Source organism: Cygnus olor, chromosome 5 (genome assembly GCF_009769625.2).
Source record: "Cygnus olor isolate bCygOlo1 chromosome 5, bCygOlo1.pri.v2, whole genome shotgun sequence".
NCBI classification, from domain to species: domain Eukaryota; kingdom Metazoa; phylum Chordata; class Aves; order Anseriformes; family Anatidae; genus Cygnus; species Cygnus olor.
In genome coordinates, this window is record NC_049173.1 from 42,069,208 (window position 1) to 42,357,565 (window position 288,358).

Here is a 288,358-nt window from a genome sequence, read left to right on the forward strand (position 1 = left end):
TTTCTATTAAAATCTAAAAAATGCTATCAAATGATTTTGAGAAAATTTAGCACACAAATACGGAGATATATATCTCCCACTTCAGAGTTTTAAATTTTTGATATAAAAGAGTTGGTGTTTAAAAAAATGAAAAAATGTTTGTAGTTCTTAACAATCCTCATTATATATGCATGAACAAATAAGAAAAATGTAAGATCAATAAAGTGAGCAATATATTATTTTTTTTTTTCTAGAGGTGAAATATATATTGATGGAAGGAAGGAAAACAAAGGTAAGAAAAGAAGTCTGTCTGACTATACATCTCCATTTTACCAATCATTCATTCTGATCATAGCTTCAAAAATCACTAACATACATCCTTAATTTACAGTAAATACATAATTCTTGTAGACTTAGGTGGAATTTGAGCACAAATTTAAGTCCTTTGTTAAATATGAATGTGATAACTCGTGTTCAAAGCAAAGCAAATATTCAATCAAGACTAATCAGTGAATGTTTATGAGGGTGTTTCTGGTACACTGCCCTATTTGTCAGCTGTGATTAAAAAGTTTGTATTTGCTGTAGTGTGTTCTATAAAACCAATTTCTTTTAGGAATATAATCTCAGTTTAACATTCACAATAGAGACCAAAATTACTTATCTTTCATGTATCAAGATCCTCAAAGACTATTTGGCTATGTCCAAATCAGAAAGAAATCCTGTTAAAATGCTGAAGCAAAATAGTAAATGATGCCTATGTGACCTCTGTTGTTCACTCTTTGAAAAGAAAAGAAAAAAAAGAAAAAGGTTTAATGACCTATTAGTGCAGTGGCCATCCTACCCTACTTCTTGCAGAAGAAAAACACTACAAACCTAAGAGGATTATATTATTATTAGGATTCTTTTTGCATTAATCAGCTTAAGAGGAACTTGAATTAATATAGAAGAGGAGTTAGAGGAGAATATTCTGCACCCCACTTTGAGTCTAGTTTTGGAATCCCTTCCTGCAGCAAGCTTAAATGATGCAGTTTGGAAGACTCCCTTTTGCCATTAAAGCTAATTAGGCAAGGCTCTATTTAGACAGATTTAACACTGTTACTAATGAAAGAAGATCATAATATTCTCTACTGGCATGCAGCTATTGCTGCGTTATCTTAGTCACACAGTGTCCTTAAATTGTAAAGCTATTTTGTGAGTGTATTTGCTCAAAAGTAACTATTATAGCGATAGTAGATAAGGCAAGAAAAGAGTATTCTGGACTGAGATCTGCTTTGCAATGACTATAGAAAGTCACTCAGCTATTCACACATAAAGTTCTGCTGTTCCTGTTTGTCTAAAAACATATTTTCAGGTGTGGCAAGTAAGCCTTAATGGCTTTTCACAACTACTTCTTGGTGAGAGAAAGTTCAGAAGTGATATTCATCCAGCTTGCAAGGATGAACAACGAAGGGTTTTTATGGGTAAACAGATGTTCAGTCTTACATGGGATTTTGAATTTGATCATTCTAAGGAAATGGAAAAGAAATATTAACTCAGACAAGCCGTTTACCACCATGGGCAAAAAATACTGGAACCAATCCCTGAATCTATTATTTTCACTTCAGCAGAAGAATCTCAAGATCCGCAATGCTATTTAGATTATTTTGAAAACAGCTTACCTGAATAAAAAGTGGAGATGTCAGTTCTCATTCACAACATTTCAAAATTTGTCAAAAAACATAACTGGTCATGTGAACAGATGAGAAAAAAATCAGAGCTCTGTAACACAACAGCAGAAACACATAGCTTTATTTTACAAAAATGTGGCAGAGATAAAATGATGTTCCTGGTGGTAAAGAATTTGTCGTTTGAATATTTGGATAAAGAAATACTTAAAAAAAAATTAAGTAGACCACAAATAGAGTTTAAACTTCACCACTTTAATGAATAATAAATTACTAATATTTTATCACTGATTTAAAGATTGTGTCACAGTCATTACAGGGCAAGTGCTTATTTTGTAAGGCATTACTTTAAATAATATGTGAATGAACAAACATGCAGTATATTAGATACTTTCTTTTCATTAAGGTTCATACTCAGTTTTCTAGATACATATTGTATCTCACTGATATATGTTATGTCTCAAAATTACAGATGGATAAACAAAGGGGAAAAAAAAGAGGGTGATATTTTCAAACCTAGTGGCCACATATATGCTTCTATATTGATAGTTATTCTCCCCCTTAAAAATGTATTTTGAGTTTAGATTTTGTTTAATACTAAAAGTAGAGTTTCTTGAATGGTCTACTTGAGTCAAGAATTCATTTTTAAGTGCAATAACCCAGGGAGCATAAGTATTACCAAATTGCAATGAGATTTTAATTTCCATGTCATTTTGAAAATGTAAATTACTTTTTAAAAATGCACGTCTTTTGGAACTTATACTTACAAGTGAAATACTTTGAAAATATCATCCTAGACAATTTTTTCAGGACTCCTAGCATCACAGTGACAGTACTTAACTATCAGATATTTTCATTCTCAGTAACATGTTCCTTGCTTTATATAAAAAGTCACTGCACAGAGAATTCAGGTCACTATTTTTATCTTTTACAGGGTAACATAGACTCTAACAATCAATAATTGTAATTTTTTTATCCATCAGTTAGAAGAGCAACAAACTCTAAGTGACCACAGCAAACAACTGAATAGAGCCTGACAACTCATAGTCTAAAAGCCATTAATGGTTAGAAGATACTGTAGAATAATAAAGAATTCAATAGTACAGCCATTAGAACTGAAGTGCCCAAAGCCTTGTTTAATGTCTGTCTAAATAGTAATGAACTAACAAACCTTAGAGATGGAATTAGGTTAGTTGTCACATCAAACACAATGTCCTCGCATCCCATTTAAAAAAGAAGAAGAAAAGAAAATCAGCCAGTCCCCATGACTGAGGTTTTTCAACTCTTCAGATAAGGAACATAGATACTGATGCATTTGGCCTGAATTAGGTGAGCTACAGTTATTCCTTGCACTGTAAGAGAGAGAAAAAAAAATCTGTCAGCATCATTAGCCATGGAATTTTGTCTCAAGACTCTGAATCGTTCAGTGTTTTGTTGCTGACCTTGCTTTTCTGCCTGTCTGCATATCTGAAACTGTGTGCTGATCTTAGGGGGGTTTTTTCAGACAAAGTGAGCTTGCCCAGCTCCCCAGTGAGCAAGGCTGTTAGGCAAGACAGCTGCATGACATTTGGTTTAATTTGTTGACACTAAAAATCCCTGAGTTCAGCTCTGATGGAAGACAGATCACATAACACCCCAGTAAAGGAGTGGGAGCATACTTAGCATAGCAGCTTCTTACCAGGGAACACTGTGCTCATCCTAAATTAACAGGAAATCAGAGAGCTTTGGTAGTCCTGTGGTTAATGGAAATCTGAACTACACTTTGCCAATGAAGTCTGGACAAAAAAGGTTAAAAAGAAAAAAAGAGAAGGACGTACAGGTCTAGATGCTAACTAATCATAAGAAAAGGACTGAAAGGAATGCGTTTTTTTCCTTGTGGCTTAACCGTTTTTTTTGTTTGTTTGTTTGTTTGTTTGTTTTAGTGCCTTGTAAGTAACTGAAAGAATGTTTATTTTTTAAGGTTTTATTTTATTATTCAAAACAGATATTGCAGTGAGTTGCACATCCAGAAAAAAAATAGTTTATCATGCCTGTCAGCCCAAAAGACATTAAACAATGCTTAGATTTATTTCTGTGTTGCTAGCAGCTATAGAAACAATGAAGAAATGAGAACAGTACTTACTAGACATGAATATAATATTACTGTCAGCATTTTCTTACTTAGAAAAGAGTAGATAAAGCTTATGGTTTCTGAGATTTTTCATTGTTAGAGATTCTTAATGATCATCCTCTTCTTTCAATTCAAGGATCAATGCCACTATTCCTGTTAAAAGAAATGTATATTTCTGACAGAAAATAAAAATATATTGCTATTTTTGGTATGCTACTTAATATCAGTTACATGAAACTATAGAACTGCATGCCAGATAAAGTCCCTCCTACTACAGAATTTTATTCTTCTTTTAACCTTATCTGCACATGTATTTACTGAAACTTTGGAGTTGCATGCATAACCTGAGAGTAGCTCTACTTTGTTTTACATATTTAAAAACCTAATACTATTCAATATGTCAGAACTCCAGTAATCTGATATCTGGTTTATATACTTAATGAGACTTAAATATTAACTGACAAACAACAATTTTACATTATTTCTGAGGACTTTCTGAAGCATACCCATCTAGTTCCTGTGGAAAAATCTAATAAAGATTACAAGTCCCAAACAAGTGGGTGCAGCAAACAAATAGGACAGAGAAGGGAACAAAAGTGATAAATTAGGCACAAAAAGGCTAGAAATGTGAATTCAAAGTCAAGAGTGTGGCTTTCTGGATTCCACTGCCCAGTTTGCTACTTTCTGAATGTGCTATAGCAGAAAGAGGTTTTATCAAGTATATTGTGTCTAAGGTTTTTTTTTTTTTTAATAATTTTTCATCAGCTTCTTGAAGGTTCATTAAAAAAAAAAAAAAAAAGCTGTATGTCCCAGTCCCCCAGAGTAACTTTTGCAGCCATATTTGTGTAGAGAGGTGATCCTTGAACACCATCCACCTCCTGTCCATGCTCTGACAGCTGCCCTAATGTAATCAGCCGAAGATCTAAGGATCTAGCACACAGAACCGAGCTGAGGCTCTTGGCCTGGGTACCTTTTGAGCCTCCATACTAAGAGGCCAGGGTGCGCCCTCATCTCAGGTGGTTCAGAGAGGCTGAAAGGGAGAGGATAAAAATATAAAGAAATAGGGGTGAAAAAATTGAATAATCCTTCTTATAATAAACCTTCCTACCCCCAAAGCAAAGTGATAATGAAAAATCATTAAAATGTGAAAAAAAGGAAAGACCTAAAGGAAGGAAGCTGTCTTTTAAAAATAGGTTTAGTCTAGTTCTGAATGGCTTAGATGTCAGGAGACTGGAGAAAACACACTTCAGAAGTAGAAGCAAAATTTCATAGTCAGCATTCATGAAAAACTGATAGTGTTCCTAAATGTTTTCCTGAGGAATTGCAGCACCTGAACCTGGCTTCTATGGTTGGAATATTGGATGGTTGCCCCTGAAAATCCTGCCTGGTTCATTAGGTGACAGAGAGATGCTCAGAGTTTATATATATATAGGTCATCACCACAACTTTTGAACATAGGAAAGCAGTTTCAATGCAGGCCTTTAAAATTAACTGGAATTCAGTGTAGTGAGTACATTATTACTTTACCAGAGCAGTAAGCCATGCACAAAATCAGCTTTAGTGAGAAACAATAGAAACCTCTACAGATGATATAACACAGAAAAGCATAATTAAAAAGGAATACTGGATTCCTCCCTTAGCTCTATTTCTGTAGCAGCTGTAACAGCTGAAGTATCATGCTGAAGACATTAAATATGCGTGGCTCCTGAATCACTCGATATGTAGGCTAGATTTACCTAGGTCACAGTTGTTTGTTTATTTCAGAAGGTGATGAAAAGAGATGTCACACTTAAGATTTAATTTTGAGAGAAAAAAAAAAACACACATGAAGTTGAAGTATCAGCTGTATGGTCTATTTGGACACTTAGAGACTTCTATCTGGGAAGAAGCTAGAGTAGGTAAACAGTTATACCCTCCAACTTACTGATTTTATCCTTGCATTGATCTTTGTAGCTATCTATGGTGTATGGTACAAAAAATGGAGTATTTCCCTTCAGTATATCCCTTCCTTAGTATACTCAAAATCAACATTTTTGAAAATTAAATGAAAGACAATAAAAGTTGATTCTTATCCAATCAAACAAAGTAGGGGAACATGAGCAGTGTTTTGAGAATGAATGTTTTAGCAAAGCCAGCAAATTAGAAAGTGCCAATATTGCTCCTCCCACCACAGCTATGCATCTCCCTACACAGGAGTTAGTCTTTAAGTAATAACTCACAAAGCTAAACATCTAGTGTAATGTTTGTAACAGTTCAGAAGACAAGAAACAAGTTGATCCAGAAGCACGTGATTTATTTTCAGTATGCTTCCTTCTCTTGGAAAATATCTGGGAAAGGCATGGGACTTCTGTTTATTTTCACACAAGCATTGCTTAGTTAGAGCAGGTGCCAAATGATCCAGCAATTTACCTCACAAGAATCAGAAATGCTGACAGGTGATTAATGTTCTGCCAGATTTAGGTGAAACAAGTCATCCTTTGTGTGTATAACTATGCTTTTCTAAAAGAAATAAGATGTTCAGTAACTTCCCTTCTGTCTATGACTAGATCAACTTCAGAGGGAATGTGTAGCGCAGTGTGCACAGGAATGGACCTACCAGAGGTCAGAACAAAGATCCACACATCCGAGTAACCTGTCTCTGATCAGATCCAATGGCAAATGCCTGGGGAAGAGCAACACGTGGGATTTGTTTGTTTGACTGCTGAATACAACATTTCAGTTTAAACCTAGTAGCTGAGGTTCTCTTCACAGTTAACGGAATCATCAGCAGGGCTGGTGGAATCTCATTTTGAAGCAGACGTCCTAAATAGGTAATAAGTTTTTCCTAAGAAGTGCTTTTCTTTCTTCCTAGAAAGCAAAGACAGTCTGGAAAGATTAGCTTAGCTATATACATTTATATCGTGGATGCTGGGAAATGAGAAGAATGCCAGTGTTTAACATCACGTATTTCTTCTGTTAATTTGCCCATTCATCTTTTCAATCTAGGTGAAAAAATCAATGAAGAAACTCAGAGTTACTCCTAACTACTCATTCTGTAAAGAAGTACTCTCTTCTGTTTGTTCTGAATCTGTCACCTGCTAGTTTAATTTATTGGACTTTTATGGTGATGTGCTCCTAAAAAGAAATCAACTGATTGTATGAGAATTCTTAATGACAGACTTAAATAGCATAGAACTTTGTGAGCCTTTCCTTCCTTTCCCATATACAGGAGCAGGACATGCTGTGTCATGGGGCAGCAGCTGAAGGAGAAACAAAAATAGGACTGAATGACCTGAGTAACAACTAAAGAGTTCCCAATAGCACCATCGTGTTAATTTGACAGCTATAGCTGGAACACAAAGAGCAAATGATAATTTGAGTGATGCTCAAAGCTGTTAAGATTTTTCATAAAATGCTGTTTTTTTCTTTGATACAGAAATATTCCAGAGGCCATACTATTTGCCAATACCCTTTGCTGTATGTTTTTGCTACAGTAATTTCTCACACAGACACTTAAACTGTGAACATTTTAAGATTAAAAAATGAATTTTATTAAGGAGCAAAAATGAACTTGTCTGTCGCTACAGAGACAGATAATTGTGTCACATGAAACACAAGACAATATGTGGAAAAAGGTTTATTATGTGATCTTTCATTGTGATGGAAAGTTGCACAGAGAGTTTTGGAACTTTTATTTTCCTTAGGTGTTTGGTGGAAAATGTTCTTGAGAATATGTCCTTTACCAATTGCTTAGTCATGGCCTTCTTCTGATCTCCAGGTTTCAAATCAACTCCTGGAGCAAAGTTTGTAATTCACTGGGTTTAAGTCACAAACTTTGACGTGAATTACTCTGTTCACTGAGCTGGAGTAACTTCATAAATAATTCTGATCCCCTGGGGAATCCAGCCTACTCACCACTCTTGAAATTCTCTCCCATGCAGATTAGCACAGGTGGGGTAAAGAATAAGATGCAACCAATAAACAACACTAGCTCTTTGTAAAAGGTGATAACAGAGCAATTTCTTAATCCATATGGATTGAAGGAGTCTTGAGCTGAATTATACATTACAGGCATCTTGCCTGTTATACAGTGTCTGTGTTGAAGGCCATTATCTTCAGTCCTTTGGGAGCTGCAAGGGACTAGAGATATGGAAGCTCAGAAGAAAGAAAAGAGAAAAATTAAAACTTTTTTTTTTTTCTTGCTAGAAGCAAATTTCAGTTTATTATTCAGCTGTTCCACTTTCAAAGTTTCACTAGTTGTTCCATTTAAATAGTAAATGATAGGATGAAAAAGATTCCTTTAAAGTAGTATTTCTTCAGGGGGACAGGTAAGGTCTCCAGACTTTTGGCTAACATTAAAAATAGTGGAATTTGCCAAAATAGGTTAGATAACTTTTGCTTAGATTTTTATTTATGCAACAAACTCAGTTTACCACAGTTTATTGCTGTTAGTGCTGCTAACATGACTTATGTCTAAACCAGGAGACTACTTATTTTGGACTCATATTTCAGCATGAACTCTGCTAGAAACATACACCAGATCATTTTATGTAAGAATCTACATGTACCTTTTTCCATAATATTGAGTTTAAGGAGATTACCTTAAGTATCTAAGGAAGGAAGTTAGATATCCTCACTTTTTTCCCTCTTTCTGAGGGACATTCATGGCGTGTCATCAACCAGCAGCTCTATCTCTCCATAAAGCAGGCTCTAATATGACTGGACCCACACTTCTAGTAGAAGTACTGTCAACTCACATACAATGAATGTCTACTTGCTGAAATGACACCTGGGTGCTGGCCGTCCTGTTGACAGTACACACTTTAGCAGGATAAGCACTAGCAAAGTAACAGCTGCATATTAAATACGAGAATTCCATATGGCTCAGAGAAGTAGAAATTATGATTTTCCTCCTGTAAGAAATTACTACTATTTAATTTTTTAAAAAGTGTCCTAGAGAATTTTTCTCTGATTCATACTTTTTTTTTTTTTTTTTTTTTCCCAGTTTCAGAATAGGACCTTTCAGAAGACCACTTTGTCAGATGGAAAGCATACATTTTCTTCTCCTGGTGAAAAAAGTCAAATATTACTGGGTGCGTGAGTATAGTTATGACTGTCTTTTCATAACTACACTGTATTTGAAATGAAAACATTAAGCAAGTAAACTAGAGAACTGCTTTCATTTTTATACAGATTAGAAAAAGAGTTTGCATGGTTGTATGACTTGCTTGTGATCTTTTCACATCAGAATTTCTTCAAGTTCACAAACCAACATTCCAAGTGGAAAAAATTGCCTCTTGCTCAGAACTTCTTTTTATCTAGTTAGTAGTATTAACAGTTCTAGTATTTCACTTTAAAAAAATAAATAGAAGAAAAGAAATCTGATCTGTACTGATCATCCAAGAAAACAAACCTTGCCTGAAAATGCAGTCTCTTCCTTAGTAAGTACTTTGCATGTAGACATTTTTGGAAGAATATCACAGAATTTAAAATTTGGATCATTCTGTTCTGCCAAATTTCTCCTACCAAGTCAAGGTTCTTCATAAAGATGTATGGAAAAAATTGTAAGCATTCTGTGAGATAAATGTTAGATAATTTGTAGATAAATTGTAATTATGCATAAAATTAAACAACAACAAAGGCCCAAGCATACCTAACATTTACAACTGAACAGCTTGTATGAAGATAACTTTTACCACTTCAAACTCCAGTGAAATTATACATTGATAAAATGGTTCACTGGAAACAGATGCTAGCTGTTGGGATAAAATGCCTGTAGCAAGTTTAAGCAACTTCATATCTATCTCATCTAAGCTTATGCTTGACAGAGAAAGTAGAAAGGCCGTCATCCTCTTTCTGTTGCTTACAGCAGCACAGGTAACATACGTTTTTTGATTAACTTTTACTGTGGTAGAAGCTGCTGCAAGCTGAGAATCTGCTATCTTTAGTTGGCAAAGGAAGGGGCATTTGAGGAAAAAATTCTACTGAAATGTGGCAAATTTATTATCTCTGACAGAACTTACTATAGGGTCTGTCTGAACTACAAGTTGAGGACAAACACATGTTGGCACTTCCATTTCTGAAGGCCTGTGTTCATATGTTGAATTTCTGTCACAAGTGAAAAGGATTAAGCACTATCAGAAAAAGAAGTGAACCTGGCAACATAGCCAGTGCCTTCCATAAGCAAATACAGGATGAAAATCAAATCTCTGCTCCTTTGGGGAATTTTAAAAGCAGAACCATCTCAGTATTGGAAATGAAAATTTGTCTTCCCTTCACCTCTACCCTAGAAGTTTATGAAAATTAGTGGAGATCAATCTGAAACAATCATGAATAAATCTGAAACAAGCTCAGTGTTGCATGAAAATATATACATATATATAGAGAGAGAGCCAGGTATTCAACCTCCTCAATTCACCTGGATGTCTAAGGATTGCCAAGCTCTACAGTAAGCTTATTCCTCAGTTATGTCTTACAGTAGTAAAGCTGTTATCCTGAAGGATCACAATTGAAATCCTCCCTGCACTTGTTTCATACTGATGCTGATGGAATTTTCTGAGCACAACTTTCAAAGGAGATTCTGCCTGGCAGCCTAGGAGTCAATGTTATATTTTGCATGCAGCTATCTGTAACACGGCTGCTCATCTGCTGCAGTTTTAAATGTAAAATGACTAAGACTTGCCAGTCTCTTGAAGAAATCAAAAATGAACACTCTTATGGTGGGAGACAGTTGCTGTAATTTTTCTCTTACAATTTTATATTAATGTATTCCTTTGTTGCTATTTTATTTTATTTTATTTTATTTTATTTTATCTTATCTTATCTTATCTTATCTTATCTTATTTATTACCCCTTTGTGTAGAACATCTTAAGTGAGAAAGGAGGCTGGAATAAGTTGAAAGTTGAAGTGATTTACTTTCACTGTGTTCAAATATTTATTCACATCACAGTCACAAGGATCCTGGAACACGAGCAGAAGTTCATTTATCTTTAAGTGAAAGTTTTTTCATAACTGATGAAATCCATAAATCCACTGCCAGCTTTAAAACAACCACTATGACCATACCATGACATGCCTTCAGCTGATGGAATGAACAGCTCTGAGGCCATGATTCATTTGAGTGAATGCTCCTAGCAGGCTGTTCTCCATGAGAGCTCCAGACTTGGTCATTTAATCCCTTTGTTCCAACAATTGTGAAAAAATATCTAAATTTGTTTGTCTTCTCAACACATGGTAGGCTTTTGTGAAAGAGGAGACTTGTGATTAGTGGAGATGTAATCAGGCAGATGGGATGCGTAGGATTAGCTGTTAGCTTGGAAACTTTCTCTCACCACCATAATGGGGGATATTAAGAAAAATTACTGCTTTTAAAGTTCTTCCAAACTTTATTAGGTGTTGTAGAGCTTTGTGATTTCAGAAATGTGTTTCAAACCCAACAATAAAATGAAAAGTCATTTGGTTCTGGAAATGCCTAAGTTTTCATTATGATAACAGTAGCATGTTTTACTGTCTGTATTTCTCTTCAAATGTAAATATCTTCACAGTCCTGAGAGCCTTTGTGCTGGATGTGAAACTGTTCAGTGTTCTCCCTAAAATTCATGGGCTGTGTCAAAGTCCAGATTTCCGAACTGTTTGTTATGGTTTGTTTGTTTTTTCTCACATCTTTTTTGCTGCAGGAGCTGTTAGTATAATGAGTCCAGCTCAACTGTAGGCTGACTTTTTAAATGTTAGTTTTAAAAGTAGTTGCAGAAAAACCTTAAGGTATTTTGAATTGATCTAAACTATTCCAAACTGAACTAAATAGTTCAGTTTTAGATAAAATAGGCATCATGCCATTAATTTGCCTTCTGTATGATTCTGGAAAAAACTACATCTAATTCTGTCCTGGGCCTTATCAGGAATATTCTACAATTTAATACATTTAAGGGCAAACTTCCTTTGATGCAAACTTTGTCACCTATTAAATACACCCAGATATTTAGGTAAACTCCTGACCTTTTGAAATTAAATTATCCACTTCAAACGAATCAGATTTAAAATGATTTTACAAATTGGGATAAGCTCAATTTATCCTAGTTTTTCAGATTAAATATTATTAAAATCCTCACTTGTTTGAGTCACTTCACTGAAGCTTGCCTGTCTCAGTGTCCTTGAGAGTATTATTAACATTTGTTGAGTTGTCAGGTAACGTACAAGAACCACTATTTTCAAAAACAAACAAGTAAACAAACAAACCAAAAACGATCACCTGTCATACTTTGATATTTGCTGACTTATTACTTTATGGTATTTTTTTAGTGCCATACATTTTGTTGGTACACCTACAACTGGATTATTATAGAATAAAGCCCTCATCCAGAGATACCTTTTAACTATATTCTGCTTTGAATGAATTTAATTGTTTTGGATTAAAATTCACATATTACATAAATACTTAATCTAATTCAAAATACCATTTCATTTTCATATATTGTTTACTTTGACATTATTTTGGCAACATAAATAAGTTCTATTTTTTCACTGACATAAAAAAAAAAAATCAGCATTGCTCTCCACATCTTTTTTTCAAAATATTTTTCAAAGCAAGTGTCTTGTCCTTTCAGAACTGGCAAAACAATATTAAAGTGGTTTCTGGAAAAAAATGAAATAACTAGACAGAAGGCAATTCAGAGAACTATATATTATGTGTGTAAAGATGCAGCCTTTTTTTTTTTTTTTTTTTTTCTCATTATTTTTAAATTCAGCATTTTCTTATAAAAAGTAAAATCCTGCTGTCTAGGAGAAGTGAACATTGATTGAACCTGGTCATCTAAATGGATAGAATATAGAGCAAGTTTATTATCGTAGTTTTTTTTTTTTTCTTGCTTTTGTTTATATAAAATACCACATAGTGTTTATTAAAAAGCACACCATTTTTTGGAAAAGATTTTTGCATGGATATTACTTGAACTTGATGTAGTTTTAATTACTCCAGAGATAAGGAGCTATTAAAGGAACACTTTTGTTTGAGTGATATCTTCCCAGAAAAGAGCTGAAATGCAGTACGTAGCATGGAATAACTCTTATCAGTTACAGCTCATTATACAGAAGTCTTCATTCATTTCCTGCTCTCAAATGAATTTTACTTCTAAGATCAGATGAGAGACCCATAACAGAGATGATATATGTATCCTATGTGGATTTATGGAAGAAATGTTCTCTTTTCTCTGATACTTCATTTCTGTTTTCAATATTTGCTGGTAATACAACATATCCTTTCTTGAATGCTCATCAGTTTTGAATGCTCCTGAACCATGAAAGTGTTTCACATGACATTCCAAAGTTTTATATGACCCAAAAGCTTAAGTAAAGATCCAAAATGAAGTTCCTGAAATTAGGTTGTATAATTGGCAATTTTATAAGTTTTTGTTTGAAGATAATAATGTCTTAAGAAATTTTTCAATGCCTTGTAATAAAAGTAAAATCCATTGTCAAAGAATATTATCTGATAACTTTTAATATAATAGCAGTACAAAAGTGTTCAAATATGTTAGATATATTTTAAAGTCAAACTGTTTTCAAACTGTTGTTTTGAGTCAGGCCCATCACAGCTAACTTTAGTTACACTGTATGATCTAGAAAAGATTTTGGAAAGGTTTTGCAGTACAGCATAAACAGCAGACGTCCTCACTCTCAGTAAACTTAAGGTTAAATATACCTATAAATTAATTATTATATTCAAGCTAACAACATGTCATTTGTTTTCAGTTATGCAATATTTAAAGCTTTTGTATGTTGGTGAGCTCAGAGGGTCAAACAGAGACACATGTTATTTGAAAAGTTTCATCTAGAAAAAAATCTAGCAAAGGTTTGAGAGAGGCATTCAAGGACATGTTTAATCGGTATAAGACTTCTTGCACGTGTATGTGTGTATTTATCTGTATATTCATTGGCACCTACCCACACATGTCATGTTAACATGGGCTGTAGTAAGTCTTATTTATCAGCTTGTTCAGTTAACTTCTAACAGCAAACTTTTAAAAAATATGTTGTTTACAGAAAATTTTTCCTTCTGCACCTCATAAGATTCTCAGATCCTCACTTTTTATCTGAGACTGAAATATTCTATATTTTTTCAAAACGATGCCAAAATGAGTAACTCATAATTTCAGAAAGAATAATCCTAGAGAGATGATTACATCAACCCACCAGCTCTTTATGCTGAAGTCATTCTGGATTCACAGATACATTAGTCTGAATGACTTCTAGTAAAATCAGCTGAGGAAGCTGCATTGTAGAATGGATGCCCCAAACAAATAATTCTTTACAATAGACACAGCTATCTGGGGCTGGAATGCAAATTCTTATTGTTTAGAATACATTCTCTTTTTTTGGGAGAGGGTTTGAGGCTGGCATACTGAAATAATTATTTTTATTTATTCAGAAATTATATTTTTCTCATAGTTCTGGTTTAGACCCTTTCGTATTGGACAGGTTACATTTGACTCTCTCTGTCAAATGAGATTTGGTCAAAGTCTCCATCAGTTGGTGGGACCAGGATTCCTTTACCTTCCAACTCAAAATCAGTCAATTTGTGTCTCTTCTCATTGTACTGAAAAACAAACCAAGTGAAAGAATTTATGCCTATTGTGCTTAGAAGTGTCTACTGCAAATTTGTGAGCTGATCCCATTGCTTTAATGCAGATAGAAGCTATGCACTAAGAGAGAGAAAAGCATTTACATGTTTATGTTTGTTGCCTCTCATGTTAAGTTATGTCATTCAAAGAAGGGCAAGCATATGTGCGTTGGTGAACAAATAAGGTAAAAATATATCAAAAGATATGGAGTTGAATTCATTTATTTACCTACACTGTTTTTTATTTTAATCCTTAATAATTTCTGATAACTTTGTGATTTGATCTAGTATTTTTTAGAGAGTGGTTTGTAATTGGACTGAAATCTTTTTACTAGAGCATTTTTTTATTACTATTTTTATTTTAATTTTTAATTTTTATTTTTTTTATCTTTGCTGAGAGGTGAGGTAGTATATTCTGTGTCTAAAACTGATCAAATGTCCATAATAACAATCTTAGTTATATAAGTGGATGTTAGGGAAGTACACAATAGATGGTTTCAGAAACAACATTATTTTTGCCTTAACGTGTCACACAACTGAAAATGACATTATTAAAGTTATTGACTAACTGTAACTGTAAAACTGTAAAATGCAGATTGCTTATGCCCCTGAAATCTTTATAAGTTCTCTGCTTGCTCTGTTGGGATTCTTCCTGTGTCTCTTGTTCTTTTCTTCTCTCTGTCCTTTAGATACCCATTTTTGACTCCTTCAATATCCTTTTTTGCTGCATACGAACCTACGGTTTTCAAGTTTTTACTTTTGACCAAATGTATTTTCTTCAGGTCATTTTGTACCCTCTTATATAACCTTCCTTGAAGTGGAAAAATAATACAAGGATTGTCTTTTAAACTTGAATGAAGCAGTATCAGCCACTGTGATTCTAACATAGAGAAATGAACTGATTTGGAGAAATTAAATATTGATACTATGCTCTCAGGGCCATCACAAAACTAGGCAATTTTACAAATTTTGCATGGACCTCTGAGAGCTGGTGTGAAAAGATATTAAAGTATAGCAAGTAGGACAAGTAGCTAAAAGAGAGGAGCCTGTAGCTGTCATGCCAGAATTGTAAGTTTTCAGCTCCTGTGAATGTTCTTGCACAGCTCCACAAAATGTAAAATGGTGAAGAGGAGAGGGTCTTTTGCACTGTCTGTTCCCAGACAGGGACACAGACAATCTGATTCCTTTTGAGTGTGTTTGATTGTACCTGCATGAAGCAAGTGTGGAACTGCAGGGGAGTCTTTTTTTGAATTTGGTCCTTAGCTTGAGACAAACCTAAGGACTTTCCTTCATAAGCTGCATAAATAGCTAAAGGGTACAAAATTCTGGGTCTGTCATCAGTCTGAGAAAGTACTGCTGTGAACAGTTGTGTTTTCTTTTACACTATGAGGCTGAATGTTAATTTTCGTACTAGCAAGATTTCTCTACTTTGAGTTATGAAATAAAAAAAAAGCTAGAAAATGCAAAAGATTGTTTTAAAGATATTCTTAAATTCATCTAGCATAATTTAAATTAAGTACTGGCTTTTATCTCTAAAGATGTAGAGCCACCACTTTTGCTTTAGTGGATTTGGTTTTAGAAGAAAAAATTGTGGCCACATTCTCCATTATAGATTTGAAGAATACTTAGGTCAGCTACATACATATCTCTAAATAACAGTAAAATTTCCTCCACAGTGTGCATGTGTGTGTATGTGTGCACAGAAAAGGACAGGTCATCAAGCTCTTACAGTCTAGACACTCTTAGATGTATTAGGAAGGGACATGTTGAAAAGTAGGACATAAGCCGATCATCCAAGGTCATAGATTTGGAACAGCCTTGGCAGTGGTATGTGATACTCAGCAAGGCTGCTTTTTCTAACCTTTATTTTATGTCAAATTCAGAAATGTGCTTCCTGCTCAAACTAGTGAAAATATCTTGTCCTTATTTCCAAAATGGGGCTGATGTATAAAACAGTGTAGAATTTATCTACTAAAGAAAGGTTCCCTGGCTTTCTTAAAAAGAAGACAATGAACCCACTTAATCATCTCACTAATTCAGCATGAATCTACATTTAGCACAATCTGAGAACACAAAGTTCTCCTCTATTCTTCTTCTGTATTCTTATTTTCTTTCACTTCGCTGTGCAAGCAAAACTCCTTTGTATACTGCTATGAGATAATGTTTTGCAACCATGGAAGAGAATATAAATTCATGTAACTGATTTTTTTTCTGTAGTCTTAAAGAAACCCACTCTGAAGCAAAAGTATTACCTTTTATATGTTTTTGATTTTGAATAAACTATATTTTTGAGAAGCTTGATTTGATAAATTAAAAAATGTGCAAAATCATGATAAAAAATAAAAACAACAAAAAAAGAAACGAAATCTCTTAAATGTCCCCATGTTCTTCCACCTAAATCTTTTATGAAATATCACACCTCTAAACTTTACTTAAACCTCATCGAATTTTTCTTTCTAACAGTAATATACTATAATTTAATATAATGTATTATCATTTTGTTATCTTTCTCTATTCCCTTTAACTGATCTCTAGCTTTCTATTAGTGACTATAGTTATTCTTTCTAATATAACAATGACCAGCAAATACATCATTTTATGAAGCTGACTGTATTTATTTCTTCTACTTCATCAGCTGTTAGTCCTTAAGCCTTTTGTCATTTATTTTAAAACAGGCATTCTGATGACTTACGACCATGTATTGAAGCATTATCTGTAGTTCAAGTTGCAATACAGCTTTTTGTTTTTTGTACTTTATAGTTCTTAAATCTTTCTCCTTCCCAGACTCTCTATATTTTTTCATTTTTGAAAGCCTTCTGTTTATTGCTTCCACTAATCTTTAGATCTCTGCTTAAACTCCTTGCCCACTATTGCCCTTTTCTACATTTAGATTTAACCAACATGTCAATTACAGTCTCTCAGGAAAGTTTCTTATGCATTTTCCATTTTTAATGAAAAAAAAAACACTTTTTTTTTTTTTTTACAGTACAGATGTAATATCACAGATTCTTCAAGTTCTGTGTCCTGAAAAATCCATATTCTTCCTGGTTCTATAAGGTCAGCGTAATTGGAGAAAAGATGGGACTTAAGGACTTTTTTGCTTGTTTGTTTGTTTTTGAAAAAATGTCTCCCCCTTAAAAAACTCCTGAAATTCTTTGAATGAACTTCCTATGTCTCTATCACTTCTGATACAGTTTGGAGAGAGACAATTTGCAAATGACAAATGGTTCTAAGCCTCACACACGGAGACTGAAGTGCCTGAAAGTAGTCTGAGAGAAGTCAATAATAGTGTGCAACAGGTGCATCTGAGAAGACAGAAGGAAATATAGATGAATCCTTAGGTTTTATAATAGGACTAATAATGCCCATCAGAAGAAGAGTGTCACTCGTTGCTGGAGTTGCGCTTTTTTACAGTTCTAAAATATCATACTCTAGGCAGTCTTCAATGTTTTCAGTAAATTCATTTTATTTGCCTTTATTAACAATAAAAGGTACAGGTACATTAGGTACATAGGTACACTTAGGTACAGGTTTTCATTTTTAGCACTGACTAAAAGCAAGACAAATGCAGAAAGACATTTTTTCCTTTTAATTATTATTTTAAAACCGAGTACATGAATGCTGAAATCAGCATTCTAGAGTGTCTCTTTTTTGAATATTGCCCATACTAGCAGTAACTTTCTGTGGGACATTTTTCAGGTAGAACTAAGTTTTTCTGAAATTTTCTTGACAATTTGCTAAGATATCACTGCTGTATCATCTAATGGTGACTCAGCCTTATCCACCTTCAGTTCTACAAAAGTGAACTTCAAAACCTGGAGCTGTAAAGTTTTACAGCATTAGCTCAATTATTTCTGTCACTTGGATCACAACGTATAATCTCAAAATTTTGACTTCCTTTCTCTAGCCATCTTTACCTTGATAACAGATGTGACAAAGCCATATCCTTGATAAATCATCAATAATTTACTCCCTTCAGTAGCAAAAAACATTTTGTTTGGTAAGGGCAATTAATGTACTGATAGTGCTGGAAGAGGTGCTGGAATTTATTTTTCAATAGCACTGATTTTATATGTAAGATATAACATGGCTCTGAACTCTTTGGCTGTGGAAACTTCTCAAACAGCCAAATCACTGTAGCTCAACTGAAAGGAGGAAGTGGAAATTTACATTTGGGACCAATCCAGTTCACTAGGAGCCAGTTAGCCCTCTTACAAAATGCAGAAAGAGTATTGTGAGCAGAGGCTGCTATAGCTGCATGGGGGTAATAAAACATGGAGCTGCATTACCCACCTTTATTTTTATGCTTTAAACAACCATTTCCAGTACCGTTGTGAATCATCTCACTTGGAAGTCCCTTGAGCCCCTGTATTTCATCAGTGGCTTTCTAGCCTGCTTCTCTCAGCCTGCCTCATTTTTTAATTTGCACAGTGCACTTACTTGAATTCTTTGGTTAGACAGTTAAAGAAAAAATCCTTGAGGGATTAGTAATAAGTCTTAAGGTTGTCTCAAGCAAGCTTATGGTAAAAGGATTTCTTAAACATACCATGCAGTAGTGAAAGTGATTGGCTAAAGAGGTGTGAACTTTCTACCTGTTGCCTGCTTCTCCACTTCCTGAAAGTCCCCAGCCAGTGAGCAGTGTTATTTATCTGGCATCTACAAAGTAGGCAGATGAGGTTTTCAGATGAACAAATTTTTAGTGATATGTTCTAACGCATTGCAAGGCACAAAAATTCTAGAAACAGGAGAAAGAATGCACCATTAAATCATTCCCTGCTACAGTATATATTATTATGAATATTAGAGTTACAGCTGAGGAAGACAATAGCTGTTCTGGTATGCCAACTTTTGAGCAGGTTTAGCTCACAGAAATACCTTGATCCTGGAAGTGCTTTTGTGGCAGTCTGTTCATATCACCTGCACACTTGCTTGCTTCTAATCCGTGCTTATAAGGCTAAGGCACACTGAAGCTAAGTTTATATGCAATGTTAATAATTGCATATTCATTTACAAATGCATCATAATTGCAACTCAGTTCCTTGATTTTTTACAACATTGAATAATTATGATAATCAGTTTTCAGTTAAACAGTAAACATCCAGAGACTCAAAATTAAGATTCAGTTTCTGGCATGTAATGGGTCTCCCAGAACACAACTACTCCGCTCTTTGGCTTGAGAGTATTCACATTTGTAGCAGGAAGTACATACTGTGATAAACAACATTGTATCCTTGGATAATTTCTACATATCAGCAAGCAGTTCTAGCCAGGATGCTCATATCAGATTTTTGAAAGGGAAGAATATGTGTTTACAACTGCCAGTCATTCTGACTGAAGGAAAGGACAGACTGAAAGCAGCAGGGTTGTGACTTCTAGCAGCTTGAATAAACAAACTGCTGTTTTTCTCTCTCCTTCTTTCTCTTTTTAGACTGCTAAGGAGAAGCCATGAACATTTTCCTTCTGTGCTATAGTGATAATTTGCTATTTTAAGACACAATGTCTCTTTTGCTTTCTTTATTCATCCAAGATGACTCAAGGGACTTTGGAAGATTTAGACTACCTCGCCTACTAAGTCAGATACATACAAGCAATTAACAAATAAAAACTATATTTTATTTCTTATATTAGAAGTTGTATTGTGCTTTATTTAAACATCTGTAACTCAATTATCCAACAATCATTTTATCAAATACTCATTAGAAAGAAATTATACTTTAAAAATATTGCGTAATAAATAATGTGGATGCACATCCTCAACACAGCTATAGGGGCTGCTTCCCAGTGCTGCCATACATGATTTTCAGGAAAAAAAATGGACCCCAGCTCTGCTTATCCATGTGTAACCAAAATAAAAACCAACACTATCAACAACAAAAAAACTTGAACTTAAACCCTTAAAGCCTTTGAACCACTTAAACCAGAACCTCAAAGAAGAACCACAGCAATCAGAAAGAACTGTATGAAGCTTGTAAGAAAAAAAGGTAATTTCTACACATGACTGAAAAATGATAAAGTTGTAAATAAAGCTGGTCACAAAGATGGGAAGAGGATGGAAAAAGAAGGAGAATGAAGTTTTGAAACAGAGAGAAAGATTCAGAGAGATTTTGAATCTCACTTAAGATGTAGAAGGCCCTGGTTCCAAATCTCCTCTCTGTGTTCTTGAAGACCTTTAAACAGGAAGCGACATAGCCAACAAACCGAAGAACACCATCCAACCATGTCCTCTTTTGAATTAATAAGAGAAATTCTGAAGTGAGAGGAAGAAAGAGTGAAAGCTATAACCTCTTGGTTTGGGAATCTCTTGGTGATAAGGTGGATTTAGGACACTGATTGAGCTGTGAAATTAATCTAACATTTTGACTATTAAAGATGTGTCTTGCGTTTGGTCCTTCTGGATCTGAGAATGTCCAAGACTTGCAGCTTTCAATAATGTAACAATTATTTCCTATAAAACATTTTTTGTCATACAATAAATGACCTGGTGTAGACATGAACCTAGATGAAGAGGGGATGGGTGTCTAGAAAAAAAACAAGAGTCCTGAAAAGCACCTTTACTCAGTTCTGTAAAGGGACCACAACAGTCCATGTAGTATTATTTTTCCACTTGCTATAAGAATTTCTCTGAATGGCAGAAGGTGAACTTTAGCAAAAATTGCAGCAGAAACTTTAGCAGCTTCTTGTGATTATTTGCAGGTCTTAATTGCATTGAACCAAAATTTTATTTCATTGCTCACAAAACATGTCTTGCTTTCAGAAAAGAAGAGGTTATGTTGCAGTGAGACAGAATTCTGAAAAAAGATGCTTGATATTAGTTACATTCACTGTAACTAATCTGAGTAATTGATTTTGGTAGGGACTGACATCCCAGTCTAAGTCGCAAAGCAAATACGAATTTAGATCTAGATCCAGTTTAAAGCCACTAGGTCTAGTGAGAACTGCTGAAGAATAGGAGATACTGATTAAGGTAAGCATTTTTTCTCTATTGTGAGACTATAAGTAAAAATTTGAAAGTGGCCTTATGGCCAAATGATTTATTCATTGCTAATATATTATTTAGATCATTGAGAAATGTGTCGCTTTAATTATTGAGAAATGAAAGGATTTTGTGAGGATAGTGAATGGAGAGCACTTTTAAAATGTCCTTAATGTACAGACTGATGGGGTTTGCTTCCTGGGTAGAAACAATAGTGTTCGTTCACAAGAATAGATGCTGCCACTGCAGTATCTCAGGTGAAAATCTTTCTAGAATGCTTCAGTTCTGGTGAAAAGCCAGGAGTTTCTTGGGTTTTTGCTTTGATTGCAGAAATGCTTACACAATTCTGTTATCCTACAAGATACTCCACTCAGACAAAATAATATAGAAAATGTTAACTGAGAAAACAGAACCAATAATCTGCCACATCTGTAGGGTGGGTTGTTTTCTTTTTTTTTTTTTTTTTTGGTTGTTGTTTGTTTGTTTTTTAATGCATCAGCAATGAACAACTTGATGCAATTCAGAAAGAATCAAAGGCTGCAGAAACATTTGTCTGCAACTAGTGTAAAATAACATCAAAAAATTTCATGTACACGTTAGTCTTCTAAGAATATATTTCTTGTTGTTAACTTAATCACACTGAAAATCAGCCTGAATTCTTTTTATCAATATAAAAATAAATGATGGTTCTCCCTACACTACTTTATTTTTTTAACATTTATACACCTTACACATATGTACAGGTAATGGTTATTTCACAGTTTTGATATCTTCAGTCTGCTTCATAGGGTATTTCTAACTATGCAAAAGTTAGCTACATCACTCCTGTGATACAGAACAACCACATCTGCATTTAACCATTCATCTTATGTGCTATGAACCACACCACTTAACTTTTAGTCACTTTAAATAAGAACGCACGGCAAAAAGCAGATAGGAGGTACCTAAGGATCTATCCTTTTATATCTAATTGCATACTTAGATAAGAGAGAACGATGTAGCTGAAAGCAGAAATGATCAGAAGTGTGGTGCTTTGTAAGTGATTTGATGGCAAACTGCACACAGGCTTGCTTTGAGAACTGGGTTATTCTGAACACTCCAAGAAATAATAAAGGTATTGTGAAAAGCTGGAGAAGGTAAAGCAAAGTGAAAAAAAGCCACACATATGCTGTTTTACCCTCAATCCCATAACCCCATCATGCTGGGAGAAACAGGAACAAATACATCCATGCCAAATAAACAACCCCAGGTGTCAGCACTGATGACCTTCTTTAGTTACTTCAAGGCATCCCTGTTATTCATAGAACAGAGGCAGTGGGAGAGGCCCAAAGGATCTCTGAGTACTGCCATGTCACAGCTCTCCTGAGAATTTCAATGCCCCCACTAAGGCAATCTCATTACCATGACCTGCTCACAAGATTGACTGAAATTTCTCTAACAATGTGCAGTGCTGCAGACAGGATCAGGTTATCCATTCCCACCTCAGCTTTTTCTAGGGCATTAGCTGAGAAAGGTAGATTTGAAGGCAAACACAAGTCTAAGAGAACGCCTAAAGAAAATGAACACTTACTATGTACAATGTAATTATTGTTATACAAACTGAACTGTATGAGTTAACATAAAAAAGAACATTAGAGGTTGCTAAAGGTGCAACACTTCCCATTGTTCACTGCCTTCTTACCTAGGTGTCAGAACCAGCACTGCAGTTTGCATCTTGGGATTTCTTATGCAGATAGATAGCCTCTGGAACTATTATGAAGCCATCTGTGCCTTTTCACTTATTATTAAAGGGCATGAATTCTTTCACAGGGCAAAGCTAGTGCATTTACTCAGACTCCTACGCAAATTGTTCCAGGATCCTAATTTGATGTACTCCAGTGGAAAGTGATTAGGGTCAGAGGACTTAAGCTGTATTCTAACACATATTAGATTTAAATAATCCTGTCTCATCTCTTCTGGCTCCTATCCAATTTATTTTAACTTGTTTTGCTGAGTGAGTTGGTTTGTAAGGTTTAACCAAGTTTTAACAACACCTAATGACATTTTACTAGCAATTAGACAAGCTGCAGCAATTCAGCTTTCAAAGTGTTCAATTTTTGAAGATTTCACAGTAGCCAGAGAGCTTTATTGTTCATATATACTAGAGAAGGGATAATATCCTCAGAGTTAATATATTTGAAAAGCATAGTGACCTTGAACCCTTTTTGCCATTGGATTTATTGGAAGAGGAAAATGATATTGTTGTGGAGCTAGTCCCAGAGTTTTGTAACTTCCAAGGCCACCTAATGATTTTTCTCAAGAAATTATAAAGCTATAAAAGCTTCTGCCTTGAAAATAATTGTGGAAGATATAACCCCCTGAGATTAGATTACTCTTGAAAAAAATTAGCTATTGTTTTCATTAACCTTTTAAGATCCGTGGTGGTTTTATTCAGGTGGGCAGCTGAGCTCCACCACAATCATTCTCTCACTCCCCCTTCTCAAAGGGAAAGAGAGAAAATACAATGCAAAGGGCTCAAGGGTTGAGATAAGGACAGGAGATCGCTCAACAATCATCGTGATGAGCAAAACCGACTCAGAGCAGGGAGAATAGTAAAAATTTTTGCCTATTACTAACAAGCTAGAGAAGTGAGAAACAAAGGAAAATAACCAAAAAACACTTTACCCCCAACCACCCTCTTCCACCTTCCCCCCAGGTGGCAGAGAGGAACAGGGAATGGGGGCTGCGGTCAGTCTATAGCACTTCGTCTCCACCGCCCCTTCACGATCACTCCCTGCCCCTGCTCCACATGGGGTCCCTGCCACGGGATGCCATCCTTCCCAAACTGATCCTGCAGGGGCTTCCCACAGGCAGCAGCTCTTCAAGAACTGCTCCCACATGGCTCCGTACCACTGGGTCCATCCATCAGGAGCAAACTGCTCCAGCACAGGTCCCCCACAGGCAGTAAGCAGCTCCCCCCAGATCCCCTGCTCCTGTGTGGGTTCCTCTCCATGGGCTACAGGTCTAGCCTGGGGCCTGCTCCCACGGGAATCCTCCCACAGGCCTCAGCCTCCTTCAGTGAAAGTCCACCTGCTCCACCGGGGGCTCCTCCACAGGCTGCAGAGTGGAGATCTGCTCCACCATGGGGGAACTGCTGCTCCGTGCCTGGAGCAACTCCTGCCCTCCTTCTGCACTGACCTTGGGGTCTGCAAGGCTGTTTCTCACTCCTGTTCTCACAGAGGCATGAACAACATCACTTATTGGCTCGGCTCTGGGCAGTGGCAGGTCCCTTTGGAGACAGATGAAACTGGTCCTTATCTAACATGGGGCAGCTTCTGGACTCCTCTCACAGAGGCCACCCCTTCAGCCCCCCACTACCAAACCCTTGCCATGTAAACCCACTACAAGTTCCTATTTAACAAATCCTATTAAAGAAAATCTGAGATGTCTGAAGATACATTCATGTTTTCTGAGTACCTTTTTCAGTCTTATTTTTAAGACCTAGATCATGTATAAGGTACATATGTATTTTCAAAGACACTAGTCAGAATGGAGTGAATATTAATGCTGCTGTGTATTGTGTTGGTATGCCCAGGCTTAGAAGAGGCAAAGGTGTTGCATTCACCAGTGCAGAACTTGAAGATGATTCTCAGATCCTTAAATGCCTAAATTGGAAGATGTCTCAAGCCTTCAAACTCTACATATGCCTGCGATATTACAGCTCCACGCACAAATTAGAAGTATAGCTTGCATTTCCTGTGCACTAGATACCAAAGGCAGTTAGTGTAAAGTGAGAAATTTGCAGAAAGCTTATTAAAAAAGAAATTTATTTACAGCAGTCAGTGTTTTGCTTTGACTTTTTAACACCAGTCTTCCAGGACTTTTCAGGGCTCCTTGTCTAGTCTGTGCAGCCTCCCCAGAAAATATGAGGGGATGGTTTCTCTCTTCTTTCTCTCCTTTCTCCTTTCTCTATTCATATGTTGTTCAGTTTGAAAACAGTGCATAAACATAATCTGAAGGAAATTTACACCCTTCCTAAACTTTTTTTTTTTTTTTTGTCAGAAACATCTAACTACCATTGTTTTCACTACATAAACTCTTATCTTGACAGATCAGGTTAAGAAACGCAAGACTATTTACTAGTGATGTTAGCAAGGATATCTATGTATGGAAAAAAGGGAGATAAAATAAGAAGGTAAACAACTCACTACAGACATCTCAGGTCTTTTACATCTTTTACATCTTTTACACTGAGATATAATATCAAATTGCACTTGGACAACAAGGAATTGACAAGTTTATGTTTCCTTGCGTCCTTAAATAAATATATGTTTAAAAATATGCTTAACGTTTTTAAAATATGATTCAGCAAAGAAAAAGAGCAGCACAGTGAGATAAAAAGATGATTTATCCTGTGGCCAGTGTGCTTCAAATTGACCAGAGAAAGTAACCTAATCAGACTTTATTAAACTGATTTTGCAGTACATCCCCAATGCCTGGAAGCATTGTCTGAGCTGGTCTGCAGTCTAATCCTACTTTAGGAGTCTTGCCAACTATTTAGCCTTTTCTAAGTAGAAATACAGCCACATGCAATTTAATTATTGCAAACTGTTTTAATTAGAAAAAACATGAACTTCTGTTGATGTATGACATCTGGGGGAAGCTACACTTGTAACAACAGTATTTAAATAACCCTGATCAAGCACAACCTTTTTAGTTAAAGCAAGCTATGGCAAATATTGTAGGCTCACAGACCAGCCTAAAGAGCTGCTGCCGGGTTATATAATCTTTGAGCACTCATCTAAGGTAACTCTGAAGGCAAGCACATAGGGGGAAATTGCTAAGGATTTTTGTTTGCTTCAGCCATATCCCCCAGTGCATGACAACCACTGTTCCATAAGCTGGCAGTATTGATGGTGGCTGTTCCAGACCCCTCTGGACAAGGAAGCTCCATTTGTGCAACAAAATATTTCCTACAGGTGACCAAAAAGCACACCCAGAAAATAAGGGCAGATTGTTTTCTGTCCTTGCTGGCATATACAGATGTTTAAATTTGCTTTCCTAATCCTTTGTTTGCCAGGTTAAATCTCAGTAAGTTCCCATGTATCTTGGTAAAAAGAATACACAGAAAAATTCCTCTTTGTCCATGGAGCAGAGGCACTACAAAAAATGAGTTCACCATGTTAAATTAAGGCATGAAGTCACTACCCTTCATGCACATCAGTCCATTAGAGGAGGCTCTTCATTCTCTCAGGAACGATCTCTTTCTTTGTTTCACTGAGGATGGTGCAACTGAGCTTAAGGCTGTCTCCCCTCACACAAGAGTAACACAGCACATTTTCACTTAAAAAGCTCAGAAAATCCCAGCTTGCTGATTGCACCCTTCAGGAAATCTCTCTGTCTTTTGTATTTTGCCTGCAGTACTGCATTGCACAATATTCCACTTAATTAGTCAGTTCTGTACTCTTTAATCTACCAACACACATTATTCCTCCTATTTTCTCCTCAGTTGGGTGTTCTCTTACTCTTCATGTTTCCAGCTTGGTGAATGTTTCTGTAGAAAGGTTTGGACCTAGCTATGTTTCCTCCTATCTCTCTTGGTCAAGTAATACCACCTGTGTAATTTCCCTGCTGTGTGTTGATGCCTTAACTTGCTGACTCTGTCTTCTTTTCTTCTGTATCCATCTTCCATTTGTTCATGAACTTCTGCCCTTAAAGACACAGGTTGGTCATTCTTGCAGAACTGCCAAAGTCTGCCAATACTGAAGTGTTGAATTCTCATTGGCTTCCTTTTTCTGCCTCAGCTGGGGAGGCCTTGCTAGATATCTGTGTATGGAAACAGGCAAGTCTTAAGTTTTCAGGGTGCATGTGATTTAGATTTCTACAGAAGGAAGGAGAATAAATTTCCTGTCAAATGCATAATACCTCACACATGATACTACCATATTACCATGAGGTTTCTGCACAGGGACAGCACACAAATGCAAACATTGAAAAGACTCAGTCTTACTGGAGGGGTTGAGATCAGCAGTGAAATGTTAACTTTGTTTCCCGGTGTTAGAATGCAGTGTTGACTACCACAAAGGTTCTACATGATGAAAGTTCTGGTGTTTCCAGAACAATACAGCACTACAGCTGTTCTCAGTCCTCTCACTCAGGCACGAGTAAGTTGGAAACTGGAGGCCCAGCAGCTGCAGTGCTCTAGAAGGAGAGTCATGGGTAGGAGCTATCGGAGGAGAGGAACATCAATGCACACTTACTAGTCAACTTGTGCTTGATGAAATGCTGGTTTTGGCCTCCAAAATTTTCCTGGGATCTCATTCTGTCAAAAATCATCAGACCAATGCTAATGGGCTTCCCCCGTGGTTACTGATGGCAATTGTTTTACTCATATGTGTTTTGTTTCAGAGAATTTGTAGAACTATTTCACTCCACGTATCTGCAAAAAAAATATGGATTAGAACAGACAGAACCTGAACAATGTGCCACCAAGGAAAAAAAAAGCAGAACAAGCAAAGAATTTCAAGTTCTAAAAATTAAAGGTAATTATTGACTATTTTATGTGCCTTTAAAAAGCAAACCATTAAAAGGCAGGTTTAGAACATTTTCAGTGATCACTGGAGATTAGCTGTCATGTTTTATCTGCTCTCTTACTTTTTAAACTGCAAACCATGCAAAACCCAAATTTCTAACCTGTTCCTTTAAAATGCCTAGGTTTTATATGTGCAGTGCTCATTCAATTATTTTATTTATTTATTTTGTTTGCATGATGGCCTTGCATTTGGAAGGCTGCCTGAGGAAAAATGCCTGAAGGAAAAGAGGGAATCCAGACAGCTATAAAAATATTTTACATACTTTTCACAACAAAAAATGTATGAACACAATGGCAACCCTCCCCCCTTTTAACACTGCAGTTGTATATAGCAGAGACGACTGCATCACTATTGCCCTGGTGTGATCTTTTTCTAAGATGGAGCTAGTGCAACGCTGTGATATTTACAGCATTGTGCACTGCGTTTAGTGGCAGATCTGCTAACAACGGCAGATCTATTCCTGGCCATAGGGAGTGGAATTCTGCCTACTCACTCTTTCCTCTCTGCATTGGCTTCCTGTTGTCATGTACATTACATTTAGACCTTTGATGAGAGCTCAACTGAAACAGAACTTTGATCTGAGTGATTTCAGATTTCTGGGTATGGAGTAGATTTGAGTTCCCAAATTACAAGTAACCCCTCTGATGTTAGTATTGGGTTGTGTCCAGAACTATATGGGACCCAATTTCTAGCTGTATTTCACATGCAGCCAGGAACTCACAGCTAGCCTGAACAAACCTCCAACAACCTGACAAAAAAAATATTACAGGCAGAACAGCAATGAAAATTTTACACTAAAGAGGATAGAAACCTCACAAACTCTATCACTTCAATCTTACAAGGTTTTTTTTTTATAAGTTTACAGAAAAGATAAATTAGAAAATTCTAATTTGAAATTAAATTTCCCACTTGCTCTAAACATTAAGCTCTAGACATTTGACATTTAAAATTTCCTGTGAAGTATCTGATGTGATATATGCTTCATTTTGTTGTATAACCAAAGATGAAAAATGTTGCCTCAAAGTTATTCAGAGGTTACAATGACATTTATTATTTTCTTATTCTGTGGTACAAAGGTTTTGAATAATATTCCCATCACCTTTGTAAATATACTGAGTACATAAAGTGATTAAATCAAAGTCTACTTTTTTTTTTTTTTTTTCTGTAGTAACCAATTTTGTCTGCTAAAAATTAAGTGTACTTTCTAAAGTAGTTATTCATATTCCGTCTGATGAAGAGAAGCAGGAGAATAATTAATTTTATGTGTTAGACAACTACTTACTTAAAGTGGGATGAATGGTTCTCTGGAGGGTCCTTTCTCCATGAACTGCAGTGAGCCTAGATGATTGCTTTATCCCACACATATGATGTTTTTGTGTCTCAAAGCAGCTATGCCTTTACTGCATGTGTAACAATCACTGAAGGTGCATTTGGACCTCCAGGGTCATGAGGAAAGACTGATCCAACACAGCACTTCAGTGTGGGAGATGAGTTGGGCAGCTTTTTTCCCAGTACCATCCCCAAAGCATCAGCATAATATCCCCATTAGGACCTCAGCACATCAGAAGAAACTGAAGTGCATGAACAGTAATTTGCATGGCAGCCAACTTTTAGCTATTGCGAGCTTCAGTTACCACATTCCCCCCTTCCACAAGGCATGAGGATGCAACACATTTGTGACAGGGTAATATGAGCACTCCCTCCCTACACATCACATGAATGGTTGAACCCACCACCACTCACAAAGGAGCATATGCAGCTGGGGAAAGCTGAGCCTAGGTATTTCAGTCCTCTTTGGCATCATGAAATGAGAAATTCTTAACGCGTGCAGTTCTTGTAGACTGTGAAACATTTTCACTCAGGACTCTTAAAACCTAGGATGTGCAGTCTGTGAATTGTTATCAGGAGGTGTTCTGGTCAATGTTTTTGTCCACTTTCTGATGTAGAAATGAGAAAGCAAACACATTTATTTGTCAAAATCCTGAAAATGTGTTCATGTAAAGTTTTTTTTTTTTGCAATGTTTGCAAAATAACCATTTTTTGCAATGTTTAGTATCTTTTTTTTTTTTTTGGATGTGTTCTCAGATTGGAAGAAATGAGTGACAAGTGATTCCTTGTTTGCTTCTGCTGAAGTTACTGCATTTTCCAAAATACTCTGTAAATATTCTACGCTATGCATAGCACAGTACAACATTTTTATTGAAAAAAGCTGTTCAGATTTTCACAGAATCATATAATAGTAGCTGATTTTTTTTTGTTATTATTATTTTTTTCTGCAGTGGAAATCAAACATACAGTTATGATTAAGCTGTCTCAAGCTGACATTTTTGTTTACTTCAGCTCTTCAGTATTTTCCTATACTATACTTTTAAATCACTCAAAATAAGAGCACAAGCCCCTCCCACAGGTTGCTTTCCACAAGCTGAGTTCAAAAAACTTGCCGTATGGAGCCTTTCCAAGATATCAAATTGAACAGTTCAATTCATTTTATGGCACGAAAAATAAATCTGATTGGGGAACTTGGCAAACATTCCTCAGAGGATACATTCTGTAGAGAAAAATCAATATAAACATTAAAATAAAAACCCTCACCTGCTTTATGACTCCCTGGCAACTCCTATTCCTAAGTGATAAGCTAAGACTTTTAAAAGATGCTTAGTATGCCACTTCAGACACATTTAGATATTGATTTTTAAGATATGTCTCTACCCACTGTTTGGTGCTCTAAAAGGTTTCATTTGGGCAACAGAACCATTAGTTACTTTTGGAAATCCTGGCTATGCCCACAGTTAAACAGCTGCACAACATGGCTTGATATCATTTCCAGCAAAGCTTATTGGCATCTTCTAACACTGCAGCAAGAAGATTTATCTGGGTTTTTAAAGCATCAGGAATGAATTCAGGTCTAGATTTACCATCAAGTAGGGTAAAACAAGAACAACGGGGAAGAAAATAAGAATAATTGTTTACTGTGTTTCCTGTTAAAAAAAAAAAAAAAAAAAGTTTTCTAAAATGAAAAAACAAACAAACAAACAAAAAAAAAAAAACAAAAAACCAGGAGTTGTAGGAGATATTTTTTCTATATTATTAAGAACAAAGAAGCTTGGATATATTTTTTCCCTAAACTTTTTAAACTTTTTTTTTTTTTCATTAGGAATTTCAGAAATGTCTTTTACTTTCCTTTCTCATGGAGAGAGCTGAATGTTATATCAGTGTGTACAGGCAAAACTCTGAACATGTGGCCAGTAACTGCAAGTTATTAACAAATATCTAACAAGCATTTTAGAATAGTTGTTAGCAACAGCAAAACCAAAAACAGAAGTAACCTGAATAAAAATCACTTTTCTCAGCCTTGTCTCTCATATTTTTTTGTTGTTGTTACTGTTACCCCCCTCGGTTACCTCTAAATCTGTGTGGTGCTTAGATAATTTGAATCTAAAACATACATTTCCATAGCATCAAAAGCACACATTATTTTCAAATCTGAAAATACAAGACTGTAATGACAGCTTCCTATCCTGATAGTAATTAATAGTAAAAACCTTTGTTTAGGTCCATTATTCTATAAGAAAAGTTTTAGAGAATATTATTTCACTTATGCTAAAATATCTCAAAAGCCCTTACTGAAGCCATAAGTTAATAAAATTCAATATTCTATAAGAAACAACAGGTTTAGGTAGTCTTCATCCATGCCCTACGGGGGAAAAAAAAAAAAACAAAACAATCTGCAATATTTCTGGGAAAAGAATGACATAATCCTTTGGCCAAAATCAATGTAAATTTTAAATCTTCCCCTGAAGAAGTTAACCCTACAACTAACAAATTCCAGGAGAGAATATTTGATGCTTTTCACTGACTGAAAACCTACTCAAACATATTTTTTTTTTCTGCAAGAAACTGGCACATTTAAAATATTGTGTACATTGAAGATTAATTTTATTTGAACTTATGCAGATTTATGTATGATGATCAGCTGTCTGAAAGCTGACAGAAGAATCTTCTAACAGAAGATTGAAACAAAATAATGAGTAGAGTGTGGTAAGGTAGAGGACAGAGGGTACTGTTGAGACTCTATCTTCATTCAAACCTCTTGGCCTTTCTACAGAGTGAGAGAACAGTCCAGCGTACAGACATTGTATTTCAATTACTGGTGCTGTGTCAGGGCAGTAAAAGAATGCATTTATACTTGTTTGGGATTTAGATTAAAAACAAACAAATAAAACCACAAATCAATCCTCTATGCATTTCATAGCATTTCTATTTGATCAACTTCAGATTTTCCCACAAGTTACATATGAAAGAGTTTTTCTAGCTCAATGGGAAATTAAAATATATATATATATATAAAGAAATGTTATGGAATCCAACAGCTGAAATATCTGAAACTATTTTTTTTTACCAGTTGTAGCTCAAGATTTTCAGTACTTCTATATGTGATTGTCTATGTGATTGTCTTTCTCATAAAGGAAAGACATCATTTGTCACATGAGATGTAAAAATTATTATAACTTTGGGTTTTGAAACCAATGTCTGACTGATCTTCAAGGTAGCTTTGCCTAGGTAAATACTGAAAGAATAGAATGGTCAGAAATAGGATATCTGTTTCATTCATTTACTCTCTCAGAACAAATGCTCAAACCCCAAACCTGGTCAACCATTTAGCAGCCCAGTTTGGTAAGTTCTGTCCTTGTTCACCCTATTTTCTATGTCTGCAGTACTTCCTTCAAAAATCTGCCCAAATCAAAAGACTTGCATATGATGGAGGCTGGGCCTGTAGCTGCCTAAATTGCTTTGTATTTGGCAGTATTTGTCAGTCACTCCCCTCATCTCCTCCCAACCCTTATATTTTATATTATTTTGTGGTAATATTCAGAATGTCAGAAGAGACACTGCTTTTTCAAGTTTCCACATCATACCTGGCCCTGTGGCTGGTATTTACTAATCTGCAAATGCTCTAGTTCCAAAACACATGCCAGATCATGGACTCTGGGCTACCGAAGCCTAAACCTGTCATGAACATGATGTATATAGCTACCAGAGGCAGCAGGTTCTGAATATTCAGTAACATTAGAGCAGTATGTTACAGCAGCTATATGCTGTGATCATTATTTGTAGTTCACTTGCGAGTCAATTGTTTGCAGCATTTGCTGGAGGTAAGTAGGGTTTTCAACATTTACAGATAGATTTTAACAATAGGCATGAGTGTTCCCTTACATGTATATATATGTGAGTGCCTACAGCTGAGCTACAGCTGGCCATCAGAACAGAAGCAAATAGCTACATTGGCACAGTACAGATGAGATGATTATTAGTGTTATTAATGTAGGGTTACCGTAATGGAGTAGTTACACCAGTTCATCACACAACACTGAATGCAGACATAGCATAATACTGGGGACAGAATCATGATTACTTATCATTATGCATCACTCCAGCCATCCAGCCATGCACCAACAACAGCACTGGAGACGTGTGCTTAACACAGGGTGGAAGGGGAAAGGTCACTTTTGTCTGTCAAGAGTGGTCAAGAATTCATGGTGGGTGGTGGAAGCCAGGAAATATTTTGCCTCCTTATTTCACCTGGGCATTAAGTACTCCTCTTCATTTATAAAGTAATAATTTCTGTAGGCCACACTTTTTGTTATTATTTTTTTGCTGTAAAGATGAAGAATGCTACCTGACAATACACCTGACAATCATACCAAAGGTAACAGAAAGAAATAGAAAGCTGACAAAGTGACAGAGAAATGAATTTAAAAAGAAAATTGCACATGTATATAAATTATATAATGTTCAGTTTGAAAACTGAATTGTTTTGACTACTGTATTAAACACATTCAAGTGAATTTCTTAAAATGTTTGTAAGCTGTGTAAAGTTATGTAACTTCAAGGCCTCAGAATAATTATCAGGATTTCATTTACAGTAAAGCCTGCCAATCCTGAAATGAGTGGGACACTTCACTGTTTTGTTCTTCTTTGTCAACTCTGGACAGGTAATGAACAACTTCTTTCACAGTTTGGTTTAACATAGGGTTAAAAAACATATTTAATAACATTTTAATAATATAAATGATATTTTAGTAATTTATGACACTTATATTATAAAACAGCTATCACAAAAGAAACCTAAGGAGTCCTAAATGATTCCTGAACTCTAGAAATATTTGTTAGCCACCTAACACATCCCAACATGCATATCTGTTTCTGTGGGACATTTCATGCAAGTAAGAAAATTTTAAGGCTTATTTCTATGTGAGAACACATTTTTGGATGAAGATAGAAATGCCTAAACTGGTCCTTTTTGTCACACTAAGTTATCATCACAAAAGCACTGTAGGGCGAATAGGTTCTAAATAACGCAATCTAGGTTTGGGCTAAAGTCAGCAAGCTCCTAATCGAAATCTCTGGCTTGAGACTAATTAAAAATGAAAGGAATCATCCTTGATTTTTGCACAACCAAAATCTGACCCAGATTATGAAATGGAAAAACAATAACAACTGTAGTTTTACCTAACTGGACATTAGATGGATTAAATGACTGAGCATATACTTGGAAGAAGATTTCTGGGTGGGGATGGCTGTGGGTTTGGGAAGAATCTTAATTTTTGCCTTTTAGTTGTTGCAACAGAAACTGCAATGATTTGTTTCAGCAACCATTCCCTCCCCAAGTCCTCTTACTTCAGGAGAATACTGGAATGCTGTAAGCGTCAGTATAGATAACACCTTCACATGTATGCTGCTCACTGATCTCAAACTACATGAATAAAAGGCCAAGAGAAACACTGGTGAAATAAGATGCAGTGCTTTTGTAAGGAATGCATGTTTTATATTATTTGGCATTGTGCCACTCTGTTTAGAATTAAGGGATGGATTATCATGGATTTGTTTTCTTTCAGGAATTAGGGCTGGCCCTGGCTTAACTTCAGTACTGCAGAGGTATTAACTGCAATGCATTTCTGTCTTACAGCCTCATCCCATTTAGCCATTGTGACTTTGGAGTGACTTCCAAAGCAATCCAATCAGAATGAGTTGGCAGATTAATGTTAACTTTCATGTCAGGACTGAAGGCAATGCAAAATGAAAATGCTAAAAGAAGAGGCATTGCACCAGTCATACTGTAGCTAAAAATAAAACTGAACTGTCTCATGTGAGCTAATGAGCCTTTGTTTAATCTGCAAATGGGTAAAGCATTAGTAAACTGCCTTTGTGTATATTAATCACTCTCAATGTTTAAATAAAATTGATGCTATAGCCTTTGGCAAATATGAGAGATCATATCCAAGGGCCACTTTTAATTCATCTAAAATTTTGGATTATCAGAAATATTTCCACCTTCCTTAGCCTTGGCAGTCACTGAGTTTGTGATAAATTTTATATTGCAGTCCTTCAGGAACAGTACTGGAGAGATTAGAAGAAAATTCAATTTCACCTTTTGTATGGGCAAGGATTCCTCCTTGCAACTAATGCTTTCCTCCTTGCAACAAATCAGTATGGAGTAGATTGCTATGTTTAAGGGATCAGAGTCTGAGGGGGGAGTTTGGAACAGTATACATTAACCTCTTCCCTCCGTAAAATTTGAATATTTATTCTAATTGAACTATCAAAGTTCAATGATCAGATGTGCATCTCTTTGGCAGGACTGTTTTACAAATAAGAAGAGCTTGTATTGTCATATGTGATTCAAACTTCTAGTCTAACATAGCCCCCTCAGTCTGATGACAACATTTCCACTACAGGGTAAAAATATTTGCTTCTTCTCTCCTTCATAGTATTAGTTATGGAGAAGGATGTGGTTTGGTCTAACAATATATGAATGCTATATATGATTAAGCCTAATTCTGAATTTCCAGTTGAGGAATTTCTGTTCTCCAGGAATACAAATGATGCAAAAACATGTGTTAATCTTGGATTTCTGGTTGTACAGCTGCTGACTGTCATTTATCACTGTCTTAAATGATACACAGCAAACGGCAAACCTGAAATGTGTTTTTCAGCTTAAATCTGTGGTTTGGGAGAACCATTAAGAACCATAGAATGGTTTGGGTTGGAAGGGACTTTAAAGATCACCTAATTCCAACCCCTCTGCCATGGGCAGGAACACTTCCCACTGGGTCAGGTTGCCCAAAGCCCCATCCAGACTGGCCTTGAACACTTCCAGGGACAGGGAAGTGTTCCACAGCTTCTCTGGGCAGCCTCTTCCAGTGTCTCACCACCCCCACAGTAAAGAGTTTCTTCCTAATATTTAATCTAAATCTACCCTCCTTTAGTTTGAAGTCGTTGTCCTACCATTACACTCCCCAACACAGAGTTTCTCCCCAGCTTTCCTCTAGGCCCTTTTTAGGTTCTGGAAGGCTGCTATAAAGTCTCCCCAGAGCCTTCTCTTCTCCAGGCTGAGCAACCCCAGCTCCCTCAGCCTGTCTCCATAGGTGAGGTGCTCCAGCCATTTGATCATACTTGTGGCCCTCCTCTGGACTTGTTCCAACAAGCCTATGTCCTTTTTATGTTGGGGACCCAGAGCTGAATGCAGTACTCCAGGTGAAGTCTCACAAAAGCAGAATAGAGAGGGAGACTCACCTCCCTTGACCTGCTGGTCACACATTTTTTGCTGCAGCCCAGGATTTGGTTGGCTTTCTGGGCTGCAAGTGTACATTGCTGGCTCACGTTGAGCTTTTCATCAGCTGACACCCTCAGGTCCTTCTTCTCGAGGCATCTCTCAATCCATTCTCAGCCCAGCCTGTATTTGTGTTTGGGATTGCTCCAGCCCAGCTGCAGGACCTTGCACTTGGCCTTGCTGAACTTCATGAGGTTCTCACAGGCCCACCTCTCAAGCCTGTCCAGGTCCCTCTGCATGACATCCCTCCCTCCAGTGTGTTGACTGCACCACACAGCTTGGTGTCATCAGCAAATTTGCTGAGGGTGCACTCGATCCCAATGGCCATGTTGCCAACAAAGACTTTAAACAGTGCTGGTCCCAATACTGACCCCTGAGGAAACTGATCCTCAGGAAATTTACCTCAAGGAAATCTTTAGGTGAACAGCACTGGCTCCAATACTGACCCCATATCTTCACTAGAACTTGTAAATCTTAGACAGAAACAAACAGCTGAATCACAGCAATATCTAACACTACAGTGCCTATCAGAACCAACCCAGTTCTGAGCTTCTCAGATCTGTAAGCAAAGTTAGTGGGTTCCTGGTCATAATAAAATGAAATTAGGCTTACCGCTCTTCTTTCAACATTACAGACTTTATATTTTAACCAGGATACTTTTTTCTGTTTTACTGTAGACCATTTTCCTATATGTTAGAACACTATTCAAAAAAATCAGTCTTCCTCTCTTTCTGTATACAGTATTAATAACCCGTTGCTTTAATATGTAAATATACTTCTCTCAGTGCTGTATTTGTTCCAAGATTCAAATATCTTCTGTTATTCACAATAAAATGGAAGTCTTGATATATAATTTTGTATGCCCACTCAATTTGCTTCTTGTTTGTTGTGTAATGCATGACAGGAGAAAAACTAACAAGAAAAATATTAACCATTTAACAGCAGCAAAATAACAACGAAAATAGCAGAGACTTTGGACAATTTATTGCTCTGATAATTTCTCACACCCACAGAAGATGACACAGATGCTTTCTTAAAAGTATACTGATACACTGAACAATAAATACATTAACTTCTCTCTAGGACTGAGCGTTTGTATTAAACATAGAACAACCCTATGTATACTAAGGAATAGAGAGATCTCCCTGTAGTTAACATATGCAATTATTTTAATGAGAACTTTCTAGGCTATTAATACTCTAAACGAAATGTCATCTGCAAAGTTACTGACATTTTCTAGAAGGTCAAAACCTGAGAGAGAGGTCCAAAAATTAAATATGAAAATGATGGAACTAGCTAACTTTTAAGGAAGAAAGTCACTACGTGTAATTCAGTAGATACAAACTATAACATGCATTTGCCCCACATTCAGTCTCAACTGCTTTGATAACTGCTTTGATCCTTTTATTTTTATTTATTTAATTATTTATTTATTTTTCAGATTAGACCTGTTTACTCTGTAGGTGGTTGCTGTGAGCTTGATTCACATAGGATGTCAAGGTGGTGGATATTTCCTCCTGCTGCATTTCAGCTGATGCCAGCAGAATCCAGACAGTCACAGTGATGCAGTTCTTATATAACATCCCAGGGCTAAAACCTGGGTTACCTCCTATTTCCAGCAGCATGCAGCTTTTGTTTCTTGTTCTGCAGTGTCATAGACCACTAGAGATCAAAGTTGCCACTGCTGAAGAACTGAATGCTAGCCATTTGGAACTTTAGACCTAGTTAATCTTTAGGTAATGCAGACTGGGCAAAGCGATACCATCTTTGGGACATTTCCCTGGTATTTTTCGAATTGCTTTTTCTTTGTATCTAAATTTCAGACACTATGTATGCTGGTGATATTTATAATGCAAAGCTATCTTCTTCAAAGGACATCCTACTGTATGAGCTACATAGTACATGTTCACAACTAAGATAACAAAATTATTTGTCAGCACATATAACTGATGTTTTACTTGTTTAAGGGAAATTGCTTATTGGAAGACTTTAGCTTCCCTCTCCTCAACATAAAATACAGAAAATGCATATAACATTCACCACAACCTTAATATAATTTTGTAATGAAGAGTAGCAAATTTCCCACAGAAATCATTTGCTTGCCTTCAAGATTCTTAATATAGCATCACTGCTTATACTCTTTTCTTTCTTCTCTTTTTGAATTTAATAACATCTTATTAAACTGAACTAAAACAGCAATGAAGCCTGGATGAAATGATAAATATATTCATAAGTCACGGTATATTATTTCTGTGAACATTGCATTTTGTCCAGACTAAATAAAATCACCTTCTGCTTAAAATGATCCTGTTGTTTCACAGGAGACTAGTAGCATTTCACATTGCTGAATTTATGTAAGGAAAATACAGAAAATAAAAGCGTTGGTTTGCCTCATAGCAGTATTGTATGTTACAAATTCATCCTATAGCTGTAATTTCTCTAGGAAAATTAAAGAGCTTGGCAAGATTACCTCCCATATGCTTGTAAAACCCATGGTGTTCTGACTAGGGCAAAATGGAGTAACATGGTTTCATTCTGAAGACCTCAGAGCTAGCCCTAGGGTTGCTAATATGGTCTTTCAGCAGAGTGCACAGCCATAGCTAGTACCATATTGTTTAAAAATCTAACAAAATATACAGCTGTTGTACTCCAGTGCTGCATTCACACTGAGTCAGACCTGTACACCAGCTTGATTAACTCAGTTACAGCATAGCAATAATGTCAGCTACATTACCTACTAATCTGGACTCGAGTTGCAAGTCTCTCCCACAACACAGTATAGAAATAGGTAAGTCATTTTGTCATCTACAGGATGAAATGAACAAGAAAATGATCTGTCAAAACCCTAACTGAAAACAAAATTGTCAAATTCATCAGCAAGAACATTTAAACATATCCCATAAGATCTTACTACTCATAATTTTATAATCTTTAAATGTTTTAACTATTATATCTCACTAGGAAATGCAAAACAATATGATAGCACTAGTTCAGTTTATGTATATGAAAAGGTTGATAGACCCACTTTATTTTTTCAAAACATCAAAAAAACAGTCTCATTTTTGGTCTGAAACTTACCACGTAAATTATTATGTAAAATATTGTATTATATTATATTATTATGTTATGTTATGTTATGTTATGTTATGTTATGTTGTTATGTTACGTTATGTTATGTTATATTAGAGCAATAAAAACACTGAAGTGTAGTGGAACAGATTTAGCTGCTCTCTTTATTATGAGGAAGTTTTAGAGTTTAAATAAAGGATTCTGGTGTGCTTTAAATACTGTAAATTTCTAAATCCAGGTGTTATTCTAAAATAATGATTTCCTTGTTTGTTGTTTGTTTGCTTTCCAAATATTTTTTCAACTAAATCTGCTTGTAATAATTACACTTGAAAACATATTCATCTTTTCTTTTTATAGAAACATGTTGTTCAAATTCGTCCTTCAGTTGTTCCACTTCATGTTCACCCACTTTAAGTGCACATCTTGAAAACCTACAACAGTGGAGATTATTTTTCTTAACTGTAGGTTTGCCTTGGCAACTTCAGAAATAAATATATATATATATAATATATATTTTTCTCTGAAATTCATGTAGAAATAGAAAATCTGCTGATTCCAATATAACCTGTAAGGCTAATAAATAATTGTCTTTATTTCTTTTCTGTTTTCAGGTATAAAATCCTCCTTTTTATATCACTAACAAGTTTAAATTTCAGATGAGGCTAATCCTTGAATTGATGTTTTTACAGAGGCTATATAGTGGACTTCACTTAAACTGGTTGCTGATTGTCTACACAATCCTGACAAAAGCTGATTTTCTAGGCTAAATCCATTTTCCGTATGGCATATTAAACCCAGTGGAATATTTTTTTAATTCATTTTTTTATGGTCACTCCTAACAAACTCCTTTTATCCTCTAATAGCTTTCTCCATCCTCTTATGATTATAATTTTTCAAGTACTGCAGGTGTGCGTGCTATGCTAAAAGCAGATGACAGACACAGTATTGGCTTGCAGGAACTTAAAGCTGAGGCTACAGGCTTGTAAATAGTTGTGCACCTGCTTGCTCAGTTTCTCCTTGTGACAAGTCCCTAAAAACTGTGATACTTAGTCACATCTGATCACTTGAAGCAGCGAGAATTTGAAATAGACTTCAAATTGCAGAGGAACAAACCTTATGTCTGTTGCAGGGTATGAATTCATTGCAGTGATGCTACAATATAAGACTGAGAGTAGGCACTACTGAGCTAGGAGTTCAGACGTGTGGGACTTGAGCCAGTAGAAGTTAAATTTCCAAGCAGGATTAACTTTAATAGAGCCGATTGGTAGGAACTTGACTAGTGAACTAGTCAGTCCAGAATTAGGAATTTTCTGCACATGAAAAGGTTTCAGGTCCTAAGAATAGGATCCATAGCACCCAGTAGGTGAGCAAAATCCACCCAAGCCAGCCTGTAACAAAGACCAACCAAGAAAAATAAAAGGCTGCTCGGCATCAATTTTGTTAAGGTAGTCAGAGGAAATGATCTTCCCTAGGATGGGGGAAAGGGGCTAACTGTGCATTGGATTCTTAATCCTAGCTGTTCACCTAGCTTCTACCTTCCTCTGGGGAAAAAAGAAAAAAAAAAAAAAAGCAGCAGAAATGAAATATTTCTCATTTATACCACATCCCAGTGAAAAGATTCAGGTTCTTATCTTCCTTGTGTCCCTCATTTGGAAGAGGAATTTGAAATCAGATCTTTCACCTTCCTTCGATACATGAACTAGAAGTAAATTATTTAGAGATAACCTAACATCTCTTCCTCTGGCAATAAGATGTCTGAAATCTGATTTGATTGTTGGCATATGAGGATGTCTATGAGATTAGTCCCAACAGACACGCCAAGTCACAGAATGCCTAATTTGAGAATCTGCCATGTTTGCATTCACAGCTGCTTGGCATCTTCAGGATTTGCACAGGATATGGCTATTAAGCATCAGAAACTTGGGCACCTAGAAGAATTTACTGGGGGAGTGTTTTGGAGCTGAGCTAATTCCAGTTCCTCTCAGGTTAAGTAGCAGCTAAGTAGGGCTTTGTGAGGGTCTCACAGCTGGATTTAGAGAACTGAAGAAGAAGTCTAAATTTAGACGTTTAAATTGCTATCTAAATTCCTTTGTGAAGCTATGTTGGAGGGGTAGACAGCTAGTCTTCTGTTGGAGGAGGATAGCTACTTCTAAAGTTTTGGAACCAAGAACAGTATTTGCCAGTGCAACTACTTAGATCATGAGAATTCATTGCTTTTTTTTCCATGTTGAGTTGGGACTATGCTGACAAAATAGTATGAAATACACGAAAATAATATGAGATACACGAAAGTATTCACCACCTATTCAAGGCCTTTGTTTATCTGCTCTGAATCTCCTCCATACTTAAAGGGGTGTTCTGAGCTAAGGTATTTGAACTTAGATACCTTAAGTAGCTGTTGTCTGTGTAGCCTGGAATAGATCACAAATGGGAGGTTTGGATAGTCAGTTTAGTTTCTGAGTTTCTGTGTATCAACTTCTGCTTCCCAGTCCTTTAAAGCCATGTAATAAACATTTATCTAATCTGCTACCTGTATCAGATATAGTACCTTACTTTTGTTCCTTTTCTTATATCACCTGCACACAAAAGTTGACTTTAATTCAGCACCACTTACCTACTAAAATCTGTTTCAGAATTATGTTGTAAAGACAACAAAAAAGACAAATAATATTATCTAAAAGTATCCCATCTTTTTCTGTGAATAAAATGTTTTCTTTTTGAGAAATTTTACATCAAATCTTAATCCTGAGAAAATATTCATCAGTAAATTGCATTATGTTAGTAATTATACAATAGCTAATAAAATAACTGATATTACTAAAAAGCTAGTAACATATTTGTGATGAAGAGGTAAATAGTATACAATAGATACTGTTTTTGACAATGTATACCAATTTACAGAAACATATTTATATGGCACATTGCTAGTAACTTCATAATTAATGGCACTATGCTGAATTTTCTACTGATCTTTCTCCTGATGCTGTGGTCCAGATTTTGTCAACTCTTTGAACCCATCGTGTTGCAAGAGGAGGGACTTTTCTTCATGGAAAAGGAAATGACAATAATTTTCACAGCAGGTATAAATACCCAGTAAATTACTGTGTTGGAATACGTATGGCAAATAAAACTCCTTTTAAATGTCTGTTCTGACAGGAAAGACACCTATGTTTTTTGTTGTTGTTGTTGTTTCTTTTTGCATACAGACAATCACTCACAGGAAATTGAGGCTACCATACAGCTTACTGAGTTCCATTTTTTTTTTTTCTTTCCCCAGTACAATATTAAACTGATTGCCTTTTAGCAGCTTCTCATATGTTCATATGCTTGTATGTAGCTGGAAAGTAGCTCTGCATATAAGGACCTGGGAGTCATTGTGAATGCCAAATTGAACATAAGCAAGCAGTATGCCCTTGTGGCAAAGAAGTCCAACGGTATCCTAGGCTGCATTAGGAATAGTGTTGCCAGAAGGTCAAGAGTCACCTCTGGTCAGCACTGAAGAGACCACAAATGGAGCAGTGTGTTCAGTGCTGGGCTCCCTAGTACAAGAGAGACATGGACATCCTGGAGAGAGTCCAATGAAGGGCCGCGAAGATGACTAAGGGACTGGAGCACCTCTTCTATGAGGAAAGGCTGAGAGAGATGGGACTGCTCAACCTGAAGAGAAGGAAATATGCACATAAATACTTGAAGGGAGGGTGCTGAGAAGATGGAGCCAGTGGTGTCCAGTGCCAGGACGAGAGGCAAAGGGGAAAAAGTGGAAAACAAGAGGTTCCCTCTGAACATCTGGAAGCAATTCTTTACTGTGCAGGTGACGAAGCACTGGCACGGGTTGCCCAGAGGGTTTATAAAGTCTCCTTCCTTGGAGATCCTCAAAAGCTGTCCTGGGCAACCTGCTGTGGGTGTTCCTTATGGAGCAGGGGCTTGGACCAGATGGGCATCAGATGGGTCCCTGCCAACCTCAACCATTCTGTGATTGTGTGAACACACAGTACACCTGGAAACTTAATTTTTGTGAAGTATAATATAAATTTCTCTGGGTTTACTTTGTGCAGATATTTACACTATAATTTAGTCTTCTAAAAACGTTTGATCATCATATACTTTATATAAGCATAACCTAAACCTTTTCCTTTTGAAATACATGCCACAGTCTTGCTAAATTGACAACAGAGAACAATCATTAGTGAGACATGATGTAATCTTTGTGATGGGGACATCCTTTAGTTCTGATCCAAGTCTATTTTTAAATTATTCTATGTGAATGCCATAAAAAAATAATTATCCTGCACTTCTTCAGGTAAATACTAGTGAATTATTGCTATTCTATATACTGTTCAAGTGATTAATATTTCAAAATGAAAGGTTAAGAGTGGATTTAGACAATTTTCTTGAAAATTCATGTCATTACTAATTACGTGACAAATAATTTTTAACAGCAGGATAATATATTTGCTCTAAATAGTAATTTAATAGTTTTCTCCTTTTTTTTTTTTTTTTTTTTTGGTGGGGTAGGGATGGGGGATGCTGTATCTCAGAGCATATATGTTATATTTTCTTGCACGAAAAAGTATAAAAATATCAGGAGCAGTGTTTCTCTCTTTCACTCATACTTGCAGTATCTAATGGTACTGTAGTAGTAATTTCCTCAATAGTGCTTCATTACCAGCAGTTAACAATCCCTTCTGACAATTAACTAATTACCTTGCCTTTGACTCTGGTGAAAGGAAATGGCTGTCAAGGGCATTGTTTGCTCAATTAACCAAAAGCAATAGACACATGCTTAGTTATAATTAGAGAAGGAAATCCCTCCAAAATTCAACCATTTTACTGATTTTTTTTTTCATGGGAACTCTGCAGTCTGAAATGACAAATTAAAGAAATTAAAGAAGTTCAGATTTATTTTTTTTTAATTATTATTATTATTTTTATCCCTCCCACTCCCCACCCCCTTCCCCAGAGATATATCAGGACAAGAATGTTCTTCTGTAAAATGCAAGCTCCTAGGCTCAACCAAGGTTCATGGCATTCTCAGAGCTCAAACTGAAACACCCATGAGCAGCTCTGGCCAGAATGGTCTCTCTAGTATCCTGTGAGCTGAGATGGATGTGGCCAAGGGATGATTCTGTTTGGCCAGCTGCCTTTTCCTCAGAAGAGCTGCCACAGCTTCCTCCACGTGGGCGGAGAGATGGATGGATGGTGATGTATGCCTCCTATGGAGGGCCCAGCATCATCTCCATATGGTCTATATAGACAAGACAATACAGAACAGGTATCTGTCCTCAGTAAAATGTTGGGCTGCATCTCTCAGTCACAATCCATTTAGACTTCAGCTACTCTAATCTAATTTGTAGCAACAAAAAGTGTCAACTCACCAATTTACAAACAGTGGCTGGCAAAAAGTTCTTCATTGAAAGATGTCCTGGTATACTACAAAATATTTTTGTAGATAAAAAAGATTTCTTTTTTGTTTTGTTTTGTTTTGTTTGTTTTCCTCAGAGGAAACCAAGTTGTATTTCCTATATCTCAAAATGCTAAATCTATTCCCTAATACGAACAAACAGTGATATAAAAGCAATGGCAGCCCTTACTTTTTTCCCCATGTTCTAACTGCTCCTTAGTTCTTTCTGTCATATTACCAGGACCTGAGCTGACCACATTTTGACATATGACCAAATGACACTGCAAGGTGTTCTTCCCCTCCCCCCGCCCCCCATTTCATTTCCATATAGATAATAAAAATTGATTGATTTATAAATTACTTAAGATTTTTGTCTATGTTGAATGATCCAATGTCATTTTGATTTAATAAAAAGCCTTAAATTAATTTTAATAAATGCTCAAGTCTTAAAAAAGGTTTCTAGCAAAAAAAATCCTATATAGAATTACATATTCTAATGTGTTTAAACTTGTAGCCAATGTTTAGCTTACACTGTTGAGCAACTCAAATTTTCTTGAATACATTTAATGTATATTAATATTAAGCATGAGTAGCTACATTTGTAAAAACATAGCATGTGAATCTGAATAAAATTTTTACTACATAAGTATAGGCAAATACCGCACACTACTAGGCTAACAATAAAGAGTGTTTAATATTTCCTCACTCATCCACTTTTTTTGAATATTCAGATTTAACATGAAACTATAGACAATACAGATAACGCAGTAACAGATACATCAGAAACTATTTGTCTGCTAAGTGCAAAACTATAAGCCTGTCCAATGTAATAATTAATTTTATGTTGCTTCTAATACAAGAGAAAATTTAGCATTTTTATAACTAATCTTCATGAATTTCTAACTTATCAAACAGGTTAATGTTGACTTGAAGAGCTATTATGAATAACACAGTAAAGAATGAACTGTTAGTGAAAATTAATCTGTATAAAATTTCAGAATGAACAAATCCCATGCCTGAAAGACCGCTCTTAGTCTTTAGTTTAACTCTAGATGATTAAAAGCAGATGGAAATGAATGCCCATATGTCTTAACATCCTGTGGGCTTAATGTCCTCTGGATTTTTATTTATTTATTTATTTATTGCTTTCTTCTTGGGCAATGTCTATCCTTCTTGAAACCTTGGATTACCAGAATGTATTTAGATTCCGTGTTTTTCTCAGTCACAAAACATGACTAACGAATGACAATTTGGAAAATATATTCTTCTGTTCTATTGCTAGGACTTCTTTAGGCAAGATAAATTGTGAATGTACTGTCCAAAGAAACAGACATTTGCCCAAATAATTAACAATGACAATAATGAAAATCTGGTTTTAAGAATTAGATAACATTTGTTAATAAAATAGGAAATATTTGTTTATAGTAAAATTTACCATCTAGATGCTGTTGCTCTGTCCTGTCTTAAAGCCCTTCTCAAAAATTCCTTTCAAATCAATAGATGATAAAATCACATTAAAATAAATAAGCCAAATATTTATCAACATTGCTGTTAAATGTTCTATGCAATAACTTGAATGAAGAGTTCATAGGGCAAATTCATCCATTCTCTTGCAAAACTCTCTGCATACACAGAAACTGCATACACAGTTACCAAAGAGAAAGTTCTACTGAAAAATTGCATACATGCAAAGATCAAAACAGTGGAATTACTTAGTTAAATGAATACAGTTATAGATTTAGCTGAAAGCAAAGATGTACAAAATTTGTATAAAATAAGCCCTACTCAGAGATTTCAAACAGTTGTTTATTGACTGAATTGAACTCTTGTATTCTGCAACAACAAAGAAGAAAATTCTCTATCTATAGCCTTCTCTGTAATGTTGTCTTATCAGACAAGACATTTTATCTGAGCTCTCCATACTCTGAATGGAGGATCAAGTTCCAGCTTAGTGTAAAGACATGCAATAAGACATCATGCCTAGAGTAATATGCCACTTACACACCAGATGGAGCCCAGTAACTCAGACTAGTTTGGGAAAATGACCACAAAAGAAGTGTTTTAGCATGAAAGAAGACAGCACAACAGCAGTCATTTTTATTCCTAGGATGACTCCCAGTCATTCCCAGACTCCCAGACTCTCAGTAACCTTACTCCTTACTGAAGAAAAAAATCCATGCAATAATTGTTTCTCTCTGTCCTACTGCCATGGAGCAGACACAGGCCACTTAAAGATGTTCAGAAATACCATTGCAAAAACCTTTAGAAAGGGTGATTAATGTTTTAGGAAATGCTTTTTCTAGTCTAAGGCAAATAATTCATCTGCTCATTCACCTGTAGAGTGATGTTCTTTTTACCTTCCTTATGGGGTTCACTGAAACAGTGGATGGAGATTTTCAGAAGCATTTTGTTGGTGACCTGCCTTCCTTTCTACTGCAGTCATGGGTAAAAGTCCCCTTGACTTTCAGCGGAAGCAACAACTTTAAGAAGTTCTACTTACAGTTTCTTTTAACCATAGGTTTCCGTCTTTCTGGCATCAATATATAATTTTTAGCATTTCTAAAAGAACCACCTTTCATACAGCAAATATTCAAACATAGGTTGTGTAAAAATTTGATTGCTGTTTTATTTTACAGAAGCTATAACCTCAAACATAGAAGAAAAAATTATTAATTTTAATTTTAATTTCGTTTTCATCAGCATTAACTAGGATAACCCCCCCATACACACCCCCTTTTATTTTATTTTATTTTATTTTATTTTATTTTATTTTATTTTATTTTTATTTTATTTTATTTTATTTTATTTATTTTATTATTTTATTTTATTTTATTTTTTAAGTTTCAATTAAACTGGGTTTGTAAGGCTAGGTTAGAATGAACAGAGAAAACATCTATGCCATTTTGTAGGACACTTAAGAATGGTGACAGTCAGGCTGCACAGAAAATGGCTGATTTCCACTATAAACAAAAAAGACATTACCATTGCATAATAGCTCCAGGGCTGGTTTCAGCTGCATTATGTCACATAGGGATGAATGTGAGAACTGCAAGGTGATCTGGGGTGAAAAGCACAGTATGTTTCCTAAACTAGAAACAGACAAAACCTATTAATGCATCCTGATAATACTTTCCTTCAAAAGCATCAGAAAATCAACCTATCTCCTTAAAAGCCTTTATAAATCTTTAACACCTTGGCACAAGATTGTTTCTGTCCTTCGTTTAAAAGATTTTGCCTGGATTACAAATTACAGTTCAAGATATAAATTTTTCAGTCTAAATCTGCAGTATTCCTGGTGCTAGCCTCTGTGTGCAGATGAAAGTCATCCTTTGACACCACGCTCACAGTGTTTGTCAGTTCCGTGGCTCTGGCTTGAGGCTCTCAGATAGTCATGAGACAATCTGAGGGAGTAGCTGGAGGTTTTTGAAGTTAACAAAAAGTGACTTAGTTTATATCTAGGACTATGTTAAATAAGGTTAGGTCAGCTGGTTTAAGTCAGCACTCTATTTATAGACTATGCTGTTTTTAAAGTGTTTTTCATAAAAAAAAAAAAAGTTACGTCAGTGGTTTTTAGTGTCCCTTAACCTAAAGAGAACTCTTTGTGAGAGGTCATTCAAAGTTATCACTTGGTATAATTTCTTTACCTATCTATCCTGTCCTACAAGATCTATTGTGTAGATGGAGGAGGAATATGAATGTTTACACTGCCACGGGAAACTACAATGTCATTTAACCACTGAAAGGAAAAAATATAGAAAAACAAAAGTTTCTATATTTGGGAAATTATTTGAACAATTGCTTTTGAGAAACCATAGGCTCCGTATGGAGGCTTCCAGAAATAACTAAAATTAGTTAGATAATTCACCTATTTCTGTTTTTGAGAAAATCATGTTGGTAAGCATGACTGTGAAAAAGGCAGGGCCTTAACTGGTATTACTTTTAAGTAGCTTAGCATAGAGTTTGCAAGAAAATGTCGTCTTCTCTTTTTGTCAAGCTACCAGCAAAGATCTGTGTTCTCTGAGGCAGATAATATCAACTCTGTGACAGACTGGGAGATTATCTCTGAAACAGTCCTTTGAATGATAGCTGCTCAATACTGAGTAGAAGGCTGGAAAAGAAAGAACAGGGGTATGTTTTTTCAAGACCAGAATAGCCTATTCAGTGTGTTTTGTGCTTGTTTTTTCTTTTCCTTTTTTTTTTTTTTTTTTTTTAATATTTTTAATAAATATATAGAAATTGTATAGTGTGAATATTTTTGTATGCAGTGTTGGAGTGTGAATATTTTCTACATAGTACTGCACACCATGCTTCTCTTCCATAATTATATCTGTAAGTGCACATTTCTGGAACAGATAATTCTGACAAGAACCACCAGTTCTTCATGCTTCTGCAACAAAGACTGTCAAAGACAGTCACAGAGAAAGGAGGGAACCTAAAGATTAGGAAAAAAAAGTCTAACTCTGTCCATGTGTAGCTTAGGTGAAGTATTTAATGAGCACTACATATAAGATATAGATATTTTAACTTGAAAAACCTGAATTTGCTCTTCATTTTCAATAATACGTTGAAGGCCTTGTTATCTGCCTCACCTCCTGATGGGTCCACAAATTCATCAACATTTCTTGGGATAGTTGCATCTTATGGTGAAGATATTTTCTGAGAAGCACATTTGAGTAAGCATATGCAACCCTCTCTAATTCTGCCAACACACTTGTGACCAAAAGTGCATTTTTATATATTTTTCTGCTCATCACAGACATGACTGGTAAAACATGCTTGCTAAGCTGAGTATGGTAGTCATGATTCAGTAATCAAATTTAACACATTCTATATTCAGGACCATACTCTTAAGATGTATGCACATAGACGATTTCTAGCATAAAATGAGAATAGTATGAATGAGCATCCTAGCAGAAATCTTATATGCTTCTTCTGGGAAAAACAGTAACAACAACAAACAAAACAAACAAACAAACAAAAATAAGAACAAGAACAACAAACCTGCAAAGGTCTTTGAGTAGATGTTACTTTATCTATCATTCTATCATTCTTTACCAATAAGTTGTCATTGATTGTCAAATTTGGTGACAAGTAAAGCAAGTAAGAAGGATGGGAAATGAGAAAAGATACAACATCTCTTTCATGAAGGAAAATCATGTACAAGGATTATTAACCTAGTAAAGAGACTAATCACTTGTTCATTGCTTTTGAAATGTTACTTGTTCTACACACATTGATTAAACAGTCTAAAGAACAACACCAATAAAATAACAAAATTCACGAACTCACTTTATACTGAAAGTAAACTATTTTATGGTAATTGATTTTCAATTAAATTATTCCATATTGAGCCTGTAAGAGTGGATTTGTAATGAAATTTTCATTTGTAATAAGAAATCAATATTTGATCAAGCATTTTCAAAAAATGTTATGTAAAATGTTACTATAAAATTCATAATACTGCAACTGGTCTGTGGAGCATGTTACAGGGAATCCAGTGCAATGATCAAACAGAACAGCAAATGAAACTGACAGAGATTGTCATAATGGGAAAAAAAAAAAAAAAAAGACTTTTAACTAATTTCTTAATGAAATAGCTGCAGCAAAGCCAAGCTGACTCTAAAAATGGGTTTATGGTAGTATAAGCAGTTAGGCATCTAAGAGTTTGTAGCTTTAGTAAAACATACGCTGTATCTAATCTCAGATAACCAGAAAATTACCTAAGAGGAAGGAATTGATAAATACAAATGTCATCTAGAACCACGAAATGGTGAAACGTCATACACACTAATACCAGAAAACAAAACTAGAAGGAGTATTCTGCAGGAGAGCTGATACCCAGATTAGACTGACAAGGTAAAAAAAGAGATGTATGCTTGGGAAAGACAGGGTAGAGATACTGAGCAGGCAGAAAAAAGAAGCAACAAAGACATTAAGCAGTAACTTTCTTTACTGTGAACTCATTTCTGCATAATCTCTGAAATTGTTACTAGATGTCCTGTGGAAATGTACAGATTGTCTTGGCCAAAGGATTATCATGCCTGCAAGGTTGTAAGGTAATTGGTCTTGCACCATCAAATATGGAATACATTACACTTAGATATGGCTTTCTGAAAGTAGTTAGTCTAAACTAAACACCTGGACACCAATTGTGTCATAGGTGTCTAAGGTAGGTAACAGTTAGTGGAGATCTTCCACTGACTATAAAGCAAGCATAGACAATAACCTACTGTATCCTGTTGAAGTTGGATGCCATTAATTTCTCCCCAGATATCTTATCCTCAGCACAGGAATGACAACATTTGTGAGAATCAGTCATGAAACTGGTTAAATCTTTATCCATGTCCACCTCATGACTGATCTGTACATACCAGAGGACCTGAGACAGCAACAATACCCAATGGTAAATAGCTATTGGTAGGAGTAGCTCTTCAGATTGACAAAAAAATCCCAGAAGAGAAAGCAACACCAGCTGTGACTAAGTACAACAAATGAATACCTTCTTTGCATTTTTAGAGCTTTTCCAGCAAGGGAATTTTCCCAGTATGGGGAATCCTGCAAAAACGTATGCCATTTGGGGCATGGGCTGGGACAAAACAGTAAGCCAAGATTTGTTAAACAAAATAAATAAATACAATCTATTTGCCAGTCTGAAGGTTATATTACTTTATATTACTCCTTTAATGAAATAATGGGAACATTTCCTTATTTTTATAATAGTTTTTATATGGTGGGAAGAGAGTGCTTTGCTTTCTGGAATCATTACCTACTGATGCATGGCAAGTGGCCTAAAGATGGAGTTCTGCAAAGGATGGGTCTCACCTAGATCTGTCGGGTGTCCTCTGCAACTGAGGGGGATGCTTAGGGGATGACTAAGGGATGGATGTTGGAGAGGTGTTTTGAGCTAGCAATTTATCTGAACACAACAATGGAATCAAGCCACATTTCTTAATTTCAACAGAACTATCTATTAACATTTAATGGAAATATAGAAAAGAAGGGCTGGGAAGAATTCAGATCATCCAGGCTCTGACTCTAGCACAGACCAAGTCAGCCATGATTAATTTACTTTTCTGACTGCTGGACACTTTTAAAATGCAATCTTCTCAATATGCCAAGAAAAAAAAAGTTGTAAGTCTCCCAGGTCACCTGCAAATGCTAGTTTATATCTGCTGCAGTTGCCAGGCAACCATAACAATCTTCTAGTTACTAAAAATTGTCTGACTGGAGTTGACCTTACTTTTATGCTATGGTTGCCCCTGCAGCTTTCCCCAAAATAACAAAATTCTGTCAATCTGCCAGAAAGAAAATTCTGTCATTACACTGAAATTTTGCAGCCCATTACTCCATAACATGAACTACTGCCTTTAGGTTTCCCAAAGGGATAAACTGCTAAAGAAAATGGTTTCTTTCAGTTAGAAGCAAGTTTTTTTGGTTTTGTTTTTCAGCACATGTGCACTTATTTCTTTCATTTTTTGAACATATGAATATTTATAATGATTCTAAGCATTTAGACCTGGGGACCAATTCTGCACTGTGATCTTAACCAAAATCTCAATTAGACTGGATAAGAATACCGCCTGTTTTTAGGAGTGAATTATTGGCTTTAGTGGCCTCAGAGCAACAGAACGCATGTCGGTAATTACTGTATGTGAGTGTTAATACACAGATCATAGAACCATAGAACCATAGAATAATTCAGTTTGGAAAAGACCTCTAAGATCATCTAGTCCAGTCTTTAACCTAGTACTAAAGTCCACCACAAAAACATGCTTCTAAGTTCTACATCTACAGGTTTCCTGAAGACCTCCAGGGATAGTGACACAATCACTACCCTGGGCAGTCTGTTCCAATGATGCACAACTCTTTCAGTAAATATTTTTTTCCTAATATCCAACATAAACCTCCCCTGGCACAACTTGAGGCCATTTCCCCTTGTCTTATCACTTGGTGCTTGGGAGAAGAGCCCAATCCCCACCTTGCTATACCCTCCTTTTAAGGTAAAGTACAATAAGGCCTCCCCTGAGCCTTCTCTTATCCAAACTAAACAACCCCAACTCCCTCAGCCACTGAACTGATCAATATTAGTTCAGAATTGAAAATCAAGAGATTCCATGTCCATTAAATCACATTAGCTTTTTTTTTTTTTTAGATTTTTTTAACATTTTAAATTTATTTAGCACACTTTTACTGCAAATGAGATATAAGAAAGAAACTGTTTTACAAAGTAGTCAGATAGCATTCCTACTTTGCAACTGGAAGAAATAAAAAAAAGAGTTGCAAAGACAGAAAAAGCATCGAGCTTAAATTTCACTGTTACATAATGCTCCTAATTCAGTAAAATCTAAAATTCTCAGAGGAACCATCCAGAAAGAAAATGAAGTATTAACCAGGAAGCTACTAGGGTGATCTTTAGCTCACTTAAATTTACCCTGCCTAAAAAAAAAAAATGCCCAGTTTAAGCTAGATTCTCTCTATAGGCAATGGAGAGAGCTTCCAAGCTCTCTCCCATTTGAGTAGTTCATCCCATTTGAATAGTATATTTATTTTTACAAGATTTGGATGTAATCCAAATGAGTAACTTAAAATAGATACCTAACTTTTAGACATCTGAGGTTCTATGAGATGAATTACTCAGTTACAGGTAACCAATGGAAAGTACTACGCAAGATGGACTTTAAGGTCACATTGCAGTTATCTACAGAAGAGGTAGAACTACTCTAGTTTCAGATTATCTAGCTCTGTGATTTGTCCACTGGACACTACCCTTTGTGTAGATAGCTTTCCATGTGTTGGAGAGATTTTTTCCTAAGACTTCAAAAAAAGATATTTATTAGATTAAGTGACTCGCTGTTTATTCCCAGCTGGATTTCATTTACATTCTGTAAACTCAGCATCTTAGCTTGGAAAACAATGCACTTGTGTTATAACAATATGGCTCTTAGTCTATTTAAATTATTTTAAAAATGTGTAAGGGCTGCTAAATAAAAACATAATATAACTGTGCTAAGTATAATTTATAAAGACTTCCAATAAAGAAACACAGTGATTTGGCATTCCTCTTGACAAAATTCTGATATATTTTCTATCATTCAAAAGGGAACAAGTCTTAAAGGAGATATAAGCATAATTTACTTCTACTTTACTTCTACTTCTCCAGGCTTTATCTGCATAATATTTGACACTGAATGTTATATAACTTTGCATTTCTTTTACCAAGATATTAATGTTCACACTACTGTTAGTTAAGTAGAAAAAATAAATAAATTAATTCAGTAGTGTACAATCTTAACATCATTTGTTCACATATTAATAAAAAAGTTTACATGAAATAGAATCCTGAAAGTGATTTATATGTACTTTGTGAAATTTCTGGTTGTTTATATCACTCTTTCTATGTCAAATGGAAGTACTTTGTCTTGAAATTCTCAGGGAACCAAGATTATTATCTGAACTTATAAAATGCTGATTGATGTGGTACCTTGATAAGAAGATATTTAACACTTTAGCTGTATTATTCCCAAACCTTAAGCTGAGGCCACACTGGGCAATGATGTCTAAGACAGCGCAAAACAAGGAGTTTCACAAGTGCCTTGAACTTGAGCAGTCAGCCCAAAGAGACACTGAATATTCTTCATACTTGTTTTCATCCCTCTGCTGTTCTCCTCATTTCAGAACAATTGTTTGTGAATGTAAGGAGCAACAACAGACTGCAATAACCATTCATTTATGTATTTCTTGTGCTGAATTAGTTTTAACCCGTCAGTCCCCCCCACCCTAATTTTTGGATTTTAGTCTTATAAACATGGCATACAATGCAAGGGTGGGGAAGAGAGATAGGATGGGATGGAGAGGCACAGAAACAGGAATAAACAGGTGGGACTACTACCCCGTTAGACTGTGCTGATTTATGCTGATTTAATGTTTGTGAAAAGATTGTCTCAGGCCCCTGAGCAGTGGAACTGTAGGATGGTTAATATGGGCATGTTTAGTGTGGTTCTGCTGGTTAATTTTCCTTCAAGCTAACTAATTTTAAAATAGTTTTACAATAATATGATGAAAGCAATATGAACAGTCAGTGAGTAAACAATCATATTTTTAAGACTGGTATGGTTAAAATTGTCCTGCAGGATTTTAGAATATTAAAACACATAGATACTTTGTTTAAATTGCACCTGCTACTTTTAATATCTGAGTGCTTTCAATGAAGATAGCAGAGCAAATCATGCATCCAGTGAGTCTGTGCACTCAAAGATGAATGGTATCTGGAAGTAGAACAACAGCAGAATGTAAGCAGATATGCTAGAGGATATAATGTCAGTGGCTAGAAGCTATTTGGATAGCAAATGCTGCAAGTTTGATGAATGGCTGTCAGGAGCCAATCATATAAACTAAAACTTACATAAGCCAAATAGAAGCATGGGAATAGACTTGTAAAATTTCTTTTTACTCCTTTCTTTAGGATTAGAGAGAAGATCTAGGTCTAGATCTGAATCTGGATGAGACTGATCTTGGTGGAGAAGTACAGAACACCCTCTGAATTTATTTCTAACCTTAGAAGAGCAAATCTTTCAGAGATAAAAGTAGATACATTAATGAATAAGATGGAGAAGCCACTTTGACAAGTCATTCCTGTAGCTAGTTATTCACATTTCTAAAAATACAATCACATCTAGTGTGAAATAATCTATCATCTGCCTTTGTCTCTGTAGAAAGAAACGGGGCAAATTACTTGAATAGTTAAACTTTCCAGAGTTCAAATCTTTATCCATCCGAAAACATTATCTTAAAAACAAAGGAAATCAGGCTAATAGTAAAAATTTCAGTGACTATCGACCGATGCTGAAATATTTTCCTAAGAATATTTACACTAATAAAAGGCATTTTATCCAAGAACTATAAACCACTTTACTAGGAATCACACCCAATTTGCTACAGAAACTAAGTAGTCATTTGCCTAAAGTCAAAGTACAATTCAGAAATAGATCTGGAAATAGAAACAAACCTTCTCTTTGAATGTTCATCAGAGAATGCATCAAGTGTGTTCTATAGTATCACATATCTATTTAAAGCACAAGTGAAGCTTTCAAAAGTTGTTCTGTAATTTAAATATTAAAATCATGATTTGTTATGAGTTCACACAGATGATGGGAACTAAAACCTAAGATGCCCCAGAGAAAGATGCTCAAAGATTTAAAATATACTATTTTAATTTAAATGACAGGGTTTGTTTTTTATTATTTTTTCCCTTTGCCATGTTCTTTTTAATAAGTTTGATACATGCAAGAAATTTGAAATAATTAGTGATCTGAATCTTTTTTCTTTCAATTTTTATTTGTTTCTAAGGTTATTTAGTCAGGCATGATTCTAACACCAGGCCCTTAGAACAAAAAGCTCTGACACTGTTGAATGCATAACTATATACTTGTGGACATATGCTGTCCTAATTTCATGTTGCTGAAATTGTGGATTTGCTCCACAGCTGTGCATATGCACCATTAGTGCCCTCTGCAGTATTCTAATATAGTTGTGATACACAATATAACAATAAAAGTACAGAAGAAAAGAGCTACAGAGTTTTGAACATTAAGAAGCTGAAGTGTGAGAAGCATATGAAATATAGTAATGCAGTAACCAGAAGTGTTTTTCTGATTTCCATCAGTTTAAAATAAGCAAGCAGTGCAATGTGATTGCAGTTTAATTTTGAGTAAAGATCTTCACTGATGCAAGCTGCTTCCTGACATCAGCTATTAAAATAACTCTAAACTGAAAGCTTGATGCTGCATTATGACAGTTGTATGACATTGCTAGGGATGCGTGCACATAACTGAAGCACTTCAGCACTCAGTAATGGCCTTCCAAGGCCCATCAAACTATCGATGCTCTTCACGCTGTGACAGTGCTACTCGTACTCTGTTTTGTGCAGTCTGTCATCGTCTCAGCTATTATTGATTCAATATACTTCATTACTTTTATCCTGCTTAAACAGGTTAATCCCAAACCTGTTTACTCCTACATATACTTCTCCCATTCTTAATAAAGTTTTGTTGAATGCATGTTCTGAATATTTGTGCTGAATGTTTTTCCTCAATTCTTTTTGTGATAACGACTTACACTGATGCCCTCATAACCTTTGAATTGTGTGGCATTGCATGTTTCTTATATTATTCAGAATCCTAAAACCACTGCTCTATAATATTAGTAAATATTAGTAAAGAAGGATCCAATGAAAGACCGCACACATCCTTATCCCTAAGATGTTGACAATAAGAGGCAGTGTCTGCTCTTGCGCCAATTCAACTGTTGCTCTTGCAACAATACTCAGCTGTTGTGTAGATACTGCTGGCATCAGGTTTTGCTTCCTGAATCTTCCTGGGTCACCTCCTCTCAAGCAATTTGTCCCAGCTGAGGCTGGACATGGGAGAATGCATAGAGTGGTGATGTCTGCCCCAAATAACTAGATTAGAGTTTGTAGGCTTTTATTTATTTTATTTTATTTTATTTTATTTAAATTTTAAATATTTAAATTTTCTTTAACCACCTGTGGCAAATGCTTTGCATAAGCTTTTCTTTGGTTATATATGAAGAGAAATCTCTGAGGCAGAACTGTTTTTTTTACAAGAGAAATGAAATTTTCGGATTACAGAAGTCTGTGCTATATATATGAGCTCATATATGAATAGTGTTGGAAGGAAATGGCTAGGAAGGTGCTCTGTATCGAGAAAGGTAAATAAAAGGAGTTCAAAATGAGGTAGCTTTCTCATCAAGATTGTTTTCATATTGTTACTTAATTAGTTTTGTTATGAGGCCTTGGACATTAAAACAGTATGTTTACTATTGCAGTTTTAGCTAAACTATAATATGAAAATCCAGAAATATTTTTTGCATCATTCCCTCTGTTAGTAATCTGGTAAGTACTAATTGTAGTGTTTTCAATTCTTGGGATCATTTAGAAATAGACAAACAGAGAAGATTTTTGGTCCAACTGATGGTGTGATAAGGAACAGGAATAAAATAAAACAGGCTGCTTATGACAGAATATCCAGAATAATGTAGGAGTTAAATAGTTTTACATGACATTGAAGGAAATGTATATTTTGTCAACTGGTGAAACAACAACAAAAAAAAAAAAGAAAAGAAAAGAAAGAAAACAAAAGCAAAAATAAGAACCTAAGACTGAATGTAGAATACACAGCTCAGAAAAGAGAAGAAGCTAGTGTGAAGATGGCAGTCTGAGACATACTTCTTAAATTTTATTATAAATTCAGTAATATGCCATAAAGCAAAGGCTTTGAAGGGGCAAAAGGCTGCTCGGGCATTTTTAACACTTGAAATAAGCAAGTCTACACTGAGCCTCAGGAGAAAGCAACATTTCTATAACGTTATCAGGCTAATCAAATAACATATTTGTCCTAAAAAAATCTGACATATTATTGCCAGCGGGATGGAAATTTGTGAAACATGCTTGCATTCTCTTAAACAAACAAACAACAAAAACAAATGACGACAACAACTCAACAAAACAAACAAACAACAACAACAAAAAACAGATAAAAGAACTTGCAGATGATTTGCAGATAAACATGGGAGAGTGAGGTGGATATTCTGTTTGGGCATAATGTTTTGTTTGCACAGACCTTTTCAGCACATCATACATGGTTGAATCTTGATGGCCCTATCCAGGCTTAAAATGTTAACCCTCACCCATAGGTCACTTCCCACAGGACAGTCTCCAGCAGCAACCAACCGGTATGTAATGAGAACTGCTTATAGCAAGTCTAAGTATTTGGAATATTTCAGTAGCCTGGGAGATTAAAGTAGACCTTCACTTTCTAGATTCTTAGCTTGTGAAATTAATGGTTATTTTTATCATGTTTATGCTCTGTGGTCAGTTGAAAATCTATTTATCTAGATTTTTGTTTCTCTTTAGGGTTCACTTTCTAAAAAGTCAGAGGTTTAAAACAAAAACAAATAAATAAATAAACACACAGCCAAAACAACACAAAACAACAATAACAATAAACACACACACAAAACCAGACCAATCCAAATCAAACAAGCCCAACTTGTGAGAGCACAAATAAAAGACCCTGAGGAACTTCACACTTCGTAACCAAGAGAGTTGTTTCAAGCCTTGGCTGTAAGATGCTCTTCTTGGATGTTGGCCTAACAATGAGACACTAATGTAGTTTTTCAGCTACAATATAGTCTAAGGCTAGTGAGAAAATCAGCTTTATGTTCCTACATGCAAATAAATCAAGAAATCTCCAGACAACTCTAAAATCACTTACAAAAAGTTTGACTCCTAAAAATATTTTTGGTTTACCAAAATTAAAATATGCCTGCCCCAGGGGCTTTCCCTCCCTCACTAGATTTTCACTAGTACCACACAGGCTGGCAACGAGGCAGCCAGTACTTTTTTTTTTTTTTTTTTTTTTTTGATAGAGCTGGCACACAGCTGCACCAAAAGCTGCAATGGGGAAAGGTCTGGCCATAATACGAGCATTTCCCTGGAAACTTTTGTGATTATATGAGGTTCTGCTTCTGATCTAACCAAGGGGATCTTGTGTGATCATTTTGCTACAACAGTTGAATGAGAGTCAGTAGCGTGCTCTTGTGGTGATGGGGCTGACTGTGTGCCGGGCAGACAGCTGGACCACAGCCAGCTGGTCCAAGGAAGTGTTTGCTCCCTGCTACATGCTTGGTACTCAGGAGGCAACTTCTGGTGTACAGAGTCCAGGGTGAGACCCCCAGCACTAGCAGATTCTGGTAAACTGAAGAAAGACTGCTTCTTCTAACCAAAACCAAATCTGGTTTTTGGATTATTAGTAAGAGAACTAGTATCTTCTGTCTCTGTGTGTGTTTTTCTTTTCTCCAAGTTTTTCAAATACAAATATAATTTTTTTATATATATATTTATAATAGAAGATTGTCTTCATGTTCTTATGACATACTAGAAGTGTTACTAATGAATCATCAGCAGTAAGGTACTAAAGGGTGCATACCGACGTGTTCATTTAGTGTAACATTCTTGATCAGATATAACATGGTGGGACAGATTGTTAAACAGAAAGGTTATTTTAGAAAGGAGAATTTTCAAAATCTTCAGAAAAATATATTTACATCAATAGTCACCTCAAGGTCTGAGGTGTCTAACTAAAGCCATGTACGAATTATACATAGCCACTGAAACTGGGGATTACTGAGATAATGGGAGGAAAGAGACCTGGCTTTATTTCTCAGACTAAATAAACTAACCCAAAGCACTTTTGTAACATCATGTAAGCATATATTGGGATGGGAATAGAAATAACGGTATAGGTGAATTATTACCTTCACCCCCTTCCTGTAGTTCAGAGAAGGTACTCCATTAAGTGTCAGTCTTGACAGAATCTAAAGGAGAGCAGTAAGTAAACAGCCTGATTTTATGAAGTCTTTGAGAACACAGTAAATTTACACTACTTTATTATTGTCTCTCCAATATTTGTTAGGAAGAAAAAAAATCAAGTTCTGGTTGATTTTTTGTCACCAATAAAGCTTGATACAAAATTGAGCTTTCAGGAATTGAATGAATCACAAGCTCTATGACTTATAGTGCTACACTTTGTTACTTTGGCCTTTTCAATATTCAGTAATTTACCTGACTGATCATTTTAGCCTTCCTCTGTTTATATCTTCATTTACCTCTCTGGTCATTATCCAAAATAAGCAAATAAATAATACAACCTAAATTGGAAAAATAAGCAAATTTTTCAAAATGGAAAGTAGTTCAGAATCGAAAGCATACAATTTACTCTGAAGTAGTGTCAAGTCAATGCTGGATGTCAAGCGCCAGAAGATCTCACATGCACTAAAAATAAATAATGAAATGTCAACTTCAGAAATTAACTAAATGGCTAGAAATCTGTCTTCATGGCAAAATTAACAAATTAACTCTCAATATACCTTGGGTCTTGCCACCATATAAAAAGCCTGTCTCCAGATATGAAAAAATACCTAGAAACATCCTAGCGATGGTTTGTGAAGAAATATTACATGTTGTTGGCTTTTTCTTTTCCAGATTTTTTTTTTTTTTTTAAGCATATACCAATACATCTGGCACCATCTAGTGGGCTCACAAAAATTTACTCACCATATTTGATGGTGTATAATGACAAATTATTTCCAGGGATGTCTAGTGAGTTACTAAAGTATAGAATTCCAAACCAGTGAAGCTCTGATTTTTAGTCAAAACTGTCATGAAGCTGCCATCACTGGTAAAAAGTACAAACAATACATTAGAAGTTTCTGAGTAAGACTATAATAGGAGAATCTGTCATTATTTTAAATTCTGTTGCTCTGGTCTCAGATAGTTGAATAAAGGTGAATGTGACAAAAATGCAGCATTATTCTTTTCAGTGAAATCCCCAGTTCAAATAAATGGCATAGCCAAGAGTGTGTCTACTTGTCAGACTTTCGTTAGATGTTGAATTCTTTGATTTCTGCTGCACTGTACAGTGTCTGAGTCTAAAAGGATGTATTGGGGATGATGTCTAATGTGCCATTGGTTTCTGTGCCATAGCTATTCCCTTACTTCCCTCCAGATCTCCCACCTGCTGGAAAAGAGATGAATGATTTAGGATGGGAAGAACTGAAAAATACCTTCTTGAAAAAAATGAAGCAGTCTTTTCAGATCTTCCCCAAATTGAACTAATTTGCAAATCTGTAGATCTGTCCTGAGTCACTGAGTCTTTTGAATGCTTTACTCAATCATGCATTTACATTACCGAATTTCCTATGCCAGCCCTTCCTGACTCATGCCTCTCTTTTCATATAAGAAATACAGATCTATTTGATAATTATGAGTTTTACAATCTTTTCCTTATGTGTGTGCACTATGATTTCTAACCTTTCTTTCATGCTAGATTACATGCTAGATTACTATTTTTTCCAGCAAAGTTCTGCCCTCCTTTAGTATTGATAGGATTGCTTTTCTGTATTATGCAGAATGAGATGAATAAAAGTGAAAATATATTTTTACAGTCAGTGAAGCTACAAGATAATTCTCAAGCTAGGCATTGAAAAATCTGCAATAGATCATTGTCACTTCTAAATCCTCCTTTTTAATCCATCATTTCCATCATTTATTGGCAGTCCTGGCTATCAGGAGAGGTCCCAGTCGACTTGCGGCTAGCAAATGTGACGCCCATCTACAAGAAGGGCCAGAGGGTAGACCTGGGGAACTATAGGCCTGTTAGTTTGACCTCAGTGCCAGGGAAGCTCATGGAGCAGATTATCTTGAATGTCATCACGCGGCACTTGAAGGGCAACCAGGCGATCAGGCCCGGTCAGCATGGGTTTATGAAAGGTAGGTCCTGCTTGACGAACCTGATCTCCTCCTATGACCAAGTGACGCGCTTGGTGGATGAGGAGAAGGCTGTGGATGTGATCTACCTTGACTTCAGTAAGGCTTTTGACACCGTTTCCCACAACATTCTCCTCAAGAAACTGGCTGCTCGTGGCTTGGACTGGCGTACGCTTCGTTGGGTTAAAAACTGGCTGGATGGCTGGGCCCAAAGAGTTGCGGTGAATGGAGTCAAATCCAGTTGGAAGCCGGTTACTAGTGGAGTTCCCCAGGGCTCAGTGCTGGGGCCAGTCTTCTTTAATATCTTTGTCGATGACCTGGATGAGGGGATCGAGTGCACCCTCAGTAAGTTTGCAGATGACACCAAGTTAGGTGCGTGTGTCGATCTGCTCGAGGGAAGGAAGGCTCTGCAGGAGGATCTGGATAGGCTGGACAGATGGGCTGAGGTCAACTGTATGAAGTTCAACAAGGCCAAGTGCCGGGTCCTGCATCTGGGGTGCAACAACCCCAAGCAGCGCTACAGGCTGGGAGATGAGTGGTTGGAAAGCTGCCTGGCAGAGAAGGACCTGGGAATACTGGTTGATAGGCAGATGAACATGAGCCAGCAGTGTGCTCAGGTGGCCAAGAAGGCCAACAGCATCCTGGCTTGTATAAGAAGCAGTGTGGCCAGCAGGTCTAGGGAGGTGATTGTCCCCCTGTACTCGACTCTGGTGAGGCCGCACCTCGAGTACTGTGTTCAGTTTTGGGCCCCTGGCTACAAGAAGGACATGGAGGTGCTCAAAAGAGTCCAGAGAAGGGCAATGAAGCTGGTGTGGGGTCTGGAGAACAAGTCTTACGAGGAGCGGCTGAGGGAGCTGGGGTTGTTTGGCCTGGAGAAGAGAAGGCTCAGGGGAGACCTCATCGCTCTCTATAGGTACCTTAAAGGAGGCTGTAGAGAGGTGGGGGTTGGTCTATTCTCCCACGTGCCTGGTGACAGGACGAGGGGGAATGGGCTAAAGTTGCGCCAGGGAAGTTTAGGTTGGATACTAGGAAGAACTTCTTTACTGAAAGGGTTGTTAGGCATTGGAATGGACTGCCCAGGGAAGTGGTTGAGTCGTCATCCCTGGAGGTCTTTAAAAGACATTTAGATGTAGCCCTTAGTGATACGGTTTAGTGGAGGTCTTGTTAGTGTTAGGACAGAGGTTGGACTAGATGATCTTGGAGGTCTCTTCCAACCTAGACGATTCTGTGATTCTGTGATTCTGTGATTAATTGCATTGATGAAAGAAAATTGCTTTCCAGTTTAAATCACAAAGTCTGTGAGCCTTACTAGAATTTTTAGAAAGCAAATGTTATTCATATCTTATCACATTTCCTATTTTTTTCCTCAAGTTTTGTTACTTTCTAGTTACATTTATTTTCCTAGAAAGTCTCCTAAATTTATAATTACTTTTAATATATGGGATTTAAGAAATGGTGCTTAAAATCATGAGTTTATCCTCAATCCTTAAAAATTAGCAAGTTCCCAAAAGCCTTCAAATCAATGAAAAGTCTGTAAGCAGAATTGGTTAAAAAATGTACAGTGATTATATAACTCCTAAAAACTGTATAAGAAAGTTGCAAACAAGTAACCTATACAAAAGCAAGGATGCTTATAAATTCTTGTCTTTGGAAAGGCAATTCATGTTGCTTGACACAGTGATAGACTAAGATTAAAATTCCCTTCAGTAACTAAAAGACAGATTACTTACACCTGCGGAGGAGTTAAGCAAGGGTACAATGTGTGTACATAGACTTAAGCAGGCATTCCCAGCCTCACTCTGGCTATATTCAGGAGCAAGTTAGCTTCAGGTTGGAAACAATATCTCAGAAAAGCCAAATGGCTCACATGACATACCACACATACTGTGTTGTTTCTGTCTAGCCTGGAAGTTGCTAACTTGGAGATATATTTACTTTGTACCGGTTGCACATGAATTATTAAAAACAGTTTCTGTCAGGCACTTAACCAAAAGGATTTATTAATCAATGATAAAGCAGAATTAATGATGACACAGAGATGACAGTCAAGCATGCTATTGTGGTTAACCAGTGGTCATACCCTCTATTATTACATGTCTAACAATTAAGCCAGCTAGATGTATACAAAATGTCGCTTAAGTATGGTATATATGAAAGTTGCATGCATATAAAAGTGTTCTGTACCTCTCTGTAAACATCAGATGCTGGGTAAAGAATCTTTCAACCTTGAGGAGTAAGCTTGAAAGACATGCTTGCTCAAAGGGAGATCACCGCTGTGAAACCTGCTTCCATACAGGAGAGCTCAATGGGCTCTAGTGGCTGAAATTATTTATAGTGCAAGTTGTTGACGTGTAGTCAAACTTCTTTTTACAGTCATGCAAACATGATGTGTTTTTTTTCTCTTTCTTATTAGTAGTTTCTCAAAGACACTGTCTCTGCTTAGGAGTTCATGTCCTTGGACAGTCAGTTTAGTTCCTGGTAAGGCATGACTCTGGATGGTTTTACAATGTTTGTGTCCAATTAGGTCTGCTTTTTAGCAATGCCTGAGCCAGGGTGCCACTGGCATGAAATAGAAGTGGGTGCAACCATCACCGTGCCATGCTATAGAGCTGACACTTCCCTAATCTCGTAACTTGAGTGAAATACGGTATGTGCGTGCAGTAGCCACAGCTGAAACAGCAGGTTTAAATCATTTTTGTTTCTTTGACAAAATCCACTCTGCCCGCCAATACATATGTCAATAAATGAAATCCTTAGGGTTGCCCATCATAAAAACAGTGTATCTGGAATCTTGCCATGGACTCACATACTGTTTAGGCAGAATCAACATGCTGTATTTCTCAGAAAGCACACTGACTAAGCTGCCAGGAAAAATAACATAATAGGTGTTTTCTTATTATTTTTAGAAAAAAAATACAAAATATATATTTTGTTGGCAGTGATTGTCCATTAGTTACATGGTATGGCTGCAAACCTCACTATACAGAACTATTCAGTAGTTGCTTTGTTTTATGTGTTGGGTTGAGCAGTCATATCTCATGATTTTTCTTCTGGGTGATAAAACTATAAAAATTCCTTGCAACTCTTAAGTCTAGATCTAAATTAAAAAAAAAATAAATAAATACATGCCATCAGGCATACTGGAAGTCAGGACTAAAAATGATTTTTTCAGCAATAAATATATTTCACCCTATTCTTCTGAAGAAATCTCAGTCCGTCTTTATGGCCATAGAAATTTCTAGAGGAGATTCTCAACAGCTCCTGCTGTTTTTCCACAGACTTTACTTATTAAAGAATATTTCCCAATTTTCCTGATCTGTCAGTAGCTATTTTAATATTGTATTTTTTTTTGTTATTAGTATTCTATAAGTATTGCTTTGCATTTATCTAAATTGAATCTTTCATAGCTCATATATAGCCCAGTTTCCTCAAACTCTATGCAGTAATTTCTGTCTTTTCTCAGGTTTGCAATCTTTTCTAACTTACAACTCTCTCCAAATGTAATTACTGTACAATTGTTTTCTTTCTCTAGAATTCCCATTATGAAGATATTATGAAATAGCATTTTGCCAGATAGATCCTTTCTTACAGCATTATAAAACTTTCTAAATTTTATCTCAAAAGGTAAAATGATGTCCTCATCACTACATAACTATACATTGTTCAACAGAAATAATAATTGACAAAAAGAAAAATAATTGTATGCAAAATATTTCTAAAACATCAATGATCTAGTAGTGAGCCAATCCCAGATGAACATATCAATCCTTTATTTAAAACGTCTTGAATCCAATCTAGGTGCTGCTGGTTTTGCTGCTACATAAGATTCAAGTTAAGAAAGGTCAATGTTATGAGGGGTGACAAATGGCAATTCTTCTCTGATTCAGAAACATCTATAAATTCCCTGGATAGGAGAAGGTAAGTTCCAGTGATCTGTGAACACTACGAAGTGCTGTGTAGCTGGGCTGAAAACAGTGACTTGTTTTTTACCAGCAGCAAATAATCATGACTGTGTAAAATAGCCAATTGCAAAGAAGGTTGAGAGAAATCCAGAGGTGGCGAAGTTTATAAAGTACAGGACTCAGAGTCTTTATGAAAGCTTAATTTTAGAAAGATCTGAATAGATAATTTCCCAGTGTGAAACAGTAGAGATGAAAATTAGATCACAGAGTAATGAAATGTATGTATTTGAACTTTCCAACTGAAATACTGGTAAACTTCTTGCACATATGTAGTCCTATTAAAATTCTTCTTATTCACCCCTGAAGCAAATTTCAAGGAATCCACTACCAAAAGTGGTTTGCTAAGTTACTTCAGATGATGTTTTCAAATCCTGGTAAAAATTCATGGTGTTATCCAAAAACTGCTCAAACTTTGAGAAACCATCTGTGAAATCCTCGTGTCAAACTCGTTTTCAGTTAATTTACCATAACATCATTTCCTCATTTAGATTGTGAATCTAGGGGGCTGTAAGCACAAGGTTTATAGAAGTGTTGGAATGCTGACCACTGCAATGCTTGATTTATTTTTGTCCATCCTGCTGCCCTGTGCAATTCACAATTATCTTATAATGATTGAGGGAGAGGGAAAGAGAGAGAGAGACTACCAGAGACTAACCAGTGTGAAAGGCCAAAAAGAGAGAAATAGGCCATGCTCTTCAATGAAATAGTTCTCTCTCTAGTGCAATATTCACAGCTATAATCATCCATCTGTGGATGCCATTGCTGCAGCGCATTATCTATTCATCCTCACCAAAAAAGGAAGAGAAGGAAATAAAAGAAGGAAGTAATTCCTTTGTCCTTTTATTTCCTGAACAGCCAGTAATTAAAATAGTTAGAATACATTAATTTCATTGGCATGAAAATATCAGGTGGAACAGTCAATGTAATCCCAGCATTCAGACCACAAAACTATCAGCAGCTCCTTTTGCCTGTTGATTATGCTGACACCAGAGGCAGGATGAGTAGTCGTCTTAGACAGCAATTGAGTTAGCAAACATGAAAGTCATCTTAGACAGCAATTGAATTAGTCCTTTGTGAACGCAAACTTCAATTTAACACTGGACTTTAACAACTAAGAGATATCCAGTTGTTCATCACCACCACCTCTTAATGCTGTACATTAACAGCTTCTTCCACCAGGTGGAAACAGTGCAATTCACCACTGGGCTTCTTTCCTAGTCTTGCCTGCAGTGTCTGAGACGCCTCGTATAACATGCCCTGTTTGAATAGGCATTGCATTCTGAATTAGACTAAGCAACTAGCATATTTTTTTCTTTTCATACTTTACAATAAAAAAAGCTGGATGACAATATACTTGCTCTTCTGTTCTACACTGTTGTTTCTCCTGTTCTCGTGTCTTTAAAAGCAGACGAATACTCATAAAGTCACAAAGTTAAGAATTTTTGAACTGCCATCTCTTTTGTAATTTTAGGTACAGCATGTCATTTACCGTGTTTTATACTAGTTTTCATATTATGGGATATTAATTTTGAATTTTTAACATAAAAATCTGTCAGAATCAAATTGCTTACTTTTCTCATGATTTTTATCACAGCTGGATCATAGAGATGCATCAAAATAATACTGAAATCAGTGGAATTATTCTAGTGACTCCAACATGAATTGGATTAAATCCAAGGAAAATAACTTTTTGAACAGGAGTTTCAGTAAGATTAGAAAAAATTACTTTGTCACCACAGCTGTCAGCTTCTAGTTACTCGCACTTACAAATAAAATATTCATTGAATTCTCTGTGATATCAAGACTTTCCATGACAGGTAAATTATTGCTTATCCTATCACTTTTCCTTTTACAAAGCAAAAACGTTTTAGATCATGTGATATAAGTACATTGTTACCAATAAAAAGATTTTCATTTATTCACTCACAAAAATATCACATTTTCCCATCTCCTGAAAACAGGAAATAGCTCTACTGTTAACAGAAAAAAGAGCTGTCAACATTTTTTAAAGTGATGATGAACTTTGCTACAGAATACAGCAGAAATGAATGTTCCTACTTTTTCTGCAGTATTTTAAATGTGACTGCATAATACCTCTTAGGGTAATAGTACTATTCAAACTTTGGACATTTAGCATGGTGGAAGCATGTATTCCAGTTCTAGCTCATCTTCTGTTCATTCAGTCCCAACTTACAATCAGACTTCTGTCTTATAATCAGACCTCCCCCTTTGCTAGACTTCACGTTACTTCTATATGCTCCTGGAGTCAAAAAAAAAGCATTGTTACCCTATGTAAGTAGGAGCTTGGGCATCTGGTGGGTGACAACTTTTTACAGGAGACAGCGTATGGTTACCTGCCTTGTGCTTGGGCAGTATCAGCTTTGTGAACCATTAACATTAGTGAGATCTAGAACAGAGGAGCAGATACAGGTCACAGGTTGAAGCTTATTTTCTACAAGAGAAACAGAACAGAGAAGTGCTGGCAGAGACAGGCACATCCCAGTTGAGACAGCTCTTTTATCTTTGTTCTGATGCATGTCAAGCAGATGCTTAAGCTGACCTCTTTGACTTTGAGAGGGGTGAGAACAGAGGAGCTTCATGCTTATGTAGTTAGCATTAGTCTCACTTAGGAAGCTGTAACTGTGTAATGGAAGACAGGGCTGTCTCCCAGCTGTAACCAGGATGCCTGTGTCCAGACCAGAAGCTTGCCAGGCCAGAATCCAAAAGAGAGACCCAGATCATATAGTGCAAGTGGTGTTAAAATAGATTGTAGTATTTTAGTGAAGAAGAAATAGAGGAAGAATGAGACTGGTATTATGTTTTTAATGTATATACAAGAGAGCACTGAGAATGTTCCAGGGACATTAATTATTCAGAAGTAGTTCTAATACAGTTTTTAAAAACAAAACAAAAATAAACAACAACAACAAAAACAACAAAATGAAAATAAAAAAATCTGTATTTAACAGTTATTTCCTGTTTTTCTCTGCAATAGACTATTTATAATCAGAAACCATCTACTATTTAATGAATATTGAGAACTATGATCAATCTTTTTATTTTGTTCATGTGTAGATTACATATCTAGTCAAATTATGCTCATAAAAGGTAACTTCCTGAAAATTTTAACATAAAGACTCAAAATTATTCACTAGAAAACTAAGTCTTTGAAAGACATACTTTCTTTCATCACAAATATCTTTTATAGCTGTTATTACTACAGTTACCTATAAGTACATCATAGAATTTCTTTGGTGATATGATATACTAAATTCCTCATTAATTCAATACTCACCAGAAATATTAGAATAGCAGGCTTAATGAACTAGTCCAACTAGCATGAAGTATTTAAATATGATTGTCACAAAAAGAGCGGGAAACAAAAATTAGTTCTTACCTCACACAAAATGTTTTAATGTACAAATTGCAAAATACGAGTAAGCTAACTTATGCTTTGAGTTAAAGTTTCTGAGAAAAAGTAGTCTTGTAACACATTTTTCCTCTCATCTTCTCCAAATATACTTTCCCCACAGAAAATGAATTTTCATACATTTCATAAGAAATCATAGAATCATCGAATCATCTAGGTTGAAAAAAACATCAAGATCATCATGTCCAACCAAAATGTAACACCCTTTCACCAACTAATAGGAAAAAAGTCATGCATTAACGTATATTCACCTATTCACACATTCACTTATCTGATCACTTCAATCACTTATCTGGTCACTTCAATCATAAGAGCTGTGAAAGAAGTTACAAATGACACTGAGTTATGTTTTGAGTTAACATAAGGTTAACCAGTTAATCTCTTAGAGTTCAGAGTAACTCTGATGTTTGACCTGATACTGAGACTGCATCACTGAAAAACTGAAATTAATTATTTCTCACTCAGACTAAGCCATTTACTATATTCTATTCATTTTCTACTTGGAATTTATAATGTTTGGATTTTTTTGCTTCATGCATTAATAGGCAGGAAAGGGCATTATGGCTGGGTTAGAGTTTCTGAGTCTATATCAAGGAGTGCAAAGCTGATCTTAAATAAACAGAACAACAGCAACAATAAAATCTTTGTTATAAAGTATTTGTTTTCAATTTTCTGATATTCATGTTCTTCACAGTAGAGTGGATAATTCATGTATTTTATGGGTGATGTTTTGGTATTAAATGATATTGATTCTATATGCCCTAGCACATATATGTCCTGTTTTCTTTTTAAGGAAAGAATTGAGGTATTTTCCTTAGATATAATTTATAAGATTAAGTTGAGCTCACATTAGCCTACTAGATGGATGATCCAAAACAAAGTCCAACTTGCACCTTGAGTGAAGGCTCCTCTCTGACAACAGTCTTACATATCACTCTAGGAATTAGATGCTTCCTTCAGAGCTATCACAAGAAACAGGCATAGCTGTCAGATGCTCTCAGTCCCCAAGAGGAGTACACAAGCTCTTTCTCCCTAAATCCAAAGAAAAAGATTAACTCCTTGCTTTCAGAACAGCTACCAGAGAATGTGGTAGCTGGACAGTATCAATTACGCAAGTTGTTTTACTTCTGAAATATTAACAACATATATTGTTATTAATCCTAGATAGAATAAGATTGTATATTTGTTTTCTGGAATGCTGAGCAGATATAGAAGTATATATGTATACTTCCAGGTATGGAAATAGAAGTGCAATATTTCCCATAGGTAATCAGATTAATAATTAAACCCAATATGTTGTGTATTTCTATGGACATAACAAGAAATAATTTTTCACTTTCACTGAAACAAAATAGTTGATAATAAAGCAACCTCCACAGTTTCCACTCTGAACTAGGCAGTTTAAGACAAATATCACTGTTGACTCAGATTTTTCATTTAAATGTCTTCTTTACATTGCTGCTTGTTTAAACTCTTTCTTTTCTCCAGTCTTAGTAACTAGATTTTAAATTTCTCCAAAGAGACACAGATTTAATGTAGCTTTCAAAAAGCAGTTGGGTACTGTCCATCATCTTCTTCGTAATTGTAATGCATTAACCAATTTCGAATGAATTTGAGTCAGTTGGTGTCAGCTGTCCTGGCTTCTTGTGCACCCCCAGTCTATTTGCTGGGGGCAGCATGAGGAGCAAAGAAGGCTTTGATACTGTGAAAGAACTGCTAGCCATATCTAAAACATGGGTGTTATTGACATGGTTTTGGTCACACATCCAAAACACGGCATCATACCAGCTGTTCTAATGAAAATTTACTAACTCAGCTAAAAAGAGTTCAATGGTACAGAAATCAATAAACTGATTTTGTCATGGGCAGCCTCAAGGTTTCACAGCAGTGAAGCAAAATTAATGATGATAAAATAATAAATACCTGCTTGGACTTTCTGACTCAATGTAGCATGGCTGCCTGAGGGAAGAGAGGTGAAGGGGAGAGAGGTCATTCTCCACCTCCACACTGGAACGTTCCTTTGCTGCCAGACCTCCTTTGTCTACCAGCAGGAGGATGAGAGAAAACCAAGGCCAGGAGGAGATGAGCAGGATACGTTTTCTCATTATTGAGGCAGAGAATAGAGTAAAATCTCTGCACAGCAGATGGTGCTTTGGGTAGCTGCTTTGTTGCCTTTGTGATTTTGCTGCCTCTCTGCTGCTGCCTTAGGCAACTATTTGGTCTGGACCTACAGCTGCCCCTGCCTTGGCACATATGCTCCTTACAGGTCTCATGCCAAGTTTAGAAATTGGGAGCTGTCTCATGTTCAAGTTATAACATAAATTTGAAAAAATATATATATATATTAAATAATTATCAAACTCAAAGGGTTAGTTTTTTTTTAGAATATAGAATATATTATTAATACAATATTTTAATTCAACCATCAGTGAAACAGTAATAAAAATATGATAAAATATAAATAAGTGCCTATTTTAGAAGGCTGCTTTTCTTCCTGACACTCATATTGAATTTAAAATGAGAAATTAGCTACTCTGAAGTTCTCTTTGTGAATGTTTAATCAAAAATTACTTAAAATCTATATTGAAAGGAATAAATGTAACAGCTATATCAAACAAAATTCTAATGACTATATGCTAAGTGTCAAAAAAAATGTTTCACAAAAAACATTCTTGAACATTTCACTTACAAGAAAAAATATAAGTGAGGATGTGCCAAATGTTTGCAAATATTGCAAAGGTTTTAGCAAAAGAGCTCCTTGTGAGTGCATGAGTACACAGGTATGAGAAAGAAGAAAGAAATTAATATTTACTCATATACATTAAATAGAAATATTGTTATGGAATGACACTTTAAAAAGAAAAAAATAATATGCTGACTACCAGTGAAAGACGCACATTCCTGAAAATACCAACTACTAAAACTACTAAATACTAAATAAATATGTGCCAAGGAAAGTGATGGGACCAGTCTTGACTGATAATAATTTTGTCTTGATAATCAATTTCTAGACAGCCAAGAGCCCAGACAAAATCCTCAGGGCATATAAATTAGGACCAAAATAATTGACTCAGTCTTGCAGTAACAGAGGTTTCAATCATAGGATATAATGTACTTGGAGACACTGGGAAAGTAGTGTACCTCTGTTTCCACTTTCCCTTCTGATACGCAGTGAAATGAGTACTTGGCAAAGACCTTTTCCTTCCTTTAAATGGGAGCTATTGCTTTAGATCTACAAATTTATTAGAGCTACATCATCTTTCCCTTCTTTGTGTCTCAGGCCCCTCAGATGTAGAAAAAATAGCAAAACCCAAACTACTTCTGGCATATTGTTCTGCTGGCTCAGAAACTTGACACAAGTAAACTGGAACTTCTAGGGAAGGAAATTATGGAAGAAGCAGACCTATCTGAGCAGTCTACAGCATATGCAATTCCATCATTCATGTTTACAATCAGTCAATGCAAGAAAATGTACCTTTTGTCCACAGACCACATTCCCTCAAACCATTGCAGTTCTAAAACTATTTTGAGAGCAAGCAGGACAACATAAATACAAATTGATGGGTAGACAGGAAGCGTACATGAATTAAGGGGCAGTGATGACAGTTAGGTCATAATTCAAGCTCATATCATTCATGCTAGGAAATTACAAGACCTTTGATCTAAAGCACCACACAGCAGATGATGAGGAATGTGAGGATCTAAACTAACTTACTAAGTCATCTTTGATTTAATATAACACTTCTTGTTCACATCCATTTTGGTTTACAAAGGGACAATTTTCACTCTATTCTAATCAGTTTTGATCCCATGTTCTCTATGGGATTTTGTTATAAGGTTGCAAATTTTGGTAAGTTCATTTGAAGGGAGAGATTGAGCGATAAAGTGAATCAAAACATATACACTATGTATGTATATATGGCTACCAGACCACTGAAGAAAGACGACTGATACTAATGCTTGTGATGGAGAATCCAGAAATGGATAGGCAAACAATGATGCTGGAAGAGACCAAAGGTTGGTTATACAAGGTACTGACCAGAATAAGAACTTAATTGCACTCTTAACTTTGATGGTGTGATGACCAGAAAAGAGAGAATCTTTTTTTTTTTTCTTTTTTCTTTTTGTTTTTATTATTATGAGAACTCCTGACTATTTACTTTGATGGTCCAAGAACAAATTCAGGACGTTCATAATTAACTTGTGAATGTGTTCCAGTGATAATATGCACATTATCCTTCCATCTAGCAGACAATACATTGAATCTAGAAAATGTGTTCACCTGAAAATATTCTACCATATAAAAGCAACTGGAAATTATAAGAAATTTAAAACAGAGGATTTAAACTGAATAAAGTCACTGAATAAATGGCTGTTCAGATGGCTTTGATGTCATAATTCTTATGACATAATTCAAGCTTACTGTGTTAGTGCCTGACAAATACAGAGTAACTTTCTGTTTTGAGCTTCCCTGATGAGTCAGTGTGCCTTTTTTCTTTATTCTATATTACTGATGGATTTAATTTGATTGCAGTTGTAACTTTGACTTGATAAGGGCATTGTTCAATTTTGTTCAGCATAATTTAAGTAACAGGTTAAATTAAGATATTCATATGTTTAAAATCTGATTATTTATTAACTTGAAATCAAACTCATGGAAGCATACAGGTCTGTCTTTTCTATCAAAATTTCAGTAAGATTATCCAACCCTACAAGGTTAAAATGATATCCTAGTTAATGAATCTGTGAGCTGATACTTAATTGCTTTCAAACTTTCATGTATCTCCTTCAATTAACTCATTATCATCATCATTCTTTGTCATAAAAAGGTAAATGTTTTGCTTTCTTTGCATTTAAAAACCCACCAGGTGAGATTTAGAATTATTTGCTTTGGCAGAATTCTCTCTTCTACAGACACCTTGTTCTCTCCCTTTATTTTACAAATAAAAAATGTTCTGTTTATTTAAACTGTTTTATATCATAGAACTATATCTGCACTATATATCTATGTCTCTATAGCACTATATCTGTTCATGCTGCATGAAATGAAACACAAAGTTTTTCTCATGTTTCTTCATGTTTCATGGGATAAACTGAGAGTATTAATGAAGTATTATATTATATATAGGAACTTAACATTGCTGAAATGTGCAATGGCCACAAGATTACTGATTAGATTATTCTAAGTACCTTAGAAAGTAGGCAGTAAATAATCTCTGCAATTGGAAATGTAATATTTGTTTGTGTGTTTGTTTATTTGTTTGTTTTTTACCTGCAGAAACGAAATGTGATTTTAACATGGACTTCAGTCTTGTTGAAAAGACTTCACTCTACAGGCCAGATAATACTTTTTGCTGAACAAGTGCAGTAGTAGAGCTCAGTGACACTAGAGGATCCTGTCAAATTGTACCTGGGTAAGTTTCAGGATAGGGCCATATTCTTCTGTGTGCAATGGCTATGATTCTCAAGAATAGCCAACATGATTAAAAGCATAAGCTTAAACGCTGACACAGTCTTTTTCAGAGCTGGGCTCAATATGGTGCAGAAATTAAAGACAAATTATTATTTGCATAATAACATAACTTACTCAGAAATAGCTATAGTAGTGTCAGCTTTGCTTTCGCTATTTTATACAAGTAATACTGAACTGCCGTTTGACTCAAGAAAATATACAAGTTTTGAGATGTGTTTTTCTTTGTTTGTTTTTGGTTTTAATAACAATACTAGAGCATCTTTTGTTATTTGGTTTTGAACAATATTTGATCCCCAGTGATTTCCAGCTCTCTGGAGAAATATCCACTTACATGTCAGAATTTGACACTGACTTCAGAGGCTCCTGGGCTTACCATCTTTATTTTGTTTTGCGTTGACTTTCCCCCAAGTACATCTCCAAATGGATTAAAATTGAATAGCATTATTTGTGACAAATCCCCTGTTAATGGTGGAATAAATGCATTTGAGATAACTGAGTTTATTTTTAATAATAAAGTAATCATGGTTAAAGTGGCTTCTGAAAATAATATTCCCTGATTTAAAACTTTTGGACAGAATTATATCAATGCACTTACAACCAATCCCTCTTGATGATTGCTAATAATATCACAATGGAATAAGCTGGGGGAGGAGGGAAGGGGCTGCATCAACTTCCTGAAGTCATTTTGCTGACAGTGGTTGCGGGGATGAGATGACGTTCAAATTTACCTCATTATCTGTTGTCTCTAGGGTTCTTTTAAAGACAGTAAAAAGCAATACTGCCGCTCTAAATCATCTTATATGGAGTCTGGACATGGTCCTGTCACGCACGTCCACCTGGGATCTAGAAAACCCACCCGCTGCTTTCACACAATCTCCAGTTCCTGTTCAGGGTCCCACAATCACCCCAATTTACCAGCCTTCCACCATCTATTAGGCTTTTTCTTTTTTTTTTTTTTTTTGAATGACAGATTCACAAAATGGCTTTTGAGGCAAAAAAAAAAAAAAAAAAGCTTCCTCCCATGAAATTAGAGTGTGATAACATTGGCTAGCAAAGAATACCACTGTTTGGAAGACCACTGTTGTCAGTTGTTATCCCAAACCACCACAGTATGCAATATGCTCTCAACATATAATATACTATATAATACACAGTATGCAATGTGTAGGAGAGTTTTCCTCTATATATTTTAAGCAGTTATTGTTTACATATAAGATCTTTTCTTTCCTCTCCAAATCACTGTTTTTTCTACTGGCAAGGAAGGTTTTCTTTAGAGTAGAATTGTTATCACATGAGAAATCTGTGCAGTCATATACCTCAAAGTTCCAATAAATTATGTAACATTTCATACAGATGTGGTATATGACTGATTGTTGAATAGCTGGATTAGGATTTCTTACTTTCTCATAAAAGTAAAAGGGCCAAACTTTACCATAAATAAGGGAATTATGAATTATTTTTAAACTATCACATAGTTTTCTAATTTAAATTCAAAGATAGTGTAACATTTTTCAAAAAGATTAAAGCTCTCCAGTGTCCTTTTCAGAAGTTACCATTTCAGCTAGGGCTATATCAACAAAAAGCTGGAAGTATCTAATGTGGTTGCATGAACACTTACTGCCAAATTTGACGTATTAAATTGAGATGCATAAAATTTCATGCCCTCTCATTTCTGACACAAGGCTTGCCTCAGTTAAAATAACTCTTGCCAAACGTAAATAACTGCAGCTATAACTCTCTTGCCAAACATAAATAACAGCAGCTATAACTTTCATCTAACAATTATGACATTCATTGATAAGATGTATAGTTAATTTCATCTGTGGTACTGGAAGTAGCTGGCATTCATCTGTCTAATAAACATGAATGAGAAGAAGATTGTGATGTCCTTTTACCCCAGAGCTTCATGGTTACCATATGTACTGAGGTGTGAAAATTCCAGCTTCTTATCTTTTTATTGTTGTTGCTTGGGTAAGCTTGATTCCACATTGCCCTACAAGCAGAAAAGTTACTGTTTATAGGCAAAGAAACACAATCACTCTTGGTGAAGACATTCCATCTTGTACAAAACAAATATTACTGCAACAGGAACCGAAACCTACGGATGAAATTACCACCGATCTGCTGGAACTCTAAGGTGTCAAGATCCTCCTTGTACTTTCTCCACAGACAGACAAAAGGGGGGTTTAAATGCAAAATTTTCATGCCATTGTAGAATACAAATCATAGTTTTTAGCACTTTAAAGAGAAAAGATGCAGGATGACTAGACCAAACAGAAAAACAAGTCAAAAAAGATGCAGGCTTGACTGCAGACAACTCACAGGCAGCAAACACTGCAGTCCTTGCAGGTCCCCAGGGAGTTTCCATTCCCTCAGCTCTGTCCAGTCCACTCCCAGCTCCTCCCAGCAGCTCTAAGATCTCCTCTTGGCCTTCCCTTCTCCAGGCTGCACAAGCCCTTTTCTTGCCCCCTTTCTCATACATCATGTGCTCCAGAGCCCACCACCTTGGTTCTAGCTGCTGGACTTGCTTCAGCACATCAGTAAGTGCAGGTGTCCCGAGGAGCCCAGAACCAGACACAGAACTTCTGGTGCAGTCTCACAAGTGTCAAAACACAAGACAAGGATCATTTCCCCAGACCTGTTTCCTATATTTCAGCAGTTGTTTTTTTTTATTATTTTTTTTTATTTTTTCCTACTTTAACACATTGCTGACTAGTGTTCAGCTCTTGATTCATCAAGACCTCTAGGTCTTCTTCTGCAGAGCTGTGTTCTAGCTGGTCACTCTTCAGTCTGTACTGTTACATGGTCCTTCATGCTCTGGGGAATGTTTGGCAAGTTGTTACATTCACAAGATTGATATCATGTCTGCATTTTGGGAAACTGTAAATGGTCTTCTAAGATTACCTCTATAACAAAGTTACTGATGCACAAGAGGGCAGTATGTCACAAGAAAATCTGGCATTGAATTTATAAAGTACGCTTTGCTGCTGCTTCTAGTATTGAAATGTTTTGGGGCTGATACATCAACTCAGTTATTTTAAAACCAGTCATTGAGCCAATTTAATGAGCCCTAGGATATGAACAAATTAAACATGTTTTCCTGCATTTTCCAGCCTTTACATCTTTATTGACTACGGCTTTGTATATATTATTTCATACTAATACATAAAGGGAATTCTGCTAACAGTGATGGTGTTATTACATTGCTGCAAGCTGCAGCAAGCACATGATAATGGCAACAATTGACGCAGCAGCGTGGGCTATCTCTGATACTCCAAGGTCACCTTTAAACAGCAGCAAAACAAACTTTCAAAAACGTTTTCAGACACACTGAGGATTCTGGAACAGTTTCTCCTCGTGCGGAATTTTAGGAGACATAAGAAAGATTTGTGAAGAATATTCAGTCAGAGTATGAGATTCATATAATTTCCAGTGATTTTTTTTTTTTTTTCACACACTTTTGCACTTATCATTAGAGAACTAAAACATCTCACAGCGAACTTCTAAAATATTTTCAAAACCAGTTTGAAACTTCTATTAGTTTAATTTGGTAAATAATATTGGAAGACACATTTATTTAAGATCAGGATTCATTTTTCATTGTAGGACTAAAATCTTCTGACATGAAATATTTCAGAAAGGCTGTCATAATCTGACTGCCCAGCTCCTAGGTCTCACTCATAGTCCTCCTTCTCAGAACAATCTGTATTGAGAGCCCAAGGCATCAGGCCAACAGCAAGCTCAAAATCTTGAAAAGTGTGGTGGCTGTAAGATCTATGAGGAGTCTCTGCATCCCAACAGTATACCTGTGAGAAGTTTCAGTCTGTGCCACTTGAAGTCAACATAGCTTTGTAGATAGGTTCTGCTTTGCCAGCCTTCCTGACAGTATTGCACTGACACTTTTAGTTACCATTTGCTGCCTGTGCCTTTTGGATAAGTAAATAGTTTCTGAGCCAGTTACAGGTCAGATAGCACACTCATACCAATTGCACCAGGTTTTCTCCCTGAGTAGTCAGAGTAGCTCTTGAGTCTGGGATCTCTGACTTTAGAGTTTTAATTCTTCATTGCCTGACCTGGTTCTTGGAAGAAAGGTCTGAAATACTCAGATTCAGCACACAGGTGAGTTTGTCAGTCATGTCCCCGTGGCTGCTATGGACTGAGTTTTCTGAGTTTTGTCCTTTGATTTTGTGTTGGACTCAGTCCAAAGATTTGAGAGACCGTTTTGTATGTCAATGCATATACATTGCATGGATACGCACACAAAAATCCCATTATTTTCTTTTCCAAAATCTCATCTTTTTACACATAACTTGATCTTTTCCTACTTAAGAGTATTACTCTGAGGCAATCTTCTTTATTTTATGACTCTACTCATTTTATCCAGTGTTCCATCTTAGGCTTAACCAATGTTTTATCTCCTGTTATTAGTTTGTTTTTTGTTTTCTTTTAGTTATTTATTTATTTTTTAAATTACTCTTGGATGTTACATTCACTGTAAGAGATTGAACAGGAAAACAAGAAAATCTGATGTAAAAACATTCCAAAGTTGTGTTTACAATGTTTTCTGTAAAAAGCAGAATGGCACAGGCTAATGTTTGTATGTCCAAAATCTGTATTTCAGTGCATCTGTTTGGATTGCCTTGTGCTGTGACTACCATAAAAACAACTTTTAAATAGATGCAACATATTCACGGTTATATTACTCAGGCTGGTTCCTGGTGAACTTACATGTCCACAGTTAGGGCTCAGACAGAACTAGTAGGAAAGTTCTGTGAAGTTCACTTATGTTCAATCTTAGCCTATTTGCAAAGCAGTACAATGTTAATAGCTGTTTGCATTTATTATTGCTGGGGTCTGAGTTTCCAGATTTGAAAAAAAGAAAATGTTTCAATCACATGGCACAGGCAGTCCACTAACTGGCACTAACTGGAGTTAAACAAAAAACTTGCTTAGCCTGCCTATCAAGCTCGACACAAGTTTCCTCAGGAAACCCACTCAGTGTGAATAGCAGATGGCATTTATCAGAAGAGATGCTCAGACAATGGAATAGGACTGAACAAAAAAAGACACACCTTCATTCGTAATCATGAATCCATAATCAGGTAAAATTCCTGTCTCTATTTTTTATAGCAAATTATCCTTCTCTGTGGTAAGTTCCAGTGACAAAGTTCTTGTCTGTGCTAATACATCAAAAAAAAATAAAATCAGATAAATAAAAGCTGAGGAATTGGATGGACATTGCATATGCACCATGATTTCAGTTGAAAATGCATGAATGAAGGAGGAATTGTGGATAAGGAGAAAGACCATAACTCATATATGTTTGTTTTACCTTGTATTTATATACATATTTTATTTTTATTTTTTGTTTTCCATTTAAAAAGGTTGTGGTAATGTGCTTTCAGAAGAAGAAAAAATGACAGTTAAATGATCTGAATATTCTATTGTAGAAAACAAAATGAAAAACTGGGCAAGGAATGGCTCATGAATTTCAAAAAGAGCTCATGAATTTGCAAATGTGTCTGCTTAGTGCAGATAGTAGAAACACCTCCTCAGACATCATGCTCTATAATGTACTTTGACACGGTCACTTGAGAAGCAGTAAATGAACTGCAGTCCTTCCTTGTCCAGAATGCATGATCAAAAGGGAGCAGCCCCAGTTGTGCCAGGCTTGATACAAAAAAAAAAAAAAAAAAAAAAAAAAAAAAAGAAACAAAACAAAACAAAAAAGGCCTTAAGGAAACTAAGGCAAGCTTATCCTGTCTCTAAAAGGATTCCATGAACTGTTTGAGGACAGCAGCTTTTCCATAGCAAGTAATTCAGAGGCTGCAAACCAATTTCAGAGAACAGGAGACATCTATCGTTTGCACCATCTGGGCACAAGAAAATGTTCTGTTTGAACAGCTATTAGCAGGATGTCAAAGTAGATTTTGTTTCAGAATCTTCAGGCTTTAGGACTGTGTTTGATAATAAAAAGCACAGAAGTTGACTCTTTCTTAGTACAGAAAAATATTAATAGCCCTATTCAGCTTTCTTTTTGCTTTACTTGATGTATTTGGATTAAGTATTAAAATATAGAGCTACATCTCAAGAGTTTCTGACCTATAGCTCCAAAGCAGAACAGAAAAATCTCAGATGTCACTCCCACCAGCTTCAGTGAGAGGCAAACTCTTCTTTTCCTACTACAATGCCTGACTTTTAAGGTCATTACTTTTCTCTTTTATTTCTGAGCTCTTAATTTCTTTATTAATAATACTTTTCTTTTTAAAACACAGCTTCCAGACTGCAAAACAAGGAACTACTTGTTTTCAGAATGTTGAGAATTACATGTAAAACAGTGACATTTAAATGTAAGTAAAGAAACATAAAGGTACGACTTTTCTGAATAATTCTTTTACCAGTGGAACTCCATATACTTCTGGGATTATTTATAACAACAAGATTAATACAATATATAAAATTTGTAATAAAATTTGTAATAGTATCACAGACCTATCTCATTTTGTCTACTACTAACATGATAACTATATAGATGTTACTCTGTGTACAAGAGCATTTTTTTTTTTTTTTTTGGTCATGGAAGCTGATCTACATGGAAATCACTGGTGTTGCACATATACACCCAATGTTTTTCAGGATCTGGCTGTACTGTACAGGTCTGACAATAGCAATTTCCCTTACATTATACAAGTCTATCATTTTGGTGAAAAAAAAAAAAAAAAGTAGTGCCATTAATTCTTGTAACAAAACATTCAATACATCCTAAAGTTATGGTTGCTGTAGACCTGTGATTATGAAATGATTTTTCATCTTTCCTTCTTAACATCAGTGTAACACACATGGCTGTGAAGAAAAGCTTGTATGTATGACCCGGTTTTATGCTGACAGCCCAAAACCAGTCTCAAAAAAATAACAACCATGTATCACCGTAACAAACATTTCCTTGCAGATCTTACATACTCTGTACTTTTAAAAATGCACATTTACTATTTGTCATTTAATTGCATACAAGACAGTATTTTACCTTTTTCTTAAATTATTATTATTTTTTGATGCAGAATCCAAAATCAGAATTGAAATAACATTTCCAAGCTGTGACGCCATCAATTAAGTTGAAAAAGAGGAGAGCAGACATAAATATCTCTTGAAATATAACGGCAGGGGATGAACATCTGACTGATAGTAAAGAAATAATTAATTTTTATTAACAATGATGCACTTTCTTGTACATCACCACCATTTTACTGTATTTGGACACCATTTGGATCCCATAGACCTGTTATTTCCATTGTACAACAGTTGTAATAAAAGTTTCTGGAACTGATATGTCTACCAGGATTTTCTAAAGATTTTTAAACTCTACATTATTAATATTGTATTATGTAGAGGAAAAGCAGATAAAAGATATGTTTAATTACAGTTCATTTTTCACCTTTAAACAAACAGCTATCAAAGTAGCTAATGGCTACTCCAAACACAATACAGATAATAGCTTGCATTAAACCTGCTCATTCAGATTAAAAGGCAATAAAATAGAAATATTTAGAGATTAAATTCTTCTAGTTGAAGATCCATTCACTTCAATATGGCACTTCAATTAAATCTGGACTCAAATTAAATTGAATATTTTTCAAGAAAATAACTTTTGTTTTTGAAGGAGAAAAGTTTCTTATTACACTATCAAGTTTACTGGTTTCATCTATGTTTATTATTTTCAGGGTTCATGAGAGAGACTTTTCTGAAGATAGCTACTGATTCATCAGGGATACAGCACTTTTATTGCTGTCATTAATGTCTATATTCTTAGGTTTTGTGTGTTGGTGGGAATGACCGATGCAAAAGGAAATAAATAGAGTGAAAGATAGAAGGGGATCGTGTCTGATTTGCAAAAGTCATTTCCTAGTATTGCTTAACCTCTGCCTTTGAAGAAATGAAGAACATAGGCAGTTAATTCCTTATATTTTCTTTCTTTCCTATCATTGCTCTTAGCTTTGAAGGAAAACACTAGGTGAAACAAGAAGAAATAAAAGTTTTATTTATTTCTTGCATTCTTTCTTAAAATAAGTATTTTGTAGCTGAATCCACACAGCATGCACAGAGAAAATCAGGGGCAGTAAGCATAATTAATACACATCACAGACATATATTTAATCAATAAACTTTAATTTGACCATTTTAATGGCTGTTCTTTGATACAGTTGCAAACATTTTTTTTTTTTAATAGTCCTTTGTTTCAGAAAACAAACAATAAAGCAGCAATTCTGATTTTTTTCATCTCCGTGTTTATGGTGTCAGTCCATACCTTGTATGTGATCCATCATTCGAATACTATTCCAAACAGTGAGTGATGAGTTTTGCTACAAGTTCTCCGTGGAATTTATCCCTGTACAAAATCCAAGTCCTTCACAAAAAGTATTGATTTTCACAGTACTTACGATACCGTGAAACAGTATTTCCCACTTTGAAGATGATAGACAAAAAAACATCATTAGCTTTAGGTTCATAAATTGGAACACTTATTGAAGTTGAATTTTTGTGCTGGCAAGCATTTTCTAATGCCTACTCTTGCTGAAGTAGAGCTGTATCTGTATATAGTTGGGAAAGTGCAACTCAAGTTATTCTGGGTATCAGAAAGCAACACTGTAGGGACAGAATTGCACTATCCAGGGAAGCATTTACCTGAAACCGTTTACCTCATTTTCCAGACACTATGTTTGTAAAAGGCCAAAAAGATGAAGTTGCACAAGGCTGCTACCTTTGCAATAATACTGTACCTGGAATTAAGCCAGGTTGCTACCTTTGCAATATTATCGTACCTGGAATGAAGCCAGAGATCTGTGGAGAAAAAACAAGTTGGTGACATGATTGCAAAATACTGAATTACAAGACTAAGAACATCAGTTTCAAAATGACAGTACATAAACACACTGTCCCTTCCCAACTTTTAAATTCTTGATCTTAGACATTTAGTGTGCACATGGATGGATATACACACACACGTACATATGCTCTACATATCATAGAATGGCTCGGGTTGGAAGGGACCTTAAAGATCATTTAAATCCACCCCCCCTACCATAGGCAGGGATATCACCCACTAGATCAGGTTGCCCAGGTCATCATCCATCCTGGTCGTGAACACCTCCAGGGATGGGGCATCCACATCTTTTCTTGGCAACCCATTCCAGTGCTTCACTACCCTTACAATGAAGAATTTCCTCCTAATGTCTGGTCTAAATCTATTCTCTTTTAGTTTAAGACCATTCCCCCTTTTCCTATCATTACCTACCCGAATAAAGAGTCCTTCTTGATCTCTTTTATAAGACCCCTTTAGGTATTGAAAGGCCACAATGAGGTTTCCAGAGCCTTCTCTTCTCCAGGCTGAACATTGCAAGCTCTCTCAGCCTTTCTTCATAGGAGAGGTGCTCCAGCCCTCCGATCATCCTTGCAGCACTCCTCTGGACTCACTCTAACAGGTCCACATCTTTCCCGTGCTGGAGGCCCCAGACCTGGATGCAGTACTCTAGGGGGGACCTCACAAGGGCAGAGTAGGAGGGTACAATCCCTTCCCTTGATGTGCTGGCCACCCTGCTGCTGATGCAGCCCACGAAACAGTTGGCCTTCTGGGCTGCAAGCATGCACTGCTGGCTCATGTTGAGCCTTTCATCTACCAGAACCCTCAAGTCCTTCTCTGCAGGGCTGTTCTCAATGACTTCTTCTCCCAGTCTGTACTCCTGTCTGGGATTGCCCCGACCCATGTGCAGCACCTTGCACTTGGACTTGTTGAACCTCATGTAGTTCACATGGGCCCACTTCTCCAGCCTGTCAAGGTCCCTTTGAATAGCATTTCTTCCTCATGATATATCTATCTATATACATTATATCTATATTTCTCTCTATATAGATATGATATACATATCTATATCTATATCATATTTCATATATATATATATATATGCATATGCATCAAAGCATCTCAAGCCTAAAAGTGTAGACCCAAACATTTTGACATAATTACTATCAGTTTACTGGTATATGTGTTTTTTATTTAGTTTAAGATAGGAGATGAATAATATCACATACAATTAAGATTGCAAATATAATTTGATCAGAGAGACTTTGATTGTGGATTAAGATAAAGACAACTGAAGATGACAGTTTTGCTTTTACAGACTGCACACTGGGAACTGTAATGAACAAAAGTGGTCAGACTCCATCTTGAATCTCCTGTCTACATGCTACATTTCTCACCATTAACATGTATGTAATAACTACAGTGAAGTTATTTAAGTAATTGAATGGAAAAATCTTAAAGGAAACAGCAAGACAAATTGTCATACTTCTTATGCTCAATATTTGATCTACATTTTAAGGTGATGTATTCTTTTGCTTCAGTCAGAATTTGTTTCATGATTTATAATATGAAATCAAAATTGTATATGATACAAATGTAGAGTTTTCTTTTGCTTCTGCACAAACAGCCAACTACGAGGATGAAGTTCTGTTAATCAAGATATCTTAAACTGAATTTTCCTCTCACATACATAAATGCAGTTACTGCATCACTGAAGATGATATGGAAGTGGTTTTAATGATGAACGCAGATGGTTATAAAGTGTGAGCTTAGAAATACTGAGGTTATTTGTCTTCAGGATTGAATTAATACCTTGTCCTAAAAAGCAGGATCTGCTTTCTGAAAACAGTGGGTTACCGCTGGAGAGTAAAAACACAGGATCCTGGAACTCAGTATTATTTGACCAAAATCACCCTCCCTTAGATAAAGAGTTGTATCAGGTACAAATGTAGCTCCTTAAGCATACTTCCAAAAATATCTTTAAAGTGTTATCCTTTTAAATTTGAACTCCAATGGTAGAAAGGACACTTTTTTTTTTTTTTTTTAATCCCGTTTCTCTTTGATACATTCTAAGAGGAAGAAGAAAAATAGATTTCAGCAAATGAACCCACTGTTCCAATCACTTGCAAAACAGTAGGAGTTATTTTAATGGACATGATTTAAACTAGACCTTTACCAAGCATGACCTTCTATTTAAACCTGCAAAGTATAATGTAAAAAATCTTATGCTAAAGTATAGCTAAGAAGAATGAAAAAAAAGGTGAAGAAAAAAGTATAACTAATTAAGTGCAAGCATAATTTCTTAATACAATATTTTATTAATGTAATTAATCATGTTTCAAAAAAAAGTGAAAAAAATCATGATTAGTAATTCATTTCTGAACACTCTTGTTTTTTAAAAGACAAAACTAGCAATTGGATAAATGTTTCAGTTTAATCTTTTGATATGCAGTAACAACAACACTTACTTCCTTTCACTGGACTTAAGAACTGGCCTATTTGATCACTGATTAGAATCACACGTTTCCTTGCAGGGTTAATCTTGTTTAAACAGAAATGCAACTTAAGGTATATATGTGAGCATCAACATTCGGGAAATAAATGTACAAGATATAGACCAGTCTGTAGGACTGAATTAAAATAATCAACAAATATTTACTCAAAAATTTCGCATGTGTTTTAAGAGGCCTGAGAATTGGGTAAGATATAACCATAATTAATAAAAAAGAAAAAATCCTAACATTGAGTAGAATGTATTCAAGTAGATTTATGTGACTATTTCATAAACTTTGCAGAACCTATGGTATAAAACCTTCAAATGCCTGGAAAGTTTGCAATCTATTTTTCATATTTACTTTAAAAATGACTAGTATAGATCATATGGTATCAGACGTGAATTTCTTCAGATGGAAGTTCATTTATTTGGCTAAATAACAGATAGATGATGAGCAATTGTAGTGGACGATCTTCCAATTTCAGGTACCTTGGTTTCTGAAGGCCTGTTATGTTGTTATCTCTTCACCTTACCTCTGTTAGTTGAGGTAATGTGATCTCCAACTACAGGATCAAATGGCTTTCAGAGGCTGCTGGCACTGGGACAACCTCTAGTTCAAACGAGGAGATATTCCTTACCATCACTGGCTTTTGCAAAACTGGCGTCAGAAGAACTCCTGGACTAAAATGGCTGGCTCTTTACTTTCATCCCAGCAGGCAACATCAGATACTGATTTGCACAAGTTCTGTGTGAGTCCTAGAGCCATTTATTGCAATGGACACAGCTAAAGGTATTTAATATTGATATATAAGCTTCAATCTTGCCTCTGTCTTTTGCTCTTGATGTTTTGAAATATAACACAAAAGAGTAATTTTTCAAAATCTTCTGTAGGCAGCATAGAATATGTGTATGTGCAGTTTAATAATCATTTTCTGAGATTCTTTGTATTTATGTATTTTTTTCATTCATACTTAATAATAAATATGAATAAAATAAGAAAAGAAACCATTGTGAAATAACACTAATTCTGCTGAGTACAAAGTTAGATCTGTGGTATTTTTGGTTTCCGTGTAGCTATGCAATGTTGCTTGATTTTTATTTTATTTTTATTTTTCACTTTTTCAGCATAACTGTTCAGTTACACTCACCAAGATCTTAACATGTCAGCCTTGATGAAAGGCAACTGAGAACTTCATGCCCTGCTTACTACATTCTGTGACACAGTCCAAGACCATTCAAAAGTGTGATAAGGCAGTCAATTTTACTTTTTTTCCTCTTCCTTGATCTTTATATTTTTAATTCCTCCTAATTTTCAAGGTTCCTCAGAATTTCTCTGCATAGAGAGTGAAGTATTTCAGAGTAACCTGAACAGATTTTTCTACTGTGCTCTGTACTGAACTGACACTTTAAAGCAGTCCTCAAGGAAAGGTCACTTACAATCTAATTTAAATCAGAATGTAATGAGTACATTTAAGGAACCAGTACAAGGATAATGATTACATGAAATACAGTTTGATTGAGACTATTTAAGTGAACAGCTAAAAGAAAAGAGATCAGAATTCACAGAACCATTAATGCTATGGATAAAAAGGATATTGAGGTTACCTGCCCCAAGAGAAGATAAATATATCTCTAGCATTTCTGGTTTCAGAACTCACACCATTTATTTTGTAGTTTTCAACTCTGACAGCAACAATAACTAGCACTGATGTGAAAACAATGGCATCTAATTATTGCCACTTAAGTGGACCGAAGTGAGCATGCTTAAGTTTATATCTAATAAGAAGAGCTAGGATAACCTCAGGACACAGCAAACCAGTATCTTGCTTTGAAATAAGTTACACTCAGAATAGTGTTTTTTTTTTAAACAATTATCATTTACTCACAACTGGACCTCAGCAATCACAGAACCACATCTTAACTCCACCACCAAACCCCAAGCAAACACTGTTTGCTATGCTACTACTTGCTGGAAGTTAAAAACTATTTCTAGTCTTTTCTGTTCATCAGAATGATAAAAAATCTTTGGACCTCACAGTATTAGAAATGGAATATAGCAATAGATGTAAGAAAACTTCCATTGTCAAAATAGAAGTTCTGAACACATCAGACCGAATATTTTGAAATCCTTAGAGTTCTGAGATACAGGCACATCATATTGTAAGCAGGAAAATAGAGCACTTAATGACTACTGGTTAAATTCTTTTCTTTGTCTCTCTCTGTGGATCTTGAATTATTTCGGTAATAGCAAGTCTATTAACACAATTGTAATAAAATATACAATAAATTAACAGAGATGCTACTAAATTTGTCTTGGTTTAGTTTTGACCAGGGCGAGGCTTTGTTGTTGTTGTTGGCTTCTTTTCTCATATCTCCACACTTGGTGGAGTGTTATCTGTTAATTCCTAAATTACACACCCAGATGAGAACACACCGCTGTATCATAGAGAGAGTACTGCTCTTTTTTCCATACAGGAACCTCTGGTGTCCAACTGTCATCTACCTCTGCTGTCTTACAAGGCATATAAACATGATATTGATATTATGATACTTTTTAAAGAACAGTACAGACTCTCCTCTTCAGTTTTTTTTTCTTCCTCAGACTGACATACAGTTCGAAGACACTTCTGAGATACTTCCAGGACACAGGTAACCAAACTACTTCCAGTCATTTCTTATTCCTCTTTCTCGATGTCCACATTTTCATGGTATGTAAGGTTGGCTGACAAGTTCAATATCCCTTCGTATGTTCTCATTTTTTTTAGTGACATTCAGATATCATTGAGCTCAATAAATACTGCAGTTGCCTTGAGTGTTCTTACTGTTACATTATTCATCTTCTGCTCTTTATTTATATTACTTGGAATGTGCCATTAATATCTTTTGTTGTTGGGATTTTTTAGCCTGTTTCACTCCCAAATACAAACTTAATATCTATGCTTTTGAAACAAAAAGCATTTTGAGACTTACCATATTCATAGCTCTTTTTTCCAAGAGACAATACTCCTTTACTATTTTTTCTGTCAGGTGCCTTGTCTGCTAGATATGCAATACTGTCAATATAAGTTTGTTATAACTATGTCCTTTGCATTGTATTCCTATATTATTTCTAGCAACTTTATTTAACTTATTTTTCAAAATAAGTTTAAATTCAATATTTCAAAACTGTCTTTTTTTTTTTTTTTTTAATGGCAGGAATGATTAACTGTTCTTTGTGTAACTTTGCTTACCATATATCTACAGCAACTTACATAAATGTCACATATATCTCTGAAATCAGAGAAAATATAAATGTCATTGTTTGGGTAAGTAGAGAATACACTTCACACAGAAACTTGGTTTGGCTTCTCAATTGAAGGTCAGAGCTATTATCTCCTTAAACTGCATCCTGCACATCCCAATCAATCTGTCAGAATTCTTATATCTGCCCTTTTCTGCTGCATAGAAGTAGAATTTAACAGAAAACAGCTAATCAATAGTAGTTATGTACTGTAGCAAGGTGAGGAGCCACATTACTTGTGAAGAATGTTTAAGGAAAAATATTTAAATAACTCCTCTACCTGACTAGCAACCTCAGTTTTGAAGGACAGTTAATACATTATAATTCAGAGATACAACTGAAAGAACAGATTAAATTCTGATGAAGAAACCACTCTATTTTTTCTACATTAAAAAAGTAATTAATGCATTAACTTAATTCTATTTTTTTGCATATTGCATTTAAAGAGCAAGAAATATACATATTCAAAAGAATTTAGGGATTTTAGAACTTTGTCTAACTTAAAATTTATATCCCAATAGTAAGCAAACAAATTATGTAATAGATAACTATGTTGATAGCATAGCCCATGATTTGTCAGTTACAATTAATTAGCAAGAACAATCCCAGATTCCTCATGTTTCTTAACAAAATAAATTTGTTTCTCTTCTTGTTTTCTTTGTTATTGTAACATAGAAAAAAATTTTGTCCTCAATTAATGTACAGAGTGTTATTGAAGAACTGCAGAAAAAAAAAATGCTGTTAGAAGATGGCAGAGTATAAGCTAAAACAGAAGTGACAATGTAAAATAATTGCATCTGAAACAGAATGACCATGAAATAAGAGGTGACAACTACAACAGTAAAGTTAGCTGGTATGGTCATTATGTTTTCCTTTTTTTTTTTTTTTTTTTTTTTTTTTTTTTTTTTTTTTTTGCTACAAGTGACTTTCCTAATAATTTATACATTAAATATTGTACTTGGGAGAGTAACAGCTTTTTCAGAACCATATAACAGACATCATAACTGTCTAGCATAGCTTTGGTGGTTTTTAAAAGACCACAGATAAATAGAACTGTTTATCAGTTTTAATTACTTCAAAAGACAATAGTCATGATTTAATAATTCCATGTAAAAAATCGCACATACTGATTTAGGAGGAAAAAAGAAAAAAGAAAAATGAAGCAATATTACTTTTGTTTCTGCACTTTCTCCTTCAGAGAATAGTCATGCTTGAATTTGTGACAGAAAAGCACTGAGGAAGACTGCCACAAACTGCAGACTTTTTTTCTTTTCTGTAAATTCAGTGTAAATATATTATCAATAACATAAAAAACTATGGTCTCTACTATGCAGCTCCAGATCTAATTTGTACTTTAGAAGAACAAGAATTAGGTGACAAACACCTTTTTGCTCTTTGAGTAAACATTTCTCAGAGTAATTGTCAACTATTCAGTTACTGACATTTGCAACTAAAAGTGACTTCTGGAAATCTCTTTCTCCTGATAAATTGGGGGGGAAAAAAAAAAAAGCTAGATTGGTATAGCTGAAAATTTATAGGCGGAAAAAAATGCAGTCATTCAGTCTGACCTCACCAATTAGTTCTTAGTTGGGGGAAAGCATTTTCTAACCCCAGTTATGGTTACATGTTCTTTAAGTCTCATTTCAGAAACAGTAGAAACAGAACTAATGTTTCAGCTCATGCTAATTAGGGACTTTTTATCATGTTACTAGACAAATACCCTACTGTTTGCTTATAAAACAAATATTCTCAGCTGTCTAGTTCAGGTAACCTCATCTTTCATTTTTTCTGAGATACAAATAATAAACTGGGGTATAAAATTCCTTAGAAAAAGGAACATTTTAATGTAAAAACTAAATCATTTTTAGAACCATATAGCATATTAGAAATGTGATGTACTGAGCATATTAGAAATGTGGTGTACTGGGTGTGTTTTGAGACTCATGTGAAACAGAATTTCTACACAGTCATCTTGTGCACCTGTGAATTGTTCTTCCTTTCCATACAAAGCCATGGACAGATATTAGGTGGGTGTGAATGAGACTTGTACATGTTCACAGTCCAAGCCCCAGGGACAGTGCAAGAGAGAGGAATGTTTACACAAAAACAGTTGTAATTTTCATAGAAAACTATATATACACAACCAGGGGGACTGGGATAAAAAAAACCTAAACCAAAACAAAGCAAATCCCCAAAACAGAGGCTCCCTCAGGCCAGTGTCATTGCAGCATTGTTTTGTTTGCAAATCCATAGAGATATAATGTATTTGAAATGTAGCTGAAACTGACTGCAGTGATTAATGATCATGACAAACTGATCCAGTAAGTCACATGCACTGCCTTGCCTAACTACATGGTCGCTCAAGATTATTTTGACCAATAAACACATTTTTTAATACCCTTGATTTTAAATTGACATTGGGATTCTAGCTTTTACATTGAAAAATCAAGAAAACACCTTTATTCGTGTTTCTCCCTCAAATGATCCTAGACTTGACATCACTTTTTTTCAAGAAAACAACTATGGCAATCCCTAAACTTTCAGACCTTAGACCAAGGCCATAAATACTTAATTCTTTATTCCATCTTCCATTCCTGGCCTGCAGTTGGTAGGCCATTTTGTGATGGTCGTAGAAGTAATCTATTTGTTGTATCTTACTTGCTGTAACTAACTCACAGAGAGAATTACAAACTTTACAGTCCTAACATAGGAGATCTAAATGACTTATCTTTTTTAGGCAGGGGAGCCTTCAAACCTTTTGTACATCAAAAAAGAAGGAAAATAACCTGTGCAACACATCCCACTTTTTCCTTCCCCCAGTTATTTCAAAAGAATTTCAAAGTGTGTAGCTCCCTTCCAACCTACATGACCAGGTTTTGTTGTCCCAGAGGGAAACAAAAGGAAAAGAAAAGAGGAGTAAAAGCTTATATAACACAAGCCATACAACCATGCATACTTTCAAGCTAATGTGCTATCCTAGAAACTGAAATGTCAGAACTAGAAGTAACCAGATTATACCTGACCATCAGTCAGTTTTAAATACCAGGCTTAGAACATCTACAACCACAATGAATTTCACCAGGAAATCTGTACAGCGTTTATAATTTATAGCATGTAAGAGGCAAAAATCATTAAATTGAAAGTTAGGTTCTATATAATTGAAGGCAACTTACAACATTACTTAAAGGACCATCACAAAATTCCAGGAGCTTTAGCAAAATAATCCTTCAAGGCAGACCAAAGATGGAATTCAGCATTATACATCCCAACCAAATTTTCTATTAGGTGTATAACACTCAAAACAGTGTGCAGTCATTAAGAATAATCACCCATCAAAGCTCTGCTCAGCTTGCATGTCAGTACTATTTTATTGTAGTTTTGGAGAAAGCTTATGATATACAGGTTGACCAAACACATAAATTTAGTTAACAAGCAACTTCTTTCAGACCTCAAAATATAAAATTTACTGTTATTGACTAGAAATTTGGCTCTAACAACACATGAGTTTGCTTTTACTTGCACTTTTTCATTCCAGACTACCTACCAGGAGGATACCAGTATCATCATAAGTGAAAACCTTACCTGTTCTTCAAGAAAAAAATCAGAATGGTAAATCATTTCTTTTTGAATTTTTAGAAAGAGACATTTTCAGGACTGTTGCCCCATCAGGAGAATAATTTTAAACAACTCTTCCTTAAAATTCCTCTCCTAAAACATCTTTTTAATCTACACAATGAGCAGGACAGTATTAAAGTATATGTACATCCATTCTGTTTGGCACTATTGAACTCGTTCCAGAATATTTTTCATCCGTTTACTTAACATCTTCAGACAACGTTTCTATGCTTCCTGCTACAGAGTTCTAAGAAACTTAATCTTCATTGATAAGATTCAAAATTTGCATTTGAAAAAAATGCAAGTCAAATAATAAGATCTTAAAAGTAAACACTTTTATATTATTTTATATTATTTGACCATCTTAAAAAAAAAAAAAAGATTTAGGACTGGCAGGGCTGCGTGTGGTTTGAGCAGTGGGACCATCTGCTCTTCTAAAAGACTTGAACTTGAGGTTATCAGAACCAAAAGAAAAAGGTTTCCCAATGTTTTCTAGCATGTTCTCTCATTGTCTGGTAATGATCTTTGGCCAAAGTGTCCTGAAGTTCAAAATCTAACCAGAAGTATCCTCAGAAGGAGGACCTTTCCGATCAATTTAACAGTATCTGGAACAAAGTCACTGGAAGAATACTAACAAACTCAAGAAAACATAGTTGTCTCATGGAAAATAAACTTGAGTCAAGTAAAATTGTTTGGAACCTCTGAATAACTTGGTATTTAGAGTTATTTAAAGCCTTCTTTTAAATTAAGGAAAAAAATAATATTTGGCAGCTGACTAATTAAAAATAGTAAAATTTGAGAATTTATTTTACATTGACATGAAGTGGACAGCCTTAATCATGACTTTTCACCACTTTAAAGTATATATATCATTCATAGGCTCACTTTAATATTTCCCACCAAAAACCAGTATCGTTTTGGATCCAGTATTGGGCCAGTCAGGTACCTTGAAGCAATAAACTTAAAATAATTTATAAATCCAATTGCATAAAAGGAAGAGTCTAGTCTCTCCACCTCTTGCATACGCATGGATACTTGAGGTAGTTTCAAAGTGTCTTGATAATATCCAAAGTGCCATTTCATCAATCTTGAATTTGATGTCACATTGCACCGCAGTTTTGTTATAAGTGGTCAGATCTGATTTTTTATAGAGGTAAAGAACTACCTGTTGATGGCCTCACTTGAATAATTTTATCGGAAGGCTGTAGGAATATATATATTATTTCAATTCCAAATGACTAATAAATATTAAAAAAAAAAAAAAACACAAAAAAAAAACCACAACACATACTACATCAATATTTTTATGTTTCAGCCCTATTCTGTTATTCTAATTATGCATATGAAATAGGAAAAGAGAAAAACTCATGAGGAGCTTGTGGAAGATACTGCAGAAGGTTGACAAAATATGTCTAATACACACAGAAAGGCATCATCAGCAAAAAAGCAATTAAACACATACTATCATAGACGAAAACATTTCAGAGAATTTCTCTTAAAGCAAATGGCTGCTGAACATGAGTGCCTACAGCAGAAGTCATGATGAGGGTAGGATACATCTTTTCAAAGAGGGTTTGAAAATACTTGAAAATATGTAAATATTTGTTGAAGAGGAACACACCTTATGTAAATTTTGACACACATACTTGACAGTATATGTCACATTACATAATAAAAAATGTTGGGATGATAAATCAATAGAACTAGAGTGAGGTTGTTAAACTAAGGTGGATAAAAAAAAAAGTAAAAAAAAAAAAAAAGAACACATACAATTTCTTACCACTAAATTTTTTCTTTCTCTGCTACTTCATAAAGGACAAAATCAGTTTCTCACATGACAGAGCTGTTTTCTATATGTAGCTTGCTCAAATAACTTTTAATCTCTGATAAATTATAAATTTCTAAAACATACATTTCCCACCCTCAGAAATGAGAGTATAGTTGCACACCCTTTCAATACCAACAACTGAAGGATTAACTTTTTCTGTATACAGCACTTCATTTAGGACATCAAAATGTCACTATGGCAGTATATATGTTTTCTAGTTAAGAGATTCCAATTATTTTTGGATTCTCCTCTAGGATCCCATTGTCTACACAATACACAGGGAGCCAAGCACATTATCATTATTGCTCCTATTAATCAGCATGCTAGAACTATCAAGAATTATAAGAAATTGTATTTTCCTTTTCGTTTTAGTAAATAGTTCAATTAGCTCAATAAGTACCTTTTGACAGTAGAAATGGTACCTACTTATGTTATTCTCTCTTTTCAGCTCAGCATACTTTCTGCAGAGAACATTGTTCCTTTCTTTATTCAGAACTGTTCTGACAGAGTCTTGAAAAATCCACAAAAATACTGGGCTTATGTGGACAAACGGAATCTACTGCAGAAAAAAGAAATAAAAAGACTGAAATGCTTATCTTGATTACATTTGTGGTACTAATGTCTAGAAGGAATACACAGAACTTGGCAAATCTGTTATCTGCGCAGAAAAGCTGTATGAGGGTGGAAATTCAAAAAAAAAAAAAAGGAAAAGAATGATAACAAACTACTCTAACTGTAATAACTAAATTGGCGTGCATTTAGTTATAGCTATATGACTTCTGCCATACTGACTCCAACAACTTTTAATCAAGGAATAAAAACTGGCCACATAGAAAGTCTCAGAAAATCTGTTTGTGAAATAAAATATGCTTGCTTAAAACACAGAAAAAGCTAGATACTCACATGAGCAGTTTAAGCACATCTGTTTTATTAGTGAAGCCTAAACCCAGTTAGTTGTCAGAATGTAACTAGGGAATTCATTAAACCATGGTATCAATTGCTTCTGATGTACCTATAACACCTTCCTAGGGATCAGCCACAGCTGATAGGGTGAAAGCTATACGATTTGCATCTTCTTACTGAAAAATATTCTTGTATTTGATTTGAACATATGATTATTTTTATAATGAGTAGTTAATCCACAGGTATGTCTGGCAAATAGGTATTTTCATGTAATAATATGGTTTTGCTAACTTGATCCATTAAAATGAATTTTTAACACTCATCTCTACATGTAGTCTAGTCTTCAGTAAAAGACACATTAAAAGTGTACCTGCATATTTTCTTTATTTTTAGAAACATAATATGAAATCTTTGAAGGTTTACGTGGACGGCATGTTGGTTTCTACAAATCCTATTCAGAGACTCAGAGGTTTCAGGACAATGTACTGTACTGAAACTCACAGAAATCTCAGAGCTGAAGCTGTGGATTCTGCTCCCAAACCAAGGCACCTAATTCCATGGTCTATCCATCAGTCTTCCCAGACTGAACAGGATTTAAGGAGAGATCAAGTTTCTCTTGACCTTTGTCTTGTTTGTGTAGTTGAATGTGTATGTTCAAGGCAACTGCAGTGCAAGTAGCAGTGGAAGATTATCAGTATCCTGCCTAAGTTTCAATTTTTCTATGAGTCTAAGGATAAAGAAAATGAAACAGTAGAGGCATTGCTTTTAAGTTGTACATGTGGCAGGAATCTGTAACTTTATATAGCATTTTTTGACGAAGCACAAAAATTGTCTAGGGAGTCTATGATTTTTACAAACAAGCCTACATCCAATTGTTCATACAAAATAACCCTTACCTATTATTCACTGCCTAGAATGCTTCTGCTCAGTGCTCTCTTGGGATTCCAACCAGTCATTCTCTTTATTCCTTTCAATTTTAAAAAATAAAATACCTTATTACTACCATTCCCAAAGCCTTTCCATCATTGTTTTACATTGACTTTCTCAGTAAGTAAAATCCTGAAGGTATTTTACTTGGAGAGATTTCTAGTATCCCCTGATGCAAGTAGTTGCACTTGCAATCTGACTTGTGGAATTACCGCCTATCTGGCATAATGCCAGTCTGCTGCTTTACAGTCCTTGGAATGGTGAAAGAAAGCCAGTTTAAAACACAATTTTTAGCAAAACAAAAATTAATATTTATTTATCATTATAAAGAATTTGATTGGAACTTGGCAATACTACACTGGTTTGATAAATCATTGGAGAAATACACTTGTAGCATGAGCTAACAGCCACTAAACCCACCACGCACTCATTGTAAATTTACAAAAAAGAAGTAAGAGCTTTGTGTCGTTCAAGAAGTAACATTTTTACAAATCTCAGAACCAAAGAACTCTGAAGACAGGAGATACTGAAAGTTTTCACGTAACCTCACTACAGGACAAGGAAACAGCAGAGCTGGTGAAATACTAAACTATCAACACTGCAAAGATATTTTTGTATGGAAGGGATAGTATTTTTGACCAGTTAGAATGAAAATTAAGACATTTAACCCAAACAAAAGGTACATGTTATGTTAGAATTTGATTAGGAATGGAAAACTTACCAACAGTTTACTGCATGTAAATTGAAAATGGTCCAGTTAATGTCGTTATTAATATAACTTAAAATGAAGCCCTGCCCTGTTCATTAGAGACAGCTAAGCTATTATAAAAGACAAGCATTGACCACTTTTCTCTTTGTAAATATTTCTGCATGATCTTAGGAAATTTAATGCTACATGATTGCCTTATTCCTTTCTTGACAACCATGAATCACATCCTGTTCACAGACTGTCACTTCTTCCCTCAAATATAGAGTTCTGCAGCCCTTTGAGGGCCAGGTGTTACAGTCTATCCTCATTTATTTTCCATAACCTTTTGCTGTGTCTATGCCTCCCATGTTCACTGCATGTCTGCCCTATCGGGCATCATCCACACACAGGTAGTGGTTAAGTCTTGTTTCTAAAACTACTTCTCATCCTATTCTATGTTGTGCTTTCGTAGCACAGTCTCTTTCACTTCAACTCTCAATCCCAATGCCTGGTTTCTAAATTCCAGAAGCAGGGACAGGAATTTGAACAGCTTTTTAAATTTATTCATCTGAGTTAAGAAAACAACTTAAGTTTGTCTTCCTGAAATACTGTTTGCAATATGAATTGCTATGGCACATACCACTACAGTATTGCAGAATATGAATATTTTAAATATTTATTACGATTTGGCTTCTTTTCCTTGAATTATATCTTCCATACATTTAGGAAGGAGGGTTCATGTGCTTCAAAAGGGCGATATTTAATGCAAGTTGATACTGACAATGCAGTCTGTGTGGCTCTGACACAGACGCTTTTGTCCCTTACACTAAATCAGCAACTGTCAGAGAACTGCCTGAGCACAAGACAACGGTCATTTTTTTCCTCACAGCTGCTGAAGACTGTGAGGAAAGGCACACAAACACAGCATTCCCCCACGTACTTTAAACTGGGTTCTTTCATTGCAGTGATGCTTTTAGCTCGAGAGCTGAAAGCTTCTTGTGGTGCTTGTAAAATCCAAGTAGAGAAGTGATGCAGTTTTACTGCCTTCTTTGCCCAGCCTTCCCTAGTGTTGCGACACCTGGGTCTCTCTTTCTCCGGAAAGATTTTGCAACAACTGATCAGGCTTCACAGGCTTTGCAGAGTACATACCACGAAAGATATATTGCTGGACCAGGAAGAAAAAAAAGTCTTTGCCAGAAGCCTGCTGTTGTTTCTGATGCTTTTAACAAAAAGATAAATATAAAATTTATCAATTATAATTGTGATATTTTGTACCAGGAACAAGAGAATCTGGGTTTTATATTCTCAGGTCCCTATTTTATTCCGACCATTATTTTATTCTAAATTACTTCCTTGCAAACCTTAGTTTACAATAATAAAAATATAAAAAAATATATTTCTCTTTGAATTGTTACAGAAGGGTGAAAAATGCCACATTGAAAATAAATATGTTGTATTATTACAGCCTCTGCCCAGACTTTGGAAAAAACCTTTAGTAAGATTAAGGAAGAGCACGGCTAGCCTAGCACTATGTATATCTGACATTTAACAAATCTTGTCCTCCTAAATCTTTCACTACAACTTTGCCCTTGTAGAGTGTTCTCATTTTATGTGCAACACACGTCTCCGTCTTCATCTACAAACAGTAACAAACTGCAGTCAATAAATAACACAAGAGCTGTTAAACACCAAAGCGCAAGCAAGGTCTAAAGATCATACTTCATAATGGTCTTAAAAAATGAAAGGCAAGCTGTGGAGCCACCTCTTAGGATGAGGGAGTTGCAAGTGAGCCAATAAGAGAGAAGCCAGTAAGGGGAAAGACTGTTCAAAGACTGTTTACATGTTTGTCTCATGTAAAGACAGAGAAGTGCATTCTGTGAAGCATTACCAGTCAGTCAATGAACATGAAAACGTACCCTTCCTCGTCCCACCTCCTTTTCCTCTTTCAGTGCTGTTGCAGAGATTGAATAGAGACTTCAGAAGAAAGGATTTTAATCTAACACTAAGATGAGGTAATTGGCAACATCTAGCTGTTAATGATGTTTCCCTCATGAATGGATGCTAAGGGCTATGAAACCTTGCCTGGCAGACAAATGGTACCTTTCTCAGCCATCTGTCTTACAAATGATCCTGTATGTATAGCTATTATTTCAGTCAGACACTGGCAGCTCTACAATTGTTCATGTTCTCCGTGAAGAATAGCACCTGTCATCCTGTTTGAGTGCTCCGACTTAACAGACCTGTTTTCAGCTTGTTGGAAATGCTGAAGGACTGCACTTGGAAAAGCAACAGAAACGAACAGATAAGATAAAAACTCATGGCACTCATTTCTCAATGCATAGGTGTAAAGACTACTTGGGAACATCCTGAAAGAATTTTGCTAGAACTGGCTGCTAAAAGCACAGATGGCTCTCTACCGACTTGTGAGAAAACACTAAAGACAAGCTCTCCACCACTGCTGTTCTCTTTCCTTGGAGCTGCTTGGCTCACTTGGCAGTTACTTTATCAGCTCTTCTGACTTGCTCAAGTGGAGACTCTGAGGTCTCCTCATCTTGTCCACTCTCACCTCAGAATTTAGCTGCTCTTGATTTGCAGTATGAATAGTACTCATACTTTATCCCTAAAAAGCAATATCAGAATACTTCAGACTGAGCAAAACTCTCTTACAAGCCTCAAACAACTGAATGTAGCAATTTATTATTAAAGCTAAATGCTTTTTATCAGTGCCAACCATAGCTATATAAAGAATCTCACAGCTGTTGTAAATGTTAATAGATGCCATGTTTAATAAAACTGGTAAACATTTTGGAAAGAAAGATTCTCATTAAAATCTTAATACTTCCCACAAATACATTCTTTGTAGAAATCCTTTTCTGATCATGCTAGAAATTTATTACGCAAAGAAAGCTTTACTGTGCCTTTCTGAAATGCGATGGGGGATGGGGAGAGACAAAAAAACCCTGACTCATTGATTTGACTGGAAACCAGTTTGTTGATTAATTTTAGTTCCACATAAAGATTTTCATTTTGATATATTATGAAACATTGCCCAAATCTAATTTTTTTTCCCAGATTTCCTTTCTGTTCTATTCAGACTTATGACCAAAGAAAACTTTGTCCTCACACCTTTAGCAGCAACAAAATTCCAACACAATACAGGCTAGAACTTCAGTTCCCCTGCAAAAGCAACTATCATTTTAGCTACCATCAGAGAGCTGTGGAAAGACTTAAAACATCATTTGGAATTTTGTTAGATGCCTATTTTCTACGTTTCTAAAGCCATACAATTTCCCTAGCTAACAAGCTTACTTTTATACCCAGAATACTTAGGCTTAACACTGATGATGAACCAAGATACATGAAACAGTACCCTTACGCTCAGTCTGGAGTTACCCAGTCATTGTGACAATACAGATTTTATGAGATAACAGCAAATAAAAAGAAACACTCAAAAAAAAAAAAGAGTTGAAACATATAACATCATACAGTGCTTCATATGATGCACAAAGATGCACAAAACAAGCTGAGCTTATGTGCTATGAACTGGTTGCTCAGTTTTAGAATCACTGGAAAAAACAGTTCTTAGCCAAATCCATGTCCTTAGCCCACTGGTAGCTGACCACTTTGATGTGATTAGTTTTGAAAAAAAATTAAAGCAATTTCTTAACCTGAGACATCTTTAGTGAATATTGGTTAGGTGTTACTGATCTGCTCGCTACTGTATAGAAAAGAACTTCATTACATTGGCCAAATTATGATTTGTTAATTTGTTACATATAAATTATAATACATCGCTCTTCTGATCAATTTCTGTTCTGATCCACCAGAGATCTATTGTTTTTTAGTAAAAGTTTCAAGCAGTTTGGGCACTGAGCACATACTGCATTCAACATCAGACTTTTGACAAGTGTTCTAGCAAATTTTTCCTAGTAGCTGAAATAGTACAGACCTTTTTAAAGCCTGGAAAAAAAACAGATGGCATCAGAATCAGTTCATACTTGATGTAAATCTACAAGCAGCCCTCATTTTAATATATGGATTGCTTCTCTGTGTTTATAGAAGTTTAAGAACACAACCTTTATAGCTTTATTCCCACAGGACAATTAGAATTGCTTTTATTTTGATAAAAAATTATCAGTAAAAGTAGATGAGCAAAAGAAAACAATTTATCAATAAGCATTTTATAGCAAATTGAAATAAAATTTAACACAGAATTCTTTTTAATCTGCTTTTACGTCGGATGCTTACTTGCGTTAAGTATGGTCTGGAATCTCCTTGGACATGAAATCATTCTACCTAGTTCCCAGTACTTCCCCCTCCCCATAGAAAACCCTCCCCCCTCCATAGAAACCTTTCATCCTACTAGTGGAAACTAATTTTTGTTCAGTTCTGCTAGGAGCGAAATATAATTCTCCTAGAGTGAAACAGAAAAATGTCATTTAGAAATCATTTGTATTTTGAATGAACAAATTCAAATAGACATATAGAAAAAATCCAAGGACAGCTTTCTTTTGATCACAGTTAAAGTATTTAATGACAAAATCAGGGTTTCCAGTAATTACCGTAGAGAGCAGGTCCCACTGTTATTTACTTTTTTTTTTTTTTTTTATACCCAGAATGGCACATAATTTCTACATCTCTGAGAACTTTTGGAGGAATTGGTTACAATAGATACCAGCAAGTATTACAGTTCTGGCATATCATAGCAAAACCTATCTACCCTTAAGATCACTTTTTAGAGAGCACATTTTTGTTAATATTTCACATAATGCACAACTTTTGCTAGACACAAAAGTAGCCTTTTAAGACAGAGTTTGCAGTACAGTAGTTTCAAGTCTAACAATGCATTATTTTTATTCTTTGCAGAACTTTAAAAAGATAAAGAAACTATTGATGTTGTTACAATTTACAAATACATTCTTTCATATGAAACATTAACCTGAATCATAGTATATGTTATGTACATGACTATCTAATACTATATTGTATACACTACAAGCTAAGTTCCAGAAGGAAATTGCAATGCTATAAGATTTACCTTTGGATAGACATTCATACTTCTCTAATTTTTTTCTTCTAAAAACTACCAAACATAGTAGTTTAATGAATAGCAAGAACAAAGTGAACACACAAATAACCCCCTTTTCCTTCATTCAATAACACTAGGTTACTCAGAATTCCCATAGTAAATGGCTTTTGATGGTGAGATAAAAGACCTGAGTTATGATACATAACACAATACATTTAACTGGAGGATATAAAAAAAAATCCTGAAAAACTGTCATTAGGATTAAAGCAATGCCTTAGAACAATTCAGCTCACAAATGACCTAGAACTTAGCAGTGCAGCTGTGACCTTGACCTGTTCAGCTGATACTCATGTAAACACCTGAAAACCTATGCCTTTTTATCTCTGTTTAGACAAGTAATTCTTTTCAGGTTTATCTGATCTGGGGTTTCAACATTTCTTCTGAATTATTGACAAGCTCAGAAGGCCAGCTAGATGGCAGCAGTTCAAAATCTATTCCTTCCTTCTCTCAGGAGACGGACTTGGAAGTTAGCAGCAGGATAAAGTTAAAAAAGAGTGGAAAAGATGATGACACAACCTATGTGGTCAAATATGTACTCCCAGACTGAATTCTAATGCAGCTATTTTTAAAAATTAGTCTAACATTTTGTCTCTAGTAGAAATTTAATTTCTAATGAGGGATTGTTTTCCTGATTAATTTGCAGAAATATCCATAGTCATTACAATGGCACTCAGAAAGCTACTGACGTTTCCAGGGCAAGCATTAATTGTAAGTAGCTTGACTGAGTGTGCAGAGCTCATGTTGTTAATGAGCCTGTTCTGACTTGTAACACAGAGCTGGCCAAACTCCTTTTCAATTGACAGTGCACAATGTGGTAACTGTTAGAGCTGATGCTAAATCTGTCTAAATGATCGTATGGTACTACACAGATGACAAATTTACGCCTTCTGTCAATTCCCACTGTGAAGTTAAATAACAAGCTTCATATAAATCAGTTTAAATTATATGAAAAAATAAATGTAAAGTTTGAATGCAATCAGTTTTAACACCGTGATGTCTCTAAGTTCATATAAGAATGTTTCCCTAAAGCCAAACATCTTTTAACGGTGGGTATTTCCAAGACAAAATTTAAGTTGCTTCAGCTTACAGTAACCAAAATATTCTCAATTACTACAGCAGCTTTTATCTTTCTTTCAAGCACTGCTCTGAAGACTTTAGACTGTTTGAAGTGTCATTAATAATGCAAATATCTAATTCTACATTGAAAATGAAAACTACAGTACATTCATTTAATGACAGCTTTCTGGATCTCTGGTAAGATGAGGACAGAAGATTCTGAAGTGCATTGCTGAAAACATGCATCTCTGGAAGATGAGAAGGCTGAAACTTCTGCTAGGCTTTCTATTTCTTCCTTAATGGTGTAAAACAAACAAAAAAAGCAGCTTTTTTTTTTTTTTAAATATTAAAGCATATTAGAATGTTTTAAAAATATTAAGAAACCATCTGTGAAGTAAAAAAAAAAAAAGAGTAACTTGCTTATCTTTGTAAAAGAATACAGTGCATACAGTATGAAGTATGGAGTCACTCTTCCAGTGATAATGTAAATGTTGAAAAATGAGAGACAAACTAGAAGGTATGATTCTAATGTACCGAGACATGCTTTTTCAAAGCCCCCATTTTAAAAATCAGATGATTAACTAAAGACAAAAATCATTCTAATCAAATTTCTGAAGAGTGTTCCCAAAAATTCTTACTGTAAGATTATGAAAACTATGATGTGGAAAATGGTGAATTCTCAATTATGTAGGCCTTTAGGCCAGAGAATCATAGATAAAAAGAAAATGAAATGTTATTTTACAGCAGATTGCTAAATACTAGACTGTGTTTGAGGCACAGCTATGTGTGTTTAGACGCATAATTTACTTCCTTTCTCAATGTTGAAACTTCAAGCATACATTCTGTATGTTTCATTCTACTGCTCAAATAATCCATTTGGAAGGTAAAATAGAAATATTCAAAATGCAGCACTGGTGACAGATTCCACTATGAAATTCAAATATGCATTTCTGAATGCTGGTGACGGCACATGCAAAACTTCCTACACTGGGTAGGATAAGAGTTTGTTTCCCAGGACAAAGCAGTAATCTCCACCATAATTACAACCTCAGGTGATCAACTCCAACATTCAAATTCTGCTGATGCTACATAAAATGAAGGAAAGCGTATCCCTTCTTTGGATTTTATTTCCACACAAATGTCAACACCCAGTTAAGAACTTTGCTATACAATATCAGGAAAGAGTATCCTACAGTATCAGGAAAGAGTATTGGGGAAGAATATTACTATTTTAATCCTGATGAGCTTGTCATTTGGTCCAGTTCCCGTTTGCTTTAGCTCCTGTAACAACAGAAATACAGGTACAAAGTACTGCAGGACTGTGTAGCAGTATTACAAAAAAGGAACAAAATATAAGTCAAAAAGGTAGAAATGCAACATTTTTTCCTGCACAGAAACTGAAAGAATGCATTTCCACTGAACTGGAAGGAAAAAAACATACAAGTCTTGATCTCCCGTAAAAACTGCTGAATCTAGACTTTTCAGTTTCTCTCAGGAAGATTTCAGCGTTGGGCAGTATCTCAGCATTTGTGCTTCATTGCAAGCTGGAAAAAAAAAAAAAGAAAATAGAATTAAAGAGGCACCATTTGTACCAATGGCTATATCAAGCTAACATGGCTAGTTTGGATCAGAAGAGTTTGTAAACTGAATTCTCCAAAAGATGCCAGAAATTGTGATCTTCTTTGTACAGGGATAGGCAAACAAATTGCCTCTGTGATACATATCTAAAGTTTCCCTTTGCTATGGTGAGGAGGCAGAATTTATCTGTTTTCAGAGCCTTGTTGCCCAATGTTCCATTATTTTGCTATGTGTAATGAGAACTGTGTGTGTAAGCAAGAGCCTAGAAACAGAGACATGCATGTAAGAAAGGTCATTTAGACCTAATGATTTGGATTGTTACAATCAGAAATTCTAGACATTGTTTAAAACACCTATTCAGCAGCTCTGCTTTTACATGATGATGAAAAAGTAAGGATTGTCTTTCTATCTCTGCAATTACTGAATAGTTCAATTTCAAATAATTAAAAAATGGACTGAAAACTAGGAATAAGAGAGAAGAAAGAGCTAAAGTGAGATAAATCCCATATAAAAACTGTAGACAAACTGACTTTGCCAAATCAACTAGAGAAGTTAGTTTTAGACTCTGTATAATATAAAAATGATATCAGTAGATAATAGCATGCTATACAAAGCTGAGATGAGTTATCTAGAAACCTGAATTGGTAGGTGTAGCTAACATTTCATTTGCTAACAGTGACATGAGGACCAACAGATGACTCCAATTTAATTGACATGAACCTTTCATACTCAAGGGCCTAGTCATAAAAAGACTAGGGGAATAGACTAGGGAAATAGTGGGCCCTCTCCATAAGGAAATGGGAGACTTGGTTACCTGGGACATGGAAAAGGCTGAGGTACTCAATGACTCTTTTGCCTCAGTCTTCACTGGCAAGAGCTCCAGCCACATAGCCTGGGCCCCAGAAGGCAAAGGCAGGGACTGGGAGAAAGATGAACCACTCACTGTAGGAGATGATCAGGTTTGAGATCAGCTAAGGAACCTGAAAGCGCACAAGTCCACAGGACCTGACAAGATAAATCCATGGGTCCTGAGGGTTGGCTTGTATAGAACTGCAAGGTATCAATCCAGGACTTCTAGTCCTAATGCAATAAAGCAGCACTGTTTGGAATAAGCATGAGAAAGCCTAAAGCATGTGCTAGGCAGCAAAAGTATCAAATTTGCCAACTAAAATGGTTGCTTGTGTTCAGAAAGTGTTTAGCTTTTTAATTATTTATTTATTCATTGAAAAGCATTCTGCCTGCTGTGGATGTATTATAAAGTTGCCAAATTAAGTACTGTAGATGCCCACAACTTCAGTCACAGAGATGGATGGAAGTTGAACTCCATTATGCACATGCAGAAGCAACAGGCACAGTATGATCAATATCTTCCACAAAAATAGGCAATATCCGTATGTTCCTGAGATGGAACTGTTACTCAAAATCCTCATAACATTTCCAGATATAAAAAGATACCTCTTCAGAAACAGTCACAAGCCTATGACTTCTAATCAAAGGTGGATTAACAATAATTTCACTGTATTGCTGCACACAGTGTGTTTTTGCAGTCTGTACAGAGCACGATAGTTTCACAACAGGAGTTCACTGATACACAGTTGAATTTTAAAGCCTTCTCAGCACTAGCATTATCTCATTCCATGTGCACTAGTTGTTTAAAAACACCAACAACAAAACAAATTAAAAAAACACACAAAAAACTCCCCCTAAAACACCAAAGATATGCCATAAATTATTCCAAAGTATATATCTGAAATACAGTTATTGATAATAATTACTACAAAAGTACTGATTCCTTTTTCCTCTGATTGTCCTCATCCTCATTTTTTTTCCTATTGGTTTTGCCATGGCCTTTTAACAGATGACTTTTTAATCACTGTAATGTTAAATTTACACTTAAGGATATTCTGAGCAACCTAAGATATTCTTATATCCTTACATAAAAGGGTGTCATAGTTTTGTTGTCATTTATCAATATAGCACTTAATCAGTTTGAGTCATACTGAAAAGAAATATCCTCAAAACTTGGTATATAAATGAAATACAGTAAAGCAAAATAAAACAAAAATAAGACTGCCAAGAAGCAGATTGACTGGAATTTTTACTACTAGTAAAACCAAGATATTTTAATAAAGTATACATTAAAAAGGGGTGGGTATTCACATCAATGTAAAACACAATAGGTGTGTCTAGCTGCTCTTCAGATTTGCTCTTCCATATTACTCTTTTTTCCCCTACTTCCTCCACTGTGACATCAAGCAGACATTCAACATATGACTAAAGAATGTCTGAAGCCTTATGAAATGCTCCTTGACCACCAGTTCATTAATATTTTTGTCACACTAATGTAGAAATGAACTGCTTGCCTATCTAAAGCTAAAAAAAATAAAATTGCCAGATTAGAGACTGGAATCAGAAACTAATAGATTAAAGAATCTATGCTCTGAAGTAGTTTCTATTTTGTATGAGCAGCATTATCAGCATTTCTGATTGTAAAGCAATCATTCTTGCAGGAATGAGTAGCTGTTTCCTTAAATCAGAAGGAAGATCTATCTTATCCCATCTCAGTGTTAGAAGAAAGCATGAAGAAATTCATACTTAATAACAGAAGTCTGGAAGAGCATCCAGAATGCTCTTTGACAGTATTTGTTACTCCCTGCTCTCCACTTAATCACAGAACAGACAGTAGAATTGCGAAATTGGATCCTAATATTGACTATTTTTCGTAGCAAAAAAACCCCACACCAAACTAAAACAGCCTGAAGGTATCAATTGTTCCTATTTACAGCCTCTTATAAAAGGAGTGGGAAGATGGATTTGAAATATGCTTCGGAAAGGTTAGGACAGGTAGTTTCATTTCAAGCCAAGTAGAAATGCAGTAAACCTTAGATCCATTCACAGAACTTATAAACCAGAAATCAGCCAAATGACGAACAATTACAAGGAAAAGTGTATGCTGTTTGTAAACAGTGACTGACTGCATTTCTTTCTAGAGCTTCCTCATGAGAAAGGAATGTGTGACTTGGACCTACTGAGAGCCCTGCCCCAAAGTCTTACCTTGTGTGCAGTTTCTGCAAACTGCTGTGCACTGTTTTTCAGCTCCTCTGTCTTTTCTTCTGCTCGACCTAGCCTTTCACCGCGCTCATTCAAAGCTTGACTTGCCTTCTGCACTGCACTTGTCACACTGTCTGCTGCTGAATGGAGTATGCTGTTTCCTGCAATATCAAAATAAGCTGTTAGAATACACAAATGCAGATATAGTTTATATTACACACAAAGTATAAATATAAATAACATATTTTCATTTATAATGTTCTAGAGTTAACGTGTTACCTGCCAATTTGTCATCTAGTTGCATTATCGACAGGCGGATAAGTTACTGTTTTTGAAATGTAATGTATTGTAATGAAACTGTGTCATAAAAAAGACAGTATTGCAACATAGTACTTGGGAAATATAAGGAAACAGTGGACTTAGCTTTTTTTTTTTTTTTTTTTTTTTTTTAATAAGTGTTATACTCTTATACCATTTCAGGAACTTACTCTATTAAATCCACGACACAGATTACAAGTGTGCAGCTTCTTCCAAACACTCTTATCTTTATACAGAGTAACTTTCTTTGAAACAATCACACTGTCCCTGTAGAATAAATGAAAAACTGCAAGACAATTCTGTAGGAATGCACCATTTTCTTCTATACTATAATCATAATAATCATCTTTCATTTACAAGTCCACCCAAACACTATTGCTACAGTCAGTTTATGCTGCTCTGATCTATCTACATCCCTTCTCCATGTGAAGCAGTGGTTATGCTCCATGTCACAGCATACTGAATTAAACTGAAACCTTTATATTCAAAGCCCAAGTAAGACTCAGTATCACCTAAACCCTTAGCCTTATCATCCAGATCTGCTTAATAATTTATCTGATTTTTCTCTGGCATACAACGTAGGAGCCCCAAGAAAGGGCTTATCCTCTTTCTTGAAGGAACTGACAATGAATGTTTACAAAACATACAACTGTACAAACTGAAAACTCCTCACATAAAGTTGCACATCATCAGCATGAACTGGTATATGTATTAGAACCCATGCATGACAAAAAAATATGTCCTATCCTTTTTTCTTTTCAGCAAAAGGGCTAGTAAAAATTAAACTTTCCACAATATGGTGGTATGATAGTTCCTTGGTAGCTTCCATTAGAACTCCAAAAGCTTTAAAACAATCTACGTTACAGGGAATTAATTATCTAGACATATACAAAGGCACTGTGAGAGTCAGAAAGCCAATACACAGAGCATTAACCAGTAGGCACACTGTCACTGCTAATTTTCTGAACTACAACCCTGAATGTTACATTCACCCAGACCCTTTTTTCACAAATTAAAAACAAATATGTAACAGTTAAATGCATTATGCTGGTGAAGCTATAAAACTAGTTCAATACACAAAACTTACGTGAGCACCACAGCAAATCTGTGTTACAACGTTCTGTTATTCTTACAGACATACAAAGACAACTGAAAATAAACACCTACCTACTAATTTTATCATTCATCTGAAAAGTGTTTCTACTGAAAAATATTCTCAGGTTAATAAATAAAACCCAAAAATTATTTTGAATTGTTATTTTGCTACTAATTTTCATGAGGAAAGCCAAGAACAAAAGATCCATTGAGACTAACGTTACAGATAATACTTCTTTCCTTAGAAACCGCAAACAAACAATGAAGAGTGAAACCAGAATTTGCTCCAAGTAGCCTATGATACAACAGTGCAAGCTACACGCACTAACTCTTGAGAAAAAACAGTACCTTCCAGTTTTATTGGACTAAATGAAAGCTATTACTAAATTATGGGGGGGGAGGAGAGGGACCCAAGAACCTACACACATTGACTCATGGATGATGAATCAACATAAGAAATATCAAGCTAACACTTGATATGCATGTCATGCAATATCATGACTGCCAATATTGTTACACTATTCACATTAGTAATTAAAAATACAAAATTTATAGGATGTGGAACATCTACAGATTTATTTATTTATTTATTTACTTCTGTAAGGAAAAAATGAGCTGCATTTAGAAAAGAAAATTGGCATTAATACTGAAGAGATGAATATTTAAGAATATCATGAGCTAGAATCTGTCAAGATGGAAGTGAAACTTGATCTTTTCAAGTGGTTTCTCTTCAGCCCCCTGAGGAGTCTGACAAAATCAGTGAAACCACTTTAAATATCATGCACTTTCTTAGTTCAGCAGTTCTTCAGTCAGTCGTTACTTTGTTCATAATTTGCTTGTTTAAAGCTGGTTCCACTGATTTTTCTAAGAAGCTTATTTTGGCTTTTGTTCAGGTCACTTTTCCTGTAAACACATGTACTGGGCAATAATGCATTGGAAACAGTTTCCTTTTTTTATGGCTTGATCTAAGACTTTAACCTCTTGTACAAATCAGTGTTAGTTTTCTAGAAAAATATTTTTAAAAGCTCCCAAACACTGGATTAACTCTGCTGATGCTTTACACAACCAGAATGCTTCCACTGAATTCAAGTGAAGCAAAGTGTGTAGAGAGCTTTATGAAACTCATCACCATCTTAAGACATCGTCTTAAAATTTGTTGGTGAATATTAGTTAACACAAATTGCTGACCTGAAACATCAGCAAAACAAAAAAATAAAATCCACTCTAATCTATGAGGAACACAGAAACCCATATCTCAGTAGCCTACTGAATTTCATCAGTGTATTTCTAGAGCATATATAGATGGTTTCTGATATGATTGACTATGTCTTACATTAGTATCCCCGAATAGCAAAATTTGTACTGGATGTATTGGAGAATCATTCCTATGAACTAATCACATAGAGTTCTTCTTATAACTTGTAAAAATTCCAAGCTTTTCTTCAGGAGGTAACTATCATGATGCAAAATTTCTGGAGAAGTTAGTTCTCTGACTGAATACCAAAACTGCCTGAGCTGTACCCACTTAGACGTAAACTTCTCGCCATCGACTGACGATCACTTAAAAATAAATAGATAAATAGAGACAGTCAATATCTCTTTCCTAGAGTCTGGTAAAACTGTCTTTCATCCTTGCTTAGTTTCTTCTATTAACCTTTAAATTTTTTTTTTTCTGTCTCTATGAAGGTTTCAGGTCTCATCTATTAGGTCAGATACAGAGTCCCCTCAACGACAGACCTGAAACACCTTTTCACGTAACATCTTTCCAGGAAAGAGATTTTGTAACACTTGCAAGTTGAGATAAATACCACCAAAACATGTGTATGGATCAGCTGATGTTCTGAGTTGCTTTTAGTAGGAGGCCACTTGCATTATTCCCAGGATGTTCAACGACAAGGTCCTGTGTTTGCAGATTTTGCATGCCTACAGTCTTCATTGTATGTAGAGTCACATACTTGTGGTGTTTTTTTTTTTGTTTGTTTGTTTTTTTACCCTATGGTATACAGAAATCTTCCAGTTTCTGAAGCATACGCATCTTTCTTTAGCTATGTAGTACAGATCCCAGCAGTTAAGACTACAGACTTTTCTCTTTCAAATAAACAAGAATGGAAAATAGAGAAGTTTAGATATTTCATCATTTTATGAAACAGCTCTTTTCAAGTCACTATTAAGGGCAAGCACACAGCCTTTATATTTAATCCAGCAGTATTTGCTGACTCACTCACTAGGTGGAGCACATAAATACTGCCAGATGACACGGGGAAAATACACATTTATATTGAATTTAACCTAAAGTATCAGGTTAATGTTAATTTCTAATATCAGCAAAATGTGTATGTTTGGGTCAATTTCAGTCTGAAACTAAAATCAAGAAGGATGTTGGATTTCATTCAATGTTTTTCAACAGTATGTTTGCTATATATAAAAAAGCACAGAAGCATACTACTTATTTATTTTTAGTTACTCAAATAAGTGGCTTAATAGGGTGGCTTTTAATACAGCTTTTTTTTTTCTCTGATATTTTGACTTTTTATCTGAAATTGTCTTATTATCTGACATTCAGATTTCCAAACTGATTAATAGCTACACAGCTTGGTAATCCAGTTTGCTTAGCAGGTCAGACATTCCGTTTTGAATTTCTTGTAGCAGAATATGAACTGCTGGAATTAAATTCTCCTTTCTCCTTCGAAAATTCTGTTAGTGACCTGTACAATTATACGTAACATATTGGGCCCAAAGATGCAGAAACAGTGGAGAGGCAGAGTGGCCTTTGGGAAAGTGCTTTAGACCAGTAATTCTGGAAGCATTACTTGCTGATGGACAGAAAAACTGAAGAAACGAGACTTTGCAGGAAGCACCACACAGCTCCTGTCAGCCTCATTTATTTATTTTTTTTCTTATGATCACAAGCTGCATCAGAGCATGCACAAAGAAAAGAACATTCTTAACCTGTCATACACAGTACCTGAAAGATAAACAGACACTATCAGCAATCAGTGTGGGAATTGGTCTATTTAATGATGAAACTAATTGGTCTCCTGAGACATCATTATTGTAGTTTGCATGACCTGTTTTAACACACATTCATAAAAGGTTCATCACATTCTCTATTAGCCGTATAAAAAGTATTTCAGTTTAATCCAGAGCTTTATCTGTACATCAGTGATAAGACTTTACAGTGACTGATTACTTGTAAACACAACATTTAATTTTTAATTGTGCATGCATTAACACAGCATTTAGCAATTACCTTCTGTTTCCAGAAGGAAATAACCATGATTTGCTATGGTAATTAAGTTCTGTTCATCACACCAAAACTATTTATTTAAGAAAATGAGCTATATATTGTTCCCATTGAACGGCATAAAACTGGAGCTGCATCAATTAATAAAGTACAGTTAAAAGTATAACAGCAATCAGTTCAAATTTATTAACAAGACCACCTGTATGACAACATATTGTTTACACTAGGATATACTGTTGTCACTACAATTTCAACAGAAGTTTGGAAACAGACTGAAGAATGGCTTTCCTTTATTTTTACTGTTTTGTGTTTTGTTGACTGCCTGTGCACTCATCACCTAAGAGTCAAAGGCATTATGCAATTATAGTATCAATACAAAACTAAAGGTCTTGGGAGAGAAGAGAAAGATACTGAACAATTTGCAGATAAAAAAAAGAAAAGTTTTTTGTAAGCGGTGAAAAAAGGGAAGATACACAGATACAGTGGTAAAAAAGGGGAAGAAGATACACAGTATAGTGCTATTTAGTGCTACTTCTCCTTTAGAAAGCACTTAGGAAACATCTTCACCACCACATTCTCACCATCCCAACATCACCTCCCCAGCTAGTCTCTAGATAATTTCAATATTTAAATTATCAGCCAGAAAGGATGACCAAGTGTTCTGAAATACAGAACATTCACTAAAAGTAGTAACTTTACTAAACTTATTAATTTAATTACAACTTTAAAATACTTGAATCTGCAGACTGAAATCAGAATATTATTTTCTCAATTTACCTTTGAAGAATAATGTCCTTCCCAAATTAATTCTGAGACTTAAAATTTAGAAGTCTCCTAGCGCAGCCTGAAGAGAAGGATTTCTACAGACATCCACCTTTTCTAAAAGTAAACAAAACACTTCTGTAGGTCTTTGCACCTGAATTTGGAAAGTTTATGACTGTCAAAAGAAGCATTAGCTACTACAGTCTGGTAACTATCGTGATAAAAGTCGTATACAGGTTTGTCCCTCCACACTGTCCTCCCTGCTTCCCAGAAAATACTCTTTCTAGAAAAATACAAGGAAGAAAGTAACATGGGCAAAGAGAAATCGAGGAGAGAGAAAAGGCAGACAAAGTAAAAGTGTAATAGGGTTTCACAGCTAGTTTAAGCCAATGTGAACCTCTACAACTGCCAGCCTTGCCCCTCTGCAGGTGCCCCATACCACCTGCACATTTCTATTGTCTTCCTTGTATCTGCACTTGTAACTTCACAGCCAGATGGATGAGCAGATTGAGAAACTGACCTAGCCGAAAATCCATGCCAAACAAAAGGCCAGAGCCTAAAGAGAAGAGAACAATTTTCAGGCAGATCAGTTTCTAACTGAACATCCTGTGTTCAGTTAGAGGTGCAGTGCTAGCACAAAGGTGGCAGACTGCACTTTGTTAGCTTATACTGATCAGACAACATCACAAGTCATTGTACTCTCAAGTCACAGATCAATGTTCCAGCTTTGTATAAGTCTGATTCTACATGGGAGAGTAGCATAGGTATCAGAATAAGAAGTCACCTAAAATTAAGACTGATTACACTAGTTTCCACTTTTTTTGATTAGGCAAAAAAAGGTTAGGCAATTTCTCCTCACACAAACGAATCTTTTAATGTTCATTAATGCCAACAGCGGACAAGAACAGTTCTGAATAAAAAAATGCAGGCAAATATTGCAAATTATTTTGAAGTAGAGAGATTTTAAGATACATTGAATTAAATCTAATACATCTAAAAATACATCTAATTTGGTATTTTGCCTAAAAAAGCATATAAAAGAAAGAAAAAAAATAAAGTGAGTTGAAAGTTCACTGTGAACTAAGAGGAGTCTGCTATGGTTCCTGGAAGGGTGTAAGGTGAGTCTGAAAGATATTACTGAACATTTATTCAGTAGGAGTAGAAGGATATACTATTAAATAATCTGTTCAGGTCAGAATAGCAATGGCTTTCCTAACTGCAAGCTTCAGAAGACACTTAAGAGAACTCTACTTTCCATACTTTCCTGTCCAAATCCAAAACTGGCTTTAAAGCATCATTTCAGCATTAGTCCTCTAGAGGGAGGGAAGGAGAGGAGAAGGAGAAGAAAAAATATTGGTTATAAATACATACATACATGTAAACCAAGGTTATGTACTGGTAGGCCTTCCCAAAGAGGCAAAGAAGTCATTTGATGTTTATCTTGTCAGAGGTCTGGCAGTGCAGATGGAATAGAAAATACTAACATAAATTCATCAGCTATGTATCCTTTCAGTGAAGAAACATTTCTAATGGAACGTAGAGATGAGACAAATTACTACAGAATTTGTTCATAGTTTGATAGCAGTACAGGATCTATCAAGATTAGCAGGTGAAACTGGTCTTCCAGTAGTTTGGACCAGCTTCTAATTTATACCTTCAACAATGGGAGAGTTAGCTGTTTTTAGCGACTGTTATTTCAGACTTGATCAGACTCTGCCCCTGGAAATCAATACGGTGATGCCAGTATCATGACTCTTATCCCCACAAGATATTCTACAGCTGCAGAGATGCAATACAATGCGTTAGGTCTATATTGACTGAAGGTGATGCAAATCTGATCTGTTTTGAAGTTTATGAGCGAGTTTAAATACTGTGAAGACAAAGAAAATCAGTAAATTATACCCTTAGAAAATTAGTGTCATGCTACAATGGGCATTCTGAAACGGCTATCAAATTAACTTTTGTTCAGCAATTTTCTTTAGAGATGTACAGCAAATCTCAGCTCCCCAGAGGGAGTACTTCAAAGATGTTGCAAAGTTCTCATCAATGACACCATTAGTTTGAGTGTGGGCAGTTGTATTTCATCTCAAATACAGTAACTTTCATTACAGCTGGAGGATGTGATCTCTTGTGTTCACCGAACTGCAACAGTGGAACCACACAAGCTTAGTGTTGTCACAGATGGAGCTGTGACACTACTTTGTCCTGGAATCAGATTCCTAGCATGACTGACATTCAGAGACAATTTGATTTTACAGACTGTTCACTTTCTTTCACATAAGCATTTTTTCAAGCGGAACTCATGCAAAAAACAAAAAACAAACAAAAAAAAACCCACAACATCCAAACCAACAGTACAGTAACTGTCAAGCCATGATAAACAACACATTCAGTTTAAATGCAATTTCCTAGGAAAAAAAAAAAGAGGCACAGACACACAACGAAACAAAATACAAACAAGCTTATGGCTCAAAGGTGCTGGAATGCATTGCAGGTATAATATAGCAGTTCAGTAGCACTGCATTATAAATCAATTGTATTTGATTTATAAGGGAGAGAAGAATGGCAAGTAAGTAAATACAACTGTCAGAGTGGATCAGACTTGTGGTCTGTCTACTCCTGTATCTACCAGTATGCATTACCACCTTCTCAAAGATATGTAGTAATGCAATAGGAGAACTGTAATAACTGCACACAATGAAGGCTCAATAATTACTAAGGCTCAATAATTACTACTTTTCTTGATGATCAGAACAAGAGCATAATAGATTACTTCCCAAGGTTGCATATTAATAAAATCATTATATTCATATTCATGCGGATAGCTAAACTTTTAGATGTTTTTATATAAGCAGCTAATTTTATAAGCTAAGTGACTTTTTTTCTTTCTTTGATCTTTTTGTCTTAATCTCATTTACATTTACTAAATGTTCCATTAAAAAAAAGTATGAGATATTACTTATATTTTTCAGGCTAATTACATTTACAGACTTGCTTTCTTCTAGGGTTCAACATGATCACATAGTTCTGATGCCTTGTCCCTCCCCCTGAAATATAGTACTTGAGTTTGAAGTTTAGCCAGAGCTACAGAAATTAGAAATTAATGATTAAAATCTGGCAAATACATATTAACATATTAAAAGTCAAATTGACAAATCATAGAAGGTAAGCTTTTCTAAAAGACATCTATGTGTCAAGTGTACACTTCTTTCACCCTCTTCCAAACTGAGAAATTTATTTAAACTCAAACACTTTAAACTCAAATTTAATATGTTTATATAAATCAGAACAGATCTAAGTTAGTATTTTCAATACTAAACTAATACTTACACTAGTAAAAGTCTACCAACCAGAAACTTTAAAAATCCTTAATTAGTGCAAAACCACAGAACTCCACTCTGGCTCTGTAAACACCCAAATCAAGTATTTTGATCTAAAACTTCTGTCATTTCCGTGACAAACAGGAATTGTTTTGCACTGTGAAGATAACATCCCACTTAGATCTTCATTCTTCAGAATGCAATAAAATATATTGCTCACTGATTTGTATATTATCTTGTCTGAAAGTTGTATAGATCAAAAAGGAACCAAACAATAAATGTAACAATAAATGTCCCTTCTGATTTTACATAAGCCTCCAGTTTTTAAAAGAATGTAATGTGCTTTTTTTCCAGGAAGATTCTTGTTTTTCAAAGTTAATTTGGAGGCCTATTATATGCAATATTTCTACAGGACAAGCATTCAACTATTCTTCACTCAGAGGGTTGAGAAGCTGTGGATGCCCCATCCCTGGAGGTGTTCAAGACCAGGCTGGACGAGGCAGGGGGATTGAACTAGATGATCTTTAAGGTCCTTTCCAACCCGAGCTATTCTATGATTCTAATTCATTCAGATCTCAACAAATAGCTTTTATGCTTATGATAAATAAAATATATACAGCTAAATAAAAACAAATGGTAAAGCAGAATTAATTTTAACATGAATATGCAGAGGATGAAAGCAAGCAATTCAAATGGTCTCTGACAGTAAAAAGAAAATAGTTTCTAATATTTCAGTCTCTAGACTGACATTGACCTTTATTTTCTTGGCAAAAAATATCTTAATGCAATGCAAAGAATTTTGTAGTTCCCATAAAGAAACATTGCTAAGATACACCTGGTCAGTAATTTGAAAATAGTAAAATGTCACCAAAATGAAGTGATAGATTTTTTTTAAAATTTAGATTAATTTTGTCAAAGTCATTTGCATCAGAATTAATTTACAATTGGAAGTCAGTAAGGGTAATATGCTCAAGCACACAATTCTTCAAACACTATATCAGGTAAGAGGTGAAAACAAGAATCAGAATTGAAAGGAATGAGGCCAGGGGGAGCAATAGGCTTTCTTCCCATCCTAATTCCTAATTCCATTTGTCTCATTTAGTCATTCATTAAACTTGCATAGTATGGAAAAAGCTACTCTATGTTTACCAGGTCCACCACATATAACTCATGAACATCTCTTTCAATATACAAAAGGTTTTCATACAACATGACCAAAAATATTTTGCTTTAAAGCTTACAGTTACTAGCAAACTTCAAAACCTCTGTGAAATCTGCTTTCCAAAACACAGCCTCGCAATAATTGTTTGTCCTTGTTTTTATTTGGAAATAAGACACAGTGGCCGACTTTCTAAAATACTATAGATTTGCATTCTAAAACTGAATGCAAACTGGCTTTTTCATGTAGAAATTTCACCTTCAAATAAACCCAAAGAATTAATGAAAACATCATAAAGTCCTATTCCTAGATTGTTGAAGCTAAGATGAGTCAATAGCTTATGAAAAAAGAAACTCATTACCATTCTCACACTGGCAATATATTCTTGGAGAAGAGAAAAAATGATTCATTAATAACTCTTGCCAGCTGTCCTAGAGGAAAGGTTACAGAGGCAAAGATATCATTACTTTGAACTTCTAAGAATATTTTAATTAATTTGACAGGATGACCAAAGCTTATAAGACAAAGCTTAAAACAAAAACACTGCAGGATCATCATCTTCCTTCAACCTGTCTTTCCAAGGATTCTGCACTTCTAATGTGTGTCTAAAGGTGGCAGCAGCTCCTAATTGTAACAGGCACTGAATCTTTGAGGTTTCAAACACTCTATCTACAGGGTTCTACCCAGAAATATAAAGACCAAATGCATTCTTGGTATCAGCCTAGTATTAGGTCAACAATTAAGTTGTTATAATGATCATAATCTGTGGATAAAAACATTCAACTCACTGCTCACCTCCAACTTTTTTTTTTTTTTTAAACACATTACTGATGTAAATAAAAAACAACCTGATTAGCTTGGTTACTTAATTAACATAACACAACAATGCCTCAAATTAGACATATAACAGTATTGAAGCCAGTACATCAGAAAGATATGGAAGGAGAAAGTATTTCCTACTTTAATAAAAAAAAATCTCTTTCCAAATGCCTGCCTTCCCCTTCCCAAAGCAACATCTAGAAACCACATGTAAGCAATAAAGAGGCCCTTCCAAACAAAAGATAAACTATTTCATACAAGATAATACAGGGAAGAATCTCATTACAGTCTTTGCAAATTTGAATTTGTTCTTTGTTCTGAGAATTAGCACCCATTCCTTTCATCAGTTCTCATTATCACTATAATTAATGTCATTAAGCAAGTTACAGAAAACAACGTAGACTATTCAACTCCACAGACTACATCCTTACACCAAATTCAACACAAAAAGTAGTTCTGGAGAAGAAGAATCAGGCCAGTAGGAAGAAGTGTGTGTGTGTGTGTGTGGAGTAAATTCAGGAAGTCAATGAAGAGGGTCTCCAGTTCCACAGGATGACACCTATTTACTTAAGGATAAGCTCTTAAGCACTGTCTGCAGAAACAGCATGAATTTCACTTTCTTCACTCATATCCTTTAGGAAGGACTAAGGCTCAATTAGTAAGCTTGTAAATAAGCCCTTCAAGTTCTTTCATCTTCAGTTCCAGTTGGGAAGAAGTTTGGTATTTTATTTTTTTTTAAAAAAAAGAAAATATGTATAGTTACAAGATACGTTACATCTTTGATGTGCATATCTATAACATTACGTAAGCATATATTGTAATAATTTATTAAAAACATACTTGTTTGGTATTAGAAGTTAAACCATCCAAGGGGAAATTACTGTGCATATCCCCCAGAAAGGTCAAAAGAATATCAGTTAAAACAAAGGCTACTTTAAAACATAAAGGGCACGAAGTGGGACGAAGGGACGAAGACAAGCTTTCTCCATAATCTGACAGTGCTAAGGTTTCCGAATGATTTGAATCTATTGCTTTGGTTAATTACCAGGGGAAAGTGGAGGGGAAGAATTGCAAATTCAAAACCGACTGTAATGTAATTCAAGATATATCCTCAGGTATACGTTGTTTGGCTTGCTTGGCTATACTGATGCTCTGTTTTCTCCAGTAAGGATGAATTCAAAATCTGTTACATACTTCCCTGTATTTTTTACGCAGATCTCTGATACTGCAGGTTTCAGACTTAATGGGTTTTGATGTGTAGTTGTCCCATCTCTGGGCTTACTAAGAGAACTAGCAGAACTGCAGATGCTGAGCGTCTGAACCAGTGAACTACTAACTAACAGAACAGCTTCTAAAGTCAATGAATGGTGTTATTTCTGGTCACCGAATTTCTCTGTTTGCCTCAAAGTAATTGACCAACTAACATAACCTAGTAAACCGAACTAACTTCATGGCGCTATGTATCATGGAGGGCTGCCTTTAACTGGAGATATTTCAAAGTTGCAATGACAGTTATTTGTTTATTTTTACTCAGTGCAGGAAGCATGCCTCTGTAAGATAAATACATTTTGAGGTTTTAAATATAATGTAATCCAAAAGCTTTTGAAGATGATGGAAAGAAGATTAATGGAACAGAGAGAAAAAAAAAGGACGTGTAGAAGAAAATGTTGTGCCTTTTATCTTGGTTTTAGAAGACACTAAAAGCAAAGTATGATTGACAGAACAGCTCTGACTGCAAAGTTGGTGGTAACCTCGGTGTCACTACCTAAAACGTAAGCGCCAAACTGAAGATGATTCCCCCTTCACCAAGTTTACCTTTGGTGTTTTAGAAGAAAGGGATGGAAGACAAAGTTACAGCCAGAAACAAGAGCATACAAAGGTGGGTACACAAAATGTATTTCTGACAGCGTATCAGAACACACACTAGTTTTATAAGATAGAACTACCAGAAAGAGTTGAGTAAGGCTGGCTGTATTTGTATTTGATGTCTTGGGGGAAAACGAACAAACCAAACCCCAAGCCAGCCTGTGCATCTCTGACAGTTCAGAGACATCAAATGTTACAAGACTCACTGAAAAAGCAAAAATAACTTTTTATTCCAGCTGAGTGGAACAGAGAAGGCATAAAAGGTTTTAGAAGTATTCTGGTTTAGAGCAGATAAAAAGGTGACTATTTTCAGAAATAAGGTAACAACTAAAACCTACCTTCCTGAAGGTTTATTTTCCCAAAGAATATTTTGTGAAATAAGTGAAAAATCCTCCCCCAAAAGTAGTGTTTGCTGTTCATGAAGCAGATGGTAAACAACAATTCTATATATTGACCAGATGGTGTCCCCCCATGTCTCCCCTCTCCCTTTATTTTTCTTTTTAAACCTGATGTCTAATCCTGGATAGACATCAGATAGATAACTTAGGATAAACAAATTATGAAAATAAAACTTAACTGATTTCTGTCAAGATCAAAGTAAATTTTAAAAAACCTACAGGAATTTGGTAATAAACACTTTTGGGAACACTTGTTAGGAAACGGCCCTGTAGAACAGACTTCGGGTGGGAAATATTCCAGGCAGCCCAGAAATACTTTTGGAAACAAATTGAAAACAATGCTGCTAAAGGTGGGAGAAGAATGACTTCTCACAAGGTGGGTAGTGGATATTATCTCTAGAACTAAACATAAGAAAAAATATTGTAAGAATTTGAAGTGGTGCTCGACGAAGAAATTGTGAAGCCTGTATTTCACCACCGTGAAATCAGCGTATTCAGACCCATGATTTCAAGATGTAGATAGGTAGCAAGCTCATTTGAACAGAAACTAACTCAGGTGCAAATCATTTCATGTCCAACTGCATAAAGTACTCCAGCTTCAACTGACTTACCTCCCATAATTTTAGATTGGCAGTTGATAAATTCTGGTTTCTTGTCTGTAAGGTATCGCTGACAAGTGTGATGAAGAACCTGAAAGAATGTGCATTTTTCTGAAGCTGTGCTTGCTACCCACTGGTCAAAAGCATTTTCAAATAGTAAATCAAATTCTGGGGAATCCTAGAAGGAAAAAAAAAATACATTACTATTACTTTGGTTTTATTAATGATTTGGAAAAAGATGTAGAACTGTCATTGTCTAAAAAGCAGTTACGTAGGAAAAAAAGAAAAATATCATGCAACTAAAGACCATCCTGGCATTATTTTTCTTTTGCACATTTTTGGATGAAAACACAGGCTGGATATTTTTTCTCACAAATATTTTTTTCTTTTAGTGAGGAATATTCAGCTATGAAAAAAATACCTGAAAATAATGGTTTTTAGACCAAAGAATTAGAAGTTGGAATCTCATAAGAAATCCTCTTTAGCTACAGATATATAGTTACTATGTTTCTTCTGAATTAACACAGACATTTTTATTTTAACATATTCAGCCTCTCAGTCTCAAAATTGCTCTCGCTATGTATTATAGAAGATGTGGTTCTGCTCTCTATATTCACTCAAAGAAGGAAAATAAATAGCAAGTTGCAGTTATTGTATTTAACTTATTACCATAAACAGTTGTATAGATCTCAGGATAACAAGATCAAAATTGCTCTCGCTATGTATTATAGAAGATGTGGTTCTGCTCTCTACATTCACTCAAAGAAGGAAAATAAATAGCAAGTTGCAGTTATTGTATTTAACTTATTATCATAAACAGTTGTATAGATCTCAGGATAACAAGAACAAAAGAGCACTGCCAGAATAAAATAACCCCCCACCTCTGTACCATGCATCAACTACCAAAGTAAATGGATTCTGTAAGAGTACTGCTGCTATACATTTAGTGATATTTGCTAGAATTCATTTTGTAAACTAATACACTAAACTCTATTTTGAGTCAATGGCACTAGGAATCACAAGAAAACAAGTCCTAAAGGAATGTTTCTAAGTTGAAGAATTTGATAGGACTTTCAATGTGAAAGTATCTCAAGCTGCTATTTAGAGAGCTGCTTAACAGTTGATGGGAAAGGGCCTAAAACTCATATCCCATATTTGCGTATCATTGCTCTCATTTTCAATGCCCCTTTACTCAAAGAAAATTCCACATAACTCCAAAGGCTTCATTTTTGTTAACAAGACTGTACTGTAACAGCACAGTCTGCACCACTAAGCCACTAAAATTTAGGCAGCTGATCAGAGTACAGCCCTGAGCAAACCAATGGAGTTATCTACAAACATTCTGCTGTACAATGCACATAGTGAAGTTGCTTTGTGATCATTTTCTGATTTGTATTCGTAAGCTTATTACATGTTTGTGTGACTTTGTCAAGACAGCTCAAGGCAGTCTGTATATTCCACATTAAAAAAACATGTTTGAGGCAAAAATTCTGGAAGGAGTTCCAAAACATTTTGTGAGGTTTTGTTTGCTTTAATTTTTGTTTTAAATCAAAAAGCAAAAATTGCTTTAAATTTAAACTAGCAAATAAACCACATCACAGCCCTTTGTACAGAAAGATAAGAAATGCAGAAAGATCTGAGGAGAGGACTGTCCTAGAAAAAAAGCAAGATTCAAAATATTTCCACGCACTTGAACCTCAGTAACCTCTCCTGTCTTTGCTTCTGCTTACTACTCTTACAACAGAGCTGCATGCCAAAATGGAACCCAAGAGGCTTACAGCTGAAGACAAGACAAACATGGCTCTTATTTTTCTTTACAAAGAAGAGAGTGAGCAGGAGGAAGAGTAGGGAAAGACAGGAAAGAAAGAAGAAAAAAGCTGCTTATGAGCTTTGGCCTCCTCCCATCTTTCCCATTAAAATCTATTTCACATACCACACTAAGTTATTTCTTTTTTGAGAATTTGCATTTAATCCTGTATCTCATCTTTCCATCTGCCTTTTGAATAATGAAAGATGTAACTGATTTGTGAATCAGGTTTTAAAAGTTCAGTTTTCATTTTCCATAACTGTTCAAACTCACCCGGTTAGGATCTATACCATTGACCTGGCGTAGCTGCTCGAGCATCCACTGCGTTCTCCTGACAAAAGATGTAGAGCCTTCAAATTGCTTGACCTTCGTAATAGAAGCTTGAGCCGGTTTCTTGTTTGTCACTAAACATATAAAAGAAAAAGCATACAACTGAAATGGGCTTAATATTTCAGAAACGTGTTGTTCAGTTCACCGTATCAGTAGCAATTTTGATGGTGTATTTTCTATATGTGATGGTACAATTTCACACAAGCATTATACAACTCAAAATTAGATACACTTCAGCCATTATCAGCTTTAGTTCCCAACAGTTCGTAAAAAAACATAACTAAAGCTGAGCTCTTCCCATCTGCATTTTTACTGTCACCTTAGTATTTTCATTTCACCATGCTAATTAGCCGTGGGTTCTCAAATACAGCCTCTTATTCATTTATTTCTCTCTCTCTTTTTTTTTTTTTTTTTTTTTTTAAGATAAGAGAACAAACATGACAACTCCATGCAAGTATATGTCCATATACGCATGAATGTATTTATTTATTTAACTGTTACTTTGGACTGACTTCAATGTCGATGAAGGACTGAAAAAGCTACAGGTTTCTCCAGTCTTTTCATAAGATGCTACATGTAGCTGTCATTCATCTAACATCTATGACATTTAGTTCCCAGGTTACAGTCAACAGACTTAAGTATACACAGTTACTGCACTAAGAAAGTAACCCCCCCCCAAACCACAAACAGCCTGTGGAAATCGTTCCATCCTGTTCCTCCAAATAGTAGGTACCATAAACAAAGCCCATAAAAAAGAACAGTCTTGCATGTTACAAACAAAGTATGTTAAAAATTACAAACAATGGGAATAAGTCATACATGACAGTTCTGCTTTTGGGGAAAAAAAAGTCAATATAAAATACTCAAAATAGCGCACCTTTAACTCAGCATCAGGTATTCAAAGCGTACTTAAACATTAAAGCTAACTTTACAAGAGCAGGAAAAATGGCTTCCTGTACTATACCTTCTCTCTAAACAAATGCATTTTCTTTTCATCAGTATAACTACACATACTTTCAACCACACCACCACAAAATTGTTTAAAACAATTTTAGGTGTTTTATATAATCATCCTCACTATTACATTCATGTTATTTTCCTGTTGATGTATGTTAAGTCAACTTCAAAACATTTTCACTCTCAGTGAAAATTTTTTTTTGAATGATAGTACCATACAATCTACTAAGGCTGGTGTGTTATTTGTTTTCCATGCTAAAATCTATTTCCTAAAATCCTTTTAATCCATATGACCCTCCAAAAAAAGTAGTATTGGAAATGGTTACTTTCCTCTTTGGTTTTAGATGCTGGCAGTTAAAGAAGGCTTCTTAAATAATCAAGACTTATGTAGTAAGGATTGCTTCTTTTTGTGCACTCACTTTACCCAAATTACCAGGAAAACTAACAAGCTAACAGGCTTCTAAATCTGAAGACACATACTGCATATGCTTCTGCACTCAGGGGCATAGGTGTACAGTAACTAAATATTGATGTAATGCCTCATCATTCCACATGGTGAAAAGAGCTAACATTGCTTTTTAGGATGAAAATTTACTATTGCAGAGGTCAGTGGCTTGATGCTTTAGAATGGAAATTCTGATTAATATGAAAAGTTCTTTTTCAATATCTCAGATTTACACATTTTCAATGTATGTCTATGGTAAAAGCTTAAGCAGCTTTATGGGAACTTAATGTGTTATTAACAGAAAATTCATTTCCATGGAAAATTTAGTAGGTTAAAAAAAACATATTAATGTTCTACATGGTAGATAATTGTTTCTGAGAAATTACCTCAGACTAGAGAGCACAGCTGGACTCAATATATTGACCAGATTATTGATGACAATATAATGAACAGATTGCCAGAGGTCTCTTAATCAGCAGCTGAAACACTGAGAATCGAATTGGCATAGTATGTGATTCAGAATCACAGGTCAAATGTTACGGAACAGAGGAAATCAACACAGTATCAGAAAGGTAGCAGCAAACTTAGATCAGAATAACTATTGAAATGCAAAGACTAGAAGTGAGTGAGATGAGTATTAAAGATTGAGTGATTGCTCAATGGTCTCCATGCTTGGACCACTCTGAAATATGAAACTTCAGTTCCATATATTTTCTCATATATTGGACTCAGTTCCATATATTTAGGCTATCTAAGAGTGGCTCAAATTTTAGTATCTCTGGTTTATTCCACTCCTATGAAAATTTACACAATAATATACGGCTGAATTAGATGTGTTAAAAGTAAAGATGTGCATACTATATGTAAGCCACATATAGAATCAACACCAGCAGTATTGCAAAACAAAGCATTTAAAAATAGGAAGCACGAAACAAAACAATCGTATGATCAAATGCTATTTTTTTCCTCAGAATCTTTTGGGTAACAGATTATGAGATGTACAGCCCTAAATTTGATTTCAACAAACTTCTCACTGCTCTGGAGGCTCGTACATGACATACATTCTGGTGCTCTTGAAAACAGAGGTAATTTATTATTTCAAGGTGAAAAATATCAGATTTTACAGATTTGATGATGAAACAATGTCAAAAACTCCATGTATTGTTTGGCTAATTTTATGTTTTCCTATTTGAATAATCTAATTATTTAAATTTCTCTGTATAGCACTTTTAACAATCAATGGACAGCAGCTTTCTCTTCAGCTGGAGCTGTTAGTACTCAGCACTTCAGCAAAAAGAAGACCACTTTGAGTGTCTAAGCTTCAGCAACTTCTGAAAATTCCTGTTAGTGATAAAGTATAAAAACATCTTGAGTGGAAGACTGGTCCTATATCATCCACAACACACTAAAGTTTGGAAAGGCTGAGTCCTACAAAAGAAGTTATAAGGCTCTTGAACATCTCAGTCATTGTTTTAGATAGAAATTCGGTCTCAAGTTAGCTGGTGTGACCCTCCTGGAATACTGTCAGTTTGCCTTAGGTCTCTCACTTGTAATTATTGTCTGCAGCAAAATAGACTTAGTTTCATTTCACCTTTTGTGTCTCAGTATTAAAGGAAAAAGCTAGAGTTTCCAGAACATTCTAAGCACAACTACCCACAAACCCACCAAGCATGCTTTAAAACCTTCGTGTAGTCCATGACAGCTTGACAGTAGCATGGAAGTCATTAAAACTGCACAGACTCCCTTGAAGCTGGAAAAGCCACCCTCACCAGCTGCTCATTACATTGCTTTGCAAAATAGAGCACTTCCACACAAGCCACTGAGTGGGTGTTAAATTGCAAACATGTAAGAAGTCTTTTCATAGATCTGAAAAAAAATGAAAAAAATTGGAAGCAATTACATGCTCCTAGCTACACTTTCTGACAAGTCATACAGATGTGTTTGCTAAACTCTTTATTTACCTTAATAAACGACAATGTTAAAATTATGCTTCAATTTTAGTGTGTGTGTGTTACTGTTTGCTTTTGTTCGTTTGGTTTGGTAGAAGAACATTACACCTTGAAAATATGAAGTTGCAACAGTGCAGACAAAACGCATTTGCTTGGAAGCCATCAATAGATAGGTCCACACAGTATTTATGTGCATCTGATGATGACACAGGGAAAACAGATTTATTTATCTGATTGCAAGGAATATACACTTACTGGTAAGTTAAGAAAGAATGTGTGAAAAGTCAACTACAGCAATTTACAATTGAAGACACTGAGGACCTTTCCTTAAAAGAAAATAAGAAGAAAAAAAGGAAAAAACACCAGAACAGTACATTAACAAATAACCAAAAAGCACAGCCAGAAACAGCATTACTTCTGGGATTTAAGACATTACTAACTCTTTTGCATCATAAATAAAAATAAGTCACAGCATTAAGTTTCAAAGAGGTTGTTAAAGTTTAAGAGACATGTATTTAAGTAAAACACTGTTTAAAAAGCAGATCAAAAATAAGAGGCAGAAATAATTAACTTTAGATCATGTTGTGACAAAGTCAAGAAAGTCACTGCTCTCATAATTTAGAGCGCACTGAAATGAATGTATTTGAACTCCAGACCTAAGCTAGAATCCAGTGCCGCATGTCACTGGAATCTTAAGCAGTGAATCAATAGAGCTCTTCACACAGAAAGCTAAGGCAGACAAAAGTCAGTCAAAATTCATTGCATCTGCAACCCAGAATATATATATATTTTTTTGTCAGTCTTCTGAAGTATCTTTACGTGTCCATCATGTACAGAAAAGACAAAACGATGAGGAGTGATAACTCCTTAAATACCTGCCCTGAAATACCTGTCCCTGAGTTATAAGGTGAAGGTTCTAAACCACCCCATTATGAAATTTACTGTATCATATTTGAAATGCATATATAAAAAACATCTGTGCTTGAAGTCTTGATTCTGTATATCTGTGTTTAGCTTTGGATGTTCTTTAAATTGGATATGTTTATTAAATAACTTTTAAACTCTTTAGGTAATTAGGAATCTTATGAAAAATGGTTTGATTGCCTCACAGAATTTCTAGTCATATCTCAGTGTATTTCTAAAGTGCTGAGTGATTGAAATATCTACTGAAGGGAGAAATTAAGTACAAAGTCTTGAAGCAGTTAGTGATTGCTGCATCTGTTCACATTATAACAAGATTTTTTTAATTTTTATTTTTTAAATAACTGGACACTACACAAGTACTCCATAGCTCTTACAGATTAATAAATTAAGTAGCCCAAGCTTGTATTGCTATTTTGTCATTAGTTCTTCAGAAAATGTAATAGTGCAAATGAAGTAGAAGAAAAGATTAAAAAATTACTAAAAAATTACTTTCATTTGTAAGACTGACAGACTGAAGTTTGCTTTTTGAGTGAAGAATTCTACTGAATATATTTGGCTGTATCTGTAGTTCAATACAAAACAACCCATCAATTTAATGTTAGGTCAGCATAAGCTAGCTGTACGTCACATCCTGTAGAGCTATTCATACCTCAGCTCACAAATAACCAATGATGAAAAGTAGCTGTTAATAATTAATGATGGGAAAAAAATCTTTAAAATGCAAGAGAGCCTAAACGCTTCTTTAAAATAAATCTTTGGTGAGGAAAATGTTAAACTGGATACCATGGTAGTGTGATGCAAGTTCATAGTGACTGCATCTAGAATTTAATAATTCCTATCTTGTTGTAGAAATGTTGCCCGAAAGCAAAAACTTCTCAGAGTGAGACGAAGTCGAAAAACAGCCAAGAGTTTTCTAAACTTTTGAGTCAATCACAATAAAAAGAGTAAATTTAAAAGAAGCAGCACATTTTTATTAACATACTGTTTAATATCTGATACAGATTTTATACAGATTTTTTAATAAATAAAAATGACCTGGCACTTGTGTTAGAAATGCTTTCTTTTTAAACCCCATTCCTAAAGAAAAAAAAAGTAGATTATGAACGGACCGTGAAAGAGATAATTACTCCTCCATACTTTTCAGTTCTCCAGGGTTACATATTGAAAAGCTGCCTTCTCCCTCCAGAGTTCTGTTTGTGCAATTAAATCTAATTCTAATTCAGCAAGTCCCTTCAGTCCCAGCCTCCAAGGGAACAACCGTTTCATATGCTTGCAAAAGCTCATTGACTAAAATTCTGACAGTCTTGTGCAGAATTCTAGCAAGCTATGGCTACTAGTTAGTCCAGTGATCTGACGTTTCTGACCTTCAGAAGAACAGCGACCTTTCTGTTCCTCTGTTCAATTGCTTCTCCATTCCACAAGTCTGAGGTTTTTTATTCAGAGAACAAGGCAAGAGTAAGTGGTGGAAATGTCTCAAATGTTTAAAGAAATCCATGACAGATTTCATTTTTGTAAATGTACAAAGTACTCAAAGAAAAGACTTCCCAAATTTCCCCAGATAGCTTTTCAACAGTCAGACAAATAAAGCTGATTAATTAAATAAAGTTGTGCATTCTCGCATACTTAGGTACTAAAGAATAAGGACCAGATGCATGAAATTGTCTTAGTACACCATGTGGATTTCAGGAAAACTATTTCTAGGCAGCTTCACATGATAGTTGTGAGCTTTGCTATGAACTCCAGTTTTCAGTTTGAATACCAAAATTTATGGTATATTTTCACACAACATTTTCAACTAAATACTGATTTAACAGAGGGACTAAATTAATTCTTGTAAAACTTTGAGCCTTATTACCACTGTGGTTGTCCAACTTCCTGCAACCTTGAGACCTGCCATGGTTCTTAGACCTCAGCTACTAATACAAAGAGATGCTCTGAGATGACAGTGCTACTAAGTAGACAGGTCACCTCCAGAATTAATTTTAGGCACAGAAAAAAAAAAAGAAAACATGCTCGCAACTGAAAATAGCTAGTCCCACTAAGAGCTCTATGCAGATACAGTTCTTAGGAACTGCATATAGTTATCTGCATACAGTTCTTGGGACTAACTGTTCTGCTGCAAGCACTGTCTGTGGTTTTGCAGCTCATTTCTGCATCTTGTTTCTTAAAAAAGGAGTTTTTTTCTGGGGAACAGGTTTCATTTAAAAAGAATGTGGGACAGAAGAGATCCCAGGTTAGATACCTGAACAATATAGGATATTAACAGAATGAGAAGAGAACATATGCAGGATCTTCTGTACTTTTCCAGAACCTTATAGACTTTACCTCTCCATCACTTCCCCCAAAGTCGCAAAATACCTACTAAACTTCCACCTCAATATTATTCTCATGCTTGTTTTGCAATGGTAGTCATCTCTCTCACAAGCACTGCACAAAGTAAAACTTGCGTTCTTGGTCTTGCACTCCCACAAGTCCTGCCTTTCTGCATCTTGCACTTCCTGTTTACTCTTCTATTCAACAGTGTGAGCTCAGAAAGACTTTAATCCTTACCGAAAATAAGCAAAAGGAGCTAAAATGAAGCAAGGGATAGGAGGCTTGTTTAAATGCCTGCTTGCTCCTCAAGGGTTGCCAGGTGTCAAAATGGCTGATAAGTCACTTCATTTCTCAGAATTGCATTTCCTACTTTTGCCCATCTTTCCTCTTTCCTTTCTTTGGTAATTCTGCTTTTTGTCACCATCAGAAATGTAAAGAGCTAAAAGCACAGAACAGCTGCATAGCTCCCATCTTCTCCACTTACTAAATAGGGCAAGTGGATGTCAATGACCCTAAATACACAGCAGTTTAATCAAAGATGAATTCCTTCAATTTCTTCAGGCATGACAGAACATTTTGACACCAATTTGAAAAACACAAGGAAAAGTTTTCAAATACAACACAAACTAATCCTAAGTCTAAACACATACTTTTTCCTGGAGTCCTTCCCAGAAGGTCAAACAAAAAACAGTTTGCGTTACCCACCTGCTTAAATAAACACCTTCTGCATCACTGTCTAGAATAAGATGCCAGCCTCACTGCTTTCCAGATAAAAGATATGACGAGGGAAGAAATATGTATCTCTAAGTAAGATTTAATCATACATTGTTCAAAATACAATTTAAGGAATATTTTTGTTGTGTCTTCAAAGGAAAAAAATACTTTGGGTTACAATACCTATATGAAAACACAGTTTATGTTGCATAAGACAACATGAAGTGTTATATGTGAGTGTGTGTATGCTTTCCAAACATACCACAAAGAGCATTAACAACAAACTCTTTCCCATTAGTGCCACTCCCTTCAGTTTTGCACCTGGTTTTCCGTTTTTTTCTTTTCACAGAACGATGTAAATACATACCCTTATAAATGTTTTTTATGCCTATTTAATCACTTTAAGCCCCCCCCATAACATCATATAAAATCCAGCCACTGCAGTTTGACAGCCTCATTTTTTATTCCTACCAAAATTTTAAAGCTACAGACGTAGAAACATTAATTAATGGATTTTTCAAATTATTCTTTATATAGTTTAATGTATTGATACCAAAGCAACTGCTTTCCATTTTGGCACAGTTGTATAAACAGATGCAGTTAACAGTGGAAAGAATGGCAGACTTTGTTTTATAGCCAGAGAAAACGCTTCTGCTTAACTGCAAATATTTGGAAAGGAATCTTATTAAACACATATTCACTTCCAGAATGATGACTGAACTTCCAGGTTTTGTTGGAATTGCCTTTTACTATTCCACATTGCAGAGCAGCCAACTTTCAAACTCTTCCCACCTCCTTTTTCCTGCATACAGATAGTCAACTGCATCTCGAGTTATTTCTACTCAAATATAACAAAATTTGAGTTCTGTAGATGTTTTTTAATTAAAATCTAGCTGAGAGGAACAGGATAGTGCTCAGACAGTTCTACCAAGGCATTGCTGCTGCACAAAAAGGTATTAGGTATGTCAGCCAGGTCCCAGGGAAGAAAGATAACTTCCTTACAACCCAGGGACCAGAGTCATCATCAGAGACCTCTCAAGCAGCCTAGAACTACTGTTGATCCTGGCTAAAAGCATTCTGCATTAGCATTTTACCTCATTCTAGCATGGCAGAGCCTCACCTCAAAACTAGGAGTTATTTGGTGACTGAGAATTGCAGCCCATTGTAGCATGTGCCCTTCTGTATTAGCCTGGAAGGCCGACAGTATCAATATTATTCACTCTCTTTTTGTTAAAATGAAGACGGCAACCTACACAAACATTGCTGAGGATACTTTAAGTAGCCTTGCAAACACTCATGCACACTTCAGAAAATCTCACTTCAATCTAGTTTAGAAATCAAGTCTGAAAATATTGACCACAGTGAATATCCATTAAGGTGTCTTGAGATATTCTTTTTACTACATTCTAGTCATTTCAGCACCAGCAACTATGGAGAACTGGTTAAAGATAATACCACATAAGTACTTCTCTTAAAAAGTGGAATTTGGCAAAATTCCCATACGATTTAACAGATGTGCATCCGCGTGCAGAGAGTACACTAGGAATTACCTCATCAGCCTGAAAACAATGTTTGAACCTCACAGCAAGTGTCCTGAGGGGCAGGAAGAGGCTCTGGAAAACTAAAGTTCCAATTTGTTCTCAGTATCTCACCAAAAGTACTGTAATAGGGAATAGTTTTCAAGTTGTAAGTTTGCTTAGATAACTGGACAGTCTTCAGGTGCTGGAATAAATTGCTCAATGACTTAAGATCCTACAGTGTAAAAGGAACCATTGCAACAGAATAGATGTTTGCGGGAAGTTTTTAAAAAATGATTTACAAAACTGTGCTTTTTCCTTGATTTTGAACTGAATCAATTACTTGAAAGACAGTAAAAGAGACTACCTGTAAATACTTTGCATACAGCAGATGCACCTAGGGATTCTACTACAACCGTTCAGTACAAAATCCTTATCTTCTACTACACAGGGGCCTAAGACAGAACCTTGGTGGAAAATTTCTTGCATATTCATGACTAACTTTCTGATGGACACAATTCTACAAAAAAATTCACATTCACATATGGCATGATAGCATCCAGTTCTCAGTATAAGCAATTATAAAAGTGCATTTAAACCATTTCAGATTATGAAGAAGTTAAATCAAACAAACAAAACCAGAAACCAAACCAAAGCAAAGATTCACAAACACATCTGTGAAGGAATACACAGTGTGACTGAAGGAAAAGACCAAGCAGGAAGAAAAACAAGTGGTCCAACAACTGCAATACCAAGTTATCATCACACAATTTTAACTGAAGCCAGTTATTTAAATCTTATCCATTCAGTAACAAAAAAACATATCTCAACCTACAAAGTACTCTACCAGAGTACGTATAACCCACAATGCGTTTACACAATAGAAATCTAATATCCATCCTTTCTTGCATTTTATGCCTAGAAGTGCAATAACTGCAATGAAGGGACATTTTCACATGCTTTTATTTTGTAGTTGTCTGAATCATTTTCTGCATATAACAAAAAAAGAATACAGCACGCAACACCCACATTTCAGGTAGCGCATTGCCTGAGATGTAAAAGTAGGAAAATCTCTGTAGTGAGTATTATTATGAATATTCTGAACTTGAATTAAGTTCATAAAAATACAACTATCACCACTTCTTACCACCAGCACTGCTACTATTAGATTTAGGAGAATGTTCATCTGTTATATGCCTACAAAATATCCAAATAATATTTTACATATCAATAGGTCCCATTTTGATCTCCTATCTATCTAACCGTATTCCACAGAATAGTATGTGTATGCGCACTTTTGAAACGCAATCATACCCCACAATTTTTAACAGCTTTAAGAAGTTTGAAAGCAACAAATCAACATTAGCCACCAGTCCTTGCAAATTTACTTATTAAACACTATTGAGATGGTTAAGAGGTAAGACCAAAAACCTCCACAGTACAGAATACTGTCCAGTGTTTTACAGACAGTTCAGCAGACAGCATCCTTGTCACGCTTCCAATGCCTATAGTGCTGCTCTTCTCCACCCATCTGCAAATAAGGCTCTTCAATCTTTGCTCTTGCAAACACTGAGTTCAATGGAGAAGTCCTCAATTTTTCAGTGGGTATCAACCAACACATATTCTTGACATGAACCTCTAAATCAAGACTTCCTAAAACCTTCCCAAACATTCCCTACAGTTTCAGTTATCCAAACAGACATAGTATGGTTCTTTGCCAAGATATTCAGGCACTATTTCCATGTGCCATTCAACACCATTTCAGGGTCAGAAGTCATCTCCACCTATTTTTATGCCAATTTAGTCTGCAAAGCACTTTGAGACCATGGGATGGAAGGAATATTTAAAATTTTAAAAGTCTTAAAGAATATGAATAGTGATTTGAAAACCAAGTGGAACTGAGAGCTAGCTTCAAAAATGCTGAAAATATATTTTCCAGAAAAAAGTGTCTCACTGAACTGGGGCTCAACGTTTTGGTTGTGTATTTACCCTCCATCCCTTTCCACTGTGCTTTATTCCCATGCTCCATTTAAAATTTGTGTAACAGTAGCATGTTTAAAGTTTTTTTTTCTTTCAATTGATTTATCATAGCTACCCATTGAGATTGTTTCAGCTTGCAAACACGAGAGAGATAATTAAAGTGCCTAGAAACTAAAGCACACCTGTACTTTGGTACTTGTGCTATACCAACCATCACTTACAGACTGAGCTAGAAGCCTGTAATGCACTGCACTATAAACAGCCAAGCAGCTGCAGACAACTCCAGAAGAACGAGTGATAAATACTGACTGCATGTTCCAAAATAATCAACATGTCCAAGAAGCAGCTTCTGAGTTCCTGATCTCATTAACTGGAAGTGCATCTAGGCAACATTTTTGTTAGAAAGAAATAATTAGATAGTCAATAAGACTTCAGGTCAGTGGATCAGGTGATACATATCTTCCATTTTCATACTAAAAGGTTGTAAAGAGAGAATATAGTTAAAAGCATTGCTAGTATATGAACTAAGAAAATGTATTCTACCACTAGTTTGGATACAAACAAAAAAAAGCTTCCCCAGAAAACTCTGCAGAATTCTTAGTTGAAAAAGAACAATGTTTTGAAGAGTGTCCTACTTCAAAAGCAAGTTAACATCTAATTTCCTACTATGCAGATAATTTATACTACACATATATTAAAGACTACTTTGAAATAGTAACTTCATCGCATTTGCTGAAATTAACAGCAAAACATGTTATGAGAAATAATTTTTAGAAGTCTGGGATTACAGCACATCAGGTCTTACACATTATAAACAGCCACTCATTTTTCTTAATACTTGGATCCTAGGTATGTTTAAAGATCAAACGCTCAGAAGGAATAGATCCCTCATGAGACTCTCTAGAAATGTGTTTGAACTGCAAGAAAAATTTTCACTATACACTCTACATTACAAATTTCACAGCTGTGGTGGAGTAGATTTTATGTGAAGGTGCTATGAGCAGATAGCACTGAGTTACTGCATGTAGTATTTTAAATACTTGGGGTATGAAATATTGCATATGGTTACTTTTATTAACATACAGGATTTCTTTGTAAGGGACTAGAACATCAACTAAAATATTTAGCATCTGAATTGTTACTGTAGTTCTTATTCTACTGTCTCAAAGTCCTCTGCAAAGCACTGAATCTCAGAGCACCCCCATAAAATCAGTAGCATTACCATTTTACAGATGATACTCAGAGAGTGAATTTCTCAAAGTCACACAACACGGTTAGAATGATTCTCACATCTCAAATTCCTGTAAGACACAGCAGTAAAAACTGGGAAAAGCTCTACCAAAAATCCTCTTACAGGGATCCTGAAAATAGTAAAGAACTGCATGTTGCTGATTCAACACAAGCAATTCACTTCATACACAAAATCCATACTCTGAACTTTCACCTACCTCAAGGAAAGACAAAGACTGTTATTGAAAAACGGTCCAATCCTAACTGAAAATATATCTCTTTGATTGTAACTTAAAGTATTATTTATACATAGATTTAGCATCCAATGGTTTGAAACATTCAGAGATTTATACATTAAGCTGTTAAAATTTTTTCTTCCCTTGCTCAGGTACCAGGGCTTATTACATTTTTGCTGGAGGCACTTCGCATTACAATGGAAAACAGCAAAAATTTGATGATGTAAAAGGTTTTCCTGAATCAATACAAAGCTTTTTCCAATGCGCCACCACTTTCTGGCAACAACAGGTGACAAAGCATACCAGTAGCATGAAAAAAACAAAATCCACAGGAAAGCAGTTCAGAAATCAGTGTTAAAAAGAGGACGAAGCTAGACTTTTACAAGTTAGCCAAATGGCTCACTTAAGGTAGATGAAGAACGCTCAAGATGCACACACACAAAGAAAGCTGGGAGAAAGAGCATTCACTTCATGCATCAGTGGATACTAAACTTACGGATTTCTAAACTAGTTATATGGAATATATCCTTCTTATTCCATTGCATTCTTTGCATTTTTGGAAAAAAATAATGAAAGAACTGCTGGAAGAAACACTGAAGAGACTAAACTGAACTGTACTACTCTGATGACACTGTTGAAACAGGGGTTTGTCCCTTTCATAGCTTTTTCTTGTACCCACAACTGTGGTGAGTTTATCCCAGTCAGCAGTCAAGTACCCAACCAGCCGCTCACTCCCCCACCATTTCTCTCTCCTGTTCTGCTAGGGAAGAGCAAAAACAAGAAAACTCGTGGGTTCAGGTAAAGACAGTTCAATAACTGAAGAAAATAACAACAAAAAGTGACACAAAGGCCCCCCTCTCACAAGCGGATCAGTGCCCAGCCAAGCCACAACCACCTTGGAAGACAGCCTCCTGCCTTTCTCTCTCTACCCCCAGCTTTATGGCTGAGCATGATGTTATATGGCACGGCATATATGTATTTGGCCAATTTTGATCAGCTCTCCCAGCTGTGTCCCCTCCCAACTTCTTGCCTACCTCCAGCTCACTTGCTTGGGGTGAGGGAGAGGAGCGGAGCGGGGAAAATGTGAAGTCCTTGATGCTGTGTAAGAACTGTCCACAACAGCCAAAACGCGGGTGTTACCAACACCATTTCATCCACAAATCCAATACACAGCACCATACGGGCTGTTCTGAAGAAAATTAATTCTATTGCAGCTAGATTCAGTAAATAGATCTAATCCTTATAAATAAAGATGCTTTTACTTGGAAAAGACTCAAAACAGAAAACTTTCAGTTAACTATTGAGAGATGAACTGTAAGTGCACAACACAGATTCCCACTGGCAGTAGTAGGAGCTCCTTTGAAAACAATTTCACTTTTATTTATATTCACTAAATATAACTGGCTCATATGTTTCCATTTTTCATGACAGTGAATTACTGCAAAGGGGTTTTAGAATCAATTTGTTCTGTAAATAGGTGCTTCCTTCTGTACATACATCGGGGGAGGATCCTAAGAAAAAGTATTTTGTGATGCTTCCAGTTGAAGACATTTCAGTTTAAAGAACACCATCACATGTGCATCAACTGCCTCTCTTAAGTCATATACTTTTATTTCAACAAAACTATTCTCATATGCCATTGCACAATTTTGCAATGGCAGGACTGAAAATTTGACTTCAGTGATAGCTGCAATCAGCACTGTCACTTTCTCATCTGTACTGTTCATTAGGAAAACTTTCACAGAAAGTTTCAAAAAGCATCAGTTGCCTCTCTTTTCCAAGGATAATTATAACGTTTCCTAACAGAGAGCCTCCCTAGCCTTTAAAGAAAAACAAACCCCAGAATCTGGTGAAAATTTGTTGTAGAAAGTAAGACATAGATAAATGCCATCAGAGGGGATTTTGTGATGGGACAGAGATACGCGCACATAGGTCTCATTTTGATATGCAGTTATAGGACAGCTGAAGGACTTTCCTAACAACTTCCATATCCCAGAATACTGACTAGCACAAGTTTAAGGTGAAGACCACTGTCACAGATTGGAAGATTATCTGAGACATCTTCAAAACTTCACATAAAAGGCTAACTTCCTAAAGTCACATAGAGGAGTGATTGATGACTATGTATTTAAACAACCAACTATTTTGAAAACTTATTTTGAAAAGGTACATTCTCAGACTGCTCAAATAAAAAAAAAAAGCTATATTTTACTATACAACATTTATGTACATCCAGCTAACTACCTTCCTCACTACGTTTGCGTATGGGCATACATGCAAAGGTAAGACTAAACAACTCAACTGCATACCACCAGCTCTTTTTTCTTTTTCTTTCCCCCTTTTTTTTTTTTTTAAGTTTGCTTTTCTTTTCCATTTAAGGACTATTAATTTATGTATTTTAAGATGTCTAGCTCCTTCCATTACAGGATTATATACTGCTGTTTCATAGGCATAGTCCTTACAGGAGTATACACCATAGAGTCCTTACTGGCCCCTAATCTTCTTGCCATTAATATGGAAGACTATTGTCTTCTGTTTATTTATGAGTCTATCAATTAAATGAATTTTGGCTTCAGATTTAATCTCTTTACTGCAAAGAAATGAAGACCTAACCTGAACTTTGTCCTGACCATAACATAGCACATGACATTTTAAACCAAAGAAAAAATCTAAAACAGGTTTAGGATACAACTGACTCATGATTAATGAGAAAAATGTTGATACACTGCAGACACAGAAATGTCTCAAAGGACCACAGCAGAATGCAGAAATAACTCTAACATTTTAAACAGAAAAGAATATCTTAAAAACCTTAATAATTTACTATGGTAATATAGCATTAATTTTTCATTTGTGGTAATGTATTTTACTGTTTATAGTAGTTCTTCTGGAAACTTTTCCTCTAAAAACTGCTCTGAAAAATAAACAACCTATACTGTCAGTGCTACAAAAGAAGTTTTCTTCATGAATTTATTTTAGAGCACAAAAATGAGCAGCTTAACCTTACTTCTTTGCACATTATAGATCTTGATAGCAGCTGACACGCTGTTCATCAACCTTTTTTTTTCTATTGTACTGTACTTACTGTACTGGACTATTATGGGGAAAACATTCTTTAATTACTTTTCAGAAAATCAAACAAAAATGATTCTTAACATTCCACACCAAACCCCCCAAAAGGAACACAAACTTATTACCACCCTAGAGACACACTGGTCATAATTGAAAAGACCTGTTTGCAAGTAATTGCAATGATCACTAGCAATGTCTTTAAGATCGTAACTTCCTGTATCTTTTCGGATCATAACTTCCTTTACATTTTTATCGTTTGTTAAAATCCATATAATGTGAATATATTTCACAATAAGATTTGTGCATTCTACATCAGACAGAATTCATTGTTTGCTCTTCAGTGGATTAATAGTTTGCTACTACTTTAGTTCAGTTGCATCTATGCCTGCCTGTGACAACAACTGTTTCTTCAAAGAAAAACTGAAAACAGTAAATATCTCACTAGCAAAAGTACTGGAACCACCTAAACACATTATATAGTTTCTTGTACTTTTATTTCACAAATTACTGTCACCATGTTGCTATTCCTTGTACTTCATTAAAATAAATAAAGAAAACCAACAAAACCCATGTACTTCTTTCTACCACCAAAGACAATTTAAGACTGTCAAGCAGACTTTACTGATATATCATTTTTTCTGAAATATCAAAAATAAAGCCACTCTCCCTTCGCCAGTAAGATATAACTAAAAAACTCCTCCTTCTTCACAGGACAATTTGCCGTTATTTTCAACATTTCTCTTGCATAGATACTAGTACTCTGCTTTTAGACGCTGAATGATGGAATCAGAACATAGGTTAGTGAAGGATACCTCAAAAGTTGAAAAAGAAGACATCAATGTCCACGTTTTATGAACAACTGGGGTGGCCTTTGGAAGGGCTATTAATCATCTTGACACAGGGCCAACTGAGCTGAAGGTTCTGGTCCTCTAGGTCAAGGTATATGGACAGGGAAGGAATACTAATGCCTGGTATGAAACATAGCAGCAGATTAGTGCTTGAATACAATCTCACTTTAGATTGGTCTGCTGTGGCAAACATTAAGAGAAAAAAAAGTCTTCCTCAGAAAAATATAAAACACATCAAAACTCTAAAGCTCAATTTACTCATAAAATTTTAGCCCATGCATCTGCTTTTCAGAAAATCCTACGCAAACAAAAAAGCAGCACCAAAAACGACCCCACCCCCAAAACTGAAATCAAACCTTGACTGTTAAAAGTGCTAGTTTTTTTTTGTTGTTGTTAAATTCTTCAGACTGTTTCTGTCCACATGGATCACAGATAACTGTGGATTATTTGCGGAAGGTGTGTGTTTCGCATGACTGAATTAGATCAATTTCCTACCGGAAAACAGCCAGTGAAAGTGTAAGTGAATGGACAGTATGCAAGAGACAAGATAAAGGAAACACATGCACAGGATTTTTTTTTTTTAAGCGCTACCCATAGTGTTTCCAGACACAGGACTCTAATTTCAGTCCTTGAGATGGAAAAACTATATATTTTCTTTTACAATCTGTGTGCATGAGTAATGCATTTATATTTACAGCCAAATTAAAACCAGGAGGAAGGAAAAACATTTCCTCAGACCCTGATTTCATTAACCTTCAAAGGTTAAAACTAAAGACATTTTGAAACAGATAAATAAAGGCAACAGTTGAAAGACTTTGAAAGTGAAAATGAATAAAAAGGGCAGGTCTGAAAAATGAAGGTATAGACCAAAGAAATCAAGAATATTGAATATTCAAAATTCAAAAACAGTTTCACTATGTTCCCCCCTATCAAGCAGCAACTATACAACTAGGACACAAATTTTGGGCAGCAGGTATGCCTTCGTAACTTAGAACCATGCTGTGATTGTTGGTATGATAGCTAGAGAGGTGCAGAGCTACTGTCCTGATGTTTTATTTGTTTGCTTTTAATAACAGAGGAAACTAGTACTACTGCAATTAAATTAAAAATGATTTATCCCCGCAAACAGGCACCTTATCAGGAGAAGAAAACCACAGTGCTCCAATACCGAAAAGAGGTCCTAGTAGAAAAGTCCTAGTGGAAGACAAACACCTCCCCAACCCTGGGAGAAATAGAGTAGGATCCCTTTAAACAACAAAAAAGTTAAGAAGAATCTGGGTATGCAGAAATGCTGCCAAAAATAAGCAAACAAACAAGCAGTGTTCCATTAAATGTCTCATCACATGAAACCAAAGTCTGAACATAAAGAGAACAAGCTACAAGCAACACTGTAACACCTTGCAGATTTGTTCCTACTGTTGTCACTATATAATCATTGCACATTGCAATTACTGCAATTTATTCTAAAATGGATGAACTGCTCATTATGCCTCCCCGTACTTAATTCTTCTGGCCAAATTATAGCTTCTCTGTGGTAAGAAACGAGGTGCAGACCAGCATATACTCAGGCAAATCTGGTAACTGGCACTGTTAAGATGCGAAAAAATGCAACAAATTCCACAGGGTTTTCTAAACACACGTTTGAAATTACAAACTATAATTACAACCACCCCTAAAGAGATGCACAACCTTCAAAGTGAAATCTGACAGTGCAGCTTTCTTGCCTCATGACATTTTCTTGTCTCATGACCAACTTCTTTTTCAGTCCATCCTAGTGCATTTGAGGTAACAGCACAGATAACCTATAGCACTCCACATATCTCACAATAAACCCTCTCGAAGCGTGCATTTGGTTTCTTCCAACCTGGAACTAGAAGAATCAAACTAGGCCAGGTCAAAATAATTATTCAGACTTCTTTGAAAGAGGAGTCCTGAAATGAGACTACTTATATTTTGTGTCCACAGCAATATAGTCTCAGCACACTTGCTGCAGACATCACATGGAAAAAATAGATGATTTGTGTTCAGCTTCATACGCCTGTTGCAACAACACTTAACCTAAAGCACACAACCTTAGGTCTACCCATTTTATGTTGAGGTACATAAACACAGTAAATAAAACCATGTCTAACCAATAGCTTCTCAATGAACACAGGAAAGCTATAATTGTAAGCTTCAATTATCAACTTTAACAAATAAGAAATCACTGCGGAATTTCCTTAAAGGGAGACTAATTGATTTGGGAAGGTTAAATTCAAGTGCCATTTCTCTCACAGCATGATATTCTTACAATCTTGCAACACTTCACTGCTAAATTTTGAATAAGATAATAAACAAGCTTATGACCCAGCAGCAATACTTTGGACAATAGTTCTCAGGAGCAAGGATAAAATCACTTCAGTTTTGTCTTGATAGAAGCTTCCCTCTCTCTAAGTGCTCTGCATTTACCGGCATCCTAGTTCCTATGTAATGCACCTGTCATTAAAAGCAGAGTTGATTCAGGACTTGGAGACATCTCCAAACCCAATCTTGAGGAAAAGATGTCCACTGGTATCAGTGACAGCCTTAGGCACTTTGTGTTTGCCTTTGCTGAATGTCACAAAGTGCCTGTCGTCCCGTTCCTCCAACTAGAGGCAGCCTGTTAACAGTCCCATCCCCTCCCCATTTATTGACTGCTCCCCTCCAGTCTGGTATCATCTGCAAACCTGAGGGAAACACAGCACATCCCGTGGTCCCAGTTATAGACAAGTGCACGAACTAGGATTGGCCTCTGCATAATATCATTCAGTGCTGGACGGAGGGGCTCCGAGACACTGAGAAGACAGAATCACACCCTGGACCCCTACGGTTCGGCCAGCTCTTCCCCTCACCTTGCAGTCCTGCTGTTCAACCCAAAGTACCTATTTGCTTGCAAGGATGGAAAGGCAGAGAATCGAAACCTTTGCTACTCTTCTGTGTGACTGCATTCCCATAATGTCACTATTAGATTTACATCAAGATTTATAAACTCCATTCAAATCAATACATAGATTTACTTTTGTAATGTGAAGCAGTGAGCTAGTAATCTTTTGCTTTTGGTATGAGTTTTACATAATACGTAATTCTTACCCTAACCAATAGCCTCTTTCAATGTTACTTAATTACAGAAGGCTACAGGCCTAACACTTAAGATCAGACCAATTATTTAACACCAGACATTGCGTCTAAGAGCCTTGCAGTAAGCAGAGAATTTACACATTTCAACTTAAGTAATGGTTACATACGCCTACAGTGAAAGCTCGAATGGACTCTAAATGTACACGTAATTTACGTACCTACTAGTCAGAAATAACGCTGTTATTCAACTAACTGCCATCTTAGTGTCAGCATTTACTTCTGTTCAAATACATTCTATATTCTTAACGTTTACGTCACAACTATTTTTAGCGTGCTGACTACTCTAAAAACTGCAGTCACTTTAAAGTAAAAGAATTAAGTAAAAGAAAAACAAAACCCCACAACATTTCTACCAAATTACTCGTTCCCCCACTTCTCCCCATTCACGCTCAAATTCACATCACGAAACTTAAAAATTTCCAAACACCAGGCCTAACTGAAATGTCAGCATTTAGCAAACCAATCTCTATTTTACTGGTATGAAATTTATTACCATGTTAACTACATGCATTTTTGTGTCTATAATTGCCTTTTAAAACATTATCACTTGGTTATGACCCTTTACGGGTTTCTTTTTTGTTCCCTGCTTTCATACCCCCTAAATCAGACTCCATCCTGAAAGGAAAGAGCCTAACTGAACTGATACCACACATATAGGAGAGCATTTTCTTGATCTTCCTATTCTCTAATACACTGTATTAATATATTCTGTTATTCTAAACCTCATTGTTCATAAATTTGCTCCTACCTAATGCATAATTTACAGGTAAAAAATCAACAGGAATGGTGGCTTGTCTGCTGTCTACTCTATGAAGGCTTTCTTGTAATTACCTTGTTAGCCCCATGCCTAAATACTCATGGATAACACCAGTAAAATGGTGCAGCAAAAAAACAAAATGTATCTGCTGTCCTTACTGTAAATTGCTTGGTTTATATGTATCAGAGCATTTCTCAATGGCTTAAAACTACATCAAAATTTATTATTTAAGTTGTGAACGCAACTAAATGGTCTTGAGCTTGAACTATAGTGCTGGCAGTAATAACTCCATAGCTTTTTCAGTTTCTTTAAACCATTATGCTATCTGAAATAAAACTCTTTCACAGCTTGCTGAAAATCGTAGACATATCAAATCCTTATAGTAGTAGCTAGAGAACCCAATAATTAGCCATGTTCTCCTCAAACACATAAGTTTGCCCTTCTAAAATAAAAATCCTGGTATAAAAAGTATTACAAGTATACAATAAAGTTATTAAATACTATAAAAAGACAGTTGCATCTGTTAATTTATTAACACCTGTAGAAAACCCTCGAAAGTGGGACCGTGTCCTGAGTGATGTGTTCATGAAGCATATCCATATTACTGAACAGATGCACTTGTATTTAGCTGTAGCAATTCAGAAAAAATCTGAATGTTGATCAAAATTAACAAGACATTTAAGATGTGAGATGAAATATTGATATATTTTATGCTACATAAATTGAAAATACATTTTAGAAGAGACTTAACAGATTTTACTACAGTTTATTCTTTTTCATTGTGTATCTTTATATTAGAGATATACATGCAAATGCACAAATGTATAATATATCAGTTTCTTAATGCTTAACTGAACCGCACATTTTTATTATATGCCAGTACTGTCTGCAGAGTTCAGACTTGTAACACTTCCCTTTCCTATCTGAGCCCTGCAACAAGAGCATGACAACCTTCTTTAGTCAAGATAAAAGGAGAACAAGACAGGAAGTTTTGGCACAATCCGTTTTTCCTTAACGGTTCCTCTTCTGCACCATTTCACAGCCAGCCATCACCAGCCAACATCTCTGGCTGATATTTCAGGAGGAAAACAGTTCCAAGCCACTGTTCTATACACTTGGCTAAGGCTAATTTTTTGTTTAAACTGAGAAAGATTTCAACCATGCAGTGTCAAACCATGTCCTGCTTCAGTAATAAATAACTGCTTTGATTTGCTCAGCCTGGAAGAACTTGCTGCACTGTATCAAGTCCTGCTTTATTACCATGGTTTACAATTTATGATTGGCTGTAGGAATCAATTTTGGTACAAAAAGTTCTCGCCTAATGAATCACTTAAGTACTTCGTTTCCTGCAGATAAGCACACATCTTCAGTAGACAGAGGTAATTCAAAGCAGGTCAAACATGGTGCATCTATAGCTGGCTTTAACCTCTGCTCTTCTCAACCCATTAAGGAGGTACAGTGTGCTTCCATACTTTCCTTCTACAAAAGTCTGATGTAGTACTTATTAAATTTATCTGAAAAGAAAAAAGCAGGACAGAAACACTGTGACAGAACTTCCATTAAAGAGAAAAAAAAATATTCCACAAAAGCAGTAAAACAAAATATTAATTTTCACAGATCAATCCCCGCAAACACACACCTTATTCAATGAACCTTTACTTTCCATAATAGATTTTTTCCCTTTCATCTTTGCTGAGTATACAAATTCCAATTCCAGAACAGTGTTATGAACCAGAAACAGAACTGAAAGGTAAAAAAATATTATAAATGAAAATGCAAAACCCTGGCAACTTAAAAGTTCTCTAGGTATTTAGTTCAGTTTTTAGTTTCACATAGTAGAGCCAAAGGGTTTGCTCCACACCATAAAGATTCATGTTCGCATCTTTGTGAGTTTATAGTAGCAGCAAATTTGCAAGAGCTACCATAGCTCCTGCAGGTCAGAACCCTGCCTCCCATGGAAACTAAGCTGGAAAATCAGTGGGAGGTTTGTGTCCCAAGCCTAAGTTAAAAATAAAAATAAAAAAGAGAAAATGAGCAACAAAGACATTCTAATTTTTAAACTGCTTCAGACTAAGATTTAAGAGAGAACAACACCACAGAAGTCTCCTTGAAATAAAAGTTTTAAAAATTTACCAGCATTCAGTAAAGTACTTAAGTATGTATTAATAGCAGGAATAAGACACAGCATCTTAAAAGAAAAAAGACCAAAACCAACCTACCCTTAAGACTAATTCCCTTAATGAGAAAACTTTCATCGTTTCACAGATTTCTGCTTCTTCCATCCAGTAATTATTCATAGCTTGTAACCTGCTGAAAATACTGAAGTTTCAGTACAGAAACTCAGAAGAACATCCTGCTGCTGGGTAAGATGCTTTAATAAAACCAATGTTACTTTGCTTCCCTTTGAAATAATCAAATAAAAGCTGAAGAAATAGGACCCCTCACTTTAAAGGACTTAATCCCCCCTCTCAACCTCTTTATATGAAGATTTCAGAAATCAATGGGTAAACAATAAAAATTATGAATAAAAACAAACAAATAAACATCAGTGAAGCATTATTCTTAGAATATTCCTCCTTCCCTGGCATCTTTTCTGTCATTACATTTTCAAGAATCAACAAGTTTTGCTTCAGAATTCAAACTGTTCAAAAAATTATAAATCAGACATCAGGATATCTGTGAAACACTGTGATAAAGTAATTAGTATGCATAACATGACTTGTCTAACTACTACACAGCTGTTTATGATATTTGCTGACAAAAACCTCCCATCACCCTGGTGAGGGACAATCACTGAACCTCACTGTTCTCTTCCCAGGTCTGAGAATACCGAAATGGTTTACTCTTATATGAGCTAGAATCTTAAATCCACAGTTACCTATGAACCTAAATACATTTTGCCAGCTAAAAAGAGTACAAGCAGTATGTTGCTTTATCAATTGGTCTAATTCTTCTTATGCAGCCACATCTGCATCCCAGTTCCAGGGGTTATACAGACCCACTTCTACCATGACTGTAAAGAATATGCTATTTGAAACAAAGAGAAATAAGCATTAAGCCAGAAAATTTATACTGCATAAAGACAGGTATTCAAACACTTAATTCTTTGGCACTGCTAAACATGCAGGAATATGTCCCTATTAGCATGTCAGGACAAAAACCAATGGTAATGAGGCCTTCAAAAGGCTCTTCAGAAGTCAATTTAGCCTTGTCAGAGATTTACTGAATGCAGTATAATTGCAAAGACTGCCAACACAAGAAATTTAATGTGATCAAGAGTAAACTGAATAGCTACAGAAACTACAAGTAACATCAGGGAAAAAGGGAGAAGGCATTTGGATTGAAAGGATGGAAGGACTAAAATTACAGGGGAAGGGCACTGAACAGCCCCATCCATTTTGAAAGGGTTTTATCTCAATCTCTCAGTCTCCATTGTCAAACTCAACAGTGTGAAGCATAACAGCAGCTATGGTACGGATGAACAGAGTGCTTTAAAAAGCGTCCCAATAGATCACAAATGCTCAAAGATTACTGGACAATAATACAGGAATAATAAGGCTTCTTGTTTTTAATTATAGCTTAAAGGGATGTCTCATATTGCTGTATTTTGTGTTGAATTAGGATGGACCTTTCCCAGAATAATAGGTATTGTAAGTGGCCAGAAGAAAATAACTGGGATCAAATTACTTTAAAGCAAATAATTGAACCACATCAATTTCTTTTAAGCAAAGGTGAAATGCATCATCAGCCAAGTGATGATTCACAGCTACATCACCCACACACATCGAACATTAAAGAAGTGATCTCAAAAAACGGGCAGAAACTTTTCCACCCTTCTGTGTTTGTCAATTGTCCACAAATAAAAGTTATTGATTTCATTTTAAATAACCTGCTGCTTTGCAGGAAGGTCTTCTGTGCAGTAATAAAGTCCTTCAAGCTATATAGCTTTCTTTTATACCCATGGAACACATTAGCATCATGCTCACATGTAAATGCAGGACAAGGGATGTAATCTGAAGCAATACTTTTGCTTAAGAAGGAAACAGTTCTGTACTTATATTCTACCATGAGATATTCAAAAAGATTAGAATGTGACAGCAAAAGTAATAATGCCAGATGTTCTCCCCTAACTAGCCCAATACTGCCAATCAAAACATTTATCCTGAGAAAGATGAGGATGGAGGATAATTATACAGTAACTTTTCCAATAAATACAAAATTAAGATATTCCAATAAATTATAAACATGAAGATTTGAGACCACCTACAAAAAATGTCGATACATACTAAATCTTAAATCAGTGGCAAATAAAAAACAATAGTCTACATTTCACATAAATCTGGTAAGGTTAAGTGCCTATATGACAGGCATCATCTTCACAATGGGACACATGCAACAATCGCTGAGATGCTTTGAGAGGCTTGAGTGACCAGCTTGGAGTACTTATTTGGGTTATGAGCAACCCTTCTGTGGCTGAGAATGCTGAGCAGCTTGCTCCCATCATCTTTATTTAATGGGCAGCTGTGTCCCTTAGCTCCTCTGGAATACATATAGTAGTATATATGACAAATTCCTTAGAGGCACTCTCTGCAAACTACCATTCTAGTCTTTGAAAAAAGCACATCTGAAGTAAATAACGATATAATGGTTATAGCTACTGCTTAAGAAATCTCTTTGCCTAATACCTCCGCCACGTGAACTTCACTTTGTTCTTGTTACAATTTACACACAATATATATATATTTTTAATTTCACTTTTACACGTGTTGTTTATCAAGGACCTCACTTGATCTTACTAATCTCAAATACAGCTCTGGACAAATGACTGGAATCAGTTCGTGCAGGATTTGTAGCAGCACCAAGAACTGCAGAGCAGAGACAGCACAGACAGTGGTTAGAAGCTCAGTAATTCTATGGCTTAAGTCAGGTGCCGCTGTTAGCTGTCTCCTCCCATTGTCTCAGAATTTACTGTGTCCCATACTGCGGGTTTCACAGTCACAAAAGGAATCAGAAGTGAGCAAGCTAAAAAAATGCATGAAAAGAAATTAGTTTGCAGTTGAGTTAGTTCCTGATGTAGGTCAGTGTGCAACTGCACAAACTGCAGTGCCATCAGAGAGGGAGAAAATTGCAACCCCCGGAGCTACCATCAAAACATTAAGAGTGAAGACTCATGCTTGAAGGACTTGCTCTGCAGCCTCCTTTCAGACCTGTGTTTTTGGCATTGAGATGCATCCCCCAATACACTACTGAACTAATCCCTCGCTTTCCATGACCAGGACTGTGTCAGTCGGTACCCCCTGGATAACAGATGACTAAATGTCAATTTAACATCAGGTTACTGGGCAGTATTCTGCGACCTATGCTACAGGAGAGGACTAGATAGATTAAAAATTGGGCTTCTTGTGAAGCTGCTTCTGAAATTATGACAGCTTAATATATGAGATTTTAAAAGGGGACTATTTATTCCAGCAAATAGTCATGTTTTGGAGCTATTGTCAAGTACAGTTTTTGTTCAGGAGGAATATCTAATTTACCTTTTACTACCGGATTACCCAGAAGCTACTCGCTTTAGCAAAAACATTGACTATAAAGTGTGAGAGTACCCCTTCCCACACCAGAACTGGCAGTTAGGACTTGGACATAACTGTCGCTAACAATGCCAAAATGTAATATGCAATTAAAGCCTTATAACTTTGAAAACAATAAGCATCACTGAATATATTACAAAACTCACCCAAATCATTACAGTTAACAAGAGCATAAATATGTCAGTACGTACTTATATCAATGCTGTGGCAAGTTCTCTGGGTCATTGCTAGGGATATTCTTGTTCAGATAGGAATGGGAGAACACAGCTTTATAAAGTTGCTTAAGATACTGTGTTTTACGTGTGAAGAAAGAGGATCCACTAGATGCATTTGATTACAAAATGGGGGAGATAAAGAGTTCTAATTCGGAAAATAAAATTAAAACATAATAATCCAGCCCGATTTGTGCTTGGTGCTCAAATTCTACATTATATATGAGTACAATAAGCTTTTAAAAATTTGTACACAAATACCTGGCTTTGATTGCAGGTCAATTATTTAAAAAAATATCAAGGAAGGCTATCATTTCAACATTCTGTTATAAAGACAGCCTCCAGAAAACTGAAAATACAACAGACCTAATAAACAGACCTGCCTGTTCAGATTTCCTCAGATACATTCTCCTCTTTCCACCTGGAAGCTTTCCCTGAACATAAGCCAAATGCTTTATAATCACTTCCATTAGGTTTCCCACACATTTGTTGCTCGGGTGAGATGATGAGATTGAACAATATCCCGAGATCCCAAGAACACCTGTACAGTATGTGTATTGATTGCGTGCACAAAGGTCATAAAATGCACTGCAGGACTTGCAATACATGTGCATTTATACATGCTGGTCTGGAAATCCTTAAAAAAAATAAGAATTCTGCTTCAGGTTGCCTGGATTTCTCCTCACTAGCACAAAATCTCATCTGAGTACTCCTTTACTGAGAAAGATAGAGTTATGAGAGCTGCACATACTTCTCTCAATGGAACAAATAAACATGGATTCAAAAGCCCACAGGATTTTGAATGATGCATACCAGATAGTTCAAGTACTCGAAGTAGAAACAAACTGATACTTGACTGACAATTATTTACATTTTTTTCCTGTTTGTACCTGTTAGAGAAAAGTCAACCATCCCAATAACTACTTAAAGTTCCTGGAATTTCTTAGCCTTCTACACATGCACTGCAGACCAGTTTTTGTGCTGAACAATTCTCAGATAGGGTTGTTTCTCCAGAGATTAGAAAATACATGGTATTATAGGTAGGGTTTTGCAGGGGGTGGCTCTCTTGTTCAGGAGACTTTCTGTGAACAAGTAATAAATTCTAACACCCAGTGCTAAAGATATGTGGATTTATCACCAGTTTATTTTTAAACCACGATCTCATACTGTAACTACCACCATTGTCCTCAGATTAATATTACCCTGAGGGCTTCCTTTTGCCAATATAGTATAATAGTTAACTTTAATAAGAATCCCAGCCTTTTTACTAATTCATTGTACCATCCTATGAAGCTCAGCTTTAAGTTTAATTTTAGAAGTTATACAGCACATTCATAGTGGATTCTTGGTATATTAATAATGCTGAAATTTAAAATTGGACATAGCATACTGCACAGTACTACACAAATTGCAGTTGTTTAGTCCCAGACTTCACTCTTGCCATTGCTGCTTAACCTATTCAAAGGAATACATAATGAAAAGGATTTAACAACATAAGAAGCAGCTGCATCTTGAAAGCTTACACAAATGTCACCAGCAGAGATCTTGTGGAATACATAATACAGATGAGATACAGCCAAGAATAATTATCATGTGGATGACCCTGTAGAGTTAAAAAATACAACAACGTGTGAGCAGGAAATTATTAAATTTTATTACTAAATTATGATAAACAATACTTATCTTATGTAATCTGTAACCTCGGTCTGAAGAGATCTTGCTGATGAATAATTTACCATTACAAGACCAAAGTGTATTGTTATCACAGATGGAGGTTCCAGATAACAGGATTTAGGGCTCCTGGCTCTTTTTTCTTAATGTTTATATACAACATACAACTGGAAGTAAACGTTTCTTGTTCCTATGTGAAATAGGAATTAGAATGCTGGGACCTTAGAGCATACTTATCAAAAACCTTTCAGTCTTCAAAGGAAGATGTTCCATACAGTATGTCAGAGTACACTGAATATCCCATTAGTTAGGTGAAGTAGTGGCTCAGGACTCCTGAGACTAGGAATTTCTGCTGGAAAAATAACCATTTCTGTTCTCCTGCACCATATCAAAACATTTACATGAACAAGAAGTCAAGGTTTCCTAGCAAAATAAATACAAATGCTTTATCTTAAAACAAAGCAAGACAGCAACAACAACAACAAAAAAACCATCTCAAATAGTGTGCTATTATCCCTGCTAGGGCTTCTGTGGAACAGCAATAACCAAGTTTGAACGCAACCAAACAGAAGGTTGGACACAGACACCTAAACAGCTGTGTAATAACTTCAATGACATTCTGAACAAATGCAGCAAAATAAAACAAGACTTGGTGGAACTGGATATGGTAGTATTCATCTAATTTTATAGGTTGGCTGTACTGTCAGCAGGATACAGTTGCTGCAGATATGAACTATAGCTCTCTTCTCTTTCTCCACTCCCCTTTGTCTGGATTATGCTTCCTGACACCTCACCAGCTTCCTTTGACAGTGCACCTCAAACAACTGTTGCACTGAAGCTGGAAGAAAACCATACGAAATTCTTTAGAAGTCATTAATACTGTTATCAGCTGTATGTCAAGCACTACTGGTACAAGACAAAAGTCATTTCAGGAGAAGATGACAAAAACATTTTAGAATATTTCCCGTGTTTCAGAGCAATGAAACAACTCTAAACATGTCCAGGTGGAAAGGGACAATATACATTACATCACTTAGCGTTTGCTTTCCAAGTACACACTATTTCTTAGAGATATGTATAACAATTACCTTTTGCTCCTCTAATAATATGACCCTGTCCTGATCCTAGCTAGGATCCTACCAGCACAGGTTTTGTATGTTTTGATATTCATCAGTTTAGTAAATCAGTCTCCTTTTGCCTGCCTCAGTCTGCTTGTAGCGATGTAATTACTGAAACATTAAGAATGCTTTCCTATATCAGAGCACAAGCCAACCTCTTTGGGTAATATGGAAGCAGCATTCCCTGTGGAAGGTGGCCCTGCAATGGGCCATGTTATGATCCCAGGGTTCTTCTAACATGGTACTTACGGTCCAGTAAGATAAAACTGATTTCCATCACAGTTGTATCTACATCAGTGTCAAATGAGAACTTGAGAAGTCAGACAAATATTCTTAGCTTTATACTAGAACCATTAAAAGCGGGCTGTCTACTTCTTGTCCTTACAGTACTACTTACCCCTTATGCAAGTTTACAGTCACTTAGCAACTTGGTGGTAACTGTCTTTGTTTCAGGAATATTGATAACTAGGCTATGAAACTACTGGCTAAGTAAAAATAACATCTTAAATAAAGGGCTTGTCAGTCAAGTTATTCCTATTCTAGGAAATTCTATGTGTACTCTGAGTCAGATTGCTTTGACAGATAAAGCATATAGTCAAGACATAGCCTGAAAAAGTTACGTGTGCATTATTAAATATCCAGAATTTATTGAATATCAAATCCATCCAGTTCTTGAGGTATTTGTATAATGCTAAAAATGAAAGAAAACATGTATCCTTTCAGAATAATTTACATACTTAGGTAAAATAGTTTTATTTAATTTTAAATCAGCCTTCTAAATGATGCATTCTTGTTACGGTGTAAGAGAAATTATCTGCTTTGGCATCACTTTAAGGCCCAAATAATTTGCATTTCTTTTATTCTGTTTTCTATATACACACAGATGTTTGACATACTGTGTTATTAACTTGTCACACCATCAGAGAAAGCATTTTATGGAAAAAATTAAATCACCATATTACTCAAATTTTATCTGCAGTCTTTTGCAAGAAATGCTGTGAGACAGTTTATAACAAACAGAAGAACTATGGCTGAAGTTAGTTTTAAAATATATGAGGATATAAAATATATGAGGATGGATGTGTCAAAAGAGATCAATTTGTATCCCTTTACTGTGTTGTTCACTGTAGCCTCAACACATGGTTGATTTAACATACCTTTTTTAAAAAAAAGTGTATATATTTATTTGTGCAGACCGCTGTGTATGGAAGCTGTGAATTCACAGAATTCTCTTTCTCTTGAGATTGATATGCAAAAAAGAAGGAAAGCGTGAACAACTATAGAGCCAACAAAAGCTCTCTTTACACTGGTGGAGGATGGAGTAATATGTTTTAACAAGTGAAAAGGAAGACAAATCAGAACTAGCTATGTTAGAAACTTACAGCTGAATCAAAAAAATTAAGTGAATGTAGCAGTTGTTTCCAATGATCCATCCACGCAAACATGTCCTAATGACCCACTCATTCAGAGTCGAAAATATAGATCAGCAAGATTCTTAATTTCTTAATTTCCTAGATTTTTAAACCAGTCTCTGTGGTCAAAAACAAATGTGTTTCAGGAACAATCTCTCTGCCCTTCTGCTATATAACCCCCTGTACAGAGCTCATGAGAAAGTGCATTAATTGAGTATTAAACAAGTCAACTGAATGATACCTTTTGACCTCAAATTAGAGGCACACAATAAGAGCATGGAGTTCACAAAACCCAACAGAAAACAGCAAACATCCAAAAGCACTGAAGGCAATGAGTGCAGGGAGAAGAAGAAACAGGAGTTCTAAACTTCAAATGATTCCTCCTGAGCAGGGAATGATGCCAAGTGATAGGATATCAAATTTTCACAGAACTGCTATAACGGAAGCCTGGGTTTGCAGCTGTAGCAGGATTCTAGAAACAAAGGGAATGAGAAAAACAAAGCAAAGCAAAACAAAAATATGGTCCAACGGAGCAGATGAGGTATTGAGAATTAAAGAGTACGGCTGTAAGACAGAAGAGTCAGAAGAATGGACTGCTTTAAAAGTGCAAAGAAGGTAAAAGGAGATGGAATAATCACATGAGGTTAAAAGACAATCATCAATATTATTAGTCAGGGCTAGGAATGAGAGAGGTTGACATACGCAATGGTTGACAAAGAAAGAACAGTGTTATATCTGTTTAAAAAACCCTTAGATTCTTGTGTAAAGTTCAACATCTGGAAGTTAAGTTAAGCAGAAATAGAGGCAAGTTGACAATGGCTTGTTACTAGTGAATAGTCACATTCAGGAAGGAAGTGCGCAAAATTAAAATGAGAATTAACTTGAAGTGAGGAACTATGTTTAGTGACAGAAATTTCTCCAAGAAGGTGTTGCAGTCTAACACAATCACAGAGACAATCAGCTGTCAGAAAATAGTTAGAAAGAGGCTATATATACATATATATATATATATATATATATAGCTGGTAGCAGAAATAATCAATTAATTAGCCATGAAGAAAAAGAAAATTTAGAAGTAGAAATAATAATAAGGAAAAACCTTGCTAGAGTTATTCATGAATAAGAAGACTAAAAGAAGCTGTCCACAACAGTTTTTTATAGGAACTACTCACATAAAAAGGGCATTTCAAACATTTTCCAGCCTTTGAATGCATTTTAGAAATGCAAAATGGGAAGGACAGCATGAAATCGAATTATTTCTCCTGAATCAGCAATCGAGGCTTCTGAAGCCAAATAGATTTAAAAAAAAGGTAATTAGAAAGCATAAATGTTTGAATACATACACAGGAAGCAAAGAAGTGAGAACAGCCTTTATGAAATTTATTAAGAAAGTGACCAAGACTGAGCTGAAACAGTCTGAAACCATAGGTTACAGAAAAAATACTTATAATAGGAAAAGCAGAGACAGACAGAACTTTTTTTTTTTGAGTACATTAGACAATTTAGCATCACATCACACTTCATCTCTTCCTAAAGAGATTTAAATTTTACATGTGTCATTTGCATGAAAACACTTACACTGATCATATTTTTTTTTGCCTGCTAAATTAGTGGACCTTCCATTAACATTTCTAATAAATGGACTTGATAAGAAAGTGAACATCTATTTTTATTCTGAGAAATGTCAGTGAAACTTTGACTTATCTTCAAAGGGTTTCTGAAAACAATTGTATCTTCTGATACTTTTCCCCTCAAGAGTAGTATAATGCAGTTAAGCACATCCGTGGAGAGAGATGTTTTGATACATTCCAAACTAATGGAACAAAATTAAAAATAACAGGACATAACTTGAAAGAAGGGTGGTATTTTTGTCTTTACCTGGCATAATCTTGCCCTACTCATTTTCTTTCAGAAAACAATAGCTGTGCATAATTGCTAGATATTAGAGAAAATGAATAGGGTTTTCTTTTCAAAAAGATACTTTTAAAATTTGCCAAAATATTTGATACATACTATGACTTTCATAGTTCAGAGAGAATTTAAAAAGAAAGCTTTTCTTTTTTAATACAGGCAACTTAATGATAGTAATTGCCTCACAAAACAAAAACTAACTCAGTTTACTCAAGGTTTACCATGCTGAAAATTTAAAGTCTGACATGGAGCGTACCTTTAACAATTTAAAGTGACAGAGGCACACAGGGAACAGCTGAAGTCTACCTAGTAAGCATGAAAATTTCAAACCAAGTTTTCAAACTCAACTTTCTGGAAAACAAAGTGGCTTCCTCTTTTTCTAGAAGAGGTGTTAAGTTCATTTCCTCACTGTTATTCAATTTTACTTGTTCACATGGGTCCACTTCTCCAGCCTGTCAAGGTCCCTTTGAATAGCATTTCTTCCTCATGATATATCTATCTATATACATTATATCTATATTTCTCTCTATATATAGTTATGATATACATATATATATATGATATATATAACTCTATCTTCTGACTCTAACGCTCTAACTTCTTCTAACTCTTCCTGTGCTGGGGGCCCCAGACCTGGATGCAGCACTCCAACTGGGGCCTCACAAGGGCAGAGTAGAGGGGGACAATCACCTCCCTTGCCCTGCTGGCCACTCCTGTGTTGATGCAGGCCAGGACGCAGTTGGCCGCCTGGGCTGCAAGCGCGCACTGCTGGCTCATGTTGAGCCTTTCATCCACCAGAACCCCCAAGTCCTTCTCTGCAGGGCTGTTCTCAATGAGTTCTTCTCCCAGTTTGTACTCCTGTCTGGGATTGCCCCAGCCCAGCTGCAGCAACCCTGAATTTAGACTTGTTGAACCTCATTAGGTTCACATGGGCCCAATTCTCAAGCTTGTCCAGGTCCCTTTAGATGGCATTCCTTCCTTCTGGTGTATCAACTGCACCACTCAGCTTGGTGTCATCTGCAAATTTGCTGAGGGTGCATTCAATCCCACTATGTCATTGATGAAGATACTAAACTGGTCCAAGGACAGACCCCTGAGATACACCACTTCTCAGCAGCCTCCACCTGGACATAGATCCATTGATCACCACTCTCTGGGTGCAACCTTCAAGCCAATTCCTTATCCACTGAATGGTCCACCCATCAAATCCATATCTCTCCAATTTGGAGACCAGGATGTCATGTGGGACTATTGTCAAATTTCTTGAAGAAGTCCAGGTAGATGATATCAATCGGTCTTTCTTTGTCAATTGATGTAGTCACTCCAACACAAAAGGCAAATCGTTCCTGACCAGTCTGGTGGCCCTTGGTGAAGCCATGCTGGCTGTCTTGGATCACCTCCTTGTCTTGCTTGTGCCTTGACATTGCTTCCAGGAGGATCTTTTCCATAATCTTGCCAGGATTGTTCAGTGGCAGAGACTTTTTCCACAGCTCTCATGCGATTTGTGTAAAAATTTTAATTATGAAATTTTCTCCATTCAACCTTGAGTCCACAGTGGTACAAAGCAATAACACAACCCTGATTACTCAAGTCCTGGAGACACATTCCTGCTATCTATCTAAATGAAGAACTAATATAATTCTTGACAATAATTCTACTGTTTACACTGCTGTTCTGAATCATTTAAGCAGACTACTGGAATGACAATTGTCTTACTACACACTAATTTTTTGATGCACTATTTAATTAGTGTAACAAAAGTACTGAAATAGCACTAAACAAAAAAAGTAGTTTTTGTTATGTTTAAAAGGCAGTTATAGCCTTTAATGAAATGTATGTTGTTTCCCACATGAACTTGATCACAAACGAAAAAACAACAACAACAACAAACAACAAGCAAACCCACTACCGGTGGAGGTTAACAATTAAGTGCTTTATTTCTCAGAGGACTTCAGAATGGATTGAGTGACCTGTCTTTCAAAATTCATCATCACAAATATACATATATGTATATATACAAAAATGTATACATCATTAGGGTCAAGAGAAGTCCTTAGTTCCACTAATTTGTGGTTACACAGAAACTCTCTCTCTTCTGCTCTTCCCCTCCTAAACCTTCCTTCCAAGAAAAGAAGCTATTTATTAGGCTACATCAGTTTCCAGCTAAAAAAAAAAAAAAAAAAACAACACCCTTTTCAACAGTTTTACCAATCTGATATGAAACATAGATCAATATGTATTTCAAGAAGCTGACTCAAAGGCAAGCTTTTATTTTTTTTACACCTTTTCTTTTTAATTTGGCAAGAAAACATTTTATTTTAAAACCATGGTGTACCATAAATTTACAAATTAGAATGGTGTTTGAGAGTCTAAATGAATAGAAAATCAATACTTCATGACTTTATAGTTCATGAAATACAGGTCTACCAGTTTAGAACCTTTCAAATGCCATGGTAGAAGACATCCCTTTTTTCAATTCCTGACAAATTTCATAGCACCCCTTCAAAACTTTTCCAATTTTACGTTGTCCATAGTTGAGGCTTATTTTTGTCCTTTCGCTTCTCAACGTGTTTCAATTACACAATGATCACTGGGTAAACAACCAGCACTTCATCATGCAGATGGTACAGTTGATGGATAGTTTGTGTGTATTTGTATGCTACGTTTATGGGGTCTAAATATAAGAAACCTATTCTTAAAAGAAACCATGACATCTGAATACAAAAATTAAAGAGAAAATTATTCCAGAACTTTTTCAAAGGTTCTCTGCATCAGCTCTTGTTGTTTCCAAGTAGATCTAACAAATTTTAGCTATCAAAAATCCTATTGGACAGTATTTTAGACAACTTTAGGAAAAAAATAAGTGCTTGAGCCATCAATAATTCTTTAAGAATCTGCCATTGTTGCAGATGAATATTATGATTGGAGGTTGAAAGCTTTTGTTTATTTAAGCTTTCATTTTTCCACCTCACTTAGGGAAAGCATACTTTGTGTAAATTATGCAAGAAAATATTCTTTTAAATCAAAAGTTCCGTTCTCTTCTGGACATTGATCCAGCCACAGAAAACAGCTCTTACCATTACTACTGTTTTCCAAAGAGTGACAAGAGGCAGAGATTTAAGATAACTAACTCAGCAGGGGCTGATATCATATTATCGCTGAAAAGCATTTAGTAGTTATTTCATCCAGCAAGAAGTTTATGTTGCAGCTTCTCTTCCAGCTGAGCCTGTCCTCTGAACATCTGAGGAGACAATACAGATGGACAACTAGACTCTTCAAGCAATTTTTTAATATCCACCTAGTTTTAGGCAGATAAAATTGAACTTCACCATGTGATGCGTATGTTCCACAATATTATAACGATACCTCAGACCAACCCCCCTAAGAAAGGGATTTACTTTAAATCTTATTAAGGTCCTTCATTAGCCTAAAATACCTCAACAGAAAAGAGAAAACCTTGTGTCAAGCAACCTTTGAGGAGACAAAATAATCATGATTTAGGCCTCTATTGAAAATAGCTCAATTTGCATCTGTCTCAAGACAAGACTCTGACATAGTAAATGAGATGTCTGTAAAGCAATGAAAAAATGTAATGCAGGTTTTCTTATATTCACAGATATTGTAGTTTCACAGTACTTATCTGCTTAGGGAGAAGTGATCTGCGTTTCAGAAGAACCATTCAAAGATGAAGGTAGCTGTTTAAACTACTATAATGGAAAATGAGGCCAAAAGGCTATGAGGAAAATTTCACCTAAATGAGGCATTCTTCCAAACACTAGTGTTAGAAAATCTGAGCTCCAGTACAGCTGTAACTCGATCATTCCCTGCGGCTACAGAAGGTTATTATGTACTGTTGAGCTCTAATAAACACAGCAAAAGCACCGCTGAAAGGGTGGGGCAGACTTTCTCTATGAAGCAGTTCCAGCTAAACAGCTACTAGAGATTGTTTTAACTTGGACAAATGGGTAGATCCTCCTTGATACAGGGCCAACAAAACTTTACATAGTTTATATTCTCTCAGCCTCCCCACCCTTCATATGTTGTTTTTTTCCTTCTTGTTAGGATATGCATAATCAGATTACAAAATCCAAGTTATGTAAAAATCTTAATCTAAGCAGGCTGGAGGGAAAAAGTTGGCTGCTGTAAATACAGAACAATTATTTCAGATAGCACATATGCATACATACATGTATTGTTACAGTTGGAAATGTTTGGATATTACACCACTGAGGGAGAAATTGACAGAATTAGCTCAAACCTCCTTCCTTACAGTGTTCCCTAAATGGCCTCTTACTTGATCAGTATTGAAGGTCCTGTGGCAACGGTTTGGATGAACTGGGGATACAGGCAAATCACAGCAGCAGACCAGGTTATTGGTCCTGACCTGTTCTTTTTCTATTTAACTCACTTCTATTATTATGTACAGATAAAATTCACAAACAAAATATTTAGAGATCAGGACTGTATTATTCATCTCTGGCAAAGCAACAGTAAAAGCAGAAGTAAAGAGCTGGATGCAATATTCTAATTGGCTTAGTAATTTCTTTTTTAAGTACTTCTTATGGGCTGCTCTTCACTGAAAGTTATTTGATTGTACAGACTTCAAAGAGCAGAATGATGATGACTACATACTGGATTTGATTCCTACAGCTTGGAGTACTATAAAAGGATAAAATTTTAATCTGATGTTTATCTACTCAAAGTCTGTGACACAGCAAACAACAGTCAGGGAGAAAGAACTTATAGCGTTCTTTAGAAGCTACAAAAAGCAAAACTACACAGTAGTTGGCAGAAATGCTTTCTGAAGTGCAACTGCAAGGAAACAACTGAGATGCTTTCTACCCCATATGATTAAAGTTCAACAACTCACATCACAATGAGTCGGAGTATTGTAAAGGCCACTCTCCAGTACCATGGAAACTAAGAAAACCTAAGAAAACTGTTCAAACTGAATCCCACCTCAAAGTAAAACATGCCAATTTTAATTGTCACGGTAAATGACAACTGTTTCCTCTAGCAAGTAGTAAACACACACAGGTCTTATGCTCATGGTTCCATACTTCAACTTGAAGGAACAGTTACCACAAGATACTGTTCAGTATATCCTTAATTCTAGCTCTGCATTTTTATCACATATAAGATAGCACTAACCCCTGCCAAAAACTCACTTGGACAACGAATGAACGAACCACCTCCAAAAGACAGCATGACATTCAAACATTTTAACCTGGCAGTAAACTTGATGCAAGCATCTGCCGTGTTCTGGGCAAAACACTGCAGTGAAACATGTTGCATGCGCTGAAGGAAGCTACTTCCAACCCCTTAGGAATGCTAACCCGCCCAGCACAAATAATTCCAATGAATGGATAAAGGAATACAGTTGCCCACCTCCTCTGAACATGGAGGGATGGGAAAGGAATGCTGCAACTCAACTACTTTCTGTAAGGCTTCCTAGTAATTCTGGGGTGTGTCCATGGAAGAACTACAAAGTCCAGCCAAGAATAACCTCATTAAGCTTCAGTTGTGATGAACAGGACAACATACAGCTTTCAGTGTAAAACTTCCAACATACAGCTTTGTAAACAACTTGTTTTATGCACAATAATTTACTGCATCAATACATGCTTCGTATTTATGAATATTAAACCAAAAGGGATAGCCTTTTGATTATTACAAAAGTTATGTCTGACTAAAGAAACAGATTTGATTCCTTACTTTTCCCACCAAGTTTTCTGGTTTTCTATGGTTTTGTTTTGTTTGGCGATTTTTTATTTTTATTTATTTTGTGTGATTTTTTTCCTATTTTTCTTCCTTCCAAAATCATCTGATTTGGTATTTTGGGAGTTGTTCCAAGGAACACGCGTGAATGAGGTGGAAGGAAAAGCAACTCCAAAAGTTCAATTTTGAATAAAGGTGAAGGTAGTATTAGTGATACAAGTTCTCTGGATCAATGTATTTTATAAAACTGAAAGTGATGCACGATAAGTAACTGTCAAGCTTCAGTCTGCTACAGTTGTATTCTGAAAAAAAAAATCAAAGTGCAAAACCACTGGCAATTCTATGAAACAGCAAACATCAGTCAGACACAGAACTGCACACCTTCAGCTTGCAATTTAGGAAGTATTTCCTGCATGTAAATTAGATCAAGTACTGTACTGGGGGATGGATGTATGGAAGCATACATACATTCTCTCTCTTCTTTCAGAAGAAGGGGAAAAAATCTGACCAGATGCTTTTAAACAGACAATTCTGTAGCTTTTCTATAACAAGATTCCCTCTTAAGCAAAATTCTGATGGAAAAAGAATTGGTTACCTGAAATTGAACAACAGGACACAGTCAGAAAGGATCAGAGCATCAATGTATATTACAATATTACTCTGAATATGATCAATAAATTAGCCTACCTGCCAAAGAAATACATTAATCTTCCTTCCTCTATTTTAAATAAATACAAAAAAAGATCAATAATGAAGAACAGAAAGTTAATCCAGCTCCCACACAACAGCCACCAGTTTTCTACCTATGTAATTTGATCACGGGTAAAGATTTTCAAAGACCCTTACATGACTTAATTTTTGAAATTCCTTTTAGTTAATATAAGTTGGCATTTATTAGCATTAAGAGAAAGTGGTTTTTAGACTTCTAAAAATCCTTTTGAGTACCATGATGTTAAAATATAAAAAATGCCTAACAAAAACAAAACAAATTCTGATAAAGGAGGGGCTTGGCTAAGAACTCCATTCAGTATCACTATCTATCACAGTCACTATTAGAAGTAGATGAAGGTAATTAATTATATTTTGACATTTTCATATGAGCTGTGCACCCACAATATCAACATCTTGGCAAAATCATGAGGCTGTGATGCAACAGAGAAGCTGGTTTTGAGAGGAACGTTACCCTTGTCAGTGCTGTCAGTTTTCTGAGCCACCATACAGGCTATGTTTGATCACTACCAGTTACTATCATCCAGCATTACTGCAAACAACTGCTGGTACATTTTCAACAAGCCCTGAGGCTAGTAGCTAAGCACAGATGAAAACTTCCTATATATGTATGTATTCAGTGTATATTTATACAGATTTACACACATATGTACACTGCCTTAATCCAAACATGTTAAGCGACAATTCAAAAATATCCGTGCTCTCCTTTACCCAACCTAACGGCCAATACAGAACAATGAATATAGGTCACTGAGCACAACATCGAAGACACACATTTGCCCTACAGGTATCTAGAAGATTAAACCTTTGTCTTAAAGAAGACATTCCCAAGATGGGATGGTGATGTTCAGGAATGTTTTCCTTTGAAGAACTTGGAGGAAAAGAATCTTACTTGTTTTTTTGCTTGCCTTTTTTTTTTTTTTTAATTATTATTATTTTCTGTTCTAGGTTACGGAAAAAAAGGGATTTACACTTGCACCACTAAGCACAGTTCAAAACTAATGTTGATATTGTTGTTTAAAGCAAAACAAACAAAAAACAGCTTACACCTTAACACATATATTGTTAAAGGATGTTAGAGAAGACAAGGTCTTGAGACATCCCTTGTAATTTAGTTCATTTGAACAAAAATATCATCAAGGCTGTAATGGTCCCTAGTTTACTCCATAAAAAAGCTAATGATAACATTATGCCTCTGCATAATTGCACTTCTATTTAATTTTTAAAATACTTCAGAATTAACAAAATTTAAATATTTTTAAGAGTTTTAACTCAAAAGATGTTGCTGATTTTTTAGGTAGCTATTATAAAAGGTGTAGTAAAGGCAGAGTAAATGTCAGAATTCATCCAAATTCCTAAAGTGGTTAATCAACGTTAAAAGAAACCCTAGCAAAGACAAGGTGAGGGTACTGAAAAGGCCCATTTGCTTCAATTCTACAGCATTTAAAAGGGATTCTAATTCCATTCAGACTGACTTATGAAGAAACGTTAATAAGGGGAAAATAGATCCATGAAAGCCCATAATCATTCTTGCATATTTGATGGTATAAGCATGTTTTCTAACTGCAAATTTGATATATAGAAATTGCCTTCGTATCAATCCTACAGGTGTCAGTAAGCCTGTTTCTTTTTTTTCTTTTCATAACAGTATGAAATCAAAAAATTTCAGTAAATATCAATAGAAATAACTTGGCTAAGCAAAAAATATGAGCTCCAGCCTAAAACACACTAAGTGGTAAAGAAAATAGAGTAATCTCTCATGTACACAATCACAAGAAGGCATTATCTCCTCACTCAAAAGTAGAACAGAAAGCATTGGAATCAAACAAGAATTGGATCAAAAAAGATGCCTCCAAATTAATGGAGCAAAGCAAAGAAGAAAGTGTAATGAGCCTATTCCACCATGCAGACACTCAAAGTTTTGAAGCAAAAAACATACATACTGAAAAGAACATAGTTCTCGGCACTTTTCAACGTTTGCCATAACCTCCTAACTTTAAGGAATTCTCACAAATGCCCTTAGATTTTAAGGAGTAGCTTATATATTTCAACTTGCTTCCTAGAAAACTTCTTCAGTAAATGAAGCATTTCCACAGGAAAGCTGTTTTTTCAAGACTGATCCATGGCTAGAAGGACTAAAAATAAATATACAAACTTGTCTTCTATAAGCTTCAATTTTCAACTAAGTATTATATACATGGTGTGCTGTATGCACCCAGAAAATTCTTTTCCAGATTTCCAAATTTGAAAGTATTGAAAATAGAAATATGGAAACAAGATATATACGAAATGGCATATAAAAGTATTGACTTTTTTCCTCTGCCTTGAAGCTACTCTGAAAAATTTCCTCTATGCAATCATGCGGTCATCAAAAAAAGGTGTCTAGAAGTAAATCCAAGTGATCTCTCAAAGCATCTTTTTCTATCTTGAAGGCAAAATCTGTCACCTTTCATGCAACTCCTGGCACAATTCTACAGCTTCTTCCCAAAGGTCTTCAATGACAAATTATATATTTTTTCCAAAGCTGTCTACACAAATTATTTGCTATTCTTACTGTTAAAAAAAGTTTTCCTTGTAGCATCTTCACAACAATGCAAGTCAGCTGAAGTTCATGTTTCTCATGGCCAGAGAGCCTTGCTTATGCACTTGCACCAGCTCAACTGCACAACTAATGACAAAAAGTTTCAGACAGTCAACTCACTACGTAGATACATGAACATCAGTGTAGGCACCAGGAACGCAGTGAGAGGCATCAGCCCACAGAATTCCAGAATAAACACAAAGCAGTTGCCATTGAATTGCACATGCTGGAAATCACAGAATACTTTATCAGTAACTCCACTCACGCTAGCAAATTATCATTGACTTGGTCAACATGAATGCAGAAGCTGCACAAAATCTGTATAGGTTACACCTGAGTCTAATTGGAAGCAGAAGCAGCTACTGACTACACAAGGAGGGTTTAGAGGGATCAGTAGCCAACAGGAGAAAGTCTCCAATGAGTCCGTGCTTTGACATAGAAAGCTGCCAATACAGAAGGAACACTATGTTCATCTTCTGCACAGCAAAGTCCTGTCCATTGAATTCTGCACTAGTTTCTCCGTAGGCCATCAGAAAGTTATCAGGTATCATATAAAATGAAAAAATGTTAGGTGGAGAACTGGAACCACACTTTTCTGTAGTGATTGTTAGTATCCAATGAACTCATCCAAGATAGAGGAATACTTAACATTCCTCTTCTCTGACTGTGGTGGCTTCATCCTGATGGCTAGCTAAACTCCACCACAACTGCTCTCTCACACCCCTTCCTCAAAGGAAGAGGGCAAGAAAATACAACGAAAAAGGGCTCACGGGTCTGGACGAGGACAGGAAGATCACTCCCCAGTTACTGTCACACGCAAAACAGATTCAATGAAGAGAGATTAATGTAATTTGTTGTCTATCAGTAACAAGCTAGAGCACTGAGGAACTAAAAGCAAGCTAAAAACACCTTCCCCCCATTCAGCCTCTTCCACCTCCTCCTCCTGAGTGGTGCAGAGGAACAGGGAATGGGGGCTGCGGTCAGTCTATAGCACTTTGTCGCTCCTTCACGGTCACTCTCTGCCGCTGCGCCACGTGGAGTCCCTCCCACAGGATGCTGTCCTTCCAGAACTGAGCCTGCGGGGGCTGCCCACAGGCAGCAGCTTTTCAAGAACTGCTCCAATATGGGTCCGTACCATGGGGTCCATCCATCAGGAGCAAACTGCTCCAACCTGGGTCCCCCATGTGCAGCATCCCCAACAGATAATCTGCTTACTTCTGCACGGGCTCCTCTTCACAGGCTATAGCTCTGGCTTGGAACCTGCTCCTGTGAGGGCTCTCCACGGGGTGCAGGCTTCATGTGGCCGCATCCACCTGCTCTATTTGCTCCTCCTCCACGGGCTGTAGCATGGAGATCTGCTCCACTGTAGGACCCACGGGCTGCAGAGGGACAGCCTGCTCCACCAGGGACTTCTCCACAGGCTGCAGGGGATCTTCGCCTGTGTGCCTGGAGCACCTTCTGCCCTCCTGCGATGATCTTGTCTGCAGTGTTGTTTCTTTCTACATTTTCCACTCCTCTCTCCTAGCTGCTCTTGCCCAGCAGGGTATTTTTTTTTTAATTTATTTTTTGCCTTTCCTAAATCTAATCTCCCAGAGGCACGACCAGCTTCCCTCACTGGCTTGGCTTTGGCCAGCAGCGGGTCCCTTTTGGAGCCAGCTCTTGTCTGACACGGGGCAGCTGCTGGGCTATGTTCACAGATAACACCCCTGAAGCCCCCTGCTACCAAAGTCTTGCCACATAAACCCAGTAAACTAGGACACAGAATATGAATTTTTACCTTAAACCCACCATTTGTAACTGGCAGCCCTTGTACTGAGTACAGCTACCAGACATATCTTACCTGATCAAACATACATACCAATGCATGCCCAGATGTTCCACCTCTTGTGCCAACCTGGAGGTCCGTGGGGTTAGGGAAACCACCACAACTGGCCTGCAGTTGTCTTCAAACAGCTGTCCAAGTCACACAAAACTTGCAGAAGACCAAACTGCAATTTACAGAATCACAGAATCGCCTAGGTTGGAAGAGACCTCCAAGATCACCTAGTCCAACCTCTGACCTAACACTAACAAGTCCTCCACTAAACCAATTTAGTATTCAACGTTCTTCTGAGCTGGCTGAATCTCTCATGTAGATGATGTTCCACTTTGCATAAGTAATTAAACATTCAGTATAGGGCCTGACATCCATGTAGGCCAGATCCACCTCCAAAGTGAATGCACTATGTCTGACCATTAATACTGAAGTATCATTCTCACTCCCCAGTACAACATTTAAACAGAGGAAACTGTCCCAACAAATCACTCAGCAATACCTCATTACACCCTATGATGAGGTGACTACAGCATTCTCCTTAAAAGCAAATAGAAAAAGGAAATTCACTTCTGTTTCTCACAACCTGAGAAAGAAACATGAGAATCCTGTGCACTACAAACTCCTGAAAAAGGAATGTTTTCTTCAACATGAAAAAAATAAATTGGGAGATGGTCACTTCAGTACAGGAGCAAAACTGACAAGAAAAAATGAGAAGACATAGGAGAAAAAATGAATTATTTTCATCTGAAACTCCTTCCCACTACTTTCTGCATGGTAGCTGAACTGAAAATTGGATAGGTCAATTACGTATAATCAGCACTGGAATTCCCCACGAAATTATGGGGAATTTCTGACTGCCATGTCAAGTTACCTTCAAAGGAAGAAGAGATATAGGCCATTCCTAGGTAATATTCTATTCCGTGAGCCATCTGTTTAGGAGGAATAACAAGTTTATATTCGGAAAAACAACTTTATGGCACCATTGGCTCTAGAGACAAAAATAGAATACGATGCTTATGTTGGAAGCGTAACCAAGCAGTGTGGTTAGATATTTGCTGAAGTAAATGTGCTGTAAGAGCACAAACCGAGGGTATTCACAAAACTATTTACGCTAATAAGGTAGACCTCTGTCTCTCTGTATACTTAGAAACAGGAAAAAAAAAAAAACACCTCCACATACTGTGGTAACTGCAAATAGCTTTTTACGCTATTTACTGCCTGTTTGAAAAAACTGTGACATGGTCAATGAGGTTAAATTTTAATGAAGAAAGAAAAAAATGAATATATATATATGTTATATCTATATGTTGTTTATGTTGTTTCTTACGATTTCTGTGCACTTTTGGGGCTTTTTTTTTTTCATCACTCTCAATAGACTGTACTTTCACATAAAAGCCATCCGATGTTAACAATATGTTAATTTCATTTGGAGACAGCAAAGAAAAAAAGTATTCCACTCCCAGTTTTAAACAGTATTAGCTTTTAAAACTTACACTCAAATTCCAGGCTTTTAACTAGAAGGACTAGAAAGAGTGGCACAGCTAAGTGTTATCACACATAGGAATTCAGGTTCAAAAGGAACAATCTGGTTCATTCAGCTTATTGTAACTGCAATAGAGTTTTAGTCCTGAAAAGGTCGATGCCACATCCATATGTATAAACTGGAACACTTCCAATGCACTATACGAAATTAAAAACCTTTTTAATATTAAAAGTTACTTAGAAGCCATAATGATATCATGTCAAAGGAAATAACACACAGTACTGCGCACAAGCAGCTAGGAGAGATGGCCGGCGTCCTGTATCTCTGAAGTGACCTTTTAAGTATTTCATATTTAATTCAGCATTCTAAATAAGGCTAAAAACTATTTTAAACATTTATGTTTCAATTATATAAGACAATGGTGACAAATTTAAAACTTAAATCTGATCCAATAACTGTCACTAGGTCTGCTAGTGTGGAGGAGGTGATAAATATCCACTTTCAGCTCTGAATTTCTTGCCTTTTCGCTGTGTCAAATCCTTTCCTACATAAGAAAAAATAAATCCCAGTTTTCATCTTCTCTGTTCTGCCTACAGCCTCTGTGTTTCCCATCTGTCTACTCCTTGCTTGCTGTTCTTCAACTAAATATCTCTGAGAAGATCTCTCTTGGCTATGCTTCCCAGTCTTTGTCAGCCCTGCCACTACAGTGGGCTCCAGGTTGCAGGTCTCCACAATTGCAGTAAACAGTCTTGCTACAGCATCCTTACGTTAATCTGCCTTCAGCTGCAGCTGACAGGCATTATGTACACATTTTTGGAGCATCAATAGGTATTTCCTTCTAACCAATTCAGTATTTAGTATTGTCAAATATGAAGCCCAGTACATACTTCAAATAAAAATTTGAAGTAACAATCATTCTTACTCTCCCATCTCACTGTTTTCACTATTTGATTCTTCTAATGCTTTACTATCCCAGCATTTTGAGTCCTATAGGTGGCAGTGATACAGTCCCCCTGCTCAGGATCTCTATCCTCATTTACAAAAATGCAGATAGACAACAATTATGATTTAATGTATTTTAAATTCAAAAGAGAAAGGAAAACAGAACTGTTAACAGTGTAATTTTTTCAGCTACAAACACAGTAGAACGTAGAAATAGCTCTTACAATGGCTAACGTCTAGATTTCTGTGCCCTATCTTGAATGAAACTATAGGTAGGCAGAACATTTTATATCCCCAAACATTTATAATCCTCGTAACAAGTTGGTTTCTAAGGGGACTCTTTCAACTGACATACAAAGCTCTAGCCTGTAAATTATCAAATTCCTTGTAGTAAAGGCCACACAAATCATTCTAAGAAAACTAAGAACGTATATATTCTACTCACTACATTTACCTAATATATCGCAAAACCTGGGGAAAAAAATGGGACAAGAGTACAGGGCTTATAAAGTTGTTTCTAAGATAGGTGTTGCAACGCTCAGCATTAAAGCATATGTCATTTGAAGTGGAAACTAATATCTAGAGCTGGCCATCAATGCTTCTCATACTTTGCACTGAATCACAGAAAAAATGGGAAGTCACCAAGTACATTCTGTAACCCCCATATATAGTTCATCCTAGGCCATCTGGTGACACAGCACAACTGCTATTCCCATATATCCTTACTAAATTATTTTTTTATTTTTACTTATTTTTTTAAATAGAACTACTTGTTGCAGCTAAAACCATTATTACTTCATAGCCATTGGGAAGAGCAAAACAGTTTATCCTTGTCACAATTTCCTTTAACCTCAGTGGCAGAAGCATTTGTTCCTTACCCTTTAGTTTTGTGCTACTGATTGTTCTTGACTAAATAACTAATTGCACTTGGCCCTATTGCATTACATCAACTTTTTGATCACTCTGGAGTTCTGAATCTGTCCTCAAACATGAACATACCAGGCAGCCCCTCTTCAGTCAAATGAAATTACTGATCATACATTGTGTTTGATAGCACAGGCTATTAAATATTTAATATTTAAGGCTATTAAAATATTTAATAATAATAATAATAATAAAGTCTCATTCCCCTGCAGAACCTCACTAACAGCAAGCCACACACAACTCTCCTAATCCAATTATGGAGCTTTTCAGTGACCACCATACAGTAGTTTTATTTAGACCCTGAATACTTCTCTTTGTCATCAAAGAGAAACTCTGCTGAAATCAGGACATCTGCTGTTTCTTCCCTACTCATTATGCGTTATCCTATTGCAGAATGGCATTAGATGCATCTAAGATCATGTAACATCTTCAAGTCCATTCTGGCTGCTACACATGAACATAGAAGTGCAGGAGGTGAATGGAAGCTATGTTCCCCAAAATGGTAATGCAAAAAAAGAAAAATAAGAAAAAAATCCACCTTCTGAACAGAATTAGCCTATAGAAAATTGAATGCACAGACCACTCCTCCTTTACTCATGAACACAGGTATCTGAAACATGGTGGGATACCCGTGATATTCTGAAACTGACTGTGTGGTCCTAGAATAGGATTGTTCTTTAGAGTACGAAGACTCAGAAAAAAAAAAAATCGACTCTTAAAAACTGACTGCCAAACAAGTAAGAGTTGAGCCTTTGCTTCAAAACAAGTTAGTGATCTGAACATCTATTTCAAAGATGGAAGACCTAGATCCAGCTTCCTTCACAACCTGAGGGAATTGAGGCCTGCAATCTTTACATCTTAAAAGGGTATCCAAACCACAACTTTAGGGAAAAGGCCAGGTGAATCAAACTCTTCCTTGAAACTGCTGTACATGGGAAGAATGGCAAGTGGAATACTCAGCAAGAAGTGTTGAATCTGTTTTGTCTTATTGTCCTCAGTGTGTGTGTACAGATACTCTGCAGCTTATATTTAACATAGATACTTGTATATACATATACAAATGTTATTTGGCAACATATTTAATAAATCTACATTGTGTGTGCATGTGTGTGATGTCTTATAACAGTTGTAGAGTCACTGGGTTTTACACCCTACATTTTGAAAGGTTTAATATAATTTTCAGTGGAAAGAAATTTGACAAAGTACATGAAACAATCTTCCATTTACTTCAGAAACAATATCAGTCTTCTGAACTTCACAGAGCACTTCTTCCTGTGACCACTAGTTTTACTTGCAGTGAGAAACACACTCTTTAAGGAGGCAACCGATACTCAAAAATGTGACTAAAGCACCTTAGGATATCAAAGATAATCACGCACACTCACTTGGCAGGCACAGAAACTACAAGGGGATTTCTGCTTTCCTAAGAGAGAGAGGTACCAGGAAGAAGGGCTGTGTATCTCTAGAAATCTAGAACTGACTGAATGCCTAACAGGCAACTGAATTCCATGCTAAGTTTGAAAACAGGTATAATCTACAGGCAAACGAGTGTCACAAACTACTTTCCAACTGCTTCAAGACGTAATCCTGGTGAAATTTACCTTAATTTCAATTATAATAACCAGGAAGTATTCAAAGCATAAGCCAAATTACATTCTTAAAAGAAAAAATATAGCCAAAAATCTGTGATACCATAGTTAACCACAGGTTACTCAATCAATGAGTTTCATTTATACACACTAAAATAAATAAATGGACATTTGCCTTTATTAGAAAGGGTAAAAATATACCTAGCACAACACATGCGAAACAGACAACTACTACTACATAGTCCGTTCCACAAAACTCAGACTCTCATTAGTACTGGTTTGACTTTGGAGAAACTCAAATGAATTTCACCTGAACACATTAGCAGCAATAGATCATTTCTCCCTGTTCCCTGTGAGACCTCAAAACTGATCATTATACATCATTTTCTCCTTCAAACCAACTATTTCCTTCTTCACCCCTTTTAAAGTCAGGAGATCAAACAACAGTGGTGCTGTGTGTCATTGAACTGAAAATATTTTAACTGAAAGTTGCATATTTAAGGACCCAAAAAGTTTGTAACACAGGTGCAAATATGAAAAGAAGATATTTGCTTCAAACCAGAAATTTCAGGGCATAAAAAGCAGAAACAATACGAAGTTCAACCCTCCAAGAAAGATCTTAACATTGATAAGCAAGGACTGTTTCCAGTTACTCTATTTGTTCATTTTCTGCAGCTATGCTGTGAGAACACTTCATTTTTTAAACAATGAAACCACCTGTTCAATTTATTATATGGTATAAATATTAATAGCCTGTATTTCAAATGCTATTATTCTCTGCTTCCATTATTAAGATTCAAGTCACCCAGCACCTTGCAGCTACAGGATGACATCTAATCAGTTAATCAAAAATACCAAAACAGACAAATGGATGTCCAAATCTTTAATCTTACCTGACAGGCAGATATATGTTAAATATTCACCCTGACCCCCAGTAGCTAGGAAAGGAATCTTTTTTTTTGTTCTTCTTTTTACTTGGACAGCTCCCAGCATCCTTTCATCATGTGGGGCAAATATTTCTTTGTTGATTGCAGATTTGGCATTCATTGTAGATCAGATATAGCAGACTGACACTCTAAAAATAAAATCATAAATAAAAGTATTAGGAATTACTCCAAAGCTACATGGAAGTCCAGCTGACTTACATTAGCATCTCTGACCTTCAAATAAAGTCTTTAATGATTCAAAGAATTTACAAGAGAATTTCATGCACTTTGGGGCAGAATTTTCAAAGTAGTCACCCATGAAGTTATTTGTTGTTATCCACACAACCTCTCAAACTAGCTTAGCCTATTTTGGGCACGAGCAATCCATACTAGCACTTCAGTGTGATCCAAATTCTTCACTGAGAAGATTTCGTAACTAAATTCATTCTGCATAAAAGCTTCATTAATTCTTTCTCTGGTAACCGGTGGAAAACTCATCTGTCCCATGTACACAGAGAAAGCACTGAATGGGCAACTGAACTGAGCCTGTGGTCAAATTCATCAGCCTCCACTCTGAGCTAGGTCATACAGGCAGACAAGTAGCAGCATTCACAGAAAATATATGAAGCCTAAATCTCTGTAAGACTATTCTTTCAGGATCATTGCTTTCAGCGACAGGGCTTCCTTAAGCAGCTCCTGCAATTCTTGCAGCTTTAATACCTTATCCCCTCAACTCCTCTGTAATTACCAATTGGGCAACTGCACAGGAAGACAGCATCAGAAAAATCAGCTTAGACAAAACCACACCTCTTCATTTTTGCCAAGTAATTTTAACCCAGGTCAGTTCCTCAATTTGTTTCATCACGTAATAGCACAATCAATTTAGGAGAGACATTTGGAGAGGAAAAAAAACATAAGAGAACAGGGAAGGAGCAGGAGGGAAGCTGCTTATTCAGGCGTGTCCAGCAAAAGAAATGTGCATCTGAGCACAACTTACAGAGGAGCCTAACAAAAGAACAGAGAACTCAGTCACAGAGCTGATATAACTGATTTTATGAAGACAGAGTTATAACTCAAAATAATTCTACAGTGAAATGTGTTAATAAGTATGTAGGTCCCACTGCTAAATCTAAAGAAACTTCATAGCCAGAAACAATCCTCTTTTTTGATCCTCACATACTTTTTAAATCACTTGCCCTATAATTATTTATTCAGGGAAGTTTAAAATGAACAAGGTTTGTTTTGACTTCTCAAGCCTAACTTATTTTCCACTCTGACCGTTTTCTATTTGCTCAATGCCTGTCCTAACAAGAGCGTTCCTTATCTCCAAGAATCACCAGTCCCATGCTGCCACCACTACCTTCAGCTTTCTCCTTACTTGATCTTTTGTTTCTGTCTCTAAGTTCGTTTATATAAATAGAACACAAAATGTCTCCAGTATATCTTTTCCGGACACTATGTAAAACACATTACAGAATTTAAAATAAAATAATAATAAAAATCTCATAGAACCTCTAAATCTGTGTCAGAAATTAATGAGAAGTCTCCTGATACATTTTCATTTTTTATTACATAAGCAGCACATGCACACTTTTCAAACTTTCTAGAGGAAAGTCAAAAGATGAGTCTCTCATTTCCCTTAAATGATCACATTCAGGTCTCAACTAATGAAGCCATGAATTCTACCTGTGGGATGATACTGGCAGATGATATTTGCCGCAATTTAATCACAAGAGAAACACAAATTCTGGTCAGATTAGATAATAAATCCAAGAGAGTCATGGAACCATCATATTAGTGTACATAGAATCAGCAAAGGAATTGTCTTAGCATTTTCAGTTTCAACATTTTGTTGGTACCTATTTATGATACTTTTATGGTTTTGTTTTCAAAACCTGTGTTCATGGAGGTGTGAGAGAGCACAATTTAGTCCAAATCAAGTTAACAAGCTATTTATTTTGGGATACAAATAGAATCCTTTGCCAACACAAAAACAACAAAAACCAAACCAACCACAATAGCACACTCCAGTTTCAAAACAGTTAACCAACATTAGAGCTGTGCAAATTCTGACAAGTTGTAACATGGAGTTATTTTACACACATTCCTACAAAAAAAAGAAAATCAATTTCACTTAAAAGTGGCCCCTGTAAAAGATAAATCTAGACCAATTTCAGAAAAATAAGTTTTTGAAAGAAAGAATGCTCAGCTCCCCAAAAAGATGTGATTTTCTAACTCCTACCATGAAAGTTACCTACCCTTTAACAACAAATATCAGCGTGGAAAAAGAATCAAAAGAATAAATCTACCTGCTTGTTACTTAGAAAAGGCTGTTTTCACATTTGTGGTCATCGTACCAGAATTTTCTCCTGTTCTGTATTATGGAAATAATATAAGCATATACCAGCATGTGAGCTGTTGGCACATTAGGACTATTTTATTTATTTATTTAAAATTCAAGGTCGCTGTTAGTAACTACAGTTTTAATCACACAGAGCTCCTTCTTGCTGAGATAAAGACTGATAATCTTTACCAAAATAACTTCAATGTCAGATCTTCACAAGCTTAAAGAAATTCTAATATATGGTTCTATCGGAAAACCAACACATTCTTTCAGGTAAAAATAAACTTGTGTTACAGAAAAAGGTTCTCTAGCTAGTCACAATCTGAGGCTGTTAATTCTGCAACTGGACTGTTGGACCACTGCTTTTCTCAGACATTTTCTATGATTTATGCACTGCAAAATAAGCACGATTTCAAAAACAGTCTGTAATGTAAAGGTCTCTTTGATTAAAAGAGGATATATTTATAAATAAAGGAGTGATTGCACTAAATCCAGTGCCCCCTATTTTCAATTTTCCTTGCCTAAAATTGGTTATACCAGTAAATATTTGTTTATAGCTTCAAAGCTTTCATATAATACTTCAAGATTTAGTTTAAGGATCGTTCTCAATGTATATAGCTGTAATCAGTAGGATTTTACTGAACAGGAGGCAGGCCAAACAAACAAGAGACACTATCCAAATCCTGTTTCATAAATTTCCCAAATCACTTTGATTTGTATGCACACTGCAACTTACAGCATGAAACTAGAATAACTGCCATGTACACAGTAATCAAAATTAAATACTAACCCTAGCAGAATGAATGTATCTCTCCATGTATATACATATCCTTATCTATCAATGGAAGTGCTTTTATGCACAAAACCATACAAATCCAACTTTTAAAGACTGCCTAGCTAAACAATATCACAAGACAAATTCTCCTGTTTCAGTAGAGGCACAGAAGAAATGACATGGAAGAATCAAATAGAGCAGTTTATTGCTGCATGCTGTTATTTGCTTTGTGATTATGCTCTTTTTTTTATACATTGACCATAAGCTGTAGACAAACATCATCAGTAGACACCCAATGTTGCCCCTGACTAAAGTATGCACTCACTGCCCAGGTTTTGATCCTTCCTTCCTGAATACATGGTTTACAACAGTCTCAAATGCCAGAATAACGAGATTAATCTAATACAGTGTACTTGACATGATTTCTTAATCTAATATGGAAACCGACATTAGCACAAACAAAACAAACAACAACAAAAAACACCAACCCAACAGTTACATCCCTATGTGTAAACAGACTTCTGAGATTCAGCTGTCAGTAAGTATAGGTTGTATTGAATTGTTTCTCATAGTTCAAAAACCAGCAGCTAGGTATAAATAAGTAACCTTCTCCATATTTACTGGTGGATCTATGTAAAAGACTTTAATATAACCTTTGGTTAAATATGTAAAACATTCCAGCACTCCTCTTTTTCAAAAGCATTTTTAATACAGTATTTTTGTTTGTTTTACTTAAAAAAAAATAAGGAAGACTTGCTCAATGAATATGAGTAACTCATTTTTTTCCATCCTCCAACAAAAACCTCTGTTCATTAAAAAAAAAAGATGCTGACTGTACATGCAAGACTTCATGTAGTACATGCAAATTTATTTATATAGTAATGTTCTTGGCATTAGCTCCACGAAGAATTCAAATCATTACCAGTTTTCCACTAGTGTGTGGATTTCCACTATGTGTGGATTCAAATACTTTGGAATATGAGTATTTCTCCCCCCACTTTAACTTATGCTATTTTAATTAAGGCTATTTTGGCCATCAGAAGTCTACTGAACTTTAAAAGAAAAAAAGCAATCTAATTACAACTGAGGAAAAAAAAAAAATCTCCTTTCTCACAAAGCATAGGAAATTATTAAGAATGCCAGGAAAGCAATTCATCCCCAGACTCTTGGTGTTCGACTTAGTATCAAAGCTCTGCTGAAGACTGAATAGGGAAAATTCAGCTTCTGGGGGAAAAAAAATAAAATAAAAATTCACTCAGTCTCCTGCAGCGGCTTTTTTTCTTGCCTTCATTTTTAATTACCTGTCCAGGTCATCATAAATTTTATATGTGTGTGTATGTATGCATATATATATATATATATATATACATATACACACACATATGTAGATGTAGAAATAGTTGAATTACTGCATATTGACTTTTTATTACAATTATCTTTGTCAGAGAGATGGAAAAAGGAAGGTAGGCAATATTGCCTAGATTAAAATCAGTAGGATTGTTATCATTATTAATATGTACTGTATTATTAGTAATACATGACTGTATTATTAAGCATGTATTACTAACACTACTAGGATTTCAAACCCTGAGCTTACTTGAGAGAAAGGCCTATGCAAGTCCTGGGGCAGGGAGTTTCAATAGATTAAAAAATGTAAAAGGCAAAATTAAAAATATATGGATAACCTAAAAAATTTAAGCCATGATGTGATTTTTTTTTTCGTATCAGTTCTGGACTGTTCTTATTTTACTATTTAACAATATTTTATTGTCCTTTTTGTTTGATGCATAGAGAGAGATTCAGAATGTAGTTTGGAGGATGGAAGCCATCACTATCAATTCCAGATGTCAGCTCCCTGTGAATGTAGAGACAGACTCAAACATCCAAAATATGAAATATCTCTTCTCTTTTTGGATCCTCTTTTGGATAGATTTGGAGTGGTGGTTCCCTTTGGATTTATTTCTATATATGACTTAGGATCCACCTCTCTGCAATCTGTCCAAGAGGATCCAACTCATAAATACACATCTGTGAAATTTTAGGCAATTTATTCAGGGCTGTGAAGTGCTCCTTTTTAATCATGGAGTCTTCTCTGAATTTAATCGCATAGGTCTTACCCAACAGTTGGGGGAATCAGAATAACCCTGAGGGACTGAAGCGCTGACCTCTATAAACTGTTCCTTAACCACCCAACTTGTGGTTGTAACGGGACAACAACCCGATCTTTCCCAGTGAATGGTTCCGTTTTGTACATGACAGTTCTCATCTCAGCTGCTTGGTGCCTCAGCAAAAAAACTTGCTGGTCTCAGTATGTACTTATCTAAGGCATCCTGGATAAATTCACATTTCCTTCAGAAGTATCCATTTCAAAATCTAGGCCAAAAAAGTAATTCTGGAAACATGCTCAAATATAAAATGCCTTAAAGTAGAAAATGTTATTGCAGGCTTTCTGGGCAGTGGGAAGGCAGAGGAGTTTCTGCTCACAACATTCCTGACAGGGGCAGGGCAGGCCCTAAGGCCCTACCCCTCTGAGGCAAGGGGGATTTAAACATTTCAGTAAATGCAAGAGTCTTAGTAAAGAGCCCACACTAACCTGCCTCACACACTTCCTTTGTTCTACATACTTGATTCTGCTCAAATTATTCTAATGATGCTCTTGGCTGAACAAAGAAAATTCCATTTTCCTCCTGCGGGTGTTCACCCCAGCCATTGCAGTCCCATGGAGCAGGATGTCTGGATGCTCACCGCACCCGCAGCACTACACAAATGCCAGAGAATAGAGGCTTCCGTGCAGATTTGATCTAGTGCCTGATGTATGCTGCATCATCTGAAACCCTTCTCTGCTACAATGCTTTTCACACGGCGTTTGTATCAGTAAAACCTCCTCCTAAGAACAAGCTGACCAGTCCACAGTATATGGAACAGAGGAGGAAGTAGGAATTGAAGGTAATTCCTAAAAATATATTAAATAAAACTAAGAAGATACCCAAAGAGATCCCACGCATTCAGAAACAATGAGCTGAAATAGTTTGCTGGTCAGCCAAAAACTCAGACTGCTTTCCAGCAGCCTGCCAACACACACCTGACTTATCTTTACACCCAGATGTTTTCTAGGGCCATGCAAACAAGTGCAAAGAAAGGGAGTTGCAATATCCATGCTGAGATAATGGTACATAGACGCACTGGGGAAACTAATCCTTGCCATGCAGAATTTTAACAGTTGTAAGTCAGCAAGAAGAAATGAAAATAAGAAACAAGAGAATGAACGTTCAAAAAAAAATGTTCAGTATGTCAAGTGTCCTTGCATGCAAAGATACTGTTTAATCACAAGCAGGGATGGGCTCACAGGACAGGGTAACCACTGCAATACTGCTTACAGAGTGAAATTATGAGCAACCAACTACCGCTGGGCTGCACTGATAGCTTTAACAAACACTCAAATTTACTTTTAGCCATCCTGACAGAAGACCTCAACTTTAGACATCATTCTAAGACACCATTATTAAAGGCCCAGCTTCTTCTTAATTATCTGGTATTTACTCGCTAGAAATGTTGAGACTATGTATTTAATCATTTCCATTCATCAGAAATTTTGTATTTCTTGTTGTCTCAAACAACAAGTTTATAACATCTTTGGAGAAGCATAGCATCATAGCACAAAGACAAATAACATATAAGTCCGCCAAAACCAAATGTTAGAACATAGTTTCTAGAGCTGGTCTGCAGTAGATGATTTTAAGTTAACATTATCCTAGAAGCATAACACCAAGTTTAGTTAGCTCTGCAAACAAGGATTAAACCAGTAGACCAACTTTGCTTTAAAAAGTTGAGGTAAAAATCTTTAAATGGCTTGAAATAACAGATCATAGTATCTTCTGTGATCCCTCTATTAGTGAAAACTGAGTTTCTTTGAGAAATTTTTAATTAGTGGCAACCATTGTACAGGCCAGAAAAAAAATCTATTACACCCTAATAACAAGAGTTCAAGGCTTTTCCAAGTATTTACTGGGCAGGAGGGAACACTCTCCAGAGCTTTTGTTTGCAGTCACATTTCCAATTTACTTTTTCAAATAAGCTCTCAGTGATGAGTGGTTCATTTGAATAAAATATTAATTCTAAAATATGAAAATTATGGAATTGTAAATATATTTGGGCAGCCAGCCACTTAAGTGGCAATTCAGTCACACAAAACGTGTTTTTACTTAGCAATATAATTACTAAACAATCTGACTGCCCAATCAAGCTGAATTGGACATGAGCAGACTTCAGAGAGCAACGGCTCCTAAATCTAAAACAACAAATAAACAAGATACATCTAAAACAAAAGATAAACAACAAAGAAGCCCCTTAAATGGATCCCACAGAGGCCAGTCAAACACATGATCCAATGTCTGGTAGCCATACTGTAGGTTAGAATTACAACCCTTTACTGTTTTTAACCAAGCTATGGATTGGTTACAGGTGTTCAACAGCATCCCAGCATTGGGTTTTCTTTTTTTTTGACCCCTTAAAGCAGCCTGGTTTGAATGACCTATGACTCTCAAAGGGTTTCTAGAATAAGTTGAATGGAATGGGAAAGGACATGCTGGGTACCATACTTCATGGCTTGAGAACATGTGATGCTTTTAATGAAAAAAAAAACACACAGGAGTGGCAAAGTACATGGTTGTAATGTTTTAATGTCTAATAGAAGCAATGAGCAACTAAAATATCAATGTTTGACATGGTTCTTCACCCTAGACAGGGTGAACCTTTCATCCCAAAGGAATATGATTTAAGTTCTGTGCAACTTGCAAGGACCTATAGGTCTAAAAAGACCTAAAACATCAAGAGTTCTGAATGGTATTTACAAAGAAATGGGGATGCAAACCAGAAAGGTACTTTTGAGTCTACATCATCAAGTGCCTCAATCTGGCAGACCATAACATAACCTTTTTCAAAAAGTTCACCTAGAAGTTTTGTTTACCTCCCTCCGTCACACAAACACACACACACAAAAGCTCCAAGCACGTACTTACAATGAGAGATTACCATGGATATCACTGGAATTCTGCAAGTGGTTAACTAGGACCATGTCCACTTTTGTGCACAAGACAGAGCAGCTGTTTTCATTCCTGAGCTCTGCCCCAGTAGAGGTCTATTAAAACTGAGAGAGCAAAAGGGATCACACAACATCAATTACCCTTACTTCCACAAGACACATGTTAGCAAAAGCAGAAGATGCAGGATAACTGGGCTCTTTTTGAGACTGTCTCCTGAACTCTGCCCAGAAGATAAACAAAATTATATAGGCGTTGGTACAAGAAGGCACATGGGTGGATGGGTTACTGTATTTTCATATTAGAAGAGTCCCAGAACTGAAAGTCACAATTGTTTGAGGAGGCATTGAGTTTGAAAATAAGGAAAGAGAATACCACATTAAGCAACGCTACTCAAGCATGAACTGTTTTATTAAAGGACAACCAAGAACTGCTTTGGAACACTGCCCTTGGAATCATCTCTTTGCAATAGGAATGTTTTTAACCTCACAAACAGATTCACAGAGAAACCCAGGAACTGCCAGATGTTATAAAAAAGCCCCAGAGATACCACACTTGCATTTGTGGGAAGTTATATTTATTATTTCAGGACATCAGGACATTCATAGCAGCAAGAGCTACTACTTCCGCATAGCAACACTGAAAATCATAGTCTTAAGATGTCAGCTTAATTCTTATGACCTTTTAGACATTTTTAGCTGTTAAGACCAGTTATTAAATCTGCCTTCAGACTTTGCAGGCTGAGTTATCACAGTTCCTTCTGTCATTCCTCACAGATTTAGGCTTCCAGATGCCTGACCTCTCTAGACTCCCTCCCATGAGCTTACATCTTTTTTGGACGGCAGTCCTCAAGTCTGGACTCACAGCTTCTTTTAAGGCAAAGTCAACTGGAGGTGCTACTTCATAGATCTTCCAGTTAACATTCCTATTTATAATGAGACTACCATATGCAGATCTTTTCCAAAAGGTCAGCAAAAGACATAGATGAGAGCAAAAGCCCTCGTCTACTACATTCTTCAGATCTTCTTCTGAAGAATTACTACTACACAACTTGTTTCTCATTTGACATCTAAGTAACTCATTACTCCCACTTAACAAGAGATTTTTGTATTTACTACTTTCAGGCTATTTCTTCAATACTGTAAGATGATTTTGAATTCCAAGCCTGCCTTTCCACATTTGCAGATCTCTCTGGATTGACACCCACTGAAAGTTAGTATGCACATTCTGTGTTCCATCGTTTTAGTCATTAACAGTTTGGGAGCTAACACAGCCTCCCTTCACTCCTCCAGTTAGAACAAGAATGATACCAACTCCTCTGAAAACAGTTCTACAATCATTCTTCTGTTCCTACATCCTATGCTATTTCCATATAAACTGCATTTCCCTAGTTCACTCATGACTCATATCACATGAGACCATATCTAAGGCATCCTTAAAGTTGCAATCTATCTGCCAGTTCTAACTTACTCACATGGTCTAATACCTTATCATAGAAACAAATCAATTGAGTTCTCTCTAGTCACCTTCTAATTCCTTAAAAAATAGGTTTTATTCCATTGTTCATCAAATATGTCTGGAAAGAAAAACAATTAAAAAAATGAAATTAAAGAATTGTGGAGAGAAAGAGCAGCCCCCATTCCCTAATGAAAGAAAAACTAGTTTGAAGGACTGCCATTTGTAGTGTTCAGAGCTTCTTTCAGAGGTTTCTGTTGTTTCACAATTTATGCCCACCTACTGCATCTGTGCCGTCAGAAGCGATCAATTTCCCTGTGCCTTTTTCTTCTTTATGACAGAAAAAGTGCTTATGTGGTAGTGCAGTGAACTAGACAAGAGAATTAATCCAGGTTTAACCCAGTTTAAAAGAAGAAAAATAGTAATTAGTTTTGGTTTTACTCAGATCAGCTCCCTGACTCAATTCACTACACAGCTGATTGTGACAGCACATGGGAAGGAAAAGCAGGCATAACCCTGGGACTGCCTTAGGCACCAGCAGTGTTAGCTTGTACTGATCATGAAGCAATGATTAAAAGACAGATTCTGAAACGTCAGGAACTTCTATCAAACTGATGGAAATTTGAAATTGGCTGGCTGAAGACAACCTAAACATTTTTTTTTTTTCAAAACCAAAACTTGCAAAAAGGAATCCACAGAATTGAACCGAATAAAGAATGGTGAAACACAGGAGTTCATAGGAGGTTTCTCCTTGATAAGAAAGGAGATGTCTCAAGACAGAAACAAATTTCTTGATGTACTGATTCCATTATTTGTTGGGCAAAACAGAGGCATGGCAAAAGGACAAGCTAGAAATTAGGCTCTGTTAGCATACACTCTGATTTCTGCACTAAAATCCATCAGAAGCTGTTGCAAGTGAGAATATCCAAAAATGCTATGTAATGCTATTACTGCAGTATGTCCCATGCAACTAGAGCACATTAAGTCTGAGGAGCTACTCTGGCAAAGATGTCTCAGAGGAACACAGTTTTCCTTTATTAGCATGAACAATCACAGCTGCTCAACAAGGACGAACTCTGCAAGTACTGTTTAGCTAATTACTGAATAACCAGGTGTTAAACGGACTCATAATTTAGCATACAGGTTGCTAAAGAGATAGGAAATTACTGCAGTGTTAGCTGAAGGTGTTTTGAAGAAAAAACCTGCTTCAGCTATCTTATAGTGCTCTTGCCAATGGCTTACTCCAACCAGTGCACTTCCATACACTCTCACATAATCATGTTTCTAAAACCTTCAGTTTCATTTCTACTCACGCTGATGTAACTAGTATTGGTATAAACTGTACATTTTTTCACATTACTATCATCTATTAAATCAAATATCTTAAAGAGAAGCAGGAAATGAACTTGGGTCTCTCAGGCTCAAGATTTTCAATTTTCTGATCTGCAAACTGCAACACCCACATCTGAGGAAAAGGGAAGTAATCTCACTAAACTCAAGGGATGTTCCTTTTCTATTACTTTTAATACCAGGGAAGAGTACAAAAGCAGAGCAATACAAGGGGATGAAACATAACTCCAAGTAACTGAAGTGTTCTACTTCACCCACACAAGGTGAATCAGCTTTTTCAGGTAAATAAAAACATTTTTTCAATCACTCCAAATACATGAGCAAAAAATCACTTACTGAAAAAATATATAATTCTTTTGAATTTTGAAGAATGAAATATATCAGTACCTATTGGCTATTGTCAGAAGACTTCTTCAACCACCCAGTTCTGAGATAACAAAATCTTTGTATGGGCAGAGAGACCTCTTTAAAGCATTACACCAACATTTTACTTGAGGGAAAACAAAAACCATGCAAAAGTAGTAAACCATCTGTTAGGAGTGCCCTGATATATTCTAGCAGTTAACTATGATTTTCTGGCAAATAACATGTATTGAAGACATTTCTGACTTATTGCATACTACTTCCCACGAATCCTCCAAGAGTATCACACATTTCAAAATGGATGAGCCCAATTAAGCTTGCAAAATTCCCCAAAGTCTTACAAATTGAAGAAAACTACAAAAATAAATAAATAAATAAAATGGCTTTGTGAAGTGTTTTGTTCAAGGGATGTTATCTCAGAAATTATTAGAAACACTATCCATCTCCCTGTCCCCCCTCCAACTATGGCTGATTGTTTGACTCTGCACTCCTGACAAAATAAATGGAAAAACTACTGCAAACAGACCTTATACACTTAGACTTCTTTTTTAAATGAATGTCTTGTTTAGTCTTACAGAAAGCTAGAAAGGAAACTGTTGGCTTTTTCCTCTCCCTTGATGCTTTCATAGTTCTACCACTGATCACTGATTGCAAATTAGCATTCTATTTTAACAGATAGAAAATTTCCATTAAACACGTAGGTGGCAGAGAGAAATCATCTTGTCAGGTGATGATAACCCTTTGGAAACCAGATTAAAAAATATATATGTATATAAACACACTGCAAGATATCACAAGTGATTTCCTGAGGATATGAAAGTTTTCATCAGGTTTATGAATCTATATAAAGCAATAACTTTTAGATAAAACAACTCCTAAAGATCAGTGCTGTATTAATCAATATATGGATACCTGTACAACACACTGTAACATTTTCTAGTTCTATACTGAAATCTGAGATAAGTATTACAGTACAGAGATGCACAAGAGACGGGAACCTAAACAGCCAAAACCCAAAGCAGTAAGTTCTTTCTATCATGCTTTTACATTTTCCCAAAAGAGAGATGGTAGCATACCTTCCCCTCAATGCTTTCATTTTCAAGAATTATGTTTTACATGTCTGAACTACAATACAGCATGGCATGAGAAGGTAGACTGAAAAAAATGACACCTAAGCTTGTGTAAGAAACATCGGGGGGCAGGGGGGGTATTATATGAGAGGTCACACAACACAGAAACCCTGCAACATTCATTTCAGAAGTTTAGGAATGACTCTACGCTTCTTTCTTATAGAACTTACGTTTATAACTCTTAGGCATCTAACCATTTAACGTGTCAGTGCAGGAGGGCTGCTTTAAAACAAACCAACTGCATCTTTCAAACTGATTCCAGCCCAATCAATGTATCAGATATCCTCCCACTCACAACTTACCTATGAATAATTTACATTCTCTCTAAATGGTGGGCACAGTTATAGACCCTAAAACAACAACATCTCTCAAAACATCTTCATAGGTTTATACAAAGATAACCATAGCTCCAGAAGTACATTGAGTTTAGAAATATACATTTTCATCTGGATAAAGAATTTCTCCATATCAAATTCAGAAGTATAAAAATTAGCTACCTCCACAGCAACAGACCCTCTGCAATGGTTCTGTGCCAAAGTCAACTTAATACATCCCATATCTAGAGCTGAGCTGTAAACATTGATATTACAAAGAAAACGACATCTCCAGACTTTTTACTGCCAGAAACCATCTAACAAAACCAACACAGAAAGGCACGCTCCTTAGCAATACCCTTAGATAAAACTGCATCCAATTGAAAGAACAAGCACACAACCCACACGGTCTTATGATTTTTATCCAACAAATACTTTCTGCCAGAGCAACATGAAGAAATAGATTACATCTTTAACAAAGGCACTTGAATACAATGCAAGAGAAAACAACTGCAAGCCATGCATCCTCTACCATGGTGTTCAGACTAGAAAAGGAATCCAAGTAAATACATACATGCTTATCTTAAACGTAATATTCTTCTTTCAGCACAAACAGCTTTATGAAAAAAATCCTCCATGTGTGCAAAACCAAGACACCACTACTAAAGAGTACCAATACATAGAATAGCTCCAAGTTAGACATATCCAATTAAGGTAGGAAAACTATTTCACAAAGAAATCAATTTAATCCTGTCCTCAGCCAAAAGCTGCTTTTCAGCACCAGCTTATGCCAGTTTAACTGTGGGATGCTGCCAAATGAAGTGGTCAGCCTCCTTCATCTCTCAGCTTTTTGCTGATTCATCAGAACGCTAATCCTCTACTAAAATTTGCAGCTGCACATCATTAGTATCAACACTGGAATTTGTGAGAACATGTACTACTTCGGGCAATAATCTACAGCTCACTGTGTTAACTCAGTCTTGAAACTACACTCTCAGCTCTGCAGATGCCTTTAGAAACAAGCCTGAGAACTACACTCTTGAAGTTGAATCCTATTGCTCTTGAATCCTACACATCATCGTTTCTGAGGCATCACTTAAAATGGCCTGTTGCAATGAGCCTATAGACTCCTTTCCACAGCTTTGATTCTTCTCTTTCAATACTCCACAGAACATGTCAGCTCTACTCACACCAAGCTCTACCCACTACTACTAGACTTTGATATCTTATATTAGACAAAGTAATCTCACTTTGCTATAGACTTTTCCTTTCATATATTCTGGGACAGAGAAGCTCAAGCCAAAGCAAAACAAACAAAAGGTATCAGTAGCATTATCTCTTGATACGTAACTCCTTAAAACCACCCACCTACAAAATCAGCTACATTAAAAGAAAAAAAAAGTTAATATAATAATGAATAATCCAAGTCAAACTTCAATTTACCTTTTACTTTACTTTTTTCTCCACATGGTCAGTATTTAAATAAACATGGTTCCAGAATCCATGGAAGAATCCAGTGGAAACTTGTCCACTCATTAGACTGAAGCACTATGACAATTTATTTCAAACAAGTTCACTTTATTCTGGCTACCAAGATTTAGCAACGAAATTGAAAAACAAATTCCAAAAGTTCCAAGACCAAGGCTTATTTCAGTGCCTGGTTCATCCACGTTACAAAGAGTATTTTCACAACATTAAGTCCAAAATAAAGAAAGAGCCCACTACAGCCACCTTAACAGGTTTGCAATCTAGATATTAACTAGGCATGGTTACAGGGGAGGAAACGTGCAGATAAAACAACTATATGTTTGTCAAAATGGTGTAGGTAAAGTCAAGAAACTTACAGAAGAGGGCAATCCCAGCTTACAATGAAGAAAGGAAAAAGAGAGACACTGAGAACATCCACTGAAATATCAATAAAAAAACAGTATAATCCAAAATGCAAGAAGTACTAGATTAGGAAGCTCTTGGTAGGTAGTACAGTCGTTAAATATTTTGCCACAAGAGATTTAAAAACAATCTTTACATTCAAGATGAAAAGGTAAAGTTTTTTTTTCTTTTTTTCTCCCCCACACATCACCATCTCCTAGAAAGAATGAGAGCAGGGAAAGAGAGAACCCACACTCTGCCAGTGACAAAACAAAATGAACGGGAGCTATGGAAAAAGGGAGGCAAAGCCCCACTTCTCAAAGTGCTATAACATCAGAACAGGAATAAATAAATCGCACTAGGTATACATATATCCTCATTTTGTCCATTCTGCACAGCTCTCCTCTCATGTACTGAGGAAGTTCTTTCATCACAGGTCCACAGGTAATCAGGTTGGTCAAGCATAATTTACCACAGCGGCTCTTCCTACTCACCTTCTTGTCCTTCATGTGCTTGGAAAGAGCTTCTACTGGCAAAACACAAGGACCTGCTATGAATTCTTACAATTAAAAAAGAATTTTAATTATAAGTTAAATTTACAGTTTACACGGTGGGGGGAGGAGGGAAAGGAGGGATACGGGGTAGGTATTCTTTCATGTTGCTTATTATGTCCCCTTCACTATTTCTTAACTGTGATCCTCTGCATGCCATACCATGGTGAACTCTAGGTTGTTTAGATGCTAATGTTTACCTGTTTTACCAAGAACGTGCCAATGGCAGAAAGGCTTGGTCCCAACAATGAAAAAAGGATGGTACAAATACCAGATAAGAAGGCTGGATCTTTAAAATATACCCCATAGAGTTGAGGAACATTACATTTGCTTGCTGCATTCTTCCAGATTATGGTCAAGGATATGCATGGGGTAAGCATAATATGATTTGGCCTATGCTTCTCACTTGCATTTTAAGAGGAGCATATTTTTTTTATAAAACATCCAGGGAATTCTATTTCTGTCAGACACATGCACAGTATGTTGCAATTCCTGGAACCAGTACTCAACCACAGAGAGTGTATTCTGCGAGCAAGAGACAAAACAGCTAATGCTGGTGACAGTTCAGAGAATGTCTGTATACAGTTACTGACACCATTTTGTTTCATAAGCAGTAATTTGCCACATGCAGGCAACAATGGCTGCAAAGCAGAGAACTTCACTGGGGGTCATCCTCACTGAATGACTTCTCAGTGAAAAAATAAACCCATTGTTTCAAGACTGTTCACTTGAAATATTTCTTTTGGACAGGGAGAAGAAGAAACGTCCCTTGTTCCCTGCTTCCCATGCAAGCCCAAGAATTTGAGAGTCATTTTCTTCTTCTGCCTGACCACTGGTCTGAGACAATCTGATGACATCTAATTCTCTAATCTGAGTGCAGTCATACTGCTCGGAGCCAGGAAAAGATGGCTCTGACCTTAGGCACTACAGCACAAAATCCAGAGAATACAGGGATACAGTATCCTCACTAGCCAGTATTTCAAAACCTAATGGATAAAAAGAAGGTTTTACTGACTTCACAATATGTTTTTTCGTCTTGGAAAGCACAGTGAAAATCCTTAAGTCTTCTGGTGATCTCACCACACAGAGACCAGCACAGTTCCCAAACCCATGACTCATTCTTATCCCCAGCATTTTTTTTTTCTATTTTTTTCTTCTTCTGGGAGACAGCTGTTTTGTTTATGATTAATTAATTACTTTAGTATGTCTTGCTCATAAAATATCAGGCTTCACTTTGTATGCAGGAAATAAAGCATGGCAGAAACCTCAGTCATGCTCCTGCCTTGCCCTTTTTAACACTATTGTCTCAAAACTGAAATGGCAGTGTATGCTGAAGATGTTTGAAAAATTTATTTAAGAAAAATAAAACATTCTGTTGCCAATAAAGAATTGCTTCCCCAATTATGAGATGCAAAACTGTGCAACTTCTAAATATTCAGGTTTTGAACTTTAAAGTTTATTTCCATAGGTCTTACACATCAAAAACTAAACATTAAAATAACATTAAAATAATAATTTGTTATTTTAATGTCACAAGAAGCAAATAAGACCCAAGCACAGTTTCTCAAATAGTTAATAACTTTCAGCATTGTTTAGTTTGATATCAGAACTCCATTCTCATTACACACTGTTTTTCATTACACACTAGCACAATATTAGTGGAGTTGCACGAACTTAAGTTAGTAACCACTACATGGTGTTTGCCTCCTCCCTCTGTAAACATTTGTTTTTGTCTAACCCTAAAATGCACAGAATCCCAGCATTAACCAGTTCAACAGAGATATATTTACCTGTGTATACTTACTTATCTCCTCCCCCACCCTGTCATCACTGTATCCTCCTTTGCACATGGCTCATTGTTTTCTAACATAATACTTCCTCCTTTTTATCCGGTTTCTTTCACAACACTACTCTAAGGTGCATCTAATTTGCATTTCAGTGAAGAAAACATTAACAGAAACTAAGCACTCATATCTCAGTGAAATCCAGCTCCAAACACCTTCAGAAACGTCTAACTCCAAAATATCCTATTTACGCTCAATATATTACTTTCCACTAGCATTTAAGGGGATCTCTGCTCTTTATTCATTGCCTTAGATAAGGTTCAATCCTGCAAAAGAAAGATCTTTCCCACAGCTTTTCATACCAAATGCAAGAGGACACATGCATCCAAACAGCTGAAATGCTAAAGAAGCCCTTTGGCAATTAAAGAAGTGCATACTTTTAACGTGAGATATAGAAGTAGCCCAAACTAGGACTAATAATTCTGATCAAACAGATGGAATGTGAGTTAGAGATTTAAGAATTTAGTACCCCTGTATGAGGCACCCAGCAATTCCTTAGTAAAATGCATATTTTGATATGACCAATACAAAAACAACACTGCAATCACCACTTCCCTACCAGCCTTTATTTTCTCTTTTTGCAGCAAAGCAACCAACATGTGACAGTGACATTCAGGTCTGGTAACTGCAGTGCCAGCTATCTGACAAAGATGCAAAAGGCACAGAACGTAACAGCTACAACACAACTGTATTGTGCAGAGTTCAGGACACCAGCATTTCCATCAGCAGATCACTTGGTGATAGCCAGAGAAGTACTAGCTTTAGAGATGTAATTTTGTAACATGTTCCCATTTTATTCTCCCCAATAAAAACTCAAAATGAATCTAGTTTCAGAGCTTTGAAAAGCAATATTGAAATTATGCCACTCTTTGTCTACCCTCTACCTTAAAATAAATCAGAAAAGATTTCTTCCAAATGGAGTAGGTTGTTCTGATACATCAGATAAAATACTTTCACCAAACTGTTTTCTTTACACAGTGTCCATAACAAGATAAATATATAGCACTACTAACTTCATCTACTTAGATACTGCTATCAGCAGAAAAACAAGTCTTGTTATACAAAAGAAATTTAGGATACTCATGTCAAAAGAAATGGCTAGTAAAATATTTTAAAGAACTATGGTTTATGTTGTCAAAAAGGATTACCAATTTGTTCACAATCTTTGTGTGTTAAAAAAAAACAACACACAATACCATCAATCCAGCCTCCTGCACAGCCAACAGCCACTGGTGTTTCTGCAATCCTTTACTATTTTAATGTAAAGCAAACGAACAAAAAAACTTCATATTTAAATAGGCATTTTGAATAGTCTTAGTAGTTATAGGACCATAGGGTGCCTAGGCAGTTCAATCAGCATGGGAAACAGAAGAGTGGCTCAAAAGTAACTATTTGCACAAGGACAATTACATCAGCAACAGCTTGAGCAAATTTACTAACAAGCAAGCAGGATCCAGAGACTATACTGGATCCTTTTGTTATCACGCAGCTATTTCAAGTCTCATTGTGACAGAGAATGGGAAAAAGAAAAGAAGGAATCAAGCAAACAGTATTGATTTTTTACTTGCTTTCAGAAGGTTTTAAATAACAGACTGCAAATCACCTGAGAGTGGAGGCTACCACAACATGAAAGCAAACCAGGGAGAGCAGAGAAGCATGATAGAGGAAGCTTATCCCACACACACCTCAATGCTAGCTTGCAGAGTAATATCTCCTATTCAGCAGCATTAGCCAGACTGAGGTGTTTTTCATTTTCAAAGAAAAAAGCAATTAAGTAACGGACCACCTAGCACAGCAGCTGAGCAGAGGGAAGGCTGCTAGCACGCATCACAAAGCTACATCAGTGAACTGAAAACGTTGTGCTTCTTTGTTTAGCAAGGGCAATAAGGACCTCAGACCTGCAGCTAGAGATCTTCAGAGGGAAGGCTGCTAGACTTCTGCAGAAAGACAGAGGCAGCATGATTTGGCTTTGACTGAGAAAGGCCACACTGTCTCTCAGCCAGGATGCTTCCTGTAGGAAAGTCAGAAAGCACAGAACAAAACTGAAGGATGATAATCCTCAAAACACTCTTCAGCACCATAAGAATGTTCTTAGTCTGACCAAGTCTGTGCTGAGATTCAGTGGGAAAGAAAAATGACACAAGCAACTCTAGCTTAATAACAGCATGTTAAAAAAAATAATGATAAAAAAAAAAAAGGAGAGACAAAGGGCCTGCCAAGCCTTGCAGCTCTTCCACGTGAAATCAAGATCATGAGATGGATATCCCCTCTAACAACAGTATGGTAATTACCGAGCCTGACACATCATACCAGTGTCAATAAAAATTCCTTCTTATTCAAACACAGGAACAGTTCAAGCATAATAGAAGTAACTGCTCAGACTGCAACAACCCGTATCAATATTTATCAACATCTTCGGGGCATAACTCCATCCTAGGAGAAGATAAACTGAGCAGGCCTGAAAGGACAATTATGCAAGAAATTGTCTTGCTTCAGTATGGTTCTATTTCAGTATAGGTCAGTAACTGGCAATCTTCTGAATGCCAAGGAGACTAGCCTGTAAACTTAAAGGAATTACAAATAAATAAATCAATAAATAAATCCTTGCAACTATAACCACATCTGAACAGAGAAAAGGAGTCCAAATAGCTAGCATAGCTATTTGACAAGTGAAACAGTGAAATTAACATTTTAGTATTGTTTTTTTCTGATAAATTTATGCAGTTGTTCAGAGTTAAAAAACATTACTTAGATCACTAGTAAGTAACTACCCATAAGACAATGGTTACAAACGTTAACAGTTGAATTAGCCTCTCAAAACGCTGGCTATACATAAGAGCATTTCAATGAAAACATGAGACTGTAACTTCCCCATGAACAATCATATGAAATTTTGACATGGAATTTCATAATTCCACGGTGAATTCCTTGGTGAATTTCAAGGATTTCATTATTTCACACAGGTTTTCTCTGCTTTTGGTGTGTTTGTATGAAATGGAAAGCATAACTGCCCATTGTAACCAAGCATTGTTATATCTACTTGTTGATAAAACAAACTCATTCTGCTTAGCCATCTCTGTTGCATAGAGAAGCAACACTGAGATTGCTCTATTGCTGTTTTCTCTTTCTAAATGAACTAGCACCCATGCCAGGTAAACTACCCATGAAGAATTACCGATGGTAGAAAACCACAGGAAACAAGTAACCAACTTCTATTTCTGGGGGGTAGGACTAGAAGACAGCGAAAGTTTTTGTTCCGGAAAGCAGCTGAACTCATGGAAATTCATAAAAACAGGTCTGGAAAGCATTTCAAAAGATCCAGTCCCTCCTAGGGACAACTCCAGCAAACATTTACAACTGGTATTTGTCCAAAATATTTTTAATGCCACCCCAAGGTAACCTCCTTACAGAGGTATTTTTTCCTCCAGGACATAAAAACAGGAAGTGTCATTCCTAAATCTCTCTAGAGCAAAGGAAATCCATCACTTCATGTATATTAAACATGAGAGAGAGAGAGAGAGAGAGAGAGAGAGAGAGATTGAGAGAACAAGCTTTTCCTTGGGTGTTTTAATATCCTTTTACCCCACTTACCTACTAATGTCATTTGTACTGCTTGAACCACCATTGCTATGCAGTAGTTCAAGCTCACAACCACCACCAAGCTGCATGTCTATGTGACACGCACAGGTACCTTAAAAAGTAGTAGTAGGATTAATAAATTGGCATTTAAAAATAAGAAAGTATTGTCCTTGTGCTGATCTTAAACTAGTTTGATCAGAATTTGAAAAAAAAAAATAGATCTCAATCTTCCAAATCCACATTTAAAACAAACAAACGACCTTTCTATTTAGTACTTGATAATCATGATTTGACCGATCAAAACAATAGATACATCAGTCCAGAAGACAACCATCGGTACTAGTTGCAGAATATACAGTTCATGTCTGAAAGATGCACGTGTCCTATTTGCACCACACTTAATTACACTGCTCCACCAGGCATTCCTCTCTTACATACGCGTTCTGTGTTATGCACTGGGTTAGCACCCGTGCCTGTGACACATAAGCATGAGGTAACTGCAGTGCTTATGCATAGGGTAGAGGTGTCCAACAGACTCACGGGTCACATGCGCCTAAGCTAGAATAGCTCAGCACTTTCACAGCAAGAAGTAGATGGCTTGCTGTACGGACTATAAATGGCGATGTTGACAAGTGTTATAAAAGACAGACTCTTTTCCAGCTGCTACAAGACTCTACGAACCCATTAGAGCAGTGTGAGAGCATTAAAGCAATCTACAAGAATCTGAACAAAAATCTTAAGCGTCTATTTGAAAGTGGATTCAAAAACTGCCATTTATACTAAAGTTGTCATTTTCATATAATTAAAAATCCACAATGAGAGTCATCAAATATCCAAATGGAGAAAGAGACCAGAGACATGGTTAGAGCATATTCATAAAGAAAGGTTAAATGAAGCATTAAATTACAGTCCCTCTTCAATAACAGCTGAAATCAAACTAAAACCACAAGATTCCAACACATATTAAAGTTTTCCTTTTAGATATTAATTTCTTCAAACACAAACCACGTATTCCTTCAGTTACAAAGTTTTTGCCTTGTAGCACGAGTCCAGACAGAGACAACACATCAGTTTTTCTTTTTTCCAAAATTAGGCTTAGACTGAACAGAATTACTGAGATCATGAAACATGCTTACTAAGCATTGCCAAAAGAGAAACAGCCAAGTGATACTGTACACAACCTCCATTCAGTTTCTTGTGATATGTGAATTAATTCCCTTAAAGAAGGGCAAAGGAAATTCGTTAAAAAGCATCCTTAAATTTTATGAAAAAGCAAGGTGCCAGTTATCACCTTCTGGCACCATCACACAAAACAAATAGGTCACCTATGAGCAGACAGCGTATCTTTTCCTTTAAGGAAAAGGAGCAAAACCACAATGAACTTAACTGATAAACCTCAATACTTTAGCCTAACAGGTGGCTTACTAATAGAAACAAAAAGTTCCAAAAACACCCCACAAAACCATGAAAATGGAAAGGTCAATCTTAGTTATAATTCTGTTCTGAGTGAACACAGACACACTGAAAATATACTGAAATAAAACATTAGGTGTGGAAGTTCATCTTCTTTAGCATCTTTCTGCTGACCCGCATCAGCACCACTTCTCCCCTCCTGAGACAGTACTTCGACATACGAGGACAGAGTGGTTGCATGGTTTCTACGCAGTATAGCTATGTTATTAAACCAAGAAGGAAAGAAAAAAAATGGTATGCAAAGGCTAGATTTCCAAGCTGCTCTCACTTGAGCACAGGGATGGTATCAAAGGGGAAGGCTACTGTTCTCCTCCTGCTCTATTTCAAAATGACCTCTCTTTGATTAACTTTTTTTTTTTTTTTTTTCCCACATTGGAAATATCCAGGAATATTCCCATGGCTACTCGTAGAAAACAGTAGCCAAATGGGCCTTCCTCATTTACTCTGAAACAAGGATATCAGAGAATGGTTAACATTGGAAGGGACCTCTGGAGGTCCCCTGGCACAACACCCTGGTCAGGCAGAGCAACCTGGAGTCCACTGGCCAGAAACCACGTGGAAAAACAATTCAGAAGAATGGGGTTCTAAGATTGTGTGAAGTATCTGCACTATTAATGAAGTCTAGAATTTAGAAATAAATTTATGGAAATAAACTCCATTAAACAACCACCACTGGCATTACACAAGCTTCAATATGAAACCAATGCTTCTATTAAAATTCAAACAATCACGAACTTGAATCACTGAACAGGATTGATGTCTACTGACTTGTAGATCAAAAGACTAAAAAAAAATGGTTGCAATGAAGCATTCACTTGCCTTAAGAGACTGAATTTTTAGAGAACCATATCCTGGAAGTCTCACTGTTGTTCACATTAACAGAAAATTTCAGAGATCTTCCTTTACGAGGCACCACAACCTCCACGTCAGAAAGGAATAAATAAATAAATAAATAAATAAATTCCTGCAACTAACTTTATCAATATAATTCCTTCTAGCGTCTGCCAGGAACTGTTTGTTTCCTCAATGTTACTGCAACATTGCTTCTTATTATATAGTTTTAGAATAAAGTTAGCCTCTATGCTAAATGAGTACCAACATTCTGTACCTTTTGCCATTATTATAATCCAGATACAAAGGAAATACAATTTTTCACCATGAGTAGTACATTCTGCTCAATATCTCTACTCCAAATCAGTTGAGCTGTAACTCCTGACCTGTGCTTACTATTTAGATACACTTTTGAGGAATGCCCTAAGCAATCCATAGCCTTTAACAAGCCTCAGCAGATCAGTTTCCTACCCGTTGGCTGACAATTTTTTCAGCAGACCCTTTCCATAAAGTACTACCTGTACATTGTATTTCAATACAACTCAACCCCCCAAATTTCATTCTATGATCTCAACATACAGATAGCAACTTCAGTTGATACAGGTGAATAAATCATTTATCTAAAAGCCCAATTTATGTAATTTTTTTTTTTTATCTATGTAACTTTTGTTTCAGCACTTTGCAGGTGGTATAGAAGAAAAGGAATTAGGAGCAAAGCATTTGATCTGAATGCCGTAACTGTGGAACATTACTTGCTCAGATCCACACTAGTCTGAGTTTATTGACTTTTTGGGTGTGCTCCCTGAATGAGGTGCAGGAACAGAGAAGTGGCCCAACTGCCATTTCTTACATAACTTTAATTCCAGGAAAAATACTTAACTAACCAGACTTTTGAGCCTATTTCTTCCAATTCAAATATGTTAGTAGACTACATTTTTGAATACTTCATAAAATGAGAACTAAAAATCTATTTCCTTTGAAGAATAGTGTTTTGATGAGAGAGCAATCTAAAACAGTTTTAAGTCTTAATAAAATGGCCTTGTTGCTATTACTTGACAACATACTTTCAATGAGCACAGTAATTACCTTACTTTCCTGAGCTTTATTTAAGTAGGGAGGAGAGGTGAAGCCTACACGTGTGCAACCACTTATGAATGAAGCTCACAGTACAATCCTGGTGTAACTTCAAAATATGAATGGAGAGGGAGTAGACGAGAGAAAGGGAGAAAAGGCCCCATGTGAAGCAGACATGCACAACCTCTTCAAGCTACCTATGTTTCATAAACAAGATTAGAAGTCCCAAAAGACCTAGAATCACATAAAATTACACTACCTGTTTGCTTGAAATCAACAAGCAGTTCTGGCTACTACTGCTGTCCTCAATGACAACGAAGTCGGATGAATTGTATTTTCCCTTCGAGCCCATGTAATTTGTTTTACATTCTCGTAAGTTGAGAAGACCCCAAGCTAAAGTGTAGCTCTGTTCCCTGGACATACCACTACTCTGTCATCAGATTACAGAATTTTTTCATACAACACTCTCAAACCTAGTCATTGTGGACTCCACAGCTCTCACAAAGATGTTGCCCAATTCTCTCTTCTCTTTCCTTGAACTGCAGAGATGCTAGTTACATTTCACAGACAGACAGGAAAAACTAGGTCCTTCTAACGCAACTAGGTTTTCTCTGCCTTCTAGAAGGACAACTTGCCCTCCTCAGAATCTTATTTCTCAAGAAGCCAGGAGAACTGTGCCTACCCCAGTTCTTTCAGTAGTTCAAACTGGATTTCCCCGTTTTGCAGAGAAAAAGTTGTCAGTAACAGGGGTACTCCTTCACCACGCATACCTACAGAACTTCCTATCATTTTGACATTGCCTACAACCCAACTCAGAAGGATTGCTTTGCAGTGACCCTATGCAGCAGTGTAGGTAAAATACATGTGTTATGTTATAGTTTAGCTTCCTTCCTTTCATGGAAGGATAATATTCAGATGCTTTTGTACAGCCGTGTTCCTGTTGAGGCTACTAATGCTTTTAGTATACCAGCACATTTGGAGCCTTATAAGTTTATTCTGACACCTGTGAGCTTGTCTAAAGTAAAGGACAAATGTTTGCTAAGCATTCAAGATGTATGTGGTATTCCTTCTACCTTTTGTAAATACATAACTGCTGCAAGGTATTTGACAACCAGCAAGTCCAAGGTTTTAAAAAAAAAAAAGAGGAAGGTATACATGGAAACTCAAATTGCTACTTACCGTAGAATTGCCCCAAGTTCCCCACTCTTCCACTCTAAAAGCATGAAGCCTTGTTAAATAAACAATACACATCAGATTCAAGAGAAAACCCAAATGTTTACTGTCTTTTAGCTGTCTTTGCTGTTGTACAATAGAATTTACTGCTTTGGTGCCTTCTCGCAACTGCAGTAAGAACAATTCAGATCTAGTATTTCCATGTACGCAGTTCTAGAGCTGTATTCATACAAAACAATTGTCTTCTCTGTTCTTTTCTGAAAGGGAAGAAAAATGGCTCAACTCAGGCATTTTTGAGCACTATCAGGGTACAGCGAGAAGGGCAAACAGCTGTAAGAATGTAAGCTGAAGTCAAAACAAAGCATTTTCAACTAAGTTTTCATAAGCTAGAAACTTCTAGAATTGTTAAAATCCTATTGCAATTCTTGTTGTTAATATTCTTTTGCGATCAATATTCTTCATCTTAACATGCATGATACTCTACACCATCTTAAACATCATTCTGTACATTTGTGCTGATAGCTCAACACTCTTTTTTCTTTTAATTTAAAGTCTTCTTTTTAGTAATAAAATTTCAGAATAATCACTCAGATTACAATCTGAGTAGGCATCCTGCTGCAACTACAGTCTTCTTAACCATCCTTTCTAAAGTGAAATTTGGTGAAGGGAGGGAAAAGTAGATAAAAGTAACTCAGTTGCATGACCAGGATAAGGAGAAGGAAATTGGAATAGGAAGAAAGAAAAGAAGAGAACTCCTATATTTTCACAGGAAGACAAGCCTGCAATGGGGACAGGACAGACTTTTAAGAACAGAGAAATATCTTTCTTTGAGAGGAAGAGAACCCCGAACTATCATGCATTCATCAGAAAGCCAGGATCCTGTTCTATAGGAAGAAGTCTCGTTAAGGTTGTCGTGTTTTTGGCTAAAATAGAACTAGTTTTCTTTGCAGAGGCTGGTATGGTGCTGTGTTTTGAATTCTGAATGAAAATAGTCGTGATAACACAGCAATGCTTTAGTTGCTGCAGAGCAGTGCTCACACAGAGCCAAGGACATTTCAGATTCTTGTGCTGCCTTGCCAGTAGGAAGGCTGGGGGTGCACCAGGAGCTGGAGGGGACACAGCCAGGACAGCTGACACAGACTGGCCACAGGGATGTCTCACACCACATGGTGATGTGCTCAGCAATAACAGCTGGGGGAAAGAAAGGGAGACGGAAATGTCTGGAGGGATGGAGTTTGCCTTCCCAAGGAACCTTTATGTGAGATGAGGCCTGCTTTCCTGGGAGTGGCTGAACCCCTGCCTGCCGATGGGAAGTAGAAAATGAATTCCTGAGTTTGCTTTGCTGGTGTGTGCAGCTTTTGCTTTACCTAGTAAACTGTCTTTGTCTCAGCCCATGAGTTCTTGCACTTTACCTTTCTGATTCTCTCTCCAACCCCACTGTGGGGAAGTGAATAAGAGGCTATGTGGTAATTAGCTACCTCCTGGGCTAAAAGCATGACAAAGGTTAATGATGTTCTGTGCCCACTATGTGCATCAACTGGAAAAATTCCTCAGAGATCTTTGGACAGATATTTAAAGCATTAAAGACAAGTGTTTACATTTAACATCTCTTCCTGGTATCTTTCCCAATGCAAGGAAGATTGAACCATATTTTTTTATCACAGATATAATCATTAAGGTAATGTGTTAATACATATTATATTAATATCACAGTTGTAATTTTCTAAGATTTGATTATGACAAGTTTTAAGAACAGAATGTAACTCTTCAGGTCTACAAAACTAGCCAGCTTTCTGAATTCTTCCATCATCATCAATCAGAACAGAGGAAGACCTACACTCCTCAAATCAGTCTCATGAGCCTGATGCAGTGCAAAAAAAACAAAACAAAACAGGAACTCAGAGGTCAAAATTGAAGTCTTGAAACATACGAGAAAGATTAAATGATTTTTAAATAAAGTATTTATGTGCAGAGTAGATGAAGAATACATATCTGAAGAGTAATGCTGAACTAAAATATAACAGACTACATCCAGCAGAACAACTACAGCGAGGCCACAGATGAATCACCACACATACAGACAGCCAAAGAACTTTCAAAAAGAAAACCACTAAACATCACCCTTAAAGGTCTGATACATGCACTTATTTATGTATGCTTTATTTTTTCCATTCTCCACTATTATAGCTGAACCTAATTTTCCAGAAGTTGATTTTTTCATCAAGGTTCCAACACCACAGAACTGGGATACTACCAGTGTTACAGTACTTCAATATAGCTATTATTCCTGCTCATGTGTTAGAAAGGTTTCAAAGGAGTCAAATGAATTTTCAAAGTTAACTTCCCAAAATGCTCTGTAAAAATAAAAAAAAAAAAAGAAGAAAAAAAAAACAAGCTTAGATTTTTTTTTATCCTCAAGAAACCCACCAGCAACAGCAAAAGAACAAAAAAAACACCACCCATTACTACATTTGCCTCAACAAAGGTACAAGTCTCATATGCGAAGTATACATGCCTTAAGAGCTAAAGAACCTTCCATTTGAGAATCTTCTCTCTCTCCAAGAAAATTTCATACACAAAGTGTTGTTAAAAAAAAGACAGGCAACTCTGGGAAAATTGGCATCTATAACACAAGGTACACATGAGTGCAGGCAGACAGCATAATACAGACATTGCTCTTGCAACTTCTTAAAAGGATTTCATTTAATTTTTACAAGGATATCAATTTGTCAAAAGATACATCTGTATGAGAGCTGCTTCTTAATCCACATGACAGAGAGATTTTGAGATTGAGAAGGACAGAGTTAAGTGCATTTTGTGCTTTTAGCTACTATGCCTAGTGACGTTTCATTCTCTCTTGAAAGAGCAATCTTTTGTATGGCCATCTGCGCAGTAAGTGAAGAGACAGATTTTTTCAAATAAGGATGATATCAGAAAAGTGTGGGTATGGCCCTAATAGCCAGATGCATACTTTGAATTCTTTGCAACTCAATTAAGTTGCTCGATCAGCTTGACAATTCTAGCATCATTTATATACTTGAGACTAGAGACTATTTGCTTGCTGTAGAAAGAACAATTTCATAGAAATCCCAAAGAGAACTGAAAAATTCCATCTGGAATCAAGTAAGGACACAGAGTTAATAAAACTTCAGAAAAAAATCTTCCAAAATAAATCTTCCGAGAAATACTTATTGTCTCAGCTTTCTGTTCAGTCCAAAGACAAAAAAAATGTGTCTTTACTTAATCAACCCAATCAATAAATCATTTACCAGGACTCATATTAGCAATGCAGAACTTATCAGTTCTCAGGTTACTTCCGTTCTAATCTCTTTTGTGTACTATTAATAAAGTGAAGCTCTGCAAATCGACCATTGGTTTTATTCAGCTTCATAATCTATATAAGAGAAGAATTTTACAGATACCTAAGTTTAGAAAATTCATATTTAATATAAGGACTATCTTTCAAACTAAAATGAAACATCAAACACCAAAAAGAAGTACTGTATAGCCAGGAAAAGATATTAGTTTCTCTCTAAAAAAGCAGAAGTCTCAGAAATGGATAATGTCTAATTAGTTTACATATGTATGGTAAAATAAATTGCTAAGGGTAACAAATAGGAATTTTCCTAATAAAAATCTGTAAGTATGATGAATATATCAACAGTGTTTAAAGTGCTCAGACTTCCTGGAACAAGAGAAAAAGCTAACCAGAGCAGGAGGCAGCTATTCAGCATCCTGTACCTTGTGATACAGATAATCTTACAATGAAATCAATTGCTCCTTTCAATGAAAGATTAAAACATAACTAATGGATCTATTTCTCTTGCCTTTAAATCTGCATTAATCCAATTTTAGGCTTTATAGATAGAGAATACTCTGCATGATATTAAAGTACATGCTATCTTAGACTTGTAAACACTCCACTTGGAGGCAAAAAAACCACTCACCATCCCAAATTTGTCTTTTCCTTTAACAAACATTTATTTCTATTTTCGCCTTTCCACACTAGCACTGCATTGACTTCTTTTGCTCCAATATAGCAGAAGGAACAACCATTAGTCACCTATCTAACGTATCTTCAGGGCCCTCTGTCCATTCTGCATTCTCAAATTCAACCCCTTACTCTATACATACTTTTCCCAGCTTTTTGTTTAAGGATTTTCTAGAAAAAGCTACCCAGACCTGGATAAAGGTGTTTATTTTTAACAGCTACTATTTACTCAATGAGTGTAAAATATTTCACATCCTCCTGCCACAGTGTAGCATATCTGGAAAGACACAGAATGTACCACAGCGGTATTTACAGAACACTTGCCTTCCATCCCTTATCACCAACAACTTTGTTTCATTTAAAGTATGCAACTCGCACAAGAAAGAAAAAAGAAATTTTGTGAAGGGGAAGAGAAGTGAAAACTGCAGAGAAAGGAAGAGCTAGAGAAGAAGTCACATTCTCCCCTTCCCAAAAGACAGCGTTCAAGATAAGCTGAAGAAGTATGGTGATTTAGATAAGGAAAAGAAAAAAGGAGGAGAGGAGAGAACTAACTTGTCAATGGAAGAATCAACCTCTAGTCAAAATCTTCTCTCCACAGACGCAGAATTTTATGCTCAAGGTGAAACATAACAGGGAAATACACACATAAAAAGTCCTTTAAGAAGGCATGGGGGACCACTAAATGAGGTCTGAAAGAGAGCAGGCTGATGATTAAAGACACATACAAAAGACTAAAAGATGAGAACAAAATGGAATGATGAGAAATATTGAAAGAGTAGCAAAAATTATAAGGGCTGAAGATGTTAAGAGCGAGATTAGGCAGGGTAACAGGCAGGCCTAGGTCATGGGAATAATCCTTGCTGAGGAGGACAGCTGAACCAGTGCCACTGGTTCATTAGTCAGATAAACAGCCCTACCAGCTTCCACACCTCAGTGTGAAAAAGGCTTCTCATGCACTTGTCTTGTGTTCTTGAGGTACTGAATTCTCACCTCCTTCCATCTCAGTTGTGTTTTCAGTGGGACTACTGTATTTTCTCAAACTCCTGTAGTCTCTGCCATTTTCAGAACAATTTATTCAGATGAGCTTATTACAAGACATTGCATTACCATTCAGGTTAAACTTTTTTGATCCCCACTACTCTCAGGTTAGCACACATAATGAAATAAGAAGGATATTTCTCTCTCGCTACCAGCAAAAATACATTTTTCACCCTTTCAGGAAAGCAGGACTCCCTTTCAATATTGGGGGGAGAGAAACTGTCACATCTTTCTCATGCCACCTTTTGGAAGGGATGGGTTTGAAACAAACCAAAAATGAATATGAGCTCTCATATCAAAGCATAAGACTAACTTCAAAACATGTCTTGAAGTTCAGGGAAACCTATGTTGCAAGAACATGACATACATCTGCGTAATGGAGGGAACATACGGAAAGCTAACTCTGGATTTACTGCTGTGTCAACAGCCGGAAGTGAGCAAATGCACTCCTTTAACTCCAGCTACCAAATCAGGAACAGATCACTAAGAAATACCCACACCTAAGCGTTCACATGGGTGGCTTTTATTGCCGCACCTGTGAAATTCGTTTCTTCTTGTGCAGGGTACCTACACAAAGTATGTCAGACTACAGAGCAAAATACAGCAGATACATGCAAAGAGAGGCAGGAAATGTAGTAGTCCATATACACCACTGCCTATTTTATTCTAGAAACATAAATAACTGTTTTGTTATAAAATGGAAAGGGGAAGAAGTTTGTATTATCAACTGGGCAAGGTTCTACATGGCGTAAGTCCATGGCTTCAAATACCAAGGGACTTCGAATGTAGACTGAGGTGCACTTCAAGTCTTTTACTAAATTGCTTAAAAAGATAAAAATGAAGTCTGATACACTGGCAATCTTTAAAAATGGAAAAAGAATGATGGATTATGATCGCAGTTTTACCACTGAAGTGGCATGACCTTAAACAATTCATGAAAGGTCATGCACTTCAGCAGTAAACTGGGGTTAACCACACCTGGCTCCCGGATGTATTGAAAAACTTGGCATTTGGGAAGCACTTGTGCAACCCCAGGTGACAGCCACTGCTGAACAACCAGACTACGTGTTGCACAGCTGCATTCCTCAGCCCCATTACTTCTCCTCCGGAGGAGGGCTGTACGGAAGCCCCACTTAGCATTCAAAGTGCTACCTGGACTGCTGGCAAAGACAACCCCCTCCTCCACTTATCCCAGTAAATCAATACAAAACAAAGAACAAATCCCAAACTGTACATAGCTAGCTTTTGAATGAATAACAATATTATTTCTGCACACACAAAAAAACAGTATTTAAAGTCTCTCCAAAGTTTCAGGTAGATAATTTGAAGATTGCATATCATTCACTTCAGCTATTACTATTCAAAACAAACATCTAATCGCACAATAACTCAGCATCTTGACAGTACACTGCTTCACAAGCTTCCATAGCGGACAAACATCAAATAAATGAGTGTCTGATATCACTGGAGAATTCCCGGTTTCATTTACCCAAACATCCACAAAGCAGTCAGCTCCCTAATTAGTTAGTGGCGAGGGAGGGGAAGCTATGTTGCAAACATTCTTGCCACCCACCCAATAACCATGGGAGAGCATTGTAATTACACTCCAGTGACACCAAGATCAAGCTTTACCTAAGCCCAGACCTCTGCACACTCTCATGCATAAGTAGTCACTTCTGTAAGAAGAAGAATTAGTAGATTAATGTACAAGTAACTAGGAGTAGGATTGGACCCACAGAACCACAGCAAAGGAGTTCACAAGACCCATCATAAGCACTTACTCTTCCATTCAAAACTATCAATGGCTCTTTCACAATGACAGCACTGCAAAAAAAAAAAAAAAAACATATGTGTACACACATATTTACCAGCTCTCAGCTGGTATCTTTAAAGTTCTCTTTTTAGAAGGCTAAGGCTCATGATTTGTAAAGAAAAAAAAAAAGCTACCAGTGTTTAAAATTTTAACCACATGCCTGTTGCCCCCCAAATTGAAACACTGCCTAGCAACTGAAGAGAACCTGAAACTATCTGTCTTTTACTTGATTCTTCTGATGATCTAAGGGTGCCCTATACAAAGCTCCCATTTACTAAATTCTTTAATCGAAGTACAAGCTTTTAGTTTCTCACTCCTATAAGAGCTGGTATATTAATCTTCTGTCAGATCAGTGCTTATAGTGAAAATACTACAAGACATAATGGTTTTACTTTTATTTTAAAATATTAAACATAATATCTGAGATCCCATCAAGGCATTAAATATAAATTACTGGTCCTAGTATCATCCAAAGAAGCTTCACAGATCAATGAATTCTCTTACCTTCATAAGGCTTTCCTAGCTCAAACAGAGATGTTGCCCAGCAGTTGATCCACAGGGCTGGGAACAAGAACCACTCACAATTCAGTATCAACTTGGGGCTTACAAGGAGAGTGGCTAAGATGTGTAAACAGGACAGAACCCAGTCTTTTCCAACCTTAACGATTCTGTGATTATTCCCAACTCACATAAAAGCTATTTCTGCCCATGCTTTCTCACACTGCTTACTGAAGTAATGCCATTACTATTTTGTGAAACACTACAATGCTCCAATTCATGCCCTTAAGGCTTCCAACTACTTCCACTGACTAGACAGGAAACACAGACACCATAGACCAAGGGATAATTAGGTGCCACAGTGTAAACTCATAACACGCAGTGCAAGGCAAGGCCTGACATAAAAGACTCAAGTTTTAAGCACAGACTGAACCACAAATGCACTTTGTTTCTATTACAGGGTAATGAAGACCTTCGTATGATACAAGTCATCATCATGAGAACAATCCTTAATCTTGTATTTGGGTATTTCAAGAACAGATTATATAACTACCATCTTAGCATTTGAAAAATGCATATCACTTAGTCCCATATTTACATAGTAAAGCACTGCCTGAAACCTACCTAAAACCATAGGAGCTAGAAAAGTGAAGCAACTCCACAGGATGAAACACGCCCAGGTGCTACGTTCAGTTCCCAGTCAAGTCAACTACAGCCTCTTCTTTAATTTCCATAAGAGTTAAGTCAGAATTGTCCACAACCAATTATGAATGTAGACTTCAGGCCCTGGTAAATTGAAAGTGACCTAAATATCTTACCTTAAAGCAACCTCCATCTGCTAACATAACGTACTCAAATTAGTTTGTTGTACAGAAAAAAATATTAAAAACACATACATATTCACTTTGGGTTGTATTTTTCAAATACAAACCTTACTACGTTACCAATGATGCAGGAAGTATCCAGCACCTGATAAAGCACTGAACCACTCTTTGCTGCTCTGACACTCACTTCTGAACAGCTGCAAATATATATAGGCTACGGTGAAACTGATGTTTTTAAAATTTAAGTGAACAACTGACACGTTTTCATTCTTTGTTAGGTTGCATTAAAATCAGTCAAAAATAATCCTTCCCCAAAGGGCATACTGAAAGTGTGTTGATATTGTAATTGAACATCTGTATTGAATGAGATAAAAATAAATAATTTGTTTATTGCAGTTTCAGAAGTTTCAGGTCTATTAACTAAGAACTTCATTCATTCTGCCTAGAAATGGAATCACTCTTCCGCCACTTTTAATATAACATGGATTGTTAATGCAACCTCCTAACATGAGAGCAACACATTAAGGTCAGAAGCCACAGGGAGGCAGGAGGGAAATAACATTACTGTTTCTGAAAGGCACCTGTGGTATAAGGAAAGTTCCCAGTTTAAGATGGCTCAGAAAAAAAATGGTAACTTCAGAAATTTTCAGATCTAGTAAATTAAAACTCCATGCTGTTTGTGAATGCCTCCCTGACCTCAGTTGGCAGTCTGTATACAAAGCAATGGGAAAAGAACAAAACAAAACCTTTTAGGTTTGTTATTCTGTCTTAACCAGTCAACATTGAAATTTACAAATAGCAATTTCCTTTCAACATCCTACAAAACAAACAAAAGCTAATCTTAGCACAGCTTTTCTTCTAAAGAGAAAGGTATGATAGATCTACAAAAAAAATTCCAATCATCTCAGAAACTAGAACCAATCAGGGGGGCTGGACAAGATGACCTCCAGAGGTCTCTTCCAGCTTCAACCAGTCTGTGATTCTGTGATCTTCCTTTTTATGTTTTTAAGTCAGATTGCTTTCTTCAGGCAATCACTTTTGTGTAGATATATATTTTAAAATAACAAAACTAAGGTGCGAATTCTCAGTTTTGATATCTACCTCTAAATCTGACTTTCAAAGACAAAAGACAGCTGAAGATATGTTCTTTTATTGGTCATTCCCAGTGGAAAGACGCATACTGACACCAGACAATTTTTTGTCTCTCTGCATCACGTAACTTGCATTCAGTGAAGAAAGAACTGGTAACAACAAAAGGTACAGAAGCTGTATATCAGCAAGGAGCTGAAAGCCACCAGGAAGCAAGTAAGAAGTCCTTTGCATTGCTAGGAGTAAGTGGAGCACACCTCCTTTGACAATCTGTCTGTTCTCCAGTGCACCATGCCTGAAAGACTAAGGCCCCAACAGTGCGTCCCACAGAGTAACCAAGTGTATAATGTTAGAGTACAGAACTGTTTGTTAACCCATGGTGAATGAATTCCCATACAAAACTAATTGAAGTGTTTTATACAGAAATCACAAAGTTGCTAACAAACTAGTCACTAACTGCTGGGCATATCAGAATATTTGGATGCTCTTTATTACAGCATTAGGAACCTGCCATACAAGTTCAAGAAAATAAATGAAATCACAGAAATCTACCATCTGAAATCTGCCAGTAATTGATTATATCTTTTCTTTCTCTATACTACTACTAATGATGACCTAAGCATCTTTAAATCAAGAGGGCAAGTCGATGTCCTTGCATAATGGCCCACAAAGCAAATGATTCAAGAGACAGCTTGTTAACATCCTTGAACTTCTAACTGCCAAGTGTGGAGTTTCCAAGTGTGGATTACACATGGCCAAATGTTTGCTCTTCCCTTCCTCAAAATTACACCAGCAAGGTTAAGTGGAACTGAAACACTTTCCAATTTTGTACTTTAATAATCCTGAAAAAAAAAAGTAAGCAAAATTAGGGAATTACTGTTTTCATTCTGTAATCAACTAATTGCAAGATATAAAAAATGCTTTCTGACAGCCTGCATGTATAGCAAAGAATCATCTGTGAAAAGGAGACCCAAAACTAAAATCCATAAATAACAAGCTTGTTGACCAGCACAGCTACCAAGAAGAAAGGAAAAGCACTTACAGGACTTTTTTCACAGATTAACTGCAGGCAAACACCAAATTTTATAAAAATTGTATTTCTGGCTTTATAGCAATGCTTCAAGCAAAATGAACTGTTTCCAGCACAACTTTATACATCACTTAACCAGGTTAGCTTTGATTCAGTTTAACTGGAGTGGGACTTGGTTAACTCCTCTCCATGCACATTTACTATTTATTACTGAGGCAGGTTTAGCCGAACTGGTTTACGCAGAACCAAGACAAACTGAACCTACCTTGAAAACCGTTTTGCAAAGTCTCTTCATCTGAAGTGTTTCATACAGACATACATAATTTGTTTTTTCCCCCCTGTTATTAACAAATCTGGCTGTAATTACATCACTTGAGTTTTATGCTACTTGGAAACTTCACAGATGTAAAATCACATGTGATCTCTAGGAAAAGATAATGAATGGAAAGTGTCTAAAGTCTACCATGCCAGCTATTCTGTCAAGGCACAGGGAAAAAAAAAAAAAAAAGAAGAGAAGAAAACTCCTGGAGCTGGCATTGTTCTCATGCCCACAGCGAGAACAGAACCAAGTTTAAAGGGCAAGAAAGAAACGCCTTTAAGTGCTGGACTTTGATCTATATCAGCTCATGACACTAAAACCTTTAATAACTCATGTTCATAACCACTGGTTTGAATTTTGCTCTGCTGAGCAATCCTGAGGTTTCATAATCCTTATTTTATTACGGAAATCAAAATGTTACGGATCAGAAATGTCTAGATTTTTTCCCTTGGGCTACTGTAGCTGTATTATCACTAACTGAAATCTGCATATAAAATTCAGAAGTTAAATATGTTTGCTTTAACATTGTCAAAGGTAGATCTTCCAAGCATAAAAAAAATCCAACGTCTATGAAATCTTCCAAAGACTACAACCCACCCTTCCAGGAGCACTGCAGTCCAAACTGCTCCCAAACTTGCAGCACTCAAGGATGGCCAAGATGCCTTTCCCAATACTATTTGCCTAAGAAAAAATATGGAAGGGAAAGGAGGAAAAGAAAACACTCTTGAGCTAATCTACGGTCATGCAATCCTAATTGGCAAGGAATTAGGATCTCTCATACTTGTGACAAAGAAGCCCCACAGCATCATTCTGTGTTTCAAAGTCAAAGAACTCAGGTGCAGGGGATGTCTGCCTAAGATTGGGATGGAAAAACATGCCCGAGCTTTACCTTAATGCTCAGCTACGTAGTCTGGGCTGTCATAACAAACAGCGTATGACAAAACTCAACTGGATCCTCAAGAAATGTATACGGGAGAAAGAAAACAGATTTCCAGAAGACGACCTCTGGGGATGGAGGGAGAGTATCAGGAGTCTGAAAGAGTTTGAATGCACTGATTTTGAAAAATAGTCTAGTCTCTGTTCTTCCCTCTATTACCCAGTGAATACATTTCACAAGTTTATTTCTGCTATATATAGCCTTAAAAATACATTTGCTTCCTGAGAAACCATCATTCATTTTTGAGGTAGCGCTTTAGTCAGAGGAGTGGAAAAAAAAAAAAGAAGGAAAAAGGCAGGAATAGAAGGCATTGCCCTTCCCTTGTCCCCTTAAACCAGAGTTCCCCCACTTACATGAGAGTTCAAATGCTCTATGACATTTATTGCCTTTTCCGTCTCTTGTTAACATATTGTTTGTTTGTAATTGATGTTATTATTTAAGAAATTTGTCTCAGATACCAGCATACTTTTTCAAAAATAAAAAAAAAGGTTTACTTATTCTCAATTAAAGACTTGTAGAACCAAGTTATAGAACCCACATTATACTACAAACTACCAGAAACAATCAGGTGATATTCGTTAGCACTGGTAAGATCCTAGTTTAGATTAGCCCCAGTCTGTGTATCCTGACTCCAAACTACAAGAAATAAACCAAACACCTAAATTTAGACACACTTATATAGAGTTAACACAGTACTGCATGCTACAGTCATATCCAAAAGTGTATTAATGAATTCACTGGCATATCTGTCTATGATAAAAATGAATGCCACAGCTTTTTAGTTCATCCATTTTTCAAATCCCCAACATCACTACAGACTGCCAATCAAGGGCTATGAAAATTAAGTGTTCTCTTGAAGGACTTGATTTGTCTCTGTATACACATTAGCTAGAGCATTCCTGTTTGGTTAAAAACAGGAGAAATTAATTTGTCATCTATCATCATGTTATCCAAACACTGGCTTCCAAAACTATGATTAAAACACTTTTGTACAACCTTGGCAAGGCTAACTTACCAGCTGTACACTGAAAAGGAACATTAAGTTACAGAGGATGAAAAGAGAAAGAAAGAACAAATGCACTATTATTCAGACAGCTTACCTCCTTCAAAAAACAGACCTACGGCTACTGCTCTATAGAATCTGTTTTTACAGGATTTTATTCATAATACAACATAGATCTTCTATGCCCCATATTTTTTAAAAACTGCACATTTTTGATAAAAGGTATTTTTTAGTTCTCTAAAATTTACACTCTAATCCACTAACAACAGTACAAAGTACCTACTGAGGAGTTCTTATTTAAGAAGTGAGGTTCTAGTATGAGTAGCCTACGTAATAAACAAATACACAATTGGGAGGGGACAAAAACCCCTTCATACTAAGGATTTTACAGTTAGCTTATTTTCAATACATCCTTACTTCCTGAAAAATCACACATGCACAAAAAAGAGGTGAGATGATCTGAATCCACACCTAGAAAAAAAGCCCTAAGCAGTTACCACCCCTGGGCCTTCCATGGCACACTTTACTGCATTCTCATCATGCCTCCCTAACTCAAGGTGTTCAGATCCAGACTGCGTATGGAGGGGACACTCAGGAATGTGAAGATAAAGCAAATGGAGATGTGAAATCAATGTGTGTGCCTTAAAGCAGTCTCAGTCCCCACAGCAAACACTCCTACGCAGTGGTAAAAGAACACCTACTTTCCATAGCACAGTTCTTCAAGATTTTTTCCACCTGGCAATTCCTTCACCTGAGAAAGCTATCACAAAATGGTGCTTGGGCTAACTCCCAAACGAGTGCTTTCACCTTGCCATGAAAACGACACAGTACTTCTTTTCTCCTTTATTTAATTTAGTGCATCTTTAAAGGTAGCATCTGACTTTTAAGGCATATTCTTAATGTAAATCAAGAATGTGCACAAGGCAAAGTAGGGTGGCACGACTACGACTACGCCGTAACTGCATCCCCCCAGGTAGAAAGGCCCTTAAACATTTTACTGAAAGAGACCTTTTCTCCGGTAATGTATCAAGCAGATTACCATCTTCCCTAAGGAGGATCATTCTTCCTAGGGGCAAGAAGCTGTAGAACTGTATTTCATGGGGGGGGGGGGTGGAAGAAAACCAACTCATCATCATGATTATTCATTCAAGCTATCCCAAACATGTCTTTTGTGTTCGTTACTTCAGAGCCCACCACAATTGGAGTTTTCAAGGACTCTTTAAAGCAGCCAACTATACTCACTGAACAATTCAAGAGCCAAGGGGTGCTTGGAAATGAGATATAAGGAAAAGCGACCTATGACTTGCTAAAAAAAGAGTACATCACCACCAAGGTGCAATTTCAGTGCTGTCTGTTTACCCCTCTCTTATGAGAGGGATGGCAAGGCACCGAGATCTCTTTCGTAGCTAGATGCTGCAGCCTGGAGATGTTGCAATCCAAAGAGAACCGAGACACTACACTGACATCCTCCAGCCTTGCACAACGAGAAAGGATTGCTCCCGTCCTCAGTAATGCCAAACACAAAGAGATGCCAGATTATTCCCACCGCGTGAGCAGGAACTCTTAAAACTCTTAAAAGGAATGCCACGGGGCTGTGGATCCCGTTCAAGCAATGAAAAGCTGTAACACTATTTCTGACTCATAAAGGGAAAACAGCCAAGCTGGAGATATCCTGAAAGCTCGCTTACATTTATGGAAAGACGCAGGGCTTCTGAAAGGGATGCAACTCGCAAAACACAAACTCCTCTGCCTAACAGAGGGCAAGACGAGGTGAAAACAGACCGGCACGTTTCTGTAAATAGAGGTCAATATTTCCTCGAACTTCGGACTTCAGCAGTGCCAGTGGCACAGCGATGCCGATAAAAGCAGCCAGGCGCTCCAAGTTTTACTTTCCCATTAACAGAGCCGCCTAGAACAGAAAGCAGAGAGGGCAGCGGCGGCGGCTCCCCCGGACTGTCAAGGTTACCCCTAAACCACCAGTTGGAAGCAGCCCAGCAGACCCCTCTGAACGCTCCTGGCCGGCTGTACGCCGCCCTTCACCCCTCGGAGCAACTCACCGGGGGGAACCCGGGGAGCCCCACCGCCGGCGCTGCGCAGGTTTTGGGGTGTGCTCCGAGAGCCGAGCCTGCCGGGCTCCCCCCCGGGGATCCCCCAGCGCGCCGCGGCCGCCCCCCGCTCACCTTCGTGCCGGCTGGGCTCGGCTCGGCTGGGGCCCGCCGCCCTCCTCGCCGCGGCCGGGTGCCGCGCCACCCCGCACGGATCTCCCGCGGCGGCAGCCGCCGCGCTGCCAGCGCCGAGGCGTGAGGGCGGCCCCACGTGCGCCGGCTGCGCCAATCCGCGCCGCCCGCCGACCGACGGACCCCCGCCGACCGACAGACGGAACCCCGCCGGCCGGCAGGCACCCGTCCTCGTCCCCGTCCTCGGCAGCGGCCCCGGCCCCGGCCCGGGCCGGCCTCGAACCGGCGGCGCGGCGGGCGCTGCGCGGTGGAGGTGGCGGCCGCGGGGACAGGAAGCGGCTCCGGGCCACGGGAGGAAACCAACGCGCCGGGACCAGAGTTTGGGACCTGCTGGCGGGGAGGGGACAAAGGAGCCCCGCTGGGCAACGTCAGGGCCGAGCCCCGGCTGCTGGAGTTCGGGCGGACAAAGCTGCGGAGCGGAGTTACTCGCTAAAGCCGCCTTCTTTACCGAAAAACTCGGTAAAGCAGCCTTTTAGCGCTCTCGTGAGTTTTGCAGGAAAACTGGAGCGCGCTCGCTCTCTGTCACAGAGTACCGGCAGTGTGGGGCGGGCTCTGCCTGCCCAAACGGCCCCAAGGTGGAACAACAGCACGGAAAGAAACACCGACGGGGAACCTTCCGTCGGGAAAGTATGGGCGCGACTACTCAGGCTCACACTGGGACCCTGAAGGCAGCACCATCACGTTCTGCTGGAGCATCAGACCCCGGCCCGCAGCCAGAGATCGAGGCTGGAAACAAAGTTTGTCGCCACACGCTCCGCTCCTGGTGCTATACGGTGTCCGGCCCCATGCCACAGAGCTGGGACTGCTGCCACTCTTCACTTTGGCAGCACTGAGAACCTAGTGTTTAAAGACAATGCTGTGCCCAGTATGAAAATAAACACTCTCGATGTATCAAAATATTTTGGTGCTGCATTTTGCAATGTTTATAACACTGCATTTTTGTGTGATTGTCAACGTGAACTGTAGTTAGTACAGTTTCCGCTTATTACAGAAAATGTAATATTATTGGTTGCTCACTGTGTGTGTGTTTCGTCCCCGTCATTTAATCTGATGGTTACCGATGCTGTGCAGTGGCAGTTGTTCACAATGGCCTCAGCCTCTCAGACCATTACAGTCTGCCGTACTGCTGCTCCTTCAGGCCTCCCTTAAAAGTGCTCTGAAATGCAGTGAATGACTCACGTTATTGGTTAATTTTAATAGCTTTTGCACGGGTGTCGTGGAAACAGGCCGATCAACTTTTGTTGTAGGCAACAGCCACCCACAAATGCCTTACTTCCTCCACATCTTAAATGTAAAGATGTTCAGCCCCCAGTGCCCTTCAATTTTTAAGAATAAATTTCCAAAAGATAAATCTCTGTTTTGTGTGAGTGAGCTTGGTTGCTGTTACAGCTAAATGTCTCCAGCATCCCTGGTGCTGTGGCCGCATGCACAGCCCTGAGAAGGATGAGGGAACACAGGCCACAGCTCTAAGAGGCAAAGCTGCAAAGAAGGTTACTCCTTCATGTAGCAGCAGGGGCAATCAGAACTGTTGACATGCTGAGTCCTTTCAAGAGTTCATGACTAACTTTTTCAGAAAGATAAACTTGGGAATGTCCAGATATGTGATCTATTTTTATATAGTGCATAAATACAGAGTCTTTTAAATTTTGCTAATGTCTCCACAACCACACAGACCAGTAACACAAGCTGAGAAAGTCATTTCATTGCCTAATGCCAGAAACCAAGATGAAGAGAAAGCTGAATATGCTTTTGGGAACAATCAAAACAACACCTGTCAGCCCTTCCATGTTTTATTCTTTTATTCTTATTCTAGTGTTTTCTGGTGGTTATTTTTTTTTTTCCCCTGTAGATTCTCTGCAGGTGATATATTTCAAATTAGAGCAGAACTTGAAGTCCAGCTTTTAATTTTCAGCTACTCTCAGGCCTTTCAGATGTGTCTCAATTTTGCTCCCATCATCATTTGATCTGATGGTATTTACTTTTGGTAAATTAACTGTTGCTACTAGCATGCTGAATTATGTTGATGGACTTCAGTTTATGTTTAAACATTTACAGTGACTTGTACTGTTCCTGTAAAAATGCCTTCTTCAACGTCCTTGGGCCTTGTCAGGCCAAGTGGCACGCGTGTGCTCAGCCATTGCTCCCATCCTACAACTGGATACATTTATTACTTAGATTAACACACCAAAACTGTCCAACAGACTCCAGCCTTCATGCCTGGACCTCTTTGGCAAGTAATTGCATTTACACATAACTCATACAGAGATCTGTCAATCAACCATGTAAAATTTTTTGAGTGCCGAAGGGTTCTGACAAGTGATGTCTGGTAGAATTAAATGAATAAATTTGAGAGCCTAGTGCCCACAGCAGTATGCCAGACTCTTTCACAGAGCTTACTGTCTTCACGGTAGAACAGGTCATGCATTTGTGTCTCTCCTACCCAAATCCATATTCTGCTACCTCGGTGTTAACTAACCTCACTTTTGACCTAAACATCCCTTACAGCAATCTCTGGCCAGGAGACAGAGCTTAAACCCAGCAAGTGATACTGTCTTAAACCGCTTTCAATAATTCTGCCAAAGCACATCTCTTCAGACCCACGAGAGTTTGCAGGGCTGAGTTCTCAGAAAAAAAGACACTGAGCTTCTTCTCCATACATTCTGTGGTCCTGTGGAATCAGAAGGGAGGCCCAGATTCTGAAATTCCACTGAAACAGAGCTACCGAGATCTTCCTGATGGCTATCCAGGCCTAAGACTCATCCAAGCATCCAAAAGCAAAACTTAGCCTTTGCTCCAGGAGCAGTTGAGATTGTGGAAGTGGCTTGTACATGAGATAAACAAGATTCTTAAAATTAAATTTCGGACAATAAACTGCTTCCCAGAAATTTTGCCTCCAAGTGTAGGCTTAATGAAATGTCATGCAGGCCTGGAAAGCAGGAAATCTATTACAGCTGTGCAGCTGTACCACTGGAGTGCCTAGGACTGTCACTGATAACCAGCCTGATAAAAGAGTAATGAGCAGGATGTCTGTAGTCCATCACAGGACTAACAACAGACCATGCAGACACCTGAATACTATATGGGAAGTTGAGTTGGAAACGATCAAACATAACATTTAAAGATAGGTAGCATAAACTGAATGAATGAGGCTGCTAGCAAGTGCTGCTGTTCATGTGCATAGCTAAAGTCATTAGCCAATTTAAATGCTTGACAGGTGCAAGATAGTGATAGCAACTCATAAGAAAGTGCATGGTACAATGAACTATGTGGAGGGGGGAGCTGTGTCTCAGACTTTTGGATTTCTCAGGCTGCAGCACAGTTAAAGCCAGAACTGTGTTCTGCTGTCATTTGCATGCAGTGCTATTCTTGCTAATTGCCAGAGCCCTCAGATCAGAAAACCCCACATGGCAAATCCAAGCCTGTGCTTACAAGTAATGAAGTGAGTCAGGGGACATGGTAGGTGGCAGGGTCAGGCTGTAGAGCCAGTGGTGTTCCTGTCACCTCGTGCGCAAGCAGCCAGCCAGAAGAGGCACAGGTGGGGGCTGTGGAGGGCTGGCAGCAGCAGGAGTAGAGCTTGTGCAGAGTAGATAAAGGCAGGAACTAGTCATCTGCGATGAGCAGTGTGTATCCTACAAAACTATGGCGTATCCCCAGCATGTTCTTTGAAGGACTGTAACTCTGCTTTTCTTTTTGCTTCAGAATGAAATGAGCAGTATTGCTTTATCTGATGATGAAAGAATGCATGCATAAGTAGGAATATAAATTGGCAGGATTCCACCTGTATTTCTCAAAATGTACAAATACGTTGTTAGCATAAAAGTATAGTTTCTGTCATCCGTGCTGAATGATATTTTCTTCTGGAAGTGCTCAGTATTAATAAATATTGATTAACAAAAAGAAATTGTATACAACCTGATACACAGAATTAATAGGAATTATTAGTGTTTGCAGAAAAAGCAGTTTTTTCACTGGTATCTTCTGATGCTTATTCATTTCCTGTTTAGATTAAAAGTAATATCCCTAGCCGCAAACCCAGGTCTCCCCTAAGTCTTATCTCCAACTGAAAATTACAGTGTTTAATTAAGAATAAACACAGTCCAAAAGAAATAGCCCTTAATTCAAATCTAATTAAGATAACATCAAGGTATATATATAGGTGTGTGTGTGTGTGTATGTGTAAAATCAGAATCTCAAAATACTAGGATACATTAGAACTGTCCAGCTTCCTCAAATAAGGGCACGAGAGCTTATTGTCACAGGATGTGCAGGGACCAGTTTAAAGATAGCTATCTAAAAATGAGACAAAGAAGAATTGTCTTTCAATACCAGTGATATTTCAGAAAGCTTTGGAACATGCAGCAAGGCAGCGAGAAGCACAAGTGAACCTCAGAGGTCTTGGAAGAGTTTGTGACATTGTCCTAAAGTTCCCAAGATGTCCTTTTCAAAAGACATACTGTGGGTTAAGCACCAGTAGGAGGTTTAAAAGGTTTTGCTTAGTACTTGCTTATGGGACTGGGAAGACTGTAGCATTTTATTAAACCTGACTGGCTTAGACACTAATTGCAGGTTTGTCTTGAACAGCAGATAAGATCTATGCGTAATGCTTATCATTACTAGGGGAGTGCACAGCATATGGCTGTGATGTCACCTGCTGCCTGGCCTGACAATGGATATGACTTGACCACAGAAATTCTAGTGTGATTTGTAATACAGTATGGGGAATGCAACAGCAAATTATCTATCATTTGTGTGGCATGCCTTTCTGTTTATCATCAGTAAGTGCTTACTATCATAGCCATGTGGAGACTAGTGCTAAAGGTCATTGGGCTGAGTATGAAATGTAAGGACTTTAGAACTGTTAGAAATGTGTTTTCATAACAGTAAATTTTAAAACAGTTACAGCTGTGGATTTTTTTTTTATTTATTTTTTTGCTTTGGAGTCGAGAGTACCTAGCAATCAATCTGTACCTATAAATTATTTGAAAAACACACTTTATGGTAAAGTGGAGAAAAAGCAGACAGAACTAGATAATTTACTGTGATACCTCTACAAAGCACTTGGAGAATATTTTATTGGCTCTGTAGTACTCCTTCCTAAATCATTTCCCAGATTACCTTCTTGTTCAATTCAATTTGAAACTGTGAATGGAAAAAAATCCAACTGATTTTGAAAATTTTTGTTCTTCCAGAAAACCATTTTTTTTTTTTTTATCATGGCAATGATTATAAGCCTTTTTTTTTTTTTGAGCATAAACCAATATGTGGTTTCATATTTAAAATATAAAACATACAAGAAATGCATTTTCCTCAAGTTAAAGATCATATTTGAAACAGCTTGATAATAAAGAGGAGGAGAAGGTTTAAAGATTGTATAGACAGATAATTGAAGATATACTACATGCTAGAGGATGCATTGAAAATAGATTTTTGAAAACAGTCATGTTTTTTATCAGTATTATGATGTTGGCTTCACAATTGTTTATGAAGATCCAAACTTTTCAAAAAGCTCCTCAATCTGATTTCTATTTTTTCCTATGCAAATGACAAAATTAAACGATCAAACTATCTTGCCTTTCAGCTGACTGTGCAGTACAGATGAATGCTGCTGCTTGTGCATGCAAGTGCCTGGGCCCATAACTGAGTACAGGTATGCACATACAAATACACGCACATGCCCTGAGTTCCTGCCTTTTTTTTTCCCTTTCTTTTTCCACCATTCGCCATCTGTCTGCTTTTTCTGAGAACACATCAAATTAAAAATAATTTCGAAGTTCTCTGTATGATAAACTTAATATGTGAAATTGTGTTAAATTCAGGACTAGATTTAAATCTGCTTCTAGTAAAATCGGCTATAGGCTCTGCTAACTAGTTACCACTGAAAGAGGTCCACTGATGGCCAGTGCTAGAGGTTGCATAGAAATTATATTAGTCACAATTTCTGTGAACAGGTTCCTTGGACAGATGAACAGACAGGAAAGTATATGTGAGGGGAGAATGTGCTGTTTTAGCATAATAAGGATTATTGGACAGAATCCAAATTACAACCTGAAAGCTGTAAGATACATTGCCCATATCAATGACAATAAGGTAGATCTTGTATTCAGAGGCCAAAAGAATCCGATCAGTTGTCTTAAGAATGAAATTCATGGACTATTTAATGAACATATGTTTTCTTTATGTATATATCTGTATCTGTATCCTCCATACATATATATTTATGTGTGCATTTCTGGGGAGATAATTGAACATTATCAGCTTCCTGAGATAATCACAGTCCTCAAAGGCTCAGTACAAGTGCCTGGGGATTTCTGCGCTAGAGGTGGAACAACCTTGTGCGGTGAGGCCCGAGCAATGTGAAGCTGTGTACTTACCCTCCCTCCATTACCCACCTGAACTGTTAGGAGAAGAGCCTTACTTCAGAGAGAAGAGCCTTGGAGTTCGGTCAGTTCAAGCACTGTAAATATCTCAAACTTTTAAAGGTATCTGACTGCATACAGTAAAAAACAGTATCAAGCTTAACAAATTTTAAAGTATACTTAATAACTTTTGAATTTTACCTTATATTTAAGAAAATCAAATTTCAAACCATACACAGCATAGTAGCCATCCCCTCCAAGCATTTGAAAAAAGTCAGGTGAAATGGGCTTGTGTATTCTGACAATGAATCAAATGCTCAGTAGATAATTTTGTACTCCTTGTTAGCTGGTTAATGACACCATTCCCTGAGGGAGCTAGTCAGACAACATATGTCAAAACCAGCATACATATATATGCACAGAAAAAATAAAGCAATAGATATCCAGTGTATTTCTTTCAAAGGTGAAGTCTAATTGATCCCATGATTTTACTTACACCTGAAATCACTTACCAAATAACACAACTGACAGCACCATCAGGTTTCTTTAAATACTAATAATGCTGTATGTAGCCAATATACACAGACATAATAAATTTAGGGGGAAAAATAAAAAGGTGAATGCAGTATTTTAAGTATTTGAGCATGTGTAATGGAAAGGTGCTTTAGAAATGATTGGGCTTTAGGCTTTCAAAAAGAATAAATGACTTTTCCTTCATATAAGAAAATGGATTTTACTATGCACCTATATAATATCCAGTGATGTTAACTTCCTGAGAATGTTTATAAACTTCTCAGGTACTTGAAGTTTGCTCTGAATACTCAGAGATTAATTTTAAAGTGCAATTCATCTGAGAAGTTTTCATTCTCAGAATAACAGTAACAATAATCAAACTAACTTCCTTTCATATCATTATTAATGTTAATTATAAACATTTGTTAGGATAAGTTAGGCAGACCCTCTTTGCAACCTAAGCTTTGTCTTCATTAAGCTTTATTGTTAACACTTCTGAAATAAATAAATAAAGGATTCCAGATTGGTTGCTCTTAGCTACATTTTATTCCCTGCAAGTAAGGGAAGCAAAAACGTAGTAAAACATTCTCAGTCCGTGAAAGAGAAGAGATAATTAAATAATAAATCAATAAATGAACTAAACACAACCAATGTCTTGAGTAAGTTGTTTTCAAAATACTTTCAGTACCTGTAATTAATGATACATAAAATGTTGGAATAGCCTTTTATTATAAATCTAACGAAGAAAGAGAATTAATGTTGGATACATGTAATGAATATAATCCAGAATTTGTTTCAACAATGCGATCGCTCCCAACCCCTCACTCCCTAACCCCAGATCTATGGTAGCATATCTCCAAAGTGAAGTAACTCTGCATTCTGTTAACTATTCCACTTTCAAGACTAATGTTATTTTACAGGATAACTGAGGAAAGAGAATTTGTGTAGAAAATGAGAGCACGTGAGAAGTCATTGTACATGCAATTCATTTCTGTTCCATTTCTAGGCTATTTAATTGTCATCTGGCACATTGTCATAGTGTGCTTTGTTTCACTATGGTGCTATTTATAACCTGCATAGCTCTGGCAAGCAAAAAAGGTAAAATCTCTTTTGTAAGCAATTTAGTGTCTAGATAAGCAGTGCTAAAATCAGCATTAACTAACACCATCTTGTTTAAGTGAAAAAAACTTTTGGATATTTGCTGTATTTACTAGCTTTTGTGTCTAAAGGCAATTTTTTTTTCTCTCTCCCCCTCCTCCCAGGTTTTGTCACATAATGCTTGGTTCTCACTATGGGGGAATAGAAGAAAGCAGTCAGGCAAAAAAAAATCCCCAAATTAAAAGGACAATCGAGGAAGAGAAAAACATGAAATAATATGCTCTTGCTTATATCCAAATGCTAATTTTAAAAGTTAGAGTTCTGAGAATAATAATATCACTGCAGCTAGCTTACCTTTTTCCATGTCATCATCAATGCTGATGACAACTGTTCTACAGGGTGAGCTGGCCCAGCTCTGAAATGTGCACTTTGACTTCATTGGGTTCTTGTAGCTAGCCAATTTCAATGAAGTTGCTTATCTTTTCATCTATTAACCTTCCCCAAATTTTCTATTCATTTTCCTTTAATAAAGTAAATGTTTTCCTTGTATACCAGTGAAAATATTTCTAAGATTGGAAATACACGTATATATTTTTGTTCAGCTTTTCAGATGTAAGATTTCAAAGTCCCTCCCCTACTGCTTACAGCCTGTAGGCCAAAAGACATTTTTTCTTTTCAACTGGCATCTTTTATCTGGATGTCTTTAATATTCTGGTGTGCAACAGTGCAGATGCAAGTGTTTGTGACAGTAAAGCCTTCTCCCCAAGATAATAAAGAATACACTGCAATAGTGCATAACATTATATACAGATAACTTCACTGTGTCCTTTAAGAAGTTAAGACCATTCAAAATAAGTAAACTGAAAACTTCATGAAATTCTGTAGTTTTTTTCAGAACACATTTGATTTTGAAATACTCAGTGAACTGTGATTTTGTTCTCAGATGATAAAAATGAGAAGAATGGCTAGAATTATAATTTAACATAACAGAAACAGAAAGCTAAACTAAACTAGAAAAAAGGTTTTAGGAAAGAAAGGGTTCTCTTTGCATCTAAGGCCACACATCCATTTTCATTTATAGGGGATCCCTATACCCCCAGATCATTAAGTAGTACAGATTCATATAGGATCAGGTATGAATAAAGAGAGCACATAATATGGCATATACATCTGCATGCTGTGTGAGCATGTGGCCTGCTTTTCCAGATTGCCTGATGTTTTTCCTCTGCTTATCTGCATGGCACATTGAGGAGCGCTTTTGGCAGCTGGTTCACAGGCTCATTTCTGAGCTCAGCCCTGCAGCAAATTCCCAAACAAAGAGCCACATTGCTACCAGGACACTGTTACCTTTTAGCCTGGTCATTTACACAGTGCTTTTTAGAAGCCTTTCCAGTCTGAAACCTGACAGCAGACCTACAAGTGGTTATGGAGTTGTGCAGTGAAGTGAATCCGACTGCCAGATTTCTGTCTCATATACATGCAGAGGTACAGACATCTGCTGCAGATAGTCAGGACCGTGAAAAAGATACAGACTGAGGGCTGTAGAGTAACCATCAGTGACGGGAGAGCTTCCGGATGAAAGAGCTGATGCCCATGTAAGTCTGTGCTGAGTTCACCCTTAGCTGCTGAAGTAAACAACTGACCTCCAAGGACAGATATTTTATGGAATCCAGCAAGGTCGCTGTTGACTATCATCTGGCTAAATAACTGAGGAGGTGGCATTCACCACTTGGAAATCTCTTGCCCATCATCTCTGTGAGAAGTGGATACAAAAGAGACCATCCCTTGGATTTTCTGCCCCCAGTATATATGAAATCCCTTTTCAAAAGTTAAAAATGTGATTTAGTCAATGTGCATATAAGAATACTGATATCTGAGTTTTGTATTGCTTCAGAAAAGTAGAAACCTGCAAATAAGATAAAATTGCTTTAAATACACACTGTTTACAATAGTGAACATATACTTTCATGAGTGAAAGAAGGGTGGGGCAGGAGCTCAGACTCTTGATTTTCAGTGCCAGACAAGTCTAACAATATTATATTTTACTTGATTTTTAAATCACAGAACAAAAAGCTAAAATTCCATTCTCAGATAAATGAAGAAAATTTTAAACCTGAACTTTTTTTTTTTAATGTCTTTGTAGGTTATTGTGTCCGACATAAAAGTAATTTCAATATGTTGTCATAATATGAAAACATTTCTTGCATTGCCTTAGATGATGTTGGCTGTGGAAGTCTATTTTAATTTCCAGCAAGAAAGCCTAAGTGGCCCTTATGTAGCTGAACTCCACATCCCAGATCCTGGTTTCCGAAAGAGACTCAAGGCTATTCTAGCTATTCTGATAGAGAAGGAAAGGCTAAGAAGTGTAAGCAAGTGGAAAGAGGAAAGGAAAGTTCTGCTTTTTCTTTTCTTGGTCTGGGACACTCTACCAACCTCTGTTGTGTCTGTTCTGATGAGAGACAACGGTGAATTCATCACAAGCTCCTTGCTGATTCTCTTGCCATGTTGGAAACTAGAATGAACATCTGAACTCTGGCTGTATGGTTGGCTTGCCTGCAACAGATGTGCTTTGTGTGCTTCTTTTCCTTAGCTGGAGGCGTCACATTTATGACTTGCTACTTCAGAACTTTTCCGTTGTTACATGTTTTTCCAGACTTCCATGCTATCCAGCATTCCTTCTGCATGTTAAATACCTTCATCTTGCAGGAGTTCCACTATTGGCCAAAAAATTGGAGAAGCCATGAGGGAGATTACTGAAGCAAAGCAGCCTGTCCCTGGCACATTGTACAACTTCTGGGGAAAAATATAGGTGAATTTCTCCAAGCTGCCAAATCTGGAGATGTCTTGACCATTCTAGAAGTGGGAAAGAGAGAAGAGAGATTTGGAGAAAAATATGAAATTGCATATTTCATCTGGGATTTACAAGGGGACAGAGGAACAAAACCAAATTCTTCATATCATGTTCTGACACCAACATATACGTCTTTGCCAAACATCAGAGTGCTTGGATTGCATGTTGCACCTGCTATCTCTGTATAGAGCAGCTTGCTGCTATGTACAGTTCAGTTTTTGGTGAAAGCTGAAGAGTAAGTATGGTGGTGATCAAGGCATCTGTGGGGACCACCTAAGAATTTTTTTTTATGCCAAATATTCCCATACCGGTGTATAATGCAGGCATTCATAGACTGAGTAAAAAAGGCCTGTGCATGTCAAGTGGTTCCTGGTTACCTGAAATGTGGGGTTAGCCTCAGAAAGGAGAGGGTTGTTTTTTAGCCTCCTCCTGTGTGGCTTTTTTAGTGCATGCTAAAGCTACCTTAGGTGGAAGTGGAAGAAGAGTGGGAGTCCTGAGGCTTAGGGAATACTTCTGCAGAAAGCAGATACTGTTGTCAGATGGACACCAAGCTCCCCGTGTTAGGGTTCAAACATTACATGATACTGATGCCAGCACATGAGCTAACCAGGAAGCGCCGGTGAAACAGGCTGATATGCACATTTGGGCCTCTGGTGGTGTGGTGGTGTAAGACACAGCTACTGAAGAAGACAGCAAAATTACCAGTGATTTGATACAAAAAAAAAATTCCTCTCAATTCTCCAGATTAGTATAGAGTTCCTATCAAAATGATTAAAACAACAAAACTGAGGCTTAAGGAGAGTGAAATAGACTGGTTTAAGATACCAAATACATTTAAAAGGCTTATACCTAATACGTCATGTGAAGAAATCTGAAGTGATTTTCTCACTGTTTGGCAACTAAAGTGGAGCCTCCCAAGGCACCTAACAAGCCTAGTCATACTCTTCGTAGACACTTTTTGTTAAGAAATAAGCCACACAATATCTTCAGCATGCTTCCAAACAGCATGTTTAGAATTGCAAAGGTGGAGAGCCGTCCTGGAGCCATTGTCTCTGCTTCAGCAAAGAGAACCACCACAGCTCCCCACATCCAGCATGTTAAGGTACTATAATTATCCCACAGTACTTGATGACTAATTTGAAGCTGAGCGCTTTCAGAGGCTGCCCAAGTAATACTTTAAGCATATTTTTAGAATACCTGTTTTTTGGTTGTAAACAAAATTAGTGAAACTTGGATAGCTCTTACTACATACCTCTAATACATGCTCTGGAAACAAATACAGTGGCTTCTGATTGCAGTATAAGTTTATGAAAGATATTTTACCTTGGCTATATAGGCTGCAATTTCTATAGTCAGTAAGGACATTTAGCATTTCAATGGTATTTTAATCTGAAAAATTCAGAAGCATGCTTTTAATAAATCTCCATCTAGGGCCTCTGTGAGAATAAATAGTATGGCTGTTTCCTAAAGAGATTAGATTAAGCCATAAAGATGCAAAATCAGTATAGAAATCAGAATTCTTTGAGTCAACCTGTGAACACTCCTTTTCCTTCTGCACACTTTGAAGACAACAAGGTGTGGCATACTACTTTAAAAGGTATTTTGCTTTCTCAATCCAACTACAGCAAATATAACAAATTGTAACAAAAAATCTGAGGAATTTCTGGTGTACAACATAGTATAGCAAGTCCCAAATATTTTTCCACAGTTTATAAAGGCATTAGTGCAACGCTTTCTGGTTGCAGAGGCAGGACACATATTTTCACAGCATATGCATTTTTTCCACAGAGGATATCTAGGAGTTTAATATTTCTCTGTAAATATGAAGGAGTCAGAGTTCTTCCTGAATGTGGGCTGCAGGCATTTTGCCTTTAGAAGTTCGCATTGCACCAAGAGCAAATCGTGAGTCTTGTATTCCTCGAAAGCACTTGCTCTTCTGTGACCCAGAAGCAGGCCTTCTGTGGTCAGAAGGAATTTATATCTGGATTTTGAAGCTCTGCCAAGAGCCCATTTTGGTCTGTAGAAACAGCTTTTTACCTACCAGTTTTTCTAGGTGTTTTGGCTGCATTTGACACATTCACAGCTTCAGGGGCAATTCTTTTAGGGAAAAGCACAGTCATCTTGATACAGACTCTAATACAAAGGCTTAAGGGTAAAACACTCTAAGGAAAAAATAAACACAAACCTTTTAATGTTTTAAAAGAAATAGGAGAAGATAATTTTGGAAGATAATTGCACTGATATATTAGGCACAAAATTCTGCTTTTAAACCTCCAGCTTTACTGATCTACCAGAATCAAGGAGGGGAAGGAACATATAAATGCCCTGGCTCTTGTACTTTTTCCTTATGCATTTGTTTCCAGCCATTGCTTCGATTAGATAGACCTTTGCCCTGACCCCATGTAACATTCCTTACATTTCGGTTTTCTTCTGCAGTGTTTGTATCCTAAACTCAGCAGTGTTTGGCTCCCTCTTGAAACCTCAGGTGAAACGTGCAATATGAAAACCCATAATAAGAAAATGTAACACTCATTAATTATTCTAAGAGCAATGGTATACAAAACAGGAAAATGGTGAAAATTTTCAGAGGGAACTTAGATTTTTTTTTTAAAATTCCAATTTAGTAGTGTAATACAAAAGTGACAAGCTAACAGAAAGCAAGTTTTCTGTCTTAATATCTTGAAATACAGTAAGGAGTATATTATTTTGCAGGATTAATTTGCTTATTTTCAAGATAGTCATTTTCCATTTTGTTTTAGTTAAACTAAGTTTTGTGTGTGTGTGTGTGTGTGTGTGTGCACGCCACTCTTTAAAAAGGTCAAGTTTAGGATCATAAGTGACGTAAAAGAATTTCTGTGAGATACTTGTACTGTGAATCTTAAATGCCGTAAAGTACTGTAAAGCTCAACACAGTGACACATAGCTGTTTATTTTACCCATCATGTATTTATTAATGCTCTGAAGGAGCTTAAAAGCCATCTAAAGTCTGTATCATGACATGCTATAGTCTGGAAGTATATATATTTGTGCAAACACATACATACACTATATACATATATGGCATAGATTACTTCCATATATATTTTAATTATTAGCATATATAATGTATAAAATGCATATATTTGTATAAAATATATAAATACATATGTTTATTTATATATATGTATATAAATATACAGGCAACTTCACAGATGGAAACACAGTAGCTTGCCTATAAAATGAAATTAAAGTAAATTAAAATTAAATCCAGACATATTAAAATTAATGGAATTGCTTCAGCATTATCAGGTATTTCACTGCAGTTATTCACAAATAGGATGGAAGAAACCACATTGATGGTGTAGTTCATCTTCCTAAAATGATAGGTAGCCAGGAAGTAAAATTTTTGGTTCGGAGTTCCACAACTGCTCTGCAAATCCCCAGGTGTGGAAGGCCACAAGACACTTGCTGTAATAAATGCAAGTCCAAACAGTGAAAGACCAATGGCTACAGAAAAATAAGTTAGATCAAGTAAATTATCTATATCTGAATAATTGCAGATAGCAGGTAAATTTCGTTGTGATCCTGAGAAGTAAATCCACCTCCAAACCACAGAAGGCAGAGAAGCATCAACCCTGATTTTTCTTTCCTGTTCTGAATTTACTGATTTCCTTAACAAAGACTCACCAGCACATTAATACTACTAGATGTACCAGCAACCTGCTTCTCATGATCTTTATGACCAATCTTGATGCTTCTGAGGAAGGTACTTGTTCCTCCTCATGTCCATTTGCACCTCAAAAAACAGTTAAAGCCCTGAAGAGGAGTTTTGCATTCCATAACTAAGAAAAAAATAAATCATTCAGTCTCTTCTCACCAGACTTCAGAATGTTTCTGTTTACAGAATATGCCAAGGCATTGTTTACACGCTGAGGCTGCAAGAGCCTTAGTGGATTATCTTTTTTCTGAAACATGAGAATAATGTTACTAATGTCAACGTGATGACTCACGTTCTCAAAGTTAAGCACGTGAATGCACCTAAGGTCAGTAACTCTTTAGTTAACCCCTCAGAGATTAGTTTTCTTTATTTTATATTTTTTTATTGGTCTATATCCACCTGCTGATGCCAGCAGTGTGGTATAGCTGCTTAGCTTGGATTTGCAGTACAATCAGATACATCCATGTGTATGTTCACAGACTACCAAAGGAAATTTGATTTTTCACTCATATATTTCAGCATCATACATTCAAATTTTGTCATGCTCTTACCTTACCTTTTGTTTTTTAAATACATTTGGGAAATACAGAAACTGATTGTCTTGTAGTACAAAGCTTAGCATTTAAGCCTGCAACCTGACTTCCTTTCCATTGCCTTCAGTATCTGCAAATGATCATGGGCACAAAGTATGATTTATACAAACTGTTGTATATATTTTAGTCTGATTCATTTCAAGATAGGCAGCACAGTCAGGTGTGAAGCAAGCAGGCAGATAAGTACTGACCTCCAGCTGGAGGACTGCCTAGTTTGATACCTGTGCAGTTTCGTCTCATATCCATATCTGGAAAATCACAACCTCATGCTTGCAATCTCAGAAAGGGACCCAGTGTATTGACAGTCCTTACTAAATGTGAAATATTAAACAATTCAGTGAAGCAAAGTAAAAAGTGCATTCCACTGGGACTTTGCATAGCTATATGATGGCTGAAAACACATTAGGGAATTGAATTTTAGAAACAAGTAAGTTGCATCCCTAAGATTGGTATTTCTACAGCAGAAAAATATTTTGTACATGGAGAATACATGAAAATTAAGTTCAAATGAGACACCTACTAGTGCAAGTGTTTATGCAAAGTAATGTATTCAAGGGCAACAATTTCAGCTGGTGTGCATTTTATATATTTAGCCGGTATGCATTTTCTATATTTCTAATTGCACATTATTTGGATATTAGTTACAAGTATTTTTGAATGATTAACCCCTCAAATGCTGCTATACTCAGGAAAAATGTAGTATACAACCTGCTTTGTCCAATATTCATTTTCTCAAGACTTTCTAGACAGATTTTTGTCATTTTACAAGTATGAACATTTTTCTTTCCCACTCATTTCTCTTCCCCACCTGTCAGATTTACAAACTCCATCTGGAATCTGAAAAAAGCAAGCTGTTCTGTCCCTCTAGTTCCCTTACTAATGAGGATTCTGCAGACAGAACTAAGCTGACAATTTGGATGATGTAGGAGGAAAACTGCAGTCCAGCTTTTTCATACAGTTTTAATATAGTTGTATTAATACTGTAATACTGGAAAAAAAAAAAAGTCATTGGCTTTAAAGTAAGTATATTTGACTCCATGGTATTCAAGGATGTGTACAGAGTAACGGGATGTCATTCTTTACAATGTTATTTTTCCTGACCATAACCTTTGCAGGTTGACTAGTGGATCTCATTTTACAATATTCTCAAGATGCTTTCATGCACTGCACCATCATCTATTTCTTTATCTGTATCAAGAGGAAAGTATATTTATATTCAACAATACGAGACCATTTCAGGAGACTAGAATGTCTTCCAGGAAAAATAGAGCTTATTTCCTTTGTCCCTATTGCTGTGTTGGAACACTTATCTGACTATTGAGCTTTAATGTGAGTAGAAATGCTAAATTCAGTATTTAACTGTGGAAAAAAAAATCTGATTAAAAAAATCACAAAATAAATAGGAAAGAAAAGATGGCTGTCATCCTAAATGACAAGCTCATAGCAGCAAGGCTCTTTTGGGGAACTGCCAAACATCAGTTACCTCCCACATATGTGCCTGCAGTTCTAACATTAAAAACACACATCAAAATCATGTAAATATAACCAACTTTCTAGGATACAACAAGTATTAACAGTTTCACATTCATTCATTTAAAAGCATATTGGAAAAAATAAATCCAATCTGTACTGACATCTGTTATTTTACAGCTTTTCAGTTAATGCATTACAGCTAGAAAGTGGATTATTTTCCTTTCTGAAAACTACTGAAAGCTATAAATATTATTTATTTATTAGGTAAAGCAATAACAAACTAGTTTACAGAGGTGAGATAAGACAGAAATAGGAGATATTCTATTTATTGAGTCTGGTGTATATTTGTGGGCAGAACGAACATAACAGACGGTATCACAAATGCCTATCCATGAGAAAAAAATAAAATATATATATATTCATGATGAATTCTGTTGCTTGTATTTCTGTAATGTGAACAGAGGTGATTTTGCATCCTATAAGCAGAGAAGGTAGAGGTAAGAGACATAGTGAGTTGCAATAGGATATTACTTGGCTCACATCGTGATAAGCTAAACATTGACATACATGTTAGTTTTCCATTTCCTTGTGATATACATTAGTGGATGGCAAAAGGATTCATGTAGACTGATTAGAGACAGCTGTACCCTGTCCCAGTACCGTGCCAGCATTTAAACTCAGCAGGGGAAACAGTGCCACCTTCTGAACACTGTGTTCACTTTCAAAACTTGTTTCTGTCATACTGGGTGTTTTCTTTGAAGAAAATGGATGTCTCATTCTTTTTCATGTCCTGGCAAGTTATTCCTAGATTTGGCTGTAGAAAGGGAATTGTTTCCATTTCAAGTTGCTAAAGATGAAAATTCCTGTTAAAAATTTTATAGAAAACAAAGTTTTCCATCACTGGAAGATTTTTTTTCCATTTTTTTTAACTAAAAAAATAGTGAAATATTGGCAGTCCTCTTTCATATCTAAGTCTGTTTTCTCTGTCTACTTATATAGAAGAGGAGAGACCTAAACCAGAAATTTTGGAAGCTTTGACTACAGTACAAAGGTGCTTCTTTGTATTTAAACTTTGTCAAGAATCTACGCATCACAAGCAAGTAACCTAGCAAGGCTCCTAAACAAACTGCATTTTATCCTCTAATGTCATACAAACTCCCCATATCGGTGGATATAAACTTTTCATTTTTACATACTTTAATGTTATCTTTCATGGAAAGAATTAATATATTATTAGCTAACTTCTAATAATAATTAAGTGGTAATCAACTAGTACTTAGTTGTAAATTGCTGACACTTGCTCTTATGTCTCCGGAGATCTCTTCTGTAGCATATAATATTACACAGAGAAAAATAATTCAGAGAAATAAAGTTTTAAGAAATTATGTTGCCATTAATTTTAGCAGAAGTGTAGTTCCCTTCTTAAGTCCCATGGCAATTAACACTTGTGGAAGGCAATACATTAATAGGCTAAATCAGGTTCTGAAAGTATTTTCTTTGGTTTATTGAATGTGTAAGAAGCTGGCCCCCTTGTGGGATTAAACTTGATTTGTTCGGGCAAAAAAATACTCCAATATCACATATTATTTAAAGGCTTAGTTTGTCAGTTTAATAGCTTTAACCTACTATAATGATCCTTTTTATAGTACAAAATTTAGTAGGATATGTGATAGTAATAAACAAAAAGCAGATCAACATCTATTTGTAAACTATCATGTTAGATATTATTATAAGTGAAATATTATTTATTTAGATCATTTGTATTCTATTATCCAAAGAAATAGTCTTATTTCAGAATATTTAAATGAAATCTGTTTTGCTACAGAATTAATAACATTAATTCATAAATATTTTTAGTTTCATTCCAAGAAGGACATTATGAATTTAATGTGGTATGTGCAATTTTAAAAATAGTTTTGTAACTAATCTTCCTTTCTTATATGCACAGAAATTTCCTAAGTGTAATATAAAGCTCATTCAAAAATCTTTATTTGAAAACAGTTTTCTATAAATTCATATTTTTCTCTAATTAAAAAAGTCAAACCTTATTTCCTCTAGTTGGAGCTCGTCTACCATTTTAAGATCAAACCAAATTTATTTATATTTAGAAAAATGCTTGAACAAATGCCTAGAATTCTGTGAGGCTTAAAATATGCTCAATAATAGCTTAACTTTTCATTCTGACTTTTTTTTTTTTTTTTTTTTTTTTTTAAGTAGGATCAGTTGTAGGCATTCATTTTATGAATGCTGTAATACTTCTTTTTTATAGCTGCCAGGGTTAATGAGTTTTTGTTATTCACACCCAAAGTAATGTCAGTTCTTTTTTTTTTTTTTTTTTTTTTTTTTTTTTTTTCCAGACGGGACAGACAATAGTGTGTGAAGCTGACAGGAGCTGACAAGGTAGTGCCATGCAGGCCGTCTCTCCCAGACAAAGTATGGGATCTGCTAGAAGAAACCAAAAAGAATTGGGTTGTTCAGCCTGGAGAAGAGAAAGCTTTTGGAGAGACCTTAACAGACACAGACTGGAATATGAAAAACCCTAGTTAGATATAAGAATTTTTTTTTCTTTCCCATGAGGACAGGTTTGTGATCTCCAGTCTTCAAGGTGTTCAAGGCTTGACTAGATTTGGCCTTGGGAAACCTGATAAAATTAGATCTGCTCTGAGCAGGGGATTGACATAGATGCCCTCTGGAGGTGCCTTTTGACCTAAATCATTCTGTGACTCAGTGTGAGAAATGTCTAAATGCCACACCTAATTTCAGAGGATTACAATCCTTGCAAGCCAATAGCATGTCGATAATTAAATTATATACAAGGCTGAGATTACCTAGGTAATGGTATCAAAAATATCAGATTTGGTTACAGATATACTGGACTAAATTTGGGCTGGAATTGCTTATTTGGAGGAGGAAAGGAGGTACACAGAATGGAGGAAAACGGGGCCAGGAAAAGGGGAAAAGAAAAAATGAGTGTATGCAATCATGTGATGAGTAAGGGTACGACTTGGACAGCCCTCCAATTATCACTGCAGCTGGAGCAAGACATTAACCAACCTCTGTTCTGCCTATACCATAATAGCTTGGGCTTGCTTTAGCAGCCCAGATGAGGGGGTGGAGGAGTTCTTCTCTGGCTAGGAGGGAAACACATGAAAGAAACGATAAGGCATCCTGGTTATCACAGTGTCAGTGCCCATTCCAGCAGCCACCCACCACCCACTCAGAGCTCAGAGCTAATACAAGCATTCATAAGCCCTGGAATAAATGCATGAAACAGACACACATTAATGAACTTAGCACTATTTCTTTCTATTAAAATGAGATTAAGGAGAAATATAAGACAGTTTGGGTGATAGATTGGAAATTTGGTTTGCAAGTCGTAGATACTTGTTTCTATTATTTAATTGCAGGCACCAAATTGGCCTGTATCGTACCTTAAAAATTATGCTGCTCTGCATTAACACTTCTATGCCCCAGCGACTTTCATTCTCTATTTAAGCCTTCAAACTAGTAAAATCTATGTTGCAGCTGATAGGGTTGTCTCCAAGAACGGTGGATAGGTTAATCTCTACCGATTCCTGAGGAGGCTAAGCTGCAGCTGTCCTTAGCGTAGATGTTAATGAGGAAGCAGAAAAAAGACCAAAAAACACTTCTCACTTGCAGACCTGCATAATATGCAGACACAGTCTTAGGCATTATAGACTTGAAATATGAGAGTGTTAAAACATGGTGCTCCACTGCCAGAAAAGGGCAATATTATTCTTTCTCGTGCCTTTATAAATTACCAGGGAGTCAAGCTGTAAGGAAAAGGCACGACCACTTTTCTTAAAGGACTATGTTGCATCTTTGAGCCTGTTTTCCTCAACATATGCATAGCCCAACACCTGTGAGTTGTCACTAAGTGCGAAATCTTACAGGAAACTGAAACCAAACTTTTATTTGAAATCCTCTTTAAAAATCTCCTAAACACCTGAGATCCTCCCAGAAGTAAAACCAGAATTAAAGCACTTCAGCTCCAGAAGCCCCCACAACAAATGGTAAAAACTCTCTGTAGGAGAAGAGTGATTATCCTGGGGCTGACCCACAATGCAGTACAGGATACCAAAGATAACACCTCACATTATTGTTTCCTCTGGATGGCCATATGGTCATCGTAACCTGGGACCAGAAAGGTCCCACAAAATCAGGCTGTCATAATGGAGGCAGAGGGGCAGAGGACTGCAGAGGGAGACTCTGACACACTCCTTTGCATATTTTGCCCACTTTTCCAAAAATAGCTTTCATACTATCATTGAATTGTTTAGGTTGGAAAAAGACCCTTAAGATCATCAAGTCCAACCATCAACCTAATACTACAAGTCCACCACTAAACCATGTCCCTAGGAGCCACATCTACACGTCTCTTAAATAATTCCAGGGATGAGATCTCTGCCGCTTCCCTGGGCAGCCTGTAACAATGCCTGACCACTCTTTCTGTGAAGAAAGTCTCCTGATATCCAACCTGAGCTTCCCTGGTGCAAACTTGAGGGCCATTGTTTTGCATCCTATCACTTGTCACCCTGAGAAAAGAAACTGACCACTCTCCTCACTGCAGTTTCCTTTCAGGTAGTTGTGTAGTGTAAAGTCTCCCTCAGCTCTTCCTCCAGACTAAACAACCCCAATTCCCCCCAGTTGCTTCCTCATATGTCGTTTTTCTACTCTTTTCACACAGCTTTGTGGTGCTGTACTCTGAAGGCATTCCAGCACCTCAATATTCTTCTTGTATCGAAGGGCCCAAAACTGAACACAATACTCGAGTACGGCCTCACCAGAGCCAGTACAGGGGGACATCACCCCTCTGGTCCTGCTGGCCCCACTATTCGTGACACAAGCCAGGTGGCATTGGCCTTCTTGGCCACCTGGGCACACTGTCTGTCTCATGTTCAGCCGAATGTCCCACCAGTACCCCCCCAGGTCCTTTTTTGCTGGGCAACTTTCCAGACATAATTTGATGATATCTGAAGAATTCTAATGTGTACCATTGTTCATATCACATTGTCTGGCTGTGAAATTTCATGTTGCATCTTGTTTCCACCATGCACATCAGCAATGGTTCCCAAATCAGTTTTGTATGGACATAGATAGCCATTTCTAGTTCTGCTGTCATTTAAAAAGACAAGATTCATCTGCAGTGTTGTTCAATTGGTACAAAGTTTTCTGCCCCTTCACTGGCAAGCAGGTCAATCTGAGCAGATATATGCAGATATGTTATATTGTGTCATCTATTACTGCACATAAGAACCAAAATATACTTGGTTCCATGTCTTTATACAAGGTTTTACGCAACAAAGGGAGATTATCAACAGCATAAATTACTGTCTGAAGAGAAATATTTCCTAATTTCCTGATAACTTAAGTAATTTTAATGCCAGATTAAAGTAGAGGAAGCAAAAAATGAAGGTTTCAGTTAAATAATTATATAAGTTTTGCATTGGGTTGCAGAAATTTTAATTTGCTGATGGCTGCTAAACAGAAGAATCTCCTACAGAAAATGTTATCATGAAAGAAGAAAGAAAAGGAAAAGTCAAGCAATTTCTCCCTCGATAGAAACAGTGACCTGTATTTAGCAGTTATACACAGAGCACAAATTGGCCTCATGATACATTCCTCCAGCTTCTGCAATTGCCAAAAATGTCAGGTCAAGAATTTAATGTAAGATTGTTGCTTGCTCAACAATCCAGTAGGAGCTGCTAGAAAGTGAGCATTAATTTTCATTTGCCACAAATCTGTTGAAAAATTTCACTATAGCTCATTGCTCACAACATTGGATTCTGAACTGATGTATAAAAGGTAATAAATGTCATGATCAACTGGATGCTTGGGTTCATTAGGTATACAGACAAGGTAACCTGCATATAGCTGAGAAGGTTAAATTACCATTAGCAGTACAGTCTCCTAATGTATCACTAATAGAGACTAAAATGGTAAAATTCAGGCTAAAGGGCAAGAAAAATATGTAACAGCAGAAAAAAAAAAAAAAAAAGAATCAAACAATAAGATAGAAATAAGGTTTTTATATCTTATACTTTATTATCCTTACTGGATGTTCATCTGATTTACTTTCATAGATAATTCTTTTATAAATAAATACTGCTAATAAAAAGTCAGCCTGACAATTGTTTTAGAAAATATTGGAACCAGAAGAGTAAACTCATACCACAGGCTGAATCTGGTGCTTCTCAGAATGGAATTTATTAGCAAGCACTTCAGCAGTTGTGAGTTGACACTTCTGCCAAAAGAAGTCGTGCTTACTATATACCTGTGTGCTGCCTACTGTCATGGCTCAGTTGTGTCATAAAGTTGTTCATGTGACAAAGCAGTGAATCAGATGCAGAATCTGATCTGACGGAAAATTATTCCTCCCTCTCTCTTTCTCCCTTCCATTTTATCTGATCAGGTCTCTGACCCAGTTCACTGTATACACAAATCATTTGTGCCGGTGTAAGAGATAGGAGGAATGAGCTTAGGAACTTGTTATTAGCAATGACCAAGAATGTTTTTTTTTCCAATATCTATGCCATTTTATGCTCACTAAAAGCATTTATTGAACAACAACCACCTATGTGACTCTTTAAACAGTTTGATCTAAAATTTAATTAACACTTTGGGTTTGTACTTGCATACATTTTCAGGGATATTTGCATCAAAAGATGTACATAAATTATAAAAGGCATCAAGTTCATTATTATTAGATACATTGTAGCTAGATATTGCATATGTTTAAATAAAAAATGGACGTCAGATAAAATATGTGACATAATTTGCCTTATTTTGCAATAGCAACCTTTTTTTTTTTTTTTTTTTTTTTTCTACTGTAGAGTTTTTATTCTCTCCTTTGAAGCAAGTTTTCTTTCTCTGTCTGGCACAATCTGCTGAACTTCCTCAGAGAATAACTGTTCCAGAGATACAGCTCTTCCTCATCTTTTCAAACAGTTTCTGCTTGGTCAGCACCATTATTTCACTTAATATCGAATAGCTATTCACGTTGCTCTTCACGCTTAAGAATTGCTCTCTTCTATGTACCACACATCTTAATTCAAGCAAAGTAATAACTCTCCCCACATCCCCAAAATGCAAAAAGAAAAGAAACCAACAACTGTTACTGTGGAAGCTTCAATCCTGCATTGCCAATCCAAAGCTTTCAAAGCCACTACGTTAGCTTACAAATAAGTTTGGGTTCCAGTTGGGGTTCTATCTTTGTTCCTTTTTTTCAAGTTCAACTTTATGGGGTAATTCTCTGGAGTTTGTTACTGAAAATGAAAAAAGAAGCCTACTTTTTATGCCATACAAACTAAAGTTCCAAGTTAATATAGATGCTAATCACTAGAGAGTTAAAGCACACAAACCCTGCTAGATAATGTAGATGTCAAAACAAAATCACAAAATTGTAATTTGACTAACATATTACTATTATTATACCTGGGAAAACATCAAATTGCTTGTAACCAGCACAATGAATACAGACTTTCAGATACATCTGGTCTGTATCTTAGTTCTGCGTTCTCAGTAATACTATTTACAGTGCTGCAAACAGCATCCATTTACTTCAGATACAGTTATGCACCTGAATTTCAATGTTCAGTTGAATTTATGAAACTCTTTAAAGTTTGATCAAGTCTGGAAAAATACCACCCTGGAATCCAAGGTGGGGGTGGGGTGGTGTTCCCAAGATGAAGGTCATATGATAAGGAAACAATTACAGGAATATATAATAACACAAAAGGAGTTATTAAAGCTATAGAATAAGGATACTTTCCTTGAACTCAGTTGCTTTAAATTCTCCACAGCTCATTTTTACTTTTCTCTAGAAAAACGGAGAAAGTGCTCAAGTGTGATTTATTTGGACAAGCCTGATGTATCTGTTAATTAATTTGTGTCATTTAATGACAATGCAAATCACAGGATAGTCAACTAGAGAGAAGACCTCCTTTATCTAACAAAGAGTACAAAGGGCATGTAGCAGCCCAGCAGCATGTTTGGCTCAATCAGGAAAGAAAACAAAGAAGATTGTTCAGCCTGTAATGTAATTATACCTGTTTTGGCTCACATTCTCCATTTTTGAGGGTAACTGTGCCCTCAGTTTCTTGAATGGTATGTATTTAGTACAAACAAAAATAGACTTTAGGGCTGTCTCAGATAAGTTGTCTCAATTGATGTCAGCTAGGAGACACGTGATGATCTGGCCCTTGATCTTTAAAAGAATTTTAAAACCATGATGTCCTTACTCCACAGTTATTTATGAAACTGTCATAACACATGCATGAATGTACTGGGTATAAGTGGCAAGGTTTTGGCAGTTTGGGGGGGCTCCGGGGTTGGTTGCTGTGGAAGGAGGACAGGGGTTGCCCTGTGCCAGACCCACCTAAAGGCAGAGGAGGTGATTCACACCACAGCACCCTTAGAAGAGACCACACTCGAGTGGATTCTCCTGATGAGAACTATGGCCACATTGGAGCAGGCTTTTCCCTGAAGGACTGCAGTCTATGGGCTGAGTCCACACTGAAGCAGGGGAAAAGTGCGAGAGGGAAGGAGAAAAGCTGCCATGTTCTGACCATAATCCTCTCCCCACTGCCCTGCACCACTCACCGGGTGGTGGAGTAGTCTGGGTGAAGTTGAGCATGTAAAGGGGGAAGGCAAGCTTTTGTTTTTAATGTTTGTCTTTACTTCTCACTACCTGAAACTATTATAATTGACAATACATTAATTTAATTTTCCCCTAGTCAAATCTGTTTTGCCCACAACAGTAATTGGTGAGCAATCTCCCTGTCTTTATCCTGACTCATCCTATTTTCTCCCCCTGTCCTACTGAAGAGGGGGAGTGAGCAAGCAGCTGAGAGGGAGTTTGGCCCTTAGCCAGGGTTAACCCCCAGCAAAACTAATTAAATATACAGTTTTCAAGTTTTCTAACAGTTCTATTTGGAGAGACCATCTGACTCACCACGGTTCCTTATAAAACTTTTGAACAAATGTAGCAGAACATTAGAAATAAAGGCCATGTTGTTGCAAATTTATTTTTTTTTTTTTTCCTGGAGTATTGATTTGCATACTAAACAAGTTGATTAATAAATTACAATTAGAGAAAGAAATAACATTTGAAAATGGCTGGGCTGAATTTTCATTGCTTGTCCTGGTTTCAGCCAGGATAGAGTTAATTTTCCTCCTAATAGCTGGTATGGTGCTGTGTTTGGATTTAGGATAAGAATAATGTTGATAACATGCTGATGTTTTAATTGTTGCATAGCAGTGCTTACAACAACTAAAAGTATGAGTTTTCAGCTTCTCAACACCACCCTACCAGTGAGGAGGCTGGAGTTGCACGAGGAGCTGGGAGGGGACAGAACCAGAACAGCTGACCCGAACTGGACAAAGGGATGTCCCATAACTTATGGCATCATGCTGAACAATTAATATGGGGTGGCTGGCCAGAGTGGGGAGGGACACACTGCTTTGGGATGTGCTGGACACAGTGGGTGGTGAGCGACTGCATTGTTCATCACTTGCTTTGTTATTATTGTTATTAATTATTGTTATTTCTTTTTATTTTCTGCCCTATTAAACTGTCTTTATCTCAACCCACAGGCTTTTACTTTTTTTCCTGATTCTGTCTCACATCCTACTGGGAGGGGGGACAGGGCAGTGGGAGGGTGAGCGAACAGCTGTGTGGTGCTGAGCTGCCTGCTAGGTTAAGCCACAGCATTGGTGTAACATTCCCTGGAGAATTTCTTTTGTAGAGAGAATGGAAAGTTAGTTTTATGTATTGAGCCAATGTTGCTGTATATTATAGTGAGAATACACATGTGGTATTATTGCAGATTGTTAGTGCATTTCTCCTGCATACAAAAAAAAAAGTTTTGTTTCAGAGAAACATATTCAGTTCTGCAGAAACTGTTTGAAGAGGAAGCTGAATGAAATAGGTTTTATATTCTGCTTTGGTTTCTGAGCATAGAGAATTCTTAGAGAAATATTTTTTGTAGGCATCGGATATTGATATGAGATAGAGGCAAATGATTACTTCTTGCCGCTTGATCACAACTTTTTGAAGTCTGATTTACACACGCTAACAAAAAAGATGGCACTTGGAATCAATTATTGAAATCCAGGTACTAACCTCTAAAAAAGTAATTTTTTATACATAGATTTCTAGAATCAATAATGAGAGAATTGAATTCTGTGTTAGGATCAGAAGTGAAAGAGTATTAACATTTCTAGAAAAAAAAATCATTTCTATAGAAAAATAAGTAGTTGGATTTCACTTTTTTTTTCTTTCTTTTTTTTTTTTTTTTTTCTTGGCATATGAAAGCATGTTGCATGAGATAGCACTGGACTTACTTGTTGTATGTCCCTGACCAAGTCACCTTGCCCTTCTGTGCTTTGCTACCTAGTGGGATATTAATAGTTTTAACATTTATTTCTAAAATACAAATTAGCTGTTATTAAAAACGTACCTGTTATATAAAAATTGAATTGTGTATTAATGACAGATTACAGATCTGCAAGCAGGTGATAATGAAATTAAATATCTGTCTTGTTCTTGAGCGTAATTCCTGCTTATTTGGATCATCTAAACACTGAAAAGGACATACCTACAAAAAGCAATACATCTAAGAAAACTTTTCTTCAGCGTTATTGTGACGTACAGTGCATGATCAATTTTCCTTATCTACAACTCTTACTTAGGTATGAGATATACAAATTATTTAATTGTCTACAGCAATTGTCTAGGAATGAACCAAAAATTAGCTACTGAGTAAAAGATCAAAGGAAAAGTGGGAGTAGTGGTTAGAATTTTGCAACAGTAATTCTGGGCACTGGCTACCTTACCCACACCATGCACTAGAGCAGTCCAGATGCAGATTAGGGACTCAGAGGACAGTTTCATTCAGCCTATCACTTTTACAAACAGGGCTTCACACTGAAACTGGGGGGAAATAGTAGATGCTGGCAAAATACAAGGCCTAAAATTCTAAGATCCCATTGTAAGCACATACTTAACAGACATAGTGCAATCAGAAGTTAGTGCACAGATGAAAAGAAGGGATTGCTGCCTGAGAATCTGTTCAGTGACACAACAGGACAGTAGTAGCTCATCCTCATAGAAGGCATGAGGACAATAAAGGTTTAATCAAAGTTCCAAAGACTTTGGGTCACCCTAAAATTTTTCCCATTGCTTAGATCATCCTAATTTAATTAATACTTTTGGACCTTAGGCATTATGAAAATGAGAGACTGAATACAGAATTCTCTATGCAATTTGTAAGTAGACAAGTATGTGTTTCTCCATCACCCAGCTGCTACATTTTTTATTTCTAAAATATTGCTGCAATCTTGACTGTTAAAAGTAGATGTAGAGGCTGATGTCAAATTAGGTGGTTCTCTGATATGATTTGTAACTCTGCAGTTTCTGTAACTCATTAGGAAACAGCTCAAGGAGGTAAGATTCATTTAAAATGTAATTGAAATTCTTTTTTTTTTTTTTTTTCTGAAGGTCTCTAAAAGAAACAATTCAGTCTGTACCAGTCAGTCCTGATCATTTACTTAGAAGAAGCTTACATTTTATTTCCTGCAGGTTTGGATCAGTAATACACTGGAAATAGAATAGTATGAGAAACACCACTCCTGTGGTGATAACTTTTGAAGAAAGTCTGACTATGGAAAATCTCTTATGTCAAATGAAGAAGATTTCTACTATAGTCCACTTTTTTTTTTTTGTAGTAGAAATATCATTGTCCAATAAAAATAATTTTAATATTTAATATTAAATTATACAGAAAGCAATGTACATAAAAGTCATTACATTCTACACTTTTAAATGCTCACCGATGTAAGAGATTCATGTTCTCAACCTCTAATATGAACAGCTTCTGCAAACAAGTCAGGCAAATCCATTTGTGGTCATTAATTTCAGTAGTCACCATTAAAATCTGGGAAACACTGGATGTGTTTAAAATATGAGATGGGTACTGAAGTTGTTGATACTATTTTTCAGATTGAAATAAGGAAGTTTGTATAACCGTGCTCTTGGACAATGTCCAAAAATAGCTCTTAGATAAATCCATACTTAAAGAAATGTCAAAGGAATGGAAAGAAAGCCTATTGTCCAAATTACTACTTAGTTCTGCTTATTTCTACTGCTGAGCATAGGACTTTACTAAAGCTGCAGCTGCTCAATGCAAGGTCCTCAAAAAGAGGTCAATTTTATATCTTTTTGACAAAAAAGAGAAAGTTACTTCTAGTGTGTCCAGCTGAATGTCTCTGTCCTTTTTCCAAAACACAGTATGCAAAGATACCTTTCAAATCCCTGTAAAATTAATTTGTAATGAAACACAGTATTCAAAAGTACCTTTCAAATCCCTGAAAAATTCCTTTGCAAGGAATTTTGCATCTTTCACCACATTTGCAGTTCCTTAAATTAGACTCTTTTCTCATATCCTTCTCTAGTTTCCCTTACCCATAGAAATTCTTTCTTCTGGTGTAGATGACAATAAGACATCTATTTCCCAAGCATTAGGTGATTTGACCATATAAGGATCTGGTCCCTAAATGTTTATGACCAAAGACTTTTCAAAAAGAGTAAATTTCTAAGGTGAGGACTGTCATTGTGGCAAGTTTGCATGCCTTGTCGGCAAAACAGGCTGTGACTTCTTTCCAGGTTTCTGAGAAATAACAATAAAAAAGCGAGTGCTCAGAAGATATTTAAAGTGACATTTAAAGGTTTAACTATTTCAACACCGAGTCCCATCATGCTTGTGATTGTCCACAGATGCTGAGAAAAGACTTTTTTTTTTTTAGTTTTTCACTTCAAAACACTTCAGATTGAAAGAGGAAATTACCCCTGCTTTCCTCAGAGGGGGAAAGGCTCACTTTTTTTTTTTTTTTACAGCAAAGAAAAATCCCTATAGTTATTATAACCAGCTGTCTCTCAGAGCATTTTCTCTCACTTACCCCAAAATATAATTCCAGACATCTGCAAAATCACCACTTCCTCACATTTTCCTCACTGTTCTTCTCACCCCCTAGGTTTACTTGTCTTTACTTTGTACTTAATGTTGTTTTTAAACTTCTGTGTAAAACTCTGTTAATTACTTGAAAATTAAGACTAGCACTTATCAAGAAGCCTGAAGTCTCGAAGGTCAAAGCTTTCACCAGTGAATTTTATTGGGGAACAATGCCATGGTTAGGAAACTTAGTTAGATAATCTGTTTTTGAGCACTTACTTGCAGTATACAAAGTAGATTTTGAGGAGAAAGATTTCACAGACCTTTTAAATAATGAAAACATATGAATCTACAAAGCTTTTGATTGTCATTTTATTTGAAACAAGTACAAATCATTCTCTTATCTTTAGAACTGACAATAATTTGCAGAATACCAGACCTTCTGGAAGCTAAGATTCATCAGATTTTGAGTCAATCTTGGCTAATATTTCAGTGAACATGACTTCTGAAAATGGAAAAATAAGCAAATTTTCTCTTTAAGCATATTCAGGTTAAGATAGTACAAATATTGTGTCCTTGAACAAACTTGATCTGCCTATTAGTCTGAAAAAAAAAAAAGAAAAAAAAAGAGAGATCATCAGACAGCTGATGAGTATTATTCCTACTACCTAACTTTAGCCATCTAAAAGATACCTTCTAGGCTAACATAGCTGTCAAGAATGTCTGTAATCAATGAGGTAACTCCAAATAGACACAGACACAGACACAGACACAGACACAGATTTCTAGGTTGGAAGAGACCTCAAGATCATCGAGTCCAACCTCTGACCTAACACTAAGCACTCCACTAAACCATATCGCTAAGCTCTACATCTAAACGTCTTTTAAAGACCTCCAGGGATGGTGACTCCACCACCTCCCTGGGCAGCCCGTTCCAATGCTTAATAACCCTTTCGGTAAAGAAGTACTTCCTAACATCCAACCTAAAACTCCCCTGTCGCAACTTTCGCCCATTCCCCCTCGTCCTGTCACCAGGCACGTGGGAGAACAGACCAATCCCCACCTCACTACAGCCTCCTTTAAGGTAACTGTAGAGAGCGATAAGGTCTCCCCTGAGCCTCCTCTTCTCCAGGCTGAACAAGCCCAGCTCCCTCAGCCGCTCCTCGTAAGACTTGTTCTCCAGACCCCTCACCAGCTTGGTCGCCCTTCTCTGGACTCGCTCGAGCACGTCCATGTCCTTCCTGTAGCGAGGGGCCCAAAACTGAACACAGTACTCGAGGTGCGGCCTCACCAGAGCCGAGTACAGGGGCACAATCACTTCCCTAGACCTGCTGGCCACACTGCTTCTTATACAGGCCAGGATGCTGTTGGCCTTCTTGGCCACCTGAGCACACTGCTGGCTCATATTCAGCCGACTATCAACCAATACTCCCAGGTCCTTCTCGGCCAGGCAGCTTTCCAACCACTCATCTCCCAGCCTGTAACTCTGCTTGGGGTTGTTGCGCCCCAGGTGCAGGACCCGGCACTTGGCCTTGTTGAACTTCATACAGTTGATCTCAGCCCATCGCTCCAGCCTATCCAGATCCTCCTGCAGAGCCTTCCTGCCCTCGAGCAGATCGACACACGCACTTAGCTTGGTGTCATCTGCAAACTTACTGAGGGTGCACTGGACGCCCTCATCCAGATCATCGATAAAGATATTAAAGAGGACCGGCCCCAGTACTGAGCCCTGGGGGACACCACTTGTGACCAGCCTCCAACCAGATTTGACTCCATTCACCACAACTCTCTGGGCCCGGCTATCCAGCCAGTTTCTAACCCAGCGAAGCGTACGCCAGTCCAAGCCCCGCGCAGCCAGTTTCTTGAGGAGAATGTTGTGGGGAACGGTGTCAAAAGCCTTACTGAGGTCAAGGTAAACCACATCCACAGCCCTTCCCTCATCCACCAAGCGCGTCACTTTGTCATAGAAGGAGATCAGGTTCGTCAAGCAGGACCTGCCTTTCGTAAACCCATGCTGACTGGGCCTGATCGCCTGGTTGCCCTTCAAGTGCCGCGTGATGACCCTCAAGATAATCTGCTCCATGAGCTTTCCTGGCACTGAGGTCAAACTGACAGGCCTATAGTTCCCCGTTTTTTTCACCGTTATTTATATCAGTGTAAGATAACCAAGAGTTAGAAATACAATCCCTCCATTGATACTGATGAAACCTATATAAACTTCTACAGAAAATGAGCCATACTTCTGTTTCTGGAAAGAATCAACAAATAAATATATTTGAGCCTGATTTCACAGACCAAATGGTTGAGGTTGGAAGAGACCACTGTAACTCATCTTCTCTAACTGTTCTGCTCCAGCAGGGTCCCCTATAGCCAGTTGCCAATGCCATTTCCAGACAGCTTTTGAATATCTCCAAGGATGCAGAATTCAAGAAGAATCAAGAAGAGATTCTTGCCCACAGAAACTGAGGACATCCCATCCCTGGAAATGTTCAAGGCCAGGCTGGATGGGGCTTTGAGCAACCTGGTCTAGCAGGAGGTGTTCCTGCCGATGGCAGGGGGGTTGGAATTAGATGATTCTATGAATATCACATGTACTACTTTATTTTTAAAATACTAGTTGCAAAATTTATCTTATTTTATTTATTAATTTTCTCTGTAGAGAATTAACTTCAACATAATTCTGTATTTCTATCTAATGCATTTTTCTTCTGATATGGACACATAATTTCAATTGCTCTTAGGAACAAACCCATTGCCTTTGCTAGAAAACACACACACACACACACAAACAAAAGTCAAACAGTGAAGGTGACTTTTTGCCATTGATTGGATATAAAAAAATAAATAAAAAAATCACTACCTTGGAATATTTTTCTTGCTTTTATTGTCTGAAGAAATCATCACAAAATCTTTTATATTTTCTTCTTTCTACATATTTCCAGTATTTATTTATTTTTTTCACTTTAAAATATATGTGACATACCATTGGGACTACTTGTCAACAAAAGAATGATCTCTAAAACAAACAAACAAAAAAACCACAACCCAACAGCAGCAGTTTAGTCTAATAGAAATAAGACATAAGTAATTATGTTGAAAGAATGTTAATGTGGTGATATTTAAAAGCTATTTAAGAGCCTCTTTAAACAGATGTTCTATCAGAGACTAAAAACATTGCATTCTTTTCCAGTTAGGATTTAAGATCTCTATGAAGATCAGAATAATGTATGGTGCAGTTTTTATGTGAAAAATCCAAATAGATTGCTTAGATTTCTGTGCTACTTCTCATGTGAATTCACTCAAAAGTATATTGCTTTTTTGAAATAAATAAATGAACATAATTTACTTAACAATACTATGATAAATAACAGAGTATTATGACAATGCACAAGATTAATTTTTGACAAATTCTCTTTTTTTGAAGCTTGAAATTTTCCCTGTTTAAGTAGGTTGCAAAACATATTCTTTGACTTCAGAGGAAATTAATAAATGTAATTACTGTTTAATATTTATATAGTAGTTTGAATCCATTAGTCCTTAATAGTTCTTTTCCTAAAAATCGGACAGGGCCCTCACTTTCTTGATTCAAATTCTTACTGATAAACAGAGGATTTGGCAAGCAAATTACCATTCTGAACTGGAAAAGTCTTGCTTCTGGTTTAGAATAGTAACTTGAACACTGGTTTGTATTTTGCATATGAAAAGATATACATTAGATGTGGGAAAGAGATCCTGTCCAAGTCTTCTGCTCCTTCATTATGTGAATGAAATTTGAGAAACAACTTCATTATGTATTAATTTGTTGATAAATTAGAGGAATTAATTCTTTCAGAAGCAATTAAATACTTGCAAATACAAGGTGACAGTGTCAGTTCAGAGTCAATATGTGATTAAGCCTCATCTTTACGTGAAAGCCCAGCATTACTTCCCCAGCAAGTACCTAGTTAAGATACAGTTTAATGTTGTTTGAAGTGTCCCAAAGCATAAGAAAGTAGTAGAAAATCATAAAAAAGCATTAGAAGTAGATACTCTTGTTGTAGCCCACAGCACAAATAATTAGTTTCTCACTGAACTGCTTCACAGAATTAATTATTAGCACATCAGCAGCAAAACTGCTACTCAGAACAGTTTCTTAATGCCAATGGCTATTTTGTGTTGTTTAAAAAAACAGACTGTATAAGAGAAAACTGCAGAGATGTAGAGTAGTAGAAGCATATGCAAGAAAAAAAGGCTTTCCAAATTGTTCCACTCTTGACTTTGACTTTTTCATGACTCACTGTTCTGCCAGTCCATCAATTTTCAGACCCATCACTGTCACCTATTTCATCTAAAGTTTCCTACGGGGTTGAGAAAATAGAGTAACTTAAAACTCAATGCCATTTTACCTGGGAGATGGGCTAGTCTCCTGTGGGATTGTGATTTTTGCACAAAGTCTGTTTCTGCTGCAGTCAGTCCAAGTGCTGCTTTGTTCCACACTTACTTTCCTGTAGAAGGGCTCTCTGTGTTTGTGCATTCAGTATGGATTGGCTGTCAAGCCTGGACGTATATATATTGACCTTAGTGTTCCTGTTCGCTCACATTAACAGATCATCATCTTTACTGTGAAGACAGGTTATGTCTCACAATTATTGGTAATTTATCAAGTGTCCTTCCAGTTTCCTCTTGCCCTCTGACCGAACAAGAGACCTGACTTACCTTTTACCTTAAGGTGCTGGAAATCAACAGCAACGTTTCCACTAGACAGCTTGCTGGGCACATTTTGAAAATGGCAAGTAAGTTACTCCAACAAATTAACAGATGGTATGATTAGATAGATTCCAGTGTGTTTAGACCTGTTTGGAGGGATTGTCTTAATCAAAATGGCTTGATTCTGAACTGCACAGCAGTCTGCTTACTCCAAAGTCCTTATGGTGAAGCAAACTTGTGCAACTTGTTGTTACTTGGGCTTCAGGTAACAAGGCTGAGAGGGCAAGCTTATAGCCTATAGCTGCAGTTCTCCTTGCAGTGATTAAACTGTCTTCTATAAATAGAATGTAGTTGTGTGTTTTGCCTCAACAACAGCATATAATATGAAACTGAGAATTTAAAGATGGATGGGGTGATCTCTCTTTTGCATGTTAATCTTACAAATCGATGACAATTTTACTATAGATGTTCTAAAAGTCCCCCACAGGTCAATACCACATCTCACATGGAGACAATTATGAAAAGTTAAACATTAAAAGTCTTTAAAAAGAGAAGTACACTCAACACTGTGTGAAGAGTACATGGCGGTATTACTGTCTAGAAAGAGCACAGAACATGAAACTGGTTACTACAGGACAGTTAAGTTAATGAAAACAGAATAGTTGTCAATACTTTTACTTCTCCTGAGAAACTAACAGTACAGTCCACTAGAGCCTGACATTAAGGAGTTTAGTCATGTGGACTATAACTCTGCTGAGATATTATACAGGACACAGAAGCGTACGGAAAAAAAAAAAAAGACATTTTTTCCCTTAAAGGAAAAGACCCCAGCTGCTTAGCATCCAAGAGGTCAAAGCTGGCTACAGAATAGGAGATTTGAGCATGTGGGACCCAGATTTGCTCATGGGCTAAACAAAAATATAACTTTAGGGAAAAAACATCCTGTTCTGGAAAAAGCATCCAAATTCTCTAAAGGAGAGAAAAGACAATACGACCAACACTAATTCAATTCTCCTGTAAAGATCTGAAGATTCATTCTGGTAGTTTTGGAGTGAGAATCAAGACTGGAATGTCAATAATATGTACACCTCAAAAAAGTCTATGCAATTGCTGAAATCGCCAAACCTGTATAAATGCTTTATACAGTTTTGTTGACTAGGAAAATGAATTTTGGCATCTTGCAATCAATAAAAACTACTTATTTAAGATTCCTGAAGAAAGAAAGATGGATGCTATCGACAAAAATGATGATTAAAACAAAACTTGATTTTCAAATAGGAATTTGCAAGTTCCAGAGAATGTGACCAAACTAAAAGTCAGAATGCCCTTGGACAGTTGTTCCTGTTGCTATGGAGGAAGGTTTAGTTCATGCCCCGTGTCACAGGTGCTCCCCCTCTGCAGTCAGGGCACAGGTCTGGCTGCCTTTCTGGCTGGCTGGCAGATTGTTTGCCAGCATGTATCCCCTTTGCTGGGAGGCTGCTTTCTCTACCACAGGTTTCTGCCTGTAGGTATTCCTTGTATGCCACTCTGATGTCTGTGGGAGCCTTTCAATTCCAGCTTCCAATGTCTGGAAATCTGCAGGGGGAACTTTGAGTTTCCTTCTCCACTTTCTGAAGAAGGCAAGAAATGCTGAGATGATGGAAAAGAATGGACCAATGAGGGGAAACATTCTGTGGCTACTGCTTTTGCATCATGCTAAGTTTTTCATTGTTTACTGACAAAGATATTGTTTATATTCTCCTTTGCTTTGACAATTACTTGAAGAGAATGATTCCAGATTGCTCCTCCTGAAAAATTGTGGTAGAGTTACAGTTTCTGTCTATGCTTTGGAGAATGGAATATCCCTGTGAAAGGTAATCTGTGTTAGGTTGTCGGCAGACTTAGGGTAACCATCCATTAAACTTGTGTCTTTTTTCTCTGTACCTGCACAGATGTGGAAACCAATAAACTAGATTCCCTGGAGAACAGCTGCCACAAATCAATAACCCTCCCCTTCAGAGTGCTGGACAGCAGTTTCCTTCTGTATGCTTAAAAAGCTTTTCTATCTATCTCCTCCAAATGAGAGCAGTGATTATACAGTACAACACCGTGCCAGATGAGCCCTATAAGGTACAAAGGGCAGCTTTCAAACCTAGTTCTGCTTTAGTTTTGCCACCAGAATTGCACTGCACTGTCAAATTAGCTTTGCACTAGTAACTGGAGTTTTTGCTGTTGTGAGGATAGAGTGCTCTTGCATCTAGGAGTTCCAAGTGATATGCCAGTGATGAAGTGACAGATTTTGTGTAGGGGTTTCTTGATGGGAGAGTATTGCTGTGGTGGTTTTCAGATCAGAACTTGATGATGGCAGTGAGTCATTGTAGAAGAATGATTTTGTTTTGTGATGGCTTCTCTCTGAGAGGCAATAAGGAAAGTAGGAGGCTAGCCTAGTGTGGTGGATAAACGCTGGATGCTTTTTTAGGTGATTGTTAGGTGCAGCACAGAGTGCGAGGCTGAGGTTGTGTACTGCAATAACATTGGTGTGGAAAGCTAATTGAGGGTTGGTTTCAAAGTGACCCAGAGACTTGAGACCTACCTGGCTGTCTCCTTGGGCTGAGGAGGGCAGGGTGTTGTTGTGGACCATAGCAGGCTTAAACCTCTGTGAACAAACAAGAGTGTAATGAGTTTAGAAAAGGTCTAGTCTCGAGCTATAATATCCCCTAAACAGAGAGCAACTACTCCTCTGCCTGGAGCAGAGCCACTTCAGTCATTCCCTGGCTGAAACACAGGGCTCATTTCACTCAGTGGCACTATAAAGTCCCCTGTAGGAGGTTTCATGTTATTTTACTCATGGTGCTATAATGTAATAAAAGCTTGGGTAGATGTGGAGTTTGTCTTAGTTAACCAAAATTAATGGGACAACACCTGTAAAGTCTGTGGTGAAAATAAGACAACTGCCTCCTCATGACCTCGGAAAGAGAGATTTCTTGTACTCTTTTCCTCACAAGTACTGTGCAGAATGAAAGTTTTTAAATAACGCATGTCTATGTCCCTAAGTTTGGGAAGACATAGTAAAATCCCCACAGAGGGCTACGCACAGGTGTAGATGCACTACAACGCTATCAGGAATTTAAGAGTCAGTTTAAAACAAAGGAAGCAAACTTGCTATTACATGTTACTTTCATTGCAATATCCACTGCATGTCACTTAACTCAGAATTGCAAAGAAAGATTAAGGGAATTCCAGTGTCGACAGACTCTGCTTTGCAGAGGAGGAGGTGCCTCTGCCATGATGACAGTGCGTGTGTTCATGTACTAAAATAAAGAGCTGGAGGGGGGCATTGTGACTGCAGGAAATTTATGCTAGTGACAAGCTTATGCTAATTTCTTATGCTGTTCTATGTAGTTGGTTATCTGATCATTTGAGCCTATTCATTTTCTAATTTAATATTGTGTTTGTCCAGGATATGATCATTGTGATGTTTCATTTACAGTTACAGTAATATATCTTTCACAATTTTACCTGTTTAAAAAGAGAAAAGGAACAAGAAAAATGAAAAAAAGAAAGAACAAAAAGAAAAAAAAAAAAAAAAAAAAAAAGAAAGAACAAGAAGAAAAGAAGAGAAAGAAAGAAAGAAAGAAGAAGAGAAGAGAGAAGAAGAAAAAAGAAGAAGAAGAAGAAGAAGACGATGACTACCCAGGGTTGTTTTATCAAGTAATAACACAGGTCACAAACAACAACAGTAAGTTCAAACCCATTTATCTCTGCTTAGATATGTTAATAAAAACATTCCTTCTAGGTATTTAGAGGAGTTTTAATAATTAACAAATATTAATGGAGATGAAAAATGTTCCAAAGTCAGACTGGGAGTCTTCCTACATTTCTTTCCATTAGCAGTGAAATAAGTGAACATCTTCCCATATCTACAAAGGATCCTTTCAGGGGAAATATCTGTAAACCTGACATCATATCTCCTGAAGGTTTACAGATCCAAAAATTGGCCACTATGTAGCACCAGTGAAGACAGTATATTTCCCTTTCCCTTCCCTTTCCCTTTCCCTTTCCCTTTCCCTTTCCCTTTCCCTTTCCCTTTCCCTTTCCCTTTCCCTTTCCCTTTCCCTTTCCCTTTCCCTTTCCTTTCCTTCCCTTCCCTTCCCTTCCCCTTCCCCTTCCCCTTTCCCTTCCCTTCCCCTTCCCCTTCCCCTTCCCCTTCCCTTCCCCTTCCCCTTCCCCTTCCCCTTCCCCTTCCCCTTCCCTTCCCCTTCCCCTTTCCCTTCCCCTTCCCCTTTCCCTCTCCCTTTCCCTTTCCCTTCCCCTTCTCCTTCCCCTTTCCCTTTCCCTTCGCCTTTCCCTTTCCCTTTGCCTGTTTTTCCCTTTGCCTTTTCCTCCTTCTCCCTCTCCCTGGTGGTTATATTCCAAAAGCTCCAAAACCTGCATGTTAAATTACAAAATTAGTGGGGGTAGTTAGTGGAAAAAGTGATAAAAAACCTAGTGGTAGATTGCCAGACTACTGGCTTAGTTCTATCAGCTTTATTTCCTTTGTAAATCAAATAGGGAATAACACCACTGTCTAACAAATCAGTTCCAGAAAAGAGAGTCAAGAAAACAATACACAAGAAGGCTTCTCTCACAGCAGGGTCTGCATTTGCTGCTGCTGTATTTAGCTCCTTTGACTAAGGGGTTAGCTGGCTCTTGTTATTTTTCTGCTGCTGTTGCTGTTTCTCAAATTAGGCTGACAACTCAGTTTCCACAGTCTACATCTTTTCATGCTGAGAAGCTCAGTAAAATGGTCCAAAAATTGTACTGCCCATGCAATAGGTCAAAAGTCATCTCAAAGCATTTGATCTTAAAACATGAATAGAATGGAATGTCATTTGTGTTTCCACGCCCCAGAAAAATCACTGAAGACAAGTACACAGAAAGACAACCATGAAAGAGTCTGAAAAGAACTGTAATATTTTATGTGAACAATTTTTTGCAATTTAATGGACTTTAATAGAAAAGCAAGATTTCTGGTGGAAACCATAAAAGCAACTTTAAAACACTTTAATGAACTGTTTTCTGCTGTCCCATTTGAAACCCTGCTCTCCTGGCTAGGAGAACCAAAATGGAAGGGAAAGGCATATTACCCTGTGCAACTGCTACTATCCAGTGCCTGAAACAATCAGCATGAGAACTGTGTTATCATCAGCCTTTATGGTCTACCATCCTCGTTTTCAAACAAGGACACTATTTCTCTCATTGATATTCCCAAACTATGTCTGAAGTATTCAGAGCACTGAACTGTAGTCTGAAAACAGATGCTTTTTAAAACTTGACAACTATTAGGCAGCTTAATGTAATGCCTCTCATGCTGACATGGTGACCATCATTGTCCTTGCTGTTCTCATTTCTCTCTTATACTCATGATTGAAAATATGATCAGGAAGGGGTCAGCTTTGGTTATGCATTTGTGCTGCATCCAGCACACTCTGTGTTGTATAATTGTGATAGTGATGACATCAAGCAATTCCTCCTCCACATTAGTTATGAGATAATGTGTTCTCAAATACTGGTATTTCACAAAGCACCTAGAAATGCTACCTTAAGACCTCCATCATGTTCTAGATAGCCTGTATCCTCTAGGTGCTACATTACCACTTGCTGAATGCCTTACAGCTGATTGATGGCAGCTATAACCTTGTTTTCAACAAGCAATCTTTTTTATGTGTTCTTGTAGGTATCAGATGGCCAAGCAGGGGACACGGGTATGGTGTTTTAAAGCCTTCATTCTATTCTCCCGTCACCCAGCAAATTCAAATTCACTTCAGTCTTGCTTGGGCAACCTTTGCCACACAGAAAACAACATTAATTTCTGGATATTTTAAATCATTACAGCAATCTGAAAATAGCCTTGATGAGGCCCAATGATTGAAGCTGTGCTCACACTGGCCCTCTACTTCCCTCTTCTGTTTAAATATGGGAATCTCAGTTTTATGAGTTTCATGGGATTTTTTTTTTTTTCAATTTTTCCAATGAGTATAGTCTTTCAATGAAGTTGTTTGCAGTATGTTATGCAAATGTCTTATTTGGCCTCAGAGGTGACATATGCAGAATAAAACATGCTCCATAACATATTTCAGATGAATGAGTTGCAGTACAGCATTATTTTTCAGTGGAACAAAAATTTCAAGGCAAGACAATTAAATATGAGGTAACAGGAAGTATTCCTTTTAGCAGACAACTTATGAATCTATGATTTTGTTCTGCTCTGTACTACTGAAAAATAATCATAAAAATATGGGCTCAGTTTTCCATCTTTCATATTCAAACACTGCATAAGTTTTTTCCTAGACCTATGCTGTATTAATTTAGGCTTCAGTTTGCACAGAAGTTATAAACTTCTGTTGTCCATGCTAATGATGGGAGGATGGGAACTTGGGCTTGACTCTAGAACCATCCAGCTGACTTGTACGGTGCTCAGAGCTCACAGCAGCCTTCTGTGGAAAAAAAAAAATCACATATTTATTTATAGTAAAATAAAATCCAAAGACACAACGAGAATAAGTTTGTAACTTGATTTTATGATAGATTTATATATGATTTGACTACTAGTGAATATAATGCCAGGTCATATTATAATATAATGCCACAGAGTGTAGGTGATGAGTTACTAATGTTGTTCAAATTGTAGCTTCTTTGTGTCACATAAATTCTACTTATGAAGTCGAAATATTTTCATTTACTGTAGTAAAAATGACATAACAGAAGTCAAAAAATACAGTTGAAATAGATTTTAAACTTGCTAAACTAAATAATTTCCACAAATGTAATGAAAATGTTCACGAAACCAGTTGTTTCCACTTGAAAGATTTAGGTATTGTTAAATCAGCTGTTTGCTATAGAAAAATTGGAAATCTTTATATAAAGTATTTTAATCAGCTGCATTACAGAACTTGGGCCAAAGCCCATAAACTGTTTCCCTGTAATATTTGGTACATCTTAGTGATTAAAACATGATAATTATGTTCCAGTTTTGCTGTTGATTACCAGCTGAACTCCAATACAGTTAAGGATGTCCTGCTATCATCTTCAGGGTTAATTAGTTGTCGGGAGTGATGATAGTAGTTTCATTGCTTAGTCGCTTAGTGCATAGCTAGCAGAGCATGGAGGAAGGATAAATATGGAACAACTGCAAGTAGCAGCTCCCCATAAAATTTTCCTGCTTCTCCTCCTCAACATTTTACAGCTCAGGAACTCCAAAGCAGAAGTGGACACTTTACATCCAGTAGTCCTTAAATGATTTTTGTTCCATGAATGCAACCTTTGTTTTTCAGCTCATGTGTACTTTTAGTATCCACAGCTGCTTGTGACAGATTGTATGAAGAACCACTTCCTTTCATCTGGTTCGACTATATCACCTGCTAGTTTCCCTCAAAGCCATCTGGTGTATCCTATTTGTAAATGCCATATACCTTAATAAGTTAGCAGTGAGCAATACACTGATATAGCAATGAGAATTATGATTTTTCTGTGGTTACTTATGAAAAAAAACTAACCCAGGTTCTCAAACTAAGTGACTCTTAGGTTATTATCTGGGATCTCTAAAGACAAATTAGTCTTACATCCTTTTTAAGACACAGTCATACTTAAAGTGACTTGAAATTTAGTTTGATAATCAGTGAAGTGATACCTATGAAAAATCTCTTCAGTGAAGACTGAGGCTGAATAGGAAGAGAGACTAACAAGACCACGGCATCAACATCTTTTGATGCTGCAGACTAGCACTAGCAGAATGTGCTAATCCTTGCTCAACAGGTGTGAAAATCTCTGCCTGCTTCAGAAAACTTAATGGAAAAGAAAAATTCATACAGAGCACCAAAAATTTATGGAGCAGAGAAAACGTTAAGGAACCCATTTCTCTGGTGGTGTGTGTGTGTGTGTGTGGAATCCTCACAAATAATTATGGCTATTTTTGTCTATAACAAATGTAGGGCAGAAACTAGAAGCTTGATTGTCTTTAAGGAGTTGAGACAATCTTGTCGATAGATTTATTGTATCAGTCACGGCTGATAAACTCACTAATTAATGAAGTTTCATCTTTTTAATCTGCTTTACACATTCCCATTGTTTCTGTGCTATTATGGTTCATTACATCTTCTTTCATTCCTTTCTTTTTATTTTTTCCTTCTTCACATTTAGAAAGACATCTTTTACTCTTTTTTGTCCTTTCCAGCATTCATCTTTGACTCATACTTAATTTTTTTTTCAGTACTTTTTCTTTTCCTTACCTCTTTTTTATTTTTATTCCCAAGTAGTTGTAGTTATCAGTTTCATCTCTCTGTAATAATTAAAATTTGTATAGTGCATTATGATAGTGAAAATATCTATCTTCTTGCCTGGAAGAGCAGAAGAATGAAATTGAATCCACAGAAATAACAGGGGTCAGAACTGCGGGTACTGGAGATTCTTGCTGCCAAGCCAGAGATATTATTGATATTTATTCTATCCCTGAAGAGATGTCCCTCTTGTTGCCATATTACCAGATGTTGAGAAAGAGTTGGCTGATAGGCAGACAGCTGTCTAGGAGCTGAGAGGAAACTTCTCCAGAGTCCCATCAATGGCAACTGAGTCAAATGTATCACCTGCAGCAATTCATTGTCCTGGATTTTCCTCATATTGTGAAGAAACCACTGACACAGTAAATGACATAGGTGTCTACAGAAAGTCAAGACCTATGAACAGTCTCTGAAGCTGGAGAAAATATCATGGTGATTGATCTGTTAGACCTCCATTCCGTTTTTATTAACAAGGGCATTACATAGGTGAAGAATGCTCACAGATGGCACTTTGAAAAACAAACACAAAAAAAGTGTTGAGAATCTGTGGTCCTCTATTTCCCAAAGAAACAGACTTTACTGATCTATTGCAATTCCTGTATCAAAGTAAACTTCTTCAAAGAGGTCGGACACCTTCCCTTACAATACTTATTTCCTTGAAGTTCTACAGTGGGCAAAGTATTCGTGCAAATAGAATCCATTTTATTAAACTTAAAGATGAAAACTTTCAGTAAGGGGCATGTTTTAGGCGGCATGAGTTTAAAGTGTTTATAGTGAAATGTGCTTCTACCTACTGCAATGTAGCTATATACACCAGTAACCTTAAGTATTTCCAGCCCTAGGGGGGTAGTTGAAAAATTTGTTAACACAATTGGGTGTTTTCATAAATGTCATGGGGTACAGACTTTTATCCTAATCTCCCTTTGTACTCAACAGAGAAAAATGTGAGATTTCAGGGCATGCTTTAGGATAACGTTTAACACTTTTGACAGATGCATAAGGAACTAAATTAAAGGTGGATTTTTACGCTGTAAAGTACCTATGTTTGGTCAAATAACCTCAATGTCTGCAACACTGGGAAGCAGTAGCCCTTCCATTACTTTGTCATCGGATTATTTTATCTGCCATTTTATTGTCACTCATTAAGTGTTATAAGCACATCACTGTTAACTTAAAATCGATTAGCCTGAATAATTTTGTATCAGCAGCAAACATTATCACTTCAGTATTCCCAAATGATTTATGAATATGTTGAATTTCACAGAAGACTCCATTCCTTAAAACTCCCAAGTTCTGTACTCTGATCACAAGAACACAATGTCAACAGCTGATGTAACTGAAATTGTAGGGCAGCTTGCTACCTGAGGGCTTTGGTCACAAAGACAGTTTTTCACATTTTGAAGGATCAATACTGCTCATTATAAAAGGGTAATTATTTTTAAAAGAATAAGTCTTTCCCTACAGTTAATGCTTAAACGAATAATAAATGTCATGTTAATCTTCACAAACTAATTCTTCAGATGTAGCATTAAGAAATGGTCCTTGAAGCATACCTTCAGGGGAAGTCTAGCTGAGGTTCTATTCATACATAGGTAGCTATTAATAATATACATGCTGCCATGTATTATTCAATACATCATAAATGGCATTACAGTTTTTAGAGTATTTGCAGTTATAAAGGATAGAAATTAACCATGTTTTTAACTGTGGAATGCCTCATATAGAATGTTTCATTTTTAATTTAGGTCAGATTAACTAACTTTTAAGTTTCAACGTGACTATAGTTTGGAATCGTAATTAAGGTGCTATTGAACAGCATACCATACAATTCATCATCTACCAGTTCTGATTCATCTGGGTATGTATGCACCTGGAAATAAAGATGGCTTATCTGCATTTCAAATATGTGTCTGAATTTAACACAGACACATAATTTAACACAGCAAAGTTGTGTTTATGTGCACCACAACACATGACTTTAAATCCAAATACAGTAATTCTGTAACTCATTTAAGGACCACGTGTGGCCTCAACATTGGTGTATGCAAACTGGTGTGTAGAATATTAGTGGGATTAGCTAGCACTGAATTTACATTTCTGTGAATTGAGCGCTATCAAGACAAGTTAAAAGTGGAAGATCTGGAGCAGTGGCTTCAAGGAAAATGCTTGCACTGCAGCATCCCCTCATTCTACGTCGCTAGGTAAATCCAATACTTTCATTTACCCTTGCATGTTTACACATGAAGACTTGGTTCTCGGGACTTATGTGGATGAAGTAGAATTCCCATATCATGAAGATTTATAAGAGACAAAAGTGAATAACAGCTATTGCTTGAAACAGTAGCTAAACATTTAAGGTTTATATCACAAATGAATGACAGAACCATTGTGCCTCAGCCCTACTCTAATCTATCAGCCTGCCAATTCTATCCATTACACACATCTTTGTCTATAGCAAGTTCAACCACAGATCAGATGCTTAAATAACAGTGGTCAAACTAATAATCACATTGGAATGCTATGCCACGTTATGACCACTTTCTGTTTAAGGGCAAAATCTTTAAGAATATGTTTTTCTCCAAAAATCTGCTGCTGCCAGCCCACGTAACCTAAGCAAAGGAGTGGTTTTCCTGTGTGGTTCTCTTCAGTGCCATCAGTGGGCTGAGGCAAGTACATCCCCATCTCCTTCATGGTATTTCTGGTGCATGACTCTGTGGGAATACTGTTATCACAGTGCTCTTTGCCTAAATCTGAGGGCAAGGAAGGGTTTAAGTCAGCAACAGTTAATGGAGGGCACAAGTTCCAGGACCTGGCGCCTCTGAACTCATGTGACCAGAAGCACATGTCACAAGACCCCTGGGCATCCATCTTTCATGCCAGTAGTTTCACACACAGGACCCAGTCACACCCCTCATGGTCTCGCTGTTCGGAGTGTGTTCAGTTGTGTTCAGCTTCCCAAGGTTACAGCATTAAATAATAATGTCTTTTAGACTGTGCTCTTACTTTATAGAAAGTACAAAGCAATTTCAAGTGAAAATCCATGGTCCCCAGAGTGATAGTAGCATTTACTCAGCCTTTTCAGAGGGAGCAGTAAGGTCAGAGCAGATGAGTTAGTAATTCTGTATATGGCTTGGGCTGCGCAAGCCAAATATTTTTCCTAATATTGCTTTAATATTTGAAGTCCTGCTTGAAGTCCAGCTTTGTGAAAAATTATACTGCCTCGCATAACTGCAACAAACCTGAAAGGTCTATACTGCTTAAATCCTTTTCTAACCACTCAAGGAACAATAATAAACAAATTGCTGTTGACATAGAAAACTGTCACAGCAGAATTGTATTTCCAGTAGCTTGAATTTCATGAGCAAAGAGGAGAGGCAAGTAGTTTACTTACTACCATTTGAAGTGCTGATTAGATTGAAGATAAATACACACACACACAAATATATACTCACATATACACACATTAAAAAAAAAATCAAGACATTAGTTACATTTTTCAGCTAGTATATGTTTCCTCCTGAAGCAAATATTTTCAATTTTCAAATAGTCATTGAAAAAATCACCACATCTGAATTGGCTGTAATAACTTAGAATAACAATACTAATACCTTCAGTGTAACTTTTATACTGTGAAAAAATGATTCCTGTAGTTACAGTTATGAATATAGATTTTGTAAAATGCATCACAGTTAACCTCCTTGAAATGAACATTGAGGTAGGCTCAGAGTTCACTTCCTGCATTTTAAATTGATTGTGAGAGTACAAGTACAAACAGAGATCCTTTATGAAACTGGTATCAGTGCTGGTGATTGGCAGAAAGATCCAATGATAGCCATACAAGATAATGATTTTATTTTTTGTTTATCAAGGACTATAAATAGGTAGGCAATTTACATCTTGATAGTAGTTATTCCTTAGCCTAAGATAATGCAGAGTTGTAAATGTGAATATAAAGTAGAAAGCATTCAATAATTTAGAAGAAAGAAAAAAATATTTAAAAAGTGGAAGGAACCATAGGACCCTCATAGGAAGATATCTGGTTGTGTCTGGCAAAAACGAGCTGCTTAGATTTGGAAAGAACACTAGTAGGGCAGTAAAAGTCTGAATCATTAGAGAAGGTGGTACAGTCAGGGTTTAACTGACAAGTCTATGGCTATATAACTTAAGTAATATAGCTATGCTCCTAAGAATATGGGCAAGGTCAACAAAAGCAGGAATTCTGTTGCTGACCTCACTTAATCTCTGACATCTTTGCTTCAAACAGCTTGTCTCGCTTGAGTGATTTAATAGCAGGAGAACTCTGCCCTATGGAGCTTATTAACCCTGACCTCCTACCAAGTGAAGGAAAGGTTTTCCTGGCTGCATTTTAGCAGAGCTCTCAACAGACTTAGTAATAGTACTTTCCTCAGAGACCCATCCTGAGTCCTAATTAATTTTTGTAGTACATGTAGAAACATGTAAATTTAAACTCATATCTTTTAATTGACAGGTAGCTTGTAATTAACGATTTTGTTGTCACAGTGTGACAGCACATCAAATAGCATAGCAAAATAGAATATTTGCTTGTACTTCAAGTTTAAACCAACAAGTGCCAAAGGACAGTAAGGAGATTTCAGGCTCACACAATCTGCTTTAAAAGAGATAGCATCAGAAGAAACAAGCTTGAATTCTCTTCTCACACAGTGTCTGTCTGCAAGTATTTTCTAGAATACACTTTGTGTGTGTGTGTGATTTCACAAATCACCTACATTTTTCTTGTGTAGCTAACAATTGTTGCTAAATTATCACTTGAGCTAAAGTTTGAGAAAATATGCATGGAAAAAATTATGTCAGATCTTCCTCAGTATTTCACTTTCCTGAAGCCTCAAAGTACTAGATACATTGAACCCATTTTTTTTACATATGTATTTTTTTTTGTTAGGTCAGACATGATTTCTTGGGTTTGTGCAAGCTGGATGATATCCTACAGTGAGAGGACTGTCTTGATAATGTAGTGATCAATTTCTACTTCATAGTCAATGAATGAATTACAGAAAGCCTCAGGGTCATGTCACCAAGAGCTTAGGATCACTCATGTTGACATTTATGCTGTCTGTTTAGTTTAAACAGTTTTACATTCTTCCATGTTAAAATAGTTGCATCACAGGAAGAGTACAAATTTTTTGTAGCTTTAAAAAATTTGATCAGATTTTCTACAAATCTAAATAATATGAATATATTTGTCTGAAATGAACTAAGGCAAATTGACAGTTCTGCAGGGATGCATGTTCACCATAGACATTTCTGTTCTTTTTAGCTTGCAAACTAAAGTTTTCCAATGATTACTCTTTTTGCTTTTTTATTTTAATTTATGGAAATTGAAATGCAGAGCAAAACTTGAAGTAATGACATCAAAACCTGAAAATTTAATCCAAGGAAAACTGTTGAGATTATCCACATTTTTTTTCCTGGATTATTAGTGATCCTGAGAAACAATATACAACTGAACTGTAATGATTCATGTCCTGTAAATAGAAGAGCCTACTCTCTTATGCTACATGCTGATGTTCCTCTATTAGTTTAAGGGAACTGTTCCTGTTTACAACAGTGGAAGGTTTGGCTTTGATTGCTCCTCTTTCAATCCTTGTTAAACTGTCTTCTTCCCTCCCCCATGGAATTTGCAGTGGGTTAAACTTTGGAAAGGTAACTGCTTAAGAGAATTAGCTGTTGCGAATTATTGGTGTAAGAAATTAATATAGAGCTGGATTTTAATTTCCTGACTGCCTAAAATGACTTCAGTAGGAATACTCACAAAGAAAAATCGTTGATGTGAGAAAGGCTAATGCAATGAACTCTTTAGTGAGTTCATACGCTTTTGTGTCATGTGTTCTATTATATGTCGTGTATGAACTGTGATTTTCATTTCCTATCATGAGCTAAAGACAAGAAATTAAAGATATAGGTGGAGTGTTTTCTCTGCTGAGTGGCACTATTTTTAACTCTGAAGAAACAATGTGCTAATGTGCTACCCTGAAGAAACTACCTTTCTGCATTAAAACGGTAATATGAGTTCAACAGCTTCTGTAGGCAAGCTTTTTTTTTTTTTTTTTTTTTTTTTTTCCTGAAAGTTTCATAGAATCATAGAATATCCAGAGTTGGAAGGGACCCACTAGGATCACCGAGTCCAACTCCTGGCACCACACAAGTCTGCCCAAAAATTCAGACCATATGACTAAGAGCACAATCCAAACACTTCTTAAACTTGACAGGCTTGGTGCTGTGACTACGTTCCTGGGGAGCCTGTTCATGTATAGCAGAAGAATTGAACTACACAGTTTTGAGGTTATACTGACTCACCTGGGCCAAATAATATTTTAAATGTTTCTCTTCAACTTTATAAACGATCTTGCCACAATATCATTTGGTAGGCATAATTAAAATACATAGATATAAAATATGTTTTGGGTCCTCCACCTTAAATTCTACTTAGAAAAAAAGGTTGCATGTACATTGCACATTATAGACATAATACATGCTATTTCCTTCACAGCCCTCTTAGAAATATTCCCAGTTCTCATTCTGTATTCAGGAGGCCTTGCTTTTTACCTTCAGATTCTTTGCTAAAATAGCAAAGCTGACCACAGGTCCAAGAAGTACCTGAGCATGTGCTGAATTTGAAGCCATATGGTCAGTAACACTAATCTACATTTCATGCTATTTCTGTGGAAGACTTGAGGACTTATTACTTTGTTTCACTGATATTTTGTCAAAATCTTCAAAAACATGAATATGTCAAAATGTATAAACCAGTACAGATAGAGTAGTAGTAGTACATGTGCAGAATAAGCTCTGTTTGGTGGGTGGCAATAAAAGTTATAATAAAAAAGAAACATGTTAGCACATATAGAGAAATATTTCAGTATTTACAGAGAAGCTAGACAGCCACTATACTTCGTATAGTAGAATAACGTATATCTAGTATGCAAGCTGTTTATTTGTGTGCTAGTTCTTTGTTTCTAGTTCTGGATTTTACTTTCTCTGGATACTTATATACATATATATTATATATTACATACCTCCTCTACCCCCACCAACAGGCACAATGTAGCCCGAAGTTGCTTAGCTGGGATCACACTTCTATCTTTTAAAATCAGCCTTGCTGATTTAGGAACTGAATTTAAGTCATTACCTTCACTTGCTCCTGTACAATATCTCCCATATCTGATCTCCCAGTCAACAAAATTTTTAAATGCACGAGCAGCAAAATGCATTTGATGTTTCAGTGATTGGAATGAACCGTCAATTTGACTTGGCTGTGTGAGGTGAAATAAATGCAGAAAGCTAGCAATGGAAATGCTTAATAGATTTTTGTCCTTTATTTAAAGCTAGACATATGCTTACACTTCTGCTGAATTGAACCTGATGATTATATCACCCTTAAGGAAAATTAAAGGCAGATTGTTCAATGTGAACTATTTGATTTTCTGTAGCTAGAAGCTTCAATTCAGCAGTCTGGGAATAAAACAAGAAGGCTGAAATGTTAAAAAAGCTGCACAAGTAAAGAAGTTCGATATTGTTCCTATTTTGCAAAAAAGCATCTGTAAAAGTGATATTTTGAAAATTAGGTATCCATTGTTCCCCCCAGATAGACACTCAGAAACTCTCCTCTTCCCCTTTAGACATTTCTTCTGTTTTCTTTCTGTCACTGGCTTTGGCTCTTCAGCAGGTGATCCACGTTCCCCACTGTATTGTTCCTGATCAGAAGATGTCCGGGCCGCAGAGCATGCTGCATGTGGGTCGGGTGCTCTTCAATCCTATGCCTCTCCAGCTTCCCACCACCTAAAGGGATGTAAGATTAGTTATGCTATTCACTTTTTAGCATTATCTTTAATAAATGACATTTTAAATGATAGCATTCAGAGCCTGAGTGTTTTTCTCACTGGGATCATAATAGACCAGCACCTCTTGAAGCAAGCACCCTGTAGGACCGGGTGCCCTAGTTCCCAAGCTACTGAAAGGGATTAAACTATAAAAAATAATTGGAAAAGAGGCATAGTTGGAATATGCCAACTTTCAAGAAATCACATAAGGAGAAAATTAAGAGAGAGATTAAAACTCTATTTACTTCTTCGAATTGGTAAAACAGAAAGGAAGAAGGACATCTCGCAACACTTCTATTGAAATCAGAGTTGATTCAAACCTCAGACACTTAGATTGCTAATATGTAACATCTCCACAAACACAAGGAGAAAGCTGTGTGGAAAAACCTGGCTGTATTTCATGTCTTCTATTTTTGGTACTGTGAAACAGGAGGATTTCCAGGGCTTGGGCTCTTCCTATGAGAAGCTGACTCAGACACCAGAGGTTGTTGCAGCCTGCTGGAAGTTTTTGAGATGAGGCATAATTTGCAAATGAATGGCCTGAAGTCTAGTAGGTGTAAAACAATGTAAAAATATTATCCTTCTCAACAGAATAAAGATGGTGGAAAACCTATATTACCTACCATTCTAACTTGCAATGTACAATGGCTGAATGAACTCTAGTTTGTCATTATCATGACAAACTAAAATTTCAAAAGGCCGCTTTTTAGGACTGCTCTCTATAAGTCTCTCTGGGAACATATGTTTGTTCAGTCATTCTCATGACATGAATGGGTTATATCCTTCCTCTTTGGTCCCTTCAGGAGAAATAAAAGCTTAGTCAATACACAGAAAATGTAGAAAATAATTCCCTAGGAGAATTTTGTACTTCTCTGGATTTATCACTGACAGTCCTAAGCACAGTCACATACAAAGCTAAGCTAGATGTTAAAATATTTTAACCACAGTCATTATATGGAAAAAATAAAAAAAAAATAGGTCTTTATTCTGTCTTCAGGCCAGCCCAATAAGGGAAGCATGGCAGTAAACTCGTAGAGTATTACAGTGATTTTACAGAGATCTGGCTTAAAGCATTCAAAATTATATACAACCCCCAAATTGGTCATCTGAAATCGTCCTAGGTCCATTACACACCCATTCCCCATGAGGTTCACTTTTGAACTTGTAATTCTGCAATGAGGCCACAGCTTGCCCTGATCATTCACAAAAGTTATCTGTCTCATTAATAGGCTGTCTAGAGTTTTTTGTTCCCTTGTTTTCTTAGTGACTTTGAGGAAACAAAATGAATATGGAACATCTTTAAATCAAATGTGGTAATTGTGCATAGTTGGCAACCCTTTAATAACATTTAAAGTGGATTTTTCCATCCATATTTACATGCTTCCAGTCCCAAAAAAAGGAGAAAGCAGGCACAGCTGATGTTATTTTTAGGTCTGGAGAAAGCCTTGTTTTAAGTGATAGTGTATTGTAGAGCCAAGACTGTCACTACTGAAGAATAATTACAATCAAGCTCATGAAATTTTAACACAGAAGTGGCTGCATATTTAAACATTCATGGGGTTTCAGGAAAAAGTAATTACGGTTATCTATCGCCAGAGACATCATTTACTGTCTAATTCCGGGGTGCTGTTTATGTAGGAATTAATGCAAATTGTTCAAATATTTTAAGTAAGTCTACAGTAAATATTTTTGTGTGTGAACTGCTTTGGTTGAAGAAACTGGACTGGTACCAAATAGAAACACATGTAATTTCTCTCTAATTATAGTGGATCACATTTCTTTCAGTTTTCTAGAGTGATTTACATTGCAAAATTTCCCCATAACAACAAGTTCCTCCACGATTCTGTTAGCATGCCAAGCTGAGAAAAAATGTTGGGTTGCTCATACATGAGGTTATAGCAGGAATAAGAAAAAAATAATTGATAGTTACTCCCACTTGCAAATTATGTCCAACTGGCAGATCAGGAAAATAAATCCTGCCAGGCGTGTGACAGTGAGCACTTCCCAGGGAGCTGCTCCCAGTGCCCACAGAGAGTCAGTGAACCCAGTGAACCAGGCTTCCTCAATGGGGAACTCCAAGCCTCTGCATCACTACTAGTTTCAGCTTAAACACTATGAAATTAACTTCTGCAACCTCTTAATTAATTAATTAATCCAAAATAATATTGGATATCATATACTAACTGTGGGTAGCAAAGCAGTTCATAGAGGATTTCCAGTTTTCCACACCTCATTTCAGAAGCGTCCTACTATCTTTTCAATTTTCCATTGAAAAGAATATTTTTTCTTCATATTACTTCATCTTTTTTTGTTGTTGATCTCAGTTAAATATACATGTAATATCACAATAACAAAACAGAAAATATCTTTGTTCTTCAGTAGAGATATTATTTTTTTCCTTTTTTTTTTTAATTTTTTAACGTTGATTTGTCTTCTTGAAATTTGATGGGCAATAATTTTTGACTGAAACTAGAACATTCTGCTCTTGCTTTCAATACTAAGTTATAGAGATTCAATAGGAATGGTAATGTTTTTGAGACAAGTAATTGCTTACCATTCAATGTGCTCTGGGCAACCAGAATCCAGTGTTTGTCCTCTCTTATTTTTACAAAAGTTTACTATTGACAGGTAAAACATAAATTAAAGATTATGTGAAGTCATGGAGAATATAAACAAGAAAGGTGAAAAAGTGGAGCAGAAAGATAACAAGACTGAGACATAAGTGTTGTTCATCTTTGTTTAATGTATGCCCTGTAAAGTGATCTGCATTATGTAAAGCTGTTCTGGGGTTTAAAAGATGATAGTTTATCACAGAGTTCTTCAGTAAGTTTAAGTATACAGTAACTTACAAAAAGGAGGTATAAATGAAGAGACTAAAGTTGATCACTAACTGTTCACTGGATTCACTAGATTGTAGCATTAAAATGTTGCATAAGTAAATGGCCCATAAAAATTCAAATTGACCTATTTAGCAGAAGGATTTATCAGAAGCTATAGATTCACCAGAAGAACTGATTAAGCCCCTGACAGGCATTACTTGCATCACTCAGTTCATTGTGCTAACATACCAATTTTTGGATATGTGAACAGTCAGGGAACTTTTCTGCTTAAAAAAAAACACCACATGGCTACAATAAAAGGGACCATGAGGTTAAACCAGCTTTTCTAAAAAAACAAAAACCAACCAAAAAAACAACCCCCCACACACATCTGCAACCTTAGATCAGAAATACTGTGGGTTTAGATTTGACTACAATACAATGCTTCTGACCTTGCATCGTTAACTCTCGTATTCTTACCACCTCTCACACTGCCTTGTGAGCTGGAAAGTGCCCCTTTGATTCATTTATCAGATTCCCAAGTTTCCTATATTAGAAGCTTTTCTCAGTCCTCATGGCTTTAGCAAAAAAAAAAATTAAAAAAAAAATTAACTGAACAATACTGAATTGTAAAAGCAACACTGGAAAATAAAGGACTATTCAAAAACTCCTTGAAAAATGACTTGGTATTTCTAGACATTTAGAGATCGCAATCTTGCTGACACTCACATGTGGGTAAACACTTAGGTCAGAGCTATTTTATAGACTGGCTACTATGACAGCTTTATGCCACCTGGAGAATTTCTCCCTGCTGACTGCTCATTGACAGCAAAACTTGACAAGAACAAAAGAATAAAGTCTTATTCCTGATTTTAGCCAATATAACCAAAAAACTGCCATAACATCTCACTGACAGGAAAACTCTTCTGTGACATTTTCTCTGCTAAAGAGATTTTTATTTTATTTTTTATATTATTTTATTTTTTATTTATTTTTTATTTATTTTATATTATTATTATTTTTTAAAGCAGAATGGTAGTGAAATACAGTGACAATTGCAATCTATTGAGCTTTTCTGTCTTTATGTTTAATGAAGAAAGCAATAGGTAACCCAATTATTTTGGATCTTGAGCGTTCTGTGAACTCTAACAAAGAAATGAATACACTGATGCAAATTCAAAACGTCATCTAAGTTAATGAATTTAACATAAGTGAAACTTCTGACAATTTTTGTCATTTAGTTGTGTTATTGACTGCATATGCACAACAGTGTTATGAAGACTTTGATTGCAATTTTGCAGCAAAATGTGTTATCACTCTTTATCCTTGTGTTTTATGACAGAATAATTTAGTCCGATAATACAATAATAATTCAGTTTAGTCCTAACTTATTCTTTTTAAACTGTAAATGGTGACATCTGGTATCTGTCTTAAAGGTGAGTCATTTTCAGAACCCAAAATAAGTGGTGTTCATGAAGCCATTGAAGGTGCAGCGATATCACAACGCTTTTGAACAAAGAAGGCTGGTAGGGCAGACAAATGAGCTTTAACACAGGAGAGAATGATAAAGAAAGTATTTTCAAGAAGGAAAAGAAAAATATTTTGATTACTTAGATAAGGCTGAGTGGCAAATCTGTTGTAAAGACACTCTTTTTACCTAATGTTACATGGTCTTGTATTGAACTGATGTTCAGATGTTCTATAGTCATAAAAGATTGGTGGTCTTCTAGAAAATGCTCAAGAACCATGAAGAAATTGTATATATTTTATTGTTCTTGTCTAGATCTGTACTTGTAGGAAAGGACACTCCGGCCATGCTTTCATATACTGATTTTGGCCTCCATACATTTCAATTTAAAATATCTAATACAAACAAATTAATCAAACCCACCCACAAAATATGTGTATTTTTGTTGTAGTACTTGTACAGACTTGAAGTTGCTGGATGAGTCTGATCTGCCAGGCAAAGACCTTGTACCCACGGCTAGTTCCTAGCTATCAATGTTAGAAGGGTACTTCTGACATCTTGTGCCAAGAAACTCAGGACATAGCAGAGGACAGGCTTTGTGAAAGGCAAGAAAGCTTAAAGCAGATGGAGTCTGTTGGATGGAACTCAAATGCTACAGATGATTGAGTATCTAAAAATCAATCTTTGGCCAGGCTTTGACAAATTTACAGACAATTTGTCACAGAATAGCTTATTTTGATCCCTGTCACTTTATCTTTCTTAAAGTATTGCATTTTTTTTGGCTGCATTTATGCTCAGTACTGCTAAAATTTTATCTTCTTTTGCAAGATTTAAGAAGTATAGAATAAAAATTGTTTGCATGGGAAAAAACACACTCTTCTAAGTTAAAAGCAAATTTTTATGAGTTTTGCCTTCTAAAGAAAATTGTGTTCCAGAATATAAAAAAGTAGGTTATGAATTTGTCACGTGCTAATACAGGAGACATTTTTAATGATTTGTGAAAGTGAAATTCTATTTTCCTACAGCTCTAAGCTATAATATTCTCCTCTGTCAAAAGAAAAAAAAACATTTGTCAATTAGGCAATATATTTTCTGTCAAATTCATGTTTACAGAAGGAAAGATACTTTATTCATCCATGTTGCTATATGAAGAATTCATTCTGTTCACAACTCATAAACTTCTGGGATCTTTGAAAGACTTTTTTCCTAGGCAGTTGGAAAAGAAGTGGCAAAATGAAGAAGAAGGGAGGGATGCTGTGATATTTTGTCTCAAATGGGTGTTATCAGGATGTATTAAGTTATGCTAAAGACACTTTCCCATATACTGTATGAACATTTCTTTAAGTCTAAATAAAATACCAGAGTATTTTAAATACTATATTTTTTTCTAGAGATTAAGTTTATTTTAAACAGATGGCTTACTGCTCCATAAATTGTTTCTGCTGATAGCATTGCTGGTTAATGTATTATTTGTCACCTGTGGTTCGACTGGAAAGATTTCCGAGTTTTTAGACCCTATTTTACTGTACAAGTGATAGGAAAACATCTGACAAAATAAATGTGTCTTCATCTTCAGTCACAGACTTCCAGAATTTTTTGAAATTAAGGAAATAAGAAAATGTAGATGTATTAATGCAATTCTGTTTTTTAATTACTACTGACACACTAGCAACTGCAACAAATTTTAATTGGGAAACCCACCTTTGAGTTCTTCCTATTCAGAGAAGGTGCAGGGCAATACCTTTTTAACCAGCACTGGAAAGCAGTACACGCAGTGCTTAGAAGCAGAATTGTTTATGATTTTTTAGCCTGAGATTTTTCCTAATTTCTGCATTTGTTTTGTTTCATGATTGTTAGCTTATCTTTCAAGTAACATTTCCTTTGTGGATTTTTTAGTATCAAGAGCTGAATTTTTTCTGCTTGGACCTGTATACTCGGTGCTGTGATTGTCTAACTGAGTGCCTTGTACCGTATGTGAAGATTTTTACCTAGGAGACTTGTTTAAGTTTAAAAATTATCCTGGAGCATGAGCCAATCCAGGAGAACTACAGACAGAAAAAGGATAGATGATTACACTAGTTCATTCAGAGAAAACTTGGGTGCTAGAAGACCAAGTGGACATATTGGCACTGTTCCCAGGGTAATAAAAGTTGAGAAACAAATTAGTCTCAACCCATGTACATTATGTAAACCATCTAATTCAGTATTAGCTTCAATATCTTTAGGTGACACTGCAGTCAGCCAAGTTAGCATATCTCTGAACCTTCTAGTGCTGGGCAATGTGGGTATGTGTCTAGAATGCTTTGTTTTGGGATGTTAGATTGCCCTTTAACTTTACAGTGTACTTTTTTTTTTTTTTTTTTTTTTTTTTTACAAGGTATTATTTCAAAACACACATCAGGCTTCAGCTTGTTTTAAGCCTCATCAATAGTCTCAAAAAGACTTAGACACCCCCTGCCTATGCTTCCTTTGCTAATAGTTGAACAAAAGTTTAGTTAAATAAGCTTTTGCTGTAGACAAGGAAAGCAAATATCTTTGAATAAAATTCTCATTACTGTAATTAGAAATGCAAATTGAGACTCTCTAATTATGGTTACCATATGATGTGGATTTTCATTAATGATAATTTTAGGGGTGTGTTTTTGGTGAATCAGTGTTAATAAACCAAGACTTATTCTTGCAGAAACCATTAAGTATAAACTTTTGGTACCATTTTTGTTCTGCTCCAATGATTTACAATTAAAAATAAAATGTCTCACCTGCCCTCTCTCCCTTTCTAGTTCTAGCTGTTTCTATACAAAACTAGGTAAAAGAGAGTTAACTTTAGCAGTGATGCTTAAATAAAGCTATGCTTTCCAGGCTCATTATGGTGCTTCATCTTGGGGCCTTGACAGCACAAACTGCACTGCATATCAATGTTCACAGGCATAGCCAGGCTGGCTTGACCAATGCCAGATGAAATAAGAGTTTCCTCAACCCTAAGGTTTGCACTCTACTCTGCATATTTTTGCTTTTAATGTAGTTGATTAAATTGGCAGACAAAATTTACAGAGGATCCGACATACTGACAGTAACTCATTTCAGTGAAGAAGTTCTCCTTTCCTGATGAACTTGTTATGATAACTTTTATTATTTCAACGTAATCACTGCAGGCTAATAGTAGAAATAGTTTGGATGTGGTGTTGAATTCTGCTTTGTTTGTCTGCGCTCTTGTTTTTGTTTTTGTTTTCACTGATGCCATTAGTTGTACAATCACTGAGGAGAGAAATAGTTTAAGTAGAAGATTAATATGTAAATAGGTTCGTGAGTATGGTGTTAAATATAGGATCTCAAAGACTACCTTAATAACTGTCATAGGTTGCTTTCACTATTTTTCAGCCACATTTCTATAACTGTCTGCAATAGTTGGCTTTCCGTAAGTGGCTGGAAGGAATGTCCCAAACCAGCTCCTGCGTAGCGTATTTATTTCAATTAATACTTCATTTCTAGAGACAGACATTGCATAGAAAAAAAAATTCAAAGATTTTCTGATTAAATATGAAAAGAAACAAACATAAACTGCAGTCTAGCACGCAAATTCTTTCACAGAAAAAATACTGCACATGAGAATATCTCACTCCATCCTTAGAAGGATAACTTCTTGAATGAGTTTCTTCAGTAAGATTAAACAGACAATGCACATAGTTGAGGATTTTGAGATTAAGAAATGATGTTTTAAGTTGAGGAAAACTCCAACCTCATTCCCTCATTCCTCATTCTCTTCCTGTGCATAATGGCGTGCCTCAAAATACTTATGCATAATGGCGTACCTCAAAATTCCCAATTGGTATAAAAGGCTGAAGAGGGTTTTCAGTCTGAAAAAGTAATACATGTGCTCTTTTGCTAGGAATTGAATGAATACATACTTTTATCATGAATAACAAAGGCAGTTATTTTGAGTAAGCAACAGAAAGAAAACAAATGAATCTAAACTTTTACATTTCTTTCATGTAAAACATTTCAAAAATAAATTATGCTCAGGAAAGATTTAAAAAAAAAAAAAAAGGCTTGAACAGCACTGAAACAAATTGATGAAATTCTTTTATCTTTCACTTCTACCAAAGTCCCTATTGGTCACTATAGATATATGTGAGATTTTACTTTCTGATGGGATCCAAAGGACATTTTCTGATCTGTGAGTAGCATTTCAGGTTAGTTCAGTCATGCTCTGGTTAGCCTAGCTTGAGAGACACCCTTGAAGGCTATTAGAAATGTCAGTGTACCTGTATTTTTCCGTTCTGTGGACTGGACATTGCTATTCTTAAAGACAGCTAACAAACAAAATCATTTATCTTCCCAGAAATGTTCATTATTTGTATAGTAAAAATGCTAGAATGAAGTTGTTTTGCTTCTTTATATAATTGGGGTTCGATGCTTCATATCGGTTTACTAAATGGAGAAAAAGGAAGACCAATTAGAAGAGAGATTGGATTTCTTTTCATCCAGGCCTACAATTCTCAAAATCAAATATTTTGCTTTAGCAGTTCTGAAATTAGTTATCTCTAAATGAGCCCAGCTTGGAGATTTGTGTTTTTGAAGAGTCACTTTGACTGTGAAATATGTGCATTCCTTTCCACTGGAGGAAATATATATTCTCAATAGTCAGCATATATTTTCTCAGTACTCTCAAACTGAGTATTTACTGCTCAGTCACTTTTCTACTGAAATGGGATTCTGAGTAATTTTGGATTTTGTTTCGTTTATTGCATTTGACGAATTTATCACTGTCTCTCCTCATTGTAGTACAAACAGATTTTAACTGCATTCCTGCCATGCGGTGGCTATCAGTAGTTGTCTATTGAGTAGCAACCATTATTATGCTAATTTAATAAATAGAAAAGGTTGGAGAATTTTCATTGAACTGTCACTTTTAGCAAAACTTATTTTTTAAAAAATGTATATTCTTTGCTACATGTCTACTGCAAGACATATCTAGTAACTAGTTTAGGAAACTTTTTCTGCAGAAAAAAAAAAAAAAAGCCTCTACTTGAAAATTACATTCTTTGGATAGGATTTTTGTTATTTATATTGCATTTTTTTTCATTTATTTTATGATGTCTTAGTTTTAACAATGCCTATAGTAAATGTAATGTCCCATTATATTCTAAGATAGATCGTGTGATGATGAAGCAAAAGTACTTAAATATTGTAGTTTCTTTTATATCTATTCAACTTAAAAAAGAAAGGGCATACATCACATAGAATGCATCAAGACATTTTTTTCAGAAGTATCATGTTGTACAAATTATTTCAAAACAAATGCTTCCCAGAAACAGAAACTCTCAGCAATGGTTAAGTCTAGTTACACTGTAATGGTGCACATAGAATACATTAGATATTTTCTTTTCTTTGACAGGGGATAAAATCAGATATATACCGGTATATAATAGGTAATAGAGCATCCACCTCCTATGCTACGTAAAACATTATGGTTGTGCATACCCAAGGAGAAAGAAAGAGGTAAATTCTGCTTGCACAGTGCAATTTTTGTTGACTTTGTCTGGTTTTACATCTTCAGCAATATGTGTTACTTTCCTTTTGCTACCCATGGCCTTGCATAAGCATACAAACTTCATTTGACATTCCATGTTCCACACAAAGATGAGAGAGAGAGAAATTGAGAGAGGGAGAGGGTTCTTTCCAGCTCTCCATAAAAATGACCTGACAACAAATAGCATAATAAAATTGCCATTTTAATAGGACAGAATAAAAAGAGGAATATAGGTAGCAAATAAATGTTATGTCCCTTCAGGTCCCTCAGTGCTGCAGCATCAGAGAGAACCCAGATGATTTCCCACAACATGCTGTGCAGGCCCCATGTGTAGGGAGGTTCCTCACTCCTATACTGTGATGCCTTTTATTTTGTGTAACAAAGTCATGCATCTCAAAGTCATTCTAGCCTGATAGTTACCCGTCATAATACTCACCACTGCACAGCACAGGCCAGCATGGGGAATTCCAGCATGGGGTTCCTGTACAGTACTGCTCATGCTAATGCATGGGCTTCTCAAGCCCTAAGTACAAGGCAGAGAAGAGAGCAGACATGGCTTGCTCAATGTCACTGACCACTTAAATACGATGTATTCCACAAGGCTCCAATTACAGTCAATTAAAACTTATGAAATTTTCATTTTGTAGGGCCATTTTACAAGAAATATTTGTCAATTTTTTTCTTCCTATAATGCTATCAAATTAAGCTCAAACATTTTGTGTAAATTTAACATCTTAGCAGTGAGTATTCATTTATTATTATTATTATTATTAATAACCAGACAATTAGTTAAGCCAGCATTGAATAAAAACATTAGCCATCTAGGACAATTGATATACTTGCTTCTATTAGAAAATGAAAAAAAATTGGTGTGGCTAACTTTGTATTCACTTAGACTTTTTTATTTCACTGTTATCGTAGCAGTATGAGCTTTTAGTACACTGAAATAAATAAGCGTAGTGGTACATTAGATTTGTATGAGTTTCTATGAATTTTAATGGTCCAAGCAGTATTCAGAGAGAAAACAGGAGAAAATCCCTTGGGAGAATAGCTCATTAACTTCCTTTCTTCCTTCCAGAAATTGCTTTAAGGAAGATATGCTCAGATACACCTAAGCAACCTGGGACCCTCAATGGAATTAAATATTCTGGGCTACTTAATTAGTTTTTAAGTACAGGAGTTGTGTATTCAATTTTAATGAGTCACACTGTCAGGCTTTCTTCAGAAATGAGGGAAAGAACTCTGAAGTATGAGAGTACATGCACGTGAAAATGGGAGGATGTTTAAACTCTGTGTACCACATTTTCTTGGGGAAACCAAACAGGATTTTTGGGGTGAGCCAGTGGAAAAGGAATGGAAAGGTAAAACAGAGGGCTTCAGGAATTAAATTAATGCTTTTAAATTTGGACGGATAAAAATAAAGCATGAATGCAAAGTATCTTGCTGAGATTCACATTGCAGTGTTTTTTATTATTATTATTATTTTTTTTTTTCAAGAATAGCACTGTTGTGGTTTAGCCCGGCTGGCAGTCAAACACCACACAGCCGTTCGCTCACCCTCCCCCCTCCCTCTCCGGGATGGGGGAGAGAAACGGGAAAGTGAAGTCTGTGAGTTGAGATAAAGACAGTTTATTAAGACAGGGAAAAGAATAACAACAACAACAATAATAATAATAGTATTAATAGTAATAATGTGTACGAAATAAGTGATGCACAATGCAATTGCTCACCACCCGTTGACCGATGCCCAGCCTATCCCCGAGCAGCCGGCCCCCCCCCCCTCCACCCCGGCTAGCCACCCCTATATATTGTTCAGCATGACGCCAGATGGTATGGAATACCCCTTTGGCCAGTTTGGGTCAGCTGTCCTGGGTCTGTCCCATCCCACCTCCTGCTGCATCCCTAGCCTGCTCGCTAGCAGGACAGAGAGAGGCTGAAAAGTCCTTGGCTTGGTGTAAGCACTGCTCTACAACAATTAAAACATCAGCATGTTATCAGCGCTCTTCTCATTCTAATCCAAAACATAGCACCCTGCCAGCTACTAGGAGGAAAATTAACTCTGTCCTAACTGAAACCAGGACAAGCTCACTTTTCAATATAATCTGATTTATTCCACTGTCTTCTGAGCCTTACACTGCTTCCATGGATTTCTGCTTTAATAAACTCAGACATCAGTTCAGTCTATTCTCCATCTAACTCTGTGGAATTGCTTATTATTTCCTTTAAAAGTTTCTGAATTCCCACTATTGAGAGTGGGTTTTAGTCTTAGATGTGCTTTTATACATATCCTGTCCTTGCCTTTTTTTTTTTTCATTTATAAGACCAGCAGAGCTTGTGCTTGTCCTGGTTTCAGTTAGGACAGAGTTAATTTTCCTCCTAGTAGCTGGCAGGGTGCTATGTTTTGGATTAGAATGAGAAGAGCGCTGATAACATGCTGATGTTTTAATTGTTGTAGAGCAGTGCTTACACCAAGCCAAGGACTTTTCAGCCTCTCTCTGTCCTGCTAGCGAGCAGGCTAGGGATGCAGCAGGAGGTGGGATGGGACAGACCCAGGACAGCTGACCCAAACTGGCCAAAGGGGTATTCCATACCATCTGGCGTCATGCTGAACAATATATAGGGGTGGCTAGCCGGGGTGGAGGGGGGGGGGCCGGCTGCTCGGGGATAGGCTGGGCATCGGTCAACGGGTGGTGAGCAATTGCATTGTGCATCACTTATTTCGTACACATTATTACTATTAATACTATTATTATTATTGTTGTTGTTGTTATTCTTTTCCCTGTCTTAATAAACTGTCTTTATCTCAACTCACAGACTTCACTTTCCCGTTTCTCTCCCCCATCCCGGAGAGGGAGGGGGGAGGGTGAGCGAACGGCTGTGTGGTGTTTGACTGCCAGCCGGGCTAAACCACAACAGAGCTGAATAGAAAGTTACTTCTGGGAACTATTGTACTATTTTCACTAATGACATTGGCAGAAAAACTGGGATCTTATCAGTTAGAAATGACAGATAATCAAATTATTCCAAATATGCTGGCACTGATTGCAGAGATTTGTCATAAAAAAAAAAGGGGGGGGGGGAACTTGTGAGGAAAGAAAATTAATTTTAAAATTCCAGATGAACAAAACACCAAAGAATGCATTTATCTTTAAGCAAAGAAATAGCTTGTATCTGAACTTAAATATTTAATTAAGTAGTTTGTTGAATAGCACTAATGAGACAGAAGTAGGAAAGAATTAACAAAGTTGTGCACATGGGAAGAGGGAAAAAGTCTGAACCAGCTCCAGAAAGTTTCTAAGCAAACTGACTGTGATCATTCTGTGGACAAAGAGAACCTTTACTGTCTCACCACTGATGTTTCTTTCACTACCAGAACAGTTTGAAGTCTCCACCCTTACCTTTTGTTGTGTCTGTTCATATTCTGTGCATTTTGTATGCAAAATATATTTTGGATTCTAAATTTACTTATTCTGCAATGCATGTTTTTGGCACACATTATCTACACACTTATCAAGTTTATCAATATAACCTGTTTTAAAACAAGAGCCTGAAAACACAATCAGATGATGAACTAATCTCTAAAAACATATATGTGACATTTGATTTTATGTTGCAATTAACAGCCTGGACTAACATTGCAATGGTTCTTCAGGCAGCATATGTTGTGGTTGTTGTTTTTTAAATTATTATTATTATTATTTATTTTTATTATTATTATTTTTTTCATTTGGGTTATTCTCTACAGATGACAATCATTATACATTAGTCATTATTAAACATTGTGTATTTTGGTTCAGAGATTTCTGATGATGGGGATTTTTAATCCAGCATTTATTAGGCATGGCAGATTTACTAGAGATATTTGCCATGAACATTTCAGAAAATCTGGTAATCCCTCTGCAAATACAGCACACCATATTGGGAAAGAGTTTACTAATAAAAAAGCAGGAGACCTCTGCAATATGGTGATGTGTTGTTCACTGACAACAGCATTGAGAAGGAAAATCTGATCTATGTTTCTATTATAATCTCTAAAATTACTGAGAAACTCTAAAGTTATTGAGACTGAGGAGAGACCTCATTGTGGTCTACAGCTTCCTCACGAGGGGAGCGCAGAGGCAGGTGCTGATCTGGTGACCAGTGATAGGACCTGTGGGAATGGCTTGAAGCTGTGAAAGGGGAGGTTCAGGCTGGATATCAGGAAAAACCTCTTCACTGAGAGGGTGTTTGGGCACTGGAACAGGCTCACCAGGGAAGTGGTCATGGCATCAAGCTGTATTCAAGAAGCATTTGGACAACGCTCTCAGACACGTGGTCTGATTTTTTGTGTGGGCCTTTGGGGACCCAGGAGATGGACTCAATGATCCTTCTGGGTCTCTTCCAACTTGGATATTCTAGGATTCTATGACACCCTGAAAGGCATCAGGTAGATGTGTTTCAAAGCATACTCAACATATTACTCCTTTCTGCTAATCATATGCTTTGTAGGCACTTGGAGTGCCTAGTTTTTTCAGCTATGACAAAAATTATGATGTTTACATAATTTGTCTCCAGCAATTTATGTTGTCTTAAGAATTACAACCAAGTTGTTGTCAGACTTTTTTTTTTTTTTTTTTTTTTTTTTTTTTTTTTTACTGGCTGTACTACAGTCTTTTTATGTGAAATTTTATTTTCCTTCTGTCTTCTTCTTAACATTGCAGTCACCTTTATGTTAAATAATTTACAATTTGTTACAATTTCTTTTCAGAATCGGGCATATCAGTAAAATCAGTAAAAAGAGGTCAATTAATCACTGGCACAGTTGTGTTCTTCATTACTTGGTGACTTTAATTAAAACTAGATTTCCTCCTAGAAGTAATGAGGTAAAATTTCAACACACTTAAAGCACTTAGACTGTTAATTTCCACTTTTGAAACTCTTGTGCACTCTAGTGAGGGAATATCAAATGTTTTGACAGCACCACAGACTCAGCCTGCTTGACTGGTCCCAGTCTGAATACTGACAGGCTACTTCACATGACTGCTGCTGCTGTCAGCTTAGTAGTGAAGCAGAGTATAACACCAAGATAAAAGCTGTGTGTTTGACTCCTGGATGGTGCTTTTTTATTTCACATCTTATAGTGTGAAATCAGATTCATAGAATCATAGAATCATAGAATCATAGACTTTTTTGGGTTGGAAGGGACCTTAAAGACCATCTCGTTCCAAGCCCCTTGCCGTGAGCAGGGACACCTCCCTTTGTGAGGTTGTACAAAGCCCCATCCAACCTTGCCTTGAACACTTCCGGGGAAGTATTCGACTTGGAATTAAGAATGTTAACTGACATTATGTCTGAAGACACTTAAACAGTTACCTTCAGAAATGTGAACCAGCTCATTTAGCTAAATCAGGGATTTGATATCTAGTTTACTAGCCAAGTCTTTCTGTCCAGCTGGTACCAGCACAGCAATTTCCAGAATGCTTCAGTTATAGGTACATGACAGATATGACTGTATTTCTTCAATCTTTAAGTCTGGACAGCATAATTAATCTCTAATAAAACTGTGTTTTAACTAAGGTGTGATAGTCATATAGTTCCGATAGTTTCCGCAGTCACAGAATGGTTGAGGTTGGAAAGGACTGTGGAGATTATGCAGTCGAATTCCCCTGCTAAAGCGAGGTCAGCTAGAACAGGTTGACCAAGATGGGTTTTACTTATCTCGAAGGATGGAAACTCCACCAGCTCTCTAGGCAACCTGTGCCAGTTTGACCACCCTCAGTATTTTTTTTTGTTTGTTTGTTTAAGTGGAATTTCCTGTATTTCGGTCAGTGTCAACTGCCTTTTGTCCTTTCGCTCTATACCACTGAGCAGAACCTGGCTGCATCATTTTTACTGAGCCCCATCAGCTATTTATATGCATTGATGAGCACCCCCATCCCCAAGATGTCTCTCAAATCTAAAAGATCCCAGTTCTCTCAGTCTTTCCTTATATAAGGTTGCTTCGGTCCCTTTCATCCTAGCAGCCCTACACGTCTGTGCTTTTTTGTGTGATATCTCTACCTTACAATAGTTATTTTTTTACCAAAACCTTTGAAGAGAAAGGTGTTCTCAGTCAGTAAATCATTCATGTGGCCAGAAATGATTCAAGGCCTTGGTTTCACACAAGTTCCATCTCTATTAATTTTGGACTATTTTCACAAAGGATTGACCCTTAAGTAAAAGTGTCTATGAATTATTTATTTACATACTTTCAGAGAAAGTTGAGATAGAATATTGGCATGGTGTAAATAATGAAGAAATGCATCTAAGTATAGAGTTCATGTAATTTCTGTTGTAGAACCTGTCAAATATACTAGAAATTTGTGAGGTATAACATCTGAGATTTAATTACACCAAAAATAGCTCCTAGTTTGAAAGGAAAAAAAAATCTTGAAGCACAGATGTCTTTTTTCTTGTATTTACACACATGCTAAGTAATAGTCCTCACTTATGCTCAGGAAATGCACCACATCAGAAGAAACTTCTGATTCAAGTATGTGTAGACAACTGGAACACTGTTAAGTAACTGAAAAATATAGATTATTATAAAAATTAGCATAACAAAAAAAAAGAAAACTCTTGAGGAATTTAGAAGTTCGGGAAAGATAAGAAATTTGGGTCAGTAAGATAAAGTATTTTCTACAGAGGCACGTCTTTGTTCCTTTTAACCGCCTAACTCCCTTCACTTAGAATGTAAATTTTAGTGAAAGATCTTATGTACAAAGAACTCCATTCAGGTTTGTGGTTATTGTTTAATCCTTTGCTGCATACTTTTTGTTTTGATTTATACCCTGAAACAGAGGCTGGACATTTCCAGTAAAGAGGCATTAGATATCATATACTATTACTGTTGTCTTTTCCGAACTTAAAGGTGGAACTGTTAATCAGATTACCTAAACTAACCAGAATAGTGCTCCAAACCCCATATGTGAAAATGGCTAGAGTATTTCCTCTTGCAAATAAGGCTTGGACTGTTTCACATGTTTGTGTGAAAGATTGGTGCCCTTCAAACCTAATGAAGTAATTTTGTCTAACTTTTCAAAAGTTTGACTATTTCTCAATACCTGATTTCCATGAGCAATATTCCACATTTATGTCTTCCTGAAGATCTGTGATTGTTAGCTGATCTGCTTTTCATCACGTCTTAATCAATGCATCTCATCAGCTTGAGAAAATAAAAGAAGGATCTCTTAAGACAAATTAACAAAGCATCTCAAAAATGCAGTATTCCATTGATTTCATAATTTCAGACAACATAAATTTCCCCTGAGAAATTTCAGCTCATAATATTGCACTACAGCACAAAAGATATCTTTTCCATCTATCCAACTACTATTAAAACAACACAGAAATCATTTGTGTTCTGGAAATTGACTCTCCTGCAATCAGTGATATGAGTGATGGTCTGTATGAATGAGCTGTAACTGCACAGAGTTATCAGGCAATCACTGATTGCAACTGGAAGATGGAGAAGCAATCCAATTAACTCCAAATATGTTAAACATGAAAGTCAGTATTAACAGCTTATCCTGCCAATGGAGAGAGTGTAGAAGCATTCTTTGACAGCAGCTTAAGGTGTTCCTGTGTCAGAACTTACAAATACAGTTATCATTATAAAAAGAAATTATAAAAAAAAAAAATAATCAGAGAGAATCTATGTGAATCCTGACTGTCTGCCAGGCTGCTAGCAGTACCTGGCACTAACAGCACCTGCTTCAAACCAGAAAGTTGTTAAATCTATTAAACTGAAGGAATATGATCTAGGACCACAAGAGTGACACATGTGCTTCTGTCCTGGCAGGCCCACTATACATGCTGGTATAAAATTTCAGTCAGAGTACACATCAGGAAAAGAGTATAATGTCATTGCTCATCCTATCCCAAATTCATATTGCAAAGACCACAGCATGAACAGATGTACTTCATGCCTCACTACATTCCCTCACAAAGAGATGGCATTGTTGTTTTTTATTTTTGCCAAAAATTACTCTGGCAGCTGGGGAAGATTCTCAGCAGGTGTTGGGCAGTGGTGCAGAGAAGTGATGTAGCTTTAGGAAAAGAATTGCTTTGGTGCTGCTCATCTTGAACATTCAGAAGTCGTGACTAAGGTGTCATAAAGATCATTAGAAGGCATAAAATCATCAGACAAAAACAAACAAACAAGCAAACAGTTCACAGAAGTGAATGGAATTTTAATTACCTCACTGCCTGCGAATCTCTCAGGTTCACTGAGGTCATGTGTTCTAGCTTATCTTGGCAGCTGCAGAAGCTAGAATATATATATTTTGTATTATTTATTTATTTATTTATTTATTTTTAATGAAAGATGGCATGTTCCTATAGACAATGAATAATACACAAGTACTACAAATGTTTGAAATGAATTGTAGCATTGCTTTTCTTACTCTGGTATCTCCTGTGTTCAGTATTGAAGAAAAGACTGCTTTTCTCTTTCTTTCCTTACAGTTCATATTGCTAAAAGATGTCCATGCATCCTTTAAAAAGGAGGGGCAATTGCCTTTACACAAGCTTTCTGGGTAACTGTGGTCATCTTCTGCCTGTCTCTGCCCTTCATGGGCACATTACTTCAGGCATCCATCTCCTGGATGTGACAGAAACAGCATTTCTTTCGGTCTCTCTGAATAGTGCTTTGCTGTATTTCAAAAAGTACAACAGAGCTGGATGAAATATGTCACTAGAAGTGCTTCTCCTTATGTTAGCTTAAAATACATAACACCAAAATATTTTATTTTATTTTATTTTATTTTATTTTATTTTATTTTATTTTATTTTATTTTATTTTATTTTATTTTATTTTTTAATTTCAGTACACTGATTTTTAATTTCAAGTATTCGTATGTTGAATATAAAATTCAGGTATGTACCAAATCATTGTGTTTCTGTATTAACTTTATACACTGCTCAGTGGCATCTGTAGTGGTATTTATGCATCATACAATAGACAGATCCTTCAATTTTCAGCATGTAATACCTCTGCTAGGCCACAGCTAGTTTCTAGAAAATCAGTTTCTAGAGTTCTCTACTGCACAGGGCATTTTTCCTCAATAATGGAAAATTCAAATAAATTTTTCCAACACTTTGTAAATAAATGATGATTTTTACAATAGGAGGAACTTTATAAGAGAAATAACTGAAAATATTCAAATCACTATTATTTCCTCTCCCTCTTTACTAACACATATTACTAATAGAGTTCTTTCTTTTTTGATGTGTTAGTGCTTATGTAAGTGGCTTTCTACCTTTTTACTCTATATTCTAAAAATTAGAGTTCTACAAATGATTTAAATGATTTTTTTTTTTTTTTGGTGTATAGATAAATCTGAGTGCTCTACCACCTGTCTCAGATGAGGCTGTGATTAAGAAGCTACTTACTGGCTTTGAAAGTTAGCAATGCATAGCACTGATCAGCTCTCTTTTGTCAGTTCCTCTTCTTTACTCATTGCTCCTGGCAAGTACTTTGGTTAGTTACTCATTTCAGATTTTAACACTGGAATTCCTGTTCCTTGGCAGAAATGTCATCATATGGACCGCATCCAGGCAGTCCTAGCTTTGAAAGGGACTCACTGCCTTTTTTTTTTTTCTTTCCTTCACTAGAAGTTCTGCAAGATTAAAATAACATTCCTCATCTGTGACCTCATCTGTGATCCTCATACCTGTTGACCACACATTTCATAATACAAATATTTAAAACATGAATCCCCTCCTATTTATAATATAGTTGTATGTAGCAGAAATGAACTCCTGAAACATGAATAAAATCTCCTTATAGATTCCTATTAGAGCCAAAACACTTTATATTGTTGTTGTTTTCTTGTTGTTGCTGTTGTTGTTATTATTATTACAATCCCCACAGGATTTGTAATGGAGAAGGGGGAATGGAAAAGGCTTCTTTAGGTCCCAGGTCGCCATGTGGCACTCTCTTTTTCTCTTTTTCTGTCTTTCCCTTTCCCTTTCTTTCTTCCTTTCCTCTCATCCATCTTTGGTTATAGAGCATTAGGGTATTTTGGACTAAGATTCTGATGTAAGTTTATGCTGGATGGAAGTGAGGTATACATAACTGTCCTATTATAAGAATTTATATATAATATGCAGTGTTTAAAAAATACCTGAGATTATAATATCTTGTTTTCTTGGGGATGGACATCATCTTTTTAGTGCTGGCTTCCTTAAAATAAACACGTCAGAGAGGACGAATAGAAGCCAAGAACAATGTGTATGATGACATCAGTAAATTTCATTGTGAGAAGCAAGTCAAAATTTATTGGAGTAAAGAACATTCAGGGCAAAGCCCAATAATATATTGTTGTACATGCAGACCTTGATGCAGATGATGAAAGAGAGTCTCCTGTAACTAAGTGCCAGGAGCTGCTCTTCTTTTCTTGAAGCTGTTCTTCCTATGAAACAGTAGTTGTTTCATAGGAGTTGCATGTCTTGCAAAGCTATGCATTTCACTTGCATTCTTTTTGCACTGAAGGTATCCTCTGAGCAGGCCAGTTAGCTCTATATTATGCATTGCTTCATTAAAATGACAGAACAGTAATCATTTTTAAGTGCCTTGCAAGCACAGAATCACAGAATTGTTGAGGTTGGAAGTGACCTCTAGTGATCATCTGGTCTAACCCCCCTGCCAAGCAGGGTCACCTAGCACACATTGCACAGAATTGCATCCAGGCAGGTTTTGAGTATCTCCAAAGAAGAAGATTCCACAACCTCTCTGAGCAGCCTGTTCCAGTGCTCTGTCACCCTTACAGTAAAGAAAACTTTTCTCATATTCAGCAAGAACTTCCTGTGTTTCAGTTTGTGCCCGTTGCCTCTTGTCCTGTCGCTGGGCACCACTGAAAAGAGTCTGGCCCCATCCTCTTGACACCCTCCCTTCAGATACTTGTATACGTTGATAAGATTCCCTCTCAGTCTTTTCTTCTCCAAGCTAATCAGGCCTGTCTCTCTCAGTCTCTCCTAGTATGAGAGATGCTCCAGTCCCCTAATCATCAAAGCAGGTTCTCTTTTGATAGAGGTGCTTTATCTCTTATGTTAATTAAGATCATCTTATCCAGAAGCAAGTGTTTGCATAAATTTTTTGTTGACCAGTATCTATTACATTTGGTAAGTTAGTGATTTATCTTTGTTAGCGATTTAATGTGCACTTCAAGTCATGGAAACAAGAAATGCAGTGCAAAGGGACAATAAATTTTGGATAAACCTATTCTTTGCCAAACCACAGTCACTTCAAAGACCGAAATTTTTACAATACTTGTAGGTGTGGACTGGCCTTGTGCCTTTCATTTCAAGCTTCCTGTTTGGTTGTTGTTGTTGTTTTTTTGTTTCTTTGTTTTTGTTTCTGTAGGTAACTGAATTCAGTGTCTGCACTTTGCGATGTCTACAGTATCATTTGCAACAGAACACGTATTGAATTAGGCAGGGTTAGGCCCCGGTTAAGTGGGTGAGGTGCAACACCTGATTTAAAAGCATATTTGTAGAACACTAATTGCAGAATAATGAAATGATGTTGGATAAATAATGAGAAGGCATCTTACTTTATGGTAAGTGCATTTGATCATTATGGGGAGCCAGTTACAAGCCATAAGTAATTGTTTCTCAGCATTTTCATTAGAAATTTCTTAGTTCAGGTGTTTCTACCAGGTCATAAAAAATCACAACAAGCTTGAAACACAAGGTAATATCATGAAAATGTATTATTACATGGTTGAAGCAGTTTTATAAACCAGCTTTCTATAACTTTGCAACATAAAACTAATCTGAACAATGATTATATCAGGCTGAAGATTATTTTTGAGCAAGCAGATTAATTCATCTTAAAAGAAGTATACTGTTTCAAGATAGATTTTTATTTTATGTCTCAACTGCACACAAAACACATTCTAATTCCTGCAGAATTAGCAGAGTTGTTCTTAGACTTTCAAGCCTGGATCTTAATAGAATTTTAGGGTATTGGTGGAAGCTAGTCACATAAAAATCTTTGAGGATATGGACTTGAGATAGTTCAGAGATAAGCACGAATTAGACAGAGGAAACTAAAGACAAAGCTATTGTGCATAAAGTAGGATTCTGAGCACTGTGACCACCAGTGCTATATCCTCAGCTACATGAAAATGTTGATATCACAGCTTTTCAAAAAGCTTGCATAATATCATTTTAATAGATGGCTATTTTGAATGAATTAGTTCCTGCAAAGTCCCCGATTATTTATCAGACCTGATGTCTGTCAAAGCTGAAAAATGTGTTAAGAGATCTATTCTCACAACACTCTACTTCATGCTAAAAACATTCTGAAGGACTTAACAACAAAGTTTAGTATACTAAAATCATTACCTGAGCAGCTGACACTAAAGCAGTCTTGAAATGGTATGTACAAAGGATGATATTTACAATATTCAGACAAACCAGCCGTTTCCTTCTAATGCTCTTTTGTTTTAAAAATACATAAATTAAATGATAACTTTAAATCAAAAATAAAAATTTATAGTGAAACATAAAGCTCAAGTCCAAAGTTAGTCTTTACATAAGTACTGGGAAAAAATGAGTCCCAGCTCTCCAGCATGCCATTCTATATTTAACCCTGCAATGAAAACTAGCACAACGGGATTTTGAGGATAAACTTGGAGTTCTCCCACTATTCGTCTAATGCTTACATTTTCCATTTTATTAGCACAGTTTATAATGGGAAACAAATTGTGTGTTCATATGAAAGTACAGCCTGTGCAAATTCACACAGAGAATGAGCAGCTTTGCTGTAACCTATACTGCAAATATTTACCAAGGTCCGTCCATTTAGCTGGTGCATTGCCAAAGCTGTTAGGCAATTGTATAACTTAAAAGCATGACTGTACTTACAAACATTATAAATATTTCTTTAAAGTATTGTTTCTATTCTGAAATTTTGTATTACCTTTCCAAGGCCCCAGCTTCTGCTAGTCAGGTGTTGTGGCAGTGTGTCACTCTGGTCTATTTTGTCTTCTTCACCTCTTCTGAACTCCAGGCTTTCTTTTATATCCTTCTGAACACTTTCGATTTTACTTAAGTGGGAGTCATCGGAAATTTCTTTTCATTACTAGCACACAGAATTCTCTCCACAACATGGAGCACTGTAGCTCTAAGTGTTGTATGCTTATATTTTATGTGTTAAATCTTTAAGAAAAATAAGGTGTTTTTTTTTTTTTTTTTTTTTTTTTTTTTTTTTTTTTTTTTCTGTATGTGATGTACCTTCATAGGATAAAACCTATGGGCAAAGACTGTTGACTCATTACTAATTTACAGATGACCAGATGTCCAAGTCTATATGAGAAATGAAAAATGGACTATGTACATTAAACTGAGAGTTCAAGAACTATTCAAGACCTATGAAGATCTTCAGTAACAAATACTGCTTATTTAGCACATTTTTCTAAATGTATCACAGAATCACAGAATCGTCTAGGTTGGAAGAGACCTCCAAGATCATCTAGTCCAACCTCTGTCCTAACACTAACAAGACCTCCACTAAACCATATCACTAAGGACTACATCTAAACGTCTTTTAAAGACCTCCAGGGATGGCGACTCAACCACTTCCCTGGGCAGTCCATTCCAATGCCTAACAACCCTTTCAGTAAAGAAGTTCTTCCTAATATCCAACCTAAACCTCCCCTGGCGCAACTTTAGCCCATTCCCCCTCGTCCTGCCACCAGGGGGAATGTTGACTTGTTAACTCAGCCATCAATGTATCCTTAAATTAGTCAGACACAGACCTTCAAGCCTTCAAGCTTGTACAAACTGGTACAAATTGCCATTTTAGAAATATCAAAGCCCTTTCACACCATTATAGTCCTGACTTAGGAGAAAGAAACCATAACCTTCTCTCTAATGAAAAGATAATGCAAATGCTAATGATAGAAGTACTAAAGTAATAATAGCAGAAGAAGGAATTTATTATGAGTCTAAGTATTTATAACTCTGTGTCACAACAAAGAGGGCATGGGTCTCCAGTCAGTTTTTAGACAGATTTTGTTTAAAACAGTTTTTCTTTTATTTTTACTCTGATGAAATTTTATTTATTTTTTTAATTTGATGATACAGTATAAACAAAATGTGAATTCCGTGGGAAATTTTGACTTTTTACTACTTGGTTAATTAAGATCAAAAGTTCATAAAGAAATAAGATTTGAATCTCCATCATTTCTTGAGGTAATAAAACTGCTTTCATTGCTGGAGTTTTCACCCCTTGCTGTGTGTTGAACAGCTGTGTAAGCTCTGAGGAATTAAGCTAGGTTTTCTTAGCAGATTATTGTTACTGAGTGTTGGTTTTAAAAAGATCTAATGACTATGCTGTGGCTAGGCCCAGAGGTTCTCATTTTATAGGAACAATTCATGGATATGTTCTGCTGGAAACTGAACACTTTCTCTCTTATTCACAATGGTCTCACTGCTCTCGCCAGTGGAGAAGCTGGTAGCTTCCCTGACTGCCTGTCTTTCTTGTATCTCATAAAGGGTCCAGCTAAATGAGAAAGTATTGTTAAATTAGAAATTATCACTTGGAAGGGGTATGCCAAACTTTCAGGCTTCTGATGAAGCTTCACCTAGTAAGGAGTATTAGCCCCCTCTTGTGGAAAAGTGTCTTTGTTTCTCCAAGCATTTTACAGTGAATGTTAGTGAGAGCACACTCATTATCTCAAACAACATGCACATCAGCAGAATATCTATACAAAAAGATTTAAAAAATCATTTAGGCATAGAATACAAGACTGTTATTAATCATTATATATATCCAACTAAAACTAGCTTACTACCTACTTATGTAGATGAATAGGAATGCATTTCAGTCTTTTTCTTTTCAATCCTTTTCTTAAAAAGATTGTACTGTGCTGCTGATCATCCAGAGATGGTGGAACCACCAGTGATAATTATTTCTTCTAAGTTATTTTGAAAAGGGAATAGGGATAATGTTTAATTTAAATGATAAAGATACTAATTTTATTGCCAAATCTGGCTAGGTGGAACTAAAGTTGAAATCTAACACATTTTTTGTCAATAGCACTGAAGAAAAAATCTTTTAGTAAAAAAGAATGTGAATATAACATTAAAATACACAGTGTAATTCTATTTACTGAAAAGATATTTGATATAAGATTGAGAGGAGTTAAACTAAACGTATACTGCAGTTTTGCTGGCCCAAATCAGCAAAGCAGAAAAA

At 36.4% G+C, this 288,358-nt stretch overlaps 2 protein-coding genes and 1 long non-coding RNA gene across 3 annotated transcripts; 2 read left to right on the plus strand and 1 right to left on the minus strand.

Annotated features, from left to right (window-relative positions):
* The first annotated feature begins 25,773 nt into the window (after window positions 1-25,773).
* LOC121071364 lies at window positions 25,774-29,380 on the plus strand. The gene is made up of 3 exons (XR_005820551.1): window positions 25,774-27,024; window positions 27,709-27,842; window positions 29,280-29,380. It is a non-coding gene; the product is annotated as an uncharacterized LOC121071364 (long non-coding RNA).
* A 72,901-nt stretch (window positions 29,381-102,281) lies between these two features.
* STXBP6 (syntaxin binding protein 6) lies at window positions 102,282-212,990 on the minus strand. The gene is made up of 6 exons (XM_040558723.1): window positions 212,868-212,990; window positions 172,949-173,130; window positions 124,207-124,337; window positions 122,139-122,304; window positions 108,550-108,707; window positions 102,282-105,461 (listed from the first exon to the last, which is right to left on the minus strand). The coding sequence occupies exons 2-6, from the start codon at window positions 173,100-173,102 to the stop codon at window positions 105,438-105,440; spliced, it is 633 nt and encodes a 210-aa protein (XP_040414657.1). The 5' UTR covers window positions 173,103-173,130; window positions 212,868-212,990; the 3' UTR covers window positions 102,282-105,437.
* Window positions 212,114-213,926, plus strand: LOC121070646 (translation initiation factor IF-2-like). The gene is made up of 4 exons (XM_040558127.1): window positions 212,114-212,236; window positions 212,335-212,481; window positions 212,601-213,457; window positions 213,490-213,926. The coding sequence occupies exons 1-4, from the start codon at window positions 212,114-212,116 to the stop codon at window positions 213,755-213,757; spliced, it is 1,395 nt and encodes a 464-aa protein (XP_040414061.1). The 3' UTR covers window positions 213,758-213,926.
* The last annotated feature ends 74,432 nt before the right edge of the window (window positions 213,927-288,358 follow it).

Coding starts and splice junctions, on each gene's coding strand:
- STXBP6 (XM_040558723.1), bottom strand. CDS start 173,102: ATGAATGCCAAATCTGCAATCAACAAAGAAATATTTGCCCCACATGAT. Junction 122,305..124,206: donor ATGGTATAGATCCTAACCGG/GTGAGTTTGAAC, acceptor TTTTCCTTCTAG/GATTCCCCAGAATTTGATTT. Junction 105,462..108,549: donor TTGCAGAAACTGCACACAAG/GTAAGACTTTGG, acceptor TTTTTTTTCCAG/CTTGCAATGAAGCACAAATG.
- LOC121070646 (XM_040558127.1), top strand. CDS start 212,114: ATGTTGCAATCCAAAGAGAACCGAGACACTACACTGACATCCTCCAGC. Junction 212,237..212,334: donor TGCCAGATTATTCCCACCGC/GTGAGCAGGAAC, acceptor TGACTCATAAAG/GGAAAACAGCCAAGCTGGAG. Junction 212,482..212,600: donor AAACAGACCGGCACGTTTCT/GTAAATAGAGGT, acceptor AGAGCCGCCTAG/AACAGAAAGCAGAGAGGGCA.